The sequence below is a fragment of the Vicugna pacos genome, chromosome 11 (assembly GCF_048564905.1).
Source record: "Vicugna pacos chromosome 11, VicPac4, whole genome shotgun sequence".
NCBI classification, from domain to species: Eukaryota; Metazoa; Chordata; class Mammalia; order Artiodactyla; family Camelidae; genus Vicugna; species Vicugna pacos.
Window position 1 is genome coordinate 36,140,419 of NC_132997.1, and position 286,159 is coordinate 36,426,577.

Below are 286,159 nucleotides of genomic sequence, written 5' to 3' on the forward strand. Positions count from 1 at the left end.
CTGTTCTCATTTTGGCCCCCTTGACTCTCCTACTGTGTGGCTCTGCTCTCTAGGTCTCAGGGGACACCTCTGACTCCCTCAGGGATCCAAAGTCAGAATATTAGATCCTACGGACCTGAAGTTTCACGATGGGACTGAATTTATGAATCAGTCACCACATGCAGAAATACCGCTCTGCATGACTGTCATAATGGGGGTGGGGGTTTCTCTTCAACAATCCATGTTAAGTCGATGGCATAAAAGAAGCATGTTTTTCTTGCAATGAGCATCCCTACTAAATTGAGCCATTTCTCTGATGAGGCTCTAAAAGACCGACCCATAGCATGAGGAACAGAGTGAAGTGATATTGTGCTATAACGTGGTATAGAATGCTGTGATACTTCTAAAAATTGTTATTATCCAGTTGGGCTAGAGTTATTGAAAAAAAAAAACATTGTGTGAATATGACCCTTTAAATTTCTCATGTTTCCATGAAATTCAGAAGATGCTGGTGAATTCATCCATTCCTTTCTCAGCATTCATTGAGATGATCCTGTTTTTTCTCCTCACACTGTCATGCATTTTGCTAGGGTGAAGCCATCCTGCATTCCAGGAATCATTCCCACTTGCTCATGGTGTGCAATTCTTCTTACACAGATGGATAGGAATGACTAGTGTATAGACTTTTTCTGCCCTTTCTACCTCAGCTCAGGCTTCCTGAGCCCTGGTAGGGTGGCCGGTGATGGCCAGGACACAACACTGAACCACAGAGGTTTTTGCCTTCTCATTAGTCATGATAATTGTTCTTACTAACCCCCGATGCTTGATTTACACAGTCATGACTGTCAGACAGACCTGCACTCACCCATTTCCCACCCTCATGTCTCACTCTCCACTCGTTCCTTCTCGGATTCATTCACTTCTTCCTTCAAACCACCCGTCCTCACTCTCAGTGACAGCCTGAGAGCGGCAAACTCTCTGAGTCTCTTGGATCTGAACACAATGTTATTTTGCTTTTACTCCTGAGTCATGGCTTAGAAGGAAAAATATATGGACCTTCCTGTGATGTGTCCCTTCGCATCCGAGATGTCCTTCTGAAGTCTTGAAATCAGTGGCAGCCTGGCCTCGCACAAAGTAGGCTCACTTGGACCACTGGGCCCTGGCTGGGCTGAGAAGCATCCGTGCAGATGGGGCATTGTCCTTGGAGGGGCATCAGCAGGGTCCTCGCGGGTCAGGAGGCAGGGGAGGTGAAACAGTGGCAAGAGCCTCTCCTGTGGTTTCCATGGGGAGCAACAGGGAGGCAGGACTAGCAGGTGGGAGGAATCAGCATCTCTGGGTGGAGGGGCTGCCCCTACTTGTCTGTCCCCCCCCCCCGGGTGTGCTCACTGGCATCTTCTACTGTCTCTAGGAACTGACTAGCGCTGGGAGGGGCAGCCCCTCCAGGCTCAGTGGGACCCAGGTGTCAAAGTGTCAGAAAACAGACAATAAAAAACAGCTAGCATACCTATCCAAACCACAGGCCTCCGTTTCCACATCCGTGGAGGGCGGGATTGGTCTCAGTGGCCCTCCAAGGCCCAGCCCTGCACTCTCAGAGTCCAGCCAGCTCCCAGGACCTCCCCAAATTCTGGTCCTAAGCGTCTGGGGTCAGCTAGGCAGCCAAGCCACTACCCAGCCCTGCAGCTCAGGCATTTCAAGGCCAGTGGGTCGCCTGGGGCCTCTGTGGGAGAGCAGGCCGTGGTGGGGCTGCTGGCTCAGCTTCCAGGTTGGACTTCACAAATGGAACGGGGGGCTCTGGGCTGGAATAATGCAGGCTTGTTCGTCAAGGGGAAGGACAGGGGTAACCGGGTCAGAGCACAGACTGCCAGTGCCTGGAGAACCATGCTGAGGCCCAGGGCCGACGGGGTCGGCAACCGGGAGCGCGCATCCTGCCAGGACCCTGTAAGATGGTGGCTGCTGTTTAATGCTGAAGCTCACACTGCCCAGAAGGCTTCTGGAAGTAAACACGCTCTCATAAACACAGGAACATCCTGAGAAGACAGTCAAACAAGGCTGGGAGACAAATGCAGGGCACGCGGCCCACCGCCCATCAGACAGCACCCCTCGCACCCACTCCCTTTGTCACCACGGCTGCCTGGCCTGTCAGTGGAGACAGCGAGAGGCCTGGTTTCCTGACCGCTTGCCCAGTGGCCAAAAGTCAGGGCTGAGGTTGGCACTTGTTCACCAGGGCTGTCCAGGGGACAGCAGGTGCCACAGAAGGATCTGTGGGGCCTCCTTGCGTCTGGCCAGAGGGACAAGATCTGCAGAGGGTTGTGGGGGTGCTGGTCCTGCACCCAGGAAGTTCACTGGCTAACTGGCCATCCTTTCCTGGAATCCCTGAGAGCCAGCAAGATGGGCGCCTTGACATTTGGGACAGGACTGAGCCACCCCATGTCTCTTCTGAGTCTTGTCTTTCTGCCTGTCCTCCTGACAAGGTGGCGCTCTGAGCATTTTCATCTCGAGACAGGAAGACAGAGTCTCACAGGGGCAAAGTGACCTGCCCAAGGCCACACAGCCGCAGCCAGGAGGGGCTCAGACTCCATGTCCAGCCCCTTCCCACTGGGACATGGCCTGCAGCTGCAGAAGGCCCCAGCTGCAGCCCTCAGAGTGTTCTCGGGAGTCATTTTGACTCCAGAGCCAGGGAAAGCAGGAGACTCCCAGGCCCCACATCTGCAACTGATAGCTATTGATAACAACAACAACAACAACAACAACAACAACAACAACAACAACAACAACAACAACAAGTCACGTCCAGAGCGTCCCAGGGCCAGAGTATCCTCCTTGAAGGCAGAAGGTGGGTCAGCTGGCCTCCTTCCTGCCAGGTAGGGTGGGATCCTGGTCCTCAGCCCCTGCCACAGCACTGGTGGGTTTGGGGGACCCCGCAGCCTCTAAAAGAAGCTCCTGGACCCCCTTGCCAGCCACTTGGCATACCTTCTCCCTTCTGGCTGCCAGCATTTCTTTAATATTCCTCTTCCCATCCAGGTCCGAGAACCACCCTAGGTTGTCGGGGATGGTGTGGTGTGTCTGGCAGCCAGGACAGGTCACAATGACCACACCCTGGTGATAGGCAAGCTTGGAGATATGCTTGGAGGACCTAGTCCCAGAGACATTGCAGGTGATGACTAGCTGGTAGTGCGCGGGCGCGGGTCCCTTCTCAGAGCTGGAGGGACGCCAGCCCCAGCCCCAGCCCCAGGCCCGCCTTCACCCTGCGGCCTCCAGGCAGGCACCGAGCCCCCAGCCGCCACCTCAGGCCAAGCATCCGGGAGGCGCGCGCCTCTCAACAGTCTCGGCAGGCGTCTCAGCGCTGTCCACAGGATCCCGCCCGCCCGCAGGCCCCACCCGCCATGATCTGCGCAGCGGAGACCGACCCCCGCCCCGGCTCTCCCCGCGCCCCGGCTCTGCCCGCGCGGCAGAGGCCACCTCCGGACCAGACTGTCCAGCCACAGCCGAGATCGCGCCCTGCCCCAAACCCGGCTTTCCCGCCGCGGCCGAGAACGACCCCCGCCCCGGCTCTCCCCGCCCCATCTCTCCCCGCCACGCCAAGTTCGCGCCACACCCCAGCTGTCCCGCCGCAGCGGAGATCGCCCCACGCCCCATGCCCCGGCTCGCCCGGCGCGGCCGAGACCGACCCACGCCCGGCTCTCCCCGCGCCGCGGCTCTCCTCACACGGCAAAGGACGCCTCCGGACCAGACCGTCCAGCCGCAGCCGTGATCGCGCCACGCCCCAACCACGGCTTTCCCGGCGCGGCCGAGACCGACCCCCGCCCCGGCTCTCCCCGCGCCCCGGCTTTCCCCGCGCGGCCAAGGCCGCCCCCCACCACAGCTGTCACGCCGCAGCCGAGATCGCCCCACGCCACATGCCCCGGCTTTACCGGCGAGGCCTAGACCGACCCCGACCCCGGCTCTCCCCGCGCGCCCGAGGACGCCCCCCACCCCAGCTGTCCCGGCGCAGCCGAGATCGCCCCCCGCCCTAAGCCCCGGCTTTCCCGGCGCGGCCGAGAACGACCCCCGCCCCGGCTCTCCCCGCGCAGCCGACGCCGCCCCCAGCCCCGGCTCACCCCGCCCAGCCGAGACCGCCCCAACCGGGCTCTCCGCTCCTGGCCCAGCCCTTCCCCTGCCCCTGCTCCGCAGATTTCTCCCGTCCTGTTCTGGCCCTTCCCGCACAGCCCATACCGCCACTCTCCCCGCCCCAATTCTGCGCGCGGCCCAGGCCACGCCTTCGACATCTTGGAAGCAGGCTTCCCTAGGCTGCTGCTTTAAAGATGGTTTTGAAGGGGAAAAAAAGGAAAAACAGAAAAGAACATAAATACAAAACAGACACACTCATAGAAATAGAAAACAAACTTGTGGTTGCCAAGGGGCAGGGGCGTGGGACGGGACAGACTGGGAGTTGGAAATGTGCAGATACTGACAGGCAGATGCAGAATAGATGAACAAGATTATACTGTATGGCACAGGGAAATACATACGAGATCTTGTGGTAGCTCACAGCCAAAGACATTGTTCCAAAGAATAAATGCATGTTCACGTATCACTGACAAGTTGTGCTCTCCACGGGAAATTGACAAAATGATGAAGAAAGATTAATCAATTGCCCAAATGCCTGTCTATATAAATCAACCTTTTTAAGTAAAATACCAAAAAGTGGAGGGGGAAAACAAAAGCTGCGGATTCTTTCCATAGCATCCCGGTGTGTTTGACGACATGGAGTGACCCTATTCGTTCCTTCAGCGAGCGTTCGTTGAACGCCTCCTGTGTGCCTGATACTGTGCCTGGTGCCCAAGAAATACTCCTTGTCCTGAAAAAGCATACAGTCGGACATGGAAATAAGCAGCTACAGCAGCGTCTGGGCAGTTCTGTCCTACTCAGCCGGGCCCCGCTAGTTCAGACATGATCACAATTTGGGGAAGGCCTGAGATAAGGACTGTATTCGTGCTAGTCCAGAAAGCATGTCGTCTAAGCGAACTGAAAGAGAAAGCACCTAAGAGTACAAATGGCTTCAAGGGCCCTAAGAGCATCCATTGACATGCTACAGCAGTGAAGGCAGAATCCACTTTAAGGAGCAGAGAACAGAGAAAGCACTCACCTTACAAGGGCAGACCTCTGACTGCCCTGTTGCCATCCCACTTGAGGGAGTGGGACCTATAGGAAGGAAAAGTGACCTGAAAGTCAAAAGGTAAGTGGTAATATGATAAGGCTGAGAAAGGGCCAAATGAGCAGCCGTGGCAATGACACAGTGACTTCAGTGAATCGGTCTCGTGGGAGCTGCCTGAACATGGAACCCCCAATATCTCAGTGGCTTAATACAATCCCGGGCTTTTCTTCACTTGCGTAACGTCCAAAAGGGGCTTATCTTCCTTGGTGGGTAGCTCTTCTCCTAGCCAGAGTTCAGGGATCCAGGTTCTTTTTATCCACTGAATCTATCATTTCGACGTATGGCTTCTCAGGTCTCAAGGACGTGAAGGAGAACGTGTAGGAGGTTTTTATGGGCTGTGCTGAAGTTCACATGCCACCGTCAGACCTCAACAGCTGAGCGTGCCCGACTGTGAGGGAGGCCGGGAAATGGAGTCCAGCCGCATCTGTGCCCACGAACAGGAGGAAGTGACCTTGGTAAGCAGCTAGGCCAGACCGCCACACGGAGCTAGAGGTAGAGGCCAGCTCCCTGTGGGTGGGCACCCTCTCGCCCTGACCTTGCTATCTCTGATGCCGAGTTGAGAATCTTGGGCCCCCCGGTCATGAGGCCCCTACTGTCATTTCCTCCATGCCATGCTGCCCGTGGCCTTGCTCTCTCTCACGTCCCCATTGTAGTCCATCAGAACAAAGATTACTTCCTGATCACATCCTTCCTTGTCGTTCAGTTTACTCGCTGGCCTTCCTCCTACCTGGACGGAAGCTCCCTGAATGCAGGGAAGCAGCCTATGAGATGGTCACGTCACTCTACCGATGTCAGCCACCATCTGCCCATCTGTCCCTGGGTCACTGCATATCCAGCTGGAGAAGTTCAGCCTGCCAGACTGTGTAATCAGAGAAGCGGACAGTTTTCCTGCTCCCAGGACTGTGCTACTGAGTGTGCACAGTGGACACAGGCTGTCTCTGATCCCAGTTCCAGCCCTGCTACCTGCGTGGCCTTGACTCATGAGCTCTAACCTTCCAGCAAGGGCCTCAGACTTTCTCACTCGGTTTGCTTTAGAAAACCGAAACCCTCAGACCTCAGGATGCTATTGCCCATTTCTCCTGTGTGGGGACAGTTTCCTGCTGGCGACACAGAGTGTGAGCACTGGTTTACAAAGACACACACACACACACACACACACACACACACACACACACATATACAAAGACACACACATAGACACCCGTGTACAATGACATTGAATAAGAATTATCGCATCCCATCATAAGAGGAACAGACGTGGAGGAGGAAGTCAGAGGAAGATAACTTGGGTTGCAGGCAACACCTACAGGTGACATGACTCTCCAATTTTTTAGGCCTTATTCCACTTGCACCTGAGGACATCCCTAGAAGTACTTTCTAGAATCATTCCCACTGGGCAGCTGGGGAGACACACCGGCCTGGACACACACCAGGACTTCCCCAGGATGGAGAACAGGTAAGGATGAGGAGTGGATTCTGGAAGCCAGGGCGTCTCCTCAAAGCTGCCTGCAGAACCTCCCCCGGCAGCTATAGAGACGGCGGGGCTGCTCTAACTGTGCAAGGTGCGGGTTTGCGTGGAGAAGGGCGTGAGCAGGCAAGCAGCCCAGAGGGCTCATGTGGAGGTGTCTTCTGAGGAGGGGGTTCCAGGAAGTGGACCCCAGGAAGTGACATCACCTCCTTAACAGACCCCAACCGAAATGGAACCTGGTTACCAGGCACCCACATTTGGACAACAGCTCCAGAGCCAGCGCACTTGGCTGGAGACAGTTGAAGACACAGGATGTTCTCCTCTTGTTTCCCGGTCTCCCGGGGCTTCTCCGCCAGGAAACCCTGGACTGCGAGGTTCTTCGGTGGCTGTAGGCGTCTGTGGAACCCTCCACCCAGGCGCCTGTGGCCTATTTTGAGGAGGTCACCTAAGGTAACGCTGGGTGGCCTGGAGAAGGCCAGTCTGGGACCGGCCTCCATGGGGGGCCCTCCCTGGGCAGGCCCACTTTCCCTCATCTCCACGTCGCTGAAGGGGGACTTGAGAGGAGGTGTCCCCTCTGGGCAGGAATGGCTTGTTGAACACTTGGTGACCCGGTGGTCCTGTCATGGCCGCACCCAAGGACAGGGCTGATAAGGGGGAAAGAGGACTCCTGAGGGGCATCATCTCTGGGTCAACGGGAATACAAGGCACCCACTTTGTCAGCTTTTCTGCCCCTGAAGGAGGTCTGTGCAGACAGTGGTGGATGTGTGTCAGGACTGGAGATGTCTAGTGGGTCGGAGAACCAGACAGGGCTCTGAGGCTCCTGCCTGGCCTCTGGGCACTGTATTTACAGGACTCCACACACGGGACGGGACAGGACCTGGTCCACGGAGATCCCCGCTCCACCTCCCTGCAGGAGGCGCAGGTGCCCCACGAGAGCAGCAGAGCCCAGGACGCGCTCAGGGTGAGTGCGAGCGAGGAGACTCCACACCCAGGAAGCCCCGGGCCCCGCTGCTGCCCCGCTACTCCCCTGGGCTGCCTCTTAAGAGAGCTGCTGGCAAAGGCATCTGATGCCCCGTCTCCCCCATCTGCCGTCACAACCCAGGCCCTGCCTTGGCCAGACGCAAAGTCAGTGCCCACATATGAGTCCGAATCTCAGAAAGAGACTCGGACAGAACTTCAGTCTATGTGAAGTCAAGGGTATTTCTGCATTTTTCTACACGTTGTCCTGTTTCTTCTCCATCCCCACGTGTCCACATTAACCTGAAGATCCTGAGCCCTCCCACCCCAGGCTCAGCCGCTGTGTTCTCATCCCTAGAATGGGATGCTGTGACAGCAGTCACGGGGATGATGTGGTCCATGCAGGGAGGGGCCGGCACTGTGGTGCCGACACAGGGATCTGAGACACTGATGCATTTCATCATCGCCCTTCGCCCCAGGTACTGGTGATGCCGAGAACCTAGGATCTGCTTCAGGGCTCCCCTGTTCCACCTCAGGCACAAGAGCTTGAGGCTTGAGGATTCGGTCTAATCTCCAGCCCCAAGTGCCTGGGGGTCCCCGGTGCTGCCTCTGATCCATGTCTTTCCTCTTTCCACCCCAGGGGGGAGCTGGACCATCAGGGAGCGGGGATGAGGCCTACAGGGCTTGGAGCCTCCAGCGACACAGGCTGGAGAAGCTGGTGGCAAAGCTGGTGCCTGCCGTCCTGGGCGGGCACCCCTCTTACGTGAACACATTTCTGGGCAATTATCGAGCTCTTGCCACCGCCCAGCAGGTGCTGGACCATCTGTTCCAAAGGTGAGCACTGTGTCTTCATGGGACATTGGGGACCTGGCCACCTACCATCAGAGCCATGAGGCATTGTTCCTCTACCTCTCTGAGCCTCAGTGTCCCCCCTGCACGCTGGGGTCAAGAGAGGATCAGGCCCTAGGAGGGTAGGAACAGAGGGAGATCTTCATGGAAGGTGCTCTCCGGGGACCTGGCTCACGGAAAGGGCAGCTGGCGGGGCTGTGGTTGTGCGAATTTCATTGTCCTCCTGCCCAAGAGCTAGCGTCTGCCTCCTGTGTCACTGGGACTTTGGCCACGGGTGGAACTGTTTTCCCATTTCAAAGGGGATCGGTGACGCCATTAGCTGTCCCTGTCCTGGGAGAGTGAGAACAGTGATCCCTGGGAGGGACAAGTGGGGTCCCAGGCCCACTGAGATGTGCGCCTTGGGGCCAGGTGGGCTCACTCACTCATTCCTCAAATGTATAGAAAGGGCCCCCAGGGACAGGGGCTTTTCTAGGAACAACCATCATTTAATACATCGAGCAGACATCAGCTCTGCCCTCCAGGGCTTCCATTCTCTCGGGTGTCACACTGTCACACTAGACAGCACATCCAGCTAGTGTGTTCGGGACAGTCCATGTGACGCCTTCCTGCTCTCCTCTAGATACGGATGCGTCCTCCCTGTTACGGAAGAGGACGGGGGACCCCTGCACCAGCTGAAGCAGTGAGTCTCTTGGATTGAAGCGGGAAGGACTCCTTCCCCAAATAGTGTGTGAAGCTATGGGCTCTCTGGTTGGGCAGAGGTGGGCGGGATCCTGGATCCCGCATATCCTGTGAGTCTGGCTTGAGAGCAGAAGTCCTAGGGCTTCCCCTGGCAAAGAAGAGACAAGACCCAGAGAGCTGTGGATGCGACTGTGGCACTGTGAGGGGCATCTGGGAGGTCAGAGGACAGAGTCAAAAGTGAAGAAAACCCACAAGCATCCCCTATCCATCCCATCCCTGCCCACACGCCCTTTGGGAGACACAGACCACAAGGGGTAGAGAGCATCGTGCCCACCAACTAGTGTAGCCTCAATGGTGGGGACTCAGCTGGTGCTCAGGGGACCCAGGGAGCCTCAGGGGACAGCTGAGCCCATCCTGATGATGCTGAGTGGCAGGGGCAGAAGGAGACCCAGGCAGGGTCCCTGGAGGATTGTGCAGCCAGCAGGTGCAGGAGCTAAAGTCTGAGGAGTGAGGAGGCCCGTGGGCAGCCTGGATGGCCGACACAGCCTGTCTGTTCCCTCCTGGCTCAGGCACTCATAGAGCAGCTCCTGTGTCCCTTAGAGGGCAGTGCGCAGAGCACACAGCCTGCCTGTCCTCACAGACGTGCCATCCAGTGGGGAGGGGCAGGGAGAGGGACATAGCAGTGTGACAGGTGTCCCTGAAGCAGTGGACAGGTGGTCACGCCATTGAGCCAGTGCTGTCCCTTCAGAAGGCTTGTAGCAGCCCCTCCTCTGTGTCCAAGCCCGCCTCTGCCCACACTGCCAGCTGAGATGGGACATGGAGCAGAGCCGGCCTCTGGATGGGCAGGAGCCAAAGGCAAAAAGTCCCCAGTCCCTGCAGGGCTACCCTGGGAGCCCAATGTGGTAGGAAAGGCTAAGCCTCTGACTCTGGTGTCCCCCTGACTGCACCCAGGGCCATGGCCTCCATCCTGGGCACCTGGCTGTTCCAGTACCCAGACGACTTCCACCAGCCTCCAGAATTCCCATGCCTGAAGACCGTTGTAGCTTACGTAGAGCTCAGCATGCCTGGCTCAGACCTGGAGCAGCAGGCCCACCTCCTCCTGGCACAGCTGGAGCAACTGGAACTCCCAGAGGCAGACAGTGATGGTGAGGAGGATGCAGGGTGGGGGATCTGGTGGGTGGGGAGGGGACGGCACTGGACCCCACAGAGCAGAGCCTGGGAAGACTCCCTGGGGGTGGAATCCTGGAGTGAGATTTGATTGAGTAGCAGTGAGGGCTCCCCTGGCTTTGGGAGACACGTGGGAAAGCAGTCCTATTGATGAGAGTTTCCCTTCTTGGAGCTACAGCACCAGCTCCAGAACCCGCTGGGGAAACCCCTCTGGGTGGAGCGCCAGCTCCAGCTCTCCTGCCTGCGACAGCGCCAGAGCCAGAGCCAGAGCCAGAGCCAGAGCCAGAGCCAGAGCCAGAGCCAGAGCAGAGGGACGCGCTGTAAGTATCCGTCTGGCTCGGCTGCCTCCCGCCGCCTTCAGGGCCGGGCCGCCCACTCTTCCTGAGGTGTCTGTGATTTACAATTCCGGATTATTCTTAGAGGTGATAACATATTCCTTGCGGCCTGTTGTGTCTGTGTTTTATGGTTAATAGAAACTTCAAAGTGCCCTACATGTCTCTGTTTGGATAGACTCACTTCTCTGCACCAGACACACAGGGCGGGGATGTGGACAAGTGGCCCCAACACGTTCCCACCCTCTCCCTGCAGGTCCTGTGAGGCAGCGGCCTCCTCCCTCTTGTCTGCTGTGGACCCAGGGCCCAGCTCAGGGCCTCCATCAACACTCCCTGAGACCCCACCCTTGGTAAGTGGCCGCTCATGGCATGATCAAGACAAGGACTTAGAAGGCAACCCCAAATTTTGACCTTAGAGGATTTGTTTTCTTCCAGCAGTGAGACTGATTTTGTGTTTGTGTGAATGTTGCCTGTTTGTCCGACATCCATGGAGCCAGCAGCTCACATGCCATTCCCCGTACGGCCACCAGAGGGAGGGATGTCACTGCTTCTGAGAAACACTGTTCCATTCCAAAGTGCTCCTTCCCAATTTAGCCCTCCTCAGAACATGTTTTAGAAAGTGAGGATTTCTTTAAGCTATAGAGGTTTGGTTTTTTTCTTCAATCTCGTTTCAGCTCTAATCTCAATACACTTTAATTCACAAACAGAAATTGAGCCACTGAGTGGAAGTCGTCACTTGGGATACACAGACGTGTGTTCTTCTGTGTCCAGCCCCCATCTGTGTCCACCTCTGTCCCTTCCTCTCTCCCTCCAACCGTCTGCGTTTGTAAATATCTACTTAAATAAAAGACTTTGACAATCAGTGCAATGTACAAGAGATATTGTAATTCATGTTGCCTTGTGTGCGTGTGATGTAGACTTGGGTAGAAAGCGGTCTGCTCACAGGACAGTGGGGTTGTCCCTGAATCCCTAGGAGACAGTTGAAGCGGGGCAGTAGGTCTCAGTGGGAGTCACTCACCAGGGAAGTTCTCCTGCTCAGCACAGCCAAGGTGGGTCCTCATCGACTTCTATCCCCAGAGCACTGAATCTGCTTTCCCCTGGGGAGCTTTGCTACAATCCCGTGTATCCTAAAGTGTCAGAAGAAAGAACAGTGATGATAAGAACTGTGGGAGAGGGACAGGTTTTGATTTTAATTACCTGCTCCTCTACCTACAATGGCTTACCCTTGACTTTATTATAAGGAACGCTCAGCCACCTGGGAGCAGAGTCTACACCTTGGACTTGAGCAAATTACAGGTCTCTAGCCCAGCACTTGGCCAAGAAGATGGACGTGTATTGCTGAATGTATAGAGTTGGGAGGGAAGATAGGACAGGCCAGGGGAATGTATTTGAAATGCGGGCTCTCCTGGAGCTTTCCTGACAGGAGGTCATCATACCTAGGCACCTTCCTCCCCTGCCAGGCCCTTTACTCCTGAAGACCTTCCCACAGAGCCCCTCAGCCAGGACCCACATGATCCCAGGGCTCTCCCACATCACATCTCGCCATCTGCTCTCACTTCTGTTCTCATTTTGGCCCCCTTGACTCTCCTACTGTGTGGCTCTGCTCTCTAGGTCTCAGGGGACACCTCTGACTCCCTCAGGGATCCAAAGTCAGAATATTAGATCCTACGGACCTGAAGTTTCACGATGGGACTGAATTTATGAATCAGTCACCACATGCAGAAATACCGCTCTGCATGACTGTCATAATGGGGGTGGGGGTTTCTCTTCAACAATCCATGTTAAGTCGATGGCATAAAAGAAGCATGTTTTTCTTGCAATGAGCATCCCTACTAAATTGAGCCATTTCTCTGATGAGGCTCTAAAAGACCGACCCATAGCATGAGGAACAGAGTGAAGTGATATTGTGCTATAACGTGGTATAGAATGCTGTGATACTTCTAAAAATTGTTATTATCCAGTTGGGCTAGAGTTATTGAAAAAAAAAAACATTGTGTGAATATGACCCTTTAAATTTCTCATGTTTCCATGAAATTCAGAAGATGCTGGTGAATTCATCCATTCCTTTCTCAGCATTCATTGAGATGATCCTGTTTTTTCTCCTCACACTGTCATGCATTTTGCTAGGGTGAAGCCATCCTGCATTCCAGGAATCATTCCCACTTGCTCATGGTGTGCAATTCTTCTTACACAGATGGATAGGAATGACTAGTGTATAGACTTTTTCTGCCCTTTCTACCTCAGCTCAGGCTTCCTGAGCCCTGGTAGGGTGGCCGGTGATGGCCAGGACACAACACTGAACCACAGAGGTTTTTGCCTTCTCATTAGTCATGATAATTGTTCTTACTAACCCCCGATGCTTGATTTACACAGTCATGACTGTCAGACAGACCTGCACTCACCCATTTCCCACCCTCATGTCTCACTCTCCACTCGTTCCTTCTCGGATTCATTCACTTCTTCCTTCAAACCACCCGTCCTCACTCTCAGTGACAGCCTGAGAGCGGCAAACTCTCTGAGTCTCTTGGATCTGAACACAATGTTATTTTGCTTTTACTCCTGAGTCATGGCTTAGAAGGAAAAATATATGGACCTTCCTGTGATGTGTCCCTTCGCATCCGAGATGTCCTTCTGAAGTCTTGAAATCAGTGGCAGCCTGGCCTCGCACAAAGTAGGCTCACTTGGACCACTGGGCCCTGGCTGGGCTGAGAAGCATCCGTGCAGATGGGGCATTGTCCTTGGAGGGGCATCAGCAGGGTCCTCGCGGGTCAGGAGGCAGGGGAGGTGAAACAGTGGCAAGAGCCTCTCCTGTGGTTTCCATGGGGAGCAACAGGGAGGCAGGACTAGCAGGTGGGAGGAATCAGCATCTCTGGGTGGAGGGGCTGCCCCTACTTGTCTGTCCCCCCCCCCGGGTGTGCTCACTGGCATCTTCTACTGTCTCTAGGAACTGACTAGCGCTGGGAGGGGCAGCCCCTCCAGGCTCAGTGGGACCCAGGTGTCAAAGTGTCAGAAAACAGACAATAAAAAACAGCTAGCATACCTATCCAAACCACAGGCCTCCGTTTCCACATCCGTGGAGGGCGGGATTGGTCTCAGTGGCCCTCCAAGGCCCAGCCCTGCACTCTCAGAGTCCAGCCAGCTCCCAGGACCTCCCCAAATTCTGGTCCTAAGCGTCTGGGGTCAGCTAGGCAGCCAAGCCACTACCCAGCCCTGCAGCTCAGGCATTTCAAGGCCAGTGGGTCGCCTGGGGCCTCTGTGGGAGAGCAGGCCGTGGTGGGGCTGCTGGCTCAGCTTCCAGGTTGGACTTCACAAATGGAACGGGGGGCTCTGGGCTGGAATAATGCAGGCTTGTTCGTCAAGGGGAAGGACAGGGGTAACCGGGTCAGAGCACAGACTGCCAGTGCCTGGAGAACCATGCTGAGGCCCAGGGCCGACGGGGTCGGCAACCGGGAGCGCGCATCCTGCCAGGACCCTGTAAGATGGTGGCTGCTGTTTAATGCTGAAGCTCACACTGCCCAGAAGGCTTCTGGAAGTAAACACGCTCTCATAAACACAGGAACATCCTGAGAAGACAGTCAAACAAGGCTGGGAGACAAATGCAGGGCACGCGGCCCACCGCCCATCAGACAGCACCCCTCGCACCCACTCCCTTTGTCACCACGGCTGCCTGGCCTGTCAGTGGAGACAGCGAGAGGCCTGGTTTCCTGACCGCTTGCCCAGTGGCCAAAAGTCAGGGCTGAGGTTGGCACTTGTTCACCAGGGCTGTCCAGGGGACAGCAGGTGCCACAGAAGGATCTGTGGGGCCTCCTTGCGTCTGGCCAGAGGGACAAGATCTGCAGAGGGTTGTGGGGGTGCTGGTCCTGCACCCAGGAAGTTCACTGGCTAACTGGCCATCCTTTCCTGGAATCCCTGAGAGCCAGCAAGATGGGCGCCTTGACATTTGGGACAGGACTGAGCCACCCCATGTCTCTTCTGAGTCTTGTCTTTCTGCCTGTCCTCCTGACAAGGTGGCGCTCTGAGCATTTTCATCTCGAGACAGGAAGACAGAGTCTCACAGGGGCAAAGTGACCTGCCCAAGGCCACACAGCCGCAGCCAGGAGGGGCTCAGACTCCATGTCCAGCCCCTTCCCACTGGGACATGGCCTGCAGCTGCAGAAGGCCCCAGCTGCAGCCCTCAGAGTGTTCTCGGGAGTCATTTTGACTCCAGAGCCAGGGAAAGCAGGAGACTCCCAGGCCCCACATCTGCAACTGATAGCTATTGATAACAACAACAACAACAACAACAACAACAACAACAACAACAACAACAAGTCACGTCCAGAGCGTCCCAGGGCCAGAGTATCCTCCTTGAAGGCAGAAGGTGGGTCAGCTGGCCTCCTTCCTGCCAGGTAGGGTGGGATCCTGGTCCTCAGCCCCTGCCACAGCACTGGTGGGTTTGGGGGACCCCGCAGCCTCTAAAAGAAGCTCCTGGACCCCCTTGCCAGCCACTTGGCATACCTTCTCCCTTCTGGCTGCCAGCATTTCTTTAATATTCCTCTTCCCATCCAGGTCCGAGAACCACCCTAGGTTGTCGGGGATGGTGTGGTGTGTCTGGCAGCCAGGACAGGTCACAATGACCACACCCTGGTGATAGGCAAGCTTGGAGATATGCTTGGAGGACCTAGTCCCAGAGACATTGCAGGTGATGACTAGCTGGTAGTGCGCGGGCGCGGGTCCCTTCTCAGAGCTGGAGGGACGCCAGCCCCAGCCCCAGCCCCAGGCCCGCCTTCACCCTGCGGCCTCCAGGCAGGCACCGAGCCCCCAGCCGCCACCTCAGGCCAAGCATCCGGGAGGCGCGCGCCTCTCAACAGTCTCGGCAGGCGTCTCAGCGCTGTCCACAGGATCCCGCCCGCCCGCAGGCCCCACCCGCCATGATCTGCGCAGCGGAGACCGACCCCCGCCCCGGCTCTCCCCGCGCCCCGGCTCTGCCCGCGCGGCAGAGGCCACCTCCGGACCAGACTGTCCAGCCACAGCCGAGATCGCGCCCTGCCCCAAACCCGGCTTTCCCGCCGCGGCCGAGAACGACCCCCGCCCCGGCTCTCCCCGCCCCATCTCTCCCCGCCACGCCAAGTTCGCGCCACACCCCAGCTGTCCCGCCGCAGCGGAGATCGCCCCACGCCCCATGCCCCGGCTTTACCGGCGAGGCCTAGACCGACCCCGACCCCGGCTCTCCCCGCGCCGCGGCTCTCCTCACACGGCAAAGGACGCCTCCGGACCAGACCGTCCAGCCGCAGCCGTGATCGCGCCACGCCCCAACCACGGCTTTCCCGGCGCGGCCGAGACCGACCCCCGCCCCGGCTCTCCCCGCGCCCCGGCTTTCCCCGCGCGGCCAAGGCCGCCCCCCACCACAGCTGTCACGCCGCAGCCGAGATCGCCCCACGCCACATGCCCCGGCTTTACCGGCGAGGCCTAGACCGACCCCGACCCCGGCTCTCCCCGCGCGCCCGAGGACGCCCCCCACCCCAGCTGTCCCGGCGCAGCCGAGATCGCCCCCCGCCCTAAGCCCCGGCTTTCCCGGCGCGGCCGAGAACGACCCCCGCCCCGGCTCTCCCCGCGCAGCCGACGCCGCCCCCAGCCCCGGCTCACCCCGCCCAGCCGAGACCGCCCCAACCGGGCTCTCCGCTCCTGGCCCAGCCCTTCCCCTGCCCCTGCTCCGCAGATTTCTCCCGTCCTGTTCTGGCCCTTCCCGCACAGCCCATACCGCCACTCTCCCCGCCCCAATTCTGCGCGCGGCCCAGGCCACGCCTTCGACATCTTGGAAGCAGGCTTCCCTAGGCTGCTGCTTTAAAGATGGTTTTGAAGGGGAAAAAAAGGAAAAACAGAAAAGAACATAAATACAAAACAGACACACTCATAGAAATAGAAAACAAACTTGTGGTTGCCAAGGGGCAGGGGCGTGGGACGGGACAGACTGGGAGTTGGAAATGTGCAGATACTGACAGGCAGATGCAGAATAGATGAACAAGATTATACTGTATGGCACAGGGAAATACATACGAGATCTTGTGGTAGCTCACAGCCAAAGACATTGTTCCAAAGAATAAATGCATGTTCACGTATCACTGACAAGTTGTGCTCTCCACGGGAAATTGACAAAATGATGAAGAAAGATTAATCAATTGCCCAAATGCCTGTCTATATAAATCAACCTTTTTAAGTAAAATACCAAAAAGTGGAGGGGGAAAACAAAAGCTGCGGATTCTTTCCATAGCATCCCGGTGTGTTTGACGACATGGAGTGACCCTATTCGTTCCTTCAGCGAGCGTTCGTTGAACGCCTCCTGTGTGCCTGATACTGTGCCTGGTGCCCAAGAAATACTCCTTGTCCTGAAAAAGCATACAGTCGGACATGGAAATAAGCAGCTACAGCAGCGTCTGGGCAGTTCTGTCCTACTCAGCCGGGCCCCGCTAGTTCAGACATGATCACAATTTGGGGAAGGCCTGAGATAAGGACTGTATTCGTGCTAGTCCAGAAAGCATGTCGTCTAAGCGAACTGAAAGAGAAAGCACCTAAGAGTACAAATGGCTTCAAGGGCCCTAAGAGCATCCATTGACATGCTACAGCAGTGAAGGCAGAATCCACTTTAAGGAGCAGAGAACAGAGAAAGCACTCACCTTACAAGGGCAGACCTCTGACTGCCCTGTTGCCATCCCACTTGAGGGAGTGGGACCTATAGGAAGGAAAAGTGACCTGAAAGTCAAAAGGTAAGTGGTAATATGATAAGGCTGAGAAAGGGCCAAATGAGCAGCCGTGGCAATGACACAGTGACTTCAGTGAATCGGTCTCGTGGGAGCTGCCTGAACATGGAACCCCCAATATCTCAGTGGCTTAATACAATCCCGGGCTTTTCTTCACTTGCGTAACGTCCAAAAGGGGCTTATCTTCCTTGGTGGGTAGCTCTTCTCCTAGCCAGAGTTCAGGGATCCAGGTTCTTTTTATCCACTGAATCTATCATTTCGACGTATGGCTTCTCAGGTCTCAAGGACGTGAAGGAGAACGTGTAGGAGGTTTTTATGGGCTGTGCTGAAGTTCACATGCCACCGTCAGACCTCAACAGCTGAGCGTGCCCGACTGTGAGGGAGGCCGGGAAATGGAGTCCAGCCGCATCTGTGCCCACGAACAGGAGGAAGTGACCTTGGTAAGCAGCTAGGCCAGACCGCCACACGGAGCTAGAGGTAGAGGCCAGCTCCCTGTGGGTGGGCACCCTCTCGCCCTGACCTTGCTATCTCTGATGCCGAGTTGAGAATCTTGGGCCCCCCGGTCATGAGGCCCCTACTGTCATTTCCTCCATGCCATGCTGCCCGTGGCCTTGCTCTCTCTCACGTCCCCATTGTAGTCCATCAGAACAAAGATTACTTCCTGATCACATCCTTCCTTGTCGTTCAGTTTACTCGCTGGCCTTCCTCCTACCTGGACGGAAGCTCCCTGAATGCAGGGAAGCAGCCTATGAGATGGTCACGTCACTCTACCGATGTCAGCCACCACCTGCCCATCTGTCCCTGGGTCACTGCATATCCAGCTGGAGAAGTTCAGCCTGCCAGACTGTGTAATCAGAGAAGCGGACAGTTTTCCTGCTCCCAGGACTGTGCTACTGAGTGTGCACAGTGGACACAGGCTGTCTCTGATCCCAGTTCCAGCCCTGCTACCTGCGTGGCCTTGACTCATGAGCTCTAACCTTCCAGCAAGGGCCTCAGACTTTCTCACTCGGTTTGCTTTAGAAAACCGAAACCCTCAGACCTCAGGATGCTATTGCCCATTTCTCCTGTGTGGGGACAGTTTCCTGCTGGCGACACAGAGTGTGAGCACTGGTTTACAAAGACACACACACACACACACACACACACACACACACACATATACAAAGACACACACATAGACACCCGTGTACAATGACATTGAATAAGAATTATCGCATCCCATCATAAGAGGAACAGACGTGGAGGAGGAAGTCAGAGGAAGATAACTTGGGTTGCAGGCAACACCTACAGGTGACATGACTCTCCAATTTTTTAGGCCTTATTCCACTTGCACCTGAGGACATCCCTAGAAGTACTTTCTAGAATCATTCCCACTGGGCAGCTGGGGAGACACACCGGCCTGGACACACACCAGGACTTCCCCAGGATGGAGAACAGGTAAGGATGAGGAGTGGATTCTGGAAGCCAGGGCGTCTCCTCAAAGCTGCCTGCAGAACCTCCCCCGGCAGCTATAGAGACGGCGGGGCTGCTCTAACTGTGCAAGGTGCGGGTTTGCGTGGAGAAGGGCGTGAGCAGGCAAGCAGCCCAGAGGGCTCATGTGGAGGTGTCTTCTGAGGAGGGGGTTCCAGGAAGTGGACCCCAGGAAGTGACATCACCTCCTTAACAGACCCCAACCGAAATGGAACCTGGTTACCAGGCACCCACATTTGGACAACAGCTCCAGAGCCAGCGCACTTGGCTGGAGACAGTTGAAGACACAGGATGTTCTCCTCTTGTTTCCCGGTCTCCCGGGGCTTCTCCGCCAGGAAACCCTGGACTGCGAGGTTCTTCGGTGGCTGTAGGCGTCTGTGGAACCCTCCACCCAGGCGCCTGTGGCCTATTTTGAGGAGGTCACCTAAGGTAACGCTGGGTGGCCTGGAGAAGGCCAGTCTGGGACCGGCCTCCATGGGGGGCCCTCCCTGGGCAGGCCCACTTTCCCTCATCTCCACGTCGCTGAAGGGGGACTTGAGAGGAGGTGTCCCCTCTGGGCAGGAATGGCTTGTTGAACACTTGGTGACCCGGTGGTCCTGTCATGGCCGCACCCAAGGACAGGGCTGATAAGGGGGAAAGAGGACTCCTGAGGGGCATCATCTCTGGGTCAACGGGAATACAAGGCACCCACTTTGTCAGCTTTTCTGCCCCTGAAGGAGGTCTGTGCAGACAGTGGTGGATGTGTGTCAGGACTGGAGATGTCTAGTGGGTCGGAGAACCAGACAGGGCTCTGAGGCTCCTGCCTGGCCTCTGGGCACTGTATTTACAGGACTCCACACACGGGACGGGACAGGACCTGGTCCACGGAGATCCCCGCTCCACCTCCCTGCAGGAGGCGCAGGTGCCCCACGAGAGCAGCAGAGCCCAGGACGCGCTCAGGGTGAGTGCGAGCGAGGAGACTCCACACCCAGGAAGCCCCGGGCCCCGCTGCTGCCCCGCTACTCCCCTGGGCTGCCTCTTAAGAGAGCTGCTGGCAAAGGCATCTGATGCCCCGTCTCCCCCATCTGCCGTCACAACCCAGGCCCTGCCTTGGCCAGACGCAAAGTCAGTGCCCACATATGAGTCCGAATCTCAGAAAGAGACTCGGACAGAACTTCAGTCTATGTGAAGTCAAGGGTATTTCTGCATTTTTCTACACGTTGTCCTGTTTCTTCTCCATCCCCACGTGTCCACATTAACCTGAAGATCCTGAGCCCTCCCACCCCAGGCTCAGCCGCTGTGTTCTCATCCCTAGAATGGGATGCTGTGACAGCAGTCACGGGGATGATGTGGTCCATGCAGGGAGGGGCCGGCACTGTGGTGCCGACACAGGGATCTGAGACACTGATGCATTTCATCATCGCCCTTCGCCCCAGGTACTGGTGATGCCGAGAACCTAGGATCTGCTTCAGGGCTCCCCTGTTCCACCTCAGGCACAAGAGCTTGAGGCTTGAGGATTCGGTCTAATCTCCAGCCCCAAGTGCCTGGGGGTCCCCGGTGCTGCCTCTGATCCATGTCTTTCCTCTTTCCACCCCAGGGGGGAGCTGGACCATCAGGGAGCGGGGATGAGGCCTACAGGGCTTGGAGCCTCCAGCGACACAGGCTGGAGAAGCTGGTGGCAAAGCTGGTGCCTGCCGTCCTGGGCGGGCACCCCTCTTACGTGAACACATTTCTGGGCAATTATCGAGCTCTTGCCACCGCCCAGCAGGTGCTGGACCATCTGTTCCAAAGGTGAGCACTGTGTCTTCATGGGACATTGGGGACCTGGCCACCTACCATCAGAGCCATGAGGCATTGTTCCTCTACCTCTCTGAGCCTCAGTGTCCCCCCTGCACGCTGGGGTCAAGAGAGGATCAGGCCCTAGGAGGGTAGGAACAGAGGGAGATCTTCATGGAAGGTGCTCTCCGGGGACCTGGCTCACGGAAAGGGCAGCTGGCGGGGCTGTGGTTGTGCGAATTTCATTGTCCTCCTGCCCAAGAGCTAGCGTCTGCCTCCTGTGTCACTGGGACTTTGGCCACGGGTGGAACTGTTTTCCCATTTCAAAGGGGATCGGTGACGCCATTAGCTGTCCCTGTCCTGGGAGAGTGAGAACAGTGATCCCTGGGAGGGACAAGTGGGGTCCCAGGCCCACTGAGATGTGCGCCTTGGGGCCAGGTGGGCTCACTCACTCATTCCTCAAATGTATAGAAAGGGCCCCCAGGGACAGGGGCTTTTCTAGGAACAACCATCATTTAATACATCGAGCAGACATCAGCTCTGCCCTCCAGGGCTTCCATTCTCTCGGGTGTCACACTGTCACACTAGACAGCACATCCAGCTAGTGTGTTCGGGACAGTCCATGTGACGCCTTCCTGCTCTCCTCTAGATACGGATGCGTCCTCCCTGTTACGGAAGAGGACGGGGGACCCCTGCACCAGCTGAAGCAGTGAGTCTCTTGGATTGAAGCGGGAAGGACTCCTTCCCCAAATAGTGTGTGAAGCTATGGGCTCTCTGGTTGGGCAGAGGTGGGCGGGATCCTGGATCCCGCATATCCTGTGAGTCTGGCTTGAGAGCAGAAGTCCTAGGGCTTCCCCTGGCAAAGAAGAGACAAGACCCAGAGAGCTGTGGATGCGACTGTGGCACTGTGAGGGGCATCTGGGAGGTCAGAGGACAGAGTCAAAAGTGAAGAAAACCCACAAGCATCCCCTATCCATCCCATCCCTGCCCACACGCCCTTTGGGAGACACAGACCACAAGGGGTAGAGAGCATCGTGCCCACCAACTAGTGTAGCCTCAATGGTGGGGACTCAGCTGGTGCTCAGGGGACCCAGGGAGCCTCAGGGGACAGCTGAGCCCATCCTGATGATGCTGAGTGGCAGGGGCAGAAGGAGACCCAGGCAGGGTCCCTGGAGGATTGTGCAGCCAGCAGGTGCAGGAGCTAAAGTCTGAGGAGTGAGGAGGCCCGTGGGCAGCCTGGATGGCCGACACAGCCTGTCTGTTCCCTCCTGGCTCAGGCACTCATAGAGCAGCTCCTGTGTCCCTTAGAGGGCAGTGCGCAGAGCACACAGCCTGCCTGTCCTCACAGACGTGCCATCCAGTGGGGAGGGGCAGGGAGAGGGACATAGCAGTGTGACAGGTGTCCCTGAAGCAGTGGACAGGTGGTCACGCCATTGAGCCAGTGCTGTCCCTTCAGAAGGCTTGTAGCAGCCCCTCCTCTGTGTCCAAGCCCGCCTCTGCCCACACTGCCAGCTGAGATGGGACATGGAGCAGAGCCGGCCTCTGGATGGGCAGGAGCCAAAGGCAAAAAGTCCCCGGTCCCTGCAGGGCTACCCTGGGAGCCCAATGTGGTAGGAAAGGCTAAGCCTCTGACTCTGGTGTCCCCCTGACTGCACCCAGGGCCATGGCCTCCATCCTGGGCACCTGGCTGTTCCAGTACCCAGACGACTTCCACCAGCCTCCAGAATTCCCATGCCTGAAGACCGTTGTAGCTTACGTAGAGCTCAGCATGCCTGGCTCAGACCTGGAGCAGCAGGCCCACCTCCTCCTGGCACAGCTGGAGCAACTGGAACTCCCAGAGGCAGACAGTGATGGTGAGGAGGATGCAGGGTGGGGGATCTGGTGGGTGGGGAGGGGACGGCACTGGACCCCACAGAGCAGAGCCTGGGAAGACTCCCTGGGGGTGGAATCCTGGAGTGAGATTTGATTGAGTAGCAGTGAGGGCTCCCCTGGCTTTGGGAGACACGTGGGAAAGCAGTCCTATTGATGAGAGTTTCCCTTCTTGGAGCTACAGCACCAGCTCCAGAACCCGCTGGGGAAACCCCTCTGGGTGGAGCGCCAGCTCCAGCTCTCCTGCCTGCGACAGCGCCAGAGCCAGAGCCAGAGCCAGAGCCAGAGCCAGAGCCAGAGCCAGAGCAGAGGGACGCGCTGTAAGTATCCGTCTGGCTCGGCTGCCTCCCGCCGCCTTCAGGGCCGGGCCGCCCACTCTTCCTGAGGTGTCTGTGATTTACAATTCCGGATTATTCTTAGAGGTGATAACATATTCCTTGCGGCCTGTTGTGTCTGTGTTTTATGGTTAATAGAAACTTCAAAGTGCCCTACATGTCTCTGTTTGGATAGACTCACTTCTCTGCACCAGACACACAGGGCGGGGATGTGGACAAGTGGCCCCAACACGTTCCCACCCTCTCCCTGCAGGTCCTGTGAGGCAGCGGCCTCCTCCCTCTTGTCTGCTGTGGACCCAGGGCCCAGCTCAGGGCCTCCATCAACACTCCCTGAGACCCCACCCTTGGTAAGTGGCCGCTCATGGCATGATCAAGACAAGGACTTAGAAGGCAAGCCCAAATTTTGACCTTAGAGGATTTGTTTTCTTCCAGCAGTGAGACTGATTTTGTGTTTGTGTGAATGTTGCCTGTTTGTCCGACATCCATGGAGCCAGCAGCTCACATGCCATTCCCCGTACGGCCACCAGAGGGAGGGATGTCACTGCTTCTGAGAAACACTGTTCCATTCCAAAGTGCTCCTTCCCAATTTAGCCCTCCTCAGAACATGTTTTAGAAAGTGAGGATTTCTTTAAGCTATAGAGGTTTGGTTTTTTTCTTCAATCTCGTTTCAGCTCTAATCTCAATACACTTTAATTCACAAACAGAAATTGAGCCACTGAGTGGAAGTCGTCACTTGGGATACACAGACGTGTGTTCTTCTGTGTCCAGCCCCCATCTGTGTCCACCTCTGTCCCTTCCTCTCTCCCTCCAACCGTCTGCGTTTGTAAATATCTACTTAAATAAAAGACTTTGACAATCAGTGCAATGTACAAGAGATATTGTAATTCATGTTGCCTTGTGTGCGTGTGATGTAGACTTGGGTAGAAAGCGGTCTGCTCACAGGACAGTGGGGTTGTCCCTGAATCCCTAGGAGACAGTTGAAGCGGGGCAGTAGGTCTCAGTGGGAGTCACTCACCAGGGAAGTTCTCCTGCTCAGCACAGCCAAGGTGGGTCCTCATCGACTTCTATCCCCAGAGCACTGAATCTGCTTTCCCCTGGGGAGCTTTGCTACAATCCCGTGTATCCTAAAGTGTCAGAAGAAAGAACAGTGATGATAAGAACTGTGGGAGAGGGACAGGTTTTGATTTTAATTACCTGCTCCTCTACCTACAATGGCTTACCCTTGACTTTATTATAAGGAACGCTCAGCCACCTGGGAGCAGAGTCTACACCTTGGACTTGAGCAAATTACAGGTCTCTAGCCCAGCACTTGGCCAAGAAGATGGACGTGTATTGCTGAATGTATAGAGTTGGGAGGGAAGATAGGACAGGCCAGGGGAATGTATTTGAAATGCGGGCTCTCCTGGAGCTTTCCTGACAGGAGGTCATCATACCTAGGCACCTTCCTCCCCTGCCAGGCCCTTTACTCCTGAAGACCTTCCCACAGAGCCCCTCAGCCAGGACCCACATGATCCCAGGGCTCTCCCACATCACATCTCGCCATCTGCTCTCACTTCTGTTCTCATTTTGGCCCCCTTGACTCTCCTACTGTGTGGCTCTGCTCTCTAGGTCTCAGGGGACACCTCTGACTCCCTCAGGGATCCAAAGTCAGAATATTAGATCCTACGGACCTGAAGTTTCACGATGGGACTGAATTTATGAATCAGTCACCACATGCAGAAATACCGCTCTGCATGACTGTCATAATGGGGGTGGGGGTTTCTCTTCAACAATCCATGTTAAGTCGATGGCATAAAAGAAGCATGTTTTTCTTGCAATGAGCATCCCTACTAAATTGAGCCATTTCTCTGATGAGGCTCTAAAAGACCGACCCATAGCATGAGGAACAGAGTGAAGTGATATTGTGCTATAACGTGGTATAGAATGCTGTGATACTTCTAAAAATTGTTATTATCCAGTTGGGCTAGAGTTATTGAAAAAAAAAAACATTGTGTGAATATGACCCTTTAAATTTCTCATGTTTCCATGAAATTCAGAAGATGCTGGTGAATTCATCCATTCCTTTCTCAGCATTCATTGAGATGATCCTGTTTTTTCTCCTCACACTGTCATGCATTTTGCTAGGGTGAAGCCATCCTGCATTCCAGGAATCATTCCCACTTGCTCATGGTGTGCAATTCTTCTTACACAGATGGATAGGAATGACTAGTGTATAGACTTTTTCTGCCCTTTCTACCTCAGCTCAGGCTTCCTGAGCCCTGGTAGGGTGGCCGGTGATGGCCAGGACACAACACTGAACCACAGAGGTTTTTGCCTTCTCATTAGTCATGATAATTGTTCTTACTAACCCCCGATGCTTGATTTACACAGTCATGACTGTCAGACAGACCTGCACTCACCCATTTCCCACCCTCATGTCTCACTCTCCACTCGTTCCTTCTCGGATTCATTCACTTCTTCCTTCAAACCACCCGTCCTCACTCTCAGTGACAGCCTGAGAGCGGCAAACTCTCTGAGTCTCTTGGATCTGAACACAATGTTATTTTGCTTTTACTCCTGAGTCATGGCTTAGAAGGAAAAATATATGGACCTTCCTGTGATGTGTCCCTTCGCATCCGAGATGTCCTTCTGAAGTCTTGAAATCAGTGGCAGCCTGGCCTCGCACAAAGTAGGCTCACTTGGACCACTGGGCCCTGGCTGGGCTGAGAAGCATCCGTGCAGATGGGGCATTGTCCTTGGAGGGGCATCAGCAGGGTCCTCGCGGGTCAGGAGGCAGGGGAGGTGAAACAGTGGCAAGAGCCTCTCCTGTGGTTTCCATGGGGAGCAACAGGGAGGCAGGACTAGCAGGTGGGAGGAATCAGCATCTCTGGGTGGAGGGGCTGCCCCTACTTGTCTGTCCCCCCCCCCCGGGTGTGCTCACTGGCATCTTCTACTGTCTCTAGGAACTGACTAGCGCTGGGAGGGGCAGCCCCTCCAGGCTCAGTGGGACCCAGGTGTCAAAGTGTCAGAAAACAGACAATAAAAAACAGCTAGCATACCTATCCAAACCACAGGCCTCCGTTTCCACATCCGTGGAGGGCGGGATTGGTCTCAGTGGCCCTCCAAGGCCCAGCCCTGCACTCTCAGAGTCCAGCCAGCTCCCAGGACCTCCCCAAATTCTGGTCCTAAGCGTCTGGGGTCAGCTAGGCAGCCAAGCCACTACCCAGCCCTGCAGCTCAGGCATTTCAAGGCCAGTGGGTCGCCTGGGGCCTCTGTGGGAGAGCAGGCCGTGGTGGGGCTGCTGGCTCAGCTTCCAGGTTGGACTTCACAAATGGAACGGGGGGCTCTGGGCTGGAATAATGCAGGCTTGTTCGTCAAGGGGAAGGACAGGGGTAACCGGGTCAGAGCACAGACTGCCAGTGCCTGGAGAACCATGCTGAGGCCCAGGGCCGACGGGGTCGGCAACCGGGAGCGCGCATCCTGCCAGGACCCTGTAAGATGGTGGCTGCTGTTTAATGCTGAAGCTCACACTGCCCAGAAGGCTTCTGGAAGTAAACACGCTCTCATAAACACAGGAACATCCTGAGAAGACAGTCAAACAAGGCTGGGAGACAAATGCAGGGCACGCGGCCCACCGCCCATCAGACAGCACCCCTCGCACCCACTCCCTTTGTCACCACGGCTGCCTGGCCTGTCAGTGGAGACAGCGAGAGGCCTGGTTTCCTGACCGCTTGCCCAGTGGCCAAAAGTCAGGGCTGAGGTTGGCACTTGTTCACCAGGGCTGTCCAGGGGACAGCAGGTGCCACAGAAGGATCTGTGGGGCCTCCTTGCGTCTGGCCAGAGGGACAAGATCTGCAGAGGGTTGTGGGGGTGCTGGTCCTGCACCCAGGAAGTTCACTGGCTAACTGGCCATCCTTTCCTGGAATCCCTGAGAGCCAGCAAGATGGGCGCCTTGACATTTGGGACAGGACTGAGCCACCCCATGTCTCTTCTGAGTCTTGTCTTTCTGCCTGTCCTCCTGACAAGGTGGCGCTCTGAGCATTTTCATCTCGAGACAGGAAGACAGAGTCTCACAGGGGCAAAGTGACCTGCCCAAGGCCACACAGCCGCAGCCAGGAGGGGCTCAGACTCCATGTCCAGCCCCTTCCCACTGGGACATGGCCTGCAGCTGCAGAAGGCCCCAGCTGCAGCCCTCAGAGTGTTCTCGGGAGTCATTTTGACTCCAGAGCCAGGGAAAGCAGGAGACTCCCAGGCCCCACATCTGCAACTGATAGCTATTGATAACAACAACAACAACAACAACAACAACAACAACAACAACAACAACAAGTCACGTCCAGAGCGTCCCAGGGCCAGAGTATCCTCCTTGAAGGCAGAAGGTGGGTCAGCTGGCCTCCTTCCTGCCAGGTAGGGTGGGATCCTGGTCCTCAGCCCCTGCCACAGCACTGGTGGGTTTGGGGGACCCCGCAGCCTCTAAAAGAAGCTCCTGGACCCCCTTGCCAGCCACTTGGCATACCTTCTCCCTTCTGGCTGCCAGCATTTCTTTAATATTCCTCTTCCCATCCAGGTCCGAGAACCACCCTAGGTTGTCGGGGATGGTGTGGTGTGTCTGGCAGCCAGGACAGGTCACAATGACCACACCCTGGTGATAGGCAAGCTTGGAGATATGCTTGGAGGACCTAGTCCCAGAGACATTGCAGGTGATGACTAGCTGGTAGTGCGCGGGCGCGGGTCCCTTCTCAGAGCTGGAGGGACGCCAGCCCCAGCCCCAGCCCCAGGCCCGCCTTCACCCTGCGGCCTCCAGGCAGGCACCGAGCCCCCAGCCGCCACCTCAGGCCAAGCATCCGGGAGGCGCGCGCCTCTCAACAGTCTCGGCAGGCGTCTCAGCGCTGTCCACAGGATCCCGCCCGCCCGCAGGCCCCACCCGCCATGATCTGCGCAGCGGAGACCGACCCCCGCCCCGGCTCTCCCCGCGCCCCGGCTCTGCCCGCGCGGCAGAGGCCACCTCCGGACCAGACTGTCCAGCCACAGCCGAGATCGCGCCCTGCCCCAAACCCGGCTTTCCCGCCGCGGCCGAGAACGACCCCCGCCCCGGCTCTCCCCGCCCCATCTCTCCCCGCCACGCCAAGTTCGCGCCACACCCCAGCTGTCCCGCCGCAGCGGAGATCGCCCCACGCCCCATGCCCCGGCTTTACCGGCGAGGCCTAGACCGACCCCGACCCCGGCTCTCCCCGCGCCGCGGCTCTCCTCACACGGCAAAGGACGCCTCCGGACCAGACCGTCCAGCCGCAGCCGTGATCGCGCCACGCCCCAACCACGGCTTTCCCGGCGCGGCCGAGACCGACCCCCGCCCCGGCTCTCCCCGCGCCCCGGCTTTCCCCGCGCGGCCAAGGCCGCCCCCCACCACAGCTGTCACGCCGCAGCCGAGATCGCCCCACGCCACATGCCCCGGCTTTACCGGCGAGGCCTAGACCGACCCCGACCCCGGCTCTCCCCGCGCGCCCGAGGACGCCCCCCACCCCAGCTGTCCCGGCGCAGCCGAGATCGCCCCCCGCCCTAAGCCCCGGCTTTCCCGGCGCGGCCGAGAACGACCCCCGCCCCGGCTCTCCCCGCGCAGCCGACGCCGCCCCCAGCCCCGGCTCACCCCGCCCAGCCGAGACCGCCCCAACCGGGCTCTCCGCTCCTGGCCCAGCCCTTCCCCTGCCCCTGCTCCGCAGATTTCTCCCGTCCTGTTCTGGCCCTTCCCGCACAGCCCATACCGCCACTCTCCCCGCCCCAATTCTGCGCGCGGCCCAGGCCACGCCTTCGACATCTTGGAAGCAGGCTTCCCTAGGCTGCTGCTTTAAAGATGGTTTTGAAGGGGAAAAAAAGGAAAAACAGAAAAGAACATAAATACAAAACAGACACACTCATAGAAATAGAAAACAAACTTGTGGTTGCCAAGGGGCAGGGGCGTGGGACGGGACAGACTGGGAGTTGGAAATGTGCAGATACTGACAGGCAGATGCAGAATAGATGAACAAGATTATACTGTACGGCACAGGGAAATACATACGAGATCTTGTGGTAGCTCACAGCCAAAGACATTGTTCCAAAGAATAAATGCATGTTCACGTATCACTGACAAGTTGTGCTCTCCACGGGAAATTGACAAAATGATGAAGAAAGATTAATCAATTGCCCAAATGCCTGTCTATATAAATCAACCTTTTTAAGTAAAATACCAAAAAGTGGAGGGGGAAAACAAAAGCTGCGGATTCTTTCCATAGCATCCCGGTGTGTTTGACGACATGGAGTGACCCTATTCGTTCCTTCAGCGAGCGTTCGTTGAACGCCTCCTGTGTGCCTGATACTGTGCCTGGTGCCCAAGAAATACTCCTTGTCCTGAAAAAGCATACAGTCGGACATGGAAATAAGCAGCTACAGCAGCGTCTGGGCAGTTCTGTCCTACTCAGCCGGGCCCCGCTAGTTCAGACATGATCACAATTTGGGGAAGGCCTGAGATAAGGACTGTATTCGTGCTAGTCCAGAAAGCATGTCGTCTAAGCGAACTGAAAGAGAAAGCACCTAAGAGTACAAATGGCTTCAAGGGCCCTAAGAGCATCCATTGACATGCTACAGCAGTGAAGGCAGAATCCACTTTAAGGAGCAGAGAACAGAGAAAGCACTCACCTTACAAGGGCAGACCTCTGACTGCCCTGTTGCCATCCCACTTGAGGGAGTGGGACCTATAGGAAGGAAAAGTGACCTGAAAGTCAAAAGGTAAGTGGTAATATGATAAGGCTGAGAAAGGGCCAAATGAGCAGCCGTGGCAATGACACAGTGACTTCAGTGAATCGGTCTCGTGGGAGCTGCCTGAACATGGAACCCCCAATATCTCAGTGGCTTAATACAATCCCGGGCTTTTCTTCACTTGCGTAACGTCCAAAAGGGGCTTATCTTCCTTGGTGGGTAGCTCTTCTCCTAGCCAGAGTTCAGGGATCCAGGTTCTTTTTATCCACTGAATCTATCATTTCGACGTATGGCTTCTCAGGTCTCAAGGACGTGAAGGAGAACGTGTAGGAGGTTTTTATGGGCTGTGCTGAAGTTCACATGCCACCGTCAGACCTCAACAGCTGAGCGTGCCCGACTGTGAGGGAGGCCGGGAAATGGAGTCCAGCCGCATCTGTGCCCACGAACAGGAGGAAGTGACCTTGGTAAGCAGCTAGGCCAGACCGCCACACGGAGCTAGAGGTAGAGGCCAGCTCCCTGTGGGTGGGCACCCTCTCGCCCTGACCTTGCTATCTCTGATGCCGAGTTGAGAATCTTGGGCCCCCCGGTCATGAGGCCCCTACTGTCATTTCCTCCATGCCATGCTGCCCGTGGCCTTGCTCTCTCTCACGTCCCCATTGTAGTCCATCAGAACAAAGATTACTTCCTGATCACATCCTTCCTTGTCGTTCAGTTTACTCGCTGGCCTTCCTCCTACCTGGACGGAAGCTCCCTGAATGCAGGGAAGCAGCCTATGAGATGGTCACGTCACTCTACCGATGTCAGCCACCATCTGCCCATCTGTCCCTGGGTCACTGCATATCCAGCTGGAGAAGTTCAGCCTGCCAGACTGTGTAATCAGAGAAGCGGACAGTTTTCCTGCTCCCAGGACTGTGCTACTGAGTGTGCACAGTGGACACAGGCTGTCTCTGATCCCAGTTCCAGCCCTGCTACCTGCGTGGCCTTGACTCATGAGCTCTAACCTTCCAGCAAGGGCCTCAGACTTTCTCACTCGGTTTGCTTTAGAAAACCGAAACCCTCAGACCTCAGGATGCTATTGCCCATTTCTCCTGTGTGGGGACAGTTTCCTGCTGGCGACACAGAGTGTGAGCACTGGTTTACAAAGACACACACACACACACACACACACACACACACACACATATACAAAGACACACACATAGACACCCGTGTACAATGACATTGAATAAGAATTATCGCATCCCATCATAAGAGGAACAGACGTGGAGGAGGAAGTCAGAGGAAGATAACTTGGGTTGCAGGCAACACCTACAGGTGACATGACTCTCCAATTTTTTAGGCCTTATTCCACTTGCACCTGAGGACATCCCTAGAAGTACTTTCTAGAATCATTCCCACTGGGCAGCTGGGGAGACACACCGGCCTGGACACACACCAGGACTTCCCCAGGATGGAGAACAGGTAAGGATGAGGAGTGGATTCTGGAAGCCAGGGCGTCTCCTCAAAGCTGCCTGCAGAACCTCCCCCGGCAGCTATAGAGACGGCGGGGCTGCTCTAACTGTGCAAGGTGCGGGTTTGCGTGGAGAAGGGCGTGAGCAGGCAAGCAGCCCAGAGGGCTCATGTGGAGGTGTCTTCTGAGGAGGGGGTTCCAGGAAGTGGACCCCAGGAAGTGACATCACCTCCTTAACAGACCCCAACCGAAATGGAACCTGGTTACCAGGCACCCACATTTGGACAACAGCTCCAGAGCCAGCGCACTTGGCTGGAGACAGTTGAAGACACAGGATGTTCTCCTCTTGTTTCCCGGTCTCCCGGGGCTTCTCCGCCAGGAAACCCTGGACTGCGAGGTTCTTCGGTGGCTGTAGGCGTCTGTGGAACCCTCCACCCAGGCGCCTGTGGCCTATTTTGAGGAGGTCACCTAAGGTAACGCTGGGTGGCCTGGAGAAGGCCAGTCTGGGACCGGCCTCCATGGGGGGCCCTCCCTGGGCAGGCCCACTTTCCCTCATCTCCATGTCGCTGAAGGGGGACTTGAGAGGAGGTGTCCCCTCTGGGCAGGAATGGCTTGTTGAACACTTGGTGACCCGGTGGTCCTGTCATGGCCGCACCCAAGGACAGGGCTGATAAGGGGGAAAGAGGACTCCTGAGGGGCATCATCTCTGGGTCAACGGGAATACAAGGCACCCACTTTGTCAGCTTTTCTGCCCCTGAAGGAGGTCTGTGCAGACAGTGGTGGATGTGTGTCAGGACTGGAGATGTCTAGTGGGTCGGAGAACCAGACAGGGCTCTGAGGCTCCTGCCTGGCCTCTGGGCACTGTATTTACAGGACTCCACACACGGGACGGGACAGGACCTGGTCCACGGAGATCCCCGCTCCACCTCCCTGCAGGAGGCGCAGGTGCCCCACGAGAGCAGCAGAGCCCAGGACGCGCTCAGGGTGAGTGCGAGCGAGGAGACTCCACACCCAGGAAGCCCCGGGCCCCGCTGCTGCCCCGCTACTCCCCTGGGCTGCCTCTTAAGAGAGCTGCTGGCAAAGGCATCTGATGCCCCGTCTCCCCCATCTGCCGTCACAACCCAGGCCCTGCCTTGGCCAGACGCAAAGTCAGTGCCCACATATGAGTCCGAATCTCAGAAAGAGACTCGGACAGAACTTCAGTCTATGTGAAGTCAAGGGTATTTCTGCATTTTTCTACACGTTGTCCTGTTTCTTCTCCATCCCCACGTGTCCACATTAACCTGAAGATCCTGAGCCCTCCCACCCCAGGCTCAGCCGCTGTGTTCTCATCCCTAGAATGGGATGCTGTGACAGCAGTCACGGGGATGATGTGGTCCATGCAGGGAGGGGCCGGCACTGTGGTGCCGACACAGGGATCTGAGACACTGATGCATTTCATCATCGCCCTTCGCCCCAGGTACTGGTGATGCCGAGAACCTAGGATCTGCTTCAGGGCTCCCCTGTTCCACCTCAGGCACAAGAGCTTGAGGCTTGAGGATTCGGTCTAATCTCCAGCCCCAAGTGCCTGGGGGTCCCCGGTGCTGCCTCTGATCCATGTCTTTCCTCTTTCCACCCCAGGGGGGAGCTGGACCATCAGGGAGCGGGGATGAGGCCTACAGGGCTTGGAGCCTCCAGCGACACAGGCTGGAGAAGCTGGTGGCAAAGCTGGTGCCTGCCGTCCTGGGCGGGCACCCCTCTTACGTGAACACATTTCTGGGCAATTATCGAGCTCTTGCCACCGCCCAGCAGGTGCTGGACCATCTGTTCCAAAGGTGAGCACTGTGTCTTCATGGGACATTGGGGACCTGGCCACCTACCATCAGAGCCATGAGGCATTGTTCCTCTACCTCTCTGAGCCTCAGTGTCCCCCCTGCACGCTGGGGTCAAGAGAGGATCAGGCCCTAGGAGGGTAGGAACAGAGGGAGATCTTCATGGAAGGTGCTCTCCGGGGACCTGGCTCACGGAAAGGGCAGCTGGCGGGGCTGTGGTTGTGCGAATTTCATTGTCCTCCTGCCCAAGAGCTAGCGTCTGCCTCCTGTGTCACTGGGACTTTGGCCACGGGTGGAACTGTTTTCCCATTTCAAAGGGGATCGGTGACGCCATTAGCTGTCCCTGTCCTGGGAGAGTGAGAACAGTGATCCCTGGGAGGGACAAGTGGGGTCCCAGGCCCACTGAGATGTGCGCCTTGGGGCCAGGTGGGCTCACTCACTCATTCCTCAAATGTATAGAAAGGGCCCCCAGGGACAGGGGCTTTTCTAGGAACAACCATCATTTAATACATCGAGCAGACATCAGCTCTGCCCTCCAGGGCTTCCATTCTCTCGGGTGTCACACTGTCACACTAGACAGCACATCCAGCTAGTGTGTTCGGGACAGTCCATGTGACGCCTTCCTGCTCTCCTCTAGATACGGATGCGTCCTCCCTGTTACGGAAGAGGACGGGGGACCCCTGCACCAGCTGAAGCAGTGAGTCTCTTGGATTGAAGCGGGAAGGACTCCTTCCCCAAATAGTGTGTGAAGCTATGGGCTCTCTGGTTGGGCAGAGGTGGGCGGGATCCTGGATCCCGCATATCCTGTGAGTCTGGCTTGAGAGCAGAAGTCCTAGGGCTTCCCCTGGCAAAGAAGAGACAAGACCCAGAGAGCTGTGGATGCGACTGTGGCACTGTGAGGGGCATCTGGGAGGTCAGAGGACAGAGTCAAAAGTGAAGAAAACCCACAAGCATCCCCTATCCATCCCATCCCTGCCCACACGCCCTTTGGGAGACACAGACCACAAGGGGTAGAGAGCATCGTGCCCACCAACTAGTGTAGCCTCAATGGTGGGGACTCAGCTGGTGCTCAGGGGACCCAGGGAGCCTCAGGGGACAGCTGAGCCCATCCTGATGATGCTGAGTGGCAGGGGCAGAAGGAGACCCAGGCAGGGTCCCTGGAGGATTGTGCAGCCAGCAGGTGCAGGAGCTAAAGTCTGAGGAGTGAGGAGGCCCGTGGGCAGCCTGGATGGCCGACACAGCCTGTCTGTTCCCTCCTGGCTCAGGCACTCATAGAGCAGCTCCTGTGTCCCTTAGAGGGCAGTGCGCAGAGCACACAGCCTGCCTGTCCTCACAGACGTGCCATCCAGTGGGGAGGGGCAGGGAGAGGGACATAGCAGTGTGACAGGTGTCCCTGAAGCAGTGGACAGGTGGTCACGCCATTGAGCCAGTGCTGTCCCTTCAGAAGGCTTGTAGCAGCCCCTCCTCTGTGTCCAAGCCCGCCTCTGCCCACACTGCCAGCTGAGATGGGACATGGAGCAGAGCCGGCCTCTGGATGGGCAGGAGCCAAAGGCAAAAAGTCCCCGGTCCCTGCAGGGCTACCCTGGGAGCCCAATGTGGTAGGAAAGGCTAAGCCTCTGACTCTGGTGTCCCCCTGACTGCACCCAGGGCCATGGCCTCCATCCTGGGCACCTGGCTGTTCCAGTACCCAGACGACTTCCACCAGCCTCCAGAATTCCCATGCCTGAAGACCGTTGTAGCTTACGTAGAGCTCAGCATGCCTGGCTCAGACCTGGAGCAGCAGGCCCACCTCCTCCTGGCACAGCTGGAGCAACTGGAACTCCCAGAGGCAGACAGTGATGGTGAGGAGGATGCAGGGTGGGGGATCTGGTGGGTGGGGAGGGGACGGCACTGGACCCCACAGAGCAGAGCCTGGGAAGACTCCCTGGGGGTGGAATCCTGGAGTGAGATTTGATTGAGTAGCAGTGAGGGCTCCCCTGGCTTTGGGAGACACGTGGGAAAGCAGTCCTATTGATGAGAGTTTCCCTTCTTGGAGCTACAGCACCAGCTCCAGAACCCGCTGGGGAAACCCCTCTGGGTGGAGAGCCAGCTCCAGCTCTCCTGCCTGCGACAGCGCCTGAGCCAGAGCAGAGGGTCATGCTGTAAGTATCAGTTAGTCTCTGCTGCCTCCCTTGCTTTCTGTGCCAGGACACCCACTGTTCCTGAGATGTGTGTGAATTTACAATTCATGATTATTCTCAGAAGTGATAACATATTCCTTGGAATCTATTGTGTCTGGCTCAGTAATGGATGAAGACCATGATTATCATTGTTTATTCGTTTAAATTGTACACACCTAAAACTTGAAAACAAGGCAGTACGTTGTGTTAAGTACAAGGATGCTCTTTGATATGTTCCCTGCAGGGGACATTTATTAGCAACATTGGCACCCAGTTGAGCTCAGATGAGCAGGAATATTCTTTGCAAAACTTATCAGGTTCCATGGAAAGTGCAGGAAGTTTCGAGCCTCAGGCCAGGCTTCCTGGGAGGTGCTTAGAGGCCATCTGGTCCCTCAGGGTACCCCAGCAGTGACCCACTGCCTAGCCCTTCTCCAGTCCACAGAACTGTCATCCATGCATTCAGCTTCTGCTGGGGAGGGACCTCTGCCTTTCCCCAAAATCCAGAAATACGGGGTGGTGGCACCGATGATGTTCATCAGAATAAATTCCGGGGATCCAGTGTTTTGAGGTGATTGAGTGAGACCACGCTCAGTGACCTCCCTCTTCTCCGCCTGAAGATGGATGCCCCCATGCACACAACATAGGTCCTCAGATGGAGGAGATTCTGAGCTCTTCTTGAAGGGGGAAAGATAAATGTCCCTGATTCAACTGGGAGCAGACAAAGGAGAGTTCAGTGGAGCCAGGGGAAGGCCTGCCTGGGCTGAGGCTCAACCTTGATGCTTAGGAGCACAGGCTCAGTGTCACTTTGTAGGACATGGCCAGAAATGATCACACCCAAGTCTGAAGGCAAAACCAAATTCACCGTGAGAAAAAGCCTTCAGTACACAATCCCCGACACCCCTTGTCCACTTCAAGGTTTTGGAAGCTTGAGATAATGTGTAGTTCGTGATGGTCCGGGGTTCACTCACATACTTCCAAGTTCTTAGAAAACCACATAGAACACCTGTCTGTGATTCTGCTAAGGGCCCCACCTGGTGAAACCTCTAAGGAGATGTTCCAGTGTCAGCCAGTCATGGAAAGCTTGCAGTTCAGCTGTGAGGATCTGTAGTCAGGCTGCACGGGCCGTCCAATCCCCTTACAAGTCACCTACCTATGCATTCTGTGGTTTGGCTTTGAGCAGTCCTTCAACCCATCAACCCCCGGGGTTCATACTGTCCATTACAGGTGAAAACTGTGTGTTCCTGGTTTGCAGACCTTGCAAACAACAAACCAGCGCTTCTACTTCAAGACATCCTGATTCTTTTCTGGGATTTAATTCTAATTTTAGGATGACATCAGAACCAGTGCATAACTTGTTTAGGTGACTGATGTCCAAATCTTGATTGACTATTTACTGTATGTCAAGCCCTGAGCAGAGAACAGGGTGACAACTGATTGAGGAGCTTCCTGGTCTGGGAGAAGCTCTGAATCCAGAGAAGGAGAGAAGACATGCTGGGAACTGCCTGCCATCCTAGGAAAATGGACAGGGCTCGTGCTCAGAAAGTACAGGGAGGGATCCTAGATTTAGAAGCTGCCTGGGGAAGACAAGACAGGGCTCTGCTTTCAGAGATGAAGAAGACATGGCTGTGGAGGAAGCTGGCAACAGAAGCAATAGAAGCAGGTCCTTTAAGGACAAGGGATGACAAGGAACATGACGCATTTTTGAAAGTCATGTTTTCTAGGATTTTCAGTGGATATAATCATTACACCTGGTAAGTGAAAAAGTGACCGGTAATAGAGGTTCATCTCATTTTTTTCAAGTTCAACATCATTTTAGACGCAATGGGACAAAGACGCTGTGTGATACATTTCAAATCTGCGTTGACATTTTATTGTTAATGTGAACAGCAAAGGGCCATGTGTGTCTTTGTTTGGATAGACTCACTTCTCTGCACCAGACACACAGGGTGGGGATGCGGACAAGTGGCCCCAACACGTTCCCACCCTCTCCCTGCAGGTCCTGTGAGGCATCGATCTCCTCTCTCCTGTCTGCTGTGGACCCAGGGCCCAGCTCAGGACCTCCATCAACACTCCCTGTGACCCTGCCTTTGTGACATATATACAAGTATATAATTCTGTGTCCAGCCCCCATCTGTGTCTACCTCTGACCCTTTTTCTCTCCCTTCAACCTTCTCTAAGTATCTATTTAATTAAAACACTTTAACAGTAAGTGTAATGTTGTAGGTATATTTAAATTATGTTGTCTTTAGTGTGTGTGTGATGTAGATCTTTGGGAGCAAGTGGTCTGCTCACAGGACAGTGGGGTTGTCCCTCAATCCTTAGGAGGCAATTCAAGGAGGGCAGTAGGCCTCAATGGGAGTCACTTCAAAGGAAAAATCTGCTCAGCACAGCCAAGGTGGGTCCACACTGTCTTGTATCTTCAGACCACTGATTCTGCTTTCCCCTGGGGAGCTCTGCTAAAATCCTGTGTATCCTTAAGGAGCATCAGGGTCAGAATAAAGAACAGTGATGATAGGATCCATGGGAGTGGGACAGGTTATGACTTTCATTACCTGATCCTTTGCCTACAACAGCCTTCCCTGTGCTATATTATAACCTATGCTCAGCCACGTGGGAGCGGGGTCCTTGCCGAGGTTTTGAGCATATTAAAGGTGTCAGACCCAGCACATGGCCGAGGAGACATGCTCGCATTGCTGAATGAGGGAAAATAAGGCAGGTCTGAAAATGTATTTGAAATAGAGGCCTCTCAATGAGTAGGTCAGATCAAAGTCAGAGCAAGTGTGGGGTGAATGCCATTTCCCTCTGGGGAGATGTGCCTCCACCTTTACAGGAGGAATGGCTGTGGAGGGCGGGTACAGTGCCATTTTTGGATCACCTGTGTCCCCAGGGGCCCCTTGCCAAGGGCCACATTTGTTTTGGCAACCTCCTTTCAATTAGCCGTGTCCAGGGCAAATATAATATCTTGGCAAAGAATGTTCCAAATCAATGCAAATAGACTTTCTCTACAAAGCCACAGGATGCAATGAAATTATTTAATCTAGAAAGAAATCAGTGAGCTGGAAAAAAATTGGTGTGCATTAAAGTGACCATCTCCTTCCCCGACACCTCAGTAAGCTCCTACTTTATATGCAGGCAGCACTGTCCACCTGGGATGCTGGCTGTGAAGCTGTTTGTTATTTCAGGAGCACCTGTCCTGTCCCCCTGCCCTGCACTGACCCATGAGCATTGTGCTCGGGGATGAAGACAGCGACCCCAACAGCAGCTAGGCATTGGGATTCCTTGAGAGGCACTTTACAAAGACAGATTTCCAGGCTCTGGCTCCTCAGTAGATCTGAGGAGTAGCCCAGGAATCTGCATTTTCCCGTGCAGGCAGGCCTGTGGAACAGTGTTTGGGCACGATCAAGTAGTGGTGTGGACACTGTTGTCATGCAGTATCTTGCAGGGATCCAGGCTCGGCCACTCGTTCCTGTGGGCTCCCGGGCCATGAAACTTGCAGCCTCGGTTTACTTTTCTAGAAAAGGAATACATCACATATGGCCTGCTTAAGCCCTGGGCAGCTTGCGGGGATCAAGGATGATGATATGAGTAACATAAGAAAACAGCTAACATTTATTAACTATTGACCATGTTCTGGGCACCAGATGAAGCACTTTGCCTGCATAACTCAGTCTTCATAAAAAAAAAATTGTATGAGGGAGTTACTTTCATCTCTGTGACTTCTGTTTTAAAGATGAGTGAGCTGAGACACAGGGAGGTTAGGCAATTTGTCTAAAGTCACTGAGCATGGGACATGAGCTCAGGCATGAGAGCAGGGCCCAGGCTCCTCTCCAGTTTCACCTGTGAAACCTGGTAAGTGCTGGGCTCAAGTGACACTGGTGCGGGATCCAGCTTTTCTGCCCCACCCCCTCTGAAAGCATCAGGATGTGAGATCTAAGCCCAAAGGACCTGACAGGGGGAGACTTGAACACTAAACATGGCTGGCCAGTGCCCTTCTGCAGGGGAACAAGGAGCAGATGGTCCTCATCTGACCCTCCCCTCCCTGCCTGCTGTCAGGGATGTGGAAGTTTGCACTAGTTTCTTCTGATGGGGAGGAAGGAAAACACAATGACTGTAACAAGTCCAGCTGGGGCACAGGCTGCCATCTTGAATTGCCAAGGCCAGAAGCCAAAAATATTGAGAAGAATTCTTAAAACAATAGCCCTTCACACTTGAATGTTTGACAAGGAGAAGAGGATGCATTTATTGAGCACAAACTCTATGCAAAACCCTTTTGAACTGTCATTTCTTTTAAGCCTCACAGTGAAGCAGGGTTTTTCCTGAGCCCATTCTACAAGTGAGAATCCTGGTTCTCAGAAGTGCTAATTAAGGTCTTCAGGGGCCAGCAAGCAGGGGACAGTGGATCTTATTCAGAAGGGCCTAGCTCCAAACTGTTGCCCTTCCTGTGCCACAGCGCCGCACACAGAGCACTTCCCCTCCATCATGGTGGCCGGCTTTGACAAGGCTCTTGCCTCACAACCAACTCCTGGATACTCTTTCATACAACTTTAGATCTTGAAGATGAAGCTCTCTGTCTCATGACAGAACCAGGGCATCCTAGAGCATGTGGGAAGGCTAAGAAGACTGAGTTAAAAGGGGGATCAATCTCATGCTAAGGGGATACCCACTTCAGTTATCAGCCAGACCAAGATGAAAAGTCACAATTAACAGACCACTACTTAGTACCAAGAACTTGCTCATAAATGACATGAGTAAAGTGTCATCCCCACCTTGCCAGATTGGGTTGTATTATCGCATTACGGATGCAGAACCTCAAGGTCAATGAAGGGGAAGGGAAAGTGGGAGGTGGGAGTGCTATTCCCCCCTGTCCTCTCCCCGAAGCCTGGGCCTGCCCCTTCCTTGCCCAAATCCTCTCCCACCTGTGGACTGATAGGTTAGTTCCACCTGCTCAGGTTTATCCTTTCAGCATTAGGCCAGTAATTGCCATTAACACACAAATTCTGTAGGAAAGGCTGATGCCTAAACCCTTATCATGTGTTTCCACTTTGGAGCTAGGATGGATCAATTAAGGTATGGTTAGTTTTGATTCAGGAAGGCAAGCAGGTTGGAGAGGGGAAGAGGCAGTACCAGGCTAGAAGGTAAAAAGAGCCAAAATGTGAACTTGGGAGTCAACATAGCTTTAGCTATGACACGAAAACACAAGCAAGAACAGAAAAAAGAAATAAACTTTACCAAAATTAAATGACTTTTCTGCTTCAAAGGACATTCTCAAGAAAGTAATGGACACCCCACAGAATGAGAGAATTTTTTTAAAAATCATATTTCTGAAAAGTCTTTTATCTAGAATATATAATTGCTAATACATGTTGCTCCAAAGAAGACAAAACTAATGGCTAAAAAGCATATGAGAGAAGCTCAGTATCAGGGAAGCACAATCCAAAACCACAAGGAGATGCCACTTTACAACCATGAGGATGGCTGTCATCAAAAGACAGATGGTAACAGATGTTGGCTATAATTTAGAGATAACCTGAAACCCTCATAGTCTACTAGTGGAAATATATAAAATCGTGCAGCCACTTGGGAAACAGTCGGGCAGTTCCTAAAAAGGCCAATCATAGAGTTTCCTTATAAGCCAGCCGTGACAATCTCAGGCAGATAGCTGTGAGAAGTGAAAATATAGATCCCCACAAAACTGGTATACACATGTTCACAGCAAAATTATTCCTAATAGAAAAAAAAAAGAATGCAAATTATGTGGACACCAGTTCACACAGGTGTCTTTCCTAAGGGCGCAGACCCGCCCCTGGGCCACAGGAGCCAATCGGCGCGCTCGCTGTCCGGCCCCGCCCCGGAGCCCTCCTAGGCCGGGCCCCTCCCTCCGCCACCCGCCCTCCGTTGGCCAGGCAGGCGAGCGGCTGCTGGCAGTTGGTCCGAGCGGCGGGCGGTTCCGCCGCTCAGCAGCTCTCCCGAGGCGGCGGTTGCTGCGGCTGCAGCGGCTGCGGCCGCGCGGTCCCTCCGGGAGGCCCAGCGCGGGCCGAGCGGCGGCCGCGAAACATTGAGCTCAGCGCGTGCGGCGGCGGCGGCGGCGGGCGCGGGCCCCGAGCTGGTCGCCGCACGGCCGCGCTCCAGCAACCTCACGGGCGAGGACTCCTCCGGCATGATGTGGTGAGTGTCCGCGCCCCGCGTGCCCCCCGCGCTCCCCCGCCCAGCCTCCTCCCTGGCCTAGTGTGATTTGTTATTATCATAGAGACTACTTGCCATGTGCCAGGAACTCTGCAGGGTTTTACTCTGCAGCTCAGAAAAGACCATTCCTGTTCCTTAGATGAGGAAGCAGAAGCTCAGAGAAGTCGGCATGGGCGGTAAGTAGGAGGGAAGGATGAAAACTCACATTTCATTTTTTATTTACTTACTTCTTTGTTTGCACTTGACACAAAACTTAAGAGGTATTTAGAAATCTGCAGTGAAAAATATATCTCCATCCTTGTCCCAAGTCATTGTGCCTCCGTCCCTAGCACAGCGCTTCCTTAGGTCTGTGTGTGTGTGTACTCAAATACACACGCGTGAGCTTGCTTTTACACAGAGCAATACTCATGTCACTGTTCTCACTTTGCTTTCGTGAGCTAAGCACGTGTGTTGGAACTATGGCCTCTTAATACATGAAGAACCACAATTTTCCATTAAATGTATGTATCCTAATATATGTAACCAATCTGCTAAGGGAGGGACATTTAAGTTGTTGGCAATGTCTGCTGTTACTAACAATGCTACAGTAAGTCCTTATGAATCAAGAAAAGAGTCTACCTGCAGTGTTCGCTCCCCACAGCTTTGCCATGAAGACTGTGAGGCTGTGAGCAGAGCTGTGACACCTGGGCTTTGGGAATCAGACCTGGCCAACCCCCTACTCACCAGCCATATGGCCTGGAACAAGTCCCTTTAATTCTCTGAGCCATAATTTTCTTGTCTGTAAAACAAGGATAGCATGAACCCATCTCGAAGGGTTGCCGTATTAATGATGAAGTGGGCTGGTGCAGTTATGGTGCTTACACAGTGCCCAGCTCGGAGTGAGGGCTGGACAAACGTGAGCTGTTACTCACTGACATCTGGACTACCTGGCTCATCTGGGAAGTTCAAGTCCTGACTCTGCCTTGGACTCTGGGTCTGGGGTTTGTCCTCAGATCACAATTCTTCTTTGTGCATCAGTTTCTTTCCTTTTGTAGGTGGTCAGTGAGTCTGGACACAGGCAAAAGGGCCCTCTGGAGATGAAGACTCCAAATGTGTCCTCGGGTCTCTTGCCTGGGCGTAAAGAACAGGACCTAAAGGCACCACCTGAGGTAGCAAGGTATGGCTCCCAAAGATTTCTGGGGGTTCTGAGATCATCAGTGAGGCCTCTAAGGCCTGCCTGGCCCATAGCTCCAGCCACACCCATGGCCACTGCCCACAATCCAACCATATGCTCTTTCTCCTCTGCATTGCCCCAAGGTCTTCCAGCATGTTTTGCCTTCTGCCTGGGACACTCTTCCTACCCTCCTCCCCGCAGTGCCCTTTGCTGATCTATCTCCTACTAGACCTTTAGACTCTTGCTTACATGCCACCTCCTCCAGGAAGCCCTTCCTAACCACCATGCCACAACCTGTGCAATCACCACCAAGAATAAGATCAGCCCAGTGGCCACGGCCGAGTGGAGCAGTATCAGGGAGGAATGTCGGGCAACTGGGTGAAGACAAAGATGGTCTAGCATCGGGATCCATGTGCATGCAGTGCTACAAACTAGGCTGCAGACACCCAGGAAGGAGGACAACATCTGCCCTCAGGACAGAGTGAGGTTTCAGCAGGAGACTATCTTTATGTCATCTGGATAGGGAAGGGCCTCTTAAATGTGACAGGAAATAGAGCTATGTGTCTAAAAGATGAATAAATTTGACAACAATACAATACAGAATTACTGTGAATTAAGACAAATCACTCAAAGAAGATATTTAACCTACTTAACTTACAAAAGAAAGGGCTCAATCTTAAAAACAGGCATAAAAATTAATAACTTTAAACAGGTGTTTCATAAGCGAGCAAACAAAAATAATGTATAAATATATGAAAAGATGCTCAACCTCCCTCACCTTTTATCATGGCAACGTAAACTAAAATCAGAGTAAGACACCATTCCACGTGAAAATCTTAAAAGTAAAAACAATACCAGGTGTTGGTGAGGTTGGGGAGTTTCGAGAACTCTTGTACACTGCAGACAGCAGTCAAAATAGGTAGTAATGCTTTGGAAAACAGTTTGGAATAAACTAATAAAGTGAAACATGCAAAGACCCAACAGTCCAGCAATTCTGGTCCTTGAGAGAGACCCTCAAAAACTTCTTGCACACGAACACAGAAAGACAAGAATCTTCTTATCAGCATCAATTGTAATAGCAAAAACCTGGGAACAACTCAAATGCCCACAGTGACAAAATGGATAATAAATCAGGTGATGACTTTGCAGGAATAAAAATGATTGAATACACCTACTGGCATCAAATGAACAGATCTCAAAGACCTAATGTTGAATGAAAAAAACCATCACCAAAGGGTACAGAAGTGTAACTCCATATATTTAATGTTCACCAAGAGGCCAAGCCAAGCAATAGGCATGTTAGGATCCATACTTGTATGATAAACTATAAAGAAAAGCAAGAACTGGTTATAACACAATCAAGGTAGTGGTTATGCCCCGTCGGTAGGGGAGGACATAATAGGATTAGGACCCACAAGGGCTCTTTTACATGTTTTAAACTGGCTTGGGTTCATGGGAGTTCACTTTACTATCATTGTTTTAATTAGACATAAACATTGTAAGTGTGTGTAAATTTTAAGCTTTTTAAAATAATTTGAAAACAAGCATGGATAGAAAATGGGTGCACATTTAGAACGCGAAGCTTTTACTTCTGTGGGATCCCAGCTGCCAACTCAACCCAGGCCTATAAGCTGGCTTAGAGGCCAAGAGGGACCACCACACCCCAGAGCCCTGAGGGTCCTGCCTTCCCATCCCAGCACTGTTCAGCTTTAACCAAGATACTCCACCCGTCTGTTCCTTCATCTAAAATGAGCGCCTAGCAAAATAATTGTGCCTGGTAGGGACTCAGTGAATATTTGTTTAATGAATGAGTCAGTGATTTCTAAGAGCCCGTCATAAATATGCCCCTCATCCAAATGTGTTCACCTGGGAGAAATTGTGGCTGTAGTTTCTAGCACACCCTCCCCAGCACACACATGAATATCCCAGAATTTGATGCGGCAAGTCAGAAAGTTCTCTCTTCTGTTCAATCCAAACTTTTGATATTTTAATGTTACAGATTTTCTCTCCCAAATGTCAGCTTCTCTTTTATTTTTCCTTTTGCTGTCACAACAAGCATACAAGTATTTTCAACAGAATTTTACCAAATGGCACATCTTGCATTTTGTAAACCACATACAAACTCCTCTCCCACCCCTCTGCCAATTTCTGTCTTAGAACCTGCTTTTGCTTCTCTGGCCCTTGGCTCTTGACTCACATGCCCAATCCTCAGGCTTCACTCAGGGCAGGACATTCCCCTGTTTAAAGGGAGGTTGAGGGGCAAATGAGGGAGGATCAGTCCTCACCCTGCAAGGGTGAGAACTTACATATGACATTCACTAAAGTGACTGATTGCACCAACATAGGGCATGCCAAGTCCATTCCACACATCTCCTCGGCATCAGCTGTACCCAGCTGGGGACAGGAGAAGAAAGCTGGAGCCAGAAAGCCCCAGATTGCAGAAATAGGACAGTGCCTTTGCTAAGTGCATGGGCATCAAGGTCAAAAAGAATCTCTCTGAGCTTCATGCTCTTCACTTGTTAAATGCGGCAATAATCCTACCTCAGAGAGTTATAGAATGGCTTAAATAAATTAAAACATGTAAAATACTTGCAGATCAACATCAAAAAAAGTCACTATATCCCCAAACCACTTCTGTTCGACTTTGGAAGGAATAAAACAGTCTTTACACTCAATTTGCTTTTTAACTAGGCTCATCACAGCTAGTGTTGCAGTGGTAGGGTGAAGGAAGGGCCTCAAGGAATCAGGGAGACACCATCTGTTGTGGGCGTTTCAGCAATATAAATCCATCCACAGCCCTCGGACAGACGAGTGCCAACCAAGCTGAGGGAGCACCCAAACCCCTCATTCTTTGGGCTGCATCAAACACCATACCACTTTGATTCACCTAACATGTTGAAAATGGGCCAGAGGTTGGGTTGTGCATGAGGGGCATGGCCAAAACAAGTAAGAGGAGTTGGGAATGGTTAAAGGTTTACACACAATGTTTTGGGGTAGAAACCTGGTCTCAAAGATTCTCAAATCAGGGGGCCAATGACCAGGGCAGGTGAAGACAGGAAGTCCTGCACAGATCCCTATGAAAGAACACTGGCCTCCAGAACGTCTAAAGCCAAATGGATCAGCACCTTGGACAGAGGCAGCCAAGTGTAAGGCAGCTCAGAGAGGCTTTAATTGCCCCCACCTTACAGATCAGACTCAGCAAACAGAGCAGGTTGCTGCCAGCTTCTCCCCTGCACCATGATCCTTCTTAGAGCAATCCCAGCTCTTTCTACTGCTGAGCCCACACGCATCCTCAGAATCCTTTCCAACACAGCATTCAAGGCTTGACAAATTGCCTGCAGTGTCTACCAAAGAAAAGCCATTGGTCATCCTGTGTCTTTATAGAATCACTAATAAAGGCCAGTCTTGTTGAAAACTAACTTCAACCCCATGAAGGTAGCAAGGTCTCCATGTTAGAAAACAAAAGCATACTTTTGGTTTGATTGGAGGTTCTGGGTGGGAGAGGAGAGGAGAGGGGCAGGGGAGAGTATCAACAGAATGAAACATCTGTTTCCTAGCTCAACTCCCCGACCTCAGAGGTAAAGACTATGCAGTACCCTTGTATATCTCCATTTTCTTGTGCAAAAACTTGTTTGAAAAGTCTATGTCCTCATAAATGAATTGGTTCATTCACACAGTGACAATTTCTTAGGGCCAACTCTGTTGGCCACCATGCTCAGCAGCAGGGATGCAGTAGGGACACAGCAGTGAACAGCCAATGGCCTGCTCTCCTGGAGCTCACAGTCTGAGTAGGAGTAAGTGTCCATCAAGGATCAGCCCTCGGAGTGTGTCGGAACAAGCTGAGAGCAGGCTGAGGGAAGGAGATGCGTGTCTATGAGAGCATGTAACCAAGGAACCAGCTTCATGGGAGAGGGAGGAGTCTGCAGACAAGTGGAGATCAGGGTGTCCTTCCTGGAGGACTGGATCTTAGAGCCAAGGGGGGAAAGCAATGTAATAAGAAGAAAACAGTGAGTCTGAGCAAGTGCCATCAGGCGTCATTCAGTCTGCAAGAATAACAGGAGCCCAGATGGGGTGGGCAGGCTGTAAGCTGATGCCTGCCTCCTATGGCTGAGGTTCCCCTCAAAGCCACCTCAAGGCCTTAGAAGAAGCCAAGGCTTGAAGAGTTTCTATACATCAGAGAAGAAGGGCAGCAAAAGAGCCAGGAGAAGAGAGGTGGGAAGGGCCTGCAGACACTGGACCACAGCACCCCTCCAGCACTGGCAGTGTCTACACCTCCCCAAGGGACCCAGCCTCAGAGCACCCACAAAGTCAGGGTTGAGCCCCTGGGGTTCTCAGGGGAAGGTTGGGCCCATGAGAGATGCTGTGAGACGATCTCCAACTCCTCCTCAGGGCCAGGGGTTGAATGGGGGTGGGAGAGAGAGGCCAGGTCCTGGACAGAGTCCAGTTCAATTGCCCAGAGCCTCCAGCCTCCCTTGTCCCCATCACCACCTCATCTTTATTTGAGCACAGTAACTGTTTGCTTCTTCAATTCCTCCTGGAAGACTCCAAACAGCGTATTTGCTCAAGAGCTGAGGAAAACATTCCCATCTTAGAGATGCAGAGTATTTAGGCAAATGCAAATGTATGCTGGTTTCTCTTCTTAGTCACATTCTTGGCAAAGGAATTCTTTCTCCAAGAGAGAAAAACAGGACTTTTGAGAGTCCACCCCATTGCTATCCTGGCCCCAGTTATGTGGCTGCTGACTCTCCCCAGTCCTCCACACCCTTTAAAGACATGTAATGGGTAGCTTTGGCTATAAAAGGGTAGCATGGGGATCCTTGTAAGGGACCTGCTCGGCATCTGACTGTGGTGATGATGAATCCACATGTGACAAACTGCGCAGAAGTGAATACACACACCCAAGGGCATGAAAGCTGGTGAACATGAACACGGCCTATGGACAAGGTCAAATCCTGCTTAGGACATGGAATGACAGGCAAGGTGTTGGGGCAATAGGATCTCTACATTACTTCTCATAATTGCATGTGAATCTCAATTATCTCATAACATGGAAACTGTTTTATTTTGGGGCCAGAATTGATCTGTTTTCACAGAGCAACCATAAGAAAACCTGAAGCAATTCCTTCAAAGTCCATTTTTCTGGTTTCCTAACAAGCAAATTATGATTTTATTTTTTCATAGGGAAAGTCTTCAGAGAAGCCATGTCTAGCCATGCCCAGTGTCCCTAGACCTACACAACCCCAGCCTGGCTCCATGACATTCAGGGTGTCCCTCCCCCTGACCTTTGCCCCAGCCTGAGACTCTGAAACTGAGAGCAGCTCAGGGCAGAGGTAGGCAAGGAGGTGGGAAGGCCAGGAGGGCGTCCATTGAGAGGGGCACTCTTTGAAGAGGAGGCTTCTGGGAGGACCCATGCTGGCCAGCCTCCACCGCTGCCTAGGTGCAGCCCTTCGGATCCCTGCCAGCAGTTTATTAATATTTTATTGAAAACTCTAAGATGATTCAAACTTTAGCTGACATGATAAGGAGTTGTTGCTAGGCAACTTTAGTGCCTGTCTACAGATCTGGTTTCAGAGCTCCTCCCCCACTCATGAAGCTCAAGGCTGGGCCCTACCACTCAGAGGCCCACTCAGCTCAGACCACCAACCGCCATCCACACCCAGCCCCCTCCATAAACACTCAGCTGCCAAGGGTGATGGTCCAGCTCCTACGTCTCCCAGTGCCCAGCTGTGCCCCCACCGGAGCCCCAGAGCAGCTTGTGGCCCTAACTCACCATATGCGCTATCGTAGAACATGATGATCTTCTGCCAGCACAGCTCTGTCACCAGCCTGAGCATGACATCGTTGAGGCGCATGGGCGGTCTGGAGGCCAGTGTGTAGACCTCGCCATCTGGGCTGGGGTTCAGGTGGCAGGCAGTAAGCAGAGACCCCTCTGGGCTGCACTGGACAAAGAGGTCTGGGACGTGCATCACATCTGTGAGGGACTGCAGGGTGTTGGCAGATGCACAGCCGGTGGATGTGACCAAGGCCAAAATCCCCTGGGTCATGAGGTTACAGGCTGGAAAAAGAGGGGAGAGAGAGGGAGGGAGTCAGCATGGGGATGATGCTACCCTGGCTTCAATTTGTGCAGCTCATGCCAAGCAGCTCATGTCCAGGGTCCCAAGAAACGCTGCCTCCCTCCGGGGCCCAAGAACCCGTGGGGGGCCAGGCCAGAGGCTCTCACAGGCACAGTCTCACTGATGCCCTTCATGATCCTGCCAGCTAGATGTTCTTATGTCCATTCAACAGATGGGAAAACAGAAGTCAAGAGAGGTAAAAATCACCTGTCCTAGGCTACTCAAGCAGGAAGAGTAGAACAGAGATCCAAGCCACGTCTGCTTGAGACACCCATCAGGGCTACTGAATTAGCATCCTGTTTCCCACCTGGGCTGTGAGCCCCTTAAGAGATGTAAACTTGTTTATGTTGATCCATGTATCCCCCAAGGCCAAGCCACAGGCCAAGTATGTTCTGTGTGCTCTACAGCTGTAGGCTGAACTAAACTGATTGGGGCTGAAGGGAATGAATTACCGTGGAAAGTCAGGGAGACACCCCCGAGGACCCAAATTTTATGCAAAAATAAAACAGAAACCCTAGGTTTCCTGGCCAAGTCCACTTGATTCACATGATAAAAATACTGGGTCAAACCCTCAATGAAGCATTTGGTTGCAGAAGCCTAGGATTATTCAAAAGCCACTTGACAATAACAAAGGAAGATGCTCCCGCAGCTGGGGTGGTAACCGCAGGTGGAGAGAAGGAACACAACCAGGAGCCAGCGGGTTTCCAGGGTGGCTGTACTCAGGGCTTGCCTTTTGAAGTCATCCAGTAACTGTGAGTTCCAGTAACCCCTTTTAGCCACACACCTCATGCCTTTTTTGGGACATCAGACCAATTAATAGAAAGATATACCTCCCAACACTGCAACCCACTGCACCAGTTTTGAAGCAAACATTTATTAATGATGCTTTATGTGATGGCAGGAATGTGGGAAAGCAGATGCAGTTTCAAAACTCAGCCTGTGAATGTCAGCAGGCCATCTGCTGCCGACGGCAGACTTCTGAACAACTTTGACAATGCGGTTCTTTCGGCTGAGAGCACTTGGGTTTATGTAATGCCTCAGACAAGGCTGGGAGAAGGAGTCGAAGGGCAGGGGCAGTGACCCGAAGGAGCAAGGTGGTGTGAGGCTGGGCAGATGTGGGCAGAGGCAGACACCTCCAGCTCGCAAACCCCGAAGGCCAGCTGCCCCCCACGCAAGGACCTTCACCTTGAACACTCTTGAGCTTCAGCAGGAGGATAATTCAAATGCCCACAATTCTCCCTGCTGAATCCTCAGCCTCCAAACACAAGGTAGGGGAAGGGGGCAGTTAAACAACAGGTTTTCTGAAGTCTCTCTCTCTTTTAAATTTTTTATTTTATTTTATTTTATTTTATTTTATTTTATTTTATTTTATTTTATTACTGAAGTATACGATTTACAATGTTGGGTAGTTTCAGGTGTACAGCAAAGTGATTCAGTTATATATATATAAAATATAATTATATGTGTATTCTTTTATATATATAATATAATTATATATGTTTTCTTTTATATATATTCTTTTTCAGATTCTTTTCCAGTCTAGGTTATTATAAGATACTGAATATAGTCCCCTGTGCTATACAGTAGGTCTTTTGCTGTTTACTTGTTTTATATAAAGTAATGTGTATATGTTAATCCCAAACTCCTAATTTATCCCTTCCCATCTTTTCCCCTTTGGCAGCCATAGTTTGTTTTCTACATCTATGAGCCTGTCTCTGGCCTGTCTTAAAAAATCACGCAGCCACCCAAAATGCTCTGGCCCCTCCTATTCAGGCTCCACACAGCCAAGTTCACTCCTGAACTGAAATCCAGTCGTGTCGTGCTCCTGTTTAAAGCCCTCTGGTGGCTTCCAAGGGCTTTGGGCATAGAGTCAAACTCCTTAGGGCAGTCTTGCAGGCTCCCTGATGCCTGCAGCCCTCACACAGCCCTGCCCACTTTGTTCCAGCCAACTGCCCACCTTTCGGCCCCTCAAACTCGTCACGTTTCCCATGGCCTCCTGTAGCTTCATATCCACCCTTGCTTGAAGACTCAGACTCTGCACCCCCAGGCTGGCTTAGGACCCTTTGTCACGTGCTTCATCTGCATCCCATAGTTCCCCCATCACCACACGGTGCACTGCCTGTGTAACTGTCTCTCCCACTGGACCTCAGGCTCCAGGGGGACAAGGGGACATGCCCATTCTGCTCCCCATCCTTTTCCAGACACACCATATGCCTGGCACACAGCAGTCCAGCAAGACGGGGAAATCACTTTGGGCATCTATGCAAACTATGAATATGGCTTGAGATCCAAAAACATTCAGAGGATACTTACTCAGACTCTTGATATATTGCTAACGATCTAAAAGATGCAGAGGTGAGTAATATAAAAGGGTTCCATTTGCTTTAAAGCACATGCAGCCTCTAGAACTATGTCTGAAGATACTACAGTAACATGGGAAAGTACTTGTCATAAAAGTTATGTGCAAGTCATACAAAACTGTACGTATTTTATGATATCAATGAAATCAAACTTAACATGCATGAAAGACCAGGAGGAAATACTGCAAAATGTTAAAGGTAGCTGCATTTTTCCTTCTCTTCTACATTTTGCTAAAATTTCATGTTGTAAACAGATCATTCTTTTTTACAAAAGGAAAATAATCTTCTGGGCAAGTATGAAGCTATGTAGGAGGACAGACTATTCTGTGAGACTTTTCTCTGTGCCAAACACTCCGGCAGGTACTCTATATATGAATTCCCATTACTTGCATGGCATCCCGGTACAGCAGGCATCGCTGTGTCTATTTTCCAGATAACACAATGTGAGGCTGCACAACAGATAAGGGCTGGACTGAGACGCCTTCCAGTCTAAAAATGCTTCCGAGAGTTGGCAAAGGGACAAAACCAGGACACGACATGTTACGCTCACCAGGATTACAACTAAGTAGAAAGCATGCTTTTGAAAAAGGCAAGAGAAAACACTAAAGGCCAAGGTCTGGGATGGCGAATGGATTTTTCTATCTTCTCTTGTACCTGTTCTCTTTAATGTTAATACATTGCATTCACGCCTTTAAAAAGTCATCTGATGAAATACACTGTATAGCTCTGGAGTGTAAGGTTGTCTAGGAACTCCAGACCTCGGTCGCAGCCCAGGATGCCCACGAGAGCTCTCATCACACCATCATTGGGTCTCTGCTCCCTGTGGTCCACCCCAACTGGCTCCCTCCCACCTGACTTCTGAAGGCAAGCCCCGTCCCCACTTCATATATGCTGTGTTCTGACATTGCTGAACCTCTCTGGGCCTCAGTTTCCCCATATGGGCACACATCCCACTGCTGACCATGGATGGACTGGTTTCCTCCCTCTGGGGTATTTCATACATACACTCAGCATCCCACTAAGCGCAAATCCCTGCACTGAGCACTGGAGAGGCAAAGGGCAGGATGAACACACACCCCAACTGAGGAGCTTAGGATCCACCTAAGAGACAGACCCCCACAACTCAGCCTTGGAGGAAGATAAGAGGAAGCTCTCTGGGACCCAGAAGAGGGTGAACTCATGTAGGGTGAGCATCAGGGGCTCAAAGCAAGAAAAGGATTTAGATCAAGAGACGGGGGCAGTGCAAGTGAGGGGTGCTGTGTGACAAAGACACAGGGGCTGGGCAGTGGGAACACGCTCAGGGAACAGGCGGTTGCCTGACTGGTCTTCCTGCTCCAGCCCCACTGGCACTCAGAGAACCAGCTTCACCGCCTCACCAGGGGCAGCAGAAGGAGCACTAGAACCTCACAGACTGAAGTTCCGACAGCTCCTCCGGCCAGCAGCCGTGTCTCCTTCCCAAGCCCCTATTTTCTCTGTTCATTGAGGATACAAATCTCTACCCAGCAGAGCTATGGGAGCACTGACTTAGAACGTGGACCACAAGGGCCAACCTTGTTCTATGTGCAAGAAAGATGCCAAATACGTATCAGTCCCCGACCCCTCTCCTTGGGCATCCCTGGCCCCCCATCAAAGTCCCCACCCAAATCATGCCCAGGATCCCAAGAAACAGCAGTCACAACAGAGAGCGGCCTCACTCCTGCTGCTGACCAGCCCTCCCCATGGAGGTGGGCACCCTGCCCTGCCCCTGGTACGGCCACCTGGGGCACCACGTAAGCTCATCAAGTCTCCAACCTCCTCCATGAACAGGGTGGGTAATTAAGGCTGGAAGCCTCTCCCAGGCGCTGATGGAGAGGCCTGATGCAAGTCAATTTCTAATCCACTGTGAATGACCTGCTAATTGGGGCACTGTTGAAATGATGGTTATTTAGAGGCTCCTAACATAAAAATAATAAGATCAAAATACATCAGATCAAAGCCACATCAGCTACTAGCTTAAACAAGGTTTTGTGCGCTCACTCCCAGGACAGGACATCACGCAACTCACGCCCTAGTTCTGGAGAGAGACGCAGAACCCCATTGCCGGAGTCCAGTGGCCTGGGTCTGAATCAAGGCCCTGCCACCTACCTGCTGTGGCACCTTGGGCAAGGGACTGACCCTCTCTGGGCCTTTGTGTTTCTTCTATCAGATAAAGATGACAGCACCCACTTCACAGAGCTGTTGTGCACATTCTGTGAAAGGTCTTTATGTGTGAAGAGCCACTCGGCGCCGCCTGGTGCATAGTAGGAATGTAGAAGTCAACCCTGTTACTCGCCTCTCCAGCTTAGGGTTTTTTTTGCAGCTCACTGGAAGATAGCAGCCTTTGTTGTAATTCTTTGCCTACGGTGTCATACAGTCATAAAGCTGATCTCTCTCTCTTGACGATAACAATGCAGGCTTGATGGACTGATAAGAGCTCACCAAGAATGGCTCATCAGCTGGGAAAGTAGGAAGTAGAGATGAAAGCAGCAAGCAGCTTCGAGCCCCTTGACCCGAGCCTGGTGGTCGAGAAAAGTAATGGCTCCCCAGGAACCAAGAACAGGCCGCCCAGACTCAGGGTTGAGCCCAGACAAGAGCATCCAGGGGGCTCGGCCAGCTCTCTCAGACAGCCCCACAATCACCTCCCTGCCAGCTTCTCCTGAGATGTCAACATCCTGCTGATCGAGGATGCTCCAGACACACGACTCTCAGGGGTGGACGTGCCAGGCCTAGCACTGGCCCCATCACAGGACAAACGAGGTCGACCTAATTCTCACCCAGGTGAGCTTTCTGATCCCCTGGTGAGAAAACTGAAGCACAGAGAGGGCTGACTGTCTGGCTAGGCCACACAACCAGAGAATGAATAGCAATGAGAGCATCAGAACCAGACACCAGGTACCTGTATAGCCAGTCCCAGAAAGAGATGGTGGCCAGCAGAGGACAGAGCCTGGAATTCCATGGCTGACTCTACCCAGACCTTCCCTGGTAGAAACTCCTGGGGCAGATCCACCGCCTAATGCCGGACCCATAGAAGGAACCAGCGGGCACAAAAAAGGCCTCCCTCTGCTAAAGGCAAATCCTTGGCTTGTCAAGTCATTCAGTGCCCACAGGTGGGCTCTGGAGATAACAGAGGCGCTCCCAGACATTGAGGTCACCCTGGGGACTACTACTGATCCATCTTCTCCATGTCCATGGGCATTCCTGGAAAATCTTCAGGCTAAGACTGGGGGAAGCCACACCCCCAGAAGGCTTGTGCTGGAAAAGATGCACAATTGCTAGTGCCACCACCTGGTGATGATGCTGGCCACGGCCATCCCATCCCTGCCCTCCACCACATCCCCTGAATGCATCATGCCTCGAGCACATCCACATCTGCTCCTCCTGAAAGAGCTGACAGGGTCCCGGATTACCCCTGCAGCCCTGCTCCACTGAGGCCACAAACCCTCTCAACCTCATGTGCTAACTGGCCTCTGGGTAACCCCTTAAAGAATGACAGGACTTTTCCAGATGGACAAGGCAAGAAAGAGCACTCAGCCTGGGTAAAAGCAGCCTGGTAGAGGTGCCCGCACGTCAGAGAAGCACACTGGCAAGGCCCTGCTGATTTCAGCAGGCGGCAAGCAGAAGAGAGAGTCAGGCTCTGGGCAGCCCCGAGCTCAGCTCTGTCCTTCCAGAAAGAATCACCTCTCCCTGCGGGGGCCCAGCAGGTCACCCCCAGGCCTTCCAGCACCTCTGCTTGCCCTACAACTCAGGCTCTGGGTACCACCACCTCGCTAGCTACTCCAATAATCTTAACACCCAGGAGCACTCACCCTTTCCTGAGCCACCCTCATTATCTGGGCCCTTCCATTCCTCCTTTAAGCTGGCACCAGCTTTATTAATATTTGAATTCTAATGGTGAATCCTTTAAATTAAGGTAGCATTTATAAATACTTTATAGTCAATGAATAATTGACTAAATTTAGTATTGTCATAACTCATAGTAAATTATTGATCTATGGAGAATAAATATTTTTCATGTTTTATTAAGACATTTAAGAGGTAAACAAAACCATCAAGTTGGGGGAGACGGGTGGCAGCGCCACACAAAGGCAAGTGCGAGCGCTCGGGCCCTGCAGGCCCTTGAGCCCCACGTCCCTTACCATCAAAAGGCCCCCAGTGGGGAGGGTCACCAAGACTCTGCCTCCCTCCTGAGCACAAGACAGACTTGACAAGCATCCTGTCCTGCAGACCTTTTGCTTAAATGACTCTCCCGCCAGCACCCTCCTGCCTTCACTCCCGGCTCCCTGTTCAGTTTGGTTTCTGTCCATCCATCATTACAGTCACTCTGTTGCAGAGTCCCTTGCTCCTCTCTCTCCTTAAGCAGCATGCCTGGTGTACTCCAAACCCGAGGTCAACTTACCCACCTACACTTCCATGTCTGTGAGCAAACAGCAGAGAGTCAGAGAGACCCACGCACCCAGCAACGAGGGGACCCTTGAGAGCTGTTTCAGGTACTTCAGCAGGGCTCGCCCCACCCACCACATTCATTTGCACCCTCTCCATCACCCCTCTTGCCCGTTCTCCTCCAACCTTCCAGGCTTCTCCCCCAAGTCCAACTCATGACCTTGCTCATGCTTCAGAGATAAAAACAGAAGCCACCATCGCAAAGAACTCACTCCACTTCTTCTAACCAGATCTACACGACTGCCTGCTTTTGTCCTGAAAGTTGAGGTAGAAAGCTTCTCCCATCTTAGGTTGGTCCCTGCTTATAAGCTTTGGTTGCTCCCACCTCCTGCCTTCCCTGAGACCCAGATCCAGACCCAGGCCCAACACGATGTCCTCTCTGTATGGCATCATCAACCTTCCTTGTATATTTAACTCATCTCTTCAAAATTATGCCCCAGTCCTGTTGATAATTCCTGTTATTGGTCCAGCCCACCGCCTGCCCTGGGCTCCTGACCCCCAGCCAGGGGGTCTCCCATGGTGAGTACATTGGCAGCTCAAACTTGGTGTGTCAACACCGAGCTCCCTGGGGTGTGATCCTGTCCCTTCTGGTCTGCCAGTCCAATAAAGGGGCACCCCCACCCACCCCCTTATTCTTGACTCTTCTCTCTCCCTGACCCGCTCTCTGCACCCAAGCCATCACCAACTCCTGGTTGTTTTAGCTCCAAGACGTATCTTGGATCTGTCAACTTGCCTCCATCTCCACTGCCATTTTCTTGGTCTGAACCACCATCACCTCCCCGCTGAGCCCCCACAAACCCAACCGTCCCTGGATCCACGTGCCACCCATTCTGCACACTGTGGTGGAGGAGCCTTCATGAAACACCAACCAGACTGTGCTGTCCCTGCTTAAAATCTGCATTAGCTTCCCATTGTCCTTAAAATGAAGCCCACACCCCCATCAGGTCCCCACATAACCCACACCCATGCTCTGAGTTCCCAGTCACCAGCCCCTGTGTAGCAACTCAGATACCCAAGCTCCTGCCACTTGTGGGTCTCCTCACACATTCTCCCTCTGCCTGCAGCGCTCCTCCCACTTCCCACTGCTGGCTGGCTATCTCTCCTCATTCTGTGTTTTTTGTGGGTAACTGTGACTTTCTCTGAAGAACTTCCCACGACCCCAGTCTTCCCTCACGGTACTTGGCCTGCAGACCACCCACTGATATTTTCAATTGTGGGCTGTTCTGTGTGGCCGCTGCCAGTCGGCTCATTCTCTGAACCACGAACCCACGAGCAGAAGCACCTGTGTACTGCTCACCCTCCCAGCTGCTGGCCCAGCACCCGGCACAGCCTAGCAGAGCAACAAACTAATACTCGTAATGACTCCACAAGACAAACACTGTTGGTGTCCATGTTTCATTGGTGAACAGAGTTTTCAAATTTGCTAAGGTTCCCAGATGCTCACATCTTCCACACAGTGAAGCCACATCCCACAATTTGGAGAAGGGGAGTTTCTTAAAGCCAACCCTCCACTCTAAGGTGGGTTTCACCAAGAGCTTAGAGGGTGCCGAGGGGCAGTGGAGGGGAAAGTTGGCTGGACCAGATGCCTGGCCAAGGCAGCAGTGCCTGGGTGGGTATCTCTTCTGGAGCACTTCCAGGCTCACCCCTCTGGCCTCAGGGTCAGCCCGGCCCCAGGAGAGTGGATGGAAGCGAGACCAAAGGGTCACAGTGGATGTTGGACTATAGCCCGGGGCAGATGGACAGCTGGTGCGGGCAGGATGCATGGGACCAATCAGGAGAGTGGGGAAGGGCTGGCGGCACCATGCCAATCTCTGGGGCCTCATCCTTATGCCAATTAATGAATCAAAACAGATTCCCTGCTCCCAAAGACTGGAAACACAGGGAACACTGGGTGGGATCATGCTGGCTTATTTATAGCTCTCCGGCTCCTCGTTAATGACTTTTACTGCTCCGCCAATGGAACGCAGGCTCCCCGGCCAGGATTCACCGGAAGCCTACGCTATGAAAGTTAAATCAGGACAGGACGAGTCCTGGGAGACTTGGAGAACCTCGAAAGCAGCCAAGTGCCAGGGGCCTCCTGCAGCATCTCTGCCCGGAGCCTACACATCTCTTCCTGGGCTCCCCTGACCCTGCACTATGTTTCACTTACTCATTCCTTCACCCCAGATCCCCTGATCATCGCTGTATCAGGTCCTGTGCCTGGAGATACAGAAAGCCATGAAACTCAGCCCCTTTCTTGGGACCTTTGGAATTCAGTATGAAGTCAAATCATACACACTCAACACACGTGTGCCAGGATCCTGCAAGGAAAAGAATGATGATTTTTGCCTACCAAAGGGATGTCAAGGAAAGTTCCATCAAGAAAGAGGCATTTAGGATGGGTCTTGGGGGATGAGTAGGAGTTTGAAAGGCATAGTAGGGACCAGGTGCTATGTGGAGCCCAAATGACTATTCCTGAACCCCACGGCCTCTCTGAGAAGTGGGTTCTGCTACTCCATCCTAGTCAGGAGGCACAGAAGCAGAGAGAAGAGATTAAGACGTTGCCTGAAGTCACTGAGGAACCTGGGTTGAAACCCTGAGCTGCCCTGAATTTGAAGTTAAGCACATGAGTCCAGGAGGCAGGCAAGCCCACTGCTATAGCTGTGTGCCCTCAGGCAAGTCACTCCACCTTGCTAAGCCTCAATCACTAACCTGTAAATGGGCTAATAACAGACCCCACCTCTCGGGCTCTCACAAACCAGGGGCCACACTTGGATGTACTTAGATGTGCCAGACCACGGAGCCTGACCGCAGCCTTCCCAACATCCCTGGGCTGCTCAAAGCCAGCTCTGCATCTGCCTCTCCCCTCCCTCCACCTGCTCTGGCCTCCTGAAAGCCAAGGCCATCCCGACAGCAGGCCCAGGCTGGCCTGGGCGCTCCTTCCAGGGCCCAGGGCCCTCTCAGATGGGGAACTGAGTGAGGCTTTGTGATGCTTCTGGTTCTTCCTTCCCACCCCAACCTCTGTCTGACTTTGTCTGGCTCTCTCTCTCTCTCTCTCTCTCTCATTCTTCCTGCTATTGCCTCCTAATCTCTAAGTCTCAGCTCTTCCAGAGTGTGTGCGTGTGTGTGTGTGTATATATGTGTGTGTGTCTCACTCACTCCCCCACCAGCCTATACCCTCTCTCCCTGGTAGGACTGACTGCCACAAAGGGACAGAGCCCCATGTCTCAGCCTTGGCACCCAGTCTCCATCCTGGGTTTGGAAGCTGACCCACGGATGCCCGCCTGCCAGGCCTTCAGCTCTCCAGACCTTCCCCCTCAAGGGGATTAGTGTAGCAGAGGCAAGCATCACCTCTCAGCCAGTGCCCCTTCTTCGAAAACCTGGAAGCCGCAGAAGCTTCCCCACCCTACTAAGCTCCAGCTCCAAGACCTCGCAATAATCCAGCAGCCTGGCCTGCCAGCAGGCGTCTAAAAGGCAACCTGTGGGCTCCAAGATGCAAAGCAGGGGGCCTGGGGGGCTAGGCTGTGTCAGGCGCAAATCTCTGCACCTGCGTTCTGCTAGAAATTCACATCGCTATCCCCTCCTCATGATTCCAGACCCAGATTAAGTGCCTCCTCCTCCCCAGAGGCCTTCTTCACCCAGTCAAAACAACAAAGGCCTTCCCCCTGCTGTCTGCCCACTTTGTACACGATTACAGCTCAAATAGTCTCACTGTTCATTTGGCTCTCTGTCACCCTCTGGGAACTGAGCCCTCTAAAGACCTCTCTGTCCCTAGCACCCAGCCTGGGACTGGACACCCAGATCCCTCAGGGGAGGAGGCCACAATAGGACAGTGCTGGATGAGCATGATGCTGGCCCTGGTCCACCGCCATCACTGGGACAGGCCGAGACAGCTGCTCTCCCCAGGCAAGCCTGAGGGCAACAGGCTGTCACCACCCTGTGGGGCTGTCCCTAGGGTGAGCATCTGTAGGGATGCCCACAAGCATCTCAGCCCCCCTCCAGCAGCCTCAGGCATGAGTGGATCCAGCTCTCTGTGCCACTCCTGGGCCAGTCACCTGGTTGGAGCCAGGCCTGAAGCCCTCCCAAAGGGCAGGGACAGCCCATTCTCCAGGAAGGACACTACCGCCGAACCCCAAGCTTCTGGGCTCTATTGGTGCAGAAAAGCCCCCCGAGTCCATCTTATCACCTTCCCTGATTCCATGACCCAGAGAGCCACGCCCAGCCTCCAGAAGTGAGCCTTGAGCTCAGCCTGCCAGCTGCAAGACGTCCCTCAAATGAGATGCTCGGGCTGCCGAGCCCTCTTCAGTGGCCACTCCTCCAAAGCTCAGTCCCTTCTTTCACTCTGCCCCTCCTAACTGACCACCCCCTTGGCTGCCACCCAGCCCCCAAGTCTTACAGCCAAGCCCAGGATGATCACCAGCAAGGGGCAAGTCCTTCCCATCTCTGTACTCTGCTTCCCCAGCCCTCGTCACATGGCCCCTAAAATGACAGCAGGAGGCGGGAAGCTGAGGCAAAGTGAGGGAGAGGCGGTGGCAGATGGAGATGTTACACCACCTGGGTCCTGCTGTGTTCGTCACATCCTCATCCTGGTCTGGCGTGGGGAAGTCTGCTGTCCACACTTACTGGTCCAAACCCACAGCTGACTGTGAACAGAACAGTACGGGGAAAGTGGTCCTGCAAATTCCTGATGTGTCTCTTACAAATGAACTTCTGTCCGTCCACCCCACTGATACTCCTCTGGAAGACAGCAGTCTAGAAAACCAAGCCACATCCTGTCCCTTAGCATCCAGAAAGCTGAGCTGGACACTTGTCAGATGTCAGTGTCTAATTTTTTTTAAGGGGAGGAGGGCAGGGAGGGATGGGTCATGGCACTGGCATTACGCAGAAGACATGAAAAGAAGCCTCTGGCACAAACTACATCCTGAGTCCATTCTAAGATGCTCACTCCTTCCCTTTGGGAAGCATCCTTTCATTCACTGACTTATCAGGCACTTAGCACCCTCCTTCCAGCCTCTTTTAAATTGAAACCTACAAGAGTGCAGATGACATCCAATGTCACACAAAGGAAGGTGGCAAGCCACCATCCAGTCCTCTAGGGGCTAAAACAGAATGAAATGAAGCACTCTTTCCCTCTTGAAGAGACGGGACAGCCCGGGGGTGAGAAGACAGGTTCTGGCGCTGAAGTGTCTGGACTCAAACCTCTGTTCTGTGTCTCACAGCTACATGGGACTTTGGGCCACCTTAAAAAAGGAACTGTGACAGTAATTCCAAATATAATAAATGCATTTAACCAAGCATACAAAACAAAAGGACAACAACAAAACAGAGTCCCTCCCTCCCAGGACACTAAGGAGAATCAGATGGGTTTGAACTTGGGAAGCACTTCTGCCAGCACCAGTAAGTGCAGCTAACTGGTCCTCTAGTGTGTGAGGAGTGAGCTAAGGACAGAGAAGAAAGCCACCCAGCCAGGTTCAAACACAGGGAAACCCAGAACCAGGCCAGGGGAGCTGGGCCTGGGCTGAGGGTTAGTGTGGGACATGCCCAAAGCCATCCGCTGCCCACGTGTGCATGTGCCCAGCCGGGTGCCAGGTGCAGCCCTGCAGGTGAGGGGCAAGATGGGCCGACACCCAGCCTGGGTGCCTGCCAACACCTGAGGCTGCTTGGCTCACTCACCCCAAGGCCCTGCTTGCCCCTGAGTTCTAACATCTCATCGTCATCCTAACAACCATCACGACAACATTCAGCCTTGAAAATTGCAAAGACGGTGCCACTTTTAGAGAATGAGTCTAGAAAAGGCAGCTGCCCCTGCCCCCTGTGGCCACCACCTTAGGGCCCCTCAAGAACAGAAAAGGAGATGGTAAGAGTGCTGGCCTGGCCCCCGAAGGCAGCCTTCCTGGCCAGACCAGCCTGCATCCCACGGAAATACTGGCAAAACCCTCAGGCTATGAGCTGAGGCTTGCGCCGTCCTCGCCATTCAGGCCAGCCTTGCTGATCCCAGCTCAGAGGCCAGCTCACTCCTGAGATCTGCACGGAAGAGCCTGGCTGGCCCAGGGACACTACCCTGCTCAGCTCCCAGGTGCTCTGGCACAGACGCAGAGAGAAATCAGAAATCTCCTGCAGCCAGCAGGGATGAGGAGGGATCTTTGCCAGTGATGATGAAAATTTTCACAGTAGCAGATGCTGGGAGAAAATTAAAAAACAATGCAACAAAATTCACAAACCAGAAAGGAACTTAAGACAAATGTGATCAGTCAGGCTCAGTTTTCCCACTGGCATATTTCCAGCCACAAGAAGACCCATTGGGAGCCCTACCGAGTAATCAAATTGCTCCCCAGAGTTCATCCCACATCTGAGCACCTACTATGTGGCCAGCTGGGCCCCACCCTGGGATCACAGAGATGATGCAAATGTCATCTGGAAGGGGACCTGGGCCATGGGCTGGGACAGAGTTCAGGGTCCACAGAGGGATATCAGGCAAGAGAAGTGTGGGTATCTGGTCATATGGCCCAGGATGGCGAGGGGCTTCACGAAAGACAGAGCCACTGATGCCAGGGCAAAACACAGATTAAAAGGGGGACCAAGAAAAAGAAGTAACCAGCCTAGTGGCCGGGTGAGAACCGAGGCACACATGTGAGTTTTGTGGACCTGCCAGGAATGGGCCACTCATGCTCGAGGGGGAGGGGGACACAAGGTGCTGGGTTCACTGTGGAGGTCTTGCCTGCTCCTCTGAGGGATCTGCTTTGCTTGGATGCTTTGCTTCGCCCCAGGGAGCCTGGGAGGGTCCTGAGTACCGGCGAGTCCTGTTCAGAGCCTGCCTTTGGAAGAGCAGCCCCAGTGAGGACACAGCAAGAGGACAGGAGGCTCAGTGGCCTCCTTCGGCTCCTCATCCCGGCAGGACCTAGGTCAGAGCCATTGGAGGTCAGGGGACAGAGTTGGCTGGAAGCACAGAGTGGGAGGCAAACAGGTGGGCAGACCTAGGAGCCGAGACAGAGCTTTATCAGAGAGGAGCACCCCTCTCCCACGCTAGCCCACTCCTCCTCCTTCTCAGGGAGCCGTGCACACTTCCACGCAGTTTATGGGAAGATAATCCCTGAGTCTCAGAGCCTAGGAATGGACGGAGGGAGACGTGAGGAGGTGTGGGCACTGGGATGCTGCAGCCCACCCTGTTACGGTCAGATCCATGGCCATTCTGCCCCACCGGCCCTGCCCTGGTCCTCCCAGCATGGCTGCCTCTGCTCTGACAGGGCCACATGGAGACTGGGTATGATGGGACGTAAGGAACACACAAATAGGACAGACACAGCGCATTTCCAAAGACGCCAACTACAGGTGGCACCCCAACCCCTGCACCTTCATCGTGCTCCAGGAGACCCGACACCCACCGAGGAGGCAACCAGCTGACATCTTAAGGGCACACAGCCATCCAGAGCACTGGCCACTGTCACACCAACACCCAAGCTCCGTGTCCCCCTCCACCTCCCATTTCAAAGCTCAGCTCGAGTGCCCACCACCAGGAAGTCTCCTGGGAACTTCCCACCCTCCCCCACATCCCCAACTCAGCTCAGCCTGGCATTTGTCACTCTGAACGATCATCTTCTGTCTCTGCCACCAAACAGTGAACTGTTGGAGGTCAGAGATCATGTTGAGGCCACTCCAGCATCCACAAGGCAAGCTGCCCAGGGGAATGTTTATTGAAGGAGGGAGTGAAACTGTTGAATTAGATCAAGCTGAGGTGCTGAGGACTGGTTTCTCATAAAAGGAGTACCTTTTCCCTACAGAACTGTGGCTCAAGTTTTCCAGCTGATCCAGGGGTGAAGATAGAACGGGGGGTAGTGGGGAAGGAGGTGGTGCCATTTCCAGTCCCTCTCATAGGCCATGGGGCCAGCTGAACTGCCCAGTGACTTGGCCAGGGCCCTGGCACATCACAGAACTGAGATGCAAGCACCGCCCACCATCCCCCTCTGTTCGCTGCCCTCTGCAGCCCTGGCCCCAGTGAAGGCAGCTTCCCAGAGCCAGCACAGCACTTTTACCTTAAATGGTTGCCTTCTCAAGTAGTTTGTAAAAGGCTGTAACACCAAGGGAAGCACTACTCCAGGCAGAGAATTAGGAATATTTATAGCGTTTAAGCATAATCGTATTCAGATGAGGACTATACATTGCTCAGTGCAATTCACACTCTGCTCAAAGCACGTTATTTTGCAGGGAAGGACTGATGCCTGGAAGTCAGCCTGGAGACAGTGGGGTCTGGAAGGTGCCTTAACTAGTGTCCCAGCGTAGAGGTCCCCATATATCTTTGAGGATGGAACCCTTTTTTTTTAATTCAAAACTGGCCCCTCCCTGAGGTTGTTGTTCAGTTAGTACCCACTGACTCAGAGCACGCACTGTGAGCATATGAGCCCGCAGTAAAGGAATCTGCATGTTGTTGTATTGACTGCAGACATCATGGTTGTGTGTGTGCCAGGGTCAGGCTCGGGGCACTCATGGAATCATGTCCCCTTTCTATAGAGCTGGGGCCCCCAGGGGACCCACTCAATGGGGCTTTGGAATTCCACAGACCTGGCTCAGTTAACAGTTGCCTGATGAAGGGGTCAGACCTGAAGATGAGTAGGTGGGCTGATGGGGCACAGGGCAGAGACATGAGGCGTGAGAAGATTGTAAGGAGGAAGGAGAAGAATCCATGCCAGAGCATCCCAGGAGAGTCACAGAGCTACACACTGGGAAAGAGGGGACCTGTCTGCTCGTGTCCGCCCATCCTTGGCCACCAGACAGAAAACACACACACACACACACTGCACATAACACACACACACCGCACACATCCCACATACACACGAACACTCCCGAAGCACAACACTCATCACACACACCCATCTGTACATACCCACACCACACACACCATGTGCCACACACCCGGCACAGACAACACATATCACAAACACACCACATCCCATATACACAACACACAGACCACACATGCAAACACACACACACGCTTCACTCATATGTAAAGCTACTGGAAGAGCCTCCTTTCCAAGCTGACACCTCCTGGAGCCATGGACAGAGCCCACCCAGCACAGCCTCCCACCCTCTGCACTCCCAGAAGAGGAGGGATGTTTGCAACAGCAGGAGCCACCCCAGCAAGCGCCCTGAGTCCCGGCCCAGGCTCCTCTCTGCAGCCCTCCACGAGCAGCGCAGGGAGAAGTCCCAGCAGAGGAGTGGCTGGACCTCACCTCTCCCGCAGCCCCCTTAACCAGACACAGTCCCTCCCTGAGCTCAGCAGCAGTAATTAGGAAACTGAGAAGCAAAAGTTCACCTGGAGACAAGCGGGAGAATTACCAGGCCCTGGCCTTGCCATTTTCTCGGATTTGGTGCTGTGTACCCCCTACCCCGGTTCCTCTTTCTCTGCGGTATCACACACCTGGAGTGGGAGCCACTAAGCTGTTTGTGCAGCTCAGGGGAACAGCCCCCGATGCACAGGGAACTGCCAGGAGAATGAGGGCATCTCCAGGATGTGCCTCCCCTGGCTGCCCCTGGGCCTGTGTGCGGCCACAGCAGGTCCCTCTCCCAGCTGGGGTGAGACTCGGGACAGATCTCAGGGAGAGAAGTTGGGGAAAGGTGCGGCCAGGGAAAAGAGGTCATAGGACAGTGGCAGCTGAAGCCCTTCCATTCCCTCCATGGGGCCCTTTTTCTGGGGTCAAGGATGGGCCCTGGTGCCTTGGGGAGTCTACAAGCCCGGCACTAAGGCACCAGGGCCCGCCCTAAGAACTCCTGCGGAGCTGGATGGACAGGAGCAGAGCCCGTGGACTTCGAGGAGAGCAGAAAGGAGGCCCCAGCAAGAGGCAGGGAGCATGGCTCTGAAGTCAAGCCCATGGTCCTTTCATCTTTCTGCCTCCAGCCTTGCCTCTTTGGCACGTTCCTCACCCAGGCCATCTTCCTAAAACCCTCCCCTGCTTAGGACCCTCAGGAGTTCCCATCCCCATGGGACCAGCCACTCCCAGGCCTGACCAAACACCCTCATGAGCTGAGCCTCACCCAGCTCCCCATTCCACTCCCCAGTGCCCGCCCCAGCCCTCACGCTGCATCACAGATGACTTCCTGCCCGCTGCTGCCCTTCTCCCTGCCGCTGAGCCCTCGCCCACACCAGCTTGCTGCCTAGAAGACTGTCAGCCCAAGTCCCACCCATGAATCCCCTACCTGGTCCCCAAAACACAGCTCAAGCAAAGGTCATCTCCCAAGGTGAGCCAGTGTTCCTATGGTAGCCATGCTCCCCTCCATCACGGGTCCTTGGTGCCCTGCCCCCACCACTAGACTGTGAGCCACTGGAGGACCCTGGGACCCTGGGACCCAGCTATGTGCCTGGCACATGGTAGATCAACATTAAACACAGAGGGAGGGAGTGAGTGAGGGATGGATGGATGGGATGGATGGACGGTGGATGGATGAATGGGTAGGTGGATGGGTAGGTGGATGGGTGAGTAGAAGGGAGAGAAAATGCAGACAACCAGGGGAGGGGAAGGCTGACCTTGCTCCGGCCTTGGCCCCCGCCCTCACTGCACACCGCCAAAGCACAAAGGCACTTAGAAAGATTAAGCCTCCTTGATACAATTGGAGTGGCTGGAAATAGCTCTGTGCAGTCTGCAGCCACTGCCTCCCAGCAACCAGCCTCAATCAGCACCCACCTGTCCCTGCTGTCAGTTAATTCCACCTGACACCCTGGCCAGGAAACTCGGAGCTGCCAGGTGTCAGCCCCAAATGAGGGATCAGCGGGGGCTGGGCCTGCTCAGCCAAGGCCAGAGCAAAGTCACCCTCCTGGGTCCCCAAAGCCCAGTGGGGACAACCATGACCATGAGCTGCAGCGAGGACAGAACCTGGAGATCCCAGGAGACCATACTCCCCCAAGGGAGCTGGTCAACCTCAGGAAACAGACGTGTGGGTCCCCTTCGGCCCTGGTCGCTCTCCTCACACATACACCCTGCAGTTCGTGGCTCTAGAGAGCTGGTGCCTGGAGGAAGGACCTTTAAGGGCTTTGCACATTGGAATAAGGAGCCTCTTCAACACCACAAAATGACAGTGGCATCTCAATCACTAGCCCAGGGCATGAGGGAGAGGGGTACATCCCCTCCAGATGCTCTACCTGCCTGGGGTACCCCAAACAAGGGTGAGCCATATGGAGGCAACTGGCACCCCTTCCCCAAAGAAGCCCCAGTATCCTCAAAATAAGGACCATTTGAAGCTCAGAAAGGGTTTCTTTGTGCTCCCTTCTGGGCCCTCTACTTTCTGATCCCCCTTCCCAGGGCCCTGGCCCCTCAATCTCTCCAGCCATACACCTTCTGTGCCTCCCACGGTCCCCCCAGTCTCCCAGCCCCAGCAGGTGCATGGGGCCAACAGGGCCAGTGCCCCTCCTCCCAGGGCAGAGGGGAGGGCCCCCCAAAACATCAGGCACCACATAAGGAGGTTGTAGGGTTCAGAGTAAATATATAGGAGCCAGGCTGCCAAGCTCAAAGCCAAGCTCTGCCACTTAATGTGTGTGACCTTGGGCAAGACACATAACTTCTCTGGGCCTAATTTCCGCAGCAGCAAAATGGGCTAATGACAGGCCCCCCTCTGTGGGGGTTGAGTGAACAGTGTGAAGTGCTTAGAGCTGGACCCCCAGGGCGGCCTCCAGCTATGACAGCGGGGGAACTTCTGGAAAAGAGTGGACTCCTGTCATTCGAGAGTTTGAATTCCCAAGCTGGATTTTGAGTGCCCAGTGCTGCCTGGAGCACAGGATTATCCAGAGCGTCTCCTCAGCACCTGGCCTGTCACTGCTTGGGGACACAGACTTTTCCTGGGTTCTGCTTTACTGTGTGGGCTTCAGGGAGACTCCGAGTCATGCTCTACTGAGTGAACAAGTTCTCGGGCACCCCCACTCCTCCCCCAATCTCTGCGTCCCCCAGGAGGGCTGCTGGAGCAGGACAGTCCACGGGTACTATGTTCTCAACGCCTCCCTTCTCTGGACACCATTCTCCAGGGACCTTCCCTGACCTGCTCCAGCCACCAGTCCGGGCTGCAACTTCTATGGATGCCGTCAGCTCACACTGTCCCATTCCACTGTCCCCCTCTCAGCATCTGGCCACACCTGTCTGGCTCATCTCAGAATCCCCAGAGCCCGGCACAGAGCAGGCCTCATGGGGTGTTTGTTGACTGAAAAATTAACCACTGGTAACTGACGGGGCAACACTCTCCAGGCATTCCAAGCCCCTGGGGCCCACTTCAAGGAAGCTCCTCTTCCCTGCCTGTGGCAGTTCTGCCTATAGTGCCCACCCACCCCTTCACACAGCTCATCCTGTCCCTCCTTCCTAAACCCAGCTCCATATTTCCCTGGCCTTTCCCTACAGTTCCTGCCCCAACCCCGAGCCTCTGTTCACCTCACCAACCCCCAGGGTTGGGAGATACTAACTTGAATGATGGAGTAGAGAGGCCACCACCGGTCTCCACTTGTCTCTGGTCACGCTCATGACCCTCTGTGGGAGTTATTATCATGACCTCCATTCCACAGATGAGGAAATGAACATCCAAGTGGGGATATGAACCCCAGGAATTCCTGTGCCTCCACTCCCAGAAGCCTCACCTGTCCCAGAAGCCACTCAGTCATGTAATGCACAATGAAAGGGCAGCAGACAGAGCTCATACAACTCCAGCTGATCACCTCTGGGCGAGCCACCGTCAGCACCAAGCCCAGAGCAAGGAAATTTGCATTACCTTCTATCTCTGCACTTGAAATACTCACTGTTTCCTGAACAACCTCACCCTCCAAGATTTTGTAGTTTTGCAAGCCCTGTTACCTCCATCTGCAGAACTCTCCTCTGGCCACTATAAACTGCTAGTCACACTTTAAGAATTTGCTCAACTTTCACCTCCTCCAGGAAGCCTTCCTTGGTTTCTCCCAGATCTCTCCTCTGTTTCCCGGGCTGCCTCCCTCTCTGATCTGTGAGCTCCTCCAGGCAGGGTCATGTCTAAGTCATCTGTTCACCCTCTGCCCAGGGCTGGCAGGAAGAAGCCCTGACAGATGGGCTCCTTCCACAGATGGTACATGAATGATGCACAGTCACCTCTGGCCTGCGGTGTGGACAGTGACAGGCACCGAGTGGCCTTGCATCTGTCCAAGCTCCCATCCCAAGTTCCCTGAGACTTCCCTGAGGACTGAGCTTCTCAGTACTGGGCTCTTTCCAAGGTCTCTAACCACAACCCTGGCTCCGACGAAACTGGAAACCTGCAGTGATGGCTGGGGACAGAGGAAACACTGCCTGCCTAGCCCAGCTTCCAGAAGGGGCCTGTGATGCACATTTTGCAAATGGCAGGAGACATGCATGTCAGAAAATTGTCCACGATCAATTTCAAATTCCAAATGGAAATGGTTGGTTTGCTGAAGTCCCTGCCAATTTGCCTGAAAATCTGAAGAGAATATCTTCTGGGAGGGCGGCAAAAGGATCTGGGTTCCTGGGAGGTCAGAGACACACTCTTGACCTCCCCTCCACCTCCTTCAAGTACTCAGGACACAGCCTTCTGCCTGGGAAGCAGGGACCAGTCATTCTGCACTAGGACAGAGGCTCCAGCTCTGACAGCTTCTGCACCAGCAGGCAACCTGTAACCCTGTTCAAGCCCCACTCTGCAAAGCCCCGTGCCCTCAGCCAGGAGCCAGGAGAGCCTCAGTGGGCACAGGCATCCTATTGCTCAACCATTGTCTCACAACACAAGTGCCCACCAATGGACCATCTTCCAGGTAGGTGTCCAAGAAATGCCACACCCGAAGCTTTGCACAAAGAGCACAGTTGGGTCACAGTGTCTCTCAGGACCTCAGTTTTCCCACTTGACCAATGGGAAGAATATTTGCTATCAGGGGAGGTAGCAGAGGGTGAGTAGCTGTAATAAGCCACCCACAGGGGTCATGTAACATTTGCTGTTGATTCTGTACCTTGTCTGTGCCCACCCACTGTATGCTGACCCAGTGTCTTCATTTACTCCTCCGCCAAAGCCCTCCACAGTAATCTGCACTTGCCATTCTGTCTCCCCAAGAAAGCAGGCAGTCCAGGCCCTCTGTGGCCATGAGTCCCCATCGCAGACACACACAACACACGCAAAAATTGCCTGTGGGCTAGGGGATGGAGTGAGGCTGAGTCCCCTACTGCCAACCCTCCTGTGTAACTTCACGGACATTTTTTCTCCCTCCTGAGAACTGCGGTGCCTTATCCTCACTTAGAGAGGGGAAGAAGAGGTAGAGAAAGGGGTCATGAGAGCCCTTAATCCTAGCTCCCCTGTCCTGTAAAAATGCAGCAACTGGGAGGCCAGGAAGGGCCCCAGAGTAACAGAGCAGCCATCAGTGTGGGACAAGAGAAATGGATGGCTGAGCAGCTCCAGTCCTGCAAGCTCAAGTTCTGCTGCTCCTTCAGGAACTAATACACTGAGGGATCTCTAGCTGGTGGTCAGTTCTCTGAGCCTCAGTTTACCAGTCTCTATAATGGGGACAGAACTGATACAAAAACTCAGTGATGTTTCATAAGCCCATGGCTTTGGCAGTTAAGGCAGGACTTGACAGAGCCTACCTTCCCCGCTCTAGGTCTTGCTCACCTCACCCCGGAAACTTACCACCACCACCACCCGGACAAATCTGGCCAGCCTCCGAAGGAGAGAGACACTGAGAAGCGGTTGGAAGAAGAGGAAGGAGAAAGTTTTGAAAAACAAAGTAAAGAATGCTGTAGTACAAATGCCCATTTTTTTTTTAAGATGTTCTCAAAGAATAGGGAATGCTTAGCAGGGTTCAGAGCAAGGCTTCCTTTTCAGGCTATTAACAATTTGTATTTTTTCGCTCTGTCTTCCCCGAAATCCTGTGCAGGGAAGGGAAGTCTGTAAATATTTTTTTAAAGAAACGACTGAATTTTGATGAACTCAGCTAAGTGAGTGCTTTGCATATGAATGGAAACTGATCAGCCTGTCACTTCCCCACAGCACAGTGGCCTGCAACTCCAGGCCTTCCAGAGAGTTAAAAAGTTGAAGCAGCCACATTTATGTGGCTCCTCTAATAAAAAAATCATGCGGCATTTATTATTAAAGCCCGGCTCTGATAAATATCCTCATCTAAAATTCTTCGCTGGCAGGAACCCTTCAGTGTAATTTCTCAGGATAACCAGAGGGAGCACTTCAGCCAGACCTTTGCAGAAGGCATGGAGTCTCTGTCGGTGGCCTGGGGGACAGGAAGGAAGTCACTTCAGCGGCAGGCAGGAGTCACTGGGGGAGAACTGGACAGCCCCGACCAACTCGAGAGGAAATCCATCAGCCTCAGAGGGGGCTCTGGCTCCACTGTCACACACTCACTTGGGCTCAGGGAAACTACTGAGGAGACTAGCGCTCAGATTAAATACTGGAATGAGATGGTGGGGAAGCAAAGGGGCTGGGTTTCTCTCATCCAGAGGCAGTTGCTAATTGACATCTATCCTCCCCTAAAGTCGTGCTGGGGTGTGGCCACCATTCGCTGGGTGGACTGTGCTGACCTGCTCAGAGTGGTGGGGGCTGAGAGTCACAGCTGCCACCTTCTCCAGCAAACCTCCCTTGCCCGAGGGGGCCACTTTGACCGCAAGTGATGGCCAGCTCCTCACCTGCATCATATATTTATACATCTCTTCATCTGTCCATCCATCCAACCACCCAAGACTTGTATTACATTTACTGGGTGTCAGGCACTGTTCAAGTGATTTACAAATAAAAGCTCATTTAATCCTAATTAAAAAAAAAAAACAAACACCTCACTCACAGCCAGTGACCTACAGTCACGGCGGTAGAGAAGGTTGCCTCCTCCTTACCCCAAGAGGGTATGTTCCGTGTTCCGGTGTCCCCAGATGGGGACAGGCTAAACTTGTATGACACTATATCCTTGCTCGGCTCTTTCTCCTTCTCTAACCTGCTTCCCTCAATAGACCACACACCCCAACCCTGTCCCAGGCTCTGCTCCCAGGGAGCCTGAGCAGAGACAATGTGCCCCTCTGCACAGAGGCACTCCTTGCTCTGGAAGGCTGACCGCTGTGGGTGGCATTGCCAGGACTTCCTGTCCTCCAGTTTCCTTTGGGATTTGACCCAGGGGGACTCAGGCAGTGATGAGTGGATGGGTGGGGAGGGGTGGGGGGTTCTCCCCTGCTCCCCGCTTGCTGGGTTGGCCAGGGCTGCCTCAGTGCTTTAGCCACTGTCCCCCTCCCTTAGCTCTGGCAAGAGTGGGAAGATGACATTCCCCCAGCAGCACTAGCCCAGGTGCTTCAACAAACCTCAGCCGGCCTCCTTAACCTTGCCCACACTTTCATAAAGACTCAGTTCATTAACCTCGCTCTCAGTGCCCTTTGACTGTACCCTCCCTTCCCTGCCAGCCCTTAATTGGTCCAGAAGTGATGCCCCAGTCTCCCCTGCCCTCCTCAATGAAAGATGGGTGGCTCCACCAGAGGCAGCCCCAGAAACAGAAGTGTGTGTCTCTTAGGACTGTTGAGACTGGCACTTCCCAGTCCGGCACTTCTGCTCCCACCTATTATACCTTACACGAGGCGCAGCTCTCCACACTGTATACCAGGCCCTCCTCCCCAGGGGGACCATAAGAATGAAAGCCAAGCAAAGGAACTGGTTTTTCCAAAATCTCCAAGTGTGCATCCAGGCACACAGAGGTGCTTGCACCTTCACCTCCTTGGTAACTAACAACTTATGAAGATGCAATGTGAAGCAATGCATTAAAATTTCATGCATTTTGCTCCGAAAATCTATAAAAACTAAGTTTCTTGGATGAAAAAAAAAAGAAAACCCTTTTCTCCAAGCACCACAAAAAGCAAGCTGTAGCCCAAACCCTCCCCTGGCTGGTATTTGGGTGTAAATCTTTAATTTCATTTGCCGCTCTGGTCCTCTGACCCCAGCAGTATCCCATAAGTATTTAGGCAGTGAGTATCGGGCTTGTTTTCCACTTTCCAATACTAACAGTGGGAATGGGAGGATGAGAAAGCAGCCCCTGTGGTCCAGCTGCTCTCGGCCCATCAGCAAAATACAACAGGCGTTCTATGAGGCCCAGGGAACCCAGGCTTCCTTAATGAGCCGGGATGCTGCGGGGCAAATTGTCAGCTCGCCATCTGCAGGTGCACTGATGGCAGGACCACCAGCCCAATCGATAGCAGTAGAGAAACCTCGAAGGGAAGGAGATAGAGCAGAGAGGAAAAGCAGCTCCACGGACGGACGTGCATACAGATAGACTTTGCAGAAAGGACCTGGGGCTGCCGGGCCAGCCTGCTCAGCCCCCCAGCCCCTAAGTCCAGATCCTCACATACCCCATACACCTGCACACATACGTACCCTTCCCCCAAATCTGGGTCTTCCAGAAGGGATTTCCAACTTCCCAGTCCTCCACTCACTGCCGTGTGTAATTGGGGTTTGTCCGTTTGCTTGTTTGTTTTCACTGAAGTATAGTTGGTTTACAATGTTTGTTAATTTCTGGTATTACAACACAGTGATTCAGTTGTACATACATAATATATATTCCTTTCCATATTCTTTTTCATTATAGGCTATTACAAGATATTGAATATAGTTCCCTGCGCTATATAGGAGGACTCTGTTGTTTATCTATTTTATATTTGCAGATCCCAAAATTCCAAGTTATCCCTCCATCCCCCACTTTCCCTCAGTAACCATAAGTTTGTTTTCTATGTCTGTCAGTCTGTCTCTGTTTTGTAAATAAGTTCATTTCTGTTTTTTTTTTTTTTTTTTTAGATTTCACATATAAGTGATATCATATGGTATTTTTCTTTCATTTTCTGGCTTACTTCACTTAGTATGAAGATCTCTGGGTCCACTCTGTTGCTGCAAATGGCATTATTTAGTTCTTTTTTATGGCTGAGTAGTAATCCGTTGTATCTATATACCACACTTCTTTATCCATTTATCTGTTGATGGACATTTAGGTTGTTTCCATGTCTTAGCTATTGTAAATAGTGCTACTATGAGCACTGGGGTGCATGTATCTTTTCAAATTAGAGTTTTCTCCAGATATATGCCCAGAAGTAGGGTTACTGGATCATATGTTAAGTCTTTTTTCAGTTTTTTAAGGAATCTCCATACCGTTTTCCACAATGGCTGCACCAATTTACATTCCCTCCAAAAGTGTAGGAGGGTTCCCTTGCCAAATGTAGTTGTAACCTCATCTGAGGCTCCCATCCTGCTGAGTGCAGAGGCCTCTCAAACCTTGCCCAGGCTGATCTGTCTCCACCTGGTGGCAGGGGCCAGAGGCCAGGGCTCTAAAGAAGGCAGACTTGGGTTTAAATTTTATCATGGCCATTTGCAAGCTGTATGGTCTTCAGCAAGATTTTTTAGCAGCTTAATTGAGGTGTAGTTTGCGTATCATCCAATTTACCCATTTTACGTGTGCAGACCTTAGTTTTAGCAAAGTATATATCTGTACAACCATCACCACTATCCAGTTTCAGGATCCTTCCATAGCCCCCACAAAACTCCCCTCATGCCTGTTTGCAGTCAATTCTTGCATTCACCCCCAGCTCCAGGCAACCATGAATCTGTTTTCTGTCTCAAGAGTTTTGTCTTTTCAAGAAATTTCACATAAAGGGAATTATACAATAAGTAGTCTTTTGTGCCCGGTTTCTTTCACTTAGAATAAGGTTTTTGAGGTTCATCCATGTTGTACGTGTCAGTGTTTCATTCCATTTTATCAACGAGCTGTAGTCCACTGAATAGATACACCCAATTTTGTTTATCAGTCTACCAGCTGAAGGGCATTTGGGTTGTTTCCAGTTTGGGGCTCTCATAAATCATGCTTCTGTAACCATTCCTGTACTAGTCTTGGCATGGACTTACATTTCCCCTTCTCTTGTGTGAATTCCTAGGAGTGGAATTGCTGAGTATTATGGTTAAGGATATGTTTATCTTTTTAAGAAACTGAGAAACTGTTTTTCATAAGTGTTGGACCATTTCACATTCCCACCAGCAGGGTATGAGGGTTCCAGTTGCTTCACATCATTGCAACATTTGTTACTACCATCCTAGCAGGTGTGAAATGTTTTGCGTCCTGTGAAGGGTATCTCGTGTTTTGTTTTGTACTTTCTCAGTGACTAATGATGTTGAGCATCTTTTCATCGTTTATTTGCAACCTCAGTGACGGAGCTAGCCCATGCTAGCCCCAAGACCTCAGCACCAGCTCCAGGCCCCCTCTTCCGAGAGGTCTTCGCCAGGAGCAAACCTGCCCATCCCCTACCCCCACCAATAATCAGAGCTCTCCATGAGCCTGATGTGGGTGTTTTACCTGGGTGAACTCACCCCATCCTCTCTGAATGATGACACCCCCAGGTCACAGATAAGCAAGCTCGGGCACAGATGGCTTGCCCATAGTCACAGTGATAAGTGGCAGGGTGGGGATCTGACCCTGACAGCCAATGGACAGCTGGACACGGCCTTTCACCCAGTCCTGCACACACTCTCCCCGCCACCGGCACGGCCTGGGGCCAGGCTCAAGCTCCTTGGACCTCAACTGTAAAACAGAGGTCTTATGGGTGCCCACTTCCCAGGGTGAAGTGAGGATGTCAGTCCCAGGGACAGTGCCCATCACAAGGCACAAGCACAGTGCACGTCACCTGTCACTCTTGGTGCCAGCGCTGCTATGGTGGAGCTTGTGGTCTGTAGCAAAAGACCCAGCACAGATGTAGTGCTGTCAGGAACAGGCACCACCCCCAGGGAAGAAGAGGAGGTCTGGCTTGAAAGACCGCAGCTCAGTGGGGCAGGTCTCTACTGGGGGAGGCTGGGATGGAGTCAGGTGTCCTCAGGTGGACCCTCCAGGGGCTCAGTCACTCCAGAGCCCCGCCACAGGCTGGGGAACAAAACACTGCTGGCCTTCACCCACCCTTCCACATGCATCCACATGGCCCCCAGGCCACCAGGCCTGCTGGGTCCTGTGTGCCAGGCACCGGCGGGTGCTCAGCTCTGCACACCACCCTGTGAGCCATGTAACATTAACCTCATTTAACAGATGACAGACCTGAGGATCAGAGAGGTCAGGTAACACAAAATAATTATGAAAAGAGCTAACACTGTTGAACAGTTGCTCTATGCTAGGCTCTGGAGAAAGAGCTTTGAATGCATTATCTCCCTTAATTCTCAAATGTAGCCTCTGAATTAGGAATATTGCTACCAGTTTGCAGATGTGGAAACCAAGGCTTGCAGGTGAGAGTTACCTACCAAAAATACACAGCCACTGGCTAGCAGATGCGGGATTCCCACCCTCAAATCTGATGACCATCACTCTCCTTTCACACACGGCCCCTGGCACAATGCGGGCAGATGCCAGGGTGGAACAGGGGCCACACCTTCCCTCACCGCCATCCCTCCGCACATGCGCACAGACATACTCACGGCTCCTCCCTTCCTCTCCATGTCTCTATTCCCAACTTGGAGACGTAATCAGGGTGAGCACTGGGTGGTGGCACCAAGACAGGACATTTTTCTGAACCAACCCCACTTTCTACCAACACCACCACCTCCCGGCTCCCCACCAGAGATGGCTGACTATATGGGAGCCCTCCGCAACGTCAGTAATCCCATCGCAGCCCCAGACTGGCGGGAGGGGTCTCAGGAAAGAGCAGACTCTTCTCCTCCATGCCGGGATCAGCTTCATATCCAAGGCTGGGCTCGGGGCTCAGCAGGGCCAAGGGAGCCCCCAGCCCCTCAGAGGCCCAAGCAGGTGCCAGAACAAACACTATTGTCTGGTGAAGAGAAATGGGGATTGGATGCTGCAGCCCTGATTTCTGACTGCCACAGATTAAATTGGGAATAATGTCCCCGATCTCAGAACCAGATTCGATGCAGTTTATAATCTGCTCAGACATCGCACCATTATGCTAAGCAGTGTGGCGGCGAGGTGGCTGCACTGCTTCGTTTATCATCCCTGGCATCAGAGGCACTGCCAGCCAGGCCACCACCTGCTCCGGTGGGAAACAGGAGGGGCAGCGAGGCCCATGGTGCCTCCTCCCTCTCCTGGATGGACAGACAGACAGAGGGCAGCCACGGCCCCCTCCCTAGTCCCACCATCCCAGAGGCAGCCATAGTGAGAGGCTGTTTCAAGACAGCATTTCCGAGAGCCTGAGCTGAGCTAGTACTAGAATATCCTCAGAGATGTAAATTATGTGGGTTGAACTAATGAGTTATATATGTATCTTTCATCCCCTAATTAACTATGGTTTAATGAATTTCTCAGTGCACTGCTGCCAGAATAGCCATGCAGCCCAAAGGATTTTTTCCCCTCAGTTTCAGATAAATATTTAAACACCCCAAATTAAAGGGAGTACCCGTGCCCAAAATTGGAGGCTTGATGCTACCCAAGGTAATTAGACCCCTGTCTCATGGATTCAGGATTTTCATTGTTCCCTTTCTCTTCACAAGGCAATGGCAGGCACCTTAGGCACTAGGAACCTGGCTGGCACAGAGCCTGGGGTTCCTGGCAGACCAACAGGCTTGTGTCCAGCTCCCAACACCTGGAAGCTCCTCTCCCAGGCTCTCGGGACTGGCTCCACCCAGGGAGGGAGCGGGAGATGTTATCCACCTGCCAGTCATGGAGCTGGCACAGACATCCCTCAGGCAAGGGGGCCCAGGACATGGATGAGTGTCCTGGGTGGTCAAGATGCTGCCGACCCAGGAGCTCACGTCCCAGCACCTGTCCCTCCCCTCAGATGGTCAACTATCCCCGAGGGTCATTATTACACTATCATGACTCCTGTTGTCATCAGCTTTACTCTATTACTCACAGCTAACACGTATCAGATGTTTAAGACACCATTATCTGGAGACTGACTAGAACCATCCCACCCCTTGTCTCTCTGGTTTTGGCGCAGGATCAGCCTGAGGGTCAGAAGATGCTCTACCCTCACCTCTCCTCACTGGCCCTGATGCTTCCTGACCCTCTCTGACCAGGGCCACTCAGGCAAAGCCAAAGACCCCAGGGAAGCTTCCTGGACCAACTGGGCTTCCTAAAGGCCTGACGTGGCTACCTCCCCTTGCTCTCATTGGGCCTGTCTGGTGACAGGGATGGTGTGTTTGGAAACTGAGAGAAGCCCTGGCCTGTCTGAGCTGCAGCCACCCCCGGAAGAAACAAGAAGGGTGCTCCTGACCATGACCCTTGCTGGCTTACAGTGCGTCAAATGTGGCCACCCGTGGGCCAGCTCACAGGATGGTGGAGTGTGACCATGGGAGGAGCCTGAGTCCTCCCAGCCACACAAGGCCTCAGAGCCCAGGGTCCCCCTGGCTGACATCCCCCACTGCACCAGCCACCCAGCGCCCTTCACACCAGCCCACTGCCCCTGCCTCCCCCAGGCCTGTCCCTCCTCCCAGGGATGCTGGGTCACCACTGCCCAGAGCTCCTGTCCACCCCATGCACCTTGCACAGAGCACCCACTTGTCCTCCTGACACCACTCAATAGCTTATTCCAGGCCTTGGTGTCCTCACCGGGACCACCTCTCCAGAGCTGTGCCCCACCCTCCATGCCCAGCTCACACGGCCTCCGGTAGTAACCAGTGTGATGAGCCCACCTGTTCAGAACCCTGGGACAGCAGTTCTGATCAAGCCTGTGACAACCCTGGGTCACTAAATAAGGCCTCTCAACAGCCCCCGAGGGTGACTGATGGCCCCTCTGTACAGACAAGGAAAGGGCTCACCTCTCCAATGTAGACAGGCCCCATCTACTTTAGAGTCCCTGGTGCCTGGCACTGTGCCTGGAACCCTGTGGGGATCAATAAATACTTGTGTGGATGACTGGATGGATGGAAGGACGGAGACATAGACAGATGGATGAGTGGGTGGAAGGATGTAAGAATAGAGAGATGGACAAGCAGACAGAGGGATGAACAGATAAACTCAAACTAATTACCAAAAAGAGACTCCAACCAGCCCCCAAATCCAAAGGGTTGGCTGGACACCCCCTCCAAGGGCACCAGGCCAGGAAAAGAGGCCCATCCATAAGGGGCCTGTACAGTCAGGCCTGGTCCCTGAGGGTCTCTCCAAAGTGGGAGGATCACGATGGGAGAGGGAGGAGCTGGAGTCTGAGCTGGAGAAGGGGAGGGGACAGAGAGCGAGGGGATAAGCGGCACCAGGCAGAGCAGAGACCAGCACAGGCTGGGCTCCAGGAGGCCCCAGGAGCACCAAGCCATGAGCTGGAGAATTGGGATGGGGCCAAACTCCCCCCTCGAGGGGGCTGGGCAGAGTCTGAAAGGACCAATGTGGGCCCAATGCCAGGCCCTCTGAACACCGAGCGTGAGTTGGTAGCTGTGTCTGTTGGTCACCAGGCCCTCCGGGCAAGTCTGGAATGTGGTTCTGACCACGCTGGCAGCCAACCACAACCTCTGTAGAGATGGGTGATCAATCAACAAGTCCTGCCCCGGAGGCCGCGGCTTGGCTGGGCAGTGGACGGGCATTGGCCCAGAGCCCAGGTGAGGTCAGTGCTAGCTTGGCCAGGGAGCGGGTGGCAGAGCGGGGCAGAGCTGGACCTCCTCCTTTGAGCAGAACAGGAGTCCAAGGAGACTCAGGCCTCAATTTGGACCCCATTTCTAGAACCTGAGAAATGAATATTTGGACCCAGGGACCACCAATAGAGGGGGCTGCCCACCCCTCACACAGTCTCCCATTTACCCCAGAATGAACAGAATCCCCATCCTTGCTTATTAAACTCCTTTCCCCAAACCCATGAGCAAAGCAGAGAGGCAGCACAGAAGGAGTGGCTTCAGCTGCAAAGGCGCTGTCTAATACGGTGGCTTCTGCCAAAGTCACCTTCCTCCACCTTCACCCCCACCCCCTCCAGGAGGCCGGGGGTTGCCTCACCCCAGACAGGCGGCCATATTCAGGCAGATGTGCAGAATCAAACTGGGAGGAGGGCAGCAGGGGAGGGGGTGCTGCCTGGGCTGAAACAACAACAATATTACAGGAATCACCCAAAACACCCATGGACTTTCTTTGGAATTAGCAGACCTGGAAGAAATCTTTACCTTCAGTGCGGGTCCTATAACCTGGGATAAATCAGCATCTCAATCAGATTGTCTCCGGGTGTGACAGTCCCCACTCTCCAGCTGCTGTCAGGACTGAAGGAGCCAGAGCAAGCCCATTGGCTCGCAGGCCGAGGCACTTTGCAGGCACGAGGAAATGAAGTTACACCCACCCTCACCTCCTCAGGGGGAGGCTCTGGTCTCCCTGACACCTGCCCAGCTCTGCAGGAGGGGCTGAGACCTCAAGGGGCCTAAGGCCTGACACAGGGCCCCCAGAAAACCCTCCTGTCCCCAGATACCTTCCTCTTCTGACTTCCACGATGTCACCAGATGGAGAGAGGGTCCCCTACTAAGGCCTCCCCTATTCCTTAAGAGGTGGGGAGGGGAGTCCCCAGGGGGCCCCTGCCTGACAGTAGGACCTGTGCACTGGGGATGGGACTGGAAGGCAGGAGAGGGCCCAGCATTTGGCCACTACAGGCCAGCTGGGGTCACCGCAGGCCTGACCTTCAAGGCCCCCTTCTCTGGCCTTGAGTCAGACCCTCCCCCATCCCTACGCCTCCCACCCTCTCCAGTCTCTGACATCAGAGAGAAGTGACTGAACACTGATCGGGTTCTGCCCCCTGCTGAGCCCTCAGGCCAAAAAGTCAGCAGCTAACACCTTTGTTGAGGATCTTGCCGACCACCCTGCCTCTCCTCCCACTGCCCTCTACCTCCATCTGTCCCCCACTGATCCCGACTCACCTACATTTCTCCACCCACCTCCTCCTCCTCCCCACAAGGAGAGGAGAAAGCTGTTCCAGAACCCAAGGCATTAGCCCAGGCAGTCCCCTCTGCCTGGGACTCCTTCACCTCAACCACCGCTTTGCAGTGATAAATCGGCCTTTAATTCCAGACTCAACCCAAGCATGTGCTCCTTGAGAAAGTCTCCAATTGCCACCCAATCACCAGGCCTCCAGGTCCTCTTATGCATGTTTGCTTGTATGTCTGTCTTCCCATACTAGATCCTTCCAATCCCCAGTTACCAGATGGGGCTCACAGAGAGCCTCATCAGTGTTTGATTAATGAATGCATGAACGTATGGATGAATGAACGACTGCATGAATGGATGCATGGATGAATGAATGAATGAATGAATGAATAAATGCAAAAATGGATGAATGAATGATGGCCTGAATGGATGGATGAAGAGGTCCAACAAGAATACCACATGAAGAAGATGCAAGGGCAGGAGCCAATACGGACACTCTCTCCAAGGGCCAAGATTCCCTCCACGGCAGACAAAGCTCCACCAAGCTGCAAATATGGTGCATTTCTCTCTGTTGAGGGCATGCAGGGCAGAGGCACAGGGGTGAACGAGGTGACCTCTCCAGCATCCCTCCAGCATTAAGCTTTCCCTCCTGCTGCTTGAGCAGCCCCTTTGTTTCCACGGTTACGTTCTCAGTGCACAGCCTTCCCGAAGAAGAGTGGTGTGGGGAGCCCTTGGCATTGGGGTGTCTTGTGGGCAAAGGGAAATGCTCTCAGTGAGCAGCGTGGGGGCACCAAGCCTCCGACTTTCTCTACAGATCCAGCTCCTTATGCAAATATGCTGCCTCTCAGCTCCCCCTCAGGACACTCAGCAGGCTTGTCCAAGGATCGTTTAAAAATCGTGTGTACTTTACAGATATAGAGAACAAACGAGTGGTTGCCAATGAAGAGAGAGAAGGGGAGGTCAATATAGGGGTGAAGGATTAGGAGGCACAAACTACTATGCATGAAATAAATAAGTCATAAGGACATACTGTACAGCATAGGGAAGATAGCCAATATTTTATAATAACTTCAAATAGAATATAATCTATAAAAATATTGAGTTACTGTGCTGTACGCCTGAAGCTAACATAATAAAGTCAATCAACTATACTTGAATTAAAACAAGAATCCTTAGAAACTGTGTGCACTTTTATATACAATAGGACAAAATTACACCAAATTACACAGCTTCATGGCTGCAGCCAGTCCCCATACCTGCAGCACACAGGCCCCTAACCTTTGCCAGGAGCGGGTACCTCCAAGCCTTGCAGGGCCACCACCCAGTTGTCCTTAGAAAATCCTAGATTTGCATCCTTCTGCTCAGCTCCCCAGCATGTCAGGCCCCAGATGGATTGGCCTGCAGGTCTGGAGTCAGGGGTGGGCACTGTCACCTAAATCTGCTCAATCCAGGAGCCAGGAGCACCTTCCCCAAAGGTGCAATTTGGAATTTGTCTGCCAATCATTGCCTGCAAGAGTCAGAGCCAGGACGGGGCAGCAGCTAGAGTGAAACAGGCCTCAGTCACCCAGCAGCTGCCGTGGTCCCTCAAGGTATCACCAGGGATCAAGGTAGCACAGACACCTGGCACGGACTCAAGTCTTCCACACACCTCCGCAGCTGGGAGGCGGCTCAAGGCCAGGCACCTGCTGAGGCTTCTCTAGGTCCAGCTAGGCCAAGGTCTGTCCTGGAAGCTCTGAGAGCACAAACTTCCCCGGTGCACATCCTGATGGGTGCTCCCACTGCCTAAATGAGGTACCTTGAACAAGACCTGAAGCAGCACCTGCATCTCGGTGTGCTGTTCCATGTCATCGTCACTACCGCTCCAGGAGGTAGATCTGAGTGTCTGTACTTTATCCCTGGGGACACTGAGACTCTGGCCTGACCTGAAGTGACCCTGCTACTGAGGGGCAGAGCCGGGTGTAGAGCCCTGGCCCACTGGGGCTCTTCCCTCCATCCCACTGGCCTCTAAAGTAGTGATGAGCCCAAGGGCAGGCAGGGAGATGTCGGTCTTCCTTCCAGCCAGAGACCTTGGACTTGGCCAAGAAAAGCACCACTAGCCTGCTCAGTCTGGAGTGTCTTCCATCAGCCCCCGGCAGCCCAGCTCCTTCACATCCACTCAGCCCCTGGTTGAATGACACCTTCCCCAAGGACCTGCCTGGACCCCCGCCCTCTGCCAGGCACTCCAGGTGCCTCCCTCATCCCATGTTAGCTCTGGCCCCAGCACTCCTGGGACCCCTCCATCAGAGCCCCCACCACACTGCACACACAGGATTATTGATGCGGCATGAAAAAATGGATAAACAAACGCACATGTGGTTTGGCACCAACTCCAATTTGGTGTGCAAATGCTTAATGTCTCCAGGAACAGAGAGGAAACACGTCTCCCCACTAACAAGCTGCAGTCAGTGACTTCCATTTTCCTGGACCAAAGACACGCAGCATCCGTCATCTGTGCTGGTAGCCAAGTGACACCGTCTGACATGTGGCCGGGTGGTGGAAGGATGTATGTAAACAATTTGTGCTGCCTGAGATAACATCACCATCTCCGGAGCTGGGGGGCCTCCAGCTACGTGTGAGATATCCGTGTGCGGTCAGAATCACCTCCGTGATGATCTCACATCGAGTTTGCTGAGTCTCCGAGAAGCATCGTAAATGTGAAGGAGAACTGCTTCTCTGGGCTTTACCACATCTTTCATCCTGAAAATAAGTGGTGATGGTGTTTGTGATGTGCTTACTGAAAGGGCTGGGGGCTCTGTGCAGATAACCCTTTTATGACACAAAGTACTTGACTAAGACGGAAAATGGCATTACTCATGTTAAATTCAAAATGAGCATTTTGTCCCAGATTGCTAGACCCAGTAAATGTCATTAACTATCTGAGGTTACGAGGGAATCCGCAAAGGGTTACTCTTTGGTGATTACATTTACTGTAGCTATAGAAACAAGAGCCATCAGACTCAGCCCGGCTGACAGCTCTGTCTTTTCCCCCAAGAATGGTTCATCTGCGTGTTGCCATCTCCAAAGACCGGGCTCCAAATCTGGCATCTTTGCCGCCTGCTCCTGGGAAAATTGTTTCCCCCAAAGGCACCAGGCTGGAGCCCCAGGACCCAGGCTGCTGTGATTCTCGATTGGAAAATGATGATAAAAGACAGAGCTAAGGACGTGCTCTTCATGTGGTTTCTGCATTGAAATGTGCCCCCTGCATGTGTGCCGGGAAGTTATGCTTCCTGGGGCCAGCCTTTGGTGGACGATGCATTATTTACGGGCAGCGGACTATTGTGCAAAGCACCACAGAGCCCCACACTCACTGCCATCTCCCACCCAACTGTCACAACTCTCCCTCCAAATGCACCCTTCCTACTGGAGGCCTCGGAGGTCCACTGCCTTCTAGGCCAGCACCTTCCTCTCCACCTGTAACTGACAGCAGTTCCCTCGTGTCACATGTGTGACACCAGCACCTTCCTCACCACCTGGTGACCCAATACCTTCCCTCTCTACCCGCAACAGTAGTGCCGCCCTCACCAGCTCTACAGAAAGCCAATAGCTTTCCTTATCATTCACTAACGCTGACACCTTCCTTCGCCCCCTGTCACAGCCAGCACCGCTCTTTGCCTCCTATACCTACAGCTACCTACAGCTTTCCTCACCTGATACCAGCCAGCACCCTCCTCTGCTCCCTGTGTCAGCCAACACCTTCCTGCACCACCTCCCTGCGTGTCACGGCAAACACCTTTCCTGCTTACTTCCCTCACCACCTGTGACAACCAACCTCTTCCCTCCCCATCTTTGACAAACATCTTCTCTCACCACCTCTCCGTGGCAGCCAACACCTGCCCTCACCGCCCAGGAGGGGTGATACCTGCCCTCAACACCCAGAAATACCAGGACTTCCAGCAGTCACCTTCCTCTAAGCCAGCGGTTCTCAAAGTATGGTCCCCAGACCAACAGCATCAGTATCTCCTGGAAACTTGTCAAAGTTCAACTGCTTGTAAATTCTTAGCCCGACCCAAATCTGATGAAACAAAACTTTTGAAGTGGGGCCCTGTAATTTGTGTTTTTAGCAAGATTTCCAGATGATTCTGATGCACATGAAATCTGAGAACCACAATGGCTGTTCTTTAGAATCACCTTTGGGAGCTTGCAAAAACCCTGACAGCCAGGTTGCACCCCCAGCATGGAGGACCCGGGGGTCACTGATTTGACAAGTTCCCAGGTGACTCTAACATGCAGCTGCAGCTGAGAGCCATGTTCTGGGCTGTGTGCTTCTCGAGAAGGGCAGACAGGGCCCAGCAAGGCCCCAGCTGTGCTGCCGGCAGAGCCACCCAGCACCTGAGACTGGCCATCGCCGGTCTGATGTCCGACAGGCCCCACCTAGGCCACAAAACTGCCCAGGGAACCAGAGACCTGGCCAGACCCACACCTGCTGCACCACCCCAGCCAGGAATGCCTGGGCTGCAGAGGGACCCACGCTGGTTGTACATGCTTAGCTGCGGCTCATTGCCTCATCGACAGCCACCTGCATTGATGGGGGGGTGGGGAGGAGGGATCCTCAAGGATGCAGGAAGCCCAGATAAGGACCAGCTCCCAGGGTGGGCCACGTGAGGGAACCCACTGTGGACAAGTTCTGCTTGAGCCTGGCCCCCAACGCCCAAGGCCAGGCCTGTCCTTGGTAGCCAGCTTCTCTCCTGCTCCATGGGCCCTCCACTCACATACGTGTCACCCCCCTGTGACCCCTGCCCTCTGCTCCCTGAGAAATTGCAATTACCTGAGAAAGGCCTGGAAGGAAATAAGACCAAATGCAAGCTGGTGGGGTTAGGCTGTATGGTAAGAATCTGTCTTCTCTTGCCTTCCTGTTTCAAAAGCTCTGCCGTATAATTATACTGCATTTATACTTTAAAATTAATGATTAGTACAAATTATCTACTCGCTTCACAGCTTAGGTTAATCCCACACAAACACATCAGCTCCTTCAGGGACACCTGCCCTGGCCTCTGCACCCTGGGGTGCCTTGGCTGAGCTCCCTTGCACCCGTGTGCACACCTGGATAGGCTTGAGCACTCTTGGCTCAGGAGGCCCTCCTTCTCCTGCTGTCACCAGCTTTCTTCACCAGTGCCAGCCTTGGGCCTCAGAGGGGTCCTGCATTGCCCCCAGGAGTCCTGGGGTATCCTCAGCACCATGCCTATAGGAGTTCAATTTGGTCCTGTTGGGCAGAGGCCCTGGACACGGCAGCTGGAGAGGCTGCCCACGTCTGCTCACCTGTGCTGGGCTGCGTCGGCAGGTTGGCAGACAACTTGAGGGGCGTCCCACGGCCCTCACCTCCGCTGCCCACCCAACACATACTCCATTTCAGCTCCTTACATTCTATACACCCCTAACCACTCTATCATCTCCCCTAGGATGTACAGGACAGCCAGTAACTAGAGCTCCCAGAGAGGAAACCAGGATCGTTCAGATCACAACCCGCCCTTGCCTTTCCTTCGAAAGTAGGCATGGAACAGAAACTGTCCAGCTCCAGAAATTGTCCAGAAGCAGACATGGTTCTCCCAGCCCCACAGATGTGTGGATGTGAACCGCGTCTGTATGTCTTGCTCAGAACAGTCCTGGGCACAGGGACAACTCCATGATCTCCCATCCAGCCCCTCCCACTCCGGGGGGCTCTGCCTGCTCTTCTTCCCCGTCTCGGCAGCCTGAGGCCACCGTGTCTGGCCCAAGCAGGGGCTCAGAACAGTCCAGCTAGCTCCCACAGGCATTTAATTTGCCAAATGATGTAAATGTCAACACATCTCCGCAACTGCAATTAAATTCACCTTGTTGGCAAGAGAGTCCACAAGTGATGACAGGCAGAGAAGCCCTCTCTCCATTGCGGGGGATCAGCCCCCAAACAAACATGTAACTCACGAGATTGTCCGGGACGTTTATAAGTAACTGTGTGTTGCACCAGATGGAGCTTAGTTGCACTGCTGTGGAGGCGCACACGGGCACCGCCTGACCTGGTGAGCTGCTTATTCTGCACGCACCTCCCGATCCACCTGCTGTGTGCCCTGCGAGCCTGGCCTCCGGGGACTCCACTCCTGGGCTTCCTTGGTTCCTGGCTTCTACTCAGCTTTAGCTGCTGGGAGGCATGAGCAGGCGATCAGAGGGCTGAGGTGGAGCGGGATTTGCAGCACCTGTGTTCCACCATCTGGGACATAGCTCCCCCTGGGCAGCCCCTCTCTCCCTGTGGCCTCCTTCTCTCAGGCTCAGTCACACACTGCCCTGCCCCCGCCCCTTCAGGCCCAGAGATGGGGCAGCTCCCTGCAACCGCCAGTCCCTGAGTGCTTCCTTATCCCTGGCTGGCTCCTCTTCATTCACCTCTGCCCAATGACCCTTGGGAATGTTAGATCTGTTTCTTGCCCAACACTGACCTCACCTGGAGAGTCTACACCTTTAGCCTTTGACGTAGGGTTGGATTTCAGCGAAGCATTCCACAGTCCACTGAGGTGGGCCAGGTGCCAGTACCATTAGGTGGATTCAGAGATGAAACTAACCAGATCCAAAGTAGGATGGTTCATAACAACCAGCAAAGGGTCTCTAGTGATGTGCCTGAGGGCTCAGTCCTAAGACTTGTCTGTTCAACATTTTTATGAATGATGTGGCAGAGGACATTGTTTGCTACTGATCTCTCTGAAGAGATCATTACAATATCAAACAGAAGTGTTTGGGCACCAAAATGGTCTCAGTTATAAGGAGCAATGGACCATATTCAGCCAAACAGACACAGATCGAGGCCTGGAGGCTTTGAAGGCCAAAGGCATAAAAAGAGGTGAAGACACAGTGAGAAGCTTGTGAAAGAAAGACTTGGGTTCAGCCACCTTTAAGCTGAATTTGAGTCAACAGACTGATGCGGCCATCGCTGGGTGAATTAACAGTGGGACACCCAGGATAAGGAGGGAACCGGCCAGACATCAACTGAGAGCTGAGTTCCACCCTGGGCTGTAATTCAGTAGGGACAGTGGTGCTATGGGGAAGGCCTGGAAGGGGACAACCAGGCCAGGTGTAGAGGACACAGACGCTCACCAGGGGGCATGGCTGAGGGGACCAGAGGGACCCTGGGAAGAGGCAGGCCAGGTGAGAAGGTGGCATAAGAGCCGGCTCCAGGCAGCTAAAGGGATTATCTCCAGGAAAACAAAGGGCGGGGGAGCAGTGCCAAGGGCTTTCTCCCTCTGATCCAATTAAAACCGTCTGCAATCACTGAGAAAGAGTATCACTGGGACCAAAAGCCGTGAGTGAAAAACAGGCCCAGCCTCAAATCACACACTTTTACTGCCAACCGAGGTCCTGGGGTGGGTGTCCCCCTCCAGCCTGACAATGCAGCTTCCTACCCCAAGGAGTCTACTGGTTCCTCAGCAAAACAGGAAGGAACAACAGAGAAAAGGCAAAGATGAGTAAATAGTTTTTAAAAAAAAAATAAAATCTCTTCAATCCAAGTAAAAAAAAAAAAAAAAAGCAGAGTCATGGCCAACCCTAAAATAGATTCATACATAGAGCACAAGAAGATTTTCCCAAAAATGCTACCAGTTGTGTTCGAAGAGAGAAACAAATATACATGTTACATCAACTGAAAACTAGGGTTCAGAATAGAATTAATGTCTCTGTGATTCTAATAAAACCACTGTTGGAAGCAGTAAAAAACAGAATTGGCACTACCAAAAAAATTGTACCAGTGAAACAAAAAACACACTTGAGAAACATTGGTGTTAGTATTGTATTAGTCAGTTTAAGTTGATGTGCTGTCAGAACAAGTGACCCCAAAATCTCAGAGGCTTAAATCAACAAAAGGTTATTTTCCCCTCACACTGCATGTGTATTGCAGGTTGGCTGCAGCTCTCTTGATCCCGGCTGAGGGAGCGACTCTCCTCTCTCACGGCAGAGAGAACAACAAACATGCCAGAATCACGTGATGGCCCCTAAAGCTTCCCTTCAGAAGAGGCTTATGTCATGCCCACCCCTATCTCATTGGGCCAAGCAAGTCACGTGACCAGGAATGACATCATCAGAGCAGCCAATAAATCCTCCCATAGAGGAGATTTTGAACAACAGGACAGTCTACCACGCATATCCAGGATACAGAGTAAATGAGTGGGGAAGATGACAAGTATATAGGAGGAAATGCTGGAAGAAGCCCATTGCAGGGGCTCTTATCCCCAAAGAAGACACGAGAAACAGCAGATCATCTCTATCTTCAGAAGCCCAGCAGAAGAGTTCCTGGAACTGAACAAAGAACTGAGAGTAGAAATCAAAAAGACACACTCTAAGGACAAGTCTGTGCACAGAAAGTAATGCTAAGTTTCATGACTGAGTAATGGTTCGATTTCAAAGAAAAAGAGAGTGAGATACTCCGATGAGGAAACGGTGCCGTTGTGGCCTCCTGCAGGGGAGTGCTGACAGGTGCCAGACCAGACAAGGGGAGTCTGTCACGGGTACCCCACAGCTACACCCACAAAGACATAAGAGAACACGTAAGAATGTGGAATCACTTCCTTGATGAGGCCAGCCCTGCCCAGGGCAGATGCCCAAGCTGACCTCTTTGCAAGCTGTCATCTCAGCAGTTTACCCCAAAAGTATAAAGACAGTTCTGGCTACTCCAGGACCTCCGCAGTCTTTTTCCCTCCTCTCTGTCATAAATCTGCATCTGCCCATGTTTGCTGAGGATGGTCTAGTGCCCATCCTTCCTCATCTGTGTCTGCAAAGTATCTGTGTGCAGTAGATGAAATGTTTTTGAATCATTAAAGAATATGAAATCATATAAATCTATAATTATATAGAAAAGTATATAAACACAAAATACTCATTTAGAAGAAAACCAGGGGCACTACTGACATCAGGGAAGAAATCTGAAAGTTTCAAATCAGAAAATACAGTAAATTTTTTTCAAACTCACTTCATCAAGCGTGGAGTCCAGCTGGAGCTGCTTCCCTAATGGTGTACATCTGTGGGTGGGGGCACCTATAGGGGAGGGGATGAGAAGAGAGAAAGGGAGGCAAAGGCAAGAGGAAGGAGAGAATGGAAATCAGAGGCCAGTAAGGAAGCACAGAGAGCAGAGGAGGCCAGCGAGAGGTCAAGCCCTGACCTCTTTCCAGAGCAGGCTCCAAACAGTGATCAAGAAGTCTCCTTAAGCCCACCCAGTAAGGTCACCCCTGTAGCGATGGATGTGGGAAGCTCCCAATCACTCGGCTCACAGAGAAGCTGGCTGAAATTGAACTCCCGGACTGGGATTTCTCATTGGAGGAGCACGTGAGAGCCCAGGCAGTGGTTTCTCCCCGTGAATTAATATGCTGGCCTGGCATGTATTCAGCCAAAACTCAGTCTCTCATGAGTTTGGTTAGTGTGAGTCAGTTCCCACCTGTTTCTAAGAGAGTCACGAGTCTGCTCCCACCCACGGGAACTATGTGGAGTGGCCTGGGCAACATTCACCCTTCCTTTCCTAGGCTTTGTTCTCTCATCTGTCTTCACCAGGGAAATTCAGGCACTGCCCACATAGCTTCTTGCCACTTCGGAGGCAACATTTTGAAGCACTGACTATGTGCCAGGCATTAAGCTACACACTGTGGGTATTATTTTGTGATAATCCTTATAGTAACCTTACAACCAACGAGTACCACCATCACCCATAGAGATGAGGAAAGTGAGGCTCAGAGAAGTTAGGTAATTTTCCCATGGTCACACAGCAAGTGACAGAGCTAGATTTAGAAGCCAGGTCTGCCTCTGATGCCTGTACTCCACCAAAGTGACCCACTGCCTTCCTCATTTGAGTTTATTTAATAGTTCCTGTAGTGCACATCTGCCTGGACTCCAGCCAGGGCTTCGGGAGTTCATGGTCTCAGTGGGGACACAGATAGACACACTGAAATGAACTACACAAATACCAGCTGACATCACAGAAGGCTCAAGGTAAGGGCAAGGAGGGCTATAAGGAGCTGGGCCAGTAGAATAAGCGAGTGAGTGGAGGTGCGAGCTAATCTCCAGAAAACTGAAAACCCCCATTAGCCCCGCTTCCCCAGTGTCTGCCTGGGAATGTGATGACCATGATAACAGACACAGACAGTGATGGAAAGCGAGCCTCCCAGAGGAGACCCCGCAGCCAGACTCCACAATTACCTGCCCACGCTCACTGGTGGCTCTGGAGCTGACAAGACAGAGGGTTCCTTCACTCTCCAAGCAGGAAATGTTTTGTGTTTTCTGCTTTGGCTTTAATTTGGAGCTAAACAAAGACCCAGCGGGTGGGAGATGGAGCGCTGCCTAGGGAGCCTGGCCCACCCCAAACAGGTTTCCAAAACCAGAAGAAAGGCAGGGAGGGGCCGGGGCTGCAGAGGATGTGGCTACCACCCTGGGACACAGCCTGGGACCTCCAAGCCCACTTCCCAGTGAACAAAACACCCAGCCAGGTCAGACAAGCCCCACAACAGCTCTGTATTTAGTGGCTCCCTCCTCACACCGCAGGAGGTGATGCAAGCAACATCCCAATTTTCTGGATGAGGAAACTGGCTCAGACAGCTTATATGACTCGCCACATAACAGGACCGAGTCAAGTTCAGATCCATCCTAGCTGAGGCCAGAGCGCTCCCTTGGCGGGCCTTGCAGGACTTTAGGAGGGAGGGAGCCCACAAAGGACCTGCCAGACTGGGAAGCGGGTCAGGGTCAAAGCTGGCCACAGACCACCCATTCCATGCTGAGAATTAGATGTGAAAAGTGTCTGCACTGAACCTGACATTGGGAAAATGCATGGTAACTGTCACTTCTCAGAAGACAGAAACCTCCACGAGGACAGGGACTTCGTCTGCTCTGCCCACTTGGGACCCTAGAGCCTGAAGAGTGCCCGAAGGCACCTGCTGGGAGCTGCTCCATCAACCAGCAGGGACCTGTGCCCCAAAGACCCAAAACAGGCTTCATCTGACCCAGCCCAGGCCAGGGCACTTTCTGAACTTTCCTTTTCCAGCCTCTAGGCTGGATGAAACAGAAGCTCAGATGGAGCAGGTGAGGAGTAAGGGGAAGGCAGAGCAAGATAGAGGTAGCCCACTGCCCTAAAGGCCAGATCCTGTCAGAGGCAATTGACTCCCAGGTCACTTACCCTTGAAGGCCCAGTGCACACAGGTAGCACGCAGGGACATGCATGCAACCAGGCAGCCACCAGCATCAGGTCAGCCCTGCTCCCCAGTGCAGCCCCTAGAGGCCACAACACAGCTGCCTTGCTCACCACTGCATCTCTGGAGACCAGCCCAGGGCCAGGCACAGAGTAGGCGCTTTATAAATATTTGCTATAGAACATTACTGCTGTGTGCCAGGCACTGTTTCAGGAGCTTCGCACTCCATCGTCAGTCTTCCAGACCTCTGCAAGTATTATTCCAGTGTCTGCAGGTGACAGAACTGAGGCTCAGAGAGGAAACAATGTGCCCAGAGTAACACAGCTGGGGGGTGAGAGCAGTGAGTCTGACCTCAAAGCCTATGTCTTTTCCACTGCCTCATGTAGCCTCTAGAAGAAGGAAAGAGAGGGAGAAAAGGGCTCTTCTGGAGCAGAAAGCAGTTCCTCTTCCCCGAGCAGCCTCTCTGAGCCCTGTTCCTACAGAGCCTAGGGCAGCCAGGGCAGCAGCTCAAAATCTCTGTCTTTAACTCTGCCCCACGTCAAAGCCAAATTTCCCCTGAGATTCTGGTCCCACCCAAGCAGGGGTCTGCCAGGCATTGGGCAGATCTTGGGGAGCCAGAGAGGGCCTTGTACTGCTAGACACCTTGAGGAGCTTGGGTCCTTCAGCCTGGGCCCTGACTCATCCACAGGGTCAAGGCCCAGCAGCTTAGCAGCCTCCTGGGTCCCCACTCCCCACCCCTCTTCCTTGGACATCAAGTTTGCAAAAAGAGAAGGCAGAGCCTTGACAGAACTGCACCCAAGGCTCCACCCTGCAGAAGTTTGCTGGCACTGTCCAAGGTCCTACATTCATTGTGTGTTATCTCATGTAGAAGGGGCTATTATCCCCATTTCTCTGATAACAACTGAGCTCAGAGAGGTTAAATAACTCGCCTAAAGACTGCACAGCTGGTGAGTAAAACGCAGACCCCAGGGACATCAAACACACTCATAACCACAATAGACACTGCCTCTCTACCAGCCCTAGTTCCTACCCCATTCCTCCAAATTCCTACACTGTCCACACAACTGCAGGTTGGCTCCTTTCCCCCAAAGCCACAGAGACCTGGCGAAAGAGAGCCCAGGAGCCAGAAATCCCCCAGGGCTTGTGCCATAAGCCCAGCAGGAAGCGCCCCACGCTCCCCGTTCCCAGTCGCCCATTCACAGGCCCACGCCTCCCTCCTCCCGCGGTGAGCTGAGCGGGACCATAGGCTGCATTTGTGGGAAACCAGGACTCAGGGTGCAGAGAGGGAGTCAATTTATTCTGGAGAAAACATCTTTGTTCTGCGAGTGAAGGGGAGCCATTTCCAACAATTTAATATTCTGTTCGCGGGCCCGTGTGCTGGGGTTGCAGCGCGAGCCTTGTTCTTCGAGGCAGAGCAGCACATAATGAGGCTTCTCACTGCCGCTCCCCACCATCCTGCCAAAAACCAGAACGGTTATTTATCCATTAATCTGACATTACACCCCCTGCATTTTATCTGCTTAAATAAATTTGGTGGTTAGAGTGTGTGCCTGGCGGAGAAACTCTCGCATTCAATTTCCTAGGTGCCAACGTGTGCGTTGCTGCCATTATAAACTCGTCTTTGACACCCTGGGGCCTCAGCGGTCCCAGCTGGGAAATGGAGAGCGCAGCAGCCAGGACCCAGGCTCTCCCAGCTCAGCCAGATCCAGGCCCCCTATTCTCCAGAGACTGTCTGTCTGGGGTCCCAGCATGCAGCCACAGTCCGAGTCACCTGCTGGGTGGCCCTTCTCTTAGCAGAATAAGCCACCTCTTTCTGCTATCATCTACGGGCCGCAAGGAACAGTGGGAAAATTCAAATGTGAGCCCCCGCTGCCTGGGCTGTAATCCTGGCTGGGCCACTCACTAGCGGTGTGACTTTGAGATGTCACTTCACCTCTCTGTGCCTCAGTTTCCCCACCTCCTTCCTAAGGTTGTTGTGAGAATTAGATGAGTTAATATTTGTAAAGTGCTTAGAATAGTGCCTGGCATGTATCAAGTGCTCAGTAAAAGTTGGTTTAAAGTCTACATAATTTTAGAAACCTAGGGCAAGTGTTTGTAAGCAGGGTGTTGGAAATAGACTAAACCACTGGGTCCTAATTGTGTCCTGCAATAAGGGCGCATGTGGGCAGAGCACTGCCCAGATCCCCCACCCCACCCACTCCACCTGCTTCACTCAGTTAAGGATAGAAGGGGTCCTAGAACATTTCATTTGAACTAAGGGTCCCACTGCTTGAAAAAGTTAGAAAGCCCTTTTTTAAAAAATACATGGTTTGCATTTTACAAAGGAGCAAATTAAAAGCCAAAGGGAGGAAGGGACTTGTCCAGGGCCCCCAGCAAGTTCATCGCAGAGCTGGGAACAGAATCCAGGCTTTTGCCCCGCCCCCAGGTCAAGTTTTTCTGTGTGCAGCATGAGACCTCAGGATGCCCAGTCCCCTCATTTTCAGCAAGGTTCTTACCAGTCTCTCTACCTAATGCCAGGCCAGGGTGGCCCACAGATGATCCCAGCTGGGCACCCTCCTCTCCCATCCCAGCAGCTGCAGCACCATCCCACTGGCAGGCCAAACCTGGGGTGCCTCAAACTTTAATTTCCTCCACTCTGCAGGATAGCAACTTCTTGCTCATTTGTCCTTCATTTGTTATTTTCTTTTACCCTCTGGGTCTCAGCTGCATCTCCTTGGCATGGAAACTTGCCGAAACTGCCTGCCTTTCCTCCCTATATCTTGTTGGCCCCTAGGAATCCTGTACCCCCATCCCCCAGGGCTGGAGTCTGCACTCTGCCTCACAGGCTAGAGACCAGTCCAGGGCAGGGTGGCACCTCCTTGCTACGCCCACCACCACCACGCAGCTTTGGATGCAGGCTCCTTGGATGCATCATTGCTCAGCTCAAACCCAGCCTGAGCTCACCACACCCCTCTAGGGGCTGTCCCCTGCCAGGGCCATTCCCTGACCACCTCCCAGAGGGCTCGCTGCTCTGCCTGGACAATGAGACTTCCACAATCTTCTCGCTCAGGAGAGCCTGGCCCGATGCCCCACGCTGACTGTCAAGGTGGGTGGGGAATGAAGCGGTGGGTCTGTAACCAGACAGGAGAGCTGTGTCCCACACAGGAGCCGCTCTGCCCAGGCAGCTGCAGGCCCAGCCCCTGCCTCCTTCAGAGCAACAGAGAGGCAGGCATGTGGGCAGACAGATGCTCAACACAGAGACCTCCCACACGCTTGCTCACCACATCACTACTGCCCCTTCCTCCTCGGCCTCACACACAAGGAAGCCCCTTCGACCTGCGATCAACTGCACCCTTTGCCAGCCAGAAGCTCCCAGGGAAGGATGGCTGTTTCCTAACCCCCAGGAAGCCCCCTGAACACTGCCATCTGCCAACAAGGCCTGGGAGATGCATTGCCCAGCCATTGCCTTCCTGCCTACATTTAAGCAAATAAAGTACCGTGGGCAAGGAGACGCTCCCTGGCCACACAAGGGGCACCGACTGGGGTTGCTGATGCCTCCTGCATGGCCTTCAGGCTGAATGGCTCGCTCTGCCCAGCCCCCGTTAAATGTGAGCTCCTGACACTCGGCCTTGGACAGTCTCAGCTTAAAGAACTGTCCTCACTGGCCTCCTTCTCTGCTTCCTGGATGGCTCCCTCTCTTTTGACCTGCATCCTGCCCTCAATCTCATGCTCACTCTCAACTGATACTCCTCCTGAGAAAGTGATTTGTGTGCGATCACATCAGTCTCTGATCATTTCAGTGAGATCCAGGCCATCCCCCAAATAACCTGTGCCAGGCGCTGTGCCGAGCGCTTCGGAGTCTAAGACTGGGTTACATACACCCTCCTATTCTACAGATGAGGACACTGAGGCTTGCCCAGGGCACAGAACGTCTAAGTGGCCAAGCCTGGGTTTAAACCCTGCTGTGTCTGAATTCAGAGCCCCAGGGCTCTCCACCAGCCCTGCCATGTGGCTGGCTGCCCAGGGCCTGCTCTCGCCTGTGAGTGAGATCAGACACGGGGTCGTGCCCCTGCAGCCTTGGAGGCTGGAGGGAGGAGAGGTGGGCCCCACAGACCGTGCTTTCTGTAAGGTTCTGACCGGGGGTCTGTATTCCTTCAGTGCCACTAAGACTTACCTGCCTTTGGCAGAGAGAGGAAATCAACATTTTGCAGCAATAAAAGGCTGCTCCTGGTTAGACATCAAACACATCAATCTTCTCCGACAGTAAATTTTCATTCTGTTACTTTCCCGGGTGACAATGGCAAGTAATGACCCTGCAGATCTGCAAAGTGGCTGAGCAACAGCCCAGCCTCCCAGGCCCCTGCTTCGTTGCAGCCCTGGCTCAGCCTCTCCACTTGGCCCCCAGACCCAGCCCCCAGAAATGCCTCTCTGTCCAGGTAAACCTTGGCTCAGGCCCAAGCTGTCCCCTGGGTGCTCAGACAAGAAACAGACACTTCAGAGCTCAGGGACAGTCACTGATGACCCCCGGGGCCAACAGTACCCACCCTACCCTCACTGATCCCCATCCCTCACCACACTATCAATAATCTCCAAACATCCCACACCACTTCCTCCCCAGCACACCTGTGACCCCAGGACCCGCCATCAACCCCGCAATGCACAGCACCTATGACCTCATCAGAAAGCTCCCGAAGCACACCCCTCCTGCTCCCCCAAACCCTACCATGGAGAACACACACACGTGACACTCCTGTGTGCCATCAACAACCCCCAAACCACCACATCTGGTCCTTAAATGCGCATCAACCAGCTGAGCCATGTTCAAACACAAGGCTGTCCTACTCCAGAGCCTCTGCTCAGCTCTGACCCACAGAGAGCCCCATTCAACCAGGAGGACTTGGGGAGCGGCTACACGATGCAGCCCCACCCTGCTCAGGACAGGACCCCAAAGCTCTGTGCCCACCTCTTCCTGACACCGAACCACAGCACCAGGAAGTGCAAGCAGCAGCCCCTGCATCTCCCTGGCAACCCAGGAACTTTTGTTCTTGAAAAATGGAGCTGATTCATCCCCCCAGGGTGAACAACAGAGGCTGCTGGCAGGGGAGCAGGGTTGAGACCCACTGTGCAGCCTGGAGCAACCCAGGCTGGGTTGATGCATGTGGGGAGGGGAACCCAGTGTCCAGCATACCCACTGGCCAGAACTCCACAACCACAGCTCAGCAGGAGACAGCCAAACCAGGAAAGCCTCACTCCTGTTCCCCCTACCTCTCCAGCCTCTTCCCCTTTCCACCACACTCCTTTACACCCCTGGGCTCTAAGCACACAGACCACTGGCTTCAGTCAGCACCATGCTCTTGGTCTCCATGCACACCCTGTCCCTCAGACTGCAGAAGCCCCTTCCTTCCCTGCATAATGCTGGGGATTTCTCATCTTTGAGCTGAGGGTTCAGATGTTGCCCCCTCTGCAGTTCTCCCTAGGCGGAACACATCACCGCTCCCATGAACCCCACAGCCCTGCATGCACCCATGTCACACACAGTCCTTCTCACTCTCACTTCCTTGGGATTATGACTGCCTCCACTAGACAGTGAGCTCCTGGAGACAGGGAGCAGGGCCCTTCTCCCCTGAGCACCCCCAGCTCAGCTCAGGCACAGGGAGCACCACGGGGACTCCAAAAGTCATCCTTCATGGGACAGCACAGAGCATCCACTGTGGACCGTTGCTGTCCGGCCAATGAAATGCAAGCAGTTGTGTTATGTATTCAGTCCAGGCAAAAGTTTCAGAGCTGGTTCTTGCTTCTCTACCGATACTGCCAACAGCATTATGGGAAGTGGTTGCTGCTCAGCCTGGTTCCTGGAGTGAGGAAGATGACAACCGGCCAGCAGCACCCCAAGGCCAGCCCATGATGAACATGTGGTCTGAACAAGAAATGAATCACCGAGATTTGAGGGCTGTTTGTTATGGTCACAAAGGCTAGCCTATTCTGGCAAGGAGAGAAGGAACGGATGCTCCCCATACCTGCTCAGGAAAGCGCAGGTGTCAGGACTCTGCAGGATGTCACTGACATCCCCTGGCTGGCTTTCTAAGTACACCTACTCCAGCTGTGTTTTAGAGGCCCGTGAGGACCACATGACTAAATCTGAAAAAGGAAGAGAAACTGTGGGGTATGTTAGAAAGATTGAGGTTTGGAGGCAGAGAGATTCGAATTCAAATCAAAGTTAAGACGTATCCAGGACATTGGACAAGTCCCTTCACCTCTATGAATCTCGGTCTCCTTACATAAAATGGGTTCAACAATGTCTACCCCCAAGGGCATTCTTAAAATGTTAAGAAAAGTGCATGGAAATTTCCTAGCACTTTAAGAGTCCTCCATTGCTCCTCGTTGCCAGCTCCTTTGATTAACTTGAAAATACCTGGGCGGTGGAGGCGGGGTGGATAGGGAGCAGGATGAGCCAGCCTGAGCCCTAAGCTGTGGCATGGGTCAGCTCAGGGACCAGCCAGCCACCTTAGGACAGGCTGTATCTGAGATAACGCCACCTGTTACTCACACGGAGCACAGAGAGGCCCCAGGTTGATGGTGTGCTGGGCTCACTGAGGTCACCAAGCCAATGCTCTGAGATATGCCTGTCACCTCCCCCCCCAACACACACACAGACGAATGGCAGTGTTCTGAGAACTCCCAATCCTGGCTCCTCTGGGATACCTGAACCCTGGTCTCCATTGACCCCTTGTTGGTTAGGAGTCCTCCTGTCCCTGTCCTCATGCCTCTCCTGGTCCTCAGTCCTTCTCTTCCTCCCTGGCCTCAGGCGGCCCTGTCCTCAGGCCCCATGTTGGGCTGCATTCTCTGTCCTTTAGTCTCAATTCCCCAGCAGAAGACACTTTTGAGGCAGGTTGGAAGCAATGTCTTAGAGATAGCGGCACCTCCTTTTTGCTTCCTGCTATTCCTCTAAGCCTTCAGACTCGTCTTTCTTAGGGTTATAACAGAGGGTGACTCCCAATGAACAAGGGGTCCAGTAAGAGCCAGAAATTGCACCTCTCAGAATGCAGTGCAGAAACCAAAGCCCCCTCAGTTCCCTTCTGGGGAGAGTCTGACTGGCACATGTGTGGACTTTGGAATCATAAGGAAGTGCCCATCAGAGAGTCGGGCTGTGCAAAGACAATGCAAGGCTCATTCCGCACAAAGTAGTGGGGACCACATTTGCTAATAACCTACTAGATGCTAGGCACTATGCTGGGTACTCTACATGTGTACCCCATGAAAAACCGCCAACATGCCTGCCTTCAACCCATTTTATTGCACATGCAGGCACAAATACGCCCTGAGGGCAGAGGGCCCAGGGGGCTCATATGTGTGTTTTCGGACCCCAGATCTCATGCTCCTTCCTACAACCTCCTCACACAATTAACCATCATTTCCCTTAAGGGCTGAACAAATCTACCCTGATTTGTAGCTCTTTTCGGAATTGCATTTATAATTGCATTCAATGAAAAATGTTTTAAATGACTCCAATTCTTCATAGTTTGGAAACATGAAACATCTGCTTTGTCTCAGCAACTGTATCTCCTGATTAAAAAAACTCTAAACTATTCCACCACACCATCAGATCATGGGCATTTTTTCTGAAGGCAAGGGCTATAAATTATTCCACCCAATACCCACAGGAGTCTGGCAAAGAGTATCAATCGATAGCAGATTAAATAATTAAATCATTTCTTCCCACCTCATTCCAATAATTGTCTCTTCTTCACCATTCTTCACAGCTTTATCCATTCCATTCCCTCCATCATTAAATAAAAGAAAATTATCAATATTTAAAATGATAACATTTAGATTTCTGATTCTGATGTAGTAAGTAAGTATAGGGACTGGATTTACTGCCTTCTGAAACAAACAAAAAAAGGGGGTAAAATATGAAAAAAAAATGGCTTTCGAGACACTGAACATGAGGCAACAAAGGACAGTGATCCCCAAGAGACTAAAATAAAACAAGGTGAGCCCTATGATTGCCTCATTGTCCTGTCCTAAGAGAGTGTCCAGGGTGAAATCGGGGTCAGACGCAAGGGAAGAGTCCAGCAGATGCCCTGAGGTAAGGATTTGAAGCTGAGAGTTCAAGGAGACAAAGGGAGCCAGAGTTCACAGGACCAGAAACAATGGAAAAGAGAAGTCAATGGTGCGAATCTTTAAGGAACTGAGAGAGAAAACCTATTAACCTAGATTTTTATACCCAGTGAAAATATCTTTCAAAAAATGAAGGCAGAACAAAATGGCAGAATAGATGCTCTACGTTCTCACCTTTCTACAGAAACAAAATAATAACAGTAATAGCCACAAGAGGAACCAACTCTGCAAAACAGTCAAACGTTTACAGCAACCAAGAGAACACTTGATCAAGAAGAGGGCAACTTGAAAACACTGGGAAGGCACTGTAACATTTTTACTTGCCCTTGCCCCACTTCCTCTTCAACATGGCACATCAGCACAATAAAAAATAAATAAAAGTAAAATTAAGACATTCTTAGGAAAACAAAAGTTGAGCGAGTTTGTTACCAATAAACCTTCCTTATAAGAAATGCTAAAGGGAGCCTTTCAAGGTGAAATGAAAGGACACTAGACAATAACTCAAAACCATATGAATGAATAACAACCTCCTAAGTGACTGCTACAGACTGAATTATGTCCCCCCCACCAAATTCATATGCTGAAGCCTCACCCCACCCCATTGTGGCTGTGTCTGGAGTAAGGAGATCAGTTAAGGTTAAGTTAGGTTATACATGTGGAGCCCTGATCCAACAGAATTAATGTCCTTATAAGAAGAGACATCAGGAAACTAGCTTTCTCTGTCTCTCCACCATGTGAGAACACAGTGAGAAGGCAGCTGCCCGAAACCTACAGGAAGAGGGTCCTCACCAGGCAGGAAGCAAATCTGCTGGAAACTTGACCTTTGACTTTCCCAAGTTCCAGAACCATGAGAAAACATCTTGTTGTGTAAGTCACCCAGACTATGATATTTTGTTACGGCAGCCTACATTAACCAAGTCAGTGATCTGCGGGACACAACCGTACTCATTATGAGTATCCAAGAAGGTGGAAAGAAAGAGAGATAAGAGGGAAGAAAGAATATCTGAAGAAATAATGATCAAAGACTTCCCAAATTTGATGAAATACATGAATTTATAGTCCCAAGGTGCTCAATGAAGTCCAAGTAGGATAAACTCAAAGAGACCCATTATAATCAAACCATTGGAAGGCAAAGAGAGACTCCTACAGGCAGTAAGAGGGAAGCAACTAATCAAGTCCAAGGGATCAGCAATGTATTGATTTACTGTAGGTGTTATTATCACAGTACCACACACTGGGCTGCTTAAACCACAGACATTTACTGTCTCACAGATATGGAGAACGAAGTCTGGAATCGAGGTATTGGCAGGTTGGTCCCGTCTCAAGGCTGTGAGGGAAGGATCTGTCTCAGGCCTCCCTCCTTAGCTTGTATATAGCTGTCTTTTCCCTGTGTGCCTTCTTCAGTCTTCCCTCTACATGAGTCTGCCTAGCTCTGTGTTCAAATTTCTCCTTTTTATAAGAACAGTAGTCGTATTGAATTAAGGCCCACACTAATGATCTCATCTTAACTAATTACATATGCAATGATCCTAATTCCAAATAAGGACCATTCTGGGACACTGTGGGCTAGGAGTTTAACATGACTTTTGAGGTGATAGGGGTGACAATTCAACCCATAACACTCAGTAAGATGAACATCCCATATCTCATCAGAAACAAAGGAGACCAGAAAGCAGTGGGGATGGCGTGTTTACAGGGCTAGGAGGGGAAACGCTGTCAACTAAGAATTCTATATTCAGCAAAATTGTCCTTTAAGAAAATGAGAGAGAGATTATGCTAAATTGAAATAAATCAGTCATCAAGGGACAAGTACTGTATGATTCTACTTATGTAAGGTGTGTGGAACAGTTCAACTCAAAGAAGCAGAAAGTAGAATGGTTGTTACCAGGGGAAGGGGAAGAGGGGGAACAAGGAGTTATTGCTCAATGGGGAGAGTTTCAGTTTGGGAAGATAAAAATGTTCTGGAGATGGAGGGAGGGTGTGTGATTACACAATAAGGTGAATGTGCTTAATGCCAGTAAACTTTATATTTAAATATGGTTAAAATGATAAATTTTTGTATATACATATGTATGTGTATGTGTGTGTGTGTGTGTGTGTGTGTGTGTATCTCCACAATAAAAAATGAAAGTGAAATTAAGACAGGACTAGATAAGCAAAAGATAAGTGACTTTGTTACCACTAGATCTTCCCTATAAGAAATGCTAAAAGGAGACCTTCAAGTTGAAATGAAAGGACAGGAGACAGTGATTCAAAGCTGCATGAAGAAACCATGTTCTCCAGTAATGGTAACTACATGGGCAAATACATAAACCATTAGTATTGTATTTCCATTCTTCATTCCCTAAATGATTTAAAAGACAAAAGCATTGTTAAAATTATAAATCTCTATTAACGGCATACAATGTGTAAAGAGGTGATTTTTGACAATGATATAAAGGGGGTAGGAGCTGTATAGAAGCAAAACTGTGCTCTTAAATTGCTACTGAACTTAAGTTAGCATCAACTGAATTTACATTTCTATAGACTTAAGAGATTAAATGTAACCCTCATGGTAATTACATTTAAGAAATATACACAAAAGGAAATGGAAGAGGAATCACATGGCTTTCTACCCAAAACTCAAACATACACCAAAAAAGGCAGCAACACAAGAAACGGGGGACACAAAAGCTATTAGGCATACAGAAAACAAATAGCAAAATGGTAGAATAAGTCAATCCTTATCGATAATCACTTTAAATATAAGTGAGTTGAACTCTCTAGTCAAAGGCAGAAACTGGAAGAATGGATATTTAGAAACAATTCAACTATATGCTGTTAAAAACTCACTTTAAATCCAAAGATATAAGTAGATTGGAAGTGAAAGGCTGAAAACAGTTATGCCATGCACATGGTAACCGAAAGAAAACTGGAATGGCTATGCTAATACCAGGAAAAAATAGACTTTAAGTTAAAACTGTTGTAAGAAACAGAAATGGGCATTATATATTTATAAAAGAGTGAATTTAATTATCTCAGAGTCTATTTAAGAATTTGTTTTAAACCTAAATGTCCATCTACAGATGACTGGATAAAGAAGCAGTGGTATATTTATACAATGGAATACTACTCAGCCATAAAAAAGAATAAAATAATGCCATTTGCAGTAACATGGATAAACCCAGAGAATGTCATACTGGGTGAAGTAAGACAGAAGGAAAAAGAAAAATATCATATTATATCACTCACATGTAGAATCAAAAAGAAAAATGAAGACACTAATGAACTTATCTACAAAACAGAAACAGACTCACAGACATAGTAAACTTACACTTACCAGGGTCGTGGGGGAAAAGGGTGAGAGGGGATAAACTGAGAGTTCATCATTTGCAAGTATTAACTGCTATATATAAAATAAATTAACAACAGGTTTCTTCTGTGTAGTATAGGGAACTGTATTCAATATCTTATAGTAATCTATAATGAAAAAGAATATGAAAACAAATGCATGTATGTATCCATATGACTAAAACATTATAATGTATATCAGAAATTGACACATTGAAAACTGATTATACTTCAATTTTTAAAAAAACAAACAAACAAAAAGAATTAAATGGAAAAGGAGACTTCCACTTTCCTTTTCTGTGTGTAAGAAGCTTGGAAGTTATCCCTCTGCCCGCCCCCCACCAAACCCAGTGAAAAGCATAACAGACTGAAAAATCAACAATTCTTCTTGGATCTATATGAGAAAGAAGTTCACAGGGAAAAGCGCTGCCCCCAAGACTGGAGAGACAGGTGAGCACAGGTCGCTGTGGCTTCCTGGAGCCAAGACTCGGGAGTGGGAACAGCTGCAGGAACCAGTGGTGGGTAGGAAGAGCTGAACTGCAGTGGAGGAACTGCTGGAGGCTCAGTGTGGGCAACGCAGAGTTCAAAACTCCAGGGGATCCAGTCACAGGAAGGATCCCACAATCCGGTGAGATTTGCCTCCAGAAGCTCAACCAGATTCCCAGAGTAAATATCAGAGACAAACACGCTAGGGCTTCTGGTAGGGAGAGGGGCAAAGGAACCATTTTGAAATGTACCCCAACACTCTGTCCTTCTCAGCAAGTTCTCAGAGGAAACTAGTACCCAGAGCCTAACCAGCTGGGGTATTATCAGAGCATAACCAGCCCGGGCAAGGGACATACCCAGCTCCAGCCCACTCTACCAGTCCTGTCCCAAGAAAGGGGTGGGGGAAAAGTTGAGAAACATTTGTTAAGCTGACAGGCCACAGAGCACAGCCTCATTAACAGATTAAGACCAAATCCTAGGACTGTAAAATACTTCCCTCCCCCAACAAACCACATTCCTAAGTGCTTATTTATAGCAGTTCCTTTTGCCAGGTGCATCACGCTCAGCTATAGAGGGGGAAATGACCAGGTATATCAAAAAGCAGAAAACAATCAGGAGAGACAGAGCAAGCATCAGAACCAGACATGGAAGGGATATGGCATCATCAGATGAGGAATTTTTAAAAACTAAGATTAATATGCTACAGGTGCTAATGGATAAGGTAGACAGCTTGTCAGAATAGATGGGCAAGGTATACAGAGAGATGGAAATGCTGAGAAAGAATTAAAAAGAAATGCTACAAATTAAAAAGCAAGGTAACAGAAATGAAGGATGCTTTTGATGAGCTTATTAGTAAACTGGACATGGCTTAGGAAAGAATCTCTAAGCTAGAGGATCTATCAAATAGAATCCTTGAAAATGAAAAAGAGAAAAAAGACTGAAAAAAAACAGAATAAGCAAGAACTGTGGAATAACTACAAAATGTGTAACATTCATGTAATGAGAATACAGAAAAAAAAGGGAAGAAAAGAAGGAAGGAAAGAAACAGAAAAGAACATTTGAAGTAACAGCCATTGAGAATTTCAGCATACTAACGTCAGATCCAAGAATCTCAGGAAACACCAAATAGAATAAATGCCAAAAACAAAACACTATACCTATGCATACAATTTTCAAACTCATAAAATCAGAAATAAAGGGGAAAAAAGCACAGAAGAAGCCAGAGAGCAGGAAAACAACTTATCTACAGAAGAACAGAGATAAAAATTACATCTGGCTTCTCCACAGAAACCGCACAAGCAAGAAGACAGTATAGTAAAATATTCAAAATATTGAGGAAAAAAACTAGAATTCTGCACCCTTTCTCAGAGAAACAATTATTGAAGGAATTTGTTGCCAGTAGACCTGCCTTGCAAGAAATGTTCAAAGAAATTCTTAAGGGATGAAACAGATGATAAACTGAAATCTACATAAAGTAAGGGAGAGCATCAAAGAAGAAATAAGTGACGGTAAAAATAATAAAAACTTATTTTTCTTACTTTTATTTCATCTAACAGAACAGTTCGTTCAAAATAATAATACCAGAAGGTGCCTTGGCCACCCTTCCTCCGGAGCCAAGCCCGGAGGGGGCCCGGCCCGCGCGGGGCGGGGAGAGCCGCCTGGCCCGGCCCCTCCCCCCGCCCCTCCCCCGCCCCAAAGTTGCCGTCTCCGCCGGGGCGACCAGTTTTATGATCCCGCGGATCCTCCAGGGGAGGCCCGGCTGGGGAGAGGGCGCGGGCGCCGAGCGGCGCAGGCAGAGGGCGGGCGAGGTGACCGGGCCCGGGCGGGGATCCGGGCAGCGACCGAGGCGGCGGCAGCGCCCCGCGCCCGCGCCCGCCGCCCCCCTCCCCTCGGGCGGGGGAAGCCGCTGCCTGGGGCCGGGGTGGGGGGTGCGGCCCTGCTGCGCGGAGCGGCGGCGGCGGCGGCGGCGGCGGACAACCCCCCAGGCAGGCTGGGGCTGGGCATGGGGCCGGGACTCTAGGGGGACCATGCCCGGAGGCCGGCCGGCTGCAGCGTGGCTCCCCGGGCCGGTGTGCTGATGCTCAAGTGCGTGGTGGTCGGCGATGGGGCAGCGGGCAAGACGTGCTTACTCAAGAGCTATGCCAGGGCGCCTTCCCATAGTCTTGAGCACTACTCAGTCAGGATCACCGTAGGGGGCAAGCAGTACCTCCTGGGACTCCGTGACACAGCCAGACAGGAGGACTATGATCATCTGAGGCCTTTATCTTGTCCAAAGACTTATGTCTTCCTTATATGCTTCTCTGTGGTGAATTCAGCCTCATTTCAAAATGTGAGACAGGAGTGGATACCGGAACTTAAGGAATACACACCAAATGCACCCTTTTTATTAATAGGAACCTAGACTGATCTCCGAGATGACCCAAAACTTTAGCAAGGCTGAATGATATGAAAGGAAAACCTGTATGTATGGAACAAGGGCAGAAAGTAGCAAAAGAGATAGGTGTGTGCTGCTCCGTGGAATGTTCAGCTTTAACCCAGAAGGCATTGAAGCCTGTTTTTGATGAGGCTGTCAGAGCCATTTTAACTCCAAAGAAACACAGTAGTAAAAAAAAAAAAAAAAAAAAAAAAAAGAATAGGATCAAGATGTATAAACTGTTGTTTGATTATGTGAGAAACATCTTCAGTGGCCAAGTAAACTGTCCACTTCTCTCAGAAAGCATATGAAATGCTACAGCTATACCCAGACTGCTTCTGAATAATGAAGCAGTTTAAAACTTCAAAGGAAAGGGGGGGTAGAGGGTGGGAAGGGATAGACTGGGATTTCAAAATTGTAGAATAGATAAACAAGATTACACTGTATAGCACAGGGAAATATACACAAAATGTTATGATAAATCACAGAGAAAAAAATGTGAAAAAAAAAACTTCAAAGGAAAAAAAAACCTATTCTCAAAATTCTATAAAGTTCATTAAGAATGTTTCTTAAAGGTCCAAGAAGCAGCAAACAGCATCTGAAGCCACAATCTAGTATAAATACTTTATTTCGACTAGATGGTACAATCTCTCAGGGGGTTCATAGTTTCAAAACTACACTCACATCATGTTGTAATGACTTAAAAAAACAGTGCTGTTAAGTGGAACTGCCTGGCCTAGACCATGTACATTTCTGCACAGTCTTTATGGAATCTCCACAAAGAAATATCTTCTCCCTTTGGTCCAATTAATTGTTCTTGTATGTAAGTTCCTTTCTCTCCCAGTACACCCAGAGTGGCGAAATGACAAGGCCAGCCACGTAGCCGAAGGTCGCTCCAAGCGTGCAGGAGATGGGCCGTTCCTGGGGAGGCGATGCATGAGGTCAAAAACAACAAATGTTTTATTATTACTTGAGCACAACTTAAGTGTAACCTAAATATTTTTATATTAAAGCTTAATGTGCTTTCTTAAAAGAATGTCAAAAGTATAATAAGGTCATAATTGCATTTATCATGAACACTAAAAATGTAGACATTTTAGTTAATATGTTTTCAACTGTAACAAGGCTTCTGGCGACCATAGATTTAGTTTGATGTGCCCCAGACTGCATGAGATACATGCTAAAATTACAAATTACAATTTGGGGTGAGACCCTGGACTCAATTTAGCTCTCTGAACCAGTTGGTGATTTTGTTTGTTAATTTCCACATTGGCATGTATATCAAATGAAAAGAAAAGTGTATATGCTGACCAAACTACAAGAAACTTTAAACTGTGTTAAAGAGAAAAGACATAGAATTCAAGCATGTTACATGAAATTTATAACAAAGCAACCGCTTTCATAATAAAATGGATGTCATCTTCCAGATACAAACAAAAAAATAAAAAAATAATAATATCAGTTTGGGATTAACAGATACACATTACTACATATAAAATAGATAAATGACAAAGACCTACTATATAGCACAGAGAAATATATTCAATTACTTGTAATGAGCTGTAATGGAAAGGAATTTACAAATATATATAAATACATGAATCACTTTGCTGTACACATAAAATTAACATAAAATCAACTACACTTCAATAAAAAATAAGAGTTAAAAATAATATCAACAATGCATTGAATTATGTAGGCATATATCTTGTGTATGTGTTCACGTGTACACTTATGCATGCTTACATAACTTAAATGAATGACAATAATATAAGGAATGGAAGGAAGGAATTGGTATTATTTTGTTATTAAAAGACACTCACACTACCATCAAGTGGTACAGACTTAATTAAAGGTGGACTTGGATTAGCTGTAAATGTATATTGTAAATGCCTGGGCAACCACTGAAAAAAGTTAAAAAAGTAAAATTAAATTAAAAATATAACTGATGCTAAGGAGAGAAAATGGAATCATATAAACTGATTAAAACCAAAAAAGGAAGAAAAAAAGTATAAGATAAAAAAAGAACAAGGGCGACAAATAGAAAACAGTAATAAATATGGTAGATATTAATCCAATTGTATCCATAATCACTTCGTCAGGAGTCCAAATGCACCCATTGAAAGACAGAGGTTTTCAGAGTGAAAGAAAAAAACATGGCCCAGCTGTATTCTGTCTACAAGAAATCCACCTTAAATATAAAGACACAAGTCAATTGTATTTCTGTATACTAGCAATGAGCATTCACAAGATGAAATTTCTTTAAATCCTATGATTCAGTATAGCATTAAAACTACAAAGTACTTAGAATCAAATCTGATAAAAGTTCTACCCCAACAGTCTGCTCCTGCCCCTCCTCCTCTTCATCCTTCTCCCGCCTCTACCTGCTGCTCCTTCAGTGATTCCTTGCTCTTCCATTTCAGAAGCAGAGTCAAGGCCAAATGCAACAACTCCTCCATGTAGCCAGCAAACTCAGAACAGCAATGGGATTGGTTGCAAAGAGACTAAAGAGTCGAATCCTTGTGAAAACCAAAGGACAAGGTCGGCCTCTCTAACTCACAGTTACCAGCATTGTATCCAGGGCTGAGTGGCTCTGCCCTCTTCATTTATTTTACAAAAGCTCTAATCATGTCCCCCTACCCCCGACTAGGAAACCAAGTCCAGACTCTGGCCCAGCTTTCAATGCCATGGCCTGGCCCCCTACCTACCTTTCCTCCACTATTACCGGTGACCCCCGTTCCTGACCCTTCTCACCAGCTAACCCGATTCACTGCTCCCCATACATCCTCCAAGATCTCCTTCGTCAGTGCAGAAGATTTCCAGGTGTTTTCTCCCACCCCCATTCCTCCTTGCCTTGCCCTCTGGCTCCCTCCTCAGCCTTAAGCACCCCTTTTCCAATGTACACCCAAATCCTCCCCCAGACGAGACCAGCTGCAAACACCTCTTCCTCCAAGAGGACTTCCCTGCCTCTGCCCATCGGGGGGTCACACTTCCTCTCAGCTCCCAGGGCACTCTGACCTCACTGGGGGCCGGGGCACTTTCCCTTTGGGACATGGTTCTTGTCAGATCCCTATACTGACTTAGAAATCAACAGACAGGGCCACAGACTCTACCTGTTGGCATGGGAACAGGGGTTTAAGAAGCCCACACAGACCCTAGCACTTAGCACACGTTTGAGCAGAGCCCTCACAGCCCCATCCCAGCCTCTGGAGGCCGGAGCAGGAGGCCTGGGGGATCTCCTCTCTCTTTAGGTGACTTGGGCAAGTCACTGGGCCTCCCTGGGCTTCATCTGCCTCATCTGTAAAATGGGGATAATTGCAGACAGGAGCCAAGCCTTTATTGTTATTTTATGTGAGCCTTTCTTGTCATCACCCATCAGGGACGTCAGAGCCAGAGGGCCCTCAGAGCACAGCCCTTCCATGGGGTCCAGGAGCTGCCTGGGTCCCCCCTCTCAGGGGCCCATGGATCTTCTCAGGGAGCAGATGGAAGAGTGGAATCATCAGCAAGCTCTGGAATCCCCATCTGCAGAGGAGAAAAAGGCTGTAGCTGAAGGAGGTTTGTGCGTAATTAAAGAGTCACCATGAGCAGCAGCAAGACCATTCAGGATGGGCTGGGGCGGGTGCCTGCAGGTGGGCATGGAGGGCTCTTCCCGGGGAGCTGCGGTGGGCGCTGAGCTCCTAGCCCCAGACACGCCCCCATCCAGGTACCTTGGCCCCTACGTTCCTCTCCTCATCTCAACAATCCCCAAGCCCTCCCTGGACTCTCCCCTCCGGGACCTCTGAACCCCCAAGGCCATGGCCCCAGATCAGCCACCGTCTCTCACCCTGATTCATACCCACCCTGCCTCCAGCCCACTCTCTACCCCCAGCCAAAGGGATTCACCTAAAAATTAAGTCTGTTTCTGTCACTCTCCCACCTAAAACCACTCAGAAGCAACCCATTTGGTTTCAGTGGCATGAAAGACTCGCAGGGTCAGAGTCCAGCCCCTGCCTACCCACCCACCCTCACCTCCTCCCATCCCCCACCCCAGACTGAACTGCTTGCATTTCCTCTAAGACACCAGCACCTCCTTCCTGGGGCATCTCTCTGCCTGTCCATGCTGCCCTCTTGGCCTAGAATGCATTCCCCCATCTCCTGCATGCCTGACCAAGTCCTCCAGCTTATCTTCCAAGGCTTTATTTTGGTACCACCTCCTCCAGGAAGCCTTCCCTCCCCCAGGGAGACCTTCTCCAGGCTGTATTCAGAAACCTCTGGCCTGGCGCAGCCCCTCTGCTGGCCCTTCAGTTCTGCTGGGGAGAGGAGAAGGGGAAGACTCAGACTCTCAAGGCCGGGCCCAGGTCCTTTGACCCACTCAGCTCACCACAGGTGGCAGGTACCCACAGAGTGGAGCTCACCGCCTGGCTTAGCAGAGCTGGGCCAATTTTAGCAGAGGGGAGCTGGGCTCAGGCACTCGGTTAGAACAGCTTGTACCTGTGTAGTTGTCCCACGTAACACACACACACACACACACACGCACGCACGCACGCCTGCCCTCACAGGTACACACCTGCCCTCACAGGTGCACACACACAGCCCGCCCCTCTCTAATCACCACCACATTTCCAATTACAGATGGAGATCCCTCCAGCAGCTCAGCCACTTTCCAAACAGGTTCAGCTTCACAGACGCACATAGAAATGGGAAGGCTCAGTCTGTGAGCCAAGGAGACTACACACACTCCTCTCTGAACAAACCCAGAGCACTGGCTCATGGAGCAGCACCCACCTCCACCACTGCTGAGCTGGGCTGTCCTATCCACTGTGGGGATGAACCAGCCCTGCCTCTGCCGGCTCCCAGGGCAGGAGCTAAGAGGGCCGTCAAGCACGATCACACAGCCGGGCCATCTGGAGCAGGCCTGAGTGACAAACATGGGCCCTCTAGGCCATGCCACAGCATGGCCCCACAGGTGAAAAATGTGGCAGGCAGGGCAAACAGAAAGGCCAAGCAAGTTCCCTAAAAAAGAGGTGGATGCTGTAGTGGAAGCTGGACACCATTGGCTATCAGGTGCCAACACCCTAGGTCAGAGTCTGAGCAAAAGGCAGAATCACAGCAGAGGAGGGTGGGATTAGGTGGCAGGGCAGGGCTGGGTGGGCACTGAGGACCAGAGAAAGGAAGTGGACCTGTGGTCACTCAAGTCTGGCTGTGCCCCTACCTGCAGGGTGGCCTGGGACAGCCTTGTCATTCTCAGGCCTCAGTGTCATGATACACAAGAGAGACAAGCACAGTGGGGTCACTGGAGGGTGCAGTGAGTCCACGCCTCTGCCTGCACCCAACCCCACAAGGGCTCCACTGGCCTCACACTCCACCTGTCAACTGTTCTCCCTCGATGGTGAGCCGCCGTCAGGATGGATGAGAAGCAGGCTCTCCTGGGGGTCAGAGACCTTTGCCTCAGCCCCTCCCGGGCCAGGTGAGGGTCCAGGATGTTCCTGCAAACATCACCCCCAGGCACTGTCAGACTCAATAGCCTGGTGAGGCCTTGCATCCCCAGAGCCAGGGCGCTGCTGCCTTTAGGATGACATGTGGGCCAGACACCATCTCCCACTCGGTCTCAGGCTGCTGGCAGGGGAGGTCCTGGAGGTGCCTTCAGGATCACCCCGCATGTGATGCTCATGGAAAACCCTGTGGTGACATGCTCGCCTAAACCAAATGTGACATTCTTAATGACCCACAAAGGAGATGCAGCCAGGGAGACATCAGACACAGAAACTAAGGAAGCAGCTTCTAATAAACAAGCTATTTAAATGGCCAGGCCCTGAGCCCCTGCTGAACAGGTCAGCAAAATGGGAAACGGGCCCTGCACGATCTTCAAGTCAGGCCTGGGGGCCGTGCAGGCTGAGGAGCATGGGGTGGGCAGCGTGGGGCAGGCAGCAGAGGGCAGGCATGCTTCTGGACCCTCAGAGAGACTCAACTCTGCACCCCAGCACTTGGTTTCAGTAATAACAATCACAAGTCAGCTAACACGGGTGTGGTGCTCACTGCATGTCAGTGCTGCTCTGAGACAGCCGGGTGCGGGTATGGGTGTCGGTGCACATATAGATTAGATGTATAGATAGATGTAGCTATAAGTACAGATTAGACACATATAAAGATACAGATAGAGGTAGAGGTATAAGGAGGCACAGATGTATATATATATAGGCTCAAACTTTTTTTTATATATTTTTAATTGAAGTATAGTCAGTTTACAATGTTGTGTTAATTTCTGGTGTAAAGCATAGCAATTCATATATATATATATATAATTTCTTTTCATATACTTCATCATTATAGGCCATTACAAGGTATTGAAGGATTGAAAGACTGGATAAAGAAGTGTGGTATACATATACAATGGAATACTACTCAGCTATAAAAAAGAATACAATATTGCCATTTGCAGCAACATGGATGGACCTGGAGATCATCATAGTAAGTGAATTACGCCAGAAAGAGAAACAAAAATATTAAATGATATCACTTATATGTGGAATCTAATTTTTTGAAAAGGACATAAATGAACCTATTTACAAAACAGACAGAAACACACAGACATAGAAAACAAACTTATGGTTATTAGGGCAGCAAGGGGATTGCAGGGTAAATTGGAAGCTCAGGATTTGTAGACACTAACTACTTTATAGAATCAATCTTAATCTTCACTACAGTCCAAAGAATAGATATTTAATCTCCCCATTTTACAGATGAGGAAACAAGCATGGCAGAGAGTCTGAACCAGTGGGCAGTGACCCTGGGAGCTTGGGCCTCATCAAGGACCCAGGAAAAATGTCTTGGGGAGCAGCCTGTGCACCCCATCTCTGCATGGGCAAGGGACAAAAACTGAGGCAGTTGCCAAGACTCTGCCATCAGGGAAAAGCTACCTGGCCCAGCTTATCTTTCCCACCCCGGCCTTTTCGCCAATTTGGAGAAATCACCAAGGCCTCACAAGGCCCCGGCTCCCTCTCACAAGTGAGGCCACAAGAAGCTGAGTGGGAATGTGCAGCAGGATTGGCCTCCACACAGGGCAGGGAGGGAATGCTTCCCTGCAGCCTGGCATATGGTGAAGATCCTGGAATTGGATCAGGTAGACATAGGATAAAATCACTGCTCTGCCAGGCACCAGATATGTGACCAAGAGAGAGTCACCTGACTTATAAGCTCTTTTTACCTCATCTGTGAAGTAGGGATGACAGCGGTACCTACTCTATGTGATGGAATCGACCAAGCTCTCTGCTCAGGGCCCGGAACCCCACAAGTGCTCCATCAGTGTTACCTACTCTCCCTGATCACTGAGAAGCCATCAGTGCCCACATGGAGGACCAGAGGGGAAAAATCAGGGCCCTCTGGTCACAGACACAGCCATGTGTGTCTGCTAAGTCTGACCATGTTTCTGTAGCTCATGCTCCCTGCTCTCGGGAGAGCCCCAGGCTGGTGAGGGAGGCAGACACATGACAGAGGACACTGACTCCTGACGGTGCAGGAGGGGACTAGGGAGCAGAACAGGGGACCACTCTGTCTGGGGACTGAAAAGCTCCACAGAGCAGGACCCTCAAGGATGAGAAGGTTTTGAAATGCAGGAAGATGCATGAGACAGGCTTGGAGGCATGGAAGTGGTGGGTATGCCTGGGGCACAGGAGGCCCGGTGGGGAAGGAGCTCAGGGGAGAGTGGAGAGGAGACCCAACACAGCCTGACAGAAGCAGGCATGTCATATGAGAAGCTCAGATTGCACAGGGTCACCAAATTCTCCAAGGTATTCCGGAAGGAGTGGGTCAGGGTGTTCATGAATTCATGCCTAACTGAAAATTAGGTGCCTGCCTCGAACCAGACATAACAAGGAAAAGTCCAGAGCAGGACTTGAGCCCCAAGTAACTGATCAATTAAAGGTAGCTGCTGCTACTGTTTTATCAAGTGCTTTTTGTAACAGAGAAAAAAATGTACAGATGAAGCTGTAAAGGGTCGGGGAAGTGGGACTGTAAAGGAGAGGGAGAGAAGCCAAGCCAAGGGTTTTTTAAGGTGGGAGGAGACAGCACAGTCTGTTCATACACAGGTGGGAATGATCAGCAGAGAAGGAAAAGCAACGACAAAGCAGAGAAGGGACACCTGCTGGGACAGTGGCCTTGAGTGAGTAGGAGGGACCAAACGTAGTGTCCAGTGGGAGGAGTGCCTCAGGTTGGGTGTAGACACATCAGGTGGGACCCAGAGCATCATCTGGGGCACCAACTGGTGGGCACGCTGTTGGTGAGCAAGGAAGAGTTCTCTTCCATTGGCTTCTTTTTCTCAATGAAATATAGAGAAAGCAAGTCTGCTAGTGGCAGGTGGGCAGCACAGAGGAGAGAGGGTGTTAGAGACGTGAAAAGAGAGGAGAGGGAAAGGGAATGGGAGAGTGAATGGACAGGAGAAATGCAATACGAAGGAGCCACCAGGACTAAGTGTCCCCTTATGTCGTGGATTTAAAGTGAGACTGGTCAGCGTGGTTCTTCACTGTTCTCTAGCAGCGGCGGCAGCAGGTTGGCGTTCCGCCCAGTGATAGTGCAGGTCACATCTGAGCTGGTCGTCTTCATCTACCTCTCCCACACCTCACAACATTCTCTAGGCACTCAAAAAGTATTTAAGAAGAGGAATAATGAGGGAGGAAGACACATCCATGAGATGGACACTGTGCCCACCTGGCACCAAAGCCAAAGAAATCTGGAAAGCATCCTGTTTATCCAGACTGTAGAGGGCAATTTCAATCAGTTGACTCAAAACTCATCTCTCCATCTCTTCTGCAGATGGTGTTTCTGATTCCTTGCTCCTCCTATTCACTGTGACTGTTCATGAACCACCTGTGGAGGTTTATAAAGCTGGGATCAATCTAGCCCTGGCAAGCCCTACTGGGAACAAAGCAGCCTCCCTTGTTCTGCCTGCTTTACCAATTCTGTGTCCATCACAGCATCTTCCACACCATGGACAGCAGCCACAGTGGTCTCCCTTGCCCCCATGTGCTCCTCAAAGAAGTCTGAGAACCAACCCCGCCCACCCACCCCTGCTGGCTTGCCATTGACAGAGATCATTAGCAAAACTCTGCAGCAAGAAGGGGAAAAATGCTTATGATGTAACTTAAGAGAAGCTGTGGGATGCCAAATAGATCACCACTTGCGTCTGTTTGTGGATAAGTTCTAGAGGAAGCCACAGAAAAATGCGAACAATTTGTTTGTTCAGATGATGCGATGACAGGTTACTCTCTGGTTTTCTTATGAATTCTTCAATTGTTATTGCCATCCTGGTTATACAGTAAATAAAAAGCATAATTTTTTTCAATTAATTATTCTACCACTGTATTCTAGCCAGGCATAAGTATAAGATAAAGTTAAAAAGGGGATCCCACTCACAGAGGCATCAAAGAGCATAACTACTTAGGAGTACATTTAACTAGCGATATGCATGACTGACTAAAGAAAACTCCCAAACTTTATTGGGAGTTATTCAAATAAAACTATAATAAAATTAAATTAAATTAAAAAATAACAGTTCCCAGATGAGAAGATGTTATGTTACAAAGATGTCAATTTTCCCAAAAGTTAATTTATAAATTTAATTTGATCCCAATCAAAATCTCAAAAGGATTTCTTTGAGGAATTAAATAAACTTATTCTAAGATAATTTTGAAAATAAATAGATGAGAATATTAAATCAAGTTCTGTAGAGGGAAAAATGAGAGAAAACCAGATATAAAAAATATAAAGCAATGAGAATTTAAAATACTATAGAACTGGCACAAATAGAGAAAATGAATCTGAATTAAAAAATCCAGACCTAATTGCACTAAGAATTTAATTTTAGTACAAAGTAGGGTTCACCAAACCATGGAGAGAGAAATTCTTGATTGATAAATTATACTATGATAATGGGTAATTTGAAGGAAAAGTAATTAATTCAGAAACACACTTTACCTCACACAACAAAAAATAAACTCTGGAGAGATTAGAAAAATCAAACAGAGAAGTCAAATGAAAGAAAAATTTTGCAGGAAGTATTTGTTCTTTGGAGGGAGCAACAACTTCTTAAGTTTCATACTGATAAAGTAGAGCTAAAAAAAAAAAAACCCAACAGATTCAACAACAGAAAACTACAAAAGCTTTGCAGAAAAGGAACAAGATCACTAAAATAAAAATAGTCTAGGAAAAATGCTTGTAGCAATGTGTCAGGCAGAGTGTCAATAACTCCATAATGTAAGAAGTTCACACAAATCGTTCTGAAAGCTTCAAGATGCCAACAGATGAATGGGCTTGAGTAGGAAATCCACAAATGAAGAGGTACCTTTAGTAAATACATGAAGAGAAAGGCTCCAGCCCTCTGTTAATCAAACGGAAAGTCTGTAAAAATAGCAACACAGGAAAACAGAGGTTTGTAATTGTAACACCAAATGCTTTCTGAGTTATAGGCCAACCCGTCTTCTTCGCACAGTGACGGGAAATGATCCTTTTTGAAAACGGCTTGGCGTTACCATTGCAAGTACCACGAAAATCCCCACACTCTTTGACCCAATAATCTCACTTTTTTTTTTTGCGAGAAAATAATTCATGAGAAGGGAAAGGCTACTTTAAGAAGATGGTCAACATTACATGATTTATAATAACCAGAAACTGAAAACAATCTAAACAATCTAAACCTCTGAACAAAGGGGGATGTTTAAGCAAATTAAAGAACATCAACTTAATGGCCAATTTATGCAGCCATTGAAACGATAATTATGAAAACTCTGTAGCTACAGTGAAAAATATTTACAGTATAATGAAGAAAGCTGTAACAAAAACTGTAGTTGTGTTGTGATTAAAAATATGTCCGTGGACAGAAATAGACTCATGGACAGAGAAGAATACAGACTTGTGGTTACCGGGGGGGGGGGGGGGGGGGGGGGTAGAGGGTGGGAAGGGATAGACTGGGATTTCAAAATTGTAGAATAGATAAACAAGATTACACTGTATAGCACAGGGAAATATACACAAAATGTTATGATAAATCACAGAGAAAAAAATGTGACAATGAGTGTGTATATGTCCATGAATGACTGAAAAATTGTGCTGAACACTGGAATTTGACACAACACTGTAAAATGATTATGAATCAATAAAAAATGTAAAAAAATGTTAACAATAGAAAAATCATACATAATATAAAAAATGGAATAAGAAAAACATTTGATAAAATTAACACTCTTAAAAATTAAAAACATAAGTTCAGATATAGAGAATAAACTAGTGGTTACCAGTGGAGGGCAGGAGAGGGGGAAGGGAAATATAGCGATGGGAACTGAGGGGTACAAACTATTAGGTGTAAAATAAGCTAGAAGGATAGATTGTACAACATGGGGAATATAGCCAATATTTTATAATTGTAAATGGAGTGTAACTTTTAAAAACTGTGAATCACTATATTGTACACCTGTAACATATAATATTGTACAGCAACTATATTTCAATAAAAAAATTTAAAACAACAAAAAAAATATGTCCGTGGACCAGGGACTAGAAGGGAATGTAGAAAATGAAAATAGAACCATGGGATGTGGTTCTATTATTTCCATCCCAGTGTCATAGCATTTTTGTCTATTACATTAAAACTCAGGACAAAGGACTCTCTTGGGCTACGTGGTCAGCCTCACCTGCCGCTTGCCCTGAATTCCAGAAACCATGTGCTGGGGCTCAGGGGTCATGGTGCCCCCTGGCCATTCTTGGTCAGGACCTAGGGACCCACCCAGGTCTGGCCCACCAGGCTTGGTGGGTGCACTAGACTTGTGCTGTGCTCCTCCTGGGATGCCTGAGACACCCCTCTCACTTCCCTAGAATAAAACCTCATCTTTCAGGACTCATCCTGCAGCTCACATGCTCCAGGAAGCTTCCTCAGCTCCCTCCCTGCAGCCCAGGCAAAGTCCACCTTCAGAGCACCTGCAGCTCTGCCTGATGGAGTTGCCAGTGCGTCTTTGTCCCGCTCCTGCTTCGCCTGAGGAGTCTCTTGAGGGCAATGGTTCTGTCCAGTTTGGCTCTGGAGGCCCAGCGCTGAGCTCTGACTAGGTGTACAGGGGACATCAGTAAAGACTTGATCATCTTTCACGTGTTACTGGCCTCCCACTTTCTACCTAAGCCTGGGGGTAGTGGGGGCACTTAGAAAAGTACATAGGAACAGGGAACAGTATCAGGTCTTCTAGAAGCCCACAGAGTAGCTGGAAAGGAAAGGAGCTCACAGTTAGAGGCACTGTGGGGGAGCGTCCGTGCTTTATCCCATCCCATCCTCACCCGACCCTGTAAGGGGGGCCTCTCATCACCTCTACATACAGACGCCCTGATGAGCTCAGGATGGTGGTGGAGTCACACACCACCAGGAAATGAACAGGTCTGCTGATCCAAAGGTTGTGCCTTTGCCAGATAACCTCACTCAGCCCATCTGTCACACAGCGGACATGCAGGACAGGGACTGGCTCTCCACATGAGCAATAAGAACTCAATAACACTTTGCTAATGCGGATTGTGAGGTTTTAGCAGAAAGCCAGAATATCCAGGCTTATCCCTTCCCCCGCCCCAAGGCCCACGCACAGTCTGAGGCCACCAACCATACTCCCTGCTCCTCACGCTCTCCTAACATCAACGGCCACTCCAGCTGGACAGTGGGACACAGCCACGGGCTGGACAGAGTCTTCAGGACATGAAATGCTGGCACCACTAACTCACTTCTGCCTGTGCTGTCCGAGCCTCTGCCTGGACCTGGTCAGATGGCATATGAAGTGGGTTCCAGAATGCCCCCCACCCCAGAAAAGTCATGTCCACTGGGGCCTGAGAATGTAACCAATTTTTAGAAATAAGGTGAATACAGATGTAATTAGCTGGGATGAAGTCCCACTGGATTAGGCTGGGCCTTAAATCCTTCCAAGGCCTGGTGTCCTTATAAGAAGATGAGAGGACACCCGGAGGCACCCAGAGAGAAGAAGCCCTTGGGAAGATGGAGGCAGAGACTGGAAGGATGTGTCTACAAGCCACAGAGTTCCAAAGACTGCCAGAAGCCACGAGAATCTAGGAAGAGACAGGGAAGAATTCTGTAATGCCTTGAGAGGGCCCTGCTGACACTGATTTCAGACTTCTAGTCTCTGAAACTGGGAGAAGGATAAACATTTGGTGTTTTAAGCCACCCAGCTCGTGGTAATTTGATACAGAAGTCTTAGGAAACTCGATAGGACACCCCACCAAGGGTACCTGGAAATAGCCTTTAACTATATGAGGTTCTTTAGAGGCTCCACCCTCCAGCCTGGCCCTGCCCTTGGGGTCACACAGACTGGCCTCTACAAGGTCTCACCAGAGCCATCAAACATCTATGAATGAAGATTTAGTACCTTTGGGGCAGGAGAGGCAGGGCCTCTGAGGTCTTGGGATTCCAAGCAAAGCATGTGCCTGGGCTTCACCCCAGTGGAACCACCAGAGTGAAGAACTGTTCCATGATCCTTCCCTCTCTGTCTCCCGATCTCTCCTTCCCTCCAACCTGAGCTCGGGATTCAGAAGCTAAAGCAAAAATCCCACTAGAAGCACCACAATCCATTTGAATTAGCTGGTTTTGAAACCCTTGGGTCAACAGTTCCGAAGGTCCCAGTGACTCAGTCCAGGGAGCCTGCCCCACATGGAGTAGGGAACCCAACTCCGCCCCGGGGCTGGCTTCCACTCCCCAGCATTTGCAATCTGTGCAAAGTGGCTCCTGGCTGAGCACCACCACGCAGGCTCTTTCTGCTGACAGGGCGCTTTTGTAAAGTTCCGATCACCGTGGCTCCTGTTAAGTTAAATGTGGGTGAAAACAGAGCAAAGCTGTCTCCTAATGCTTCCAGGTGGTTTAGCTCCATCAAGCCCAGATGACATCAGAGTCATTTCACTTCCAAAACAGAAATTCCCCCAACCTGGAAGAAATGACTTTCCCTGGCGGTGCTGGGAGTGAGCGGAGGAAGTGCACTTTGGGGCTCCCCACCCTGCCCTAAACACCCGTCCCTTTCTCTGCTGGAGCTAATGACCAGAGTGCCCACTCGTCGCCTCCCAGGGAGCAGCTCACCCTTCATTAGTCAGCAGAGGGAAAGTGACTGCTTTCCCTTCCTTCCAAGCTGCTCCTCCAGAGAGGACTTCAGACCCGAGAGACCAGGCTGGGCCTGGAGGCGGCGGAACGGGAAGAGCTGACGGCACAGGCAGCGTGACAGAAGGAAGGGCGAGGCCTTGGCTCCATCACTTACAAGCCCTGCACTGGGCAAGACGCTTCACCTTTCTGCTCCCGGTCTCTCACCACTGGTCACATCTCACAAAGCGACTACGGAGACTGGGCCCTTTGTAAATGGCTAAGTGCCCTCAGGGCTTCCACCTGCCATGCCCCAGGGACGCCATTCACCTAGACAACCATGAACGGCGCCCCCCATAGGGGGCTGTGGGCAAATGAACCCCAGTGACAACATTTGCAGTGGCCCACCCACTTTGGCCTCCCACTGAGAGGAGCGATGGGACCTCAAAGCAGCTCTGTAGGACAGGAAACCAGGAAAGAGGATGCCAAACTCAGCAGCTCTTTCCTCGGTACCACGAGGCCATGGCCTGTGGAAAGGACCAGGGCTGGGGGTGGGCAGTGAGGTGAGGGCACCAGGATCTGAGGTTTGGCAGGCTCTCTTTAACTCCCCTACCATTAGTAATCCAGGAATTATACTGACAGCTGCCATCACCCAGCACCGTGCCAGACTCCTCGTACGTGTCTTCTCGGGTGATCCTCAGGACATCCCTGAAATGCTGACAGATGAGGATACGGAGGTTCTGAGAGGCTCCACAGCTTGCCTGGGTCACTCAGCCAGGTGGGGCTGGAATTGGAGCCCAGTTCCTCCAACCTCACCCATGTCTTGAGCACAGGAGCTGAGCAAAGGAATGTTTATGTAATGAACAGAGGACCCTCCAAGGCCTCTGGGATCCCCTGTTCAACTCCCCCATCTCCCAATCTCTCAGTGTGACACAAGAGTGGGAAGAGCCACCAGGGAACCTCCTTTCCCGGGTCCCCATAGCACAGAGGTCTCCCCTCTATAGGTGTGGCACAGCATGACCTGGCACAGGATATGTGGCCCAGGTCTGGGTGGCACCTTGTGTCTTGCTTACTCCATGACCACCCTGGTAGCCAAGTCTCCCCCAACCCTGACTCCCACTCCAAGTTCCAGGCTCCAGAATCTTAACGTTGAAGCCCAGGAAATTCACAGGACAGGAACAGCTTTCTCCTGATTGGGGAGCAGGTGAGAGCAGGGCTGTCCCCGAGCTGGGGCGTCCCGCTGTCCCCGCATCCCCAGCCCGCAGACTCACGCTCCTGGCAGCCGCCTCCCTGATGGACAGCCGGGCCTGCCAGCGCTTGTTGTTTCTGCTGAACTTGATGCTATTACAACAAAACCCCTGTATTTCTTGCAGACAGTTTTCTCCTTTGCAATCTCATAAATTAATTCCCTCCTTTCGAACTGACTGGCTTCCTGCTAATCCAGCCTATCATCATCTGTAAACAAAATGATCCATAAACATTCTCCCGTCTCTAGCTTAATGCATTAACATTACTTTTCTGTTTTTCTGGCTTTATCTTTCTCTGCAAAGGCCAGCTCAGGTCCAGCTTCCCCTCCCCTGCCTCCCAAACATGGGGCCTCCTGCTCGTCACTCCTGAGGCTCCATTCCCTGCCTCCCACCCTGGGCTCTCCCACCGAGAGGTGGGGCTAGCTGCTTCAACTTGGTGCCCAGGGTCTGAACTGAGGAGGGCTGACTCCCTCAGCCTGAAACCCACCATAAAATAAGCCAGGCAGAGGACCAGGCCCCCATCGCTCAGTCACCAAGCCCCCAGTGTTCACTTACCCCACAGGGATTGCTCCCTGGGACCTGCCCTCTGCTTGGGCCTACAGTCAGGACCCTCCACCCAATCTGTCCTTCTGCTCCAGAACCATCACTGATTTGATCCTGCTGTGATGTCCCCAGTTCAGAGCCCCCAGCCTCTGCTGGGCCACCAGGCTCTGCCCCTGTCAAACAGCATGACCGTGGGCCAGCCTCCCACTCTCCCCCAGCTTCAGTCCCCTCCCCTCAAGGCAGGAACATGGGCTGGGGGCCCAGGGAGGAGTGCAGGGTTGCTCCCCTGAGTGGGTCTGAGGCTGAGCAACTCCTCTTAGACCCCCTACAGCCTCTCTGAGTCCCACAAGGAACCGGCATTGCTGCATATCTGGTTGCAATTTAATATTGTATTACTTAGCCTCATCGTCCATCTGATTTGCCTCCTACCCAGCAACCCATCCGTCCGCCCCCATTAACCAATCTGCCTGTAGATCCACCCATCCTTTCACCCTACCCTTCAGCCACCCATCCTCCCACCCACTCATACGTATACCCCAGCTACCCATCTTCTCCTTCAGACCCCCCTGATTTATCTCCCTCCAGCATCCACTCATCCACTGATCTACTCCCATCTACACTCCATCAACCCAGCCATCAACCCAGTCATCCCCAACCTCCAATCCATCCGTCCATCTACCTATTCAATGCTAATCCCCTTTAATCCACCATCTACACAGCCTCCCACTGACTACCCAGCCAGCCATACATACGTACATCTACCCACTTTCCTAAATACTGTCTATCAATCCCCTCCACTCATCCACCTAGCTCCCATCCATCTAGCTACCCATCTACACATCCACTCATTCACTATATCCACCCATCTACACATCCAGCCAAACTACACTGCCCGGCTCTTCTCCTAAGACTAAGCAAGCTTGTTGTAGAATGCCTCACAGAGGGCTAGCGCTGGCCATGGACCCAGCCCATGGCAACCCTGTCCACTCTGGTCCATACTGGGAACCTCTGTTCAGCCAACACCTCCCACAGCCTTTAGGCACTGCACCATTGGAAGTCTTCCCTGATCGCCCAGGCAGATTCTATACTTCCAGCACGTTCTGGCAGGATCTCACTCCTCTCACAGTCCACCCTCACTACACAATCCTATAAGCCAGAGACTTGGCAGCCTTGACTTTAGCAAGTGAGTCCAATCATAAGGCACTGTCCTCCAGGGTCTCCAGTGCTGTAGTGGCCCCACATGGCGGGCCCAGTCTGGCCTCTCAGGCTCTACACACCCCTGAAGCCAAATGAAAGGGCCTTTCCCCAACACTGGATCTGGAGGCCCTTCAAAACTTCCCCCTGCCAAGTTGGAAGAGCACAGGTCAGATCTCCAGGATTGGCAGGCCCAGACCCAATGGAAGACAGGCATGTGGGGCCCAACCTAGAAGGGCCCAGCAGTGAACACAAGAAACCTGAGTGTGCCTGGACCCCAGCCTTCCCAGCTCCCAGATTATCTTTTTGGGCATCGATCACAAATGTGTAAACCCCAAGCCAACCTCTTCAGCCTCCAGATATGGCCCCCATCTTGATCTTGTGTCATTTTCTCTGAGATAGGGACAGGATGGAGTTCATGGCCACCAATTTGCAGCCTGTGCTCTCACACTTTGTGGTGTACAGGAATCACCAGAACCACCCTTGCTGAAATGCAGATCCCCAGGCCTTTCCCTAAGAGATTGGGCAGGGCTGGTGGGGGCAGGAAACTGTAGAAAAGTTCAACCTTGACGATGCCTATACAGGGGGTCCCAGGACTACTCATGAAAAATATACAACACCATAGAAAGAGAAATATGTCTTCATCCTTCACCTCCATGCAAAAGGCAGACCCCTGCAACCCATCATCCCACCCTGGGCTTCCTCAGAGCCTCAGGGCTCAGCCCGTGTGAGCACAGCTGCCGCTCTGTTCTAACTTCCATATTCCCTGATTCTAAACACCGGGCTTGCTGCCCACTGCTAGGACTAGGCTGTGCCTCATCCCACAGTGCTCAGCCCCTGAATCCAGAAACTTCCCCACCCAGGCCTGCCTGCTCCTGCCTGCTGGCCAACCCACCCACGAGCTCCTCGCACCCACCCAGAACAACAAAGACTCTGTGGAGAAGAATGCAGTGAGTGGGTGCCCTGCAGACCTGGGAGTTTCTGCAAGTCTCATGAGTGACCCCAGGAGAAAGCACTTACAAAAATGATAACAAGTAGCCTGACAGTACTTTCAGTTACCCACAATTACATCTCACCTCCTGAAAATGGATTCTCCACACTACCGTTTTTCTTGGGAGCAACCGCCTGGCATTCTCAGACCCTGCCTCTGCTGGGATGGCAAGGAGCGGCGGGTAGGCTGTGAGAACCCTGTGCCCAGGCATCTCAGCCAGTGCTCCTGGCTGGGCTACGAGGGCGAGTGGGCCCTCTTCCCTGGCTCAGACTTAGGGATCAGGAGGTCAAAGGACACCTCTTGGGTTATGTCAGTTTGGCTCATGCAGTCTGTAAGGCCAGCCAGGGCTTCCCAAGTGGAAAGAAAAAGCCCCAGGTCCTTGGGGCACCTCATCCCACTACTGGCCTGTTCCTCAGAGGCAATGAGAAGGGCCGTAGCCCACATCGGCATGGACAGGTACTAGCAATGACCCGGGACCTCAGTGCCGGTGCCAAGTGTGGCTGCCCTGCCCCCACTGCTGTGGGCCCCACCCAAGAGCAGAGGGGCCCTAAACAGACACCCAACCAGACCCTTCTGATGGCCTTAGACTCCTTCCAGACACCCCTGAGGCAAGGTGCCCAGGCCTCTCCCTCAGACCATGAGAGGCCCAGCTTTTCACTATCCTTTTAATAGATTCTGAGCCATCTTTTCAACTACCCCCATTGTTCCTGAGCAAGTGTGGAGGCTGGTTCTCCCCAAAGTGCCACACCCTTATAAGAGTCAGCACAGCCAAGCATTGGTAGGACCCTCAGGTTGAGAGAGGCAGGGTGCAGGGGCTTTGGGCCCAAGGGGCGCACAGCAGTTGGACAGCCAGCCCCATGCTGTCCAGCGAAGTCCCTCTCATTGATGGAACTAGGCTGACCCCAGAAATCATATCTCACTCTGGTTTTTATTCTGCACGGACATGGCCACAGCTGCCACACAGAAGCCATGCCAGGGCTGGAAAAGATCCCCTCTGTCCCCAGTCAAGCTCTGTGCTCTGCTCAAACAGCCACTCCCAGCCCCCTGGCCTCCACCTGCCAGGGCCGGCTCACAGCCATGCCACACAGGCTGAGGGGGTGGGCGAACCTCACAAGGCTGCCCCCCCCGCTGTGAAAACCTCACTTCCCGCATCCTAGGGATGTGCTGGGGCCGAAGGTCAAGAAAGCCCAACCAGCCCAGGCCTAACGTCCTGCCTGTCCACCCACCCATCTAGCCTGAGTGTGGGCAGCAGAGGACCAGAGGCTGCCTCAGGGTGTGTCAGGAGCTGGGAGTCTCTGATCCATGACCTGTGAGCTGAGGGGCCTCCCCTAGTGGCCAGGGTGCCTCCCCCAGAGACATCATCCTGTAAGGAGCAGGCAGCTCCCAACCACAGCTGAGCCCCAGCTACAAGACCACAGAAGCCCCTGTCCGGGGGAGACACTGATCCACCTTTGAGGCCCTCCCTGGAGCTGTGAAAGTAGTAGGTGCTGTTTCGCAGGGGAGGCCCAGGCCAGCCTTGAAAGCAGCATGGTGAGGATAAGAGGCCCATGATGAGAGCTGCCGTGCTGGAATCACTCCTGGCAGTGGCCATGGCAGTTGCAGTTCTGAATGATCGGCGCATTTACTCATTGACCTTACTCTGCTAACAGCCTTTCTCTTTCCCTTTGGCAACTTTTTCTTACAATTCAACACAGTCTCCGGGAGAAGTGAAGCACATGGCTGGTCCCATCCCCGGTAGCACTGATTGGTCCATGAATTGGCACATAACTTGGGCTTGGTCAATCAGGATGCTCCCATCCCTAGAAGTGCTGATTGGTTCCTGGGTGGGCATATGACCCCAGCTAGGCCAGTCAGAGGCCTCTGGGTCCTCTCCCTCAGAGTGAATAGGGAACTGGTGTCTTTCCCCTGGCATTTCTGCTAAGCAGGAAGAATGACTGACTGACATATAAAGGAAGCCTAGCAAAAGAATGAGGTCAAGCAGAGCCACAAACAGACCACTCCAAAGCCCAGGACCCAGCCTTCCCTGAGTCTCCTTTTGGCAAATCCAGGGTGAGCTGGATCCTTGTCCCAAACAACTGAAGGAGCCTTGACTGGTACTCAGCTGGGAAGCTTGCTGCTCCCTCCCACGTCAGGAGTCCTTCCACCATCAGACCCCCGTGATGCCCACCCCAACAGCTAAGAGTGCCTCCCCTGCTCTTCTTCTCCAAGCTCAGTTCAACCCTTAACATCCAGCACAACAGGCCTCTCTGTTACGGACCCTTCAGGCCCCAGCTGCACTTTCCACTCATATCTGAACTTTCAGCTCTGTCTGCTCCTCTGTTACTTTGTCCAGCATGGCTCCCACCTTGCCCTCCCCCTCTCTCCTCTCCCTCCACCATGAGTTCCTGGAACTCTGAGGCCAGGTGAGATCACCTCTGTATTCCTCACAACACCCAGCACACAGTAGGTGTTTGGCTTATGGTGCTGCCCTGATATGTGCTGGAGATGGGGATGGGGCTCATTCAGCAAACACCTCCTAGCATCTCTTGTCCACTTAAATTCACACAAACACCTTGGGTGCCAGGTGCTGTTTATCCCCATTTTATAGATGAGGAAAGTGATGCTCGGGGAGATTCAGTAAGTGACTCAAGGTCAAGAGCTGATAAGTGACAGAGCTGCGGTTCAGACCCAGCTGGTCTGCCTCCAAAGTGTTGCCTCTCACCCCCTCTCTCCATTAGACAGCGAACTCCATGTGCCATGTCCATCACCCAGCTGGCGCCCAACACAGCACCTGGCCCAGAGAGACACCAGTGAATGTCTGTGGAAGCAAACAGATGCTCCCAGCAGTACCACATCTGGGCATCTCCTAGGAGCCTCCCAGGAGTTCTACCCAAAGAGAAAAGTTCCCTGGGGGGAGCTGCAGGAGGGGCAGGAGAGGAGGAAGAGGTGAAGCATAGGGACCAGAGAAGCCACTGAGGCTGGCAGAGGCCAGGGAAACTCAGAGCCCCACGCAGGAGGCTAGAGCAGACACGTGCCTTTCCTTGGGGATGGATTCAGTGATTACTCAGAGCTGGCTCTAGCCACACTAATTAACCTGACACTCCCAGGGGCTTGGGAGCTCCCGATACACTCTGTGGCTGATCCGGACAGGCAGGACTGCACTGTTGGTGCACAGGGCAGGGGTTTGAGGAGGGGGCAATTTTCCCACTGGGGAGGAGGGCCCAGAGTTGGCCCTCAGGGACGGCCACACTGAGCACCCAGACGGCAAGGCAGGCCAAAACTAGCTGAGGAACCTATGAGAACGGAAGAGGCACTGTGTAGAGGAGGACAGCTGGGAGTCTGCAGACTGGGAGTGACCTCAGGATGGAGGCGTGCGAGGGGCAACTCTTGGAATGTCACAGGGCAGCATCCTGCACCAGGGTCTTACAACCAGTTCGGAGGTATTCAGTCTCCCATGCAACCCGCACTGACTGGGCACCTGCTGTGTGCCACGGGCTGTGCCAGAGATGAGGAGCCCAAAAGGCAGCAATCCCTTACCTCCGCTAAAGCTGCCACTCCATATGGGGTGACAAATAAGAACAAGGTGAATAGTCCAGAGAAAGATATGTTTGAAGGAAGTAAATTCCATGGAGAAAAATGGCAACGAGGGGCGTGCTGGGGATGGGAAAGGGAACGGGGTGAAACTATACAGAGTGTCAGAGAAGAGCCCTTGTTCTGAGCAGAGACCAGGGAGGCTGAGCGTGAGCCCCACCAATACTCTGAGGGAGACAGAAATCTCCAGGGGACACAGTCAGAAAGTGGCCTGGAAACCACTCCAGCATGAATGAACAGAACAAGAGGGCATGCGCATGGCGGCTGAGAGCGTGGGAATGAATGAGTGAGAACTGCACGGAAAATAAAGCGCCAAGCAGCCAGAAAGTCAATCATCAACTCCGGGGGAACAAAATGAGATACAAGAAAGACAAAGGCTACTCCAACTGGGCCCTGACCACGCTGACAGCAGGGCTGAAGGGGCAAAGCTTCCCAGGCGGCGCTGATCTGCCCTAAGGATGCTGGAGGAGGGGAAAGGGAAACGTGGTGGAGTCGGGGAGCCGACAGTCCCCGCCCCCAAAGAGAGCCCTCTACACCAGGAAAGTCAAGGGGTGCACTCCGAGCTGCTCTGGGGAACTGTGCAGGTAAACAGCCAACATCCATTAAGAGGGGGCAGGGGCAGCCGCTGCGGGGAAGATCACAGAGAAGGGGAGCTGCTGGTTTTCTAACCCCGTGGAAGTCGCCAACTCTTTCCACTCTCTGCATGTACAATTTTGATAAAAATAAAAATTAGGGAGGGAGAGAGGGAGGAAAGATAGGAGGGAAGGAGGGAGAATGAAAAAGAGTGGCCAAGAACTCCCTGCCAGCTGAAGCATTCAGGAGAGCCAGAGCCTGCAGGGGGCAGAAAAGCAGAGCTGCTGGGGTGAGGACTGGAGGCTTCCTGGAGGAGGTGGCCCTGGAAGAATGCATGGAGGATGCCCGTGGAGGAAGGGAAAGGCCAAGATCTCTGCCCTCCTACTTCAGACCCCTGGTAATTGAGGACCATAGGTGGACCCCCAGCTCCCCTCTGGGCCTCTCCCATCCAGTCCCTACAGCAGACAAATCCAGTCCAGCTCCACCAATCCTGTAAACTCTCTGAGGGCTCCCACATCCTCAGGCTCCTCAGGTTCTGCAAGCTCCCACCCCCCACCTCACACCCCTGCCCTCTGCCCCCAGGGCACCCCTCTTTTTGCCTCTCAGCCTTTGCACATGCTGTTCCCCTTCCCTTCCCTGGCAAAGTCCTCCTCCTCCTTCAGGCCTCACTTAAGACATAGCCTCCTGCCGGGACTGTCCCTGACCCCCCAGGTCCATCTTTCAATATGAGCTCTTCAAACACAAGAAAAAAGGAAGCACAGTGCTCTGGGGAGAGAGAGAGAGAAATCCTACCGCTGACACCGAGATCCCTGTACTTCAGGCTGGCAGGTCCCCCAGGGCCTCCACTGCCTGATAAACAAGCCAGAAGGACAGTAGAGAACCCTGTGGCTGATGGCCCATGTCAGCTGCATCCCCTCCCAGAGCCTGGGCTCTGGGCACTCATGCTGCGTCCTCCCACCAACACGTTTCCCCTGCTCAGGGTAACGTTTCACCTGAAGGAGTTTAAAGGGTGCAGTTCGGCAGCCAGTGAGAGCCCCCAGTCCTCCCTCAGCCCGAGCATCTCCCTCCTCACAGTTTCCAGAACTACAGGACTCCTCGCCAGCTGTAAATACCAGACACGCTGTGAGAGGCCGGGTGTCGCAAAACGTCAGTCGCATCCCACAACATGTGGTCTCTCCTGTGGGTTCGGCATTTACATCTGCGGAGGTGGAACCCCCAGCAGTGGGGCAGCACCCCTCTTCCCCACCCTGGCCTGCCTGGAGAGGGGTCACTGGGACTGAGGTTATGAGCTGGGTCTGGCTGTAAAGGGATGGCTTTGAGATTCTGCAACAGGGGACCTTAGCCTGGAGGGTCTGGGCTGGGAGGCTTCCAAACTGGGGCTCCAGGCTAGAGAGTTAGTTCTGAGTCTGCAGCTCTTATTCTGAGGAGCTGATGTCGATGTTTGGACCCTGAGGCTTTGCCATGGAGATTTCTAGCCTAGGATGCTAACCTGGAGTTTGTGAGCCTGGTGAAGGAGTCTAGATTTAAGGGCATTAATTCTAGAAGTCCTAGCATGGGAAGGGCTCCTGAGTCTGAGGTTCTGTGCTGAAGGAGCCTATTAGAGAAGAATCGCTCTGGGCTGCTCCAGTGGAGGGGCTGGTGTGGGCGAGGGGCAGCTGGCCCTCCTGAACCTGTGCACCCCGCTTACTCCTGAACTCTTAAGGGATTTCTGGCCTTTCCCCAACTCCACTGTTAGAGACCCTTAGCTGGCGGGGCTCCAAGCACAGTGTCCATGGACTCCAGGAGCAGGGACAAGAAGAAAGCGCTGAAGAAAGAAGGGGTCTCACTGCCCTTGGGCGGGAGGGTACATCTCCCCAAGACTGTGGCAGAGGCACCACTGCACATGCTACCCACGGCAGCCAGCATCAGGAACAGAGAGGGCAGACATGCACAAAGACCACTCAGTACTTCCGGCTGATCCTCGTAACACCTCAGCATCAGGCCAGAGGGACAAAGGGGGCTGACTCCCATGACCTCTGGTGCAGACACACATGCACACACACGCGCACACACACACATGCACACACGCATACAGATCCTCAGCCAATTGCCAACCAGACCCAGGAGTCCTTTCTAGCATCTCCACTGGCCCAAGTGGGGCAGTAACCCCGCCCCATTAAGAGGTAGGCAGAGCTAAGACTGGGGTCTCATAGATACCCAAGGGGGTCTTGATGCAGGGCCAGGCCCCCAGGACAGAGTTGGGAGGGCATGGCTGAGGGATGGCCTGGATCTGAAAAACACGAGATTTGGCCTGACCCAGGCCACCCTCCAGGGAGCCCTAGAGAGCCATGCTGCTTCCGGGCAAGGGGCAGACCTGGTGCCTCTCCTCAGCATTCCGAGATTGTGGCAGAAGAAGGGCCTGGGAGCTGGGAGCGTTGCCCAACAGCCTGATCCAGAGAAGCACTGAAAAGCTCTTATTTGTGAGCCATATACAAAGTGCTTGTTTCTCTGGAAAGCACCAGCTCTTTAAGGATAAAGATCATAGCTTCCCTTGCTGTGTATCCCCAAGTTCAGGGCCAAGCCCACAGTGGGCACTGAGGAAATGAATACATGAATGAATGAACATTTCCCTTCTAACAGGCTGACAGAAGAGAAATTTGTATGTTATCTCTGCTGCAGCCAGAGCAATGCTGAATTTCATCTAGGAATCTGGGCTGCGTTTTCTGTAGACATTTATTTGTCTTCTTCTAACATAACAGAAATTCACAATATTCATGTGAAGCTACCTCATAACTAATTTACTGAGTTTCTATAAATAAAACAATTTTACCCAAAAAAATCTGTATCTACAGCAGATGGAACAAAGGGAGATTTCAAAGCCCATTAACTCACAGAGATGGTATGTTACTGGGAGAATATGGCTGTATAATTAAAACAATTTAAATCCGATTATAGGGAGACAGGGGGCTTTACTGCCTGGCACCATCTCACTAATGGAAAGAAAACCAGTATCTTGAGTTATTTTAAATTACTGTAAAATTATAAATTAGAACACACACGTATCACCACTTCACTGCTTCACGTTACTGATAAGATGAGACAAAATAATCCTTACAGAGAATGTGAGCCACCTTCAGCTCTGAGCTGCTGCGCATACGAAGCATCTGGTGGTTGAGGCTCCCAAACTGGGAAAGGAGGTGGTCAATTGTCTATAGACAATTATTCAAGGTAGATGTAAGTGTTCCCATTTTTATAGATGAGGAAACTGAGGCTCAGAAATGAAAATGGAAGTACTCCTCTGAATCATACAGCCAGTGAGAGGCATGGGAGGGATTCCAGGCCAGCTAGATGACTGTCTAGTGTCAAAGTCCATTCAGGGGCTCCCCACTGCCTCACCCTACCTCCACCAATCAGAACTGACCAGGAACCTTCATGTGCCCCATGCAGGGCCAGAGGCTGGGAGAGGAACAGGGACAAACAAGAGCTAGCTGCTGCCTCTGAGGCCATCCAGGTCTAGTGATGCCGTCAGGCATGGGATGGAGATCAGGGTACCAGTCTCTCCTACACCAGCCCCTTTGGGGTCCAAAGTATGTTTACAGAATATGATTTCCAGACATCAGAAAGGTCCCTGCCCTGATGCCTAAAACTTCACCATTAGGCCATTTTAAGAGGTCTGGCAAAATATGAGTCTCTAGGCAACTTTTGTGGCCCATCTCACATCCTCTAACTCCACCTTTAGACTTGTTGCTATGGTGATAAGCTGCACACAGGTGTACCAAAGCAACATCACCTGCCCTGCCGGAGGGCCCCCTGCTGGCACCACACGAGGCACCCACGGGAGCCTATCTGGCTAAAGCAGCTGTGCAAGCCTAAAACAGCTGGGGAGGGAATGTCTGCAGGCCACTCTGACCTGGAGATGGGCTGGTGGTTAATCACCCCCTTCGCCAGGAGGAAAGAACAAGAGGCAGGCAGTCTGCATGGCTTCTTGGATGGCCCAGTGAGAATAAGCCCCAAGTGGGGCAGTGCCCAGCTTGCACTGGCTTTCCCTGCTTCCCTGGGTCAAGCTTCCTGTTCCTTTAGAACATCCTCCAAAGTGCACATCCGCCTGGGTCTTGGGCTCTGGTTTGGGTTGGGCAGGGGGCCTCTGGCTTTAGCAGCTGTGAACTGCAAGGATGCTTAACTTATCACCGTCTTAACAGCATATGTAATAAAGTGACTCTGAGAACAGCCCAGCTTGCAAAGACAGGAGCAGGGCTACCACACCCACCAGCAGGAAATTGCAGCTTTGGGCCGTGGTCCCCCCACCAGAATGGGAGCCAGGCAGCACCCAAAGAATAGCCTGGCAGCCTGTCCCTCCTCTCCCCAACCCCATGGGGGACCAGGTAGTGGTGGGAATGGAAGGCAGAAGCTAGGCTACAGGGATGGGCCACATCATGCAGAAATCCTGAAACCTTCAAGCAGGGTGCACTCCACCCTCAAGGACAAGTCCCCATCATCAGCCCCTGAGCCCAGAGCACAAAGCCCCACAGGGGGAAGGGAGTGAAGGGAGGTGACTGTCCCTTTGGGTTTTCCCACCCCCATGAGTCTTTCCCCTAGATCGAAGTATATACTGCTGGGCCCCAGTGTCTCCTCTAGGGTCTACAGCCTGCTCCCAGTGCCTGCCCCAGGGGCCAGAAATACAGAAAACAGGTGCCAAGATTCCCGCAGACCTGCCAGGCTGCCAGCATCCTCCTCCTCCATCTATGCCCAGCAACACTGGACAGGTTACAGAGTCTGCCCTTCCATACCTCTGAGCCTTTGCTCAAGCTGTTCCACCACCTGGAGTGCCAGCCTCCGTTTCTTCACCTGACCAACCACCACTGCCCACTCAAGACTCAGCTCAGGAGTCACTTCTTCCAGGATGCCCTCCGTGCTTGCTCCCAAGCTCACGCTAGGTTAGGCACCCCATCTGTGCACCCAGGGCCCCTGGGCTGGCTTCATTCTCCTGTAGCACAGATCATACTCTTAGCCTACTTGACCGTCCCTGCCACACCTGGCAGGCAGGATGGGTGGCCTGCCAGAGCTTCCCCAGAGAGCAGTCTTGGCCCAGCTAGAAACCATCCCATCAGCCCGGCCCAGCCTCACGCCCGTAAGGAGGCTTCCATTTTTCCTCGACCCCTACTGCCTTCTTTCTCCAGCTGAAGTTAATAATTTTAAAGTAATTAAGTCCAGCAAACTTTAACCTATTGAGTAAGGACTGCTGGTGGCTGGCAGAGCTGTGCAACCTCACCTCTGCCTAAGCCTGTGTCTGGAAGGCAGCAGGGTAGGGGCCTGATCCCAGGTCCAGACTCCGGGGGCCTGACCACCCCATGGCAGAGATAAACCTCTCAGATCAGCCAGCCACCTACTGAGACTGTCAGGAGACTTCCTAATGAGATTAGGCAGAGCCTGAGAAAGCCCTGCCTCATGGTGTGGAGGATTTATATTCAATTAATCGTTCAGAGCAGGACAAAAACTGCCCAGGAGGATGTGGGAGCCCTTGTCGATAAGACAGCTCCCTCCTGCACTCCTAATTCTGCCATGGTCAGTCCAGTCCCCCAGGGACCATGGTAGCCTGGGGCACTGTCCCCATCAGACAGAAGGATGAGCAGAGCTGGCCTGGGGTGTGGGACAAAGCCAGGTCTCTCACTGCCAACCTGGGACTTCTCCTCCCTCAGAACCTGGGTGAGCTCTCAGGGGTGACCACAAATGAGCCATCCAGAAGAAGGGAGCAGAGAGCCCTGCCCAGAACAGGGCGTGGGGATAGGAAAGACCATCCCAGGTGGAAAAGGCTGAGTCTGGGGCCAAGGTTATGGGTTGTGGCTACATATAAAGTGGGGGTGTGGTGTGTAAGGCCAAGACCCACCGCCCCACCCCCTCCTGGAAACAGGATGTTGACATCACACACAGTGAGGGGGAGGATTGCAGACTCCCCAGGACCTGCAGGAGGCCACAGAGCAGTGCGCTTCAACTCCTGGCCATCAGGTCCTCCTCCCTCCAGGACCTAGGGGTGTGAAGGGAGGTTCCGGTCACACCACATCCACAGGGACCCTGAGGACATCCATGGGGGAGGTGCTGAGTCCCCAGGACCCTCCCACTTTTCCCACCCACCACCCCACCAGGCTGCTCCCCACACTTTCCTCACTGCCACAGGTGTCACCCACAACTCCGCTCACTTTATCCTACATGCCTGAAGCATTCACTTCCTTTACTTAAGGCCTCCCGACCTTTGGGCCAGCATGTGTCCCTCCCCCAGAAAACCTTCCCACACTGCCCAGCCCTCATCGGGTCTCCTCCCTGCCCCCTCGGGCACAGCACCGAGCTCAAAGCCTGGCTCTTTCCCTCCTAATCCCGCCTGCCCCAGAGAGCTTTCAAGTCCTCCAGGTCTGAAGTCCCCTGCAGCCCACTGTGTAGGAAGGTCCAGTCACCAGGTGTGGTCCCACGACTTCCAGACCAACCCCGATCCCCAGAGCACCTTGGGGATGGGCAGAGAGGCCCCACCCTGCGCAGCTGCTCTCACTTCCTGGGGGCAGAAAAGAGAAGGCGGAGGGCACACTGGTGTTGTGTGGACCCAGCCTCCTTTCTCTTCTTCAGGTGACCCCACCCCGATCAACTCTGCCCCTTTCACTCAGCCCAGGGACTGGGGTGGCCCCAGGGCATCCCACTGCACTGGCACCAGGACTGATCCGGAGGAGACTGTCTCCATGGCAGGCCCACAAGCAGCAATCCTGGGACCCCTGGGAGCCTCTGGGGGCTCTGAATGGATAGGGCTGCCTGGGAGGGAGGCCCACCCCCGGGAAGGAAGGCAGGGACAGGGTGAGGAAACGGAGGTGATGTCCCAAGTGTACCATTTGGGCCCCTGGATCCAGCCATGCCTGAAGTTACATAACCTGAGGCCTTTTCCATTATATGGCCTGATAAATATCCCTATTTGCTTAGGCCGGTACAGGTGTTCCTGACACCCATGTGACTAATATAACTAACACAGACGGAGATTTCAGGCCCTCGGCGGGATTCCCTGGTGTGAGGCTAGAGGGTGGTATTCTCAGATGGTCCAACTTAGCAGGCCCAAAAGCACACATGGGGGCAACGGCTTCCTCCCAGACACGTCAGGCAGAAACTCTCCACACACACTAAGGCACAGTGGCTCAGTCTCCCTGTCACCGTCTTAGTGCGGTCCTGACAGGATGCGGCTCTCTAAGCACATGATCCTTGGACCCTCCCACCACCGAGGTCTCAGCCCATCTGCAGGTGCTATGTCTGTGAGCTCACCTGAACACACAGGCAAGCACTCCTGTGTGTTTGCAGGCCCATATATGTACATACCACAGGTACAGTCACACAGCCACTCAACAAACACTTGCTCTGGTCCTGCATTGCTGGGAGACCTGAGAGGCAGAACAAATAGTGCCTGTGCTCCCAGACCCCACAGGTGACCCCTAAGACATGCAGGGAGATGACCAGGATGGCATGGGCACAAAGAGAAAGCCCGAGCCCCCTCAGGGAACAGAATAGCCAGGGAGGGCTTCCTGAAGAATGACCCAGAGGCAAGGCTGGAGCAGAGCTGGCATGCAGTCCCTGTCCAGCTGCACCCCGCCATCTAGGAGCTCCCATGGAGCACTCACCAGCACTGCTCAGCAGGCGCTGATACTCATCACACACCCGCTGTCCTCCCTTTAATGAAATTCCAGGAGCTAAGCAGCCTGACACAGCCAGACCCCAAAATGTTCTCCCCAGGATGCTTCTGATGAGGATTCCATCATTAACAACTACAGAGCTTCAAAGCCCCTTCAGCCCTGGCTCACCAGGAGGGTTCTAATCCCTGCTTCCTCAGAGGCCAAAGTGGCAGGGCTGGCAGCTACATCCTTGCAAGTGGGCTCTGCTCACCAGCTGCTGCAGGGGTGTGGGGGTGGGAGGATTCAGCAGTGCCCACCCCTCCAAGCTTGAGAAGCCAGCCTCACCGGACCCACATCTCCAGTTTCTCCTCTCTCTCCCTCCTGCTTCCCCTCCCCAAATCATCATCCCCATTTCACACATGTGGAGACTGAGGCCAGGATGGGGGGCTTCCAAGCCCACCAGAGGATTCCCAGGTGGGATACAAGAATGGAAACCCAGATGCAAATGAACGGCTTTACAAAACAGGAAGAGACTCACAGACACAGAAAACAAACTTACAGCTACCCAAGGGAAAAGCAGAGGGGAGGGATAAATTGGGAGTGTGCGATGAGCAGGTACAAATGACTTTGTACAGAACAGATAAACAACAAGGCCCTGCTGTAGAGCACAGGGAGCTCTACTCACTAACCTGTAATTACCTAGAATGAAAAAGAATGTCTACACGTGCGTAACTGCATCACTGTGCTGTACAAAGTAAACCAACACTACATTATACATCAACTACAGTTCAATTAAAAAATAATAAAGAATGGAAACCAAGTCCTTGCTCACACCCAATACCCAGGCATAGTCAGCACACGCAGACCCCAAGGCCAGAACCCGGAGCCCAGGGTGAGCGTCTACTTCCCCTGGGGAACCGCCCTTCCCTCACCACCCACTCCCACCCCCACAGGCACATCTCAGAGCGGATGGACAGGCCAATGGCCCTGAGCCCCTGACAGAACAGCTCAGGTGGGGAAACACCTTCCACAAATGGGTCCCCCAAGTCTATTACCCGCTCCAGCCCATGAGCATGAGAACTGCCCCCCCCCCACAATGTGACTGTAGCCTTTGTGCTGGGCCATAGCCTCCCCAGTGAAAGTGGCCACTGCCAGGGAGAGGCTGTGCCATCAGCTTCTATCATTTCTTGCTAGCAGAGACATTCAAATCCAGAAGCTGATCAGGATGGAAAGGCCAGCACAAGGTGGCAGGATGGGGCAGCTATAAATGCAACAAGCCCCACATGCTGTGGGACCACGAGTGGTTCTGAGCATGACCCCAAGCTTGAGGGGATCTCAGAGAACAGAGGTCCCATGAGTCCATCTGTCCTGTTATCCATCCAGGGGCTTTTAATGAGCACCCATAACCAGCAGCTCACCAGGCTTGGCTCTAGGAACTGGGCAGTGAATGAGACAGACGAGTCCCCGCCCTCACATACCTGATGCTCCTCACAAATAAACTAGTAACATAATTGCAGGGGGGGAAGCTGGCAAAGAAGGAAAGGAAGGCTTTGTCAGGGAATGAGAGGGGCCCTTCTTGGAGCCAAGGGGAGCCTCTCTGAGGAGGTGAGATTTGAGGAATAGCTAGCTGAGACTGAGGAGGAGCCTGTCATGTGAAGATCCTTCCAGATGGGGGTGGATAGCATGTGCAAAGGTCCTGGGGTTGGAGTCAGCTTCACCTGATGGAGATACAGGAAGAATGTCAAGGTGGCTGAAGCAGAGATGTCAGGAGGAGTGGCAGCAGTGAAGCAGGTGAGCTCAGCCCTTGTTGGGGTACTTGGTGGCTTGCAGGCTCTGACAAGGGGTCTGGATTTTACTACTGCAAGGAGCCATTGAAGGGTTTCAATAGGCAAGGGAGGTGACTGAATTAATCTTTTAGGTAACTCTGGCTGCTGCATGGACAGAGGCCTGGAAGGGAGAGCAGAGGCGGGGAACAGTAAGTGACCACAGGGATCCAGGCTGAGGCTGGGGTCATGGCGGTGGAGGTGGTGAGAACTGGACAAAGGCCTGAGATAGGGGGAGGGTCACACGCATAGTGGGAGGGCAGGCAAGGAACAGGGAGAATGCTGGCTCGGCTACCAATCCTTCACGTTTCCCCCATCCAAGTACTAACCAGGCCTGCCCCTGCTTAGCTTCTGAGGTTCCTTCACATTCCTGAAGCAACCCCTGCTCCCCTCTGCTCTCTGGATAATCCCCCACGCTCCCCAGGGCCGTCTGAGATGATGCTCACACAGCCCTGGGCACAGGGGTCCATAGACACTGGGGATTGAGAGATGCCTCTGCTTTTTAACAGGCCATCCGCAGGAGCCTGTACTAGACCACAGCTGCCAAGCACACCGCATTCCTCCCCTCAGTGAGGTTCCTGGGCTGGCTCCCAGGGCCACCCAGGTGACTGCCCACAAGGCTTCTACAGTGAAGCAAGGAGGAATGGAAAGTCTGGAGTCCAGGACCGCAGGAGACCCCCATGTGCTGTAAAGTCCACAAATAAAGATTCTCTAAAGTCCACATATAAAGAGTATGCATGAGTAGAAACAGAACACAGGATGGAGTCTGGGGCAGAAATGCAGCCGTTCATGGTACATCAGTGATTCCCCCCACACAAGATCCTGTGTCCCATGCATACTGGCCAGTGATCCCATGTGGAGCCGCAGAGCAAACTGGGGAGCTGAGCAGCGGGACTGGCCCAGGCCCAGCCTGCTGAGCGTTTTGGAGGTAAGAGAGACACAGACACCCTGCAGGCTGGCTCAGGGCTGGGTAGGAGAGGAAATCCTCTGGAAGTCTCACAAGCTCTGAGCAGGCTGGACTTTACAGCAGCAGGTGTGAAGTCACACACTGGAATCCGTCACCTGCACAGGCTCCAGGAGGGGTTCTCTGATGCATCACCTTTTCTTGGGCAAAAGCCCTGGGCTCGAGGACCTGAGCTTCACCCAGACCCATAGCAGGAGTACTAACTAGGGCTTCATTAGAGTCAGCAGAGCATCCAGGACCAGCAGTGACCGTGCCTCTCCCCCTGCACTGGTCAGACATCACGAGGACAGTAACTGTGGCTCCTGTTTCCCAAGCGCCTCTTTAGTGCCAGGCACCAGCTAAGTTCTCCACTGTCATTACCTCATTTGGTCTTTGAGACAACCTGTTAAGGGAGGTACCACTGTCTCCATTTTATGGGTGGTAAAGCTGAGATCAGCAAGTTAAATCCCTTGTCAAGAGACATCAGGGATGCTGTGTGTTAAAAGGGGCAGGAACAAAATCAACAAGTCAAAAAGAGAACCAAGTGAGAAATATTCAGGCTGCAGGATGTGAAGCCTGGAAAAGTCTGCAGGCACAGTGGCTGTCTTTAAACATTTAAAGGGCTGAGGTGGGGAGAGAGCCTCAGGTCAGTGTATCCCAGTGTAATGGCCCTGGGAGCTGCAGGGATCTCATCCCACACGTGTGGGCACAGAGGCCCTGGGGGGCCAACCCCTCAGTAAGAGCCCGGGAGGGAGGGAGAGGTGAATGTGGGCAGGGGCCCTGGAACCATCCAGGACTGATGGGGAGCAGCACCTGATCTCTGCAGCCATGACAGGGAAGGCAGCCAGGACCCTGGGGCTGAGGCAAGTCAGAGCCCCTCAGCACCTGGCACTGGTCTCCAAAGATGGGCACCATGGTGACAAGCCCCGGGAGCCCAGCCCAGTGCCAAGTTCAGGTCTCAGAGCTTTGGGCCTGGAGCTCAGACTAGGTCCCAGAGTGTGGCCCCTCCCTTCCTCCCAGGCCTCTGGATACTCAGACAAAAGGATGGAAAATGCCCCAGCCCCAGTCCAGGAGCAGACCTTGGGCAAGACCTAATGCCTCTGCCTCTGCACTGAGCAGAAGGGCTGAGTGGGGAGGACAGAGCATGGAGACAGCCTGCCAGGCCAGGCCCGGGGCAAGTCTGCAGGGGCTCTGGCCATGTCAGGGCCGGTACACGGACAGACTGAGCCAAGAGCTCTAGCCAAGGGCCTGCAGAGGATGGTGTCTAGCCAGCGGGGTCCATGTCTCTGCCCTGACCTGGGGGTTGGCAGTCCCAAGTGGGGCACAGAGACCAAGGGGTGTCATGCACTCTTGTCCAGGGAACAGAACAGAGCAAATGGTAACCAGGACAAAGAGAAAACCAAGGCCCACTTAAGGTATAATGTGCCACCACCCCAACCCTTAACCCCACCATGGGGCACAGCACACCTCTGCTGGGAGCCCCAGTGGACAGCTGCTTGCCAACAGCCTCCTGCCTGCTGTGTGTACATCACCTCTCTAGATCCACCACCACAACCCCGATGTAGCCCCACTTCACAGACACTGAAACTGAGGCTTGGACTGGGCGAGTGAGCTTTAAAGATCACACAGCAGATCAGTCACCGAGCTGGGATTTGAAACTGGCTCGGCCAGACCCCTTCCTACCAAATACAGCAAGTTATGGGCTCTACAGCAGGCTGCTCGGGGGCTGGGCCAGGCGGGCTGGGTTCTGGCCCCAGTACGCGCTCAGAGCTGTGAGGCTGCAGCAGGCTGCAGTTCCATGCAGCGACGGGCTACGGGTTCCCAGAGCCCCGGACCACACAGGTGGCTCCAGGCAGCCTCCCTGTGAGTCACAGGATCGATATCAACCTGCTTCCCCGTTCTTCTTCCCCCCAGCCTGCCCTGGTGCAAATCCACTCCTTTCCTGGTCAAACAGTGCCCACTTCCAGCCCAGGTGGGGTTGGCAAGAGAGCACTGCTCCTCCAAAACCAGGGAAGGGCAGCCATGAAAGGCAGGCCAAGGCACAGAGGGGCCGTAAAATGCTGTGCCTCCAGGGTTGTGCTCAGGAGAGGGGAGACCACGGGCTTGGGTGCCAGAGGCTCCTCCTTAGGCAGTGAAGAAGACGCCATCCCAACCAGGTTAGGAGAGGTGCACCACCCCAGACACCTGGCGCACAGGAGCACACCCACCCACAAACACTCAAAACAACAAAGAGGGCCCTGAGCCACACATACCTGTGCCACCAGCGTTGGGAGCACACACTGGCCCATAGAGCTAGAAATGAGCCTCACAAGCCTGCAAGGTAGTCCGGAAGGAGCCCAGCCCACCTGCTCACAAGCTCTCCACTCCAGCCCCGCAGTGCAGAGCACTCCCTGTGCCATGGCTTTGCGGGGCCAGGGAGGGAGCGTGTACCTTGCATAGCACCGGGACTGCCCAGGGGCACAGGGAGCCCTGCGCAGCCCAGCTGGTAACAACCCCACTGGTCCCCAGTGCTGTGCCACTTGGCAGGCCCCATCCCTGTTAGCCCTGGGCACAGCGGCCAGCCACTCACCTTCCTGTAGGGCCTGAAAAGGATTGTTGACCTCAATGACTTTGATGGAGTAGGTGATCTTCTAGCTCTGCAGGATATCATCGCTGAGGCTCTGGTCTGGTGCAGCCAGCTGGAAATGCCCTGTCATCCTTGGCCACATTCTCCTGGAAGATGGCACCTGGAGGAGAGGAAGGGTCAAAACCAGGTCTAGAAAAGGCCTCACCTTCCCCACCCAACCCTGACCCTTGGCCTTCAGGTCATGGTGCTGGCAGGACTGCAGGTTGCCAGGTGGTGGGAGTTCTGGGCTGGAGTTTCAGGTGGACAGGATAGTTTAAACTTCTCCTTGGTCCACCAGCACAGAAATACACCTGCCCCCATAGGCCAACACACTTGACATGAGTCACATGCACATGGCACATGCTGCCACCAGGTCACACAAGTCTCTCACAACCAAGCCACTTCATGTATGAGCCATGCCACACAGAATGGACTGAGTCAAGCTGGCATGACCTCAGGCAGCACCTAAAGGCACTGACATGGCCCCAGGAGTGCCATTCCAGGAGCCAAAAAATTTCCCCGCAGGGCAATGGCCCTGGCATCAATCCCAAAAATGGATTAATGACTTCCTCCTGCCCTGCTGGCCTAGAGCAGAGCAAGCAGGTCCGCAGTGGCTTTCCCGTGCCAGGGGCTTTGTTATGCAGGGGCTTTTGATGACTGATGACAGGCAGCTCAGTGCCAGTCTGGCTGCCTGGGCTCTGCCTCCTGTTCTCCAACCCTCCCCACTTTTTCTGCTTCCAAGTACATTGGGGGTCTCTGGAAGGGGGAACTGAAGAATGTTCCTAGACTACTTGCCTTCTGACACAACAAAGCTGAGGAGCCCAAAAGGGGCCTTTCTTAAACCATGAATAGCTCCTCCAGGGTGGCCTCCAGCTGGACCTTTGCATTCTTGCCTTGGCCAACTGTGCACTTGCACCTGAGAGCAGTCAGACTCACCAAAACCTGGCTCTGCAGTCTGGACAACTCTGGAGTCCTCCCTCCGCTCCAGGTCCTGAGGGTCATCACAGTCCCAGGGATGGGCACAATGATCCTCCGAGCTGGGGACAGGGCAGGAGGAGGGAGGTTCCCTTCCATGCTATACCCAGAGCTGCAACCCTGACCTCAGGACCCAAGCCCCACTGACACCACTACCCACCACTGGGAAGCAGGCTTGGCCAGGTCTCTGCCTGGGGATTGCAGTGCATCAGCCCAGATCCAGTCCCTCACCACCCCTCACACCCCTGCCTGGCCTGTCCCATCATTCCTGCCTTCTCACACCTCCCAACCCCCAGTTTCTCTGGGCTCCCTGGTCTTTCCCAACTTCCATAAAGGCTACTGCCAAGGAGCTCCCCAAAAACAACCCCTGTCAGTCCCCCAAACCCACCCAACTTTCTGGGATTTCCCCATGCTGCTACCAGATCCCACACACTCCCCATCCACAGGCCCCTTCCTCCTGTACTCTGTCTCTTCTTTCCTCTTCTGGTTCTCCCTCCATTGGTCTCATCCTGCTCATCTTGCACACACACACACTCCCCCAACACACCACTGCCCAGGCTTCTCACCTGGCTCTCACCCCCTAGACCATCTGCCAGCCCCCAAGACTTGGGCCACGGGAAACTCTGGGACTGTCCAGGATTGGGCTTCCATCACCGCAATCAGATACACACACACACACCCATACATACACTGAGAGATACACAGATACCCACCAGGGAAACAGGCAGACACTGTGTCCACTCTAACAGGCTGAGAGACAGTCATGCACGCACCAACACAAGCTAGGATGGCCCCACACACCCCAATGACCTCTTACAGTGACATCAACATGGTACCAGGCACATACACAGCAACACACACTGACAACACCCACCCACCCACCCACCCACATTCGCCCATAGTTCTTGTTAGGCCTGTTTGATCCTGCCCTGACAACTTGGTGAGACCAGGGCCCTGTCTGCCCCAACTCCCCGTTGCTCTGAGCTGAGAGTAAAGTCTAGCGCTACCCAGCCTGAAGCCCAGCCAGGATCTAGATGTGCCTCTAGCCCCAGGTTGCCCACAGCCAAGGCCCTCAGTGTCCACAGAAGTCACAAGGCACCCCCAGGGTACTGGAAACCTGGGGAACAGCGGGAGCCCTTGGGAGCAAGGCGCTGCTCATGCACATCTCCCCCCACAGGGCGGCATGGCCTGACCCTTCTTGGAAGCATCACCCACCAAGCCCCTAGGCCCAGGAACAGCCAAGGTTGGATGTCTCCTGGCCCCTACACCGCTGGGCCCCCCCTTGCTCAGCCTCAGTCCTGCCTCCCACTGCACTCACCAAGGTGGATGATGGAGTTGACCTGCACTGGCAGGCATTGGAATATCCAGTGGAGAAGTCACAGCATCAGCGTTTCCATGTCCCCTGGGCATGCGGCTTATCTGCCCAGGCTAGGGCTAGGCCGAGGGCAGTGCAGAGCTTGGAAGCGCTAGTCCGGGAGCAGCTACACCCCCGGCTCCCGGGAAGAGCCGAGCCCACCGGTGCATCTTCACCCGTGTGCCCGCCCCTGCGCCCGGTGCCCTACCCAGCCTAACGTGGTCAGGTCCCCACTCGGACTTCAGGAAAGGCTGCGGCAGCATGACAGCCCAAGCCCAGGCTGGCGCAGCGGGGCAGCTAGCGACAGCAACTGCGGCGGCAGCGCTGCCCGAGGCTCCTGAAGCTTCAGAAGCAGCGGCAGCCCGGCTGGCTGGCGCAGTGACTTGCGGCTGGCAGCGTCTGGGTGCCTGCAAGGAGCTAACTGCAGAGGTTGCCCCATCCCGGGCTCCGCTCCCCCTCCCTGCCCACCTCCCTCCCCTCTGCCCTCCTCTAGACCAGGTGACTGCGGAGTCTCAGCCTTGACCTGAGGTGCTCTCCTGCTTGCATCTTGGAGAGGGTGCCAGATGCTCCTCACTCCCAACTGGGGGGATGCTGAAGCCAGCAGGGTGGTGGGGAACTGCCGGGGCTGTGGTGTGCAGAGACTTGGCAGCCCAGGGCCTCACACCCTCCATTCGCCAGGGACATGAAGATGAAGAAGGGTAGGACTCAGACAGCTCTTGAGGGTTCCCAGAGACACCTGGCGATCGTAAACCTCAGTCGCTGAGTGCCTCATGTCACGACCCCCGCCCTGGGCAGAGAGGCCCTTGCGAAGCCAGGCCAAGAATAGCCAGGACAAAGACGGGGAGGGATGCTGAGCTGGGCACCGGGATACAAGGGGACCTGCCATGGCCAAACATCTGGAGCTGGACCCTAAATGGCCCCAGGGACCTGGGTGGGTGCCCATCCCCCACGCCACAATTCAGGGCTCAGCAGCAAGTCAGGCAGGACACTTGGACTCTAAAGCCCAATTCATGGCCAGAAGCCGGTTCATCCCTCATCTCAGTGCCTGGAGGTGAGGAGATTTCCAAGGGGCTGGCCTGCTCACACTCTGACCCTGCATGGAGCCTTTTACATGTGAGCCGGGGTTGAGAATTACTTTCTAGTACCCAGGGGTGAGATGGGCTCTCTACACTGCTAGGTGAATGTTTTCTGGCAAGCCATCACCACCAGATGTAAGTTAAACTATTTGGGCTCCAGCCTGGGAGGAGGTGGCAAGACTGAAGAGTAGCCACGATTTCCCATTGCCCCCCCCCACAAGTTTCAAAGCACACCCAAGATTTTGGGGAGACAGCTGAGCCTTCCCAGACCAGGATTCCACAGAAGTTTGATCTAGAAGCACCTGGCAGAGCCTTCTACCAGGGTCCAATCCTGGAAGCCCAGGAGCACCCATTAGCCCTGTCATTGGCCTGGCTCCAAGGCCTCTACCTTGATCAGGATCAGGTGCTGGGCATGACAGATTCAGAGATGCTTTCCTGGAACTCCCTGCTCAGAGCAGAGGCAGACAGTTAAACAGATTATTAAAAGATGTGGTAAGGACCCCGAGCGGCATGTATGCACAGGTATGTCCTGGGCTGTGATCTAGCCTAGGAGGAAGGGCCAGGGGATGGCTGCCTGGAAGAGGTGACAGTTCTAAAGGCTGAGTGAGGGTTACCAAGGGAGAAGGGAGGCTTTCAGGCACTGAATGCTGCTTAGCCAGCCAAAGCAAGAAGAAAAATAATTTAGTGTGTGTGCATGTCCGTCCGTCTGTCCGTCCATCCATCCCAAACTGCCTGCCACAGAAGACATTGACTAGTTTTACCCTGGAAAGATGGAGAAGGAGGCTGTGCAGAGGGGCCCAGTGCTGGCTTGGAGAGCAGTGAGGCAGCCCTTGCAGTGGCTGATGGGACTGACTCTGTTGGTCAGGGGTAGCCTCGGGGAGAGAAGAAGCTGGTCTGGAGAAACAGCAGGGAGCCACATGGGCTGGCAAGGTGACTTCCAGAATGAGGGGCCAATGAGCAGAAAGTGAAAACTGACCATGCATGCAGGAGGCTAAGCAGTCCAGCTGGGTGTGGTGCTCACACAAAAGCACTTCCTCAAGAAACCTATCTTGACCTTGAATTGTAAAACATGCCCCATTCAGGCTCTACAAACTCTTCATGTCTCCATCCTCATTCCCTGAAAGTTCAATCGTGCACTGGCTGAAAAGTTATAGACAGAAGAGAAATAAATAAAGGATGGGTTTTTATTATGTAACAGTTTGGTTCCTATGGGGACTGTCTCCACCTCAGAAGCATGGCAGTATATTCACCCTCTAGGCACTCAAACTTGAGATCAAGAGCCACAGGGTCAGGGATTCCACAAACACACTTGTTTGGACACCGGCAGTATGTTAGTAAAGTAGGCATGTGATAATTCTAATCCAGTTAGAAGTTCTTCTTGATATTATGCTAGGTAGAGGTAGCATGATTGCAGTGAGGAAAAGTAGCAGGGAGCCATACCCAGGCTATCTTTTTCAAGTGCAAAACTCAGGCCTTCACACCCTGATCACTGCCAAGGCTCTATACCCAGGACATGGAGCACCACAGAGGCCCCTTGTCCTTCCCACCACTGCCCAGAGGTCTTTCTGCCTCTGCCATCTGATGATGAGAAGCCCTGTAGGTCCCTGCAGTAGGTTCCACACGGGTTGAGATGAGCCCATGAGCTGAGTCAAGGAAAAAAATGCACATCCCAAACTGAGAAAATAGCAAAAGATAAAGTGTGGAGGTAGAAGCACATATAGAAACACAGAGGGGAGGAGAGCAAGATGTGAAGGAGGAGTCGGTGGAGGGGCCAGGATGGAATTTCCCAGAAGGGTCCTGGTGGGAGAATGCTGAGGCCAGTCTCACTACTTTTCAGACATGTCTCTACAGAGCAGGGGCCTAAGGTGGCCCTAGGTAGCCAGAGACATGTAAACCATTATGTCTTTAGTGGGCATCATAGGTTTGCCAGAGGGCCACTGATCCACAATAGAGAGTCAAGACTGAGGGGTGAAGCCCTTGTCTCCTTGGCCACCAGGGAGCTCACAGGAGACTTACCCACCCTGACTCTGCACACCACACTCTGTGACAGTGCCTCTGTGACTCTGTGCCCTCATGAGGGATGGGGCTTCAGGTGTCCACAAGTGAGGTGTGGTCCCAGGTCTCACTGGATCCCAGACTCACATCTGCTCCACTTCGGTGATGGGATACCCAAGTGTCACCATTCCTACTGAGGTAAGAGCTACAAAGTGGAGACCCCAGATGCTCTGTGAAATGAATGTGAGAGGCTCAGCCCTTCCCATCTCATCCCATCCTACATCAGGTACAGCCTGGCCTGCAGCCTCTCCGAGCTGAACCCCCACTTTCCCAGAGTCAGGGATTAGGGGACCTGCGTCTGCCTGGAGCACTTGCTCACCTGGCAGATAACTCCTTCCCCAGAATCAGGCGTCCAGCTAGACACAATCCCTAATGAATCAGATCACCCTGTTCATGGACACACCCATCTCCATGAGCAGTTTTTCTTGCCTGTAAACCTCTTCTTTTATGTGGCAATGAAATTAAATTTTGATTGATTTACTCTGTCTGGGTATCGCAGCATGTTATCACTGTGTAAACCCAAAGGATGAAGATGCTACCTTCTGGGGACGCTTCTGAGGACTTGGCTAGGATTGGGGCTTTTCCGCTAAGTGTCTCTGAGACATTTCTTCGTGTTAGCAGAGTGACAGGAACAGATTTCTCTTTTAAACTTCCATCCTTTGGATCAGAGGGAGTGAGAAAGGGAAGCAAAGAGCATGAATCCAGGACAGTGTCAGTGGTGGCCTGGACAGGAAGGGGAGAGATATACAGAGAGGTGATGAATGCACTTGGAGTTGGGACCCAGGGACAGGGGAGGAGCTGACTGCATGTGGGGTGAGGAAGAAAGAGGGAGCAGACAGAGCCCTTGAAGTTCTTGTTTGAGCAGGTGGGGAGATGGAGCTGCTGCAAGGATCGGGGAGGGGTGGGAAGAGAGTTCCAAAAGGCAGCTTAGAGCCAACTTATGAGAGTAGATCAAATCTGATACACCTTCCTCATGAAATCATTGGAAGAAACTGATTCCCAGGGAGTTTCCACCGAGGCTGAGGATCTTCCTACTTTTGTGGATAAAAAATCCTATTGTTCCTGGGGAAGGTGATTGTTTATACTGGGGCTAGAACTTGGGGAGAGGCATGTGAGGACGGGAACACAGAGGCAGCACCAAATGAGATTGTCAAATATCTCTGGTGACAGCAACCCTTCTACTGCCCATCTGTCCCTGCACCACTGTGTGTCCAGCCAGAGAAGGTGATCCTGCCAGGCTGTGTGCCTGTGAAGGGGACAGTCTCCCTGCCCCCAACACTGTGGTTCTGAGTGTGGACAGTGGAACCAGACTGTGTGAGTCTGTGATCCTAGCTCCAGCCCCTGCTACCTGTATGGTCTGGAGTCATGGTGCTCTGACCTGCTGGCCAAAGCTTGGATCACTTTCATCAGGTATGCTTTGGAAATTAGAAACTGTCAGACCTCAGGAAGCTCTTGTCCAACCCTCCCATGTGAGGGCAGTTTTCTGCAGGCCACACAGAGAGTAAGCCCTGGCTTACAGGTGTGCAAAATCACACACACAAAAACACAAACACATAGACACACGTGCACAGTGACATTAAATAAGGACTATGGGGTGGGATCAGGAGAGGAACAGATGTGAGGGTGCTAATAAGACAAAAAACAGGGGGTTGGAGGCATCACCTACAAGTGTCACCACTCCCACACTTTTCAGGTCTTATTTCTCATGCATCTGAGGACATCCCGAGAAATATGAGTCAGAATCAACCCTACTGTGCAGTAGGGGAGACCATCCTGGAGAAACACCAGAATAAATCCAAGATGGAGAACAGGTAAGAATGAGGACATGAGTCTGGAAAACAGGTCATCTCCTCACAGTTGCAAACAAACCCTCCCCGGGAGCTGTGGGGAGGGTGGGGCTGCTGTAACTGTGGAAGATGTGGGTTTGCGAGGAGAAGGGGTGAGCAGTCAGCAGCCCAGAGGGCTGTGTGTGGAGGTGTTGTCTGAGGAGGGGGTTCCAGGAAGTGGACCCCAGGAAATGATGTCACTTCCTTGACAACAGACCCCAACAGAAATGGAACCTGGTTACCAGGCACCCACATTCTAGTGATGGCCCCAGAGCCAGCTCACTTGGCTGGAGACGTTTCACAGAGAAACATTTTCTCTTTCTGTTTCATGACCTCCCGGGGCTTCTCCTCCAGGAAGCCCTAGAGTGAGAGGTTTCTGAGAGGCTGTAGGCGTTGGCAGAACCATCAATTCCGACGTCTCTGATCTGTTATGAGGAGGTCACCTAAGGTAACACAGGGTGCCCTGGAGCAGGCCAGACCTGGCCCAGTCCCCTCTGGGAGCCCTCCCTGGGCAGGCCCACTTCCCCTCATCTCCATCTCAGGGAAGGGGGATGTCAGGGGAGGTTTCCCCTTTGGGCAGAAACAGGTTATTGAACACGTGGTAACCTTATCCTGTCACGGACACACCTGAGGACAGAGCTGGCAAGGGGGAAAGAGGACTCCTGAGGGGTCTCTTATCTGTGCCACTGGGAATCCAAGGCCCTCAGGTTGTCAGCTTTTTGTCCCTGATGGAGGTCTCTACAGAGAGTGATTCGTGTGTGTCAGGACAGGAGATGCATTATGGGTCTGAGAACCAGTCAAGACAATCAGACAGGGCTCTGAGGTTCCTGCATGGCTGCTGGGCACTGTGTTTGCAGCACTCCACATAGCACATGGGTCAGGACTTGGTCCATGGAGTCCCCTGCTCCTTCTCCCTGCATGAGGGGCAGGTGCCCCACGACACCAACAGGGCCCAGGACGGGCTCTGGGTGAGTGCGAGTGACGAGACTCCATCCTAGGAAGCCCTGGGTCCCAGAGCTGCCCCGCTCCTCCACTGGGCTGCCTCTTAGACACCTGCTGGTAAAGGAATCTGATTCCCCGTCTCCCCCACCTGCCCTCACAGCCCAGGCCCTGCCCTGGACAGATGCAAAGTCAGTGACCACATATGAATCAATCTCAGAAAGAGACTTTGACAAAACTTCAGTTCATGTTCCAACAAGTGTGTTTCTGTATTTTTCTATAATGTCCCATTTTCCTCCATCCCCACGTATCCACATTTGCCTGACAATCTTGATCCCTCTCACCCCAGGATCAGCCTCTGTTCTCATCTCTAGAAAGGGATGTTTTGACAGCAGTCACAGGGATGATGCAATTCATGCAGGGAGGTGCTGTCACTGCTGTGCTGACACAGTGATCTGAGATATTAAAGCATTTAATCATCGCCCACCGCCCCCTGTACTGGTGATGCGAGAAACTTGAATCTGCTCAGGGCTCCCCTGTTCCACCTGAGGCACAAGAGCTTGAGGCTTGAGGATTCAGTCTGAGCTCCATTCCCAAACCCCTGGTGGTCCCCTGTGCTGCCTCTGACTAATGTCTGTCCTCTTTCCTCCCCAGGGGGAAGATGTATCATCAGTGAGCACAGATGAGACCTATAGGGTGTGGAGCCTCCAGCAACAAAGGCTGGAGAACCTAGAGGCAAACCTGCTGCCTGCCATCCTGGGCGGCCACCCCTCCTATGTGAACACATTTCTGGGCAATTATTGAACTTTTACCACTGCCCAGCAGGTGCTGGACCATCTGTTCCAAAGTTGAGCACTCTGCCCTCATGGTACATTGCTAACTCAGCCGTCTACTAGCAGTCACAAGTGGGATTGTCACTGTACCTCTCTGAGCCTTAGTTTGCCTCTCTGCACACTGGGGTCAAGAGAGGATCAGGCCCTAGGAGGCCTAGGAACAGAGTGGGTCCTTCATGGAAAGTGCTTTCTGGGGCCCAGGGCCCTGGAAAGGTCAACTGGAGGGGCTGTTTTTGGACTAACTGGTCTTTGTTCTCCTGCCCATGTGGAAGCCTCTGCCTCCTGTGTCACTGGGACTTTGGCCTTGGGTGGAACTCTTTTCCAATTTCAAAGGGGGTAGGTAATTCCACTAGCTGTCCCTGTCCTAGGAGAGTGAGAGCAGGGATCCCTGGGAGGGAGAAGTGGGGTCCCAGGCCCACTCAGATCTGTGTGATGGGGTTGGTTGTGCTCACTCGTTCCTCAGATTAATAGGTAGGTCCATTAGGGACTGGTGCTTTTCTAGGGACAACCATCATTTAACGTATCCAGCAGACAACAGCCCTGCCCTCCAGGGCTTCCATTCTCCTGGGAGTCACACTGTCACCCAAGATATCACATCCAGGTAGTGCTACCAGGACAGTCCATGTGACACCTTCCTGGTCTCCTCTGTGGGCCTTCCATGCAGGCCTGTTTCAATTCAGCGACCTGGGTCTATGCTATTGAACACCGTCCAGTGCTGGGGAGGCAGGGGTGTCCCCAGATCTGGTATCTGCCCCAGGAGCAGGCCATGACTGTCCCCAGCACAACCTCTTCTGATTCCTCCATCTCTTCTCCCTTGGTGGGCTCCAGAGCCCAGGCCTTTTTCTCAACATGGCCTGTGCCTCCCTCATCCCTCAGGGTCATGGAGTTTGAGGCAAAGGAGGAGATGCAGTTTCAGCAGGTGCAGTGGATGAAGGGGGTGCAGGGACTGCCTCCTCCAGCCCCACCAAGGCTGGAACCTCGGGCGCCCCCCAGCCCCTAAAGTGGGCCCCCAGCCAGGTACCCATGAGCCCACTGGAGCTGAATGCAAAGGTAACAGGGGCTTAGAGATGGCCACTGTCCCCACGTCAGTCCTTTTCCCTCAAGGGGCTCACTGGTCTTTCAACCTCAACAGCCACCAAGAGGGGTCTCAGCTGCCCTTTGTGACTCTGGGGTATTGACTTGGTCAGTTTTGTAACTTCACTTCCACCTCCCTGTCTAAAGACCCCACATAAAGTCTGCCTGGGAAGTGTGCAGGATGGGGAGACACTTGGAAAATTGGAGTTTCCCACTTCCTGACTTCACTTCGTCAAGGTTCCCACTTCACTTCCTCACACGTGACTCTCTCAGAAGCTCCCCCTTACCTCTCCCTCCTCATTCCCCATCATTGTGGGTGAAGATGCCGGTAGTCTTGACTCCAACCACACCCACGTCCATGTCATCCAAACAGTCCGAACTGACACAAGCACTGCGTGATCAGGAGCTGGACGCAGGAGCCCCTCACCTTTACTTCCTCCTCCCACTCTGCCCCAGTGTGTGTGCCCAGCAAGGTCGGCCCCATGGCCCAGCCCACCCCCCTACAACTACACAGATCCCAGTGTCCCTGGGAGACCATGGCACCTAAGGAGATTCCCCTGAGACTGAGAGTATGTGGACACCATGGAGGAGCTGGTGGGGCCCGTCCCCTCAGCCACTGGGGAGCTCGATGCAGAATTCCAAGAGGACAGAAATGAACTGAAGCAGGAAGAGAACACGACCTACACGGACCCAGATCTCCTGAGCTACACTGACAAGCTGTGCTCCCAGGAAGACTTTGTCACCAAGGTGGGCTGGGCTTGGAGCCTGGGGGCTGCAGATTCCAGGGACTGGCACTCTCAGCACCAGGATTGGGGTTCTGCCCAGGCCTTTGGGATTTAAGCTCTGAACCTTGTCCCTGAGCTCTGTGTGTGTGTGTGTGTGTGTGTGTGTGTGTGTGTCCGTCCGTCCGACTGCCTCAGTGATTTAAAGCGTGCCACCTTGTGGAGGACAATGGGATGGGGCTCTGTTTTTTCACTTTCCCTCCAGGTATTTATGGCTCACAAGTTACTCCAGGCCAAGTCACAGCCTCTTCCTTCTATCTTAGGTGGAGGCAGTTGTACCCTCAATTCCTGGCAGACTTGCTTTCCCAGCAACCACAGCTGGATCTCTTGGTCCTAGCTGAGGATTTGGAACAGGAAGAAGGACTCACCTGTGAAGAGGTGAGCCAGAGGAGGGAGGAACAATCAGGGAGACAAGGGAGGGATGGACCCCAGGTAGAAGAAGGAAGGCAAGGGACACCCAGGTAACCAAGGGAGGCAAGGACCCAGGTCAACTGGGGAAGGAATGGGACCACAGAACAGGAGGCCCACATGGCTCTGTTCATCCCTCCCCTGCCTGGAAGGCCTGGCACTGTGGAGGCTCTGCTAGGGACTGGGTGCAATGCAGGACCATAGGAAGGAGAAGACGGGGGCCCAGAGGGAAAGGAAGGACACACAGCTGGAGTAAGGCCCAGGAGGACAGCAGGAGTTCTCCACTGCCTGTACTTTGACTGGAGTGCTGGAGACATCCCCACTCCTGCTCCCCAATGCCATCATGCCACCGCCCAGCCCTCCCTCACCTGTGTATGCAGTACAGTCACTGTCCACCTCCCTCCTACCAGCTGGTGCAGAAATGACTCCTGACCCTGAAGGAGGAGTTGGGTGTGCGGGCACCCACCAGTCACAGTGCTCTCCATTTGGACTGAGGTCCTCGTGAGTCCGACATTGGCCAAGATGCCCAGACGCATGACCAAGGCCCCCAGCTAGGGGTCAGTGATGAAGACAGCCCACCAGACACTGATTTCAAGGAACTTCTAAGGTGCTACCAAACAGACAGTGGCCTGTTCAGGACCAAACGCTTTATTCTCTCTCCAGGACGTCAGGGTTTCCCTCCATTCCAGGCTGGACAGACCCTCTCTCCTCCCCAGGGTCAAAAGAGCACTGCACGGAGCCTGGGACCCAGGGATGCCTCAGTTCTCAGAGAGAGGTCTCCTATTAAAGAGGCCCCAGGGCCAGGGGATGAGTGCAGTGAGGACAAGGAAGAGCTCCCCAGCCTGGCCTTTCTCTTGGCCTCTCAGTACAGCCCGCGGCCCTGAGGGATGTCCCAGAGCTCTGCCCCAGGGCCCTTGAGATTTGTCTGCCCTGGAGATTCGGGGGCTCCCAGAACCCCTCCCCTCAAAGAAATGGCCTCAGCCCAGCTCCTCCACCAGCTGCCAAGTCTAGGACGCGGGCTCTAGTGGAGGCCCAGTGCCTGCTGGGAAGCTGTCCCTGCCCAAGCCTGACCTCAGGATCTCTGGGAGGCCAGCCTTGACTCTGGGGTTGGTTCACCCCTTACAGGCAAAAAATGAGAAGGTGTGACCTGTTTGTCACAGGGGGTAGGAGGAGGAGAAACAGGCACTGCAGCCAGCAGGGAACAGCGTGCCACCCCTCCAGTGCCAGCCCCCTAAGGGGACCCCAGGGACCTTAGGGGCTCCTCCTCATTCAGTGCTGACCCCAGCTGATGTGGGGGGCAGGGAGGAAGGGCAGTGAAGGAGGGGAGACCATCAGGGCCAGGGTGGGGTGGGGTGGCGGGGAGTTACAGGGCAGGCGAGGTGGGTCTGGGTGGCTGTGGGCGAGAGCAGCACCTTGGGGGGTTGTATGTAAAATGTGAATAATGGTAGTTTTGTTTGGAAATGATCTGACCACTGTAGTCTTATTCCTGTCTGTGCTGCTCTACAGAGAGGGGTCCTGAGAAAGAGGATGAGTTGTTCCCTGGAGCTATGGATCCACAGGCGGCTGACTAGATCTTCCTCCACATTGACACGGGGTCCTCAGACTGCTCCTGGCAGCCTGCAGCTCTCACTTTCCTCAGGGACCCCTGCACTGTCCTTTTCCCTTGAGCCTGATTGGCCACAGGCCTGTGGGGCATTCCCTCATCATCTGCATCCCTGAGCAAACTAGGGATGGAGAGCTGTTTTTGTGCCTTTCAGCTCTGGACACTAACCAGTTCTCTAGAATGGAGCCTGGAAACAGCCCTTGTCTTTGGGGAGGTTTCTCTGCTTCCCTGAGGTGGACAGATGACAGGCCAGGGTTTCCTGTCTTGGTGTCCTGACCAGAGAGGAAGACTTGGCCTGAGAGACAGGGCTTCCTGCCTTCCTGAACCATTGTAGAGGGAGCCTCTTCTAGTCTCCTGGGATTATTGCAATGTGGGGAGTGGTGGAGGCAGCTCCCTCTTAATCCCAAGGACACAAGGGAAATGGGCTGGGAGGAACCTCATGGAGTGCCTGTTAAAGGTGTGTAAAAGGGGAATGACAGCATCACTGTGGAACTTGTGGGATTTCTGTGTGGGAGCATCTTGACAACTGAGGGAGGACGACCCATCCTGCTGTGGCCTTTGGGGCTAACGAGTTTGCACAGTTACCCACAGTTACTATTCCTTCCTTTCCCACTCACAGCTGGATGTGTGTTGACACAGATTTGTATTTGCATACGAAATAGTTCCTCCTGTAAGGAAACCCTCCTACACTGTTGGTGGGAATGTAGTTCGGTGCAGCCATTATGGAAAACAGTATGGAGATTCCTCAAACAACTAAAAATAGACTTACTCTATGGTCCAGCAATCTCATTCTTGTGCATATACCCAGAGAAAACTCCAATTGGAAAAGATACATGCATCCCAATGTTCACACTATTTACAATAGCCAAGGCATGGAAACAACCTAAATGTCCATCAACAGATGACTGGATAAGTAAGCTGTAGTAGTTTTATACAATGGAATACTACTCAGCCATAAACAAGAATAAAATAATGCCATTTACAACAACATGGATAGACTTGGAGATGGTCATTCTAAGTGAAGTTAGCCAGAAAGCAAAAGAAAAATACCATATGATATCACTTAAATGTGGAATCTAAAGGAAAAGACACATATGGACTTATTTATAAAACAGGAACACACTCACAGAGAAAACAAACATGGTTATCAGAGGGGAAGGGAGAGGGAAGGAATAAATTTGGAGTTTGAGATTTGCAGATACTAACTACAATATATAAAATAGATAAACAAATGGTTTATACTGTATAGCACAGGGAACTATATTCAACATCTTGCAGTAACCTTTAATGAAATAGAATACAAAAACAAATATATGTATGTTCATGTATGACTAAAGCATTACATGAACAAAATTGTAAACTGACTACACCTCAAAAAATACACACACACACAATACACACACATACACGGAAAAAAGACATGAAATGGGTAAATTCCTTGAAAATCACAAAATACCAAAACTTAACCCTGATGAAATAGATGACCTAATATGTAGTAAAACTCTTAAAGTAACTCAACTCATAGGTAGAGTCCTTCCAAAACAGAAATCTCCTGATCCATGTATTCACTGGAGATTTCCACCAAATGTTTCAAAAGAGTAACACGAATTCCACAAAATCTGTCCCAGCATATTTTTGAGGCCAGCATAACATAATACCAAAACCTGACAATGACAGCTCAAAAAAGAAAATTTCTGACAACTACCCCCAGGAATATGGACACACACACACACAAATTCGTAACAAAATATACGTGTGTTCTTTCTCTCTGGATGTCAAGACAAAATATTATAAAGTATTGCAAATTACAAATTGTATCATTAAATTACAAATTACTATTTAGTAGCTTAAAATATCTCAAATTTATTATAGTAATGTTTTGCAGCTCAGTAGTCTGATATCAGTCAAGGTGTCAGCAGGGCTGATTCCTTTTGAGAACTTACAGAAGAATCTGCTCCCTTTCCCTTTCTGGCTTCCAGAGGATGCCTGCCTGCCTTGCGGCTGGTCCCTTCTTCCATCTTCAAAGTGAATCACTTTAGTCTCTGCCTCTTTCATCTCATGGTCTCTCTGACTCAGTTCCTGTGTCCCTCCTTTTATATTAAGTACACCCAGAAAACTTATGATAACCTCATTTCAAGATTTTTAACTTAGTTACTTCTGCAAACTCCCTTTGCCATAAAAAGTAACATTCACACATTGTCACAGAAGTGATTAGACATTGACCTCATCGGGGAACCGTTATTTAGCCTCCTGCAAGAAATCCACAAGAATACCTACCATAAGCATCCACATGAATAGACTATCACCAAGTGGAATTTATTCCAGGAATACAAGCCTGGTTCAATAGTCAAAACTCAACAGTGGAATCTACACTACAAAGAGTCTAAAGAAGAGAACCCATGCAGTCACATCAATTTATACAGAAAAAGCATTAAACAAATTCAACACCCACTTGTATTAAAAATGCTCAGAAATCTAGGAATAGAAAGGTACTACCTCAATGTAATAAAGAACATCTACAAAACACCCACATCTAACATCATAATGGTGAAAGAATGAATGTTTTTCCCCTGACTTCAAAAACAACATTAGAATGTTTGCTCTCTTCTATCAGTTTGCAACTTAGTACCACAGGTTTCAGTTAGTGTAGTACAGCAAGAAAAGGAAATAAAGGCATACCGACCAGAAAAGAAGAAATATAGTTGCCATTATTTACAGATGACATCATTGTCTATGGAGAAAACTCCGAGGAATCTATAAGAAAACTCATAATAAATTATAATAAATGGTTTTAGCAAAATCCCAGAACACAAGATCCATGCATAAACATGAATACACAGAATTAATCATACTTCCAAATACTAGCAATGAACTGAGCAATGGAAAACCAAAATTTAAAACATACACAATAGGTTTCAGTTCAAGGTGGTGCCATGGAATAATCCTGAACTCACCTCCTCTCACAAAGACACCAAATCTACAGCTACACGTAGAACAGTTTCCTCTGGAAAAGCCTAAGAAATGGTGGAGCAACCCCTTGACATCAGGCAAACCTGAGGAAAACCACATCAAAGCAGGTGGGAAAGGCTGAGACACAATTTCACCAGAAACCCCACCCCTGGTGTGGACAGACACACTCAGGAGGGAACTCAAAATGGGGAATTTCTCCCTGAGGTGTGAATGGTTTGTACCCCAGCATGGGGACTCAAACTTTGAAGACTAACAAATGAGAGAGAAACCCCCAAAACACCTGACTTGGAAGACACTCAGGTCACATGCCTGTGAGACCCACTGGGCTGTGGTGAATTCAGGAACCACCCTTAAAGGGCTTCTGCTCTTGGTCTCAGGGCTAAGTGCAGAAGCAGCCCATTGAACAGCACCCAGACTTTATGTGAAAGAGACTCATTTCCTAATTTTGAAGCACTGGCCTGGGGCAGGGGCTGCTGGGATACTCCCCAGGGACTGAGGCTGGTGGTGGGTGCCACCTTCCTGTTCTCCCTCTGCCTTAATAAAACCAGCAGGTACCATCTTTTTTTTATTTTTACCTTCCCTTTGGGGGCCAACTTTATGCTCCAGCCAGTAGGTGCCATCCTCCCTGCTTTTACTCTGTCTTGCTATTTTTCTTTCTTCTTTTTTTTCTCCTCTTCTGCCCCCCCTTTATTCAGAAGGTGTCATCTTTGCACTCTCCCACTGCCTCCCTCCAGCCATCTTCACACTCTCCCTCTGATGGGCTCCAGAGTACCAGTATCTCCAAGCAGGGAATGTCTGCACACTGGTGACCCAGTTTTTGTGGCTTCCACTCAGGGGATGCTCCTTGATCACCTGGCTCTGGAGGCCTGGACCCATTGCATGTCTGGGTCCCCTGGGCTGTAACAGTTGGAGAGACACTTCTGGGCAGGCTACCACTTTCAGGGCACTGCATATTACACTGAGACACACCCTGAGTCTTCATGTGAAAAAAGGCCTACTTGCTAGTCAGAGCTTTGGACTTGGAGGCAGGCTTCAGGTTTGGCACACATCAGGAGGCTACTGAGGTGCACTCAGGGAAGGCAGGGTGGGAGTGGTATCTTTGCACTCTCAGCCTGCCTTGCTACAACTCACTGACATTTTCCAGAAAGGAGCTTGTACACTTACTTGAAGCCCTATTGTTTGTGATTGTTCTCCAGATTTCCTGGCTCTGGGGGCCAGAAGGGCCTACACTTCTAGTCCCAAGACTCAAAATATTTGTATTCTTTAAAAGCTGTTACTGGATGGTTTGGGTTCCAATCAGCCTGAATACTAGAACTAAATCAAAGAATTCGTCAAGGTAGCAGGATACAAAATTAATGTACAAAAATCAGTTGCACTTCTTTACACTAAAGATGAATCAACAGGAAAAGAAAGAAACAGTTCCTTTTAAAGTAGAACCCAAAGTAATAAAATACCTAGGAATAAATCTAACCAAGGAGGTGAAAGACTTCTACATGGAGAACTACAAAACATTGATTAAGGAAATTAAAGAAGACAAAAAAATGGAAAGATATCCCATGCTCCTGGATTAGAAGAATCAATATTGTTAAAATGGTCATACTGTCCAAGGCAATCTACAGATTTAATGTAATCCCTATCAAATTACCCAGGACATATTTCACAGAACTAGAACAAATCATATGAAAATTTATATGGAATCACAAAAGACCCAGAATTGCTAAATCATTACTGAAGAAAAAGAAAGAGGCCTGGAGGAATAACCCTCCCAAACTTCAGACAATACCACAGAGTTACAATCATCTAAACAGCATGGTGTTGGTACAAAAACAGACATATCTATCAATGGAGCAGAACAGAGCCCAGAAGTGAACCCACAAACTTTTGGTCAATTAATCTTTGACAAAGGAGGCAAGAATATCAATGGAATCAAGACAGTGTCTTCCGAGAATAACGTTGGGAACACTGGACAGCAGCATGTAAATCAATGAAGCTAGGAAACTCCCTCACATCATATATATAATAATTAACTCAAAATGTATTAAATACTTAAACATAAGACAAGATACAATAAACCTCCTAGAAGAAAGCATAGGCAAAACATTATCTCACATATATCTCAGCAAGGTTCTCCCAGAAATAGAAATAAAAGCAGAAATAAACAAACGGGACCTAACTAAACTTACAAGCTTTTGCACAGCAAAGGAAACCAGAAACAAAAGCAAACAACCTATGGAATGGGCTCTCTCCAAGCCAGGCATCCACCGTCCATGAGCTGCCTGGGGACTAGGTGTTTTATTCACTGAAGTAGCTGAGTAACTAGTATCTGTCCTAGTGTATACTGACACCGCTTGCTGAATTAATTAGTAACTGGGAAGCCCAGGTGCGATTAGTGGCTCTGTCCAGAACCATCTCATATCAGTGTTTTCACCAAGTGACAATTTATTAATCTATTACCTTATCAGTCCATCTCTACACCACCTGTAGCATTCCTCAGGCAGGCAGGAACATGGGCCAGGGCCAGGCAGACAAGATGCTCTAATTGATAAATCTTGCCAGGAGAGGATGTTGCCCTAGACCACACAACTATGTGACCCAAGTTTAAGTGTCTCACTTCCAAAGACTGCTTCGCACTCTAGGACAATGTCCAAGAGACTGAGGGGAGGGAGGACAGTGGTCTCACCAGGTCCATTCACTTCCAGGGAGTAACAACTAGGGCACTAACCCGAGGCTAAGGGCTCAGTGCTCATCTGTGTGTTTCATCCAATCCTCCCAACCATGAGGTGGGTATCGCTACCCTCTCTCTACAGGAGAGAAAAACAAGCTCAGGTCCCATACAGGTGTCCAGAGCCCACACTCTTACCCGCTCTACTTTACAGACTTCCAGCCAGAGATCAGAATATGGGCCTCAGATAATCTGGTCTGAAGTCAGTCAGTGGGTGGTGGGTTCTTGGGTGTTTATTGTTAGAATGCATAACTCACATGTCATAAATGGGTCAACTATTAAATACATTGCAAATAATGCCACCCAGTTTGGCTGCCACCCCTATATTGCTGGAGACAGGAAAGCAGAAGCACCTTAAAAGCAACCCAAAGCCCCTCTCCTGACTAAACGACTTTGCCCTCCTCGCTTCTCCTCCCCCAGCCCCCAACAGCAGGCCTAGGCCCAGCACAAGATCAGCAGGGGAAGCAGCACCAAGAACTGACCTGGTAAGTGTCAGAGGTCAGCAGGAGACATCACAGTACCACCCCCACCTCACTCTGCCACCTTAGAGAGGTTCAGCCTTATCAAATGACTCCACCTAGGCCTCAGGTGCCCAGACCAGTGGTGGACACTAGCCGAAGCTGGATCAGATTCCCTCCCCCAGGAGTCAGAGTGCTCTGAAGGCACACACCTCTGGGAAGCTAGGGTCAGCTCTTTTCTGCCAAGTGCAGATGTGATAAAAGTGAAAAGAGAAGAAATAAAAACAACAGCTGTGCAGAGATGCAGGGTGCAAGAAGATTTTGTAAATGTAAAGAGGGAGGGGAGTAGCTGCCTTGGTCTAGTTTTTGTTCCTGGTTATATCCATACCTGAAGCTTTAACTGCTCTTCCTGTCTGTGCAACACCATGAGAAATACCCCCTGGATCTTAATCACAAACTCCCCAATTTCTACAACCCATCTGCTACAAGTAGTGCCTGAAATGCTTTAGCATCCTTCCCTATCTTTCACTCAGCTAGCTCCAAGCCATTCTCCAGGTCCCAGCTTAACAGCACTTCCTGCAGGAAACCCCCCTGGACTACTCCTCAAACCTTGGCTCCACTTTTTATGGGTATAAAAGGTAGCACTCTGCACCTCATCATAGTTAGGAAATGTGATTACTTTCCTGTTAGACTGTAAATACCAAAGCATAAAAAGCACTTCGATCCTACTGCTTAGCACACAGGTCAGGTACATGCTCAGTAACATTACTAAGTGAATGAAAATCAAGAATCAGGAGGTACGTAGGAGGACTGAGAAGGATCAACACTGATAAACACACTTCTGATAAAAATGAAGCTGCTTTAACCCTACCTTCCTCACCCTTCCAAGTTTCTGGTTTCTTCCTCTTCCATCTCCACAACAGGCCCAAGTTGGCCATGACAATCATCATTTTATACTTTGGTGCCAACACATTCAGGAACCCAGGCTGGAGGAAGCACGTTTCCAGATGATTCACTGTAACAGAGGAAAGTCTATAGGAGTTTAGGAAGAAAGAATAATGACAGGTTTTGAGGTCTAGACAAATCTCAGTTCTGCTCTACATTTACTGGCTATGAACCCTGGACAAGTTACCTGAGACCTGGTTCCCTTATCTGTAAAGTGAAAAAAATAATACCTCAAAGGTGAGGATGAAAATGACTTTGAAACCACAGCACCTAAGACAAGCTTGCAACTAATGTTAGTCAGCTGGTCACGGTGAAGTCCACGCAGACCTCACCCCTACACCCCACCCCCAGCTCCTACCAGCCACGGATGGGTTCAGAGCCCAGAGCGTGCCATAAGACTGAGCATCTGAGAGGGACCTTGGAGAACATCTAACCTGTTGGCTTTCCAATGTATGGGAGCCCCAAGAAGTGAAAGAGAAAAGAGAAACAAAAAGGAAGAAAGAGCATCTCAGGGTCAGACAGGGGGGTGGGCAGAGCAGGCTGGATGAGTGGTGGGGTAGCTCCGAGATGTCTGTTGGGGAATCAGTTGTTTTCTACTAAGTAGATATATTACTGCAAGCAAGGTGAGGAATAAACTATACATAGTTCCTGGAGAACTCAACTTGGATGCTTTTCATAAAAATATTTTTATTAATGCTTGAGAATTGAGAACATATAAATTAAATTCATCAGAATGGCATATCAATTATAGCCAACCACCAGGAGCACATTATTAGAGATGTTACTAATATCATAATGAATTTTGTTTCCATTTTACTTGCAGTCACAAATATTCAGAAACTCTGGATTTTCTGTTGCTCAGGTAAGATGATCTCCTCTCATCTTTGAGCTCCAAAAACCATACAAGAGACTTCTTTATTAAAAGTAAATTAACAGCTAAACCAACACAACTAGGAATCTGGTCTGGAGCCTCTGCAGATGATTTATAGCACTGCTGGTCCTGCCTTTCAAACAGGTGGTACCAATACCCAGCAAAGTCCCAGGGAAGGATGGGAGAGTGCTACAGCTGAAAGTAATAAGGACAAGTTCACGCAGGAGATGTATCTCAGAGGGAGGCAGGACCTGCCTAGGGCCCAGCCCTTCTGGGGGATCGGCTGGAGGGAAACACCACTGGCATCTTAACAGGATGCTCCTCCGGTGCCGGGACTGACTGTGCCGTGTGTGCATGCATGCAAGTCATTTGGCACATCTGCCTCCCCCACATACACACCAAAGGCCAATAACACTTCCAATCAATGTAATAACAAAAAGCAAAACAAAACCCACATACATTTCAAAATGCCCCTGGAGACAGGGTAAAAATCACATCCACTGAGTACCCCTAAATAAGCAGAAAGAAGAAACAAGTACAGTGGGTACAGAGAGAGACAATGAAGGAAGCACAAAATTTGATGAGGAACCAGCAGAAAAACGGCATCCTTCAGTGACTTTCACCTACTAACTCAAGTCCCAGCTCCTTAGAAAACAAAGTCCTTCAGAACTCAGTCCCTCCTATCTAGGCTGCCTCCACTCCAGCTTTCTCCCCAAGGCAGCCACCCACACCCTCCCTTCCCAGACAACTCCTGGTTTTCCTGACCAGATGTGCCATGGCATGTGCATTCTCCTCGACCTGGAACGCACTTCTCAAGGCAATGTCTCAATCATACATCCACAACCAGCGTGAAGGTTTGCAAAGCCAGGCACAGACAGCCCCATGCCACTCTGGCCTTCTGCCCCCACAGCACTCCCCACGGGCCTGCTGTGCTCCTGCTCAACTGCACTCCACTGTCTGGAGTAGGAGCTACTGAAGGGCAGGTGCCCCTTGACCCCTCGCAGAGAACTGGCACTCAATGAATTCTAAGTAAATGACCCTGAATGAAAGGTTTTTGTAAAAGGCTAAAAAGCAAATCACACAGAAAGCAGATAATAGATATTTTTCTAGTATTGAAAGCATCTATTTTCTCAACTCTGATCTTTGGTTGAGTATCACTTAGGAACCAGACAGAGATGCTCTACCACTTTCTAGTTGGGTATCCGTGGACAAATTAAGTAACCTCGCTGTGTCCAAACTTCCACTTACTGAAAGGAACCACCTCTGCAGTGTGGTTAAGAGGACTAATTAATATATGTTTAAAAAAATGTAACAGAAAGCGTTGACTAAATGGTAGTTCTCACTAGCCTACTGTAATCACAGAAACCTTAACAGGACCAGATACTGTACCATTAGGAATGTGAGCACAATGAAATTTTGGTTAAAATCATGTTTCTTTGAGGAGAGCTGAAAGTCAACAAATTCAACAGCTTGTCTTCCCACTGCGCTGTGCTCTGTACAGTCCTCAGTACCGATCCCCAGTGACCACTATGTCCCCCAGCGACTCTGACCACGTGGGCTTCCAGTTCTCTGGTCTCTGACCACACCTCCTCCTCCTCTTCTGTAGCTTGCCCACTAAGAACACCTAAAGTCAGATATTCCTTTGGCTCAGCTCACACAGTTTTTCTCAACGTGCCCCTTCTCAAGACTTCAATTAGGATCTCTATGGAGATGACCTCACAATCTCTTAGTCACATTCAGAAAATGTTTCAAGCTGAGTTTATCCAACATAGATATTTACCTTAATTCGATGATGAAACATATAGCTTCAGCTTCTCTCTTTCATACCATTTTTTCTTTTTTTTCCCAAATCTTAAATATCTCACCTGTCCTCAGCTTCCTCTTCCTTTGCCCACCTCTTAAAACTGCTTGCTTGCCAAGGTTCCTTCTTCACTCTTTCTGTCTCACTGGTTCTTAACCTCTCTGGTAAAACACTCTGAAAATGTACTGATTGCTATGGATTCTTTACCAAAAAAGACAAACACACAGAATATATGCACTTAATTTCACCTAACCAATGACTCAAATAAAAATCTGTGTTCATCCACACCAGACTACCAATTACACAAATTTTCATCTACAGATTCTAGGTCTCTCTTATTTTCAGGATGCCTTCTGGATATAGCCTAAAGGGCCTACCAGCATCATAAACTTAACAAGTCCAAACCAGAACTCACTATTTCTCCTTAACAAACCTCCTCTGCCTACAGTACTCCTCCTCTAATGGCACCAACATGCCCTCAAGCTAGAAGCCTTGGAATTAACAACCTTCCCCATGCTACATCACCAGGTTCTGTCTCAGAATCTCTCCCAAATCCAAATCTCACCTCTTCAGCCTCTTACTCTGTAAGACCTCATCATTCTTTGCTTCATCTCATACCTGCCATGATGAAAAGTCCACCACTCAGCTGAAAAGAGCCCGTTACTGACTCTAACATCTCCATCTTCCATGTCACTACATCACTTCACCTCTAGAAGGTCACATAGCCTGATTCAGTTTTCTCCTGTCATTTCCACCCGTGTTGACCTAGATTCTCCCAAAATTTCAAAACTGATCATGTGCCTGCCTCTTCTCAATAATTCTGATGCTTCTCCATTGCACAAATATAAAATCAAACTCCCTTCTGCCTACAGAGTCCTCCACAATTTGCCACCTAAGTCCTTTTCCAGGATTGGATTCCAAAGCTTAGATTGTCACTTGCACCTATTGTCTTCCTAGCAAAACCACACACATTCAGTAAGGCTCAATTCAAACTCCACACTTTATATCCTCTACAGAATGATTAGGAAAGGACTTTGCACAGAAAAGGCAAAACTTCTAAAGAACAGATTCAGAAAATAAAAAATGCTTTTCTTCCTTAAAATCTTTTAAGTCCTTCTGGAAACATTAAGCTTTTAAAAATACCAGTGAGTCAAATATTATTAATATTTCAATCAAGAAACCAAGATAAAATTAAAAAATAAAAACAGATAAAAATCAAATTTCTTCTCTATAGTACAGGGAACTATATTCAATATCTTAATAATAACCTTTAATGAAAAAGAATATGAAATGAAAATATGTGTATGTATACATATGTGTATGACTGAAACATGATGTATACTAGAAAATGACTCACTGTAACTGACTATATCTCAATTCAAAAAATTTTAAACAAATGAGTAAATATATTGGTTATTCAAATATTAATATTTCAATCAAGAAATCCTTTATAAACCCAGCAATGTTAACCAACATTTACTAAATACTAATAAAGCACAATATAGATTAAATTTATATTAAATATCATCAATCTGAAGATTAAAAGCTATCATCTGGACCAAGGATTCTAAGTATTTGTACTTGGATCTTACTTAAGAAAGGGAAAAAAAATTACACTAAGAGGACTTGATATTTCACATACTAGAGACATAAATCATGTAAATCGACAACCATGATAGAAAGTTACCCGATCTAAATCACCTTCAGGCTAGGAAAAATTCTTAACAGATTAAAAAAAAAAACCTTTCAACTGACATGTCATTAAACTAAGAAATTTTTTCAGTACACATTTAAGCAGTAATTTCTTCTAAGGGCCCAAGGACATGATGGGCAATTCCCACTAGCACCACGGAAGGTGCTGAACCGAAGCCGTACGCGAAACACGCAGGTGACGGGGGCAAACAAGATCATGATTTCAGGACTGTGCACACAGACAACTGCCAACCGCTTTCCAGACCAAGGCCGCTGAGCTGAGCATCTGAAGGAATTCGCGGCTTCACAAAAGGATGTCAAAGGAAGGCTGTGAGGCCAGCACCCAGGAGTGGGAGCCCCATTCCCGCCCGAGGGTCCCTGGGTTCCCGGGCCCGGCCTCCACCCCACCTCCTGAGCCACTACACCCCACCCCGCGCAGCGCCACTCCCCCACTCCCCGCGCCGAGCGAAGGCCGGCCCGGGAAAGGCGCGAGCAACACCCCAGCCGAGCGGCCGGGCGGCGCCCGAGCCCCCGGCGCACGGACAGCGGGCAGCCCGGCTGGGGTCTGTGCCGGGCTCGGGGTTGGGGCCGCGGTTCGGGGCCGAAGCCTCAGCTGCATGCGCCGAGAACGGGCCGGGTGCTGCGCCGGAGGACGCGACCGGCACGCGGGGCGCGGACACTCACCACACCACGCCGTAGGAGCTCTCGCCGACGTAGCGGGTTGCTGGAGCGCGGCCCCGCGGCGAACACCTGCCTGCGGACCACCTTGCGGCCGCGCCCGCTGTCGCCGCCGCCGCAACCAGGTTGGCTGCCAGGTCGCCTCCGCCACGCTGGGCACGAAGCTCCACGGCCTCCGCTCTGCCCACGCCGCGCCTCAGGAGGGACCCCGCCACCGCGGCCGCCGCTGCCGAAGGGAGCAGGGCGGGCGCCGCTCTGGAGACCCTCAGAGCCGCCGTCCGCTCGACGTACTGCCGCCTGCCTGCCTGACGAACTGACTGTTGGACGGGCGGAGGGAGGGGCGCGGCCGAGGAGGGCGCCGAGGTGGGGGCCAGGAAGCACGCGCGCGGATTGGCTCCCGTGGCTCGGGGGCGGGGCTGCGCGCTCAGGATGGAGGCACATGTGTATACGTGATCACCCAGACTTGAGAGAGTAGTGGGTCTACATTAAAGGTCAGTAACCAAGGTCTTTCAGACCCTTTTAGTTTCTTCCTAAACTTTTAAAAAATAAATTATCTTAGTGAAGCAAAATAGAACTAGAGTAAAAGGAAAAGGCATACGTATAGATCAATAAATTTTGACAAAATGAACATACTTATAAAGGCACCACTCATATGAAGAAATAAACCACTTTCAACACCCCCAAATCCACTTCATGCCTCTTCTAAGTCACTGATTCCTTTTCCCCAAATTAATCACTGCCCCGAAGGTCTACCAAAATACGTTAAGTTTTATCTTTAAAAAAAAAAACTTTATGCATATGAAAACTTACACTATTCTTTTGTGTTGCCTTTTTCCCCTTACAATGTTTGTAAATGTACCCATATCACTGCCTGTAGCAATCATTGTTTTCCTTGTTCTATGGTGATCTATTGCATTGCTTTTATTAAAGTTGGTTCATTTGACTGTCAACATTTGGGTTGTTTACAGTATTAGGTTGTCGTGCATCTTAATAATTCTCTTTTTTATCACTTAGTAGTATTCCATTGTCTGGAGAGATCATGATTTGTTTATCCATTTACCTGTTGATGCACTTTTGAGCTGTCTCCAATGTGGGGCTATTATAAATAAAGCTGCTATAAATATTCAAGTATATGTGTTTGTTGGACATCTTTCATTTCTCTTGGCTAAATTTCTGGGAGTAGAATTGGTGAGATTTATGATAGGTATCTGTCGGACTTTTTAAGAACTTTCCAAACTGTTTTCCAGAGTGCTTGTACCATTTTAAATTCCAGCCAGCAGCATATGCGAGTTCTAGTTGCTCTACATCTTCATTTACACTTGGTGTGGGTAGCTTCTGAATTTTAGCCATTTAGTGGATGTATGGTAGTATCTTATTGTGATTTTAATTTTCATTTCCCTAATGATGAAGATTTTGAGCCATTTTTCATTTGCTTATTTGCCATTCATATAGCTTCTTTAGTAAGATTCTCTACTTTTATTGGATTGTTTGACTTACTGAGTTGTAAGTGTTCTTTATACAGACTAGACACAAGTCTTTGGTTGGATATGTATGATGTGCAAGTATTACTTCCTTAATTTTTTGTTTTTGAAAAATTGTTTTTGCTGTCACATGAAAGTAAAACTTATGTTTATGTAAATGCTTTCCAGCAATTTTTATAGGGTCTGAATTCACTTGTTAATTCAAATAGTGTTTCTATAAATTCTTTTTGGTGTATTAATTTACCACATGTCATCTGTGAAGTACGACAATCAAATTTTTTCAAGCCCTTATATCTTTTTAAAATGTATTTTATTGCACTGGGTAAAAATCTCTGGAATAATGTTGAGTACAAGCAATGGTATTTGGTATCATTTGCTCATATTTTCAATATTTCACCTTTAAGTATGATATTTTACATATTTTTTGTAGACTATTCTGTATCATACTAAGGAAGATTCCTTCTTTTTCTAGCCTAGTAAGAGACTTATGATGCACATGTCAAATTTTGTCTAATGCTTTTTCTGTATATATTAAGATAATTATAAGACCAAAACTGGGTACAGCAGCATTGTGAGGATGATGGAACTGTCCCATATCTTGATTGTTTGTGTGACTGTATTATTTGTGAAAACTGTACATTATAAAGGGTGAATTTTACTGTATATAATTATACTTTAATAAAAAAACAGTGCAAGAGTTGTCTAAGGTCCACTATGACTATATTTTAATTTTTTGTAAAAATGTATACATGTTTAAACTAAGTTTTCTCAAACTACACAAGCCCGTGGGACTAATGGCATCACACTTTCGGAAATACTCACTGACATTTCACTGGTTCTTACCACGAGCTACTTGCCTTACAACGTAGCCCCCAGCAAAGCCCCCAGGGGCAACTTCGGTGAGGTACTTTGTGCCCCCAAAACAGTGAGAACTTTGTAGTGGATTTATTAGATTTAGCAAAAACAAACAAACAAAAAACAGGATTGCAAGTTAAATTTTAACTTAAGATAAACTACAAATAATTTTTTTAGAGGCACATTTTATTGTGCTTTGCCTGGCAGTCTTATTCCATGATGGAATAGCTGTGGTCAGTGGTGAGGCTGAGAGTGGGCTGTCTTCTGGGTCACCTTTGGATATGGGACACCCTCAGATATAAGGGTACAGACTATGATGCCTCAGTGTTGTATAGTTTTCATTAAAGCAGATTATTCTATACCATCTCATCATCCTGTCTTCTGGCATGAAGCATGGTGATCCTGTGGGCCCCACTGGAGTGAGATCTACCTGACTTTCTTCATAATCATCCACCCTCCCAACCACACCCCAACCCCCTCCCATGAGAATGCTTTGCTGTCAGGTCGTATTGGCCCTCTGCTGAAGTTTCTCCCTTTTAGGTGGGGCCTGCTCAACCAAATATACCCACACACATCTGAATATAGGTAAGGATCCCGCTGGAAACCTCACATATCCAGACACACACAGACATGGTTTAAAAGACATCCAGCCTGCTCCTTAATTGTATTAATTTTTTATGTTTGGCCCCTCTGTGAAGTTTGAAAAATAGATTGCAACAGATGCCAATACTGGAAGAAGGTTGACTCTGGAAAGAGCATCGCAGCCAAAGCCATTCAACATTAGCTGTCTTTTTGTAGGATGATTTCCAGTGGCTCAGCCAGCCAACCATGGTGAAAGCCAAGGACATGAAAAGGGGCTTTCGGTGACAGCTTATCAAACTGAAACCAAATGCAAGCTGAACTTTAAAGACAGGACAGATGTCAGGCCTCTCCAGAGGTGGGAGACTAGAATCTGCCTGTGTTTATCATCCTTATGCCTTGATTTTGCTGTTGTTTTCTGCTAGTTCAACGTGACACGTGGAACATCCTCCTTCCCAGGTCCCTGAACTCAACAACCATCTGAGATGAGTTGTATTCATCTAAAAGTTATGTACATTTCAATCACAGAGGTACCTTTCTTTACATGGGCCACTGATTACAGCTGGCAGGGTCTTAAGAGAACTGTGGCCAATGATGTTTTCCATGCCAAAGTTTCAGATGCTATATGTGACCAAGTGATTTCTTGGGACACTGTCACCAGTGCCCCAGCCCCACCACTGCCCCAAGTTGAATCCACAGATCTCTTTTCCTAATCTTTCCACACCCAAGGAATTGTACTCTTGGATCCTTGCACCTGAGACTTCAAAACCTAAAGTTGTTGTTTTTTTTTAGTACTTAGAATATGCTTATCCTCTAATTTATTCTGCACCACTCTGCAAGGAAAGAAATATTATCTGCTTTTTTGTAATAGGTGCTTGGGGCTCTTAAGAGGTTAAGCAGCTTCTTCAAGGTCAGTGATTGTCAGAGTTGGGACTTAAATCTTGGTTCTGGGACTTGAGATTCATTCTTTTTGTACCCAGAGATCAAAAAGTAGGAATCAGCACCTATATTTTGCTTGGCATCTACAGTGTTTTAAATACATTTGAGCCAATATTTTAAGATTCAGAGAAGTCAGAGAGAGCTCTGGATTTCCACTTTCCTTTCAAAAAGAAGATCTGGTGATCAGGCTTGTATTTCTGCTCATTAACAATCAACTGTAGCTAAATAGGAACTGCCCTTTTTAGTCCGGAATGTAGGCTTCAGCCTGTCTCAGTTCCCATCTCTCCTCAGAGTCTTCCTGGCACTGAGGTCAAGTGTGAGCTACCATTTATTATCATGCTCAGACTGTTGTTTCTCTTATAGGAAAGAAATATTTCTTTGCATCTCTGACTCAGTTGAAATCAGGAAAACGACAAGACAGTTGGAGAAGTCCTCTTGCATCCAGAAAAACAGACTGAGCTATTTCTTTTAGTAGATAAAGTCTAGTCTAAGATGTTTAACATGAAAACAAACTGTATCTGCCCCCAAAATGTGCCCAATTACCTTCTCCTGTCTCAGGAAGCTGCCTGGCTCCTGCAAGCATCTAAGCACGTGGTCTTCTCATCACCCCAGGCTGGCTCCTGAGCAATTGCAAGGCATTCATAATGGGTAATGGATCTCTAGGTCTCCCGACTCTCTCCACTTCAGCCAGCTACAAACTGACTTACACATATTACACCCTTGCCCACAATCATCAATGGCTCCCCATTGCTTTCAGGATAAAGATCAAACTCCTTAACTTGAGATTAAAGATTACAGGCCAACACTTTCCCTCATTAGACTTCTGCTGGCCATAAAGCTCTCAAATTTAGCTGTAGTCCCATTCAGTTCAGTTCAGTTCAGTTCAGTTCAGTTCAATTCAATTCAGCTCAACTCAACTCAAAGCATATATAGCGTACTGCATACTTTCTGCATGTGAGGCAATATGCTTGGCCCAATGAGAGGGAAAGAAAAGAAGAATAGAATGATTTTCAGAGTGCTTGAACTCTGCAGATGAGGATAAATCTCAAACTCAAAGATCTCAAGTGAAAAGGAAAGCCATGATCATTAAAGAGAGGTGACTATAGGGCTCTGAGGAGGAAGATATCACTTTTAGTTGGCTTGGAAATCTATCCTTGCAATCTTCTGCTATCCCCTTAGCTGACCAATCATTTTATAGCTCCCCAATACCTTGTGTAGTTTCCCCACCACCCAGTAGCTGTGCTGTTCCTCTTGTCTGAGCAGTCCTTTCACACAGCCTTTTGCCTTTCCATCCTTACCCTGGTCTGCCCACTTCATTAGCTTTCCCTGGTCCTCTCAGCCCACAGTGTACCCTCCAAGTTCCTCAGATGACAGTGAAGACCACATCCTGGCTTGGATTTTGAATTGCTTCCCAGCAGTTTGTACCGAATCTCTTCTTCAGTCTTCATGGAGACCAGTGAACACATTATACTTTTTTTCCCTCTCTCTAATATTGAAAAGAGACTATGACTTCAATAAAGATATGCTGGCTTATTAGTTATGCTCACAACAAATCTGTTATGGAAACAAACTGCTTCAATATTGATTGAGACAGCATTTTCCTCCCAGGGTTCTCTCTTGGGTCAGATATAACAACCCATCATGCTGTTCTTCTAAAAATAAACCCCTAAGCTTTGGTAACCACATATGGCATGCAGCCTTCCTGGGTCTCCTAGGTCCCGATTCTTTTCTCTGCTTGGGTAATCAGATTGCTGCAGGTGCAGAATTACAGCCATTCCTGTGACTTATTCTGTCTAAGTGCCACAATTCATTCTGCTGGGGATAAGACACTAGATGCTTAGTTTCCATCCTTTTTTCTTCCTTCCTTGCCCAAGGCTGCAAGTGAACTTTAAAATTTTAAACCAATTTGAATGTGAATGTTACACGATCTTGTGTATTACAGGCATGAGATGGCAGTATCTATGCAAAGCAACACAAAGCATTAGGTCAAGACAATCTACCTTCTTACAAAGGTCCTTCATTTATAGCTGTCACCATAGGAATTTCTCCTATGAGGACCGATGTATGCTAAAAAGCAAAGGCAGCTGTGTTCACAGAAGATGATCCCACGGCATTTTAAAGGGAAGAATATGAGGAAATAAAAGTGTGGAGAACTGTCCTCCCCCAAAGCCATTAGAGGCTGGAAGGTGAGGTAGCCCCATGGAAGGGAAGTCACAAGTGCAATGAGCTGTGATGGAGGTCCAAGAAGTAGATTCAGGCCCTCAGCAGAGCCATTAAACCAAATCTACAAGATCCAGAAGGATCTTGACACTTGCCAGGTTTTAGAATTAATTAAACCATGGTCGGGGGCAGTGGGTATAGTTCGGTGGTAGAGTGCATGCTTAGCATGCATAAGGCCCTGGGTTCAATCCCCAGTACTTTCATTTATATATATATAAATCTCAGAGCTGGAGGATGTCCCTGTTTCCCCATTTATAACATAATAAAGTTGGACAGAATGTTCTTCAAACCCAAGGATGAAAAGAAACTTGATTAAGGTCAGTGTGGCACAGACGGCAAGGCTCACGTAATGTTTCATTGGCTCCCCTGCATCCCGTGGCCCCTTTGCAGTTAGGTAGACCTGGTGACTGACTACCTCTGGCCAATGAAATGTTAGTTTTCATCATTTCCAGGTTGAGGCAGCAAAGAGTCTTGTACAGTTCTCTAGCCTCTCTCTTCATTCTTCATTCCAGATGGGGCAGCACATGATGGCGGAGCCCCTGAATACCAGGCAGGGACATTCGTACGTGTTCTGACCTGTGTGGGTTGCATTCTGGGGTGGGTGCTGAGACCCCCCCACCCTGAGCTGCCTCAGAAGATCTGAAAGTGCTTCCCTGCTAATTTGCCCTGAAGGGTCAAGAAGGTGGAGGAGGAAAAGACCCAAGTCAGAAGGAACAACATTTAAATGTTCAGAGGCACCAAAGAGCAAGGTTGTGCAGTTTCTCAGGAGAGGAAGGCAAAGCTCTGATAATAAGGAACCAAAGAGTTTGGATTTTATCCTTCAGGCCAGGGACAGCCAATGAAGGATTTTAGGGTAAGTTATCCTGGGACATCCATCAGGAACATGTTGTAAGAATCCAACGTGTGATGACAGGATCTAAGCAAAAATGGAAACTGAGGATGCAGAGAAGCAGGGCTATCCTGTTCAATGCTATGGTCATTATTAAGGGGACTTTGGGCTACTCGGTTGTATCAGAGAAATTGCTCCCTTGGAGAACAGCCAAAATGATTGACAGCAGTCTCGGGCTTTCCTTTCATGAAAGGAAAGAGTATTTCTTTCTGGTCTCAGCTATCACAAATGAACATCCCAGAAATCCTGGGTATCTTTCCCATGTTCTTCACCCCGGCCATGGGGACTCTTGCAGGGATGGCCTGGAAATAATAAAGCTTAAGAAATTCTCCAAAAATAAGCAAACATGCTGTCTCCCGGTCCCATGTCCTTCTCATTAAGTTATTGTGGAGGTTCATTTATCCGGTGGAAAACTGTAATTAAAAATAATCTCCTTTTCTTGGAGAAGTGGGGAGGGAAGGGGGTTCAGAATTGAGGAGCAAATAACTTGGCCAATTACCACAGTCAGAACAGGATGAGAGCAATTCACCTCCCTCTCCCTTTCTGTGCAGTCCTTCTAATTGAGGAAGCTGCAGGTTTTAGGCAGTGAGGAACTTTCCTTCAAATGTGGTTATCACATTATGGCTTTCCAATTCCTGTGCCCACCCGTGGTCTCATTTACTTTTCACATCCTGTCTGTGAGGCTGTTGGTAACCCCATTTTCACAGAGGAGGACACTATAGCCCAGTACATATGGAGACACACCCAAGGCTTGCTCAGGATGCTGGGGCACTGCTCCCCTTAATCTCAGCCTGGATCCCTTTCTGCTTCTTCAAGCTGGTACCCAAAGCTCAATGGTGGCACTCCTAGGTGGGTATGGGTGGGGGTCCTGGGGTCCTGCTCCAAGGTGGACACATGTAGGGGCAGAATCACAACCAAATGCATGTAGAAAAACTTGATCAGTGAGGTTGGGGAGACCTAGTTAGAATCCAGCCTCTACCATCTACCAGTTATGTGGAATGTGATAATCAGTGAACATTTCTGGGACTCCATTTCCTCAACAGGAAAAATGGGTTATAACCGTTCTTGTTGTTTCAACAAATGTTGATTGAGCAGTGAGCAACTGCTCTAGATGCTGGGAATGTAGCAGTGAATAAAACAAATCCTCTCTCCTCATGGAGATTATATTCTAGGGTATTGAGTGCGGAAGGCAGGAAAGAGCTATCTCATAGTTTTGTCTGTTTATTTGTCTGTGACAAATGAGACACCTTGGCACATGATAGATGCTAAGGAAACATTCATGCCTCCTGCCTGCAACTTCTCCTCCACAGGATGGCTCCAGAGGATGTCTATGAACTAGGGGAGTCTCTTTTAGTTTCTGGCTTACTCATCCCCTCCCTTGTGGTTCTCTGCCTCCTCCCCTGTGTCTACTTCTTGTGAGTACTCAAGCCCTTCTAAAGAGGGGCTGGACATGGGGATAACATCAGCCCACTCCCAGGGACCTTACGTGTTAACAGGGACTCTAGTGAAGAAATGCCCCACATATCTAAAGGAATGAATCTGGAACCTAGATTTTCAGGCTGCATGTCAGGCCCTGGGCATCCAGTTTGGATCTCCCTGCCTCCCCTGCAAATCACACCATGAAGGTGGGCATCTGGAACTCAAGGCAGGTCCTCCATCATAATCACAAAAAAAAACCTGGATGAAACCCCAGGACAGACTGTGATTTTCCAGCTGAGATTCTGGACGTCCATCAGGGAGAGGAGAGAAAGTACCCAAGGACCTTGAGCTGATTCCACGCTCTCTACCCCAGCTGCTTCAACCTGAACGGTGGTGATTTTGTAGACCAGAGTTCCAGAAGGATTCCAGTGGGGTCCTGCAGCCCTAGGTCCCAACAGGCTTTCCCAGCATTTTGACTTTCCACTTGAGATCCAACCGTTGCAGAAAGACAATCACAAAGTCATAGAAGGCAGACAGGAATCACAGAATCCAAAAGTCCAATTCTTCCCCAACACTGGATTAATTGAGAATTCCCAGAGTCTTCCCAAGAGGCCAGGGAAGTCCACAGTGGAGACAGCATTCTGCTGTCAGAGAGTGAAGGCTTTCACTTCCTTGTGGAGGAGCTCAGACTTGGGAACGAGCCCCTGGGAGAAGGTGCCAAGTGCCAGGGATCTTGTCTTTTCCCCAAGGCCAGGGATGGATGAGAAAGACACAGGATGAGGAGCAAGGGAAAAGAGAGAGGAGAGGAGACATGGGGTGCCCCAAAGACAGAGGCCACTCGCTTAGCACTTGGGTCCAGAAAGAAGACTTCTCCTAGTGTCTATGGAATAAAATTGACTTCTGCAAATTTACGCCACACCACAGACTTACATTCAGTAAAGATTCATTTAGTATGCAGATGTGCCCAGAGAACAGCTGGACTCTGGAAGCTACAAAGATGTGGCAGACACCCACCCCTCCCTTGAGGAGTTCAGGTCTCCATAGGAGGACAACAGGAATTTGGGGACAAGTAAAGGTCCACCGGGGAGCTATCACTCTGTGAGATGCTCTCCAGCACCTAGGAAATCTGATTCAGCTGCTGTGAGGCTTAGCGAGTCCTTGCAAAGAGAAAAAGACCAGAGTAACCACACCTGAGTCCTTATCATGCCTGCTCGTACTGGAATGTCATAAAAACCCTCCATGGAAGATACTATTATTGCTTTTATTACTGCCATTTCACAAAAGACCAAAATGAGGTTCAATTGATTAAACAACAGCCCAAGGTGGTCTAGTTATGGATGAAGGAAGAGGCATCAAACTCAGATACACTGCTTCACAGGGGAGGAAAAATATTTTCCGTGAGTAAGCCATTGTATATTGTGAAAGATGTAAAGGTCAGAATGGCTTTGCTGAACCCCAATGATAAATACAGTGGCTTTGGTTTCCACTCCATAAGGGAAGGAGATTGACGTTAGAAGCTTCCATGGCTTGGCTCTGGTAATCTGCAGTACCACTAGTATGTCTCGTCCCATTGCCCCTCACCCTAGCAGCTGTGTGCTGTGGGTGTTCCAGTGGGAATCAGAATCTTACAGAGAAATACGCCCATGACCAGAGATTCAAACCTAGGTCTGGCGGTACAAAACCAGGACTTAGATTCCACCTAAGTCACCTTCTGCAGAGAAATCAACCTTGTAGAACATATGGAAAGGAAGGAGATGGGGATGACAACATCTCAGAGAGGAGAAGAGAAGAAGAAGAAAGGCTGGAAGGAATTCTCTCCATTGTCCTAAGAGCTAGACCGACATCAAAGGCTTCCTGGAGGAGATTCACCTCAGGGTGCTGGGGTGGGAGGTGCAGGAAAGGACTTTGCCTTTAGACCAAACTCCTCCTTCAGCAGAAAGGTTGGCCATAAACCACAGATGACTTGGTGGCTATAGGCAAAGCATTCATTGCCCCAGCTGCTTTGCACCGGGCAATCCCTGCCATCCCCTCAATAGGTTACTAGCTGCCACCGAAGACGTCAATTAGAATGACTTAAATAGCTCCTGTAAATATACTGTCACAGGGCAGCGACTGTTTGAGCCCCCAGTAGGGAGGTGGGGCTGGCTCACTGCTCCCTCCCTCTTCCCTTCCCTCCCCATCCAGCCCTCAAACCCCTCCTCTCCTCCTTTTGGAAGCAGTGCCAGACCAGCGTTTGTATTTGATGTTGCCTATGTATCTGTTCCGCGAAGCTTTCATTTCAACTTGGAGAATGTTCAAAGTAAAGCTCACCCTGTTACAGACTTAACTGGACCATATTTCAGACCCAGTGCATCTGTTCAGTGTGGCTTCCTTATCCTCAGTCCATAAACTTTTACTAAGTTATATAGCAAAGAATGTACATATATATTCCACTAACATGTTTGGGATCTTTTCTCTCCTTTTTTTCCCCACTCCTGTTCTTTTGTTGTTTTTATTCTCATCATGGGGGAGGAATGCCTATGGGCCCAGAGGGAAATGGAATAGAACTTACTCTATTTCCTTATCTTTGTTTAAAACAGAAAGTACAGGGTCACATTAACCTCAATTTAGTGCAGTGACTAGATGTCAGAGTTGGGAGTCTGCTAATTTTCATTTGGTTTATTGGGTTTGTTCGATATGCTAATTCTCAACACCCACCTCCCCAACCCCTCCAGGAAATTTGCTCACACACAGCTCACAGGGGAAGGGGAGAGAGATAAGGGAAACTAGATAATTTTCAAAGGGAAAACCGACTTAAAGCCTTAAAGCCCAACAATGAAAACATTCTCTCGAACCTGTTCAGTCATTTGAAATATGATTTTAAAATAGATGCAAAAGTACTATGCCATCAGGAGGGAAAACACACCTCTTCCCTTGGGGCCCTGGTTCCTGCATTTGACTTGATTGGTTAACCTGTCACTAAAGTCACAATTACTCAATGTTGTCTGATAATAGGATCTTGCCTCAGGTAGGAAAGAATTCATGAGTGAGGCACAGTAAAGTGAAAGCAGGTTGATTTAGAGAAATACACACTCCATAGACAGAGTAGGGTCCATCTCACTCAGAAGGGAAAGTGACAAGAGGTAGATACACACTCCATAGGCAGAAAGCAGGCCATCTCAAAAGGCCAGAGGGAGGGAGACTGAGGCCTGTGAAGTGTTTAAAGTGAAAGCAGATACACAGTCCATACACAGTGATGCCATCTCAGGAGGCAAGAGAGAGAGCGACCACGAGGTGTGGGATTGTTAGTTTTAATGGGCTCAACAATTTCATATGCTAATGAGTAGGAGGATTATTCCAACTACTTTGGGGAAGGGGCAGAGATTTCCAGGAATCAGCACCCCCTTACTTTCTGGCCTTTTACGGTCAGCCTCAGAGCTATCATGGGCCTGTGGCTGTGCCTTGAGGCTCAAGGTATCCTGGAAGTTCACCAAAATTCCCGAGGCCAAGTGCACCCCTTTCCAACATTACCCCATCCTAAATGTATCCATGTATCAGTCAGCTAATTGGATCCACTGCTCAGCTTCAGGCCCTTGGAGAGCACTTTCCTTATGGACTTGGGGATCCCCCTGTGCCTTCCCTACATCACCCTCCCCACTACACCTGAACTATTGATCTTTTCTCCAGTCATTCTTTACTAGTTTGCTTGGGGAGAGGAATCACCTATGCCTTTGTCCCCTCCCCTACTCAACTCCTCCAGGAGCTTTACACACCAATCTTAGAACCTGGAGAAACCTGCCTGTTCCCTTTCCAAAAGCACCTCCCATCGTCCTTAACAATTTATTCTTGGGGACCTTTTAATTAAAGATTGTAGCGGAAGGAAAACCAGCGGGGCAATCAGACAGATCTAGAATGAATCCCAGCACCATCATTAGTTCTGAGGCTTTAGACAAGTTATTTAACCTCCCTGAGCCTGTGTGGAATGGATATAGTTTAATAACCAGTAGGATATCTTGAGGCACAGAGATAGTGGATGTGAAGACATTTAGTGTAGAGCCTGGCTCATGGATTTATTTTATTGTTATTATAATTGCTGCTGAGTCCAAACTCATTTTGCTCAACACACGACAGGCCAATAAATTGGGAGACTGAGGTGATGGGGCAAGGAATAGCAACTTTATTTGGAAAGCTGCCAGACCAAGAGGGTGGCTGACCAATGCCTTGGAAAACCATCTGCTGTAGTCAGAGCACAGGCTCCTTTAAAACAAAAACAAAAACAAAAACAAGGGAGGGGGTGTGATTGTTGCAAACTTCTTGCTGCAGGCATACTTTGTTCTTGCAGCTGTCCACCTGGTCTCTGTAAACTTGGTTGTCTCAGGTCACCTTGTCTCTGTAAACTTCCAACAAAACAGGTTATTCTCTATTTTGCAACTTGCCATCTCCACTTAAGTGCAGAAGCCCTAACATCCTTAAAGGTCAGAGCCCCAAGAATAGGCTTTCCTGTCTATTTCAGGCTAAAGGCAACATTGTTTCACAAAAGGTGCAGCGCTAGCAAGACCTAGCCTAGAAAGCAGGGCACAGTGGTTAAAGCTAAAGAACAGATCAATTACAGAGTCAGATTTGCCCTTCTCTATTACATTATTATTATGATATTTTATTAGTAGTGTTATTATATCATTACTATTATAATTACCATATTATTCTGTTATTATTGCTTTTATGGCACAGTATTATTTTACTATGATGATTATTATTATACACATGAAGAAACTGAGCCGAGAGGTTCATTCGTGTAACATCAATTTTTTAAGTTTTGTCTAACTAAAAGCATCATGGCACATGTGTACATGGCCCTATGCTAGGTGCTGGGGATGATAGGAAGATGAAGGTAGAGTTGTTTCCACTTGGAATTCTCAATCTGGGAGGAGAGGAGCATGTGTGAGGGGAGCAGGGATGAAGAAGGTGGAGACAGAGGAGCACCTTCACCCATTCACCCTTCACCAGCACAAGTGAAGGTCTTGGGAGCAGATGGGAGGAGCGGCTAACTTGTAAACTGGGAAAGGCAGCTGAACAACTGTCCTATTACAGATGGGTCTTGATGAAGGACCACGTGTTTACCAGGCAGAAAAGAAAGAAATGGCATTAAGAGTAGGAAAAAAAAAGATATATAAAAAGCGTGGGGATGACAAGTGTGTGATGTGTTGGGGACAAATAAGTTCACTGTGATCAGAATATTGGGAGTGTAAATAGAAGTTGCTAAAAGATAAGGCTGACACATAGTGCATTCATTATTTATTGCTGTTTAATAAGTCATCCTAAAACCTAGCTTACAGCAGCAAACATGTATTATCGCATAGCTTCTGTGCATCCTTGCTCTGGGTCATGTATCCAACAAGGCTGCAATCAGGACCAAAGTCATCTCCAGGATCTACTTGGGGTTGGTACACTTTTCAGCTCAGTCACGTGGCTGTTGGCAGGATTCAGTTCCTCACTGGCCATTGGCTCCAGACCTCTCCATAGGGAAGCTCACAGCATGGCAGTCGGCTTCATCCAGGTGAGCAAAGCTTAAGGAGAGCGTGACACGTGGGAGGGTGCCAGCAATGCGCATCGCAAGGTCTTTTCCTAATCTTAGATGTAACATCCCATTCAATTTGACATATTCTACTGGTTAGAAGTGGGTCAGGAGAGGAGATTGCACAGAGAGTGAATAACAGAAGGAAGGAAGGGATCCCTGGGGCCACCATAGACTCCTGCCTAGCACATGTAGGCTGGGGCAAAGTATGAAGGCATTTATATGCTCAACCAAGGAAGTGGTATCTTATTTTATTGGTCGTGGGAAGCTACTAATCATGTTTAAGGGGTGGGGAAGGGAGATACTTGATGCAATTAGATTTACATTGTAGATTGGGTCACTCTGTCAGCAGCTGAAAGAAGGATTCCAGTGGGGGAGATTGGAGATGAGGCCAGGAGGGAGCCCATGGGACTACTCCAGGTGGGCAATGATGGGGCTTGGTTCAAGGCAGGGAGAGAAGAGGTGGCGAGGAGGGGGGCAGGTACAGAGCATTCTGAAAGTAGAAACAATGGATCTAACTTAGTGACTCATTGTAGGAATTAAGAAGAGAAACAAGACAAGCCTAACTCCATATCCAGGGACTCTCTGAGCAGGAAACACTGAAGGATAAGCAGTTCAGGGGTAGAACTGAGCCAGAGGTATTGGGCTCTGGACTAAGCTAATGGCAAATTGGAACTGGAACTCAAGCTGGCATCCTGCTTTGCTCTCCACAGCCTCGTATCCTGGTGTATAAGAGCTCGGCCAAGTGCGGGCCCTCACACTGGGTCTATCACTCACTAACAATGTAACCTGAGATGAATTATTGACTTGCCTGAGTTTCTTTAGTGGAAAGTGGAAACAAAGCTGGAAGTTACCTTCACAGATGATGATAATTAAATAATATATCCCACACCACATGCTCAGTGAAGCCTCTGGCACCTGGTAAGTATTAGCTACTATGATGATTTCCGGTACTGTGACCTGTGTGGGTGTCTGAGTGCTGCCAGGGCTCAGTTCCAACACCCTTTAAATCTCACCTACAGATGTACAGAGGATTTTAACTACAGGTAAGTTCACCCATATCCCCGTCCTAGGCCTCTGGGATGGCTGCTGCATTCTTAAGCAGTTATTTTTAGTTAGGTCTAAATTTCTGTTGTATTTCACCTCAGTGTTTTCTACCTCCTGGTGCAGTTGTGTTGGTTCCCACATATATGGCTTTTTGCTGGTTTCTTGTGTGTCCTTGAGGTCTCACCATCCAGGCTAGAAGTTCCCAGAAGGCAGGGCAGAGTCTTTGGCTTTCCAGATGCCTTTGGTCCTAGCAGGGAGGTGGGGCTGTCTGAGTTCACTGGCCATCAGCCTCTTTACTTGGCTTCCTTCCTTCCTCCCACCCACATTGCCCTGCCCCTGGCAGTGGCCTGGGAGCAGCTCACAGAGGTGGGTGTCACTGATGTTCCAGCATCAGCTTTCCTGAGGGGGCTCAGACTCCCCTGACCACCTCGCACAGGGATGCAGGGAGGGCGCCAAGGTGCCCATGGGTAGGAGAAGGACTTTAAGGACCTGAGTAGGGGAGGACAGGGCAGGGTGAGGGGCTTGGGACCCCTTCTTTTAGCCTCCTGTCCTCCACTCCCCTGCTGTGGCCCCTGGGTTCCTCATCCTTTGGCATTTAGAGCTTGGAGGAGGAATTTTCAGCAAGGAATTTCAGCAGGGGGATAACTGCCTCTATTTTTCTCTCTCTTGTCCTTTCAGGTGGATCCAAGAGTTTGGAGTTTAACTCTGGCTTTTGGGCTCCATGTCAGCTCTAGATGAAAGTGGCAGGTTTAGGTTTTTGCTGCTTCCCATCTCTTCCAGGTCTGGGAGGCTGGGAGTTTGAGAGCAGGAGGCTGTAGATTTGGAGACATGAGAATGGGGAGGGCTGGGGCTGGAGTCCTTGGACTGTTTCAGCCCGAGTAAGAGGGAGCCAGACCTGATCTTGCAGAGGCTTCCAGTGTGTGGGGGTGAGTGGTGGCTGCTGTACACACAGCTGAGGACGTGGCTGGATGGTCGGACACCCCTCTCCCCTGGGACGTGACTGGGAGCCCATAGCATGATGTCACCCACCGCCTTCCCACCCCCAGCTCTGTGCTCAGAGGAGGTCTGGCACATTGTCTCACCCTCGGAGCATCTCTGGTGGGAATGGGAGTGAGAGCAGCACAAGGGTTGAGTGCATGCCCACAATCACCCAGCGAAGCCCTGAAGGCCCGAGACCCACCTTGGGGGGCAATTCCCAGACTCTTCCACTGAAGCAATTCCAATAGCCAAGGAAAGAATTACGTGTCACCCAAGTCCAGGGTCAGATTAGGAGGGCAGTGGTGTCTGATGGGGGTCCCAAGAGGCTCACCACAAAGCTGTGAGATCTCACTGAAGTCTCTTACTTTACCTCACAAATGCATGTAAATTTTATGTTCACAGCCATGCTCCAACTATGCTTATTGTTACATAAAAAAGGGCTTCCCTCCAACAACTTTGAGTGAAACTGACCGTCCAGGTGGACAAGCAGTTGCACAGCCCCAACCACAGCCCTGGAGAGTCCCGACTGGGGAGCATTTCATCAGATTTCAGGGCTGGGCTGACTTCTTTGTCCCATACAGTTGAGAAAATGGTGGCACAGCCTGGTCCATCCTGGTCAGTCTTCTCACAAACCATAACAACCACAGGAGCTTTCGTCCATGGAGCGGGCTGTGCCACGTGCAGATGCCGAGTGTTTTCCGTGCTCTGTCTCTCACCAGCTCCTCGCGATGACTCAGTGACGTCAGTAATGCAATTAACCTCCTTTTACAGAGGTGGAAACTGACACTCAGAGAGGTGACACTACCTGCTCTTGGTGGCCACCAGATGGTGGAGTCAGGGATTGAATCCTGGCCTCCCTGCCCCTGCCTCATTCCTGCGGGTCTCTGCCACTGGGTGTGGTGAGGACAGGCAGAGGGGGTGTGCGGGGAGGAATCCTGAGTGCTGGCCCTTGCCCGTAGGTGCCCCCATGGCAGCATGCCCCCCAGGATCCACAGCTACCTGCACCAGCCCCTGATGGTCTCCTGCTCAGTGCACAGCGCCCTCCCCTTCCGGCTACAGCTGTGGTGGGAGGGAGCCAGGCTGGGCAAGGAGAGGCACTTTCAGTTAGTGATTGATGGCTGCTCATTGTCCCCAGCCCCAGGGCTCCTGGGAGCTTACTGCCCTGGAGGGATCTGTGAGGAGTGGGTGGGACCTTGGCCTTGGTCATAATGTGTTCCTGGGAACCTCCCAGCATGACCACTACTGGGTCATCACCCTGTGAAGGAGTCATGGGCCTTCCCCATATTCTGAAAACTCAACCCATGCAGGCCCAGCTCTGTGCTGGTCAGAGCAGGAAGGACCACTGGGCCCCTTCCCCTTAATGGTTGGAAGTCCAGGGCTTAGAGAGGGAAAAGGAATTGCTCAAAGTCACACAGCATATCGTGGGATTTGCATGTCCTTGGCTGCCTGCCTCTTCTCACCATGTCTCCAAGAGGATTTGGGCCTCCCTTCTGGGCAGGATTCAGGGGACCAAGTCCCCTGAGGGCTGGAAGAGGCTGGAGGACCTTGACTGGGGTCAGTGCAACTGTGTGTCTCCAGCTGTTCTGTGTTCGCAGGGAGTCAGGGAACAGCAGCTGGGAGATCCCATGGGCCTCTAAGGCCGAGGCAGGCACCTATGAGTGCACAGCGATCAGCAGGGCTGGGACCCGACGAGCAAAGACCCAGACTGTCGTCACAGGTCTGTCCCTTTGGGCCCATCTGCATATACCCTCCCTACCCTCTTCCTGGTTCTCCCTCTAGGATTTCCTCCCAGGGTTTCTCCATCCATGAGCGAGCGTGCCAGCCAGCTGCTGGGGGCTGTCCATCATCCAGAGTCTGATGCTCATGCTGCACCTGCCTGCTGGCTCCCGTTTGGCCTGTCTCAGCCACAAATGGCCTGTGGGCCTCAGTTGCAGGAAGGTTGAGAACCAGCACTTGGGCCATGGCCCCAGCCCCCAGCCTCAATCCCACCCTTGAATTCTTGGTCTGGTGTCTGGGGCCTGGTCAGCTCCCAGGCCCTTCCAGGACTCATTGTCCATCTTGTAGTTGGGATCCCTTAATTCCTCCAGGCCCAGCCACGTGGCACCACTGGGCTCAGGAAGGTTGGAAACACCGCAGACCCCCCTGAAATGAAATTGGCTTTATTTTAAAAATAATAAGCCTAAGCTCTCTTGAAGAGAAGAAAAGGGGCCCAAAGAACATGGAGAGATCACCACTCTGTATTCCTAATTGCACACAAAATCACGCATGCTCCTTATAGGAACTGGGGAATATAAACCAGCAAAAGGAGATGGAAATGACCTATGACCCCTCCATTGTGGAGAGGACCTTGAGAGCATTCAGATTTACTGCCTTTTGCACCTTTATCTATGTGTGCATTTTAACAAAAATGGGATAATTTGTCATCTAACACTAGCATGTCAGCAAATGTTTTACTGTTTATAAGTGGTGAGCAGAGAAAAGTAAAACAGAGTAAGGAAACTTGCATATGCGTTTATCAGACCTAACGAGTGCTAATCTTTTGTCGTATTTGCTTTTTCACTTTATAGTTAAACTTATAAAAAGTAAATTGTAGTCAATGTGACATTTCAGTATGTATCTCTTTTTTTTAAAAAAAAATTGATTTTCCTGTGTAATAAAGATTCTGTGATTGAACCTAATGAAATGAACAGTAAGTAATACTTAATGCTATTTGATTTGGTCCAGAGTCAGATTCCCCCTTTAGGATGCTTGGACATCATGGTCATTGGCATGAGGACCCAGCATTTTTCCTGCAGGTTCTCAGCCCACGTCCCTGGTTAGATGGCCTCTGATCTGTCACTTCTTATGGCCTTTTCCTCTTGAGAGAGAGCAGGTTTCTTAGTTCTTTCCTCCTGTGGGCAGTGGTCTTTTTTAGTTCCACATTTGGCTGCTGTGTGTACAGAGAATAGCTCTGTATTTGTCTGAGGCTTTATTCCCCAGGTTGGAATTATTGGCTCAAAGGGTGTGAAGAGTGGTGTGGCTCTTCTAAATATTGCATTTGGCCGATGTGTGGGGAGCAGCACACACGTGCAACCCTTGGCGGGTGTGTGACGGAGGTAGGGTGGTGCCATCCCAGCATGGTGGGCCTGCAGGATGTCCCCCTCCCCATGTCAGCCCCTTAGTGCCTCCTGTGTTCCTGTTCCTGCAGAGCCCCCACTGCAGTTGGTCCCTGTCCCCAGTGTGACCATGTGCCCAGGAGAGACCATCATCCTGTCCTGCCGGGTCCTGGGCGAGGCCCCCTACAACCTGACATGGGTCCGAGACTGGCAAGTCCTGTCAGCCTCAATGGGCAGAGTCACACAGCTGGCCAACCTGTCCTTGGAGGTCAGTGACATCATTCCCAGTGATGCCAGGCAGTACCAGTGCATGGCCAGCTACTCCAATGGGGTCACGAGGGTGTCTGTCTGGCTCCTGGTGTGAGGTGAGGTTGCTGTCCTCCCAATTCAACATTGCGTAGTGTTTTCCCATCAAGTCCATCAAGCCATCCTTCTGCCCAGCCTTCACCTCTGGCAGACAACATCAGCCCTTCCAGTGTTTCCTGAACCTTCAGAGAAAGCATTCTGTAGCCTTCCAGCCTAAATGTAGTGGTTCTCACAGTTGGGAAGTTCACCCTCATATCTAACCTAAGTATCTACTGCTGTAGGCCAAGCCAATTTCATTGGCTGTCCTTTTCCTGTGCCACTGAGCAACTCCATTGTCCACCCCTCCCAACATGTAGGACAGAGAAGGAACACTGGAAATTTCCAAGAGCCCAGAGATCAGATGTGCTTGGCAGGGGCTGGGCAGCACTGACGAGATGAGGGTAGAGGAGGCAGTGGAAGGAGCACATGTCTTGAAGTGTTAGTGCCTGGACATAGCCTCAGTTCTACCCAGGATTAGATAGATCCTCCTCTTTCGGGTGCTATTTCCCAAAGTGTAAGAGTGAGTGTGTTGGAACAAGATAGGTGAGTTGGCCCGGGAGGCCTGTTTGAGCCTGAAAGTCTGCTGTACTGTAAGCTTTCTGAGGGCCAGGATAAACCTAAGTTTGCAGCCCATACTTGGGCAGGCCTTGGGGTCCACTCAGGGCCCCTGCCCTGGCATCTCAACAGCTTTTTAAGCCTCTTCAAGGTGCCCAGGCCAGGGCAGAAATCCAGGGAGCTCAAGTCTCCCGCTTGGGGGTGTTGGCAAATCGGGGTCCCTGTGGGGTCTGGGGATGTGTCTGAGCAGCTGTCTGGTCAACCCCAGGTCCCAAGGAAGCTGTTCCCAGGGATGCAGGCCCCTCAGAGCCTTTGCTTCCTTTGTCTCTGCTGTCAGTGGCTGCAGGGAGGTGAACAGGGCCCAGGGCTGGGTACCTGTTTCAGCATGACTCCTCTGACAGCCTCTTCTCCCCTTGTCCTCTCTTTAAACCACAGGGGTTACCCAGGTCAGCATCCACACCAGTCCCAGTGCTTCTCCTAGGGTATGGAGGTGAAGGTCAGCTGCTCAGCCTTTGGGTACGTGGCACCCCACATCTCCTGGAGTCGTGAGGGTTGGGTCCTGCAAGAGGACAGCAGGTGAGAGGCCTGGGACTTGGAGCTCTGGGACTGGGAACAGGTGGTCAAGGACTCCCAGGGACCCCTCTGAGCCTCAGTCTTCTTAACTGAGAATGGAGGAGTAGCATGTGCCCTGCCTTCTTCCTGGATGACATGAGACTCAAGTGAGATCACTTTGGCAACATAACGATGCCTCAGGATGGGCCCAGGCATCAGGAGCTACAGCTCCAGAATCCCACAGACCTGTGCTTGAATCCTGCCTCTGCCATTCAGGCTGTGTGACCCTGGGCAAGTCACCTTACCTCTCTGAGCCCCACAAATGAAAAAAGACCACATAAGTAAAATGCTGACCACACAGCCCAGCACAGAGCAAGCAGCCAGTGTAGAGCAGCGTCACTAGTGATCTTGTTAATTAATTTGTTAATTAACATAAATGACTGGAGCAACCGCACGTGACTTAATCTAACCGGCCCCTTGCTGTTGAGCTCGTTTCATGACATGACTCCAGAGTCCGTGTGGATGCCCATGGAACCATTATTCAGGGAGTGGCCCCAGAGGATGCTGGGAATTACAGCTGCAAGGCTGCTAATGAGGTTGGCACAGACGTGGAGACAGTCCCCGTCTACTCTACATGTATGCGGGCGAGGGCATCTGCAGGAGAGGCATCTCCAGCCCTCTCTCCGTCCCTGTGGTCCACAATACTTATCGAGCATCTACTGTGTGGGAGGCACTGGGGATATGGCAGTGAGCACATGGTCCCTGTCCAGATGGAGGGTAGTATGATGGAGTGATGTGCAGGTGGGGCAAGGGGGAAATGGCTGTTACCCACAGGACCAGCCTGCACAAGGATGTGACCCTCGACACAGACATGAATGGGAACAGCATTCCAGGCAGAGGGACCAGGTGGAGCAAAGGCCCTCAGGTGGGAATGAGTGTGGGTGCAAAGGGGCTGCAAAGAAGCTGGCTGGGTGGGGTGGGATGGGGAGGGGAATTTTAGAACTTTGTACAATTTCAGCTTTTATCTCAAGTTCAGTGAGGGACAACAGGGTGGGGGTTGGCCCCAGGAGTAACCGTTGTTTTGAAAAAACAGCCGAAGTTACATCATTCAGGGGTGACTGTCCCGGGTTCCGGAAGTGGGGTGTTGGGGTGGGGAGGAGGCAGGTGCTCACCATCCTGTCCCCACCGCCCCTCCCCTAGCTGCGGAAAGCTGCATGCTCACTCCAGGGAGTCTGTGGGCTGGTCCCTAATTCTCCATCTGCTCCCCACACAGACCCGCCATCCATCTCAGTCGTAAATGCTGTGGTGCTCGCTACTGTCGGGGAGGAGGCTGTGCTGGCATGTGAGGCACCTGGGGTGCCCCCACCCCGGGTCATCTGGTATCAAGGTACGTTAGGTGGGAGAAGGGCCCGTAGAATGGTCCCCCTAGGGCCCCAGAGGATGGGGGCAGGATGGTCACGGGGGGCACTCTGAATGGAATGTCTGGAGAGAGGGAGCCGTTTCCAGCAACCCCACTCAGCCCCAGCCCAGCCCAGTGTCCACAGAGCTGATGCAGGCTGGCGCTGTAGTTAGGTGTAGGATTTAGAATAGACCCAGATTTGAATTCTGGCTCCCCTGGGTGTCCTTGGGCAAGTGACTTGGCATCTCTGAACCTGCTTCCTTAGCCGAAAAATGGGGAAGATCAAAGATGGGTTGGTTGTGTCCATATGTGGATTAAATGAGTCCATATGTGTCAATTGTTTAGAAGAGGCCTGGCTTACGGGCTGGGCTCGCTGTTCTTAGTGACAGTGATGGTGATGATGTGATTATCTGAGAAACAGGAATAGTGGTAATAGGGCTGGTGTGAGGCTTTTCTGAGTTAACGGATGTAGAGGGTTTTCTCTGATCTAGGGTTTGAGTCACAGACGCTGTTCCTGGGCCCACACCAATGGATGTGGGTCCTGGGGCTGCAGCCGCAGACTTTCTAGAAGCAGAACGCTGGGCTCCATCTCCAGCATTAGCCCCCTCCCATGTACAGACTGGTCACCAGCTGGTGGTGGCAGAGGCCTTGCGACTCCTTGTTCAGTGCTCCTGTCACTCTGCGCTGTGGCTGAGAGCTCCTCCGGCCTGGCTGGGGAGCCCCTTTTTGAAGGGGAATTTCTCAAAGGAATGTTGTTCAGCCTTAAGAAAGAATGAAATTCAAGTTGTACAACAATGTGAATAGAGTTACCACTGAACCGAATACTTTAAAATGGTTAGGATAATGAATTATATGTGTTTTTTACCATCTTTTTTTTTTTAGTTGAGAAAAAGAGATGAAATTTTATTACAACGTGGATGAACGTTGAAAACACTATGCTAAGTGAAATTAGCCAGGCTCAGAGAGACAAAGATTATATGATTCCACTAGCAGGCGTGGACATGGGAGACAGCTAGAATATGCAGATTTATAGAGACAGAAAGGAGAATGGTGGTTGCCTGGGGCTGAGGGAGCAGAAAATGGGGAGTTGGTATTTAACAAGCCGAGTTTCAGTTTGAGAAAATGCAAAAATTTTGTGGATGAATGGTGGTGATGGTTGCACAACGTGAAGGTACTTAATGCCACTGAATTGGACACTCAGAATGCTTAAAAGGTAAAAATTTTGTGTTTATGTATGTTTTACCACAATTTAAAAAATTAAAAAAAATTGTAAAAAGGGGTCAGAATCAGGGTAGTCCCTCAGGCCTCAGGAGTTTGGGGGTGGGGTAGGGGGGACAGGGCAGGGACAGAGGGACAGCAGGCAGGAGAAACGAGGGAAAGGCCCTCAGAGAGGCAGCCATAGGGGTTGGTCATCTCAGTGACCCTGAGCCCCTCCCAGAGCTGATCCAAGCCTCACCTTGCACCTGGGCAGAGGGCACGGGGACCTGGTAGGGAAGCCCAGGCAAGGAGTTCTTGGGTGAAAACCTGTCACATTTTGGGGGACAGGCTGAAACTCACTTATGGTCAACCGCGGGGCTCGGGGAACTGGACCCAGGGGTGCTGACTTAAAAAATTTTTAATTGTGATAAAATATACATAATATTCTCCATCTTAACAATTTTTAGGTGTACAGTTCAGTAGCACTAGGCATATTTGCAGTGTCATACAAACCCCCCATCTGTCTCTAGAACTCTTCATTTAGCAAAACTGAAAATCTGTACCTGTTAAACAATAGGGGTCCTGACTTTTGTGGGGAACCTTTCCCTCACACTCACCCCTCCAAGGTTCCAGCCTTGTGAAGTTGCAGGAGGGCAGGGTCAGGAAGGCAGCCTGATTCCCTGGCTTTCCACGGCAACCATGGATACCTGCCTGATGCTTTCTCTTCTTTGGTCCAGAGGGTGTTGAAATGATTCTGGCCCCTGAGGCCTCTAGCTCTGGGATGCTGCAGATCCTGGCGGCTCAGGAGAGGGATGCTGGCATCTATGCCTGCCGAGCTGTCGATGAGTTGGGCAACACCTTGGCGGAAGTCTGGCTGGAATTTGGATGTGGGTGTACACCTTGTCCCCACCTGCCACCCCTCCCTACCACCTGCCCTACCACTGAGCAGGGAAGAGAGAACGTAGCCACGTAGCCTGCCAGTGGGGAATCTGCATCATATAGATCCAGAGTATGTGGGACAGGGGCTTCAGAGGGAGATGGCATATGCGTTCCCTCTTGCTGGGTAACAAATTGCCCCCCCAAACTTTGTGGCTTAAAGCAATAAGCATTTATTATCTCACAGTTCTGGAGGGTTAGGATTCTTGGAGTGGCTTAGCTGGCTGGTTCTGGCCTCAGGGCCTCTCCTGGGATGGCCATTAATACATTGGACAGGACTTTGATCATTTGAAGGCTCAACCAGGGCTGGAAGATCCACTGTAAGTTCACTCATGTGGCTGTTGGCAGCAGGCCTCCATTCCTTACCCATATGGGCTTCTCCAGAATGTTTCTTGTGACATGGATCTTCCCAGAGAGAGTGAGTCGAGAGAGATAGAGATGGAGAGGATCCAAGATGGGAGCAGTAGTCTTTATAACCAGTCATGGTCTTGGAAGTGACATACCATCACTCCTACCGTATTCTGTTGGTCACACAGACCAACCCTGCTACAAGGTGGGTGGGAGGGACCACTCAAGTGTGTGAATACCAGGAGGCAAGTGTCACTGGGGCCATTTGGAGGCTGCCTACCACAGAAAAAGTTTGGTTCAACTTGAGCATTGTCATGCCCGAGACCTGAGTCCAGTTTTGTCTCCATCACTTACCATCTATGTGCTTTGGTCAAGTCATTGACCCTCTGTTTCCCCATCTGTAAAATGGAGCTGACCACATTGCTTCTTTTACTGGGTTGTTGTGAGGGTTCAGTGAAATCAGGCATTAAATGCTTAGCACATGGTTTGGCCCATCATGAGTGCTTAATAAATGGAGAAGCAGTTACCCCCTTTTTACAGATGAGGAGGAGGTGGGAGTCTTCTGTGGCTGGTACATGGCCTTGGCTGTGATTGTCATGATGTCTAAGCTCCAGGCCTGGACCCCAGGCACTGGGAACTGCTCAGAAGTTGTGGGCATGGCTCCTTGGCATGCTGAACCAGAGCGGATTGGGCTCTGAGGGTTGGCTGTGGCCACAATGGGAGAGACAGGTGTTAGAAATTCTGGGCAAGTGCAGAGAATGGACAATATACTTAACTGGGCTGGGTGGGATGTCCAAGGGGCTCCCCACAGAGGCTCAATCAGGAGGGTCTGGCCCTGGGGGATATGGTGCCATCTCAGGGTTGGGATCCTCTCAACCTTGGGGTACCCTTAGCCTTCATTCGTCTCCATCATTTATTCCTCTGACACATGGTTACCAAGTGGCCAGGCCCTGTGCCCAGTGCCCAGTCCTGGGTTCAATCCCTGATACCTCCATTAAAGATTTTTTTAAAAAAGAAAAGAAAAGAGATGTTAAATAGACAATTAGAATATTCAGTGTATTGAGCTTTTAGAAGTAGCATTCTTGTGGCCTGTGGGTGGCTTCTTTGTCTCTGGCAACACTGGAGGCCAGGAAGGCTTCTTGGAGGAGGTGATATCTAAGCTGAGCCTAGAAGCAGTCAGGTGATGAGCTGGGAAACAGTGTTTCAGGCAAAGGGAACAGCATGTGCATACCTCCCCATGGGAAGGGAAGCAAGGTAGCAAGTGGGACATAGAGACAGTGGGAAGAGGGGAGGCCGAGGTGGCTGCCCTGCTGTGGGTCACCCCCAGCCTCGGGTTAGGGAGCCTGGTGGAGTTTGGGCTTTGTTCTGTGGGGGCAGTGAGAGGTTTTAAGGAAAGTGTGCTCAGACTTTCTGTTTCTAGAGTGTACTGTGTGGCTGGGCTCTGGGGTGGTTGGGGTGGGTGTGGAAAATCATAGGTTTACATAATAATAAAACGAGAAGTAAGACTTCCCATGAAATCTGTCACATGCCAGGGCCAGCGCTAAGCACATTTCATGTACCAACTTGAAATCCTCCTCACAGCCCTTTGAGATGGGCTCTATCATTATCCCCTCTATAGATGGTGGAAACAAGGCACAGAGAGGTTAAATGCCTTGCCCAAGGTCACACAGCTGGCAAGCAGCAGAGCTGAGATTTGAACCCATAGTCGAGGCCTTTAGCCCCTGAACTTGATCCTGATGCTCCCAGCAGGTGAGCTTGGATGTTGCTTCCCCACTCTGAGCCTCAGGCTCCTCACCTGCATGTGTTCCTGGATGTTGTGTGAGTGAGAGATCGCAAAGACCTGGGACACGGCGGGCTGCCAAATGCCACTGTGGTTGTGATTAGTCAGTGGGTCCTGGGTCAGCGGAGAGGGGGCTCTAGGGAGGACTGCTCTTGGCATCGTTACAAGTGTCATCCTTTGCTGAATATCTCATTTCTTTCTAGCAAATCCTTATTTCTTTGGGGCCCAGGCTGACGTGCCTGCCTCGTCTTGTGCCTTCCACCTGCCAGCCATTAGTCTTGCGGCCCTTTCCCCCATCAGAGGGAGGAGGTGGCTGGATCCTAGAAGCAGGCTTCTGAGGTCACTGGGCCATTGGTGGCCTCTGGCCTTCAGGCCAGGGACGAGGTGGATTGTGGCCTAACAGCTGTGTGTCTGGGGTGAGCTGGCCTGGCAGCGGTGGTGGGAAATTGAATTTCCCGCCCATCTGCTTGGCAGCTGTGGTGCAGCCTTCCTGGCCAGGTTGGCAGAGCCTGCCAGAGCTGGGAATGTGTGGACACTGTGCCCACTTCCTACTGGTCAGCTGGGAACCCACTTCCTGGTGGCATTTGGGGCACAGAAAGGAGGGCAGCCCCCTTCTGCACTGCCAGCCAGGGCCTGTGTTTGGGGCTGCCCTGCAAGGTGCTTTGGCATTCCCTCTGGACCTGGCGTTTGACAGAGAAGAGTCCTGGATCGATGTCCAGGTCGTGCTGCTTGTTTGGCCAAGTTATTTACCTTTCTGAGCCTCATTTTCCTCATCTGTGAAATGGAGATGTTTATAGTGGAGGCTTGCTCATAAAGCCCTCCAGAGGTTTAATGAGATAATGTGCTTCACTCCAGGCTTGAATGGGCAGGGCTGACAAGGACCCGGTGAGGTGGGGTGATTTGTCACATGCCTGGTGACCAGGCTCCGATGCAGGACCCCCTCCCCTAGTTTGGTGGCGTTTCTATTTTACTTTACAATTACCCTGAGCTCAGATCCCTTTGCCCTGCTGGAGTTCTCTCCAAGTGGGTGTTCATGCAGCCCTGTTTCTCTCCTCTGATTCTAATCTCTGCTTCCTATTCCCAACCCTGAAGCTCCTGCTTGCTGTGTGGATGAGCAGGTGCACAAGGGGTGTGCTTTTGTGGGAGCAAACACCTTCTGGCCAGCCTGGGGCAGTGGGAGAGAAACAGGGCCTGGCTCCGTGGCAGGTTTGGCCAGTATCCGGGCGGCTTCTCCATCAGGCCCCAGAGGCCAGGCCCAGAGTCCGTGACACTTTCAGGGCCCCTGGATGGTGTTCTGGTTTGAATTTCTTTTGACATCAGAAGAAGAAAGTGAAGAATATTAAATAGATAAAAATGAATACAGCCTGGATTGGGTTTGTCTTTATAAACAATCATAAAATATAATTTAAAAAAATTTTTTTCGGGAGAAAGAGGCCAGTGAAAGTCACACTGTAGCCCTGGCCAGTGGGGCTGTGGCTCCAGGCCCAATGCCGGATCTTTCTATGGGGGAAGGAGGGGGATGCCGAGGCCACCCACCAGCCTTGTCTCATTCACAGACACCCTGGCGTTCTCTGTAAGTGCAGAGCAGAGCCTGAGGCTGGCCTCTCCCGTGGCCCACCCTTCCCATCTGTCCAGTCTTTGGGCCTGAGCCCAGCCCCCTTCCTCCTGGCCAAACTAAGCCAAGGCTGATTGCAGTGCTCCTTCCCAAGCAGGTCAGGGCTCTGAGTCACAGGAACTGGGGGGCTGGCAGAGGAGATGGGGGCTGCAGTGTCTCCAGACAATGATAAAGAGCCCTGGAGCTTTAAAGCATTGGAACCAGGGTAAAAGTAGTTACCTCTTTCTGGATAGGGAAACTGAGGCACAGAGTGGTAAAGGGGTTCACCCGGGTTCCCCAGTGGGGCCGAGACAGCATGGGGGCCCTGCCTAGGCTTCAGGCCTTCAGGCCAGTGTCCCTTGCCCTAGACGCCAAGTCAGAGGAAGGGAAGTCGTCACTTCTGTCAAGGTGTTGCCAACCTAGAATCGGTGGGCACCTTTCCCTCTAGAAAATCCCTGGGAGCTTGGGGGAGTGGCCCCATCTGCTGGATGTTGTTATTGTAGTCTCGGCTCCTCTGAAGTCGGGGAAGGAGGGGTGGGGGTTGCAGGGACAGGCTGAGGCAGCCCTCAAGGTGGCCAGACCCTCCAGTCCTGCCCTGTCCTGGGCTGTTGGCTGGCATACTTCAGGGGGGCTGTTCTCTCTTCCTGGGTGTTCCAGGGTCCCCTCACAGAGCTGCCTCCCCACTGGCACATGGTAGCTGTCAGCTGATGAGACCTGGAGCTCCCTAGGGAGCCCAGCATCTTCTGTAGTCAAGAAGTTGCATGAGAGAGTCCATGGGTGCAGGGCATTCGCAGCTCCTGCCCTAGAGACCTGCCCAAAGCCAAGGCAGAAAGGGCCATCCCTGGGGAAATCTGATGGCGGTAGAGCCAGCTACCTCACAGTCCCTCCCTGCAGAGGGTCACCTGGGAGTCTGTGAGGAGTGGGCTTGGAGCCTGAAAGCAGAGGTGGCTGAGCCTGGAGGATGAGGCCCTGGAAGGAGCCCGGGGTGGAAGCCCCGCCCCGCCACGTGCTGCAGGATCAGGACTGTCCCCGCCCCTCCCCTGGGCCTCAGTCTCCCATCTGCACAGTGAGGGGACCACAGGACCTTCAGCTCTGCCGTACAGGGTTCTGGGGTCCTGCCTTATTTAGGGGGCTCCAACGAGGAACAGGGGAATGGCTGCACGGGAGACCGAGTCAACGTTTTCTGGACAGGATCCGAGACTAGAATTTAGCTGCTTTTGGATTCACCTATGGAGAGGACATAAGAGATGCCAAGTTGTCCCTGAGTAATAGGGGGAAGGCAGGGGTGTGGCGGCTGAGAGCCTGGACCTTAGCAGCAGCCAGACCTGGGCTCTGATCCCAACTCTGCCATTGACTTCGATCTGCGTTTCAGGCTGGTTCCTTAATCTCTCTGGCCCTCAGTTTCCTCATCTGTAAAATGGGGTTGTGAGAATACCCATTTCATAAGTTTATTGAGACCACGAATGAAATCATGTTTCTAAAAGCACCATCACCATAGCTGTCAGTAGGCATTCCAGATGCTCCCCTTTGTACATGTTATTCACTTATTATTACGAGTCAACCATTGCTTCTCCGAGGGAAGTGCAAGACTGGGAGGAGAACAGGGAAGAGATCGTACTCTACAATATCCCACAGTTGGAACACAAAGCTGGGCTGTTTGGCTAAGGACAGAGGGGGTCAAGAAGTAGTGTGACAGAGACAGTGGGAGGGAGGCCTGCCTGGAGGAGGGAGCCTTGAGCTGAGCCCTGCGGGGCACTGGGCAGAGTGGGGAAGGCAGGCTCTGGGGGTACCTGTCCTTGGAGATGAGCCTCAGCTCTGCCTGGGAGGCCCGGGGAAGGGGAGGGGGAACAGCAAAGCCATGCCCCCCAGGGCCAGGGCTCTGCAGGACCAGTAACCCCAGCTGAAGCACCTGAATCAGAGGCTTTCTTGAATTCTGAGCTGCGGCAGCTTCCAGGCCCCAGTGAGAAAGGACAATGGTGTGCGGGTGGTGTCTGAGGTTGGGCCCAAGACTGTCTTCCTCCTTCGCAGTGATTTTCCAAGTTGTGTCTATGTCTCCCTGGAACTTCCCTACTGCTTGAAGCCAGGAGGGGAATTTGATGTCATGATTTGGATGGATAGGGGAGATTTCTGGAAAGAGACAGCAAGAAGAAAGAGGCGGAGGGTTTTCCATGGTGCTGGATGCAATGTGTTAAAAACAGGTCGAGGGACCTTCCAGGTCATGGGTCTGGGGACAGGGACCTGAGGACAGTGCCCAGAAGCTGCAGGGCACAGGGCTTGTACCTGTCTGGAGTTGGACCTGCTTCTGGCCCGCAGAAAGGGGGAAAGGATCATGAGTTTCTGTTTTGGGAAAGAACTTACTTCCACTCCCTGATTATTAAAGTAAGAGAATGCTTAGAAAAAATTTTGGAAGAAACACTACAATCTGTTAACCGTGGTTACCTTGTATGAAGGGCATGGGATTTGGGGCGTGTGGGACAGAAATTAAGGAAATAAACCCTTGTGTGTTGCTTGAACATTTTTTTCTACCTCAGGTGCGCAGGGCAGCCTGGCTGAGATCTGTCATCCTGGTGTAAGGATGCTCTTTTCACTGTCAAGTGTCCCACTGGGACCATAAATATAAGTTCAAGTTATTTATCGGCCTGTTTTGATTTTGTGGTAGAGATTTATATGCTTATTATAAAATGTTCAGCAAGCAGAGAAAGATGTACTTAAATAAAGATGTTCTAGAATCTCCCCAGAAGTTGGCTTTTTGGGGTCATGGAAATGGTTCCCGGAGTCCAGGGCACCAGTGAGAGGAAGCTCCTGTGGCCCAGGAGGAGGGCGGCGGTGGGGGAGCTCGGAGGCGCTGGGGCTCCAGAGGTGGGCTTCCGGGAGGTTCGCCGCTGGGAGCAGGCGTGCTGCTTCCCTGCATGTCTGGGCAAAGCGAGGACCTCGAGACCCCATGCAGGGTGGGAGGTGCGTGGGCAGCTTCCTCCCACCAAAGGCCACTCCCTCTGCCTCATTGTCCCCATGCGCTCTCCAGGGATGGGCCCTGCCACGTTCAGGTTGGCCCTGGAGCCCTGGTCAGCCCCAGGTTCACAAGGGTGAGGCTGGAAGAGAAGGAACCTTCCAGAAATGGGAGGGGAGGCAGTCCTCAGAACAGTGCTCTGGGGGCTGGGTGCGTCCAGCCACTGGGGTGTGGCTGACCGGTCACCTCCCTGCAGATGCACCCAGCTGAAGGAGCTGCCCCGGGATGTCACAGTGGAACTAGGGAGGAGTGCCCTCCTAGCGTGCTGGGCCACCGGCTGCTGCCCCAGACAGTCACCTGGCACCATGGAGATGGCCAGCCACTGGGGCCCAGGCGGGGCAGCAGGACTGGGCAGCCCGATTCAGGAGTGCTGTTTTTTGAAAGTAAGAGACTGGGGCTGAGGGACAGTGGACAGGGAGACAAAATGGCTTCCAACACCCTCAGCCCCCAAGCTGGGTGGCCGGGAGTAGGACCTTGACTGCCAGGTCTGGCCTTGGGTCAGGCTGATGCAGGGTCACATTTTGGCTGGGGGACTAGTCACGCCATCCCAGTCATGCTAGTGATGATGACAGTACCTACCACCTGGGCTTAACAACAGGCCACCTGAAGAAATCGTTGGGGAATGAATGCACGTAAATCTCTGAGCACAGTTCCTGACACAGAGTAAGCGTCCCTCGTCATCACCATCACCAGCTCGTCACCATCACTGCTGCTACTGTTACTTCCTACGTGCCGGGCCCAATGCTGAGCTCTGTATTTGCACCACCTGTTGACCCGTCCAATCACGCTACAAGGTGCAGGTTTTGATAAATGATCCCCATTCTACACATGAGCAAACTGAGGCCTTCTAACCCTTCCAAGGCCCAGCTGTATCCCCCATCTGTTTCCTCCCCGCCGTCCCAGCCCTCTTACCTCTGCAGGGCCAGGCTGTGCCCAGGGCTCTGTCTGCACCTGGGGAGCTGGAGCCTGTGGGGGCTGGAGCCATGGTCTGCTCTGACAGTCAGGCCTGCCTCTTTCCTGCCCCGCAGGTGTGGTCCCTGAAGACCAGGCCCTGTACGTCTGTGATGCTCAAAATGTCTTTGGGAAGGTGCAGGCAGAAGCCTGCCTCATCGTGACTGGACACGGTTCACTGGTGGGTCTGGAGAGGAGGATTTGGTGGGGAGGCTGGGCACCCCTGGGGTGGCCCCCATGCTTGCCTGTCCTTTGGGACAGGTGTGTCCATAGCCAGGTTCTCTAAGAGGAGTATCTGGACCCCTACTTCCTGGGCAGTGTGCCTCAAGAAGTGTGCCCTTTGACCCTATAGGATCCCCAACCCTGATGATTCCACTGGGGTGAGGGGCCTCTGTCCCCTGAATGACCACCCACAGGAATCCAGTATGTCTGACACTGTCTCCTCTCCCCACAGACCCCCCACAGATCGCCAGCAGCACCTCCACCGTCCGGGTGCTGGAGAGGCAGCCTGTGTGCCTGCCCTGCATCATCCTGGCTGGGAGGCCCCACCCTGAGAGGTGCTGGCTCAAGGCCGGCCGGTGAGTGCTGGGCTCCCGGTGCCCAGGTGGAGGCGCTGTCACCTTCACGCCTTAGCCTCCGCTCTGTGGTTCCCCTGTTTTGTTCTGTCTTGGTTTTTATTTATTTACTTTTTAATGAAGTATAGTTGATTTACAATGTGTTGATTTCTGCTGTACAGCATGGTGATTCACTTACACATATGTTCCCTTTCAGATTCTTTGTCATTCTAGGCCATTACGAGGTATTGGGCATAGTTCCCAGTGCTGTACAGTGGGACCTTGTGGTGTATGTATTTTATGTAGCGGTTCCCCTGTTTTGGAATGTCCTCTTCCTTCCTCCCTCTTTCCTGCCTCTTTCCAGAGCCCTCTCTGATAATGCACTGATGGAACCCTTCACCCTGTAAGGTCCTTGGCCGGAGGACCTTGTGCTTCATTAGTGCTGTCGCTGAGCAGCAGCCGTTTTGTGGGGGCACAGACACAACAAATTTGTCACCCCCACTCTGATGGTTCCAGGGCAGAGACAGGACCTGTGCAGCTTAACATTTGGCGTGGCTGCCTGGCACGCTGCTGGGTACACAGTGGCTGCTTCGACCCTTCCCATCAATTTGATTTTCTTTATTATCCTCTGTTTCCCCTCTCTTGTTCACTCTTTCTTTGTTGCTCCCTTTTCTTCAGTGCTTATGGCCTATCCTCGGACATATTGGGGTCTTTGCCCTGGAGGCTGTAAAGAGGTGCCCTCACCCCAGCAGACGGCAGACACTAGACATGCAGGGAGGCAGTGACTCTGTGGCATCTTTCTATTCCCTCTGCCCTGGTCCTAGCCCCGTTTTCCCAGCCCTGATGCAGTGCAGACAGGGTCCAGTTCTCGGAGCGTACAGGCTTGGAGACTGATCGTGCCTATGACACCCTCTGCAGTCTGTATAATTAGATGTGACCCCGAGGAGGACCCTGCCTGGGCGTGTGGGCTGGGGCAGTGAGACACCTGCCTGGGTATAGTCCAGCGGGCCTCATCCATACCAGGACGGGGAGTAGCCAGAGACGCAGAGCCTGTTTTGGCTCAGTGGGGACACTGGGTGGACCCGTGCGTGCCCAGCTGCCAAGCGCAAGGAGCAGAAACGCTCTCAAGCTCGCTGAGCCTCAGAGGGTCCGGTACCAAGACAGCCAGGGGAATATCCTGGACCCTGAGGGCAGAATGTGCAACGAAGTTCACGGGACAGGGACAGGGAGGCCCAAAGCCGGCTTAGGCCTGGTGGAAAGTTTTGGGCCCCTCATCAAGAATGGACTGGCTGGACTTCTTTACAGAAGTTGCCTCATGCCCCATTCTGGACCAGCACTCCCCGCCCCACCCTGGTCCTGATGGGGACACACTGGGGCAGCCACCAGGATGCTTCTCTCTCTGGGACCACTTCTGATGTGGCCACACCTCTGCTCTGCTCCGCGTGGTTCTGTTCACTCCCCACAGACACGGATGGGTTGTCCCTTCTCTCTGTGGCCTCAGTGTGGAAGGGCCTCGGAGCTCCAGCCCCTACTCAGTAAAAGCTCTGGCCCCAACTCTGGACTCCCAGAAGAGGCTCCCTCGGCCCCCTTGGGTCAGATGCCTTGCCCTGGTCCAGCTGGCCATGGGAGAGTGGGGTCAAGGGTTTGCCAGCGGTCAGGCCCACCTGGCCCTGAGGGTCTCTGGGGGTGGACAAGTCTCAGGGAAGTGGTGGGAGCTGAGTAGTTGTGACATCCACCCCGCTACCTTCTCTGAACCCCTGGCCTCTCAGTCCAGGCTGCCCCCTACTGGCCTGCAGGCAGTGAGCTTTCTGGAGGGCTCTCTCTTAGCCGGTTCTGAGTAGGGCCCTTGAAACAAGCTGGTGGTTCCTCATCTTACCAGCTCCCACCTGGCAGCCAGCATTCCGTCCGAGCAGATGGCAGCCTTAACCTTGACCAAGCACTGTTGGAGGACGCAGGGAGGTATGTGGTCACCAACACGGCAGGCTCTCAGCATAGCGACATGGACCTGGTTGTCCAGGGTGAGTCCTGGGGTAGTGGTGGTGGGAGGGGAGGGGACAGGTTGGGATGGGGTAAGACCCCTGGGGGGAACTTGATCTTGAACACCTTTGTTTTTAAAAATTGCCCAAATACTGCATATTCACTGTAGGATATTTAGAGGTTGGAGAAGAAAAAAAAAAAGATAAACCTCCTATACCAGTAGCTACAAAGAACCAGATAATTTTACATTTCGGTGTGTATCTTTTATACTTTCTACACACATGAGCTTGCAAGGGTAAACATACATACACGGTATGTATGTAATGCATATACATTATATATATTCTTTATGTACATTGCATATAAATTATTTTTACATGGTATACTTTATAAAAATTATATATAAATTCTTTGTATGTACATACATACAAATACTTAAAAACCGACTGGAACCACGTAATATTACTGTCTTGCAACCTGAGTGTTTCTTGCAACCATATATTATAACTGTTTTCTGTTAATAATAAAGCATCATTTAAGGCTGCACTGTCCCCTGTTTGGATGAGCCAGGACTATCTAACCTGTCCCCTCATGTCCAGTTTCTCACCAGCGTGAACACCTGGGCTGAAGGTCCTTGTGCTCCACCTTTGCCCCCGTGATCAGTTCTTCCCTTAGGATAAACTGTTGTTGTGGACTTGAGTTTTAACTCACAGAGATTGCACATTTTTAGGGCTTTTCGTGTATTTTGCCCAGTTACTCTCCCACCTACAGTGTTGGAGGGTCCCTGTTTCCCTTTGCCCACCCAACCAGGTACCACCGTTCTTTTTAACAGAAGACAAGAAGTTTAAACTAAGCTCAGTTATGTTTTGTCATTTATCTTGGATGTTAGTATCCTCTGTTTGTTTGTGTCCTTTGCTTTATTAACCCCCCGAGGGATGAGCAGGAAGAGCTCATCGTTCCCCATTTGGTAGAGCAAAACCGAGGTTCAGAAGGAGGCTGGGTTGAGAATCCAGCCGTCCTGCCTCCTCATAAATCCAATTAATAACAGTGATTGAAGGTCGGCTGTGTGTCACGTGCCAGACCTCTGAGAGCTTCTGTGTGTGTTTCACTTAATGTTCTGTTGCTCCAAGAGGTGGGTTTCAAAGACTGGCACGTTCTGAAGTTAAGGAAGCTAAGGCTCATAGAGGCAGGGCAACTCACCACATCACAGGATGAGGGAAGTATGCCTCTGCAGACAACATCACCCACTAACTTCCCACCGCGCAGAGGTGGCCGGCCATCAAGCTCTCTTGGCTCATTTCATTTCCGTCCAACAAATACTTATCGACTTGCTGGCTTTGGCCACCTGGGAGAATCTGGGAGGGCATTTCCCTCCCTAAAGGATCGGAGTATTACTGTCAGAGCCCCTGGCTTCTGGCTGTCCCTCCTGAATTTTCTATGCCAGTTCCCCCTACCCCGCTCCTCTTAGAGATCACAACCCCTCCCCACCTCCTGTTTTAATGCCTGCAAATCTGGATGGTGCTCAGGACGGATTTGGCATTTGTTTTCAAGTTCATTGTGTCCAGTGAACACTATTTTCTGCCATTTCTCATCTGTCTCTCCCCAGAGAGTGGGCAGGGAATTGGGGTCAATTTAGCTTCTTTGCTGATCAAGGAATATGGGTACCAAAAGATTAAGTGGTTTATTCAAAGTTCCAGAGTTAAGATATGACACAGCTGGTTCCTAGACACAGGCTGCCCTTTCTCTGGGGCATTCATTTATAACAGTGATGGCTGTATTCTCCTGTTAACTCTTTTTTTTTAAATCATGGTAAAATTCACATAACATAATACTTAACATTTTAACCATTTTTAGGTGTACATTTAAGTGGCATAAGTAGCTTTCACATTGTTGTGCCACCAGGATCATTTGCCCAACTCACAAGACAAAGCGCTGAGACACCGAGATTTGCAGCAAAGAAAGAGTTTATTCATGAAGCAGCCAAGCAAGGAGATAGGAGAACAGTTCCCAGATCTGCCTCCTGGAAGGCGAGGGGCTTGGGATATTTATGGGACAAAGAGGCAGGGTGGTCTCAGGCATGGGGAAAGGTGATTGCAGGTAGGGAAAAGGTGAGGTCATGGGTGTTCTGTGCAGGTGTATCTGCATTGCTTGCTTCTTCATGGGATGCACGTTCAAAAATGGAGGTGCCTAGCTTGATCGGAGAGTGGAGTTTTTGGCCCTCTGATGTCAAAAGGTCATTCATCGGACACCTGCCCAGTTTTAGGGTCGGTGGTCCCAACCAGTCTTAGCCAGCTTAAGCTCAAACTAGACACAGCTGACTTCAACTTCCTGGAAAACAACTGGAGTAAATATCTTATTGTTTAGGCTGCATGAAGCTTGCAGGACATGCAATTTGCAGCAAAACAATTAAGCGAGCCCGTTCAGCGAAGCCAGGATCAAGCAGAGGGGGTTCTAAGCAGCTAGAAGATAAGCTGAAGAATTTCTGTTAGTTGCCAGTTTCTGTTAACCCCATGGGACAGTTTCAAGATGGGTTTTTTAACTCAGTGGGACACTTTTTTCACAACCAGCACCACCATCTATCTCCAGAACTTTCTCATCTTCCCAAACTGAAACTCTACGACCAGGTGCCATCCCTGATTAAGCACTAACTCCCCATTTTCCCCTCCCCCGGCCCCTGGCAACCACCATTCTGCTTCTGTCTCTATGGACCTGCCTCTTCTAGGCATCTCAAATGAGTGGAATCATAGTGTTTCTCCTTCTGTGTCTGGTTTATGTCACTTAGCATCATATTTTCAAAGTTCATCCATGTTAAAGTATGTTAGACATTTATTCCTTTTTAAGCCTGAATAATATGCCATATGTACACACCACATTCTCTTTATCCATCATCCTTTGATGAATAGATATTTGGATTGTTTCCACCCTTTTGGCTATTGTGAATAATGCTCCTCTGAACTTTAGTTTATGAAATTGGTTTGTTTTTAAAAGTGCCACCTAGAATCCAGCCCACTGCCACTCACCATATCACCAGTGAAGGGGTTCCAGCCTCTGGTCCCCTGTGTAGCCTCAGGAGTTCCCACACCCTCATCACCTGGACCAAGGTAGGTGAACCCTGTTACCATAAAGGTAACAAGAGAGGTAGGCCCAGCGCATCATGGGGAGAGGAATGATGCAAGCTGCCGCCATGGAGTGTGGGCTCTGCTGATGTCACCTGTGATCTACCGCAGGAAACCAATGCCCTGGCTTCCAGGCATCCCCACTACAATGTGAGCGAGGATGGCACCCTGGTCATCAGCCAGCCATCTGCCCAGGATGCAGGGGCCTATGTCTGCACGGCCACCAATGCCGTGGGCTTCTCCAGCCAGGAGATGCGGCTTTCTGTCAACAGTGAGTGATGGCCGCTCCTGTCTTGGGAGAGGGATTTGGGAGGCGTGAGGGGCAAGGGCATGGACAATCTGACCTTACCTGCATCTTCTTTGCACCCTGTCAGTCCTACCTCCAAATTCTTCCCGTCTGAAGGGCATGTAGACGAGAGCTGTCCTCCCGCATGGCACTGTCCCCAGTAGCATGAGCATGCTCATGGTACCAAGAATGGTTCCAGCTCAGCCCTCTGTAACCAGATGGAGGGAGGCCATCGCATTAACAAGCCTTGGAAAGACACAAGGCCCTACACTGGACCCCCTCCCACCTTGGCAGCCCTCTCGCCCACCCTTCTCCCTGACACTTTGTGCCCAGACTCTCTGGGTTCCTTAAACTACCCATCCTGCCTCAGGGCATTTGCACATGCAGTTCCTTCTGTTGGAATGCCATTCCCTCCTAACCTCTTGGCGCAACTGACTTCTCCCTGCAGTCAGATCTCAGCTGTCTCTGGCCCCTCAGGCTGAGTCAAATTACCTTGCTGTGAACTCTCTGGAAAGCTCTCTTTAAAGCCCCCATCACAACTGTGATTAAATGATTAATTGTATATTGAGCTATTTGGAACCAGTGTTCCCCTGGGACCCGAAGCACAGGGAGATTGGGCATCATCTGGTGATTGAGCCTTATTCCTGACAATATTTGAGATAACTGAGGGTGAGAAGGGAGGACAGAACCTACCAGAACGTCCCTGGGGAAGGGAAACCAGACAGAAAGAAGCTAGAGGAGTGGAGACACTGGGGCAGGAGAACCATTCCAGGGTCATGAAAGCAAGACAAACTTCCAAGAGGGAGGATGGTCGTGGACAGGTAGGGGGAGACTGGGGGAACCATCAGATCTGAGCCCACCCCAAAACTTACACTCCCCTGTTATAACAGAGCCCAGCCACGTTCCATACCTCCCCGAGGGCAGTACAACCTCAACTGCTTAAGAAAGCCATGCTGGTCCCCTCTGGGCCCCATCCCTGGTTCCCTACTCTGCTCACAGTCCCTGATGCTTCCGCCAACAGCCGGGCCCAGGTTCCATGTGAACAGGTCACATGACACAGACAAGCCTCTGAGGGTCACGGCCAAGGCTGGTGACGAGATGACCCTAGACTGCGAGGCCCAGGGTACCCCACCCCCATTGATCACCTGGACTAAGGACTCCCGCTCTGTGCGTCCTGTCACCAACAGGTAACCCCAATCACATGGCCTTGGGTCTGAGGATGGACAGAGCTTGGGGTTACAGGAAACTGGCCTCAAGGTGACCAATGACCCAGCTGGTGTGTGGGATCCTGTGGACACTCCCGGGGGATGCAAGGGCCACTAAGGGAGCATGGATACCCTTCAGAGAGGTGAGGCCTTCTGGAATAACACGCACTGTGCTTTATGTGGTGGCCACGGCTGCTGCATACAGGACCTCCTTCAATCTGCACAGCAGCCCATGTTATCTGAGCGGAACTGAGGCTCAGCGAGGTGGTGGGTGGTGAGCGGCTCGTGGTCACTCAGCTAGAAATGAGTAACATCATGGTTGGAACAGTGTCCTGAATCCTCAGATCAGGTGTCTGGCAGCTGGGCTTTCAAGGATCCTGGGAGTGGGCGGAAAGGGAGGAGGCTGGCTTGGGCGTTCTTCAAAGCCAGGGTGTACCCCCCACCCCAGACAGGGGTGTGGGGCGGGTTGATTCCAGACAAGGAGGCCTCAAAATTCCTTGGGCCCTTGACCTTTGAAGGGGAAGCGGGAGAGGGGGTAGCTCTGGCTGGTGACATCAGTCCTGGCGAGGTCTTTGAGAAGTTCCGGACAGAGAAGGTCTCAGAGCAGCCTGTGGTGCAACCCCCCACCCACCTGACCCCCACATTTGGGGCTCTGCCTCTCGGAACATCTGTTTGGTGAGTGAGCGCTCCCAGTCCTTGAAGGTGCGCACCTGTATGCAGCTGGCCTGGGGCTGTGGTGCCCCCGCCCCCAAGCCCTTTGGCGGCTCTGCAGCTCCCTGTCCTGGGTGGGGGTGGGGGCCGAAGAACCTGCATCTCTTCCCAGAAAGCCTGGTCCTAGTTCCTCGGCTAGGCAGCCACCAGCGAGTGCGTGATTATTTTTGACTTGTTACTGAAATGGGGAACCACACTTCCCATTTGTTCACCTCTCCTTGTTGTGATGAGTTAATAGGTCAGCCTGGAACCACAAATTTGTGAGGGCTGCTTTTGCAATCCTGGAGTTTCGTTCTGTTCCTCTCCCTTGCCCTCTCTACTTCTTGCTGGCTTATGACTTTCTCTTGAGATTTAGAGATTCTGGGAGTTTATCTAAAAGGAGAGGGAAATATGCCTGGGGTTGAGCGGGCTGGGGTGAAGGGCTCAGATCCCGGAGTTCATCAGATCTGAGTGTGGATCTCAGCTGGTTCTGTGTTAGTCGTGTGGTCTCAGGTGGCCACTGGTTGCTCTTGGCCTGTTTCTGCATCTGTAACGTGGACACTTTAAAAACTGCCCTTGAGATACAGTGATGGATGTGCGATGCTGGAAAATCACTCCCTCTGGTATCATTTTCCTGCTGCTTCTATGAACTAAAGCATCATTTCCAGCTTTTAAAAAACTATCATCATCATGTCTATCTCATTTAATTCTTACCTACTTTTTCAAATATAAAAGCTTTTTTGAGATGGAATTCACATGCTGTACAATTCTATGATTTTCGATAAATTCAGTCGTGCAGCCATCACTACCATCAATTCTAAAACATTTCCAGCACCTTCCTCCCACCCACACACACAAAAAGTAAAAGAAAAGAACCCACACTCATTGGCAACCACACCCCAGCCCAGCCCCTGACAACCACTCCTCTGCTTTCTTTGGATTCATCTATTCTGGACATTTCATATAAATGGAATCATACACTCTGTGGCTTGTTGTGCCTGGCTCCTATCACTTACCATGTTTTTGCGGTTCATGCTTGTTGAAGCAGGTGTTAGGACTTCATTCTTTTTTGTGGCTGAATAATATTCCATTGTGTACATAGACCACCTTTGTCCATTTATTCACCAGTTAGTGGACATTGGGGTTGTTTCCACTTGTTGGTGATTGTGAATAAACTCATTGGCTTTTTAAAAAAATTTAATATTTTTAAAATTTCATTTCTTATTGAAGTATAGTTGACTTATAATGTTAGTTTCAGATATACAGCAAAATGATTCAGTTATGCACATACATACGTGTATTTTCAGATTCTTTTCCATTATAACTTATTACAAGAAATTGAATATAGTTCCCTGTTCTATATAGTTGGTCCTTGTTTATCTATTTTATATATAGTAGTGTATGTCTGTTAACCCCAAACCCCTAATTTATCCCTCACCTCCCCTTCCTATAAGGTAACTATAGTTTGCTTTCTATGTTCATGAGTCTATTTCTGGTTTGTAAATAAAATTTGTATCTTTCTTTAGATTCCATGTATAAGTGACATCATATGATATTTGTCTTTCTCTGTCTAATTTACTTCACTTAATATGATCATCTCTAGGTCCATCCATGTTGCTGCAAATGGCATTATTTCATTCTTTTTTACAGCTGAGTAATATTCCATTGTATATATATAGACCACATCTTTATCCAGTCATCTGTTGCTCTTTAACTTTTGATTGTATTTGAACTTCATTCGCAGGTTCTTGGTCCCTGTGGTTCTTTGGGCCTCCCTGTGGCACTGTGACACTTCCCCACACAGAACAAAACTCAGTTTTCTCCCAGACACACAGCTCCTCTTAGTCCCACAGCCATTCAGCCGGAAAATACAGATTTTAAAAACCCATGGAAAACACACATTGAGCAGTGGTGGTGCTGGTGGCATGGCCTTGCTGTCTGTCTGTTCCTCCTCCCCGGCTTTCTCCTCCATCTCTTCTGCTCCCTCTGGATTCAGTGCTCCTTCTGCCTGGTTGAACTGCCCCCTCTTCTGCAGTGGCCCCCTCCTCTGTCCTTGGGGATGGAAGCCTGAACCTACTCCGTGGTTGCCTGGTGTCTGTTTTTCCTGATCCTGTGCTGACCTTGACCTGAGCCTTTGAGGCCTCCTCCATCTCTGTTTGGACAAAGGGTGGCCCTCTTCTCCTGTCAGCCATCCTGGAGGTGGCTGGGGTGAACGACATCATGCCCTGAGCACTGAGAGGGAAACAAGCCATGGTGTGTGGGGACCTGGGATCCTGACCTTCCGACTCCTGGGGCTGGGCCTTAACATACACACACAGACCATGTCGACATGAATACAGGTGGACAGGTGCACAGACACAGTCACAAACACGTGGGCATGCACACAGACACACCTGAGATGGAAGCGTGACAACATGTAGACACACACATATCAGGCCAGGGTCAGTCTGGACCCCACTCTCTCTGCAGATTGTAGAGAATATTCTGAACTCAGGGAGCCTTGTTCTCCTGAGTCAGAAAGTCCTAATGGAAAGAAAACATAGTAGGAGCTTCAGTCCCCATGAAACTCTCAACCACTCACCTGTGTCTACACCCCTTCCAGTGTGTTCATGCAGGTGCTTCTGTACAGTTAAAGTTAGGGCATCTTCTATTCTGCCCTCGGCACTGATTTTTTCCCTCCATTTACCTATTTTCTAGATCCATCCTGGCCCATGTCATAGATTTGCATTTAAAGGGTAAAAGAACATTCCAGGGCATTTAGTTCTCATGGTTGCTAAGATCTTCCTCTGTTTGGGGCAGATGCTCTGTTGCTAGTTTTTGGTGGTATTAAATAGGACTGTTGGAACATCTTTGCTCACATGCTTTTCTTTATCTTCTGGGTCGTTTCCTTGGGGATGTAGCCCTGAAAGGAAACGGCTGTGTCCAAGGGTGGGAATGGTCACTGGGTGCTTCTTACCCTGCGGGACTGTTGTTTGTGAAAGGACCATCTGAGTTGTGAATTCAGAATTGGAGTCAGGAGGATTTACTGAGGATCTCTTGTGCTCAGCACTGTGCCAAAGCAGCCTGGGAGAGAGAAGATTCTAGCTCCAGGTCTGAGAGACATCAGGTGGCAAAAGACCTGGGGTCCCATCCCAGCCTCACCCTCAACTCCCTGCATGAACTTGAGCAAGGCCCTTCCCTTCTCTGGGCCTCAGTCTTCCCATCTGAGAAATGAAAGGGTTGGACAGGCAATGATGGCCGGAGAGTGCCTAGTGGCTCTGGTGCCATGATTCAGCCCATGATTCTGGTGCCATGGGGTGAGGTGGTTTCTAGGCAACAGTGTTTGTTTGTGGTTCTGATGTGTAGCTGGGACAGCGGCGAGTGCTCCTGGCTTCAGCTCTGGCTCCCAAGGGCAGCCAGCCAGGGTACCACATGGGGTCTAACCATTCAGGGGAGGGGAGAGGACAGTGAGAGGATGGAGCAGCCTGAGGGTGGGGCAGGGCAGTCAGCACACCCACTCCTTCTCCTGGCCCAGTGGAGGGGTGGGGGCTGCAGCTGGGTTATGATGATCCAGGAGAATAGCTGCCCCATCCCCGGGAGCCAGCAGTATGGCAGGGACCGCCTAGGGGCCCCGCATGGGGTCTCTACCTCGGTGGGTCCTCACGGCTCATGCTGATTTCTGGCTTGGTGGCTCTGAGGTCAGGTCTTTCCAGCCTATGGCCAGTAGCTCTCTTTCTGGGGAACATTTGAGTGAAATAAATTTCTGAGCCGAACATCGATGTCACCAAAGTGGTGGGGAGCTTGTTTGCAGAGTCCCAGTTCCGCCCTGACCACGGGATGGCCGTGGACGACAGGATTTCATCTCTCTCGGTCTCAATTTTCTCATCTGCAGAAGAGGGTGATGATAGTAGGACCTGCCTGCCTTGCGTGTTTGGCTGTTGGGAGTTTCAGATGAGAATGTGCGAAAGGGCTTAGCTGTGCCATGGGACACAGGAAGCGCTCAAGCATTGACAGCCATCGCTGTTAGCATCCCTGGATTTACGTTACACGAGCTCCCAGGTGGTGCGTCCTCCCTCCCTGCCATACGTTGCGCTTGGCCCTTTGGCTAGTACTAGGCCCCTTTCCCTAAATTTCTCCAGCTTGGGGCTCCTGTTTGGGGCTTTCTTACAAAGGGGCTATGATGTGGGTGAGGCCCCAGCAAGGAGGTGAGGTTCAGAGAGGCCACTGGTGGATGGAGATGCCCTCCAGGCTGACTGGTGCTGGTGGCGGGGAGGGGAGGAATCCTTGCCTCAGGCTCCCACCTCAACCCAGCAGACACACACCCAGCACACGTTGACGTGCGGTGGGCATCTGTCCTGACCACGTGCTGTGGGTGAGAATCAGTTTCTGGTGGGCTTGGTGCTGCAGGGAGCGCTGTTCATTCAACAGCCACTGACCCTCCTCCCAGAAGGCTCTGCTCGCCCAGGGAGGTTGGATGTGCTCTTTAGAAATGGGGACAACAGGATGAGCACGGGACACAGCAGGAGGGACTGGGTGCAGACACACCACCCAGACTCTAAGCAGCCTGAGGACAGGGAGCATTTCCTCCACCCCAGCGGCAGCCGGGCCACCTTGAACCCCGTGGCTCTTTGTGAAATGAGTGAATGAGTGAATGCGTGAATGAATGAATGAAGGAGCATTTAGCTGAACTGGGCTCCAGGGATCTCAGAGCAGGGGAAGTTTAACCTGCCTGGATTCATCAGGGAAGGCTTGTATGGGGGCAGTGCCTGTGCTAAGGGCTGGGGACACGGCAGGAACCTGGGCACACCTGGCTCCGTCCCTCATGGAGCCATCAGACAGTGACAGGTGATTACAGATGTGACAAATGCCCCAGTGGCTCCAGGAGCATGAAACTGAGAGCAGGGATCCACCTGGGGCAACAGGGGTGGCTTCCCTGAGCCACAGAGCAGCTGGAGAGGTGAGCCCAAGCTGGGTTGCAGCGAAGGTGCAGCCTGAGGATTTGCACTTTCTATCAGATGGCTTTTGGCCTCTCTGGGCCGGTATGTCCCCCTTGGAGCTCACGGGACCCGGGGGACCCAGAGGAGTAAGTGGACCACTCCCGAATCTCCCCCAGCACCCCCCACCATCTGCATGGCTGCGTGAACTTACAGTGAAGGCTCGAGCCCAGTGGATGTCATGAACAGGAAATTTCCCTCAAACTTCTCTGTCTTTTCATCTGGGCGCCACACAGACCATCTGGCTGCTCTCACGGTGCTGGAGAGGCTGCTGCTAATGACACCACACTCACATGGCAGGAGTGCCTTCCCCACTTCCTCACACCTCTCTCCTGCCCCCCTCCCCTCCCACTTCTGCAACCCCCAAACCTCGAGGAGTCTTGGGCTGTGGAGAGAGAGCGGGGCATAGGAGACAGAAGGGCTGTCCTGGAACCCCCAGGACTCCAGGTCCTGTCCCACTGGCCCCATGGGCCCATGGCGGCTGCTTTATTTTTTCCCGACATCTCATCCTAGTGGGATTTGCTCTGTGCCAGGTCTGGGCTAGGTTCTGGGGATGCAAAGGCAAATAAGACAGAAGGGGATGTGTCTTCTTCGGGCCCACAGGTGACAGGTGGTCACAAGCCGGTGTGGTGAGGGCTCTGCAGGCCTCAGCTTGTCCATCTGTAAGATGGGTCTCCCTTTCCATTTCCTCCTTTGGGTGTAGTGAGCAGCATTTCCTTTCTAGGAGATGACGTGTGGCTCATCACGAGAAAGACAAGATGCCTAATTTTATTGTTGAGAATTGTTTCTACTTTTGGAAGTTTCTCTCATTTTTTTTCCCCCAGAAGCTTCCCCTTCCTATCCTTTTAAGGGCTAGGTGAGGGAGGGAGCAAGGGGTTCTGTGGTCTCTAAAGTTCTTAGAAAAACTAGACAGCAAACTCTGAGATCAAGGTGTCCAGAGCTGCCTTTTCAAATATGAAGAAACTGGGGTTCAGAGACACCGACTGCCCTGCCTGGAGTTGCACAGCATATAGCCAAACTGGATCTCACATCCCCAACTCTGGTGCTCAGCCTAGACCTCTTTCAGCTGACCCACGTGTCCCTGCTGGGCTAGTCAAGGTTTGAAGCAAAGTCACCGAAGGAAGGAACTGTGTCCCTTCCCCCAAGTGTCATTGAATGTGTATGTTTCAGCCTCAAGTTGATTTGGCTTGTATTTGGTGGATGTCAACATTATTTAACTTAAAAAAAAAAAACTGTGGATGAGTAAAGCCAGGCTGGCAGAGTGGAGCCAAGCAGGGGAAATGTTTACTTGTCCCTGGGACAAATAAACATCTTCCCCCTTTTTCTTCCACTTTGACAGGTTAAGGAAACTACTTAGGGCTGCCTAGCTGGTTGGGGACTTTGGGGGCGAGCACACAGACACGTTGAGTGGGGCAGGAATTTTACTAACAGCAGGGCTGTTTATTGAGCACTTAGTATGTCCCAGGCACGGTGGGCTTTGTGCGCATCATGGCACTGCATATGTACCATCTCCTGTGACCCCAGATGAGGACATTGAGGTTTAGGGAGATGGAGTCCTTGGCCTAAGAGCAGCCTGCAAGAGGCCAAATGGTGGCATGCAGAGGCTACTTGCTGTCAAAGCCCTGCTTCCATCTGCTCCGCTGGGCTGCTTCTCAGGACAGGGGCCCTTCCTTGTGACCTGGGGTAGTGTTCCCAAGGGGTGGTCCCCTGACCACCTGTGTCAGAGCCACCTGGGGCCTTGGTAGAACCCCAGTTCCAGTCTCCCCCCAAATCAGAGTCTCTGGTGGGGCCTGGGAGTTTGCATGTTTCACATACAGCTGGAAGGTTCTGATAAAGCCCTGCCCTGTAAGGGGGAACGATGGAGTCTCTACCTGTGAGCGCTGATGGTGCGTGAGCCTGTGGCCAGGAGTCCTGCTCCTGTGTGGGGAGGGCACATACATCAGTGTGCAGAGAGCTCTGGTGGTGATAGAAAGAACAAACAAATGAATGAAAAGAGGGAGGGAGGGAGGAAAGAAAAAACTCTAAATGATTAAATGTTCGCCGAAAAGGGAGCAAATTAATAAATGGTGGTATGATACACAAAGGACTACTATACAACAGAGAAAAATGAATGGGTTAGACCCACATACATACACATGATGCCACTTACATAGGAGTTTTAATGCAAAACTGCATTGCGTATTGTTATGGATGCAATGTCATCACCATGGTAACAGCTGACCTCTGTTAAGTACCTCTCTGTTCCAGGCACCATGCTGTGAATTAGGTCTTTCGGTTTGCTGGACAACCTTATGAAGGATAAGTACCACAGTAGTCTCTTTTTCTGAAGAGGAGAAAACTGAGGCACAGAGAGGTTAAGTGACTTGCCCAACCTCACACAGCAAGCACATGGCAGAACAGGGTCAGACCCAGTTGGTTCAGCCCAGTGCCTGGGCTCTAGAGACCACTACCCAGTGTATCATGTACAACTGTCCTCAGAGAACTTGCTCCAGGTGACTGCTGGGTGCTCAGGGCAAACTGGAGTGGGGGTTGCTGAGCAGGGGGATTATGACCCCTCTTGGCAGATGGGGAGACAGGACCATCAGGGCAAAGCTAGTTGCCTGAGGTTGCATAGAGAGTAAATGGCCGGCAATGTTGACCTGTTGGAGGAGCGCAGGCCCAGCACTTTGCTTGCAGCTGCTCGGGAGATGGAGGCTCCTGTCACCCCTGCTTGTGGAGGAGGAGCCTGAGACTGAGTGGAGAGGTGGGTGGGAGCAGGACGGGAGCCCAACTATACCCTGATGAGCACAGGCTGGGGGACCCTTGGGTTCCCCCACCTCCGTGCTGGCTGCTTGTGCTTAGGGCCAGCCAGGGCCAGTGGCCACAACTGCCTCCCAGTTCAAGGGGGGCAGGGCGACACAGAGCCAGCACATATGGGGTGGTGACTTCTTGTCTGCAGGGGCCCCCTGGGGTCCAGCCCAGCTGCAGGAGCCTGGTTGGGGGTCCCAGATCCCTGTGGAATGTTCAGGTGACTTCAGCAGGGTGGGCTGGATTGGGGAGGGCCGTGATGGACTACTTCTTCCTGAGGGCCCAACACAGCACTGGACAACAGGACAGCAAAGAGCACTGGATTCGGAGTCTGCCCAGCCCTGGCATGTTAATGCAGAAGGCCTCTGGGCTGCAGCTTCACCATGGAAGCTGTGGGAGGGGTCTTCAAACAAGACTTCATGCCCCCTCTCAGAGCAGGGTGGAGGAGCCGCAGGTGTGTGCATTAGAGGAGGGGGAGTTTCTGATGACCAAGTGGCAGGCCCTGGGCTAAGCGCATATGGAATCTGTTCACCAGCTCCAGTCACAGGCCCTCTGTGTGTGTCCATTTTACAGATGAGGAAATGGGGTTCCAAGAGGTGAAGGGACTTGCTTTACCTGGCTCGGAAGGGTTCAAGGTCAGACCCAACCCAGTGGACTCCTAGTCCAGTGCTTTTTATCTGTTACACCAGTTGGAATGGACCTGGCCTTGGCCTGGTGGTCTGGGGAAGTGGAGGCAGGGCAGGGGGAGGAGTGAATGCTGGGTGGTGGACACTGCCCCACTCCCAGCAGGCTTCCTGGAGGAGGCAGCTGGTTCAAGTTGGGTTATGAGGCCTTTCCAGCAGAGGTGGGGTTGTTTGGGGTCTCACCAGTGCCCCTCATTCCCACAGGCATCACCTCCTCCCATCGGGCTCCCTGCGTCTGGCCCAGGCCCAGGTCAGTGACAGTGGCCTCTATGAATGCACAGCCAGGAACCCTGTGGGATCTGCCATTCAGAACTACATCCTCAGGGTGCAAGGTAGGGCCTGAGCTGGTAGCACCCTTCACACACCCCAGCCTCTTTTTGGCCTCTCAGTGCCCCTCCCCATCTCCATGCCAGGCTGTCACCTCTTCCTGGCCCTCCAGTGTTTCCTCTGGCAACCCTATTTCCTGTCTTTCTCAAGCACTGTCTCTCCTCCTCAGCCCACTTCTCTCCCTCTCCTGTACCCCTTGGTTGGGCCTGGAGAGGCTGTTCAGAGGCCCCCTGAGAACAGAGGGCAGGGCCCAGTGTCTGTGGGGACTTGGAGGTCTGGAGGGGGGCCCACGAAGAGGGTCCTGGGGGCCCTCCAGTGTTTCCTCTGGCAACCCTATTTCCTGTCTTTCTCAAGCACTGTCTCTCCTCCTCAGCCCACTTCTCTCCCTCTCCTGTACCCCTTGGTTGGGCCTGGAGAGGCTGTTCAGAGGCCCCCTGAGAACAGAGGGCAGGGCCCAGTGTCTGTGGGGACTTGGAGGTCGGGAGGGGGGCCCACGAAGAGGGTTCTGGTCTCAGCTTAGGGTGGGCCCAGGAGTGGGCGTTCACCTATGTGTCCAGATCTTGTGCACAGAAGCAGCCAGTGGGGTCACTCCACCACAGAGGTGGGGGCTTATCCTCCACCAGCACCGAGGAATCACCTAAGACGGGGGTCAGCTGGCCTCCACCCTCAGCCATCTCTGGCCTACCCGCTGTTTTCAGGGGAGAATGATGTCTTCATTTTTAAACGTTTGGGAAAGAAAAGACAAATAATATTTTGTGACATGTGAAAATTACATGAAATTCAAGTTTCAGTGTCCATAAATATCAGTTTTATTGGAGCGCCACCACACGTGTTCGGTTACGTGTCATCTGTGGCTTCCGTGATGGCAGTTGAGCAGCTGAGACAGAGACTATCTGGCCTGCGAGGCCTGAAATATTTACTATCTGGCCCTTTACACAAAAAGCTGACCCCTGATCTAAGCTCACTCCCCATTTTACAGAGAAGTTTCAGAGATGGAGGGGCTCAACGCTTTGCTGTGGGTTTGCACAAGCATATGGGAGAAAAGGAAGCAGGGCGGCTGGTGATGACCAGGGCCTGAGTCAGCAGAGCTGAGTTTGAATGCTCACTCTGCCACCAACTGGTTGTGTGGCTTTAGGCCAGATGCTTGGCATCTCTGAGCCTTGGTTTTTTCTGTAAAGTGGGGGCAATAATGCCTATCCCATAGCTGTCAGAGGGGTATCAATGGCATCAGGCACTCAGTACAAAGGAAACTGTTCTCGTTTTCAGCAAGCGTTGGTGGTGCAGTGGCGGTCAGGGCGTGTACACCCTCGTGCTCTTGGACAGTGAGGCTTGGGGCATGGGGTGGGGGAGGCGACCTCTATCCAGGGGCCAGGTTCCCATGGGTGTTCTTATCTTTGGGCTCCTCCTCTGAAGCTGGGGAGAAAAAGGGCCAGCTTCCTCCAAGGTCCCAGGACACTTGTCCCCGTCTCCGAGACTTCTTCTGGACTCCCTCAGTCTGGCCCCACGGTAGGGCCACCTGGACTCCTGGTCACACAGACCCAGGCTTGGGGCTGGTCCAGCTCCTATCAGCTGATGGAGTGGGTGACTCTGGTCAAGCGACAACCTTTCTGAGCCTCAGTTTCTTCATCTGCAAAATGGGCATGGCATCACCCACCCGATAGGAAGCACCAAATAAGATGCACGATGGGAAAGTGACCAGAAAACACAAATGCAGAAGAAACAAAACCCACCCTCCTTCCACCCCAGGGAAGGGAAAGAGTGAGTCTAGCCGCAACGTTTTTGGCACCACTGTGGGCCAGACCCCGTGCTGGTGGCTCTAGTGCTATATCTCCCTTCATCCGGGGGCGGCTTTGTGAGGAGGGGAAACTGAGGCTCCGGTAAGGGGCAGGGCTGGGATTTGAACCTCCCCCTCTGTGCATGCTTCCCGCCACCCCTACCCCCCATGCTGAGTCAGTCCCGCCTCCCTCTGGGCCTCAGTGTCCCCATCCAACACTGAGCTGGGTGGTTCCCAGCTGGTGGTTCTCAAATGGTGTAAGTGGGCTGGGGGTGGGGCTGGGGCTGAGCACTGAGGAGCGAGTCTTTGATGAGAGCCCATGTGTTCACGCAAAAGGCTGATATTACTCACTCTTGGGGAGATTCATATGGGGAGCCCTACTGTTGTTTTCTGACAAAACAAGGAGATGTCAGCCTTGGATCTCCCCATAGGATGATTTCTGCCTGTTGGTGACATCCAGGGGTTGGGGGAGCCCTGTTGCAGACCTGGCCTTCCCCATGGGTCTGGACTCTGGGACCCTCACCCCGGCCCTCTGCCTCGACAGCCCTCCCCGTGGCCCTGTCAGTGCCCCACCAGGTGCAGCCAGGCCTGTGGGCCCTGAAAGTGCTGAAAGGGAGACATTCTAGACCTGCATTGTGTGGCTGAGGGCACCCCGGAGCCCTGGCTGACCTGGACCAAGGACAGGGGGGACCTGCAGGGCGGGGGGCCCGAGGGCTCCATCCACTTCACAGCCATCCAAACCTCTGACGCTGTGAGGCCTCCAGCAGCGCCAGGGTGGACGCCTGGGAGCTGGAGTTCAGGGTGCTGGGTGAGTCTCCTATACCCCACTCCACCTCCCCTCAATAGCAGCCTGGGTTTCTGAGCTGCTGGACCCCTTCCCTCCTCCCAGCCCCCAAACCCCGAGGCTGGGAGCCCTTTGGTGTTAGACAGCTTTCGGCAGCCCCTGGGGGACTCCATCCTCGGGGTGGGCTGCAGGCGCCTGGGCCCATGTCCAGCTTCTCCCACTTTACAGCTGGACAACCACAGGTCAGTCGTTTACACTCTCTGACCCTACAAAATGTGTCCAGTGATATGTGCGGGGTCAGTGAGAGCATGTGTGTAAAGTGCCTGGTGCACAGGAAGTTCTGGATCTGTGGTGCTAGCGTTCTCACCGTTAGGAATTTGAAACGCATGAGGAGAGTGCAGGGAAGGACGATGCCCAAGCTCAGCCCCCCTAGCCCATGGGGGTCATGCGTGGCCCTGGTGGCTGCTCCATGGGCCACTATGCAGGAGGTGAGCCGGCGCAGCTGGCGTTCTGGAGGAGAATGCCCTGTCCACTGGCCCTGGGCTCCTGGGGGGAGTGTCAAGCTTGGGGCTCGAAGATGTGAGTGCTGCCACATCACCTCCCACCAGATCTGACGCACTGGGGGGCTGATGAGACCAGCGGGCTGCTGGAGAGAGTAGCAGCAGAGAATGCCAGCCTGCTGTGTCCTGCCAGAGGTGAGGCTGGGCCCCGGGGAGGCTGGGTGGGGCAGGAGACCCACCCACATTCCAGCACCCTGGGTCACACACTGGGGGCAGTGCGTATGGGTGTGGAGGGTTCCTCACTCTTATCCAGGGCCACGCCAGGTATTTCCCATCAATAACCCTATAGGATGGGTACTAGCATTTGCTGTTCTGTTTTTTTCATTAGGGGCAATCTAGGCCCAGAGGGGTTAAGCAGCTTGCCCGAGGTCACACAGCCAGAAGGTGACTCACAAAGGATGGTGTGCTTTGACCTTAGCCCTGAGTGTCCATTAAGCCCTGGGCCCCTCTGCGCCTGGAGAGGGGGCAGAGGAAGGCCCAAGTGTCCTAGGATCGATGACTGGTAGCCCCTGCCTGTCCCCAAGCCCCAGACTTTCTCACAGAGGATGATTCACATGTCCTGGGCAAACCAGCCCTTTGAGGCTTCAGCACAGTTTGGGGCTGAGAGAGCCACCCCTCGGTCAACTGCCCAGCACTGAAACCTGCTTCGATCCTCCCAGGCTGTGTACCTTGGGGCGGTTCCCATCTCTTTTCTGAGCCTCAGTTTTCCCAGCTGTACAGTGGGGTCACACCCATCTCTCCACACAGGGCTGCTGTGAAGGCCCAGTGGACAACAGGAGTTTTAGGTCCTGGCATCATGCCTGGCACATAGTAGCGGCTCAGGAAAGTGTGTTAACCGGATGATGCTACCTTTCTGTAAAACCTCCCGGCAGATTCCGCTGCCTGCCCGAGTTGGGCTCTTCTATGACTGGTGAGAGGATGCGCTGTGCCCCCCTCCCACCACCACCACCACCGCATGGACGGCGCTTTCTAGCAGGGCAGGTGTCTGGGTGTCTAAGGGGCAAGTGGCCACTTACAAAAATGCCTGGCAGGAGTCAGGAGAGCTGGTTCTAGTCTCAGCTGCAGTTCCTCAGGCCACGGGGCCCAGGGAAGCCCCTAGACTAGACTGAGGGAGAGGCAGGTGGGAGGCAGGCACTGAGGTGGGAGCCCTGGGAGCCAGGTGGGCTCCCTTATGCAGAGCTGCCCACCTGGAGGGGCTGTTATCCCACCTTTGACCAGTGCGCCACCTTGTGCCAGTCATTGGTAACAGCAAGCAAGGCACTCTTGGGAGGTGGGAGGTGGGAACACTGGACTGGGCCTCCTGCCCTGCTTGCCCCATGGCTGCCTACAAGTCTAACGTCATGTCTGGTCAGCCAGGGGCCTGTCCTCTGGGCCAGACTTCAGCCAGGTCAGCATAACCCAAGTCCTCTGATAACACTGCCTCATCCCAGCCAGTGCCTGCGCCCCAGGCTGCCCCTGGCCTTTTCCCTTTCAAGTTGCTGGCTGCCTAGGGGGCAGTGTTGGGCGCTGGCAACCACCAACCATGTGACCTTGGGCTCGGAGGGCTCTGAGGGCAAAAGGAGAAAGACCAGAGCCCAGGGCCTGGATGTGGGAGCCCTGGTACCTGCAGGGCATGGCACCACCCACCTCCTCCTTGTGGGGCGGGACAGAGGTCAGGAGCCTGGCCACCAACTTGCTGGTGATTTGGGGCAATCATTGCTCCTCTCTTGGCCCCTGTAAAATGGGAGTGGGGCGGTGAGGTGAGTGATTTCCAGGGATAGCCCTCAGTCCCCTGGAGTCTTCCCATCTCAGAGCTTCGGGGCAGTTCTGTGTTACAGCTCCTTTAGGGGATAGATGTTTTAAATTGATTTAAAAATAAAAGTCCCAGCATTCAAAACTCAGTGCCCCTCTAGGCCAGCAGTCCTGATCCTTGGTGGTGGGAGGATGGGCCGGGCCCTCTAGAGAAGCTGAGGAGCTGGGATGGGCATGAGTGTGTTTGTGTGGGGGGGGAGGTGTGTGTGTTCACCACCTGCGTGTCCCCATGGTGGGGAGCAGGTCCCTGGCAGTGGAACACTTGGGCGGGCATCCTGGGCGGGCACAGAGGAAATGGCAGAGGATTCTATGGGAAAAGAAATACGGAGGATTAAGTAGCCCAGAGATCCCAGAGCTCTGGTGGCCACAGGCCTCCCTTCCCCTCACAGCCACCATGCAGCTTCCCCAGCACTTAGGACAGAGCAGCCTGTGGGTGGGGCAGGGGCCCTCCTGAACTAGACCACACCCAGGATACCTTGGATGTGCTGCATCGTAATCTTGCCCCGCCCACAATGGGGTGGCCCACCCCTTCCTCCCACCACCTTTCCCCATCTGTGGCTGAACAGATAAAAGAGCAAGTGAGGCAAAAAGAGTGCGTGTTTCAAAGAGCACCTTGCTGCCAGGGGAGACGGCAGATAAAGGGAGGTGTTGTTAATGATCATTGGTACTAGCAGTGATTGAGGGTCCCGCTGACTAGTGGTGGCAGTGAACGTCGATGGGGTGATGGAGGAGCTGCAGGCTCCCCTCCCGCTTGGTGCCAGTGGAGGTAGGAAGACAGGTGTGGGCCGAGAAGGTGAAGCTATGGGTAAGGGCGGCCCTTGTCCTGAGGTCACTCAGCAAGTCTGCAGAGCTGGGGCTTCCGGGACCCCGAGCCCTACTGTGGCCACTAGACACCAGGCCTCACGAGCATGTGTGCCGCTTGGAAGCCTGGGTCATTTCTTCAGCACCAATCAGAGGACCTACTGTGTGCCCAGGCCCACTGGGGCAGCTGTTCATTGTGTACCCACTGTGTGCCAGGCCAGAAGAGATGACGGTCTGGTGGCAGAGCCAGATGCTGGACAGTCCGACGTGAGGCGTGTCGGAGAAGGGGCTCCAGGAGGACTGTGGTGCTCACAGTGGGGCTGGGCATCTGTCGTCAGCGGTGCCAGACCTCTTGTCTATGCGTTGATCCGATGGGACTGTACGGGTGCTGAGCATGGCAGGCTTGTACATTCATGTGGCACCTACTGTATGCCAGGCGCTGGGCTTGCAGCTGGGCGTGCAGCAGGGAGCAAAGCAAAAGCCCTGCCCTTGTTGGGGAGCTAGACAATAGACCAAAAAAAAAAAATGAAGAAGTATCTTATGAATGTTAGAAAGTTGGAGGTGATGGGTAAAGAAAAGAAAACCCAGGGCCGATGAGGGGATTGGGAGTGCTGGTGGGGGCAATTCCAGATGAGATGGGGCCCCTGAGAAGGGAACCAGGAAAGTCTCTGGCCCCATGCCTGTGACCCCCCGGGGCTCTGGGAGGCTGTGTGGACACGCAGTGCTGGGTGGGAAGATGGCTGGTGTGTGGGCACCTGCAGCTCTGAGGGCCGCTCCTCCAGCCTGTGGGACTAGGAGGTACCTGGGACCCCTCCTCCCCAATGCAGGGTCAGTGACATTTGCACAAGGAGGGGGGCAGTGTGCGTGTGGAGAGGGAAGCGGACAAGGTGTTCATGCTGATGACTCTGTGCCCTGCCAGGGACACCCAAGCCGCAGGTCATGTGGCGGAAGGGCCCATCCTTGGAGCCCCTGTGAAGGCTCTCTGTTCCTGGCCTCTGTCTCTCCTGCTGATGGCAGAGACTACGAGTGCCAGGCCACCAACGAGGCAGGCTCTGCACCCAGGCGAGCCAAGCTGGTGGTCCACGGTGAGCGGGGACCCCAGAGCTGGGGGGACGGCCTGTACACACCTCCCGCTGCTCCCGGGGATGCCTAGGTGTGGCATTCCAGGCTCCTCGGCCTGAAGGCTCACCGCAGGGACGGCTGCGGGTCCCTGCCCCCAGTGCCTGTCCGGAGGGCTTGAGGGTGCTGGGAGAGTGGCAGGTTCCGTGGGCATCCCCTTCCCCAGAGAGACCCCCACGGAGACAGCGAAGGAGAACCTGGAACTCCTTAAATGGCCTTTTAAATGGTCTAGTAGTGAATTCATTTTAGAATGAGCACTGATGGGGGGAGGGGTAGAGCTCAGTGGTAGAGCGTGTGCTTAGCATGTATGGGTTCAATCCCCAGTACCTCCATTAAAATAAAGAAAGAAACCTAATTACCTCCCCCCACCAAATAAAAAGAAAGAGCCCTGATGACAGTTTAGGGTCCCCAAACCCATCTCCCATTAAAGCTGCTGAAGCCACCTGAGGCTCATATGAGGGTCATATTCTGCCCATCCACGGTGCTGTGTCCCAAAGGAGGGGACCACTTCCCCTTAACGTGGGCTCATGGAAGGGGTGAGAAGCAGTTTTAATGGTTCCTAATCGGGTGGCTTGCCATGGAATGACTTGCCTGGGAAGTTTGTTTCAAAGACTTACCTAGACCCCACTTTCTGAGATTCTGACTCGGGGAACCCTCCCAGGTGACTATGACAACAGTTTGGGTGTAGAACCAGCTGGATCTGGGGACTTCCGCATCTTACAAAGTGGAATGTCAGAGACAGAGTGGGGCACAGTTCCTGGTCACAACCAGGTCAAGCTCCCCAGGCGAGGCTGCTGAGGCCATTCCTGGGGCCACAGGCTCCTGATGCACAGATCAGGGGCTGGGGCGGGCATCCTGGGACTCAGAATCTGGGGAAGGGCGGCAATTGGGGCTGCCTTGTCCAGATGGGGTCCCGGTGGCTGTGGCTGTGTCTGTCCTGAGGAGGGGACAGCTTCTCTGCTTCTCCTTGCTCCCAAGTGCCCCCAGCATCCAGGAGGATGGGCTCTGGGCCAACGTGTCAGGCATGGCTGGGCAGTCCTTGATGCTGGAATGTGACGCAAACGGGTTTCCGGCCCCTGAGATTGTGTGGCTCGAGGATGGGCAGCTGGTGGGTGTTCCCTGGGGTGGATGGGCTGTGGGTGGGACTTGGACAGGGCTCAGGCCTTCTGGATGGGTTGTTGTTTGTGCTGTGTATGGCGGGAAGATGTGACAGGTGATAGGTGTCTTTGGGGATGCACTGGGGCTCAGGGCCATGGGGGACTGTGGTCCTATGATGAAGCCTGGGAGGGCTGCATGGTGGAGAGGACACAACACTATTCAAGGAATCAGAAGCCCTGGGTTCTGGAAACCAACCAGATCCTTGGGACTCAGTTTCCTCATTGCTGGTGCTGGGGGATGGCCAGACCCCGCTCATCAGCTCCCTGTGGCCTCTTCTGCCCAGATCCCCGAGGTGGGCAGCCACCGCCTCCTGGACAGGGCCCAGGTCCTCCACTTTCCCAGGATCCAGGAAGGCAATGCGGGCCTCTACTCCTGCCGGGCCGAGAACCAGGCCGGGACCGCCCAGAGGGTCGTTGGTCTCCTTGTGCTCAGTGAGTGAGTCCTGAGCCCCTACACCTCCCAAGGGTGCCTGGCCCTGCAGCCACTACCCTTTTAGGTGGGCCAGGGGAAAGGGGAGACTGCCTGCTGGGAGCCAGAGGCACAGAGGGGCCCATGGCAGACCAGGGCCTGTGGTCACAGAGACATGGGGACAGACATGAGACAGTAACACCATTAGCTAAGTAATTACTATTGCATTCTGTGCTATGGAAGAGTAGCGTGGGCCTCTGAGGATGCACAGAGCAGGGGCCCCTCCAGCCAGGAGCTTGGGGGAACTTCCCAGGAGGGCTGAGTGGGCGGAGGAAAGGCTCACCAGGCAGGGACCTGTACATGCAAAAGCCCTGCGGCAGGCAGGGCCTGTAGGGTTTGAGCATTTTCACTCCCCACCCCTTCTCTCCCCCCGTCCCACCTTCCGTGCTTGGAGCTGGGGCCGCCCAGGAGGTGCTGGGCCTGGCTGGTCCAGGGGCGGAGCTGGAGTGCCGGACCTTGGGGTCCCCACGCCCCAGGTGGAATGGACCAAGGACAGGCAGTGAGTGGTTTCCCCCACCAACAGTGGGTAGCGTGGGGGTGGAGCCCAGGCTGGGACCGGATGGAGGGGTCTCTGGGGAGGTGGAACTCTGCAGGGTGGGGGCTTGTGCGCAAGTCATCCAGGGCCCAGGCAGAGGGCAGTGTGAGGCACTCCCGCCTGAGATCACCCAGGTGAGACCCTGCTTTTGCCAGGCAGTGTTTTCTCATCACTCAGCCCGTCTTCCTCTTATTTTTAAAAGTTTTTAAAGGTATTTTGTATTTTAAGGTATTTAAGATATTAATATGATATTCACCATCCCAAAGGGCACAATTCAGTGTATTTACTGCATCCACAGTACCACACAACCATCACTTCTGTCTGGTTCCAGAGCATTTCATCACCCTGGAAGGAGACCCTGTACCCATTAGCAGTCACTTCTCTGTTCTTCCCCTCCCCAGCCCCTAGCAACCACAAATCTGCTTTCTGTCTCTATAGATTTCCCTATATTTCACATACATTTCAGGCAGTCATGCAATATGTGGCCTTCTGTGTCTGTCTTAGCACACAGTTTTCAGTGTTCATCCACATTTGTAGCAGGTTTTGGCATTTCATCCCTTTTAACGACTGTATAATATTCCACTGTATAGATCGACCCCATTTTGTTTATCTGTTTATCCGTTGATGGGCGCTTGGGCTATTGGCACCTTTCAGCGACTGTGAATCTTTCAGTCTTCCTTTTCCCAAGCAGCAGGCTCCCCTCTGTGCAGCCTGCCCCTGCCAGCATCTCAGCCTTACCAGCAGTCTTCTCCATCTTTGCAGACCTGTTCTCCAAGGGGTCCCTCACGTCCAGCTCCAGGAGGATGGCCAGGTTCTCAGAATCACCAGCAATCACGTGGGGGATGAAGGGCGGTACCAGCAGGTGGCCTTCAGCCCAGCAGGCCAGCAGGCCAAGGATTTCCAGCTCAGAATCCACCGTGAGCCCGGCCTCTTCCCAGGCCTTCGCCATGGGCTGACCACTGCATGGATGGTGGTGAGGGGAGAAATGGGGGCTTATAAGGAGGGAGCCCTCAGTCCAGTAAAGTAGGGGTGGGGGTGGGGGTGGGTGGAGGGAGTGAAAGACAGAGGGAATCTGGCCTGTTTCCCAAATCCTATCCGAGCTTCACAAGTTTTGCTATTCCTGATTCCAGTCAGGATGATTGTTTCTTTAAATCAAGTCACCTTTTCTTTACACTGAAACACACTTATTTAAAAGGATATTTTATATCTCACAGGGAAGTAGGAACCAGGGTTACTAGGCCTTTGGGAGAGGAAGCTGGGGAAACAAATGCGACCAAAGAGGGATCTTGGAAACCCTCAAGCTCATGCATGTGGTGGGAAGTGCAGAGCAGAAGGTGCTAGAACGTTTGGGAACAGTGGCACCAAACACACCAAATGCCTTTCCTTTATTGTAATTGGGCAAGAAGATTTGGGAAGGGTGTAGCTGTTCTGTTAAAAGATGCAGGCCTGTGTGCCCCGAGGATTGTCTTGGGTACCATTCGTGGTGTGTGTCCAGCCCTATGGGAACCCCTGATCCAGTTCAGTCCCCCATTTCACAGCTGGGGAAACTGAACCCCAGAGAGGGCTAGTGACCTATGCTGGTCACACAGTGAGTTAGAGGCAGAGTGGGGTCCAGAGCCAGACCTGGGGCCCCTCCCCTAGCTTCTGTGCCTCTTGTGATGGCCGGGCTTGCTTCTCTTGTCACCCAAGCCGGCCTCTCCCATCTGTCCCCAGACCTCACCCCTCCACGCCATCCCCCACGCCTTCCCCACCCCTGCAGTAGGAGACTGTGACGTGTGTGGTGCTTGTGGCCCAGGGGCACATGCATTCAGCCTTGAGGAATGGGACACCAGCAGCCTCGGTGTGGGTCAGGCTCCTGGTGACCACATCCCTCACCATTGTCCTCAGCACCTCCCACCATCTGGGGTTCCAAGGAGACAAGTGAGGTGGCCATCATGGAGGGCCACCCATGCAGTTCCTCTGTGAGGCCCAAGGCGTACCTACTCCTGACATCACCTGGTTCAAGGACGAGGACCCCCTGCCTTCTGGTGCTGGGGTCATTTCCACCAGAGGCGGCCGGCAGCTGCAGCTGGATAGGGCCTGGGCCTCAGACACAGGCATCTACACCTGCAAGGCCAGCAACCCCGTGGGGGACGTGGAGAAGGCCACCAGGCTGGAGGTTTACGGTGAGCTCCTGGGGCAGTGGTCAGTTAGTTAGGGTGGGTGGTAGGAGGGACTCAGGGCCATGGTGGCCTCCAACTGTCTCCAAAGGTGGCTGAGGAGAGCGGCCAGGGGCCCAGGATACCACGATTGAGGGGTTACCCAGGGAGAAGGGTCATCTCAGTTTGTCTCACATCAGACAGGCAAGGAGCAGGCCAGGAACAGGAGGGCCTGTCTTGGGGCCAGGCAGAGCAAGTCAGGAATCCAGGTCTCCCCTCAGGGTTCTTCATGAAATTGCCCCCATGATCATTAATAACCAACTGCTCTTAATCACTTCCTGTGGTCAAACCTCCTGGGGCTCTTCACACAGCACCATGGGTTACAGGGACCAGGGCCTGTGTCTCACCCACTCACTGGGTGAGCCTGGTGGGCTCTGGGGCCTGGGACCCTGCTAGGAGGTGAGGGGACCTGGTTCATACCTAGAGCGTCTGATGTGAATCGTGTGCTGCTACCCTCGGGGCTGGCCTGCCTTGAGGGGCTTGGCTCTCAGGACAGGCGAAGAACTCAGAGGAAGGGCTGTGTGTGGGCAGGGATGGGTCCAAGCAGATGAAGTCTGAGAGGGCAGAATGCAGGCTGGTGGGGTCATCGTGGTCCCTTGTGAAGAGTCATCTCTGGAAGTCTAGTCCCCAAAGATACAAGACGTAAAGGGCTTGGGTGCTGGAGCCCTGGAGACCCCAAAGGGAAGTTGAGATGTGGGGGGTCTAAGGGCAACCTCTGAGGATGAGCCCAGCTGCCTGCTCAGGGATTCTTCTTCGGGGATCTGAAGTCCTCCTGGAAACTGAATGAAAAAATGCATGTGTGTGTTTTCAGCGGGGCTTGTGACCCAAACACAGTTGAGAAGCCCACCCCGTTCCCTCATCTCCCCATGTCCCCTGGCGATGGCTCTGTGGGCTCAGTAACTTGTGGACCCTCCTCAAGGGAGAGAGAGAAGCCTCCCTCTGGCTACCCCCTGGGCCATTGCTGGCTGAGTTAGGAGCCCGCATGGGCCAGGTCACCTGGGCCAGGGTCCGCCCGCTTCCTCAGGACAGGGAGGGGCCTGTAGGAGCAGAGGCTCTGGTCTGGGTCCCAGGGGAACCCATCACTTTGAGTTCAGCGGCTATCAAGACCTACTGTGTGCACATGCTGGAGGCACACAGAGACAAGCATTATTAGGCTCATGAGGAGCTCGCTGGGGTAGCAGGGCATGGAGAAAAGATGCAACAGTGCGTTGGGGCGGGTGTATAAAACAATATACATTTACTATCTCATATCATTTCTATGTGTCAGGAAGCCCCTTACCTAAGTGGTTCTGGCTCAGAGTCTCTCATGAAGTTGTATTCAAGATGTCACCTGGAGCTGCATCACCTGAAGACTTGACTGGACTGAAAGACCTTCTTCCAAGATGGTTTGCTCACATGGTTAGCAGGTTGGTACTATTGGTAGGAGGTCTCAGTTCCTCACCATATGAACCCATCTACAGGGCTCTTGAGTGCCCTTATGACACAGTGGCTGGCTCACCGAGAACAAGGGATACAAGACTGGGCAAGGGGGACGTCACATGCCTTTTGTGACCTAGCTTGGAAGTCATACATCTTCATTTCTGCAGTGTCTTATTAGTTGCACAGGTCAGCCTTTCTCGATATGGGAGGGAAGTAAACAAAGGCACAAAGCTCAGGAACAAGGACGAAAATATAATTCCCAGAGAGATTATTTTCATAGTCACTTGCTGCCCAGAAGTTATTCATGCCCAAAATTATGGTGAGAAGATTATAGTCCTTTCTGGAGGGCTGAGACCAAAGGGAAATGGTAGGAACAATGGAAATACTAACAGACCACAAAGTTGTGACCATCATAGGGGACCCACAGGTAAGTACAGCAAATGGTGATTGTGGTTAATGTCAGCAAGAACAGAAAGAAGATGAGACCTTGGGATTAGTACCTGCGGTCATACTATCCACAGGGGCTTTCTTTGGAAGACGTCCAAGAGAAGTGGGATGCAAAGAGCAGCACAAAATGAAAGCCCAGACCCTTTGGAAAACCAGAGATTAATGCAGAGCTCTGGGTAAATGCCTAAAAATTTTCATAACTAGAGAGAGAGAAGTATCTCCCATTCAGAAGCCAAATGCAGGGCACAAGAGTGCAAATGTACAGAGACAAAGACAGATGAAACAAAAAAGTTTCAGAAAGAGTAAAAGCAGATGCTATAGTTAAAATGTTCAGTTTAATACACTGGGAACTAGACTTCAGGAAGTAGAAGGGTGTCTCCAGAGGCCTGAAATCATCTTGTTTTACAAACGCACTACTGTAATAGAAGATGCCTTGTTTGTTCATTCAATGTACATTGATTACTGCTGCACAGCAAGCGTTGTAAAGAAAAGCAGGGTCCTCATGGAAAGGACCATATTTTACATAGGAACTGGAGCCAGGACTGTCCCTATTTCTAGTCCTTGATGGTGAAAAAATGTACTCATCTCTGGGCAAAAGAGAAAGCAAATAAATAAGAACTACACCGTGTGCCCACATTTTAATTATGTTACTTAAGTATCCAGGCTAAATGTGTAGGGTCCTGTCCCCATCCCAGTCCCAAGAGCAGAAGAGGGCCTGACGGCTACCCAGAGTGTCGTGTGGGCATCCTAGCCCGTCCAGTCCTGGGTTTCCCTGGAGGCGGCTGGCAAACCCCTCTGTCTCTGGCCTGCACCCCTTCCATCCCTCACATGTAGCCCTGAGTCCTGCCCAGCCCCTGTGAGTCCACCAGACCACACACTCAGGCCAGAAGTGGCTTCTTCCTTCAAGAAGTCAAGACCCATGAACATGAAGGCCTCTAGGCTCTGAAAACAGAAATTGGTGGTTTCCCTATGATGATGGGACACCCAAGGGACAGTACTCATGGGAGGTCCTAGGGCACTAGCCCCTCGTCCCCTTGATGAACGGGGTAAGACATCTAGGGGAGCTGATGGAGACTGGGGCTCACACTCCTGGTTCACAGGAAGAGGGCCTGCATGATGTGCAGGAGATGGTAAACACAGACAAGTCCTACCCTGAGCGTCTACTGCGGGGCGTCCTGAAGGAGCTGAGCTGTGGCTGCTGGTGAGCGGCAGGGCTGCTGAATGGGGCGGGGATGGTGGGGCATGGAGAAGAGGGGGCTGGCCGAGAAGGAGGCATTTGCAGGCCTCCTGCTGGCAGGTGGGCTCTGCTAAGCCCTGCTTCCTGCTTTCTGTCCCAGCCATTTCCTCTCACTCTCTGACAAGGACCAGGGCCAGTCATCCCGCACGAGGCTAGATGGAGAGTGCCTCAAATCCTGTGTGCGAGAGCTGGTGCAGATGCTGCTGGATCACATGGGGGACAGGGGAGGGTCTGGAGGTGGAAAGAGAACCCAAAGTGGGGGGACATCTGCTCTGAAGTCACAGCCCCCAGGGCCAGCCTCCATCATAAGTCATGGACTGAGCCCCACGTACACCCCCTGACCCTGCAGGAGAGCATGGGGCAGCAGGCGAAGACCCTGCGGGCACAGGTGAAGCGGCACACAGTGCAGGAGAAGCTGAAGCTAAGCCAGAACTTCCTGCAGAAGCTGCGCTTCCTGGCAGACGAGGTGTGTCTCCCGAAGGCATGTGCAGAGGTGATGCCAGCCCCAAACCTGAGTGACCCGAAGCAGAAGTGGGGCTGCACAGGAGGCATTGAGCCAGACCAGCCAGGAGGCCCCTCCTGCTCTGACAGCTGTTGGGGGATGAGGGTGACCAAGCCCTTCACCCTGTCGGGTGTTCTTCCCGCTGGAACAGTGGGAGAAGAAGGAAAGCCCAGCGTCAGGCGTCCTTCCTTCCATGGATCCAGGGCTGGCCAAGAGGCAGGACCTCTCCCTTACGGGCCCCCAGCTGCCCACCGCAGTCCCACACAGCATCCCCGATGTCTTCATCTGGATGATGAGCGACGACAAGCACATGGCCTCAGCCCGGTGCCCAAGCAGGACCTGCTCTTCTCCATCGTGGAGGAGGAGCTGGGTGAGGACCACGCCAGAGTCAAGGCACTCTTCTCAAGGTGCTGGAAGGGAAGCGAATTAGGGGGTGGATGGGTCCAGGCTTTGTTCAATGGGTCAGCCTCCCTTGGACGGAGAGCGCGCCCACCCCGTCTGGCTGGCCTGAGTTGATGGGGTGCTCAGAGAAGAGGTGGAGAGAGTAGGAATGACAGGGGATCCCATCCCGTCCATCCTTCTTGGCGCTCTGTTCCCAACCCCACAGCCCAGTGGGATGGCTGCGGAGGGACAGAGGCCCCCTGCCCGTTGCTCACCCCACGGGCTCCAACAGCTGACCCCGTGCCCACCCCCAGCTGCCAGGGTAGTGGGTCTTCGGCAAGGCGGGCTGGACAGTGCAAGCCAGGCTGGAGCCCTGCTTGCAGCTGGGCCACAGTAGGCAGCGCGGGGACTTGCTGTGGGGCCTGCCCTGCGGCTTCGAGGGGGTCCAGGCGGCCCTGGGTTTGGGCCTGCACTCCCTCCTGCCCAGCAGCCTGCTCTGCACCAGTGAGTGAGGCTGTCTGAGGCCCAGCTCAGGGAAGCCCCTGGCTCCAGCCCTCACCCTGGGAGGGCACTGGTGGTCGCCTGTTCCCAGCCCCTCAGCCTGCGTTCCCCATAGAGAAGCAGGCCTTCAAGCCCTGTGCCCACAGGTACCAGGCTCGGAGCCTCTGTGCAGCTGACAGCAGTGGCCTCTCAGACCCCTGGCCTGAGTCTTCTTTATCAACTCAAGTCAGTGCACGGAGGTGAGGGCCGGGAGAGGAGGGAGCAGCACTGGCTTTGCGGGCACTGGGGGAGGCCTGTGAGCTTCTAGGGCCTGGGGACACAGATCAGCCAGCACCCCAGATCCTCAGAGGGCAGCCTGGCAGATACCTGTGGGCCCGGGCCACATGGTGGAGGCTTCAATGTGTTTGTTCTCTGCGATAAAATTGCCTTCTAAAAATATGTGATTTGCCTTTTAATTCCATTTATGATAAACCTGTAGTATGAGACTTAAAAAAAAAAAAGATACAGGTCCAAAGGCAGCCCACCCCCTCCCCATTCACCGGGAGAGCTGAGGGCAGGGGCCCTGTGTAAGCAGAACTAGCAAGAGGCCCTCGGTGAGGGGATTGGGCCTTGGCACCTGGCCACTCAAGGCCAGGCCGGCCCCTGCCACGTCCCTCAGGCGCGGGACCGCGCGCTGCGCCCCCGGGCGGGTGGCAGAGCCCCTCCCCCACCCCTAAAGCGTTCCCTGCAGGTGGAAGGCCAGCGGCCTCGCGGGAGGGGCGGCGGTTGCGCGCCCAACGGCTCGGGCTCTGTCTCGCGCCCTCCGCCCAGGCCCCTCTCGGGTGCCCGCTGAGGCCTCGCTCTTCTCTCGAGCCCCGCGCGGTGGGCCCCGCGCAGTGGGCCCCGGCGCTCCAGCTGCTCTCCGAGCTCCCAGCCCAGCCCGAGAAGCGCGCCGCCGCGCCGCCGCACCGCCAGAGTGCGGGCTCTGCCGGCCGAAGCCGCAGGCTGCTGAGCGGACTGGGGGCGCGCCCTCCCTGCCTGGCTCGCTTGCCTCCTCCCGCAGCCGGCGGGTGCGACGTGCCGCCGCCGCTGCTCACGCCGCCGCTGATGCAGCCCCCGCCGGTGATGCAGCCCCCGCCGCTGCTCCCGCCGCCGCCGCCGCCGCCAGTGCCCCCGCTGAAAGTGACTGACGCTCCGCTTGCACCAGGGACCGACCCCGCTACTGGCGGCCGCACCTCTCAGGTAAAGTTCGCTCCACATTGGGGTTGGTGGGCCTGGCCCGGCCCGGCGGCAGCCTCGCGGCCCCGGCTCGCTCCTGCCCGGGTGGGGCCGGGCGGGCTGGGGTCCCGGGCTGGCTGGGGTGCGGCGGGGAGCAGCGCCGCCAGCGGAGGCCGCCGAGATGTGGGGCGAGGGCCTGGCGGGCGGCGCGAGGCGCGGGCGGGAAGGCGCCACAGGCGTGGTTGGGGTCGAGGGCGCCGCGGGCTCCCGGGGCAGCGAGGGGGCCGCGGGCGAAGGGGCGGCGGGCGGCAGAAGTCGCCCGAGTGGTGCGGAGCGAGGCGGGACCGGGGGGAGGTGGGCGAGCTGGGAACCGGCCGGGCTTCTTCGGGGAGGGTTTGGTGGTGGGGAGCGCTGCCTCCTCGGGGTCCAGACAGTGGGCACTTTAGGCAGGAGGGAGGGAACTAGTTGTTTGTCTTCTACATTGAAGTGAACTGTATCCTTCATTTAGGATTAAAAAGTCAGTTGTTAATGTATAGTTTATTTATTTATTAAATTTTACTTTTTTTTATTGAGGTATAGTTGATTTCTATAATATTAGCTTAGGTGATACACAGTTACTTCAAACAAGGATGATTTTTTAAAAAAAAAAAGCTAGTATCTTGTAGGTGCATTTGCGTATTTGCTTTGATCAACTTAGGGAATCAGAATGGAATACACATTTCATGAGTGGAATTTCTTAGCAATTTTGAAGTGGTTCCATTTAATGTGTTAAGTATGCTTTAGAATAGACAGCTAGAAATAGGAGGAGTTGGAAAAAAGATATAGTAGGCCACAGATTTTCTTGTTGATCTCGCACAAGGAAATAATTAACAATATCTATTAGAATAGAGTGTATTGATTTAAGAGTTATGGTAGAAAATAATTCAAGGAATTTGGAAGATAAAGGGTGTTGGTCCAAGATGATTTTGAATCCTTGACTAGTTTTAAATATTTGATAACTGTGTAACTGTATTTTCTCCTCTGGATTTCTTTGATAGTGATATCCAAACCAAATTTAAAATTATTTCCTGTTAGTTTGACATGTGTTATCCTTGCTTCCTAAATTCCCAAATTATCTGATTTAATCTCATTCTCATTTCACCCATGATAGAAGTCAGATTAAGCAGTTTTTTTTCAGTGACCTGCAGTGAGTTATAGAGACAAGTCATCTTTTTTATGTTAGCGGATTGGGAAGAAAAACTAATGAACTCTCACAGACTTTGTGTTGCGGATGACTGAATATAAACTTTTACAAATTAAAATAAGTGATTTTGTTGATTAAATAATTTTAAATGTGATTAAAATTTTTTTCTAAGTCTTTTTGTGAGGTAAGTAAGCAAGGAAAATAATTAGAGAAGAATTCTTATGTTTTCTTGTCTTTTATTTTCCTTCCTCCCAATAGGACCAGACATATTATCAGTCATTTCAGGTTTCAGTATATGGTAAGAGTTTTTTCACTTATTTTGAAGGAAAACACATTTATTAATTTCCATAGAGATAAGGGAAGTTTCTAAGAGATGTATTATTTAAAGTAAAAAACCCCAGTGGAGGTTAAATCCTGGTGTTTCTTAAAAGTCTAAATGTGTTTCTTTGTAAAAATAAAAGTTATAAAAATGTCATTATAAAGAATAAAGTAGGAAAAAGATCACTTATAGTGCCATTATGCTGGCCTTTTTCTTATGCACAATTATTCTGTTTTTCTGCTTTGTTGTGATTATATCATATTTGAAATTTTAATTTTTTTTATTTTTGAGTGTAAGCTAAGGAAATTCCACCTCTGAGTGGTCCCTAGCTTCTGTGCAGATGGAGGTCCTTGGAGGAGGTCAGAGTTGATTCAGGTGGCATTTTTGGCCCTCCAGTCCTAGACTGGTCTAGGGCCTAGGAGTGTCCTGGTGCTCCAAAGGTCTTTTTCCTGGAGCTGGAGGTCGATCCTGTCCTGCTGCCTCATTGGTCATCTTGTTAGTTCTCTTGTGTTAATTGAATGATGAGATGCCTAGTTACGGGACAGATCTGTTTCATTGGTTAGTGAAGTTAAAGAAGATTTCTATAGATTGGAAGGGGTCAATTTTTTTTAATGACATGCTTTGTCTTAAATAACATTAATATTTATAAAATATTTCCTATCTTAGTTTTTCAAAGCTGTTCAAAGTGTCTCCTTTTGGCATTGCCTTCAGGAAGCACTCCCTGGTGCACAAGAAGAGCAGCGTTCCTTTGCAGCCACATCTTAGTTATTAACTAGAAGTATACCCTCCCTTGACCTTCATGCCTCCTTCAGCTGCTGCCCTGTCTCTCCCCTCCTCCCAGAGTTGGAGCTGCATTTTCCACTTCTTCACATCTCTTCCATCTTTAGCCCCTCTGTTCTGCTGGGCCAGTAGAAATTTTAGCCCTGGTGACAGAATCACTCACAGGTCTGTAGACGTGGAAAAGTGCAGGTAGAGATAATTGTGTGGTTCTGCTCTGTCATCTTCCCCATGGTAACTGGCACATTCCTGTGAGGCCATCGCTGCCTAAGGATGCTGTTTAATGCTGACGGTGTCATGACTGTTAGTCTAACTTGCAGAATGTGTACATAATGAAGGGGAACTTTACTTTCTTTGAAAGTATCTACTTTAGCCACATGTGATAAATATTTGTAAGTTCATATTCAACCTGAAAACTACATGGAAAGGGTACATTTTCAGCTGACTAACCATCTTCTTCTTCTTCTTCTTTTTTTTTTAAATAACCTCTTCTGAAACCTCATTGGCTCCTAGACAGTTTTCTCTTTTAGTAATAAAATAAATGTCAATTACTTGGATCTTTCTATTGCTATTTTAATAGGTTTCACCATTCCCTGAAAGTGTAAAAGGACAGTTGTATCAGTGGCCTGAATGTGTGGGGCACATGTCATTGATGGGGGTCAGTAGTGGTGCTCAGAAGGGACCCCCAGAGGACAGAATAGACCTGTATGGTCCTCTTAGTGCCCAAGGCAGAGAGGTGTCTTGAGATCCTAACTGATTTGGGAAGTAGCATAGATGGGGAGATTTGGTGGATAGGAGCTGTTGGTAAAGCATTTCTGTTTCCTTTTACAAGATGCAGTTTCCCAAACAGGTATCTCAAGAAGTGCAGGCTCCAATGTATTTTTCAAGCAACATGGTTAACATCATTGAACTTTTTGATGATGCCACAGTCTTGAAGCCATCTCTCAACTTCACAACCACTGTGAGTTGGCATATTTATTAATGATCTAAAGCAGTAAGTTCAGTTTAGTGAAACAGAATGGGAAATAGTACTGTCAGGACTTTTAAAAACTTGAAGTAGATAACTTTCCCTCTTCAGTTATAGGAGGTATGTGGAATTGTTTCCAAATGACCTTTATCTACTTTATCCCAAAAAGTAGTTTCCAAAAAAATTCTCCTCAACGTATATTTAATAAGCTGTTTAAGTTAGCCTTGGATTGCAATGTTGAAGTTTTGTAAATTAACTGAAGGAATTCGATGCTAGTCCAAAAAATTCCATTCCAATTTGATTTTTATAATAACTAATTTTACTTCTAGCAGAGGTGTGGCATTAAAAATTATCAGCACATCTACTCACTTCTTAAGAGAATATTGAATTACCACTTATTATCTTAGTGAATTCTGACCCTGAGCAGGGTGTGCTGCTGGGCAGGGCTCTGAGACCTAAGAGAGACCCAGTCCCTCCCCTGGAGTCACAGTGTTTGTGACAGTGATGGGAAAATAGACACACAACTGTGATTCAGGGCAGGAAAAGATCCACGTCATGAGTACATTTCTATAGGGATTTAAAACAGGTGTTGGCAAACTTTTTCTGCAATGGGCTAGATGGAAATATTTTTAGCTTTGTGGGCCGTTGGTCTAAGTCACCACTGTGCAGCTCTGAGGTAGGGTGAAGGAGCTCCTGCAGCTTGGTAGCCAAGTCAGGGTGACTGCTTCTCAAAAAACCTTCTTTACAAAGAGACTGGATTTGGCCTCCTTGCCTGGCATAGCTTGCTGACCCTGGTTTAAAGCAAGGAGGGATCACTTCTTACTGAATAGTTGGAGAGAAAGTTTATAGTTTCCGTGTTGGTGTATCTGTGGAGATTTGGGGACAGGGATGCGCCCAGAGAGCGCATGCAAGCTGTGTTCCCCTTTCCCCATACCTTGTTTGCCCTAAGCATCTCTTCTTTTTGGCTCATTATCCTTTTATGATACACCAGTGATCTAGTGAGGGAAAAAAAGTTTTAGAGAGCTCCTGATTTTAATAATCTTATAATTTAGACAGTTGGAAAAGTAAGTTTTAAAAAAAGCCAAAAACAACTTGAGGTTGCAAATGGTAATTTCCAAATGAATAGAGGGAAATAATGAGAGTTCAGGGAGGGATGGCTGGCTTTGGGACAGGGGTGGGGTCATTCAGGGAGGCTTTCTGGAAGGGGAAGGTTTAGGCTGTTTGTGAAAAGATCAGTCGTGTTTTCAGTGTTGAGATGTGTGAGTTGGAGGTGGGGAACCAGATGAGCTGAGACAGAGGTGAGCACTTTGGTTGGCGAGTTCAGGGTACATTCAGGTGACAGCAACTGGGCCAGGGCAGTGGCAGCAGAGAGCTCCTATTCCCTGTCCAGGAGTGGTCAGAGGGAAGACAGGAGGTGGAGCTTGGGGAGTTTGCCGAGGGTCCTCAGGGTCTCACCTGTTGTTTAGCTTTATGCTGTTGGCAGTGAGGAGCCTAGAGCCTTAATGAACATGGGAGGGGTGGGGCAAAAGCAGTGCCACGGGGGGGGGGGACTAGGGGATCTGTGTCCTATTGGATGGCAGCAGCCTGGGCCAAGGCAGGGAGGAGCCTCCTGGGGGGGAAGTGGGCGGAGATGTCAGAAGTACTTTTCCTCTTCCTGGGGTCCTCTGGTTCTGCTCCTGCAAGCTTCTTGCTTGCTTTTCTTGTCTCTCCAGAGTTGGCTCTCCAGGAGGGAGTCAGGAGCCTATTATAATAGACCATTTGGGGTTCTTGTTAAATTTGTATGTGCTGCCCAGGGACTCTTGAGTACCTTGGAATAATTTAAGTGTCCTTGATCTTCCAGGACAAAGTGTCAGAGCTGGGGCTTCCCCTGCTGCCACTTTGGCAGTGCCTGTTTACTGAGCCAGTGAGGAAAGGAGGACTTGATTCTGCAGGAGATGCTTCTTCCTTGATAGTCCTGTCACTTCACTCCTGAGTGTCAGCAGAGGCCCTCGGGCATCTGCAGGTGTTCTGTGGCAGAGCTGGAGTTCCAGAGCTGAAACCTTCCCCTCCAACACGCCTGGTGCTGGCTCCCTTGTCTGCAGTTGGGCTAACTGCATTTGCTGGCTTGTTGAGATATTATACACTTTTCTGTTTTCTGTTGTTTTCTTGTTGGTGCCTGTTCTGGCACCGTGTTTGCTTACCATAGATGTAGGAGTGGTTATTTTTAGCATAGCAGAACCAGTGGTTTGGCTGTTTAATTTTCAACTTGGCGTGTTTTTTAAACTTTGAATCCTTCATGATTTTTCTTGCAGTTTTCTCTTGATTTGTCTGTGTTAATGCTAATGAAAATAAGGGAAACATCAAAATAGTTACCCCAAAGGGTAAAATATCTTGAACATTTTTACCATAGCAAAATATATATGATATAAAATTTTCCATTTTAACCATTTTAATGAATACAATTCAGTGGCATTAATGACCATTCATAATGTACAACTGTCATGACTGTCTTATTTCCAGAACTTTTCCTCACTCTAGACAGAGACTGTGTGACCAGGAAGCACTAACTCCGAATTTCCCCCCTTCCCTTAGCAACCCTGGTAACCTCTAATCTACATCTGCCTATTCTAGAAAACTCCTATAAGTAGAATCATAAAGTATTTGTCCTTTTGTGACTGCCTTGTTTCAGCTAGTATAATATTTTCAAGATTCATCTGTGTAGTAGCACATTTCAGAACCTCGTTTCTTTTTATGGTTGAATAATATTCCATTGTGTAAATGTGCCACATTTTGTTTGTTTATTCTTCTGGTGACGGACGCCTAGGTTGTTGCTGTCCTTTGCTTTTGTGACTAATGCTGCGGGGCACGTTGATGTACAAATACCTCCTTGAGGTTTCAGTTCCTTTGGAGTGGAATTGCTGAGTCATATTCTAATTCTGTGTTTGGGCCAACTTTATTCATTCTTTTAGCCTGTTCTACTCACTCTTGCTAGCAATGAGCACTGTTTTTATAAACAGTGTTGTTGCTGGTGAGGGTGTGGAGAAAAGGGAACCCTCCTACATTGTTGGTCGGATTGTAGTTTGGTGCAGCCAATGTAGAAAACAGTATCAAGATTCCTTAAAAAAACTGAAAATAGACTTACCCAAAGATCCAGCAGTCCCACTCATGGGCATATACCCAGAGGAAACTCTGGTTTGAAAAGTATATGCACCCGTGTTCATAGCAGCACTATTTACTATAGCCAAGACATGGAAACAACCTAAATGTCCATTGACAGAAGACTGGATAAAGAGGCTGCAGGGTGTGTGTGTGTATGTTTGTAGTGGAATACATTAAAAAAGGATAAAATAATGCTGTTTGCAGCAACAGGGATGTACCTGGAGATCATTCTATTAGAGAAAGAATGGAATTGTCATTAAATGAATAATTTCTTTTTTTGTATCACTTTTGTTGACTTTGAAATGGCTTTTTCTGCTTGTGAGAGTGTGAGAGTATGTGTGTCTGCGTCTTTGGGTATGAGAGAATGTATGCTCATGTGTGTGCTTAAACTCTCAAAACTGAGCAATAGTAAAAAAAAAAGGGGGAAGTATCTTCATATTTTGCACAAAAACAAATGATCAAGAGTGAGTTCGGAGTATGGGTGACTGATAATTTAGAGAACATTTAAACTCATATTTTAAAAGGAAATTAAAATTACTCTTCCTAGGAGTGTGGCCCTGGGTATTGAAAGACACAAACCTTGTGAAGGGTGACATTAATGGTGTTTATAAGTAAAACCTGGCAATGTGACTTAAAGTATTTAGGTCTTTCATCTCAGGTATTTAAAGTTACTTATACGGGTATGAGTACTTTCTGGTTGAACATGGATGTTGTAGTTTTCACTTTCTGTTCTTTGATCCTACAATGTGTGGAGTTTACTGTACTTGGAATTACATCCGGGCCATGACGTGGAGTGTTTTTGGCTCCTGTCTAGATCTTTGTAATGAATGCTTTCCATGTGCTCTCTGTTATTTCTTGACGTGGTTGTATTTTTGGACCTATTGGAAGATCGTTTGCCTCCAGTTTGTATTACAAATTGTGCTGTTATTTTGGAATTAGACACAACACACACTGATGTCATCCTGGGCGGGGTCACATTTGTACATCCTAGTTCCCTGGTTTGGTAAGTAGAGATGACCACCCAACTAATAATATTAAGTGTGCTTTTAGGAAGAAGTCATGCAATGTTTTGACTGAAGGAAATGTATCAATGAGAATGGTTAATTCTAGAAGTTGTTCTCTTTTCTTTTAGGTAAAATTATATGAATATCATCTTGAAAGACTCTAGAACTCTCCTGGCTTCTATCCAAGAATTCCCTGATTCTGTCAGGTGTTTCCAGTTACTCCACACTAAGCCCCAGGGTCTCCAGCTTTAGGTTAGTTCTTGCCACCACCAGACAGTTGAGTGTCTGTCCTGAAATTAAAAGAACAATTTTATAAAGACTTGTGAAGTGATGCATGTATTAAAAGACACATGGCCCATTTAGCTGTCCTCATGTAATCATCTCTCCTCGACAGCCTTCCAGTAGTGTTTCCCATTCTCTCTCTGTCAGGTTCAGCCTTTACTCACCTTGATTCGTGTTTACTTCCTGAACCCTGATGCCCACAGCAATACTCATTCTATTCGTAGTAATACTTTTGTATCCTTTACCTTTTCTGAGAACCTTCTTCTACTTTCTACTGTAGCAGAAGCAGCCTGATACTCTTACTAGTGTGTCATGGTCCTAGAAACCTTCTCAAGTCACTGACGTGAACGTTTCTGCCTGTCTGCTCATTCAGGGTCAGGAGGTACATAGGGTTCAGTATTTTCTTGGTGACTTCAAGATCATTGTCCAACAACCCCCAGCAAAGAGGCCCTTATCACTTGACTCTCAATAATTTCAATTACAAATCCTTTGATCAACATTCAGGTCACCCACTTTCCCTTTTCCTCTTCCTACATCGATGACTCTCACAAAAGATTCAAAGTCTTACTTTTGTCCTCCTGGGGGATTTGAATGTCCATGTGGTTGGTCCATCTAATGTGCAGTATCCTGTGATCACCACTGTGGCAACACTGGTCACCCAAGGTCACGTTATCACCTGAACACTACTTTACCGCTGACATCTCAAATGCCTGTCCTCCCACCCTGTTTATGCCCTCACTCCTTCAATTCTATTAAATGTTTCTTTGGTCTTACTAAAGAGCAGGTTATCTTCTTTGATCTTGACATCTGGTTATTCTGGGTCAGTGGCTCCTTCTGCCCCTATTTTCCTCCAGTACCTGAAGCACATGGTCAAATGAAGCTGGTAGAATTCTTCCTTAGTCCCTTGTCCTTCTATGACATCTTTCTCATGAAACCCAAGATGGACCATCTCGACTCTTTATCTTACCCGTGTGTCTGCACCCTGATGCTTACAAAGGCAATCTTTTGAGAAACAGATGAGAAAATAAATGGGAAAACAATAAAATCTTAGACCCAGAGAAATGCTATTCTTCATGAGCCTAGCAACTTTGGGATACTTTACAAAAATGTACAACCAATATACGCTTCCAGGACTAATATCTGAGTCATACTTTTTTGGGAATAATTTTAGCAGAGACTTTCAATGAGGGTAAATAACATTTCAATTCTATTGGCGTCAGGTTTTTCTAATGGGACCAGAGTCCCAGGATGACACAGTTGAGTCAGACTGGTGGCAATACCATGACATGCAATACCTTTTCTGGGCACACCCTTACCACTCACAGGCTTTGGAAAATGAGAGAATTTAATGTTCATGGGAGTTTAATGTGAGAACTAGAACTGAAGAATGCACTTTCCCCACATGGCTTAAGGTAGACTGGAAAAGCATAGGAAAGAAATGAGGTTCTTTTCTGATATGCTTTCACCCTCTCCTCGGCTGAACTTTTCTGTCTCATGTTTCTCTAAGCTTGGGCCTCACAGATTGAACCACACCAAAAGCAACATTTTCTTGAGGAAGTTTATTATGCAAAGCCTTTGATGATTTTTTCTTCCAGGTTAAGGTGATCACAGAGAAAAGTGATGATTTTGATAGTCTGATGGCTTCAAATGAAATCATTGCCCCAGGACCCCAGCAGACCATCCTGGTTCCCAGTGAGGATGGGGCAACTCTTCTTTTCCCAGTTACACCAGCACACCTGGGAGAAATTCCTGTCACAGTCACAGCTGTCTCACCTGCTGTTTCTGATGCCGTCACCCAAAGAGTTTTAGTGAAGGTAAGTATTTGAATTCTAAATAAATGAAATGGAAATTCATAGTTGAAAAGGAAAGAGAAAGTGGTTTTTCTCTTGGTTAAATCTATTGGCAAGACCTAGTAGATCCTCTTCACCCTCCTGGCAATGCCCAACGGTTTTCCATCTGAATGGAAAACTATATCCCATCTATGTTTTAGAAGTAATTGCCAATGTCTCATTTAAATTTATAGGGTGACTAGAAAGCAAGTCATTTGCATTCACAATCTGTGTGATGTTGGGATCCTCTTAAATCATGCCAAGTTGGTATGTAGATTTTGAATTTTGGAATTCCTCCGTATGGGTAGAAGAAGTTTTGTAGATTTTTTTCAAAGAGAGTATGCAAACAGATGGCTCAGAATAGAGGATAAGTGCTTGTGTTCTGGAGTGAGCCCTGGGTTCGCGTGCCTGCTGTCAAGGGTGCCTTTGGACAAGGTATTTTACCTGCCTCTTTGGATAATAACAGGACCCACCTAAAAGGATTTCTCATCACATTTTCTTTTTCTTTGTCATTTCCATTGCTGTTCTATGAAATGTTTTATCAAATTTAACTAGAACATAAACATTTATCAACAGATTTGAAGCAAAAATCAAGACGTGGGTACTTATCTCACCATGCACAGGCCAGACTTACTATCTGCATAGAGTTCTCTGTAAACAGATGAGTAGAGACCATGTTAATTGTGTTCCTTTTCTCAACAGGCTGAAGGGATGGAAAAATCCTATTCGCAATGCATCTTATTAGACTTGATGGACAGCAGGTGACAAACTACCCTGAGAACTTCTTTTCCCCCTCCCTCCTCAGAGTGAGCAGTTGTGAAAGAGTTCAGATCAGCTGCAGTTGGTAAGAATAGAGTGTATCAGCATCACTGCTGGTTTCTTTGCATATAATAATATATATTTTTCATCAATTTGTAGGTGCATTTTCTTAGTCCTAATGAGAAGAAGTTGCAAAATGGTTTTAGTTGGTACCCACTGCTGATGACAGAAAGGCTGCTAGATGTGTGTCCTGGACCAGTTCTTGTCAGTCGTCAGCACGCGTGAAGCACCTGGGGAGCTTGTGTGAAGGCAGATCCTGGTTTAGGAGGCCTGGGTGGGGCCACAGATTATGCATTTCTCACAAACTCCCAAGTGATGCAGATGCTTCTGGCGTGCAAACCACTCTTTGAGCAGCCAGGCCAGACTAGCCTGTGGCTGGAGGGAGGGGTTATTCTAAGGGCAGAGCTTCTTGACCACTGGTGAATGCCAGCACCATCTGTGGGGCTTTGCAAACACATGAATCTCTGGATTCTGTTGTCAGTCTGCTCAGTCAGAATCTCTGGGGTTATGGCTAGGGCTTGCATATTTTGAAAAGTTTCCATGAGTGCTTCTGATCACCAAATGCTGAGCACTGCTGCTTGAGCAGTTCTCTATGCAGAACACAAGTAACCTTCACAACAGGAGCTGCCCACTGGCTGGGTCAGTTGTGCTGTACACATACCTGAAGGCCATGTGTAGATTAAAAACATCTAAATAGTTTGTTAGGTCTTTAAGGTTTCAGGACCGGGGACAGTTTTTCAGATGCTCTTTAAATCTCATTTGCAGGTATCATGCTTTTTATTATAACCCCCAACAACCAGTGCCTCTAGCGAGGATTTTTTGGGGAAACTTAGGTAAAATTCTTAAAAAGGATTAAATAATCTCTCTACTCAGGAATGCTCAGAGATGCCTAAGCACCTCCCACACTGTTGAGATGCTGAGTGATGCAGCAAAGACACGGATGGCTGAGGTGCACACACACACACACAGATACACACACACATAACATACACAAACACAGATAACACACATACACACATACATACAGATACACACATAACACACACACATACATAGACACATAACACACACATACATGCACATACACAGGAGGGGAAGGAGCCTAGAATTTTAAATTACACCACTGCTATTTACATTGGAATGAGTCTGCCTATGGTTATTGAAGTGCTGTGAGGTTTCATTGTAAAGCTTGATTTCAGTAATAGATTTTAAAGCTTTACCATTATATGGTTATTTATTTAAAAAGAAAAACTATTTGGTACTCCAGATGCAAGAATGTTAGCTTGTTGTCTGTTGGAAATTTTTGAGAGTCTGTGTTCACTTTGAATATTAAAAACATAACCTGCAGTGGTAATAATAGTTAAAAGCATAGCCTGCAGCAGTGTTTACCTCACTGCGTTAACATCTAATGTTTAAGACATCATACGCTCTCACAGCTGCAGCCTACTCACATGAAGCTCTTCCTCTGTTTAGTGGATTCAGTTTCTTTAGAAGCAGCTTTTCGCTAGGTATCTGGACTTGGAAGGATATATATTTCTGAAATAAGCCATATGATGGATATTCTATACAGTTCAACCATAGTGGGGTCAAAATTAGAACTCAGCCTCTATATGTGAAAAATTTTATGTATTTTCCTGATTTACGGTGTTAGAATGTGGGTAAAGTGTGTGTTTTGTATAACTTTATATAACTAACTTTGAAGAATATTTCTAATCCCTTTTCATCCTGAGATTCACTGAAATGCTTGAAACACTTGTTAGTTCTACTTTGTTGTTGCTGAATAAAGCACATTGAAACATACCACAATCCCTGCTCTTAGAAATGTCATTTCTCAAGAACTTGTAGTGTATTAGTAAGGAAATCAGAATAAAGTTGTATTTCTGTGAAGAATACTAATAATAAAACCTTCTTTTTCCTATATAAGAATGATGGTTTCTTGATCAATTTCTGACATTTTTGTCCAAGAATTTTTTTAAACTTACTTTTTGCTAAGATATGCCATGTCCTTGAGCTGAAAGTCTCCTAATTTGTCACATAACCTGCAAGTTCAGTAACACTTATTTGGCCAGTTTTCCTAAAAGCTTGATGCACAGTTTCTACTCTGCTCCAGGCAGTGGAATAATGATACTGCTTCTGGGTCAGGTGCCTTCTGCTTTCACAGGGAATCTCTTTGCCACCAGTAGTACAGTTATTTGAGGATTTACTGAACATATTAAATATCTTGTGCTTTTAGGAGATATTCTTGGTTCTTCCATCAATGGCTTTGCCTCACTAATTCAGATGGCTCATGGCTGTGGTGAACAAAACATGATAAATTTTGCTCCAGATATTTATGTTTTGGATTACCTGACTAAAGAGAAATAACTGATGGGATTTAAGAGAAAAAGCCCCTTTTTTCATTTATGAGGCAAGGGAAGCATTTTGGAAGCATACTTTTATTTGTAAAGTAAATTTGCTTAGTTATCTTCAGTCAGAGTTGACCCTAGACTGTTTCAAAATGGACAAATTTTTGTCTCTGTTTGTAGGACCAGACAGGGTTGAATGTGCCAGAGCTGCAAGCAGTGGGAAGCTGTCATCATCCTCCCTCAGCTCAGTTCTCAGTAATCATCGTCAAGATGCTTGTTCAGGAGTTCAGTTCATTTTATGTATTTTCAGGAAGGTACCTGAAATTTAAGGCCACTTAAAATGCAAAGGAATGAGTGTGCACTGATTTGTTCCACATTCATGGAGCATCTCTTAGGGCTGGGATCAGGTCCAGTGCTGAGGAGGTGGAGGAAGTCAGGCCTTTGCTGTCACGGAAGTCTCTGCCCAGTGAAGAAAGTCTGTACACAAACGCACGTGGTGCCATGTGGTGGGGACCTTCTCAGTGCATTTAACATTTCAAGCAGTTGGGGGTTAGGAGAGAAGTGTGTTTATGGGGAGGCCCTGCTGGCCCCTTAGTAATGCCACACCAGCAATTCCTCTGCCCTGCTTTCTGCAGAGGCTGATACTGTTTGCAGACACCAGGTGCTCTGTGTCTACAACTTGCTGATAACAACAGTTAACATCAGTTGAGTGCTTACTATGTGGCAGGTGGTGTCCTAAGCACCTTACATCTAATATCTCCTTTCCTGGTTACAGTCAGTGTGGTGACTGTCCTTGTGTTGTTACAAGTGAGGCAACTCAGGCATAGAAAAGTTAACTAACTTGCTAGGATCATGTAGCAAGTGCGTAGCAGAGCTGGGATTTCAACTCACTGGCCTCTGAGTCCATGCTCTTACTGTCCATACTTAGGAGAAATTGAAAAGTTGTGAGGCCTTGTGACTAATAATAATGTAAACTTGATTTCCTCAAATGCTCCCAGAGCCAGCCACCTGAAGTCCCAATCTCAGTCTTGCACTGCCACTAGGGGCCTCTAGCAAGATCTCTGTGTGACCGAATTGATCCATCTGCAGAGTCTTAGAATAGTTCGTGCAAAGAGATAGGAAAATGCTTGTTCAGCATAAAGTATATATTGATCAACACTATCTAAATTCCTAAACCTTTTGGCTTTTTATTTTTGCAGTGAATGAGTTCATTGTCACTAGAGGCAAGTGTTAGTGGTTTTGCTAACTTTCCCAAAGTTAAGAATTAGAAAACTTAGTAAAGACATTATTTTAATGTGAGCTTTTCTTCCAGTTTCCCTCATTGTGTAGAGACTTGTTTATCCTAAACTAAACTCTATGCAATAATGATAGTAACTAAGATGGTTTAAATGTTTTACAAATGTTTTCATTTAATTCTCACAAAACCCTTGGAGGTAGGCATACTGTTATCATTTCCATTTTACAGATGAGTAAACTGGGGCATCAGGAGGTTAAATAACTTCCCTTTGGTTACCCCCAGGTTGTGTGGCTCTGGGGTCCATTCTCAGAACACTATGGGACAGTGTTTCTTGGCATCATTCTTTGTTGGAAGCAATAGGATGTGATGGAGTTGGACAAGGGATTGGGCCAAGATGCTTCAATAGACCTACCTACAAGAGGTCTCTGTGGGGGTTCTGATAAAATAGTAAGGGAGGACCATGGGGCCTTGTGGGTAAGGAGACACCAGAGGTTAGAATCTGGGGAGTCAGGTTGGACCAGAAAGAGCTTTAAGATGTTGGATCTGAGGTGATGCATGGCAGGCAGCTGTCCCTGGGAAGTTGGCCCTGACAAGAGCTGAATGTGAGTAAGGGGGGTGATGAGTGAGTAACCAGTGAGGCCTTGAGTATTCCAGGATGCTTTCATAGAAGAGAGGGGGCTTGATCACCTTGTCAATTGATCTATAATACAGTTGACCCTTAAACAACAAGGGTTGGAACTGCATGGGTCCATTCATATGCAGATATTCTTCAGTATTAAATCTACAGTACTCCACAGTGTGGTTGGCTGAGTTCAGGAATGCAGTGGAACTGTGGATGCAGAGGACCAATTCTGTTATATGTAAATTTTCCCCCGTGTGGCTCAGGAATCTATTGTATACACTTTTCAAAGTGTTTTGGAGGTATGGAGGGCCATCCTATTCACTTACCCTGTAGTCGAAGGCTAGTAACTTTGCGATTGTCATTAGTGGGTCACTCATTTGGCCAAATAGAGCCAGAATTGTGAAGTAGGTAGGGTGGTGGTCTTTTTTCATTCATTCATTCATTCAGACCTTCGTTGTACACATATTTATTGAGTACCTGCTGTATGCCAGGCACTGGGAATACAAAAGAAAAAGAGTTCCCTTCCCTCCTGTTGCTTACGCTGTGGTGGGATTAGGAAGAGATGGTTAATGTATCAATCAATACATCAGGCAATAAGAAAAATGTCAGATAATGATATATCTGGCAAAGAATTAAGAGAGGTCATTGACAGAGTGGAACTAGTAGCTACTTTAGGTTGAAGAGCTAACACTTACACCAAAATCTGAATGACACAGGCCAGCCGTCCAAAGATCAGTCAGCAAAGCATTCCCAGGAGAAGGAAGAGCCAGTGCTGTTGTGTTAGACTGACTCTGCTCTGCATACTTGAAGGATGGAAAGGTGTGAAGGGAGCATCACTGGTGGGGAAGAATGGAAGCAGGTGAGTCTGCAGAGGTGAGCAGGAGCCAGACCACTTGGAGCTTTCAAAGCAAAGGCAGGAAGTTTAGATCTCTGTGCTTTGGGAAGCCATTGAGTGGAGTGATGTGATCTGACTGCTGGAGGCTGGGACAGGGGACAGCAGTGGCGCTGGAGAGGAATGACCAGATTGAGGATACATTCTGGAAGTGGGGCTCTTCCCCCTCATCACAGGCTACTCTTCTATCCCCACTTTTAAAACGTTTCCTCTTTTTCTTTTCCTACAAGGCCTCAGCCACCCCCAAGGTGTTGGCAAAGTACCACATTTTCTGCTGTGAAAGTTACATTCCATTTTGGGAATATGTGCATCTGAATTTGTGAGTAAATTGCCTTTTTAAAACCAAAGTTTCAAAGTGGCAATTTGCGTCTCGGTCGGGCTTTAGGATGAGTCTTGGGTTCTAATCCTGACTCTGTATCATTTGTGATTTTGTGTATCATGTCACCACGCTGAGCTAAGTTTCTTATCTGTAAAATGGGTCAGATTATACCTACTATGCTTCATCCATAGCACTGTGATTTAAAATGGAAAAAAAAAACCAACTGAAATGACATATTTAAAATTACACTGTAGTGGTTGAATGTGAAATGTTGTGTCTTGTCTTTCACATCCATGTGTATACCCATTTTCCATCACAGCTCACAGGGGTGAGAGTAAAAAGACCTTGAAGTAGGCAGGCCTTTACTCCATCACCAGTGATGTTTGAATATTCCCTATGTTCCTAGCACTGTGTTGTGCGTTACGGAGAATGTAGTAGGAAGACGACCTGGTGTGTAAACCCAAGCATCTAGTTGGAGAGATACAGTTGGCCCGTGTGGAAGGATGGATACCGATGCTGGGCCTTCCAAAGTGGGGTGGACTTGGAGAGGTGGAGAGGGGAGAAGATGAGTCCAGACAGGGAAGAGCATGAATGGAAGCCCAGAGATGAGGACGAGGGTGTGTTAGGACAGCAGGGCTGCTGCAGGGGACCAGGGGGCAAGTGAGCATACGCAAGTTAGCAGGTGCACACGGGAAGTCCGTGACTTGTTATCGCGTATGTGCAGTTCACACTGGATGGAGGGCTCCCTCCTACAGGCTGCAGAGGTGATGGCTGGTGGCTGTACTGTGCGCTTTGTCATTTGTTTACTTCTGTCTTTGACTATGAGGTTTATTGAAACAGAGCCATTATTTTTAAACATTGGTGAATGCCTTTACTATAGAGTTACTTTAAAAAAAACACAATGGACTTTTTATTTAGCAATAAATATAGATGGACAGACAGTTTCAAAGAAACGGAGAGAAGTCTTCGATGCTCCTCACTCGTTCTTCCCTACTGAGCGCCTTGTGTAACTGCTGCAGCAGCAGACCCAGGTGGTGATGTTGGTAAAACCCACAGCACTGACGGAGATGCCGCAGAACAGTTTCAGATGCTGCCAGTTACACACACTTGTTCGTGTGTGTCGCTCTGTCACCACCAACATAATCAAGACACGGAACTGCCCCATCACCGCGAGCTCCTGTGCTGCTCCTCACAGCTACACCTTCTCCATGGTCCTTCCCCAGAGCCTGGTGGCCACTCCTCTGTTCTCGTTCTCCAGAGTGTTGTCATTTCAAGTGTCATATGAGTAGAACCATACAGTTTGTGGAACTTTTTGAGATGACCTTCTTTCTCTCAGCATAATCTCCCTGAGGTTAATCCAAGTTGTTGTGTTTCTTTTTATTGCTGAGTAATAAGCCCGTGTTACGGACAGACAGACCTGCATTTGGTTAATCAATCACTCCCCGAAGCACATTGGGGAGTTTCCAGGTATGAACTCCATGGAAAAGTCTATTCTGAACACTCATGCATAGGTTTCTGTGTGGCTAGACATTTTCATTTCTCTGCAGTAAATGCCCGAGAGTTTCATATGCGGGGTCATATTGTAAGTCCAAGTGTCATCATTTAAAGAAACTTGTAAACTATTTTCCAAAGTGGCTGAATCATTATACTCCCACCAACAATTTATGGGTGACTTTTTTTTTTTTTGCATTGTTGCCAGCATTTGCTATTATCACTGGTTTTTAATTTTAGCTGTTCTGATAGGTGTGTATTGTTGTCTTGTATTTTAGTTTTATTTAGATATAACTCACATACCATAAAAATCATCCTTTTAAAGTGTCCAACTCAATGGTTTTTAGTATATGTGTATACTAAATATATATATGTGTATACATGTATTTAGTATATGTTTCAGATATATGCAATGATCATCTTTATCTATTTTCAAAGCCTTTTCATCTCTCCAAAAAGAACTCAGAGCCCATTACCATCACTCCCAAATATATCCCTCTTCCCAGCTCTGGGCAACTACCAATTTGGGTTGTTTCCACTTTGACCTGCTGTGAATATTTCTGACATTTACATACAAATTTTTGTGCATAAGTGTTTTCACTTCTCTTGGGTATTTTCCTAGGAGTCGAATTGCTGGGTCACAGGGTAATTCTGTTTAGCCTTTTGAGGCACCGCCAAACTGTTTTCCAAAGCAGCTGCACCAGTTTACATTCCCACCAGCAGTGGGTGAGAGCTCCAGTTTCTCTGCATCTTTGTCAGCACTTGTTATTCTCTGTCTTACTGCTTCTAGTCATCATTGCTAGAAGTGAAGTGGTTCTTTCATTGTGGTTTTGATTTTTGATTTCCCTGATGACTGTTGATTTGAGTGTCTTCTCATGTGTGCTTATTGGCCATTTGCATATCTCCTTTGGAAAATGTCTATTCAGGCCTTTTCCCCAGGTTTAATTGGTTTGTCCTTTTATTGTTAAGTTGTAATGGTTCCTTATATATTTGAGATATTAGACCCTTATCAGACATATGATTCCAAATATTTTCTCCCATTCTGGGGGCTGTCTTTTCACTGGGGTTTAAGTTTGTATTTCCCTAATGACTGCCAGGGTTGATATTCTTTTCATCTGCGTGTTGACCATCTGTTTGCCCTTGTTGGTGTGATGTCAGTTCATGTCTCTTGCCCATGTTTGTCATTTCTTCTTACTGGAGCTGTGGCTGTAGGTAGTGTCCTTTGTAGTATATGTCTTCAAAGTGTTCTTTGCAGCAGCACTAGGGTGGGTCAGAGACAAAACTGTTCCAAGCCACTCGTGGCTATAGGTTTTAAAACCTGTGATTACACAACACCTAACATGAAATCTGCCCTCAACAATCACGTGTAGAGTACAGATGTTAACTAAGAGGCAGGTTGTATAGCAGATTTCTAAAACTTTCTCCTTTTGACAAACTGAAAGTCTAGACCCACGGAATAGTAGCTCCCCGTTCCCTCCACCTCCCGGCCCCTGGCCGCCACCATTCTACTTCTCACTTCCGTGAGTCTGATGGCCCAAGGTCCCTTGAATGAGGGGAGTCATGCATTATTTGTCCTTCTGCCACTGCCTTATTCCACTTAGCATGTTATCCTCAAGGCTCATCCATGTTTCAGCATGTGACCATAGCTGTGGATTTTTTATAAAAATTAAAAAAAAATTCTCTAATTGAAATGTAGTTGATTGACAATGTTGTGTTAGTTTCTGGTGTCCAGCATAGTGATTCAGTTATACATGTATATACATATTCTTTTTTCTGGTTCCTTTTTATTATAGGTTATTAGAAGATACTGAATATAGCTCCTTATGCTGTGCAGTAGGACATTGTTGTTTATCATAGCTGTAGATTGTGATCCATGCTAGGCCATTTCTCATTTTTAACTCATAATTAACTAATAATCATGAGTCAGTTTCCCCATCAGCAAAATGGATAACAGTAGGTCATTGCGGTATGGAACTTGGACTTGACTAAACTCAGAACTTTGTGAGTAATCAATCCCCTCATCCCCCTCATTTGGACTTCTTCACATACGCTGAGCAGGTAGCAGAACAGTTACAGCGCCTGTGCCAAAAAGTCACAAGTCAGCAGGAGAAAGTTCTCATCCAGGTTTGTTAAAGAGGCTTCACTGAGTGACCTCATTTCTTCATTTTTAATTTCTTCTTTTGCATGATGAAGCTCAGTCTTGAATCCCCAAACCATTCCAATGTACCTCAGCACATATGTATGGAAATGGGAACCAGCAAAGGATCTGAGTCTCAGTAAAGGGTCTTCTGTGCCCCCAATGAGGAGGATTCTCAAGCCAGCCTCACATGGCCCCATGAGACACCAAGTTCTCAGGGAGTTGCCATGGTAATGGGCTCTCATACTAGGAAGAAATGAAATAAAGCATTCCACAAGCCTTACATACTAGGAAATAGACGTTCTGATGTCTGTTCCAAAAGTCTCCTGCAGTTGCTTTTGTCATTAAATTCTTTCTCTGTGTTTTATTGTTCCTATGTGGACACAGAGGCTGAATGTGTTGACTGTCCTTTTAGAAGCTTAACAAAGCAGCATAGGATTGGGAAGATTTTTGACCATCAAGCTGTGGTTTTAAGTAAGACAGGACGATCATTTATCCCCTTCTTGTCTTGGAAGCAAAAACTCTGCTACCATCTGAGCTTTTCCTGTGAACAGCTTATGCAAACTTCTCTTGGGAAAGGGAAATGTATCTTTGCCTTTCTTCCTTTTCTTCCCCACTCGCCCTCCACCTGTAGTCCCTTGGCTTCAGCCTCATCCCACCCCGGAAGCTGACCAGCTTCAGCTCTGTCCTTTCTCAGCATACACTGTGGTGTTGCACACAGGTGGGGGCATTTCTGGGGATGGACCTTGGGGGTCAGAACAAACACCACCTGTGAATCTTGGACCAGAGGTGATCTCCTCCAGTCTCCTCCATATTACTCTGGTTCTCACTAGCCAGACCCTAAGGGAGGCTGTCAAGCTTCAGTTCCCTTGGCTGGTTTTCATCTTTCTTCTCATTAAATCAGCTGTGACACCTGGCAGAGCCACGCTTCCCCTATGGGGCCTGGGCAAACCCAGATGCTGCCAGCATGCTCTGGGGGGGTCAGTGTCCCCAGAGTGCACTTAAGGCCAGTCGGTTTACTCTGCCCAGGCACAAAATGAAAACTATCCTTGGTGGAAGGGAGGTGAAGAGTCATCCAGCTGACCATTAATGAGATATCAGAGAAGGATTGTATGGGAAAACAAAGCATGTGACTTGGTGATGCTGATTTGAATACAGTAATCATTATTTCAATCCTAAAACTAGTGATATACCCATAGAAGCTAGCATACTGTTCATGAAGTGTCAAGCCTCTGTGACAGCTTTGTAGGAAAGCAAACTCATCATAATACAGGTCAGAGGAAGTAAACCAACGGCTGTGTGCATACGACCTACAGAAAAAGCAAAGGAAGGATGTTCTTGGGCGGTGTCAGACGGTAGCAGCGCACATGCTATCTAAGTCATTTCTGTTTATTTGCTCTGAGGAGAGGGTTCTTTTTTCCTTTCCTTATCATGTGGCCAGAGAGAAGGGTCAGTTTCTTAGTTTTCTGGGACATGGTTGTAGTTGTGTCTGGAGACCAGGGTTAGTCTCTGTGCTGTTAGTCTTTTTGTTTTCATCTCCGGGTTCTCCCTGCAGACCCAGATCAGCCGCCTGCCCGTGGCTTCCACCTTCTCTTTTTCTCAGAGGTCATCCTCCAGGCCCCAGATACACCTACATACTTTGCTGACCCATGTTTTATAGCCTTCAGGCTCTGCTAGACAGTTGAAACTGACCCCATAGACTAATTCAAGGTAGAACGGTAAAGGAGATGAGTGACTGTACATACCGCCTTTCCATAAACATTTACATTTTAAAGCTTTAGAACCTTTAATTCTAAACAGTGACTGAAAGGGCAGGAGAGGTACATGATAGAAGGGGACTAAGAGGTGTAAATGAGTAGGTATAAATAAGATATAATGATGGAATGTACAGCACAAGGAATGTAGCTAATATCTTATAATACGTTTAAATGGAGCATCATGTATAAAAGCACTGAATCACTATGTTGTGAACCTGTAACGAATGTGATATTATAAATGAACTATACTCCATTTGGGGGAGGAAAATGAGTGGATCAGGCCACTCAGGCAAGAGTGGGAAGGTAGCATCTCCTTTCTGGATGATACGTTGGGTCACTCAAACCATATTGTTGGCACCATCCGGACACCATCTGTGCTCAAGCCCAGGCCCGAGTTCGTTCCTCTGTCCAGTTGTTCCTAAGGAAGATTAAACCTGCTGAAGTCCAAGTGTGTCTTTTATGAGTCTTTATTTGTGTAATCAGGCTGTAAGCTACTAATGAAAAGGAATCCTCTCTTTTAAATCTGAGTCTTTTCATGAATGATAGGAACTTAGTACATATCTGTTAATGATGAAATATTAACATGCCCGAAGGAGTCAGCAGGAAGGCTTCCCCAGTGTTAGAAACCTGCCTACAAGGCTTTACTGGGAAGGTCCTATGAGGGCTTGGATTTTGTGTTGTAAGAGACACTAATTCAGTGCAACCCTCAAGGGAAGGTCATTGCTTCTCCCCTGAGCCAAGTCATGTTGCCAGTGTGTTTCTCTCATGACTGGAACTTAATGCTTTGTGGAGAGATGTATCTGAGGAAATTCGCTTTAGATGGTGCCATTGTCAGAAGTGCGATCAGCTTGCTAATCCTACAGGGGCAGTGGGCTTGCTTTTTGCCCTTGAAAACCCTGCTTCATCAAAGCTGTGCTCTAGAGGCATTTAGGGACACCAGGGAAATATGTCAAAGGCACTACTTACTCTCCTCTGCACTCTTAAAGGTGGTGGATACCATCTTGAGTGTTGGCCTGGGGTGGCCCACAGGGCTGACTCCTTGGATCACTCCAAACGAGTTCTTTGACTGTAGGTGAGTCGTTCAACATCCCTCAGCCTCGGCTGCTTTATCTGTAAAAGTGGGATAGTGATCTCTCTTCACAGAAGAGATTTAGGATTTAAATCAGCTTTTCATGCAGAGAGTTTGGTGCAGGTTAGGAAATGGCTAGCTGGTGAATGGGAACTCTAATTTGGCAGATGCCCAGATGGTTTGCATTTTGGCCCATTGAACTGTCATCTGAGAATGGTATGTGGAGGTAAAGCTTGCAGATCAAGACATTTGAGCTTCTAAGTGGAGACTGCTTTAAGTCTTGGACCCCAGAGGATGAGCATGGAGGCCCAAATGCCTGGAAAGCTGTGTAGTGTCTCACTTTGGCAGGTGGCGGGAGAGCAGGGGTTCGGACGCTGCCATGAAGAGGGCTCTGAGCATAGAGAGGGCTCAGAGTGAGTCAGCTGGTTGGATGCCCAGGATTCCTGTTGCCACAGACTGAATGTTTGTGTCCCCTCTCCCCTCAGTTCATATGTTGAAATGCTAACTTACAGGAAGTAGGGTACAGCCCAGTGGTAGAGCATGTGCTTAGCATGCACAAGGGCCTGGGTTCAATTCCCAGAACGTCCATTAAAAAGAAAAAGAAATACTAACCCCAGTGTGATGGTTGAGAGGTGACTAAGTCATGAGGGTGAAGTCTTATGGATGGGATTAGTGCTCTTCTAGAAAAGACCCCGGTGAGTACCCTTGTCCTCTCCTCCACGTAAGGACTCGGCAGAAAGGTGGCCGTCTGTGAACCAGGAAGCCACGCTCACCAGACACCTGATCTGCCAACGTTTGAACCTCAGATGTCACAGACTCTTTGACGGTGAGAAGTGGGTGCTGCTGTTAGAGTTGCTCTGTCTCTCGTGCTTTGCTGCAGCAGCTGGACTGGACTAGGATACCTGTCAGCACTGTGACCTAGTGGGCTTTCTGTGTTTTTTTTTTTAACCTTTTTTAAGAGAAGTTTCTGGTTTACAGTAAAGTTGAGTAGAGATCAGATTTCCTGTACACCCTCTGCTGCAGCACATGTGTGACCTCTCCTGGTGTCACCTTCCTCTCCAGAGCGGTATGTCTGTTGTAATTGGTGAACATGCACTGACACATCTTGATCACGCAAGGCCCACTGGTTTCCCTGGGGAGTCGCCCTTAGCGCTGTCCATCTTCTGGAGTTGGGCAAGTGTGCGGTGATGCAGACCCACCGTCAGAGCGTCGTACAGACTAGCTCCGTACCCTCTCCTTCCCTGTGTACTGCTGATGCATCCTTCTTCCCCAAGGGTCTTCATGGGATTTCCACAAGCATGAAGCTATTTTGTGTATGGGGTAGGGCATGTTTAGATGCCCATGAATCTATTTTTATCTACTTGCATTGTAAGACCATGAGTTAAAAGTAGGTTCAGATCAGATGAGCTGTAGAAAAATCAACTCTATAACATAAATTTCTTCATGGCTGCGGTTTCTTGACAGTTGAGCTTCATGTGTTGGAATTCTCTTAAAATCTTTGGCTACTCCTCCCCAGAGGGTAGGGACTGTCTTCTTCATTCTTGCAGCTTAACACACAGAAAATGCTCAGCAGATGCCCAATGAATGAGTGCATGAATGCTCAAGTACCTTCCATTCCCTGCCATTTGTGCTGTTCCATGATTTTCTGCTGACCACTGGCCACCCTTCCCTCACTTATGCTGCTACTCCTATCCATCTTTCTCCCTATTTGAGGAAACTGGGCAGTGGCTGGGTCTCCAGAGACACGCAGAAGTTGCTTCTCCCAGAGCCTAGGCTTGTGGCCAGTTAAGATGGTCTTGCTCTAGTGTCTGAACCCCATCTGGGGAGACATGGGGACTTGGGTGCCAATGACAGCCATCTTACCCCTGCAAGAATTCTCTTCTGCTGTCTTCAAGACAGCAGGAGGCAGTGTGGAAGGGTATGTCTTGGGGCCTAGGAACACATGACTGCTGTGTCCTGAATTTCTAGCCTGGCTCATTTCAACTCATTGAAACCTGGGGAAATAAACTTTAGCACCTGTGAAGCAGAGTTGAGTTGATCCAACTTGGCAACATGGTTAAGGGATGAAAAGAGTGAAATGCTTCAAGGTTGTCCTGTAAAAGTTGCTGTAAATGCACAATGTGTCAGTTTCCCATCAGCTGCCAGGGGCACCCCTTTGTGTGACTGAGGATGCTGGCAACAGAAGGCTTGTTAGCAGGACTCAACCCCCTGATACTCAGCAGGTGGGCACTGCTTGTTGAGAGCCCTCTACTGGAGGCCTGGCCACATGCATGAAGGGGGACTGGAAACCCATAGACCCCAGGAGGGGTTGTTTAGTAGTGATTTTCCCATCCTTCTTCTAGTATTATCCTTCTTAGGAGATAATATGCCAAGTAGGATTGTGTGCCAGGTTAACAGCATCTTTTACACAGAAGGATTTACTAAGTGGCTAAAATGATAAATTTAAGACCTGCAACATGTGAAATTCTTTCAGGTATTCTGGATTGATTTCACACAAGGTATATTTTATCTTTGATCAACCCATCGCCCCCCGTCCCAGTCCTGAGGCCTGTTAAAGAGCAGTTATTGGTAACCTGAGATGTCAGTAATGTCTGAATAACTCACGTAGAAATTCTGAACTAGGTGATGAAAGAGATAAAGGTGGGAGAAGATGGAGGAAGAAGAGGCGAAATGTAGAGGATTGGAGCAGATGTTTGCTAAAGGATTTCCAGAAAGAAGAAAAGAGAGGTTCTGTTTTTATAGTATTTGGAAATAATGATTATTGAAAAAGAAACCAAAATGAACCATAACCAAAAACCTGAAGTGACTGAATGATGGTATGAATTTGTAAATCAAGCGAGCAGGGCCTGGTGCAGAATGTTCCTGGGGAGATGGAGCCCAGCACCACTGGGCAGAGTCTCATGTTGTCAGTGTTAACTCTGCCAAGAGGTCCGTCATTTTATATTTTAAGTGGGTGAAAGATAATGTTTTCTACTGTGACAGCACAAAGAAAGCTGACTTCCAAATTCATCAAAACTTAATGTGATTTTTTTCCCTTCTGTTTGGGAAGTTGACAGGTGGGCAGGTGCTTACCTGTGCCCTGCATGTTCTGTGTGCTTTTTGGTCCTTGTTCCATGTTGAGATTCTGAAGTTCATGCTGCTTCTTAGTGTCATAAGATCTCCTCCAATCCTCTCATATAAAATTTGAAGAAAATTGTTAGAGCAATTCAAAGAAGGTAAAAAGAATGTCTGTGTGGATTAGGTTTTGTAAACAAAACAAAACAGAAAAACACCTTTTCTAAAATTGAGCTGTTACTATGCATGTCAATACCCCAAACCAGAAATTTCATTTATCCACCAAAGCTGTTGGTCAGTGTTAGAAAACAATGTTGATATAGTCAGTTCTAAATCACATGTGATGCCAAGGTGACATTTTGAATTTGTGCTTAACTTTGGGGGAAATATTTCTTTAAATGGGTAATGCTGATTTTTTTAAGAGGATTGAGATAAATTATAAGTGGCAAAGTAATTTTTTTCCCAGGACTTTCTAACTACCTCCTATTTTCTATACAACTAATAGCAGCAGCATAGAATCCCCCGCCTAATGGGTACATTTGATGTCCTGTAAGGTGGTGAGAATAACAGGATCCCAGTGGGTTAAATTCTCACAGAACCAAAGAGCAAATGTCTTGAAAACGATAATGAAGTTGAACCACTATTCCTATCAAGTAAGAATAGAAAGCTTCTGGTACTGATGGTTAAGTTGTGAACTGAGGGTATCCTTTGATCATTAAAAAAAAAGTTTAGTTCCTTTATTGTAAACCAAGAAAGAATGTTTTATTAAGTGTGCATGTGAATGCCTTTTGTATGTTTGCATTTACACTGAAGGTTTTGGTCCCAATTTTTTGTGGCCAAAGGTATTGATGTTTTATAACTTCCACTGTTTATGCTTGAAAAATCTTCTAACACTTGTAAATAATACCACTCATCCATATTTCCTTCTAAAATATTTAATGGTTTGTTTTAAAAGCCTAAACATTTTTGCTAATTGGAAGTTTATTTTGGTGTGTATGTTGCGATGTGTCATTAAGTTCTTATCATTAATTGATTTTTCCCAAACCATGACTTAATAATTCATATAACTCTCATTGACTTGGGTAGTTTCTGTTAGCAAGTTCTCAACGCTATATTGTTTTCCAAAAATATGCTTATTTTTCTGTAGGCTAGTACTGAATTTTATATTTATTAATTATATAGTTTATAATCTAATAGATAAAATTTAATTGATCTCATATTTCTGTAAGCATGTTTAAAACTATTTTATTATTTTAACTAGGACAAATCATACTATATATCTATGCAAAAGCCTATATTTACTATTAAAAAGATAGAAAACATGAGAAAGAAAATATATATGAAACAAGGAAGACCTCAGTAGTCAAAGTGAATGTAGGTATGCCTCACTCTGCCAACACTGAGTCCCCCACATGCAAGGTTCTAAAGAGTGATGCTAAGCTCTTGCCTACCTTCTTCCCCTACGAGAACCCACTTGGGTCTCAGGTTGGAGGCTGAGGCACCCAATTTGTTTCTGGTGAACAAAAAATTGGCCACCAAGAGGGTGGTCGTAACAAGTTCTTGGCACCACGTCTCAATAAACCTAAGAGGTCCTATGTTTGACCCAGATTCTGGAGCAAATAAAAATGGCTTAAGACTTTGTGAAGCAGAGCTGCTCACCCATTTTTGTTGAAGGTGGAAATGCACAGGGGGCTGACTGTAGTCCTGAGGAAATAAGCTCAGTGCCAAGGTTTGCCTTTTTCTCCTCAGAAGCAAAGGCCCTTGTGGGAGGGTTAAAGTAGGTCTGCTCTGTGCTCTCAGAGTGCTGGAGGGTCCACGACACAGGGGTTAGTCTGGATTCGATGGGCAAGTATGGAAGTAAAACAGGACAGAGCTGAAATTTTAACTTGCGTTCTCTGAGAGTTTCATTGAGAGCTACCAAGAAAAGTTACAAATACCCTATTCTGCCTAAGGAACCTCAGAATCACAGATGCTGTCTGCTCTGGCTAGATGGCCAAAGTAGGAAGAGGGTGAAAACATTTTCCAGCTGTAAGCTGCCGTGATAAGCAGAAATGATCTTAAGAGAAGCCACAGAGATGTGGGGTATGCCGGCAAGAAAATGCCCAGATCAGGCCTGCAGTGTTAGGGAGAGGGGAACTAACCATGCCAGTTTCCCCAGGACTGCCTTGATTTTATCACTGATAGTCCTGTGTCCCAAGAATCCCCTAGTCCTGGGCAAACCTGGGAGCCCACTTAGGACACATTACTATGCCCCAGTGACTGTCCTTCTGGATCCACATCTTTGTACCATGACCATGTTTCCACAACTGCTCCTAACCACTGACTGGCACAGTAGGGGTACAGTACAAGCCCATTTCTGGAAGAAGTGGGATTTCTTTATTGGGTGGCTTAGGCTCCGGGACTCTCCTTTGGCCTGGCCAGAAACATTAGGATTGTTCTTCAGTTTCAGACGTTCTCCCCAATCCTCTTTGTTCCCCTCTGCCTTCCATGTTTGCATTTTACTTGATTTTTTTTTTCATCTGCATACTGTTCTTCAGTTATGACATCTGGTGAAATCTACACCAACCAGTCTGTGCTTTCCTTAAGTACTGCCAGAAACTGTCTCCTCTGTCTCATATTACAAAATTATGGCTTAAAAATTTTCTTCACTCCTGGTATAAAAAGCAAAAGAAAATAAAACAAACCCACAGATATCCAATGATCATTTATAAATTGTAATGAAAATGTAATATACCATCACAATAAAGAAATGGAAAAAACCCATATATAAATATATCAAGAAATATACAGGATTTACATAAGGAAAAAAGACACCAAAAGTTAAAGAAGGACATAAAATAAGACCAATTGAGAGACATATCATGTACCTGGATACACTGTTATAGGAGACTGATTCTCAGTGAAAGTTAATTCTCTTAACATAGTTACCATCAAAAGTCTCATTAAACTAAGAATTCTTTTTAAGGGGGCATAGTGATGGTTAAAATTCATGTCAAATAATTAATTTAGAGGTAAACATTTCCGAGAGAATCCTGAAGAGGAAGAATAAGGAGGGGAACTTTGGACATGTACTACTGATGCTAGAAGCAGCAGACCACTCAGTGGAACAGAATGGAAAACCCAGAAATGGAAATAAACCTCTCAGAACTGAATGCAAGCTAAAGTGGTACAGGTGAGAAAAGATGGGTTGTTTGGGACAAGTGAATAATGATTTTTAAAACATCCTCCAATGTTACACCATGCTCCAAAACAAAGCTTGGATTGATGAAAGATGTATTTGGTGGAAAATCAAAGCAAAAAGTAAAAGTGAAGCAAATGTGAAAACATAAGGTTGAGCCACAGGGAAGGGTCAGCAGGCACATGGAAATGCGTTTTCATTTCATCTGGAGAACATACATCAGATTCTCTTAAGTTTGCACTCAATGACACACATTGCCACAATCTCTGAAACCATGAAAAGAGCTTTCTGCTGTTTGCATCTGCTACATTCCATGGAGAGCGGCTGGGGCTCAGAGGTATGTGGAAAGTGCTAACTAAAAACTGGCACTTGCCATCTGCCCCTCCAAGGATTGGATCATGTTGGCACTCACCACCTAATTCTGCTTGGATTCAATCACGAGCTGCTGCCACCGCTCACCTCCAACACTCCGTGAGAGGAGTTCAGGACAGAGGTCAAGAGTGAGGCACTCTGTGCTCTCGGAAAACTGGCTGAACAGGCCTTCAGATAGTTAGGTATTTTCAGGAGAAGATTTTATGACCCCAAGTCTTGCATCTCCTCGTACCTAGAAAAGTATGAAAGTCGTTGACAGTGACATCTCGTGACTAGCAGCAGCCTCTGCCTAAGTGAGTGCTTGACTGCATGGGCCCCTCTTCACTGAAATCCTGAATGACACTGAGTTTTCCCTTCGCCTCTTTGGAAGAGTTTCTCAGAGCTTTCTTTTTGCCGCCAATATAACTTAACCCACACTCTCACATTGTGTGACTTTATTTCAGTCAACAATGGGAATAAACTGAAGGGAAAGGAGATTGAAAGAGTTTTTGGGGGGAGCTCTCTGGGGGACGAGGCCTTCAGCATCTTGAAGCTCCATGCCACTCTACGGCCAGTCACATGCCAACACGTCTTTCTTGGGTGAGTCTAAATTCTGCAAATGTCCTGAACCACCCAGCCAACTAGCAGCAACATTTGAAAGGAATGCAGTGTGGCCCCGAAGCAGTGGCAGAGATTTGAGATGCCTGGGGCTGGCACATGCGGGCAGGGTGTGCTGGCCCTCAGGGCCTCTGTGCACATGGGCAGTGGCTCAGGGTTCCGAGGCGCATGGACACTGGAGCAGCGTTGCTAGGCTGCGGTTACTGTGTACGGATAGAGTCCAACGGACACAGCTTCCCAGCCAGACCCCAGTGGTGGTGGAAAGCCTATTCGTAGAAGTGATGAGCTTATTATTTTGCTCTTGCCGTGTGAACTGCGAGGCACCCGTGGGCTGTACCATCAACCCTCAGAGAGACTGGAGGAACTCGCAGCCTGGATACCACATCCGCAGGAGAGACTTAAAAAAAATCCACAAAGCTGCCTGTGTTGGAGATGTCAGGAAGGTCCAGCGTGGTGTTCCTCAGGCAGAATGGCCTGGATGAGCCTGATAGGAAGAACAGGTCACGGGTGGAGGGACAGGGTGGGGCGTGTCTGGGAGGGGCTGGGGGCCAGGCCCAGCTGTCAGTTTCCCTCTGAGGCTCCTGGAAACCAGCATGGGGTCCAGTGCCCAGCAAACTTTATAGGTGGCTAAAGCTTGAGCTGGTTTTGGACCCACTCATAATTCCCCTTAGAGAGCACTTTCCTGACAGTTTTTCAGTGATTTAACTGCATGTCAGTAATAATAGAAACCAAATTCAACATAAACATAAAATGGCATCTTATTTTGAATGTACACTTTTATATACAGAGAAGTGTGTAGTGAGAAAAATAATTCCCATGATAGATGAGCCTCTGGGATAAAACTTCTTGGTATCAAATTCAAGATCCGTTTTATATCAGTGTACACGTTTGTACATACGTTCTTTACTGAAGGACCGTAGAGGAGAACTTTGAAGTGGGGAGATAGCTGTGCTTTTAAATAGGTGGACTCATTTTCTTAAAATGTGTGGTCTTCCCATATTTATTCAGTTTTCCATAAACCAAGTAAACATATCAGAGTTTTTAAAAATTTTGAGTTACACATGCTGTTTTGAATTCTTGTGATGAAATTCAAGTTTCTGTGTAGTAGACAAAGAGAAAGCTTTGGCCTTCTAGATATCAAAGTGTGCTGTAAATTTCCACAAATTACTGATTTACCAACAGTTGAAAAAACAGATAAGTGAATGGAACCGAACATGCCCAAACACCCAAGTCTATGTAAGACTTTGGAACTTGTTACTGATGAAATTTCATGTAAGGAAAAGAGAAGTTAGTAATGAATGGTGGAGAAATAATCTATTCAGAGAAAAGTAGCTAGATTTTCATCTCACAAACATAAGTGTCAGATGTATAGATTAACATTTTTAAATATACAGAGTTAGAAAAGTACCAGAAGAAAACATAAATTCCTATCTATACATTTTTTATGCTGACAAAGACATTCCTAAGAAGGACTTCAAAAGCAAGAATTCTGGAGGTTGATTGAACAACATAAAAAAAAAATCCTGTAGGTCAGAAAATAAGATTAACAAGAGTGAAAAACAATGTGGTTTTAAAAGATGTACAGTGTATTTGTGTCAGACAAAATCTTCATTTTTACTGACAAGTCTTTGAAAGAAGCAAGCAAAAAAAGCCTCTAATTTGAAATTGGGCAAAGTACTTTTTTTTTCATATCTATAAGTGACCAATAGATAATAGGGAAAATATGTGATATCTCTGGTCAGAAAAGGAATTTAAATTAAAAGAAATGAAATATCATTTTCCCTTCACAAAATTCATCAAGATGAAGAGCAGTGGTACTTTTACTGCTGATTCAAGTTTAAGTTGCTTTTGAGTTTTCAAAGAGATAATTTGCTGTTAAGTACTACATTAAAAAATGTATATTTCCTTTACAGATGAATGCTATTTGTATGAATGAGAGATAAATAGAGGTAAATTAGAGATAATTAACTTAACAACTTACTTTTCTCAAGGACTACCTAAAACAGCAATGTATACTGGAAAACTCAAAAGATTTTTAAAATCAATTGCAGTGCATTTGGTATGGAGCAATCTTTGACCATGGAAGGTGGCATGGATACTAGACGTATGTTCACTTGCAGAGATGACCTTTTGAAGATCAATGAAAAACAGAAAAAAATCAATTTTGTTCTATATAAACAGAAGAAGGCTATGGTCTCTTAGCCAAAAATAGGTACACAAGTGTGATAAAAATATAGTTCTGGGCATTTGCATTCTATGTGAAGATTTTCCTTTTAATAAAATTAATTTCTACAATGAAGCAGTAGAAAACTTCTAGTAAATGTTTATTATGAATGAAATACTCCTGGGAAAGATCAAGAATATGAATCTTGCACAGATAAAAATAATTTCTAACTTTCTATTTTAAAATTTTTTTTGAGGATTTGAATCTTGAGACAACTTCTAGCCTCTTCAGAAGTAAAGGGAATCTTTTTATCTGTGCTTGTAGGTTTTACTGGAAATATATTATATGCCTATGTTTTGGAATATATGTAGCTTTATTGCATATCATATGTAAATGATTATAGAGTAATCATTTTACTTTACATTCTTACAGAAATTAAAAATAGTAAATATAAATCATTATTATTGTTGCAAAAGTTTGTAAAACTTTAGGTATGTCCTTATGACAAGAAAGTCAAAAATAGCAATGTCAAAGAGTGTTCCTATTGCAAAAGTATTGCTTTCCTTTATAAAAGATTTCTTAAAACAGATTGAACTCTCCAAGATACTTATTCATTCTTTCAATCCATTTATTCCTCAACTGTAACCTGAATGCTATGATGTAGGAGACATATTCTTCATCTGTCTGTCAGAACCCTTTCCTCCTTAAAAACTCCATGTTGCTTCCTCTGAGCAAGATGAGAACTTTAAAACTGAAATATTAAGACTTCCATTTTGGTTTAAGCTTTTCCTCCCTTCTTTCAAACAAAAGTGTGTCTGAAGGTAGGAAACTGTAAAAGCTAACGTTTACTTGCCCCTTTGAACATTTAGAGTAGTATATAATTTTGATATTTATCATTGAAAATTTTGCTTTCATACAATGTACAAATCTAAATATTGAATAAAAGGAGCCATCCTGATTCAACTGAATCCTGAATTTCCTTTGGCTTAAAGTTTCTTGAAAATCAGAGTAGGAGTTCCATTTTCAGAAATTCTTATTTTGTTATTTGAGTTCTCTTTCCTCATAATGCTTTTATTTTATGATTTTTCAAACTGAAGTCTAGTTGATTTACAATATTGCCTATCATGTTTTTAAGATCTAAAGTTGATTTAAATGCCACCCGTGTGACAAGAACTGCAGTAGACCTGTGGTATAGACCATTATTGCACTTACTGGCAGGCACCATAGGTTGTAAGATGCCCCACTATTTTATGCCCCAATAAGGAAGTTTGTTAAGTGCTGCCAACTCCCAGATATAGAGAACAAACTAGTTCACAGTGGGAAGAGGGAAGCAGGGAGGGGCAGTATAGGTGTAGGGAGCTTAGAGGCACAAACTGTTAGGTTTAAAATAAGCTACCAGGATATATTGTACAACACGGGGAATATAGCTACTATTTGATAATAACTCCAAGTAGAGTATAACTTTGAAAAATTGTGAATCACTGTATTGTACACCTGTAATTTGTTATCATGTTATACATCAACTATACTTCCACAACAATACAAATGCAACCGGAGACAAAAAGACATTTCAATAATTAGACCAACAGGAAAAATGAGAAACAGTTTTTTAAAATTTTACCAATTATGGTTGTAAGACATGATGAATTTTAAATTGCCTTCCCATGCCAGAGATGTTAAACTGTGAGAACATGAGCATCTTAGAATCATTGAAGTCCAGTGTTCTCTCTGATCCTTACAGCAGCAAAGTAGGTATGACATCATTTTACTTCATTGAAATGTTGTCCTTGTAAAATAGTAGTAAGAGTCATAATTATATCGTCTTACAGAAGTTGAGCTGTTATTTGTGCAAGGAACTGTTCTAAACACTTGGCATAGATTTTCATTGAAGGCTCACAGCGGTGTCCTGTGAGATAACTCCTACTTCATCCCTGTTTGGTTGATGAGGAAATTGAGGCACAGAAAGGCTAAGTAAATGACAGCTAGTAAGTGACAGTTAAAGTAGAAGTCTGGCCCAAGTTGAGCTGAATCTCAAGGTCATGCTTACTATCCAAACAGGTTGCTTTTCCTTTAATGTGGTGAGTAGTAAGAGCTTCTAAATCGTGTTCTTTCTGCATAAGAAAACGGAATATTTCTTTTAAAGGGGTAGAAAGAGCATGCTATTGAATGTTCCCAATGATATGAGTAATGGTGTGTTTGAACTAGTTCGCTCTACTGTCCTAAAAAATCCTCTCCCATTCGTAGGACTGCCCTCCATTTGGCCTGTGCCAGTGGCCACGGAGGTGTGGTAACTCTCCTTCTGGAGCGAGGATGCCAGGTGAACACGCAGGACAGGAAGAAAAGGACGGCGCTGATCAAGGTGTGTAGCAGCCAGCCTTGCCCACGTGAGATGGATTCCATGTAATGACTTAAATCAAAACTGAATTGATCTGGTTTACATAAATATAATGAACGGGTGGGACTTGTGGCATGTTGACTTGGAATTCCTAGCACTTACAGTCTGTTTCTTGGCATGATACCGACAGGCTGTACAGTGCGAGGCGGAGGAGTGCATGGACATCCTTCTTAAAAGTGGAGCGAATGTCAATGCTGCAGATGTACTTGGCAACACTGTGCTCCACTATGCTGCATCCTCAACACAACATGTATTGCGGCGAAGCTTCTATCCCATGCCACGGACATGGACGTGAAAAACCAGATATAGCTCCACTTGCTTTCTTTACAAAATATTTGAAATGCAGGTTCTTTTTTAGCCACAGGTGTTTTATTTCTAATAAATGTACCAAATAGGCTACATCAGGCCCTGTTACCTTGGAAACAAAGCCAAAGCCAAGGCCAGGGGCTAGAGAAAGGTGATGCCCACAGAAAAGGCAGGGCTCTGTCTCCCAGCCCCTCTGCTACCCTGGAAGGAACAACTCCCCATTAGGAAGTGCTTGGGAGTGAGTGGTAGGTTCAGAGCCCACAAAAGAGGAAGGCCTTGGGGGAATGAAGTGATGATGTGGGCTGGCTGCCTTCAGAGGCAGTGTGGCTACTGGGGATGGGTGGGAGGGAGACCCAGTATGCAGCAGGGGAGCTGGGTGAGTGCACTTGGGCAGGGGACACAGCAGGCCACAGGCCCTGAGCACCCCAGGACCTCTGGTAATAGGATCAGGACAAGTGAGGTCAGGTCATGTTTGACGATCAGCGAGGGTATTCACTAGTGCTGGTGGCCATGTGGCCCACCATATACACCTTGAGGTCTTCCATGCTCAGCCTGGTGTAGTTCCTCAGCGGGGCGGTGGTTGTATGTGGGCAGCAGGTGATGGCAAAGCTGGTCCACCTGCTTTTGCTCTGGGACATCCGTTACCTCCTGGCACTGTAGCCCTGCCAGGAAAGCCCTCTGCTGACATAGTAGGTGCAGTTTTATGTATTGGAGGCTCAGGCACTTCCTGAGTGAAAATATTTGGAAAGAACTTAATTGTCTAAGGTTTCACTTTAAATAATGAGATTTCCAAAGATTGCATTAGAAGTTACAGCTTTCTTTTATTTATTTATGGCAGATATTTGTGCAAACATTGCATTTGTTGCAGGTAAAAAAAATTCAGTTTTTACCCACTCACATTTTTTTTCTGATTGGTGTAAAAATCAATGAAAGCAAAACTTGCCTTGGAAATAGGCTTTGTCTTAACACTGAAGCAAAACAAAAAACATCTGACAGTATAACCAACTTCTTGCTGCTATCGATAAGTTTCTGTTTTATTAAAAAAATTATCTAAAAATGATTTCTGTCTCATTGCCCAAGGCTTAAGAGGAAATTAAAGGAAACAGACTATGGATTGAGCAGTTGAAATACACAGGCTAGTTTGGAAATTGGGCAATTGGGAAGTAGCAAGAGGAGGTTTTTGTTTTCCTTCTGTTTATGTAGTTGGGCAAGCTGCTCTTCACTTGTTGAGGAGAAACATTGTCATCTTGGGAAAGAGTGTGAGTGAACTGTACACTTGCCGAGACATCATTTTTATGGGGACTCTGAGGAAATCACGCTGGTGGTGAACAGGGGGTAAGTGGGAAATAAGAGAGAAGAACAGATAATGAACTGACCAGTGTCCTATTCTGGCAGAAACAGCCACTTAGATTAGAGCCTAGACTTGGCTTTCAAATCTAGGATGTCTTGATGGGAAGTAAGGAATGCATGGATAATGAAATCAAGTTGCTTCTGAATTGACTAGTCCCTGTTCTACCGCTGTATACCCAGGAGAATGAAATGCAGTTTTGTTAAGTGACTTTCATGTCTCACACTTTTCTTTGTGCAATTCCTCAAATGAGAGAAGGAACTGGCCATGTGGGTAAGCGATGAGTCCGAACTGGTCGGTTTTCTCCTGTGCGAGTTCTCAGCTAAAATTGTGCCAGTGAACCACAATCACCTGGCAGCATTTACAAAAATGTACAAGCCTAGGCTCTCCCCTGAAGATTTTGATTGAATAAATCTAGTAAGGCCTGGACACAGATATTTAGAAAGATTTCCTTGAGATTCTGATACAACCCTTGGGTAAGAACTGTTGAATGGCTACGTGTAATACGTGTAAATCCACAGATCTTGAAAAGAAGACCTCTCTAGAAGAGTGGGAGTTTGACAGATGCTGCCTCCTTCAGTGCTCTCCTTTCCAGCCACATAAGCTTGACTTGACTTTTATCCGTCTCTACTTCTGTGCCTGACAAGTTAAAACGAGTATTATTGGCAGTATCTGTGGGCTTGAAGAATAACTCCTTTTTCCTTCCAATCACTGATCATTCAGTGGCACTCAGAGAGTCTTAGAAATTTGCTTATGGTGAATGATTTAATAAGTAGAGCCCTTTAAGGATTTTGCATCTCTTGTTACCATCCAAGTCATTAGGCCAACAGGGTTTTCCTGACTGCAATAATAATAAATCATGACCCTTCCACTGGTTAAAGCTGTGTGACCAAATCTTGCAATATATCAGTTAGATTCACTGAGCACCTGCATCATCAAAATGTTTTTTTTAATTGCAGTATACTTGATTTACAGAGTTGTGTTAGTTTCTGCTTTATAGTGGTGATTCAGTTATATATATATATATACACACCACACATATGCATACACACACACACACACACATTTTCATATTGGCCACTTTGGTTTACTACAGGATGTTGCATACAAGGCCTTATACTGTACAGTGGGACCTTGTCATTTATCTATTTTATATGCAGTAGTTTGTATTTGCTAATCCCAAACTGCTAACTTATCCCTCCTCCACCACCTTTCTCATTTGGCAGCCATCAGTTTGTTTTCTACATCTGTGAGTCTGTTTCTGTTTCTTAAATAAGTTCATTGGTGTCATAGTTTAGAGTCTACATATTAAGTGATATCACCTCAGATTTGTCTTTCTCTTTCCAACTTACCTCATTCAGTATGATAATCTCTGGGCCCATGCATGTTGTTGCAAATGGCATGATTTCATTGTTTTTACAGCTGAGTAGTATTCCATTTTATATGACTGTACCATGCAAGATGACGGTTTTAAACATCAAAACCCAGGAAGTTACTAACAGAAGGGAATTGTTTTAATAATGTAGTTTCAGCCATCTTATGAACTAAAGACTCATATGATTAACAATAAGGGAGATTGAGGTACAGATTGTAGTCTGAGTAGGCATAGGAAAAATTCTTAAAGTGGGTATTATGGGTCTTAATAGCACTTTTTATGACATGTTGGGGCCCAGTTTTATTTTTATTTTTTTTCTTTGTAGGACATACGATACTAAAGAAAGGAAAGGTTTTACATCCAAATATTTGCTTTTATACCCAACTGTTTGGAAACACAGCAAACATAAAAACACAAGTGGGCTATAGACGAAACACGGCCCCTGGATATGTTCAGTTGGCCTCCACACATCGAGTCAACGTTTAAAGTTTAGGAGACTCATGCAGAAATCTAAATTTCAGACTTCTCCTAAAGGAACAATTCTAGTGCCCCGTGAGCCCAGGCTCCCGTGTGGTCTGCTGTGCAGAGGCAGCCCCTTGTCAGTGGGGTGTGTGTTCTCCACTTTACTGTCCTCACTTGGGACCTTCATTTAACACGGGTCACCTACTTTGTCTCTGTAAGCATTTGACTTGATAATTCCCATCTTATAGTATATTTTGATAATGATTTTGAGATTTTAAAGGCAGTCTGTATTGATTTATAATCTATTTCATATTATATAATAATCTCAAGCATGGGATTGAATCTTTCAAATTAGAACTTATAAGTTGATTTTTAAAACAAACTTTCTTTTCATGAATATGCAAATAATCATATTCCCATCAGAATGTCTGTAAACCTGATAAGGTTGGTCGCGGTCATAGCTGGATAGGTTATGCTCACTGCAGACAGTGTGATATCTTTCTCCTCCGCGTGGCTCCTTAAAGCTGCACTTGACTCAGCAGTTACATGGTTCCCTGTGGAGCAGCACTGAGAGCGCTGAACACAGTCATGGAGCAGTAAGGGGACGACAGATGGCCTGGCAGAAGCAGAGGTTCTTGGAACCAGTAAGTGCTTGAAGTGAGTTGTAGAGAATGACTACACAGTGAATCTTTTGAAGCAGTCAAGGAGGAATGTTTTAAAGAGTAGGAGCACAGAGGGGTGAGGAGGAAGAGGCTACTTTTTATTTACTTTACATGACATGTTTATGTTCAGAGACTTACAAGTTTTTACATTCAGTTTTGAAATATGTCATTTTGTACATTATACACGTTTTTGCTGTTTTACAGGATGACCTGACACCACTATTAGTTGCCATGAGGGAAAACAGACAGTGAATGGCAGAATTTTTAAATGAAAAACAGGCAAATATACATGCAATTGAGAAGATGAAAAGTTACAGTAGTTTGTTCTCTTTAAAAAAACCTTTGATGTTGTTCTTGAGTAGTATCAGTCAGGAAAATTAAGTTAATAAAAGGATTAACTTAGAATCCATACGTCATCGGTTAGGTAGAAAAGCAATTCTGCTGGGTGTCACAAAGAACAGAATAGAGCAGGATTCATCTTCCTTTAGAATATTGACTGATGTCATTTGCAGCCTGTTTCTTTTGATCATATGATCTTCTCAGAGGTCAGGGAGATCACTTTCATTTTATTAGTATGAATTCCACTTTTAATTGACCTTATGATAGAACATTGAGTTTCTGAATTCTTTTATAATGATTTTTAAATGTCTACTGTGTATAAGTTTTTTTCTTAAAACATGAAGGTTAAACATAGAGGAATTTGTTTTGTGTTTTGGATGACTATTAGCTTGAAATGACTTTCTTTGAAGAATACTGATATTTTTATGTTATCACACATGAGTATTCAACACCATTACCGGATCCTATGGACTCATCCGTTTTTATCCTTTTTCAATTCTTGTACATTTTGATGTTTTTATTTTTAATTGATAATGGTAGAAAGAGGAAAGATAGCTTTAGTGAATGAATGAACATTTCCTTTAAAGCTGACAAGCCAGTGGTAGATAATAAAGAGGAAAGAGTTGAGCTTTAGATCCAGACCAGGTTTAAGTCCTAGCTTTCCTGTTTGTCAGGTGTGTTCCCTGGGGAACATTACTTCTTATCGACAAATAGGTTTCCTGATACGTAAAGGAGGAGAGGAGTATATCCTTTAAGGGGGGTTGTGTGTAAGAAATACATACAGTATTTAATTCAGTGCCGAGCACATGCTTCTCAGCATGATTCACTGCAACCGTGACTATTTTTATGGCCATCATCATTCATATTATTGTTTTAAGCCTTCAAACAGCTTTTCTTTTCCTGACCTCTAGCTGATATTAAAGTATAAGATTTCAGACTCAGTAAGAAGTGGGGAAATCTTTATTTAAATCTTTACCTACTTGAAATAAGTGACCTCAGCATCATTTCTTGTCCATCAGAGGACTTTAAATCTGCAACTTCGTCTCTGTGTTACCCCAGTAGGACAGGGGGATGCTTTTTTGTGGCTTGCTTTTGGCCTTGAGGTAATTTGCTGAGATGAACACGAGCATGTATATGATCAGTCTTACAGAGATGGTCAAGATATAAACTTGGTAAAATATATCAAATTAGCTGTTTAAACAAGTTAAGTAAATTCCTCAGGGGAGGGGGTGAGTTTTCTTCTCTGATTTTAGAGCAACCCTCATGCTTCTGTAAGTGATGAATCACCAAATATGATCAGGCTTCTTCTTCAACAAGGCATTGATGTCTTTTCTCAAGATATCTAGGCATGGAGTGTAGAAGGATATACTCTTATTGGTGGTTTTAATATGTAAGTGTTGCATTAAAACGGCTATGATCACTAAACTGAGGGTGAAACTAACTGTTGCTTGTCACAGGACAGGTGAGAGTTCCGAGTTGGGTGCAGGCAATTGGGGGATGGCAGTGAGCTGTGCCACATCATGAGCTGGAAATCATGCCGAAGGCCAGACTAACGAGATGCAGCAGTGGCCCAGATTCTTTATCTCAGGGTCTATGAGCCCTTTATCCGTCAGCATCCTTGTGTTCTTTATTTCATTCCAAGTGTATCCCTTATGCATGGGGTACAGTGTCATAACTGATTTTTCTAAGTAGCTATTTGGGTGTTAAAATGTTTAGTTGAGTAGAAAATCCTGTCTTTTGCCTTGAGGACTTTCTTCTGTACTCTTCCTCTGGAATCTTCCGAGAAGCGAAAGGATTCCCCGAGACCAAAGTGACAACTGTCTTCCACAAGTCACTGGGGTTGGGGTCGGGGAGGAGGGCTTTCTAACCATTCTGTTGTTTCCCTCAATTCTGTTGCTGCAGCATCGGTATTAAAACTGGTCTTAACAGGGTCTCGTTGGCAGCTGGGTCTGCGCTCTGCATGTTGCTCTCTAAAGACCTTTAATAAAATCACTTTAAAAGAAGAAAACAGAAAGTGGCCCTGCGGTTGGTCCTGTTTGACCTCTCCCAGGATGCCCTTGCTGACCCACATTTCTCAGCCTTCCTGGTGACCCACACTTAGACTGCAGAGCGACAGCTTGCTTAGTTCTCATGCATTGCTTGTGTGATGTCCTATATTTATAAATTTAGCTACAAAGTATGTAATAGCTGAGGTGCCCTGAATTATAAACCCTGAAAAAAGGACAGCTCATCACCATAACTTGGAACATTTTCTGAAAACTGCAACCTTTGAATGTTCCACCTATGAAAAAAGCACACATTGGTTTTATTCGGGATGCTAAAATAGTTCTGGCATTAAAGTTCAAGTAGGATTTATTCCATTTCTTCACCATTTCTCAGAGCATTTTGGGGGTATATTATGTCATGAAATCCCCTGAATACTGTTGGAAATTAAGGCAGTAAGGCCCCAGTTTTATAGAGTGAGACTTTGAGCTGATTAGAAACACCTTTTCCAGGAACAAATAGCTGTTGGTTTCAGAACTCGGACTTCTGAGTTCAAGATCCTTTCCATATGTCAGGCTAAATCTAGTTCACTTAGTGAGCTATCCTGCCCTCAATTCATGACTACTTCACCTTACTTTTTTTCTCCTTCAATTACATGCTAAAGGAAAAGTTTATAGAACTTACAAATTTGAGGTATACAGGACCATTGAAGTTTTGATATTAGCTGCTATTGTCTGAAATAATGTAAGAATTTAATATATTTGGTAATTATTTTCATATTGGCATTCAAGAGTAATATTTATCGATTCCTTTTTTTTTACATAGCAATCACCAATGGATTTCTGAACACAAAGACGAAAAGAGACATGAAATGCCTTTTCAAGATACCAACCCGGATAAGACTTGTGATTGTAAGTTACTCCCTGTGGTCCTGCCATAGATGAAGAAAGTAAGAGTGAGGAAGTATTGATCATGACAGAGCAGTGAAAACAACCAGTGTGGAAATTTCATGTATATCTTCAGTTTTAAAATTAACTTCTCCCTTAATGTTCTAGTATTCAAAATTATTTAGGAAGTGAACTGTAGGTAATTTAAACCCTGAAACAGTGTTGTCTGGAAAGAATTTCACTTATTTAAACACAACCCCTTAAATCCCATATTCTATCTTTGTGTAAAGAAGAAAAACAGATTTTTAAGTTTGTTGTACATTTCCTCCATCAACCACATCGTAACACATTGGACTTCTTATAGAGTTGGATCTATAATGTTTACAACAAATGGATTACACTTAGGAAATGAATATTAGTTATTGCATAGTGACTCATCTCACTTTAAAAGTTATTATCTTTAAAACTGGGGAGTCAGCAATACCTTCCTGGTACTCTAAACAAATGGCAAACAGTCAGTACTGCAAAGCTGAGCCAGTGTGCAGCACACCAGTAAGAGACAGTTTTTGAAAAGTACCCAGCGACAGTACAGAAGTCCAGAAAGCAATGCCTTATGGAGAAGCACTGGTCATTTTTCCCATCCTTACACCAACCAGGTCTCACTCTTACCAACTTCATGCCTCATAAGGGCAAACAGAATGAGATATGTTGACCTAATGAGAACCAGATATTTTTTTCTTCTCTTTCTCCTCCTTCTCCTCCTCCCTCCTCCTCTTCCTCTTCTTCTTTTTGGATACTTGTCATGAAACTAATTTTGTTAGAACAAGCTGCTCTGTTGCCATCAGTTAAAGGATTTTCATCATAAATATTCAAATAGCTCAACTCAGGACTTAAGAAATTCCAGTAAAAGCACGAAAATGCTTCCCATGAACATGAACACTGCTGTGCTGCCTAGGTGAGAGCCCTGGCACTTGCACAGTCTGTGCTGTGTGAGGGCCCCTGTGACACAGCAGGCCCCTGGCGAGCGAAGTGCTTCTGCTGGTTGGCGTTATGTGTTATAGGAGACACAACGATGGCATTGGTAACTTTTGTCTTTAAGGTAATCATAATACAATAAAGTTGTCCCTGGTTGTTTTTTGTGTTTTTTTAAATAGAATTTTGAAAGAAAGCATTCTCATTTATCTGATAATTATTTATCACTTGTTAACTCATTTTTTCCCGTGTAAATGGCTGTCAAGTGTCTTGTAGGTACTAAGCACGTCAAAATGCAAACATTTAACATGCAGCCCCGCCCCCCAGGAGCGTGTCACATCGTCATGTTTGTGATTCCCTCTCGGTGACTTTGATCCCTGTGTCCCAGGGCCCCTAGGGCTTCCTAAGTTTCTGTCTGTATCTTTCATTGGTATTTTGTATGTGCCCAATACTTAAATTAAGTTCATGGTGAGGAAATGCCTTTTGAAAAAGTGGGTAGGATTTGAGGGAAGCATGCAGAGTGAGTAAAAGTTTGCCAGGAAGCAGACAGAAGGACAGTGTTTGGTAGTAGGAACATCTTTCAAGATGACATTTGGCAAAAGGAACAGCAGTGCAGAGGCAAAGATGTGGCAGGGAACTCAAGAGGATTCATGAGTTTCATGTTGTTGGTCCAAAAAGGATGCCGTGGGCCTGGTTGGGAGCGAGGTGAATACGCAGCTCAGGAATGCTCCGGAAAGCCCTTTTAGTTCTATAGAGAAGAGTAGGTCTCCTGTAGACCCCGGGGAAATATATCGGAATGCTGCTTGCTGTAAAGAATAATAGGCCTGAGGGGCAGTGGCTAAAACAAGAGGAAGCAGGATTGTTTAGATGGTTCATTGATGCCATCAGCATCCCAGATGTTGTCCGTCCTTCAGCTGTGAGGCTGGTGGTGTTTGACATCTCCTTTCCTGGTCTGCTGGTTAGCAGCAGGTCCCAGCATCATATTCTCACATGACAATATCCAAAGGCAGAAGGGCTCCTTTTGTCTACCTGTTTTCCTACAAATAGGAAGAACAGTGAGATGCTTATAATAGACTTCCCCGAACATTTTACTGGCAGGGTTATATCACATACTCATTCCTAAATAAGCCTCTGGTAAAGGAAAGGTAGTTCCACTGATTATCTTAGAATAGTGAATTCTCTTTTCAGAGCTGGGGAGAGGTCACTTTCTTTGTCTGTTGGGATAAAATAATATCAAAGTTGCAATTGTGCAGCAAGGAGGAGGAAAAAGAGTGGCTGTCAGGTTGGAAGTCAGCAATATGTGCTGCAGGGATTCCACAGGAAATTTTGAGCACAAGAGCAAGAAGATTAGATTTGAATATTAGGGCTCTCTCATCATGACCTAAAGCATAGGAAGGGGTGACCGAGCCAGAAATAGAGAAACAAGAAAATGGTACTGAGACCATGAAGTTGCTCCAGAGGAGCCACCAGATGAAAAGAAGTTGACCTTTGTGGATGGAAAAGACAACACTGATATGGCCAGTAAATTAGTGAACATCTATGGAGTTTGATTTTTCTTCTCTCTGTGCTTAAAAGCTACTATAGGGCGAGGGAAGGGAATAGCTAATTGATAGATGGATGGCATGCTTTGGATGCAGGAGTTCCTGGGTTGAATCCTGAGTACCTCCATAGAAAAATAAAAAAAGAAAAAGAAAGGCTAGTGTAAAATATCTGAAGACTGTAGATCCGTTCACCATATCGATTAGTTTGCTGTCCTTTTGCCAGCTGTCTTCATACATATCCCGCCCACAACCAGGTTTTTCTACAAGAAAATGCTTCAATCCTCTGCAATTCTTTTGTGCAACATATTTTTATGGAAATCTTGTTGAATGGAGATAGACCTATATGTGTGTGTATAATAGACAGTGGTCAATGTTGTCATTAATACATGTGTGACTACATTCTCTAGGTGAAACATCAGCTTTCTACTCGACAGAGGAGGAAGATGCACCTTCTCCTGATACGGAGGTAGTGTCTCCGTTTGTTACTTTTCTTCTTTTAATATGTAACCATCGAGGGTTGTTAAAACATAAGCGGATGGGTGCTTTGACTTTGCATTCTGACATTTACATTTTCCCATCACAATTCACATATTTTCTAATCTACAATTAATACTGGCGTTCTGTGCTTTCGGTCATGCGAGTTCATGGTACACTTGTGTTAATTTTCCACGCTCAGCTACTGAATGCAGCCTCAGTATCTAAATTCTATGCTTCACATACTTTTCTGTTACAGATTAGTACAAAATATCTAATATAGATAGTTCCAAGTGCAAGCTAGGTGTATATTGAAGATCCTTCTCTTTTTAATTTTTGTGTTGGTTTTTTTCTATCCTCATTTTGGATTGAACAAATGATGTCTCCTATTCAATCTTGGAAATGAGAGCTTTCCATTCCGTTCGGACTAAGTCTGTTCTAGTTTCCCATTTGACATGTTATACTCTATGACAACTCGTCCTTTTGCTCAATCTGCCCCTCCTCGAATCCCCTTCACTTCACCCTGTGTACCTGACCTCTCTTTTAAGGCACAGTCCAGTCTTCCCACCATTCCCTGAGCCAAGACATGCACCAGACTCTTCTCTCCTTTGTGCCCAGACTGGATCCATTGAATTCAGTTGGAGAGCTGTTCAATGATCATTTTCTGTGATGATTCTTTTTCACTTATCCCTGGCTCTTGTACAATAGAAACAAGGATCTGTTTTCCATTTGTATTGCCAGTTTTCCCAGGATAATCCTTATGATTTGATAGATACAGTAAATATTTTCTGTCTCACTGACTGAGACTGAATGGCCAAGTGCATGAGTATGATGGCTTCTGAAGGTGGGTTTTTGTATTCTTTTGTTTTTATAGGAAGGGGTGACACAGCCAGAAATTGAGAAGAAACTGGTACTGAGACAGATGCAGGTTATGAAGGTGCTCCAGCAGAGCCAAGAGATGAGAAGAAATTGATGTCTGTGGATGGAACAGACACAGATGACATGGCTGTTAAATTAGAAGATCTATGGAGTTTGAATTTTCTCACATCTGTGCTTATTAGCTGGTCTGGGCGAGGGAAGGGTATAGCTGTTTGGTAGACGGATGGCATGCTTCAGATGCAGGAGTTCCTGGGTTCAATCCCCAGTATCTCCATTAAAAACAAAAAATGAAAAGATACTCTAATATATCTAAAAACTGTAGATCCAGAAACCACATCCATTACAGTTTGTTTTCCTTTTGTCAAATGTCTTCCTACATAGCCCAGCCATGACCAGGTTTTTCTTCAAGACAATGGTTCCACTCTCTGAAATTCTTTTGTGCCCCATTATTTTATGGAAAAGTACTTCAATGGTGATAGACTTATATGTGTGTATACAATGGACACTGGCCAGTGTTGTCATTAATATATGTATGACTACATTCTCTAAGTGAGACATTACCCTGCTACTCAGGAGAAGAGGAAGACGCAGAGTCTCCAAATGCGGACTTACCGTCTACTTTTGTTGTTTTTCTTCTTTTAATATCTAACCATCTTGGGTCGTTAAAAGAAGTGGATGGATGCTTTGACTTTTTGTTCAGATGTTTGTGTTTTCCCATCTCAATTCTTGACTTATGTTTTCCAATCTACAACTAATAAAGTCCTTCTGTGCTTTCGGTCATGCGAGTGCATAGTACACTTGTGTTAATTTTCCAGGCTCACCTACTGAAATCAGTGTTTATACCTAAATTCTTTGCTTGGAATACTTTCCCGTTACACATTAGTACAAGCTTTTAAATACAGATAGTTCCCTGTGCAAACTTGGTATATTTTGAAGATTCTTCTGTTTTGTTTTGGTCTTTACTGCACTCCTCAATTTTGGATCCGTCAAGTGATGTCTCTTATGGAGTCTTGCAAATGGGGCCTTTCCATCCTGTTCCCACTAAGTGTGTTCTAGTTTTCCATGTGACTTCTTATGCTGTTTCCAACCTCGTCCATTTGCTCAAGCTACCCTTCTTTGAATCCTGTTCCCTTCCCATCTGCACTTGGCCTGCCTTTGAAAACACAGCCCGGTCTTCCCAGCATTCCCCGAGCCAACACATGCACCACACTCTTCTCTTCTTTGTGCCCTGAGTGTCCGTTGACTTGAGTTGTACAGCTTTTGAATGGTCCTTTTGTGCGCTGATTGGTTTTCACGTGTCCCTGCCTCTGGTACAATAGAGAGCAGAATCTGTCTTTCGTTTGCATTGCCAGCTTTTCCCAGGATAATGCCTATGATGTGGTAGATACAGTAAATATGTTCTGTCTCACTGACTGAGAGCCTGAATGGCCAAGTCATGAGTATGATGGCTTCTGAAGGTGGGTTTTTAATATTCTTTTCTTTTGTTTTTATAGGAGAGGGTGACTGAGCCAGAAGTTACAAAACATGCACCTGGTACTGAAAGGGATGCAGGCGATGAAGGTGGTCCAGAGGAGCCAACAGATGAGAAGGAATTGACGTCTGTGGATGGACCAGACAAACCTGACAGGTCCGGTAAGCTAGTGAACATTCATGGAGTTTGACTTTTCTTATCCCTGTGCTTAAAAGCTACGATCAGGCCAGGCTTGGGTATAGCTGATTGGTAGTTGGATGGCATGCTTCAGATGCAGGAGTTCCTGGGTTCAATCCCCAGTACCTCCGCTAAAAGGAAGAAATGAAAATCCAGCGCACAGTATCTGAAGACTGTAGATCCAGATACCACATCCATTACTGTTTGTTTTCCTTTTGCCAGCTGTCTTCCTACATGGCCCAACCACGACCAGGTTTTCCTTCAAGAAAATGCTTCAGCCCTCAGAAATTCTTTTGTGCCCCGTTATTTTATGGAAAGATTCTTGAATGGAGATAGACTTATATGTGTGTGTACAATGGACAGTGGTCAATGTTGTCATTGACGTATGTGTGACTACATTCTCTAGGTGAAACATCACCCTGCTACTCGGGAGAAGCCGAGGATGCACAGTCTCCCGATGAGGAGGTACTGTCTCCTTTTGTTATTTTTCTTCTTCTTTTAATATCTAACCATTGAGGGTCGTTAAAACATAAGCGGATGGATGCCCTGACTTTGCGTTCTGATGTTTGCATTTTCCCATCTCAATTCTCGACGTATGTTTTCCAATCTACAATTAGTCAAGTCCGTTTGTGATTTGGGTCACGCCAGTGCATAGTACACTTGTGTTAATTTTCCACGCTCACCTACTGAAATCAGTGTCTATATCTAAATTCTTTGCTAGGAGTACTTTTCCGATATCTATTAGTACAAGTTATTGAATACAGATAGTTCTCTATGAAAGCTTGTTGTAGTTTGAAGATTCTTCTGTTTTGTTTTGGTCTATATTGCACTCCTCAATTTTGGATCCATCAAATGATGCCTCTTATGGAGTCCTGCAAATGGGGTCTTTCCATTCCATTCCCACTCAGTGTGTTCTAGTTTTCCATGTGAGTTTTCTCCTGTTACATACCTCGTCCACTTGCTAAAGCTGCCCTTCCTCGAATCCCTTTCCCTACCCCCTCTGCACTGAGGCTGTCTTTTAAGACACCGTCCGGTCTTCCCAGCATTCCCCGAGCCAAGACCTGCCCCAGTCTCTTCTCTTCTTTGTTCCCTGACTGTCCATTGACTTCAGTTGTAGAGCTGTTGGATGACCCTTTTCTGTGCTGATTGGTTTTCACGTGTCCCTGCCTCTGGTACAACACAGAGCAGAATCTGTCTTTTGTGTGTATTCCCGGCTTTTGCCAGGATAATGCCTATGACTTGATAGATTCAGTAAATATTTTCTGTCTCACTGACTGATACACTGAATGGTCAAGTGCATAAGTATGTGGTTTCTCAAGGTGGGGGGTGTTTTGTTTTGTTTCACAGGAAGTTTCAACTGAGCCAGAAACTGAAAAAGAAGAATATGATACTGAATCTCTTGAAGGTCCTACAGAGGAATCAACTGTTCAGGCCAAAATGACTTTTTGATGAAGGAGTTTTTATATTTATGTTATTTTACTGTAGCATTTACTTGATATTTGTAGTGTTATATAAACCTACACTTGATGACATGTGGCCGGGTTAAATGTTGTATACTGCATTGTATCCATTTGTTTGTGTCTTTTAAGGCACCGTCCGGTCTTCCCAGCATTCCCCGAGCCAAGACCTGCCCCAGACTCTTCTCTCCTTTGTGCCCTGACTGTCCATTGACTTCAGTTGTAGAGCTGTTGGATGACCCTTTTCTGTGCTGATTGGTTTTCACGTGTCCCTGCCTCTGGTACAATGCAGAGCAGAGTCTGTCTTCCGTGTGTATTCTGGCTTTTGCCAGGATAATGCCTATGATTTGATAGACACAGTAAATAGTTCCTGCCTCACTGACTGAGAGCCTGAATAGCCAAGTCATGAGTATGATGGCTTCTGAAGGTGGGTTTTTAATATTCTTTTCTTTTGTTTTTATAAGAAGGGGTGACCGAGCCAGAAGTTACAAAACATGCACCTGGTACTGAAAGGGATGCAGGCGATGAAGGTGGTCCAGAAGAGGAGCCAACAGATGAGAAAGAATTGAAGTCTGTGGGTGGAACAAACAAAGCTGACATGTCCGGTAAGCTAGTGAACATTCATGGAGTTTGACTTTTCTTATCCCTGTGCTTAAAAGCTACCGTGGGGCCAGGGAAGGATGTAGCTGATTGGTAGATGGATGGCATGCTTTGGATGCAGGAGTTCCATCGCCGGGACCTCCATTCAAACAAAGAAATGAGATGCTAATCTAAAATATCTGAAGACTGTAGATCCAGATACCATATGCAGTACTGTTTATTTTCCTTTTGCCCACTGTCTTCATACATAGCCCAACCACGACCAGGTTTTCCTTCAAGAAAATGCTTCAGCCCTCTGAAATTATTTTGTGTCCCGTTATTTTACGGAAAGATTCTTGAATGGAGTGAGACTTGATATGTGTGTGTACAATTCAAAGTGGTCAATGTTGTCATTTATATATATGTGACTACATCCTCTAGGTGAGACATCACCTTTCTACTTGGGACAAGAGGAAGATGCACAGTCTCCTGACGAGAAGGTACTGTCTCCTTTTGTTATTTTTCTTCTTTTAATGTCTAACCGTCGAGGGTCGTTAAAACACAAGCGGATGGATGCTTTGACTTTGCGTTCGGACATTTGCGTTTTCCCATCTCAATTCTTGACTTATGTTTTCCAATCTACAACTAATAAAGTCCTTCTGTGCTTTCGGTCATGCGAGTGCATAGTACACTTGTGTTAATTTTCCAGGCTCACCTACTGAAATCAGTGTTTATACCTAAATTCTTTGCTTGGAATACTTTCCCGTTACACATTAGTACAAGCTTTTAAATACAGATAGTTCCCTGTGCAAACTTGGTATATTTTGAAGATTTTTCTGTTTTGTTTTGGTCTTTACTGCACTCCTCAATTTTGGATCCGTCAAGTGATGTCTCTTATGGAGTCTTGCAAATGGGGCCTTTCCATCCTGTTCCCACTAAGTGTGTTCTAGTTTTCCATGTGACTTCTTATGCTGTTTCCAACCTCGTCCATTTGCTCAAGCTACCCTTCTTTGAATCCTGTTCCCTTCCCATCTGCACTTGGCCTGCCTTTGAAAACACAGCCCGGTCTTCCCAGCATTCCCCGAGCCAACACATGCACCACACTCTTCTCTTCTTTGTGCCCTGAGTGTCCGTTGACTTGAGTTGTACAGCTTTTGAATGGTCCTTTTGTGCGCTGATTGGTTTTCACGTGTCCCTGCCTCTGGTACAATAGAGAGCAGAATCTGTCTTTCGTTTGCATTGCCAGCTTTTCCCAGGATAATGCCTATGATGTGGTAGATACAGTAAATATGTTCTGTCTCACTGACTGAGAGCCTGAATGGCCAAGTCATGAGTATGATGGCTTCTGAAGGTGGGTTTTTAATATTCTTTTCTTTTGTTTTTATAGGAGAGGGTGACTGAGCCAGAAGTTACAAAACATGCACCTGGTACTGAAAGGGATGCAGGCGATGAAGGTGGTCCAGAGGAGCCAACAGATGAGAAGGAATTGACGTCTGTGGATGGACCAGACAAACCTGACAGGTCCGGTAAGCTAGTGAACATTCATGGAGTTTGACTTTTCTTATCCCTGTGCTTAAAAGCTACGATCAGGCCAGGCTTGGGTATAGCTGATTGGTAGTTGGATGGCATGCTTCAGATGCAGGAGTTCCTGGGTTCAATCCCCAGTACCTCCGCTAAAAGGAAGAAATGAAAATCCAGCGCACAGTATCTGAAGACTGTAGATCCAGATACCACATCCATTACTGTTTGTTTTCCTTTTGCCAGCTGTCTTCCTACATGGCCCAACCACGACCAGGTTTTCCTTCAAGAAAATGCTTCAGCCCTCAGAAATTCTTTTGTGCCCCGTTATTTTATGGAAAGATTCTTGAATGGAGATAGACTTATATGTGTGTGTACAATGGACAGTGGTCAATGTTGTCATTGACGTATGTGTGACTACATTCTCTAGGTGAAACATCACCCTGCTACTCGGGAGAAGCCGAGGATGCACAGTCTCCCGATGAGGAGGTACTGTCTCCTTTTGTTATTTTTCTTCTTCTTTTAATATCTAACCATTGAGGGTCGTTAAAACATAAGCGGATGGATGCCCTGACTTTGCGTTCTGATGTTTGCATTTTCCCATCTCAATTCTCGACGTATGTTTTCCAATCTACAATTAGTCAAGTCCGTTTGTGATTTGGGTCACGCCAGTGCATAGTACACTTGTGTTAATTTTCCACGCTCACCTACTGAAATCAGTGTCTATATCTAAATTCTTTGCTAGGAGTACTTTTCCGATATCTATTAGTACAAGTTATTGAATACAGATAGTTCTCTATGAAAGCTTGTTGTAGTTTGAAGATTCTTCTGTTTTGTTTTGGTCTATATTGCACTCCTCAATTTTGGATCCATCAAATGATGCCTCTTATGGAGTCCTGCAAATGGGGTCTTTCCATTCCATTCCCACTCAGTGTGTTCTAGTTTTCCATGTGAGTTTTCTCCTGTTACATACCTCGTCCACTTGCTAAAGCTGCCCTTCCTCGAATCCCTTTCCCTACCCCCTCTGCACTGAGGCTGTCTTTTAAGACACCGTCCGGTCTTCCCAGCATTCCCCGAGCCAAGACCTGCCCCAGTCTCTTCTCTTCTTTGTTCCCTGACTGTCCATTGACTTCAGTTGTAGAGCTGTTGGATGACCCTTTTCTGTGCTGATTGGTTTTCACGTGTCCCTGCCTCTGGTACAATGCAGAGCAGAATCTGTCTTTCTTGTGTATTCCTGGCTACCATCACCCTGCTACTCTGGAGAAGCCAAAGACGCACAGTCTCCTGATGAGGAGGTCCCATCCTTGTGTGTGTTTGCTTCTTCTTCTAATATCTAAGCATCAAAGATCATTAAAACATAAGCAGATGGATGCCCTGACTTAGCGTTCTGATGTTTGCATTTTCCCATGCCAATTCTTGACTAGCATTTTCTAATCTACAACTAATAATGTCATTGTGTGCTTTCGGTTTTGCGAATGCACAGTGCACTTGTGTCAGTTATCCATGCTCACCTAGTGAGAGCAGTGTCTGTATCTAAATTTTTTGCTTCGAATATTTTTCTGTTATTGATTAGTACAAGTTATTGAATATAGATAGTTCTCTTTGTAAGTTCGGTGTAGTTTAAAGTTTCTACTGTTTTTCTTGTATTTTTTGCACTCCTTATTTTCGATTAATCAACTGTTGTCTCTTACTGAATGTTGCAAATGGGGTCTTTCCATTCCTTTCCCATTCTGTGTGTTCCAGTTTTCCATGTGACTTCTTATGCTGTTTCCCACCTCGTCCTTTTGCTCTAGCTGACTTTCCTTGAATCCCTTTCCCTGCCCCCTCTGCACTGAGTCTGTCTTTGAAGACACAGTCCGGTCTTCCCAGCATTCCCTGAGCCAATACCTGCCACGGAATCTTCTCTCCTATGTGCACTAACTGTCCGTTGAGTTCAGTTGTAGAGCTGTTGGATGACCCTTTTCTGTTCTGGTTGGTTTTCTCATGTCCCTGCCTCTGGTACAATATAGAGAAGAATCTGTCTTTTGTGTGTATTCCCGGCTTTTGCCAGGATAATGCCTATGATTTGATAGATTCAGAAAATATTTTCTGTCTCACTGACTGATACACTGAATGGTCAAGTGCATAAGTATGCTGGTTTCTCAAGGTGGGGGGTGTTTTGTTTTGTTTCACAGGAAGTTTCAACTGAGCCAGAAACTGAGAAAGAAGAATATGATACTGAATCTCTTGAAGGTCCTACAGAGGAATCAACTGTTCAGGCCAAAATGACTTTTTGATGAAGGAGTTTTTATATTTATCTTCTTTTACTGTAGCAATTACTTGATATTTGTAGTGTCATATAAACCTACACTTGATGACATGTGGCCGGGTTAAATGTTATATACTGCATTGTATCCGTTTGTTAATTCTTTCCCCTCGATTCATTAAATCCATCTGTATATCTCAGAAACCTGTGTTTTGTATTTGTATGGTTTCCATTTTGGTTCTTAAACTGTGTGTTCTCAAATTTCAGAAGTATTGTTTGTCATCCTGTTTCCATAGTTGTGTTTTTGGTATAAATGGATGTGTTAAATTTTACAATGATTCAGAGTAAAACATTTGATTAAAATGAATAGTGTTTTTGTTTTTTATTTTTTCTGTTTTCATCTCTTTAACTTTTAAAACATATCCCTGCTTCCTTAGAAATGTTACTATATTTTCACGTAGATCTGCAGAGACATTTCAGGAGAAAGAACAGTATGGTAAGCAATACGAAATATGTCAGTTTCTTACACTAACAGTTGATTCAGTCGTGTTTTATTCAGGGCCACCCCTAATTATAGGAATGGAGTCTTTTCCTCGAACTGTGTGAGCTGTATGCAGTTTCCTGTTTTTAAATGTACCTACCCACCCCCCCCCATCTCCAGTGTTTTCTCACCCTTTATGCAGTTTTTCACTCAGTGGAATCCTCAAGGGGGCCCCACTGCAGATCTCCAGGGTCCTTTCTGTGTTCCGCTCCCTCCTCTCCAGCCCTCTCTCCTCTGATCTCTATCTGCATTGGTTTCGCCAGACTCCCTACTTCATCACATCGACTGAGGGAGTCTGGTGGACCCTCCTACCTCGTTCCCTGTCCCTGTGTCACAGCCTGGATATTCTACCAAGGCCGTGCACTGGGGCATTTGGTAGACTCACTTCATGTGTTTTTAGGGATCCCTGTCCTTCATTGCCTGAAGTCCTTCGTCTTAAAGATTGTTTTTTCATGTATTTTATCTGTTTTGGTTTTGCTTGTTTTAAGGAGGCAGGCCCGTCAGTGCCTGTTCCTCCGTCTTGCCTGGAAGCCACCTGCAGGAGGCCTCGGGCACACGCTCTAGGTGGTCGGCTTCCTCCTGTGCTTAGTTGCTTCCTGCTCATCCTTCATTCTCAGTGTGACCATCTCTTCCCTGGGGAGTCTTCCCTGGGCCCAGTCTAGACCAAGTCCTGTTATGTGATCATAGAGCTCTCTTTTCTTATAGTAGCCATCTGAATTTATAATTATTGTATTTGTGATTCTCTTTTACTAGACTGTACACTAAAGGGGAACCAGGGTCTTGTCTGTTTTATCTTCAGAGCTTAGTAGAATGTCTTCCACATTATAGATGCTCAGTATATACAATTGTTCAATCTATGGATGAGTGAATGTGAAAGTGCACAATCCTTTATACACAAAAGTTACTCATATCTTTATTTCTATTTTTTATTTCCTCCTAATGAAGATTGAAAATTCAGTATGCAATTCTTTCATATAGAAAATGAATAGAACTCAAAAAAACAGTGTGAACTACTTACAGGGAAAATTCAAAAATTGGAAAAGAAGCTTAATAGGCTATGAAAGGAGCTGTCAGAAACAATAGGAATGAAATCACAGAACACGAAAAAGTGGTGTGGGAACGAGAGCTCTGTAGTTGAGGCATTGAGTTTCTTGTTTGTAAGGAAACATTTGAACTCTTTATATTTGCTTTAACCCTACAGATATGTAGGAGAAGTTTTATAATTGCTAACTTACCTTCTGGGATTTTACAGGAGAGAAAATTTTATTAGTATTGTGGAGTATGAAATTCTTGGAAGTAATACAGCAAAATAAATACACACACACATATATATATACACACTATATCTTTAAAATATCTTTGATCCGTATTTGTCAATTGTTCTCCACAAAGTTTATGTTACTTTACATTCCCACATGTAGGATTAGAAAAATGGCCATTTTTGTCAAGACAAAGTTAAAACAGTTTGCAATTTTATTCTTAACATATGAATGGGTGGAATAAAAAATAAAATGAAAAGTGATTGTTGACTAGTTTATTCAGCATCCCTCTCATACAGAGAGAAAATTAGTACAAGGGTCTTAACTGAAAGCACTGATTACTCTTTATTGTTTAATTAACATGGATCCTGTCTTTTTCCAGAAGTGATTCTAAAAGGATTTATTAAATAGATAATAATCAAGGTAACTTTAAAGTGTTGTGGAAGAAGAAACATAAAACTTGGAGGGGGGAGGGTATATACCTCAGTGGTAGTGTCTGCCTTGCATGCATGAGGTCCTGTGTTCAATCCCCAATACCTCCCTCAAAAACTAGAAATAAATAAAGCTAATTACCTCCCCCCACAAAAAAAAACACCTAATTAAAAAATGTAGGGCAACAGGGAGTAGACTCCCCAGCCTAGCCTTGGAGGATAGGAATTTGCGGATCTCTGCTCTGTAAAAGACATCTGCAGGTGTTACCTTACACCTGGGTGCCAGTCACCCAGCAGGGGCACAGGAGCAATCTCTTTGGATGCCCACCTGCAGGAAGTCACGACAACACAGGCTTTTGCACACCTCCCCCTACCAGGTGTCCAGTGCCCCAAAGGGACAGTCTAGGGCCCCTCTTCAGGCTCACTTACAGGTAGAAGCCATTCAGTC

At 50.0% G+C, this 286,159-nt stretch overlaps 4 protein-coding genes, 2 long non-coding RNA genes and 2 pseudogenes across 12 annotated transcripts; 7 read left to right on the plus strand and 1 right to left on the minus strand.

The window, feature by feature from the left end:
* The first annotated feature begins 6,910 nt into the window (after nt 1–6,910).
* LOC140699760 (ral guanine nucleotide dissociation stimulator-like) lies at nt 6,911–11,489 on the plus strand. The gene is made up of 8 exons (XM_072972303.1): nt 6,911–7,091; nt 7,492–7,602; nt 8,239–8,432; nt 9,067–9,126; nt 10,077–10,270; nt 10,471–10,612; nt 10,881–10,974; nt 11,332–11,489. Exons 1-8 carry the CDS (start codon nt 6,954–6,956, stop codon nt 11,344–11,346), a joined length of 948 nt encoding a protein of 315 aa, XP_072828404.1. The 5' UTR covers nt 6,911–6,953; the 3' UTR covers nt 11,347–11,489.
* Nucleotides 11,490–19,079: 7,590 nt separating this feature from the next.
* On the plus strand, nt 19,080–23,652 carry LOC140699761 (ral guanine nucleotide dissociation stimulator-like). Its single transcript, XM_072972304.1, has 8 exons — nt 19,080–19,260; nt 19,661–19,771; nt 20,408–20,601; nt 21,236–21,295; nt 22,246–22,439; nt 22,640–22,775; nt 23,044–23,137; nt 23,495–23,652. The coding sequence occupies exons 1-8, from the start codon at nt 19,123–19,125 to the stop codon at nt 23,507–23,509; spliced, it is 942 nt and encodes a 313-aa protein (XP_072828405.1). The 5' UTR covers nt 19,080–19,122; the 3' UTR covers nt 23,510–23,652.
* A 7,591-nt stretch (nt 23,653–31,243) lies between these two features.
* Nucleotides 31,244–37,130, plus strand: LOC140699279 (ral guanine nucleotide dissociation stimulator-like). Its single transcript, XM_072971122.1, has 7 exons — nt 31,244–31,424; nt 31,825–31,935; nt 32,572–32,765; nt 33,400–33,459; nt 34,410–34,603; nt 34,804–34,903; nt 36,918–37,130. The coding sequence occupies exons 1-7, from the start codon at nt 31,287–31,289 to the stop codon at nt 37,012–37,014; spliced, it is 894 nt and encodes a 297-aa protein (XP_072827223.1). The 5' UTR covers nt 31,244–31,286; the 3' UTR covers nt 37,015–37,130.
* A 1,089-nt stretch (nt 37,131–38,219) lies between these two features.
* On the minus strand, nt 38,220–165,959 carry LOC140699277 (glutamate receptor ionotropic, delta-1-like). Of its 5 annotated transcripts, none has more exons than XM_072971120.1 (5): nt 142,903–143,146; nt 141,546–141,646; nt 140,574–140,730; nt 48,028–48,312; nt 38,220–38,432 (listed from the first exon to the last, which is right to left on the minus strand). In XM_072971120.1, exons 4-5 carry the CDS (start codon nt 48,299–48,301, stop codon nt 38,425–38,427), a joined length of 282 nt encoding a protein of 93 aa, XP_072827221.1. In that variant the 5' UTR covers nt 48,302–48,312; nt 140,574–140,730; nt 141,546–141,646; nt 142,903–143,146; the 3' UTR covers nt 38,220–38,424. The 5 variants fall into 5 exon arrangements, 1 of the variants encoding a protein (XP_072827221.1); XR_012077323.1 differs by lacking the exons at nt 38,220–38,432; nt 48,028–48,312; nt 141,546–141,646; nt 142,903–143,146 and adding exons at nt 106,041–106,351; nt 107,815–108,952; nt 160,556–160,699; nt 165,678–165,959; XR_012077322.1 differs by lacking the exons at nt 38,220–38,432; nt 48,028–48,312 and adding exons at nt 106,041–106,351; nt 107,815–108,952.
* LOC140699278 (uncharacterized) lies at nt 40,932–42,860 on the plus strand. 3 transcript variants are annotated; one of them, XR_012077327.1, is made up of 4 exons: nt 40,952–41,086; nt 41,169–41,280; nt 42,139–42,260; nt 42,523–42,860. It is a non-coding gene; the product is annotated as an uncharacterized lncRNA (long non-coding RNA). The 3 variants fall into 3 exon arrangements; XR_012077328.1 differs by lacking the exon at nt 41,169–41,280 and having other exon boundaries at nt 40,932–41,086; XR_012077326.1 differs by lacking the exon at nt 40,952–41,086 and having other exon boundaries at nt 41,097–41,280.
* On the plus strand, nt 105,095–105,688 carry LOC102534166 (rho-related GTP-binding protein RhoQ pseudogene; annotated as a pseudogene).
* Nucleotides 150,744–153,254, plus strand: LOC140699762 (uncharacterized). Its single transcript, XR_012077996.1, has 3 exons — nt 150,744–151,488; nt 151,787–151,901; nt 152,342–153,254. It is a non-coding gene; the product is annotated as an uncharacterized lncRNA (long non-coding RNA).
* A 23,561-nt stretch (nt 165,960–189,520) lies between the features above and the next one.
* LOC140699909 (hemicentin-2-like) lies at nt 189,521–217,862 on the plus strand (annotated as a pseudogene).
* The last annotated feature ends 68,297 nt before the right edge of the window (nt 217,863–286,159 follow it).

Excerpts from the sequence above, each read along its gene's own strand:
- LOC140699760 (XM_072972303.1), top strand. The coding sequence starts at position 6,954 with ATGTTCTCCTCTTGTTTCCCGGTCTCCCGGGGCTTCTCCGCCAGGAAA. Across the intron at positions 7,092-7,491 it reads TTTTGAGGAGGTCACCTAAG|GACTCCACACACGGGACGGG; the intron begins GTAACGCTGGGT and ends CTGTATTTACAG. Across the intron at positions 8,433-9,066 it reads CTGGACCATCTGTTCCAAAG|ATACGGATGCGTCCTCCCTG; the intron begins GTGAGCACTGTG and ends GCTCTCCTCTAG.
- LOC140699761 (XM_072972304.1), top strand. The coding sequence starts at position 19,123 with ATGTTCTCCTCTTGTTTCCCGGTCTCCCGGGGCTTCTCCGCCAGGAAA. Across the intron at positions 20,602-21,235 it reads CTGGACCATCTGTTCCAAAG|ATACGGATGCGTCCTCCCTG; the intron begins GTGAGCACTGTG and ends GCTCTCCTCTAG. Across the intron at positions 21,296-22,245 it reads CCCCTGCACCAGCTGAAGCA|GGCCATGGCCTCCATCCTGG; the intron begins GTGAGTCTCTTG and ends GACTGCACCCAG.
- LOC140699279 (XM_072971122.1), top strand. The coding sequence starts at position 31,287 with ATGTTCTCCTCTTGTTTCCCGGTCTCCCGGGGCTTCTCCGCCAGGAAA. Across the intron at positions 34,604-34,803 it reads CCCAGAGGCAGACAGTGATG|CACCAGCTCCAGAACCCGCT; the intron begins GTGAGGAGGATG and ends TTGGAGCTACAG. Across the intron at positions 34,904-36,917 it reads CCAGAGCAGAGGGTCATGCT|GTCCTGTGAGGCATCGATCT; the intron begins GTAAGTATCAGT and ends CTCTCCCTGCAG.
- LOC140699277 (XM_072971120.1), bottom strand. The coding sequence starts at position 48,301 with ATGACCCAGGGGATTTTGGCCTTGGTCACATCCACCGGCTGTGCATCT.